The sequence below is a fragment of the Onychomys torridus genome, chromosome 4 (assembly GCF_903995425.1).
Source record: "Onychomys torridus chromosome 4, mOncTor1.1, whole genome shotgun sequence".
Taxonomy (NCBI): Eukaryota; Metazoa; Chordata; class Mammalia; order Rodentia; family Cricetidae; genus Onychomys; species Onychomys torridus.
Window position 1 is genome coordinate 35,315,356 of NC_050446.1, and position 288,358 is coordinate 35,603,713.

The 288,358-nt window shown below is 42.3% G+C and overlaps 1 protein-coding gene, 1 long non-coding RNA gene and 1 pseudogene across 3 annotated transcripts; 2 read left to right on the top strand and 1 right to left on the bottom strand.

The window, feature by feature from the left end:
* Positions 1-82,190: 82,190 nt before the first annotated feature.
* Positions 82,191-82,359, top strand: LOC118581642 (annotated as a pseudogene).
* Positions 82,360-90,678: 8,319 nt separating this feature from the next.
* On the bottom strand, positions 90,679-213,252 carry Acvr1 (activin A receptor type 1). 2 transcript variants are annotated; one of them, XM_036183792.1, is made up of 10 exons: positions 213,210-213,252; positions 143,134-143,207; positions 122,344-122,607; positions 120,291-120,502; positions 116,852-116,951; positions 112,267-112,413; positions 106,084-106,359; positions 102,502-102,699; positions 92,588-92,718; positions 90,679-91,899 (listed from the first exon to the last, which is right to left on the bottom strand). In XM_036183792.1, exons 2-10 carry the CDS (start codon positions 143,198-143,200, stop codon positions 91,765-91,767), a joined length of 1,530 nt encoding a protein of 509 aa, XP_036039685.1. In that variant the 5' UTR covers positions 143,201-143,207; positions 213,210-213,252; the 3' UTR covers positions 90,679-91,764. The 2 variants fall into 2 exon arrangements, with proteins under 2 accessions (XP_036039685.1, XP_036039684.1); XM_036183791.1 differs by lacking the exon at positions 213,210-213,252 and adding an exon at positions 160,406-160,663.
* Positions 213,253-229,456: 16,204 nt separating this feature from the next.
* Positions 229,457-233,549, top strand: LOC118581550. The gene is made up of 3 exons (XR_004944712.1): positions 229,457-231,589; positions 231,902-232,397; positions 232,869-233,549. It is a non-coding gene; the product is annotated as an uncharacterized LOC118581550 (long non-coding RNA).
* The last annotated feature ends 54,809 nt before the right edge of the window (positions 233,550-288,358 follow it).

Here is a 288,358-nt window from a genome sequence, read left to right on the forward strand (position 1 = left end):
AGCGACTCAACAAAGTGGGAGCATACATCCAGGCAATCCAGTTCATAAAATGTAATTTACTGGTGCTTTATCTTGTGTTCTTCTAGAAGCACTTACATGTTCCCCAGCTCCAAGTCCATTTTTCTGTGAACCTTGTGGCAGAGACCACTTTAGCCAGAGGGACAAGCTGATTCCCAAGAGCAGCAGGCCCTCACTCTTGTCTTCCCAAAATCCACCTTCTGAATAGTCACTGGTTTCCACCAATCATCCTCTTATAGGAGTGACTGACTCTGGGAACAGCTAACTCTCTGGTGAGACCCCTCACTCTGAGACCAGCCACATGAGTATGGCTCTAACAGTTCTCCAAAGAGCCCTGCCATCAGGCAGCAAGAAGAAAACAGCACCAAAGAAGTTTACACCCCCACTGTATACATAGCCATCTCCAATCCCACACATGACTTTGATCTCATGGTGGATGACAGTCAAGTCTGCAGTCAAAATCACCAAAAACGAGTTTCCCCCAATGGGATAGTTATCCCTAATTGTGCTTCAGCTGTCTCTTAAGCCCAGAAAATAAAGTCAAGGCCATGAAAATATACAATCAGTTGTCATCTGCTTCTCCAAGGTCTGAGAATGTAACCTAGCCAGAAATTTCTGGCCAGATCCTATAAACCCTTAAGAAAAAAGATAATGGGGTCGGGGAGAGTTCTTCAAAATCTTTCAGACCCCTCAGACACCCATGACATAGAAGAAGACAGTAAACTTATCACTATTTACTAACTCAGTTTGATTAAGGCTAGTCCAAAAATCCTCAAAGGCTTCCATGTAAGTCTATGTCACTTTTATTTTATATTTGACATTGTCCCTAGGGCCTTGCACTGAGTTGGTACACATTGTTTCACTGAGCTATCCCAAACCAAGGTCTCCTTAGTCAACAGAACTTTAATAATGATAAATTCCTCCCACAGTGACAGGGAAATCATACCTCCTTACTCTTCATGGACCCCATTCTCTCTTGCAAGAGACAATAGTTGTTTGGATAAACTATCACCTTGCTGCCACACTACCTCCACCATGTGACAATTGTTCACTGTGGTCAAGCTGCTCCTTGATTCTCTTTCCTGCCCACTAATTCTCACAGGCTAATTGTGGTAAGCATGTTATAATTAGTTTTAGTTTTAAATGAAGGATTTAAGGACTTTACACTTGTCCGTTGTCTTCTTTCCTACTTTGTACTAATAGTTGTACCTACAATTATTTTTTTCAACATTAAATAGGAGTTGTTAGTGAAAATTTTTTTAATAATTTCCCCAGGTAAAATTCAGTAGCTACTTAGGATAAGACTTTCTAACCAATTCAGATGGTTTAACCACACTGACTATTTGTTAATTATTTCTAATTAATTACTATTTATAATTATTAATTCAATGTGTAATATGTGCAAAGCACTTGTGGTAGACACTGATTATAGAGTGTGAAAAAATCCAAAAGATGCCATGGGACAGTGGTGGTGCACGCCTTTAATCCCAGCACTTGGGCAGCAGAGGTAGGTGGTTCTCTGTGAGTTTGGGGCCAGCCTAGCCTACAGAGTAAGATCCAGGACAGCAAGGGCTATGCAGAGAAATCCTGTCTCAAAAAAAAAAAAAAAGAAAGAAAGAAAGAAAGAAAGAGAAATCATTCATTGTTGTGAACTTTATGTCAGAGAAAAAAATTTCTTACCCAAGTGGTTACACAAAAATTTAAATTAAATTAAATTATTTTATTTAATTAAATCATAATAATACTAGAAAGTATCAACACAAAATAAAAATATACATAAACCATAATGGAGTTAATGTTTCAGCCTTGACAAGGCAAAAAATTTTTTAACACAGTGAGTGTTGAAGAGAGCTCCAAACTGAAATTAATTGTCTCTATGTGTGTGATTTGTGTATGTGAAGGACTCAGTGACAGAGACACTTGAGTTTAGAGGAACCAGAATGACTTTAGTGTGGCAGAATATGGAAAACACTAAAGATGAATCCAAAGAAATATTCCATCAGGCAGGTTAGGTTGGGGATATAGTTTAAGGATAGACCACTGCTTTAAAAGTAGGAAGCCATGAATCTAATATCTAGCACAGCAATAAATAAATATAAAACAAACAAACAAATAAATAAATGGAGAGATAGTTCGGTCAATAAGGTACTTTCTTGCAAACACAAGGACCCTAGTTCAAACTCAAAACTTGCTTAAAAACAAAAGGAACCCAGGTGAGGTAGTGCATGCTTATAATCCCATTGCTGAGGAGGTAGAGATGGGTGAATTCCCAAAGCTAGTTGGCCAGCTATTCTAGCCTACTTGGCAAGTTCTACGCCAGTGAGAGACCCTGTCTAAGAAAGGAAGGAAGGAAGGAAGGAAGGAAGGAAGGAAGGAAGGAAGGAAGGAAGGAAGGAAGGAAGAGAAAGAAAAATAGAAAGAAGGAAGGAAGGATGGACGGAGGAAAGATAGAAAGGAAGAGAAGGTAGACCGCTGCAGGGAAACACAACAGTGGTTTCCTGGCCTCCACACACTGTGCTCACACATTCTGCACACTCATGTATATATATACATATATATATGTATGTATATGTATATATATATACACACACATATATATGTATGTATATGTATATATACATATATACATATAATTAATAAGTAAATGTCTTTTGCCCGCATTAGTCAAGGATTTGGGTTTGATGGGTTCTACTTGTTAATGTAATAAGACTCCATTGAATTTCAAGCAAGAAGATGATAGAATTATATAGAAATGTTAAATGACTCTAGCCTGAAGAACAGAGACTGTCTAGGTGGGAGTGAAAACTGTGCTGGTAGCTGGGAGAAGTCTGCAGTCTTTGGGGTAAAAGGATGTTAGCAGACACCAATTTGGGTGAGGGGTGTGGGCTGGAAGTAGTTGTGGAGAGACTGGTTGTGTTGATAGACGTGAAGGAAGGCAAGGGATGGACTAGTTCAAGGCATTCCCCAGTTTCTGATGTCTGCACTGGGTGAAGAAAGATGCAGTTCACATGGGGCAGCACTGAAAAGGGGCAGGTTAGGTGTGTGTGTGTGAGCTCCCCTTCAGCCTTTGACTTTGAGACTGTGAGAAGCCAGTATAGTTAGGTGTAAGCCTAGGCTTCCATGGTTAGTATTGGATTATGATAGATATTTGAAAGTCTCAGGCAGGGTTGGAGAAGCAAAATGAAGCTAAAACCAAGGGCACTTCCTAGAAAAAAAGCTGTGTCTGCAATGGCTGATTTATTAGAATTCCAATGATAGGGAGCAGTTGGAATGTTGCAAGTCCAGAGCCTAGTTTCTCTTGGGCTATCTATTTCTAGTCCCATTCCTTGTCCATCTTTGTGTTGGACCTAACATCCTGTAACCAGCAGGTGAAGCTGAACTGAACATCCTGATGAATACTTTGGAAAGTACTGACTATTCTCTACCACTCAAAGGCTGTGAATACCATCAGATGAATGAGATTTCCCCACTGTGTAGTTAGAGTATTCCTGCCTGGCCCAGTCAGGACAAATCTCTCTTACCCGCCAGTCCCACAGTCCCTCAGACCCAACCAAGAAAGCACATAGAAACTTATATTGCTTATAAACTGTATGGCCATGGCAGGCTGCTTGTTATCTACTTCTTTTATCTTAAATTAACCCATTTCTGTTAATCTATACTTTGCCACATGGCGTGTGGCTTACCAGTGTCTTTACATGTTGCTTTTCATGGTGGCGGCTGGCGGTGTCTCTCCCAGCCTTCTACTTCCCAGAATTCTCTCCTCTCTTGTCCTGCCTATACTTCCTGCCTGGCCACTGGCCAATCAGAACTTTATTTACACAGAGCGATATCCACAGAACTTCCCCTTTTCTTTTTTTTTTTTTTTTTTAAAGGAAGGTTTTAACTTTTACATAGTACAATTACATATAACAAAACAATTATCTAGCAAGAATTACAGTTACAATATTAAAGAAGATATCCTATCTATCTTATATTTGTGAGTCTAAGGTTTTATATCTAACTTATCTTGTATCATAACTGAGGAAATTATAACTATACAAAACAATTATCTAGCAAGAATTACAGTTACAATATTAAAGAAGATATCCTATCTATCTTATATTTGTGAGTCTAAGGTTTTATATCTAACTTACCTTGTATCATAACTGAGGAAATTATAACTATATAGTCTTCAACCACATCAAAAACCTCAGAAGGATATAATATTACTTGAGAACCAGGAGAAGGATGTAAGCATTTTTCAGGAGTCTTGCAAGAGTAGACAGAGACAGCTGGCAGCCTGGACAGTCACCTAATGTTCCTTTGTAAAGTTGGGGCATTTGTCTTCAGCCCACAGGGCTAGAGTCTCTCGGTCACTTCTTTCAGTGTCCTGTAGAATGTCTGGCATTTTTCTCTGTGAAGCAGGAACCTGAAGGACCATTTTGTCAAGCAAAGTTTAGTGGTCACCTTTCTATGGGTCCTGCATGTCCAGTCGATCAAGCAGTCCAGGCAAGAACAGTTTCTTGTCCAAATGGCTATTGTTGCCAAGGTGAAGATAAGATATGAAGTGTCTTCAATGCCCATCGTTGTCTCTGAAGTAAATCGGTGATGCCAGGAGCAGACATGTCTCACTGTCCAGAAAGTCTAAATTTTAAAAATATTTTAAATGCCATATTCTGAAGGTTTTTGAAGTATTTGAAGATTATCTATCTATCTGAAATATCTCTGTGTATACCTAGAAGACTTAACTAACATGGCTACAAGTATGATTATCCTAGATGATTAATTATTAATCTATTTTTAATTATCCATTACAATTTTAAACGAGCTATACAAACATAATACCTTAAACAAGAGTAGAAATATATACATAGTATAACAAAATTAACTAAGTTTGTATCAATAGACTAAAATCTAAACCAATGTAAAACATTTTAAACAACTTGTTGCTCTTTAGAAGTAAGTTCCCTAATCTACCCATTCATCCTAATATATCTATATCATATCCCCTTTTCTTCTTTAGAAAGAGATCGCATTTATAATCAACCTGTTTTAAAGAAAAATATTGGTTTTTCTCTGTCCCACACCAGAGGGCTCTTCTGATTTGGGACACAAGAATCTCTTAACCTTTTCTTTTAGCAATATGTCTGGGTTTAGAGAAGGAGTGAGCCAATTCCATCTCCAAAGCCAGCTTGATAATTTTGGGAATGTGGGCGTAGTTTCTCTTACTACTTCCTGCTGGAGGGGGGCGCTGTATCTTATGGGGACACAAAGAAAATTTTAGGATTATGGAGTAGTCCATTAGGATGAATCTCTGAGCCAGTTGCCTTGAAACCATTCTGGATGTTGGATCATCTGGGCCATGGTGTCATCGGAGACCTTTCAGGTGGTCTTGGATGATGAAACCTGATGTATCTTAATGTGGAACAAATCCATAGCCTCTGACTTTCTGTGGAAACAAAAGCAGAGACTCTTTTCCAAAGCAACATATCCTTATATCCAAATTTTGAAGTCAAGGTACCTTTAAAATTTACATATTTGTTTAACTTAACAGCTTTTACGGTCAAATCTTTTTTTGCAGTTAAAAATCCCAAAGACAAGACAAACCAGATTCTCTGTGTAATATCCATCTTTGTAAGACTGAAACGCTGCTGTGGCTGCTGGCTCTGCCCACCTCAGCTTTCCAACATGGCAGTGGTACAGTTTACCGCCAGCTCTGGGTCTTGAGCCATGTGTACCATCAACTATCAGAAGCAGTTTTATCAAAGCAGTGCATCACCCAGAAACTTTTTTTCTTTTTTTAAACTAGCAAAGGCTAAATCTACCATGCAGCAGAGTAAAGTGTCGCTTATAGATTCCTCATTCCTGCCACATTGCAGGTCAGATGCACCCGCCAGGAACCGGCCATAGTAGCTCAAACCGGCAGGCTGCCGCTAAATTAGGAAGCTGTTTTTAGCTCCGTCTTAGAATCTTTTTTCTCAGGTTTTAGGTGGAAACTCTTGCCAACACGTTGGGCGCCACCACTGCGCTGTATCTCCTGCTTACTGTATTTGAAAAGTGCCTTTATTTTTGGTTTTTCTTTGTCCTGTTACTGTAAAAACTTTGTGAAACTTCTTCCACATTGGAACATGGAATTTGGGGTAACCTAGGCCATATGCAGTCAAATCTAGCTCCCAGCATAAATTATCTTTTATGCCCTTTGAGGTAAGAGCTGTGTTTTTGCCCAAACAGATTTCTGATATATGTTCAAATGAGGCATTCAGTGAAGCAGCTTTGGGGAGCCCCATGATTTTTTTTTTAATAATCTCTCAGCAATGTTCTTGATCAGTTTGATCATACTTAAAATAGTTTCAAGGCTCATGCTATACAGCACCAAGATCTAGACTCCCAACTCAACAGTGTAATTGCGTAAGAAAAGCCAAGACTCAGCCCACTACCTATGGTGGAACACCTTACACAGCCTTGTGGGGAGGGGCTTGGACCTGCCTCAGCTGAATGGACCAGGCTCTGCTGACCCCCATGGGAGGCTTTATGTAGTCGGAGGAGGGGATGGGGGGGTTGGGAGGAAAGCGAGAGGAGTGGGGGTAAGAAAGAGGGGGTGTCTGTGTTTGGAATGTAAAATGAATAAAAAATGTCTTCATTAAAAAAAGAAAGAAAGAAAAAGGAAAGCCAAGACTCTTCCCAGGGAACAATGGTGACAGTACTCTGAGGCTGAGTCACTTTACTGATCTTTTGACTAGGGTAGATGTCAAATTCACATATTTAACTGTATATAGCTTAAAAATAATGTTTGTTCAGTAAAAAAAAATTGTGATTTAAACATTGGTGGAGGAAGAGGGGGGTGGATCTCTGAGTTTGAAGCTAGCCTGGTCTACATAGCAAGTTCCAGGCCAGCCAAGACTGGAGATCTTGTCTCAAAAAAAAAAAAAAAAGCAAAACACCAACAAAAACAAAACAACAACTAAACAAAAAACTGGAGTTTAAACATGATTCTCATTCTATTCAAAACCATTGCAATATAGCTGTTTCATAGATAAGCCCATGGGAATGAAAGAAATTCACTCTGCCTGAGACACATCTTTATGGGGTTGGAAAGATCATGGTATCCTTCCCTACTAAGATAAATAATTAGGAAAAAAGAAGTGCTAGCCATTGATGGTTGTTTATTATTTCTCCCTAACTGATGTTCATTTCATTGTATCCTGAAGGTTAAGATACTGAAGAACTGATTTCTGCCAGTTTTCAAAGCTACCGGTTGAGAAAACAAAATGAAAGAACAAGTTAAATTTTAATTTATATTGCTTTTTGTTTCACAAAGAATTTGAAATATTTTACAAGAATACATTTGGTGCAATATGTGGCTACATATTCAGATCAAAGAAAAATTCAAACTGTAATGGATATCTCTGACTGAGGGGGAGGTACAAATGTAAGTATGAAGGTTAAGATTCCTCCACAGGGACAAAAGTTGGATTCCAGGTTGGAGTCTGAAATTCTGACTTTTGGGTTTTTGTTTGTTTGTTCGTTTTGGTTTGGTTTGGTTTGGTTTTTTGTTTGTTTTTTTTTTGGGGGGGGGGGTTTCAAGACAAGATTTCTCTGCATAGCCCTGGTTGTCCTGGAACTTACTCTGTAGACCAGGCTGGCCCCAAACTCACAGAGATCCACCTGCCTTTGTCTCCCAAGTGCTTGGATTAAAGGTGTGTGCCACCACTGCCCAGCTGAAATTCTGACTTTTAAGTAAAAGGAAACATCACTATATTTTTTATAAATACTATAAAAAAGTTTACTTTTATATAAAAGCAATTAGTTACTTGAAATCTTGTTTAGGAAACATTGAAAATATACTAAAACTATCCCTAAAGTAAATACTATCATACATTTTGTTGTATTTCTAGTATTGTTCCTTAACTCAAGATTTAAACTTAATTCTGAAAACAACATAATAACAGCAAGCCTCTGATGTAGTACAAGTAGAAAGAAATGGTCAGTGTGACCCAGGATGTGGCTCTGTGACAGCAGACCTTAATCCAGAGCTAAGACATGCAGTAGATAGATGACTGATTAGTCTGGCTCAGATGGGAGCTACTAAGATAGGAAATGGAAAAGGCCAGACCAAAAAAGAAAAAAATTATGCACACACACACACACACACACACACACACACACACACACACACACACACACACACACTACAAACAAATACAATGCTGATGGCTCACAAATCCTTTTTAGCCCAGGTTGGAATAGAAGACCTTGCATGTCTACAAAGAATTAAACATAATGTAATGGGGTGCCTCAGAGTATATGCTCCATCAGCAAAGAGACCTCAGTTTGATTTCTTCTCATTTGCTAGCTACAGAACTGTGAATACCTACTTAGTTTCACTAAGCCCCAATCTTCACATCTATGAAAAAGAGACCAGTAACATTGTTTACCTCATAGGCTTCAAATCATAACTGTATATAATGATTCAAATGAAGGGCATGTCTGTAACCTAGTATAGTAAGGACTTAATCAGTAGTAGTAGCCAACAGTTATTAGCTTAATTAATTCATAATTAATTGAAAGCACCCCTGTTACCAGGGAAATTGGGATTCCCTTTTGGATTCTCATTCTTGTTAACAAAAGAATTTGAAAACAGACTCAGAAAAAAGCACAAAGACAATTTAATTAGAGTTTAAGAGAAAAACAACAGGATGGGCAAGCTGTAAATGTTGGCAGCTCCAAGAAAAAGGTTGATGGAGAGAGGAAGAGAGAAAGGCATTCCTTCTTTAGTCAGGGTCCAAGAAAGCTGGCATGCTCATTAGTGGAAGTTGGCAAATAGCTGCAAAGCAGAAGGCTAAAGTGAGAGTCCGGAGTTATCAGGGAAAGCATGTTTAGGCTTTTAGCCAGTCTCTGAAAAAGAGACAGAAAAAGGAAAGTAAAAGTTATACTTTTTGTGTTAGAACACAGAAGGATGGACAAGCTCAACAGCCCATGTAGCTGACTATCTGTAAGCAGCTACCTTAGGAGAGGGGCGTCCAGAAATACAGTGCATTACTTCATTGAAGGGATGATGATTCCTCCCATCTTCTTAGTATATACTTAGGTGAATCAGCTTTTCTATGGAGTGGTCTTCTTGACAGATGGTTGACAGGCCCAGCTGGATTAACTCTTAAGGGAAGAGACACTAATAATAGGTAGTGTTATCATTCCTTTACCCAGTCCTAGAGATAGAGAGAAATCATGATTTTGACCAGGAGAAAGTAGTTTTCCTTTAACCAGCTCAAAAAAAAAACAAAAATATCTCTATTTTTTCATATGTATTTTAAATCCCAAAGAAGGGCAATTGTGATGTTTCTCTTCTAGTATAACCAGGGAACAGAAGGTGAATCCAAAGTGAATAATGAGGGAGGGATCCATCCTCAGAGGCATCAGAAACTACTAGTTCCTGCCACATTCCTCCCTTAAGAGCTGAGACCATAAGATAATTTAGGAATCAATTTTAACTTATGGTTTCTCCTTTAATTTTTGCTTTATTTTTCTAAAGCTGTTTTATAATCCAAAGCAGTGTGGTTTTTTACAATAGGCATTAGTTTCTTTAATTGCCCAAAGAAGGAGTTTCTTCTACAATAACAGGAAAAGACTGAACAGACTTTGACAAGGAGGCCTGTGAGAAACCCCTCAGGGTGTTTCTCGACAGCAGAGGCAGGGGATTACTGTGTCTGTCCCTTGTTGATCTGCATTAGTTAGTCTAGTGTCTGCCTTTACCACACCTTCTGCATAATCCAGAAGGGAGGGGCCTTCTGTTGGGATTATTCTTTGGAAAGACTTTGTTTCTAGGAGAGCCCTGTTTATAGTCCCGTCTTAGGTGACCAAGTTTACTGCAATTGAAACATTTAACATTTGACTTCAAACTTCTAGAAATTACCTCTCCTATCATAACCATCATCATGGTCATAAGATTCAATACTGATTGTATCTTGGATCGATTCCTCCAAGGGTGCTGATTTTGCCTTTAATGGCCTAATTACCCTTTTGCATTGTGCATTAGCATTTTCAAAGTTCAGAGATTCAATATTAACTGTCTAGCTTCTGAATTTAGTATCATTCTATTTACTGCTGAAGTCAATCTTCACAAGAAATCAGTGAAGGTTTCTTTTGGACCCTGTATAACTTTTGTAAATGGCTCAGTTTTTCTTTCCTACTTCTTCAATTCTGTCCCAAGTATTCAAGTCTGCCATGCAACATAAAGCCAGGGTGTGGTCATCATATATTGTCTTTGTATATCAGCATAATTGCCTTCTCCAAGAAGCTGTTCTTGGCAGATTTCAAGACCTCGAGCCCTACATCATTGTTCAATGGTCTTAGCCTCATCCTTCCACCAGGTCCTCCATTGTAATTGGGGACCAGCCTCTAAGACTGCTGTAACCAACTCTCTTCAGTCTTGAGGGATAATTCTACCACAAGTTGACCATGTGTTTAACATCTGCTTCAAAAGCAGTGAGTATATGCCATATGGGACTATAGCTTTTTTTGAATCTCCTCAAATCTAACATTTGCACAGGAGTCCAATCAGCTCGTATACAGTCTTGGGGATAGCCATCATTTTACAGTTCCTGTAAGGTTACTGGACAGATTAAGGCTGGCTGTTTGAAAGCCTTAGGCTGTTTCTCTGTAACGTTATAATGCAATGCTGAGATTGGTTCTCTTTTAAATTCTTCTGTCTGGATCTGAATAATTCTGTGATCTGTTTTAACAGGTTTTTCTAAAACTTTTGTCTTGGCATTCATTTTAGCCAACTTTTTTAATGATAAAACAGAAATGATCAAACAAATAATATTTATAATTGATATTATATAAATCCCATCTACATTAATTTTTCTCTCATTTAGTTGTTCTATTGTTAAGCTCTCAATTGTATTATCACATAGACTAAATTCCCTCCATTGTTAAAATGTTTCCCACTTTTTATGTGGGAGAAAACTTTCTTTTAACTAATTCCTCCCTTTATGAAATCCCAATTGATTCATCAAATCTGCTGAAAATGATGATTCAGATGATGGTGAGGCAGCAGCCCAAGCAGAGGGCTCAGAGAAAGCCAAAACCCATCAGGAGAGGAAAGAAGTGAAAGATCCAGCTGTTTGCACAGGGGGAGTGTGTGAAAGTGGCTAACTCCTGCACTTTGGGGAGCCCAAAGACTTCTGGAGTTTGCTGCAGAGAGGCTACAACAAAAACTTAGCCAGCAGGGTCGGGACTCCAGCCACATGTAGCTCCAGCCTGAGAGCAGCTTTTTGTGTGTGTGTGTGTGAATTTGTACCCCACAAGATGAATGTCAGATTGTTGTGGATGACTGATTGGTAAATAAAACACTGATTGGCCAGTAGCCAGACAGGAAGTATAGGTGGGGCTAACAGAGAGGAGAATTGAGAGAACAGAAAGACAGAAGGGGACACTGAGAGTGGCTGCCAGGACAAGAAAGATGTAAGGTACCAGTAATCCGTGAGCCACATGGCAAAGAATAAATTAATAAAAATGAGCTAAATATAAGAGTAAGAGCTAGACAATGATAGGCCTGAGCTAGTGGCCAAGCAGTTCAAATAATATAAGCGCCTGTATGTTTATTTAATAAGTGAGTTGCTGGACTAACATGGCTTGGCAGGGGCTGGAGAGAAGATCTCCAACTAAATGGCGCCCAACGTGGGGCCCGAGTTTCCACCTTAAACCTGAGAATATTTAAAAATCAATTCAAAATGGAGCTAAAAACAGCTTCCTAGTTGTCACTCTCAAGTTGGCAGGTTCCTGGCATGCACATTTGACCAACAGTATGGCAGAAATGAGGAGTCTGCAAGTGGCACATTTCACTGTGTGGTAGATTTAGCCTTTGCTACTATAAAAAAAAAAGTTTTCTGGGCTACACGCTGCTTTGATAGAACTGCTTCTGATAATTGATGGTACACATGACTCCAGACCCAGAGCTGGCAGTAAACTGTACCACCACCACTTTGGAAAGCTGAGGTGGGCGGAGCCAGCAGGCACAACAGTGTTTCAGTCTTATAAATAATACAGTTTAAACCAATAAGTTCACACTAAGACAGATTTAGATGGAACAAGACTTTAAATGCTTTACAATGTGTGTAAAAATGTACATAGGCTTGTAAGAGAGATAAAAAGGGATATATAGTTATATAAAAATATATAGTTTTTAAAAATAAAGTCTTTAAAGAGACAGTAAAGGTAATATAAAAAATAAGCCATGTAAAGATGGATATTAAACAGAGAATCTGGATTGTGTTGTCTTTGGGATTTTTAACTACAAAAAAAGATTTGATCATAAAAACTGTTGAATTAAACAAATATATAAATTTTAAAGATACCTTGACTTCAAAATTTGGATATAAAGATATGTTGCTTTGGAGAAAAGTCTCTACTTCTGTTTCCACAGAAAGCCAGAGGCTATGGATTTGTTCCAGATTAAGATACATCAGGTTTGACTAGCCAAGACTCCCTAAATGGTCTCCAATGACACCATGGCCCAAATGATTCAACATCCAAAACAGTTTCAAGGCAACTGGCTCAAATAATACACCCTCACGGACTACTCTATAATCCTAAAATTTTCTTTGTGTCCCCATAAAATATAGCTCCCCCCCTCCAGCAGGAAGTAGTAAGAGAAACTATGCCCAAATTCCTAAATATATCAAGCTGGCTTTGGCGATGGAATTGGCTCATTCCTTCTCTAAACCCAGGCATATTGCTTAAAAAAAAAAAAAAAAAAAAAAAAGTTAAGAGACTCTTGTGTCCCAAATCAGAAGAGCCCTCTGGTATGGGACAGAAAAAAAAAACAATATTTTTATTTAAAACAGGTTGATTATAAATACAATCTGTTTCTAAAGAAGAAAAGGGTATATGATATAGATATGACAGGATAAAAGGGTAAATCACTGAACCTACTTTTAAAGAGCAACAACTTGTTTAAAATGTTTTACATTGGTATAGATTTTAGTTAAATTGCTAAAAACTTAAAGTTAATTTTGTTATACTGTGTGTATATTTCTACTCTTCTATAAGGTATTATGTTTGTACAGCTCATTTAAAATTGTAATGGAAAATTAAAAAATAGACTTATAATTAGTCATCTATGATAATCATACTTGTAGCCATGTTAGTTAAGTCTTCTAGGTATACATAGATATATTTCAAATAGATAGGTAATCTTCAAATGCTTCAAAGACCTACAGAATATGGCATTTAAAATATTTTTTAAATGTAGACTTTCTGGACAGTGAGACATGTCTGCTCCTGGCAGCACTGATTTACTTCAAAGAGGAGGATGGGCATCAAAGACACTCTATATAGAGTTTATCTTCTTGACAAAAACAGCCATCTGGGCATGAAACTGTTCTTGCCTGTACTGTTTGGACCCATAGGAAGGTGACCACTGAACTTTGCTTGGCAAAATGGTCCTTCAGGTTTCTGCTTTGCAGAGGAAACTGCCAGACATTCTACAGGACACAGAGAAAAATGACTGAGAAACTCTAGACCTATGGGCTAAAGACAGATGCCCCAACTTTACAAAGGAACATTGGATGACTGTCCAGGCTGCCAGGTGTCTCTGTCTATTGTTGCAAGACTCCCAAAAGTTGCTTGTGTCCTTCTCCCATTTCTCAGGTAATATTATATCCTTCTGAGGTCTTTGATATAGTTGAAGCCAGATAGTTACAATTTTCCTTAGTTATAATAAAAGATAAGTTAGATATAAAACCTTAGACTCACAAATATAGGATAGATAGGATATCTTCTTTAATTTTGCCAAATAAACTAGTTATTATAAATAGACTAGATATTATAACTGTAATTCTTGCTTGATAATTGTTTTGTTATATGTAGTTTTACTATGTTAAAGTTAAAACCTTCCTTTTTGAAAAAAAGAAAAGGGGAAGTGCTGTGGATGATTGATTGGTAAATAAAACACTGAATGGCCAGTAGCCAGACAGGAAGTATAGAAGGGACTAACAGAGAGGAGAACTGAGAGAACAGGAAGACAGAAGGGGACACTGAGAGCGGCTGCCAGGACAAGGAAGATGTAAGGTACCAGTAAGCCACAAGCCATGTGGCAAAGTATAAATTAATAAAAATGGGCTAAATATAAGAGTAAGAGCTAGAGCTAATGGCCAAGCAGTTTAAATAATATAAGCGTCTGTATGTTTATTTAATAAGTGGGTTGCTGGACTAACAGGGCTTGGTGGGGGGTGGAGAGAAGGTCTCCAGCTACACCAGATGTAACACAAAATCTAATAGTTCTTTTAATAATAATAAAAAAAAAAAACCCAGAGCAGGATATTGCTGAAAGACCAGAAAGACAAAGGAACAAGCCACTGTGGCACTATTTATTACCTCTAGGACTCCTCAGCCTGACAAAGCTTCAGTTCCTGTCTCCTCATGCCTTATATACCTTCTCCACCCAGCCATCACTTCCTTTCCAGTGCCCGGATTAATGGCATGTGTGCTTCCCAAAACTGGTGTGAGATCTCAAGTACTAGGATTAAAGGTGTGTGCCACCACTGCCTGGCGCTGTTTCTTTCCTAGAATGAGTCAATCTCATGTAGTCCAGAGTGGCTTTGAACTCATAGAAATCCAGATGGATCCCTGCCTCCCAAGTACTAGGATTAAATATGTATGCCACCACTGCCTAGCTTGTATGTTTAATCTAGTGGCTTGTTCTGTCCTCTGATCTTCAGACAAATTTTATTAGGATACACAATCATGGCAGGAGATGGGCTGTAATGGGAGCAAAATACAGTTTAGACTCTCCATTCTTACTGATACTCAGGCTTTGGAAAAACAATCAAGGGCACCCAGAGAGATGAAGCTAGATCATAGGAGGACCATTTTGGGTGTAGATCAACTATAAACAAGGAGATAGTTTAAGACAGAAGTGAATACACAAGATCCAATGATTAGCATCACTACCAAGATTATGCTAAGTATAACCCATGAAAACTTGGAGCTCATGATCCAAAGCTCTTTCCCAAAGAGGATGAGTGTCTTCTCTGGAGTCCAGGTCACACCTTCAAATATAGTTTCCAGGCTGTGTGAAATAAAAAAAAGAAAGAAAGAAAGAAAGAAAAGAAACCATACCAGAAACCAGGGTCCCCAAACACCTCTCATATTTCTGAGTTGTCTAGGATAGTATTAAAGACATTTCAGACTACTGGCCAAGGACAAAAATGGATTTGCTGTTTTCACGATCCCTGTCCTAAACTGCCTGAGCAGTTTTTGATCTCCTGAACATTTGAACAAATGTTCTCATTATATGTGCTACACTGTTTCCCAGTACTGCCATTTGAAAGTGCATCCACAAACCACTGTGCTTATATGTAAATGATGATCATTACCATGATCTTTTTAAAAGGTATGGATCACTGGCCAGGGACAGATGAAAGTCAGAGCTGCACAGACAAACTTACAGGCAATGATCACCATTCTTTGATTTTGACAGAACTTTCATGGGCTCAGCACTCAACATTTATTTTGTGTGTTGCCCCTGTAAGAAACAGTTGTGGCCTCAGAGATGGTTAAATGTCACTGAACTTTCATTGGCCTGATACTTTATCTGGACCTGCATTCCAGACACTAATGCTCCTGACTCATACTGGAGGTCATTGGGTCACTGGGTCATTGGCTGAATCAGAGACATGTTAACTTTAGAAATGACATAAAATCTCACCAAAGGGCTGCTTCTCCTGGTCTATCCATACCTCTTCTCTAATTCCTGAGTAGTTTAACCCAGTCATTTGCCATCTTTCTTTTGTCTAACTTGTGATGGGTATTGTGTTCCCTGAAATATTGTGTGTTCCCTGAAATAAACATATCTGGGGTCAGAGAACAGACAGCCACTAGAACAAAGCCAAAAATGGTGGCTAGAAAATGGGAAGAGTAAGCCATAACAGAAATTGGGTACACACCTTTAATCCCAGCACTTGAGAGGCAGAGCTAGCCGGATCTCTGAGTTCAAGGCCACTTTAGAAACAGCTAAGCCTGGTGACCCACGCCTTTAATCCCAGAAACCCAACCTTTAATCCCAGGGAGTGGGGCCAGAAAGAGAAAGGTATATAAGTCGTGAGGACCAGGAACTAAAGGAGTAAAGCATGTAGTCAGTTAAGTATTTGGCTGGAGAAGCATTCAGGCTTTGGAGCAACACAGTTCAGCTGAGAGCCTTTGAGATGAGGACACAGAGGCATGCAGCCTGAGGAAACAGGATCACCTGAGGAACTAGCAAGGTGAGATAGCTGTGGCTTGTTCTGCTTCTCTGATCTTCCAGCATTCACCCCAATAATTGGCCTCAGGTTTGATTTCATTAATAAGACCTTTTAAGATTCCTGCTACACTCACAGCTACATCCCACATTTGTCCTTCAAATGCTGGAATTAAAGCAAGCTTTGGAGATCTGAACTCACTTCCTCATCTCACCCCTCACTAACAGGATGAGCTAGTGACAGGTTTGGGGGTCCTCAAGCTAGACTGTAGGAGAATGAGCCCACCTCATAGAGCTGTGGAGAGGTGAATGAGGACATGTCCTAACAGCTTGCAGGGTACGGGAGAGGGTATAGGCAAACAGCAGGCACCAATACTGTAAGTGGAAATTTTCTTAAAAGCTCCAGTGTATGATAGGATATCTTTTTGTGGCCCAAACAGAGTACATCCTCAAACTCTTACTCTTCCCCAGATTGACTATTACATTGTCTTCAAAGAATGGAGTGATGATGTTGCTGTTTTAGTGTCACTAGAAAAACAACATGTTGCTATTGCTGTTATTTCCCATTCTTTTGCCTCTTCAGAACAATTGGGTCTCTTGAAAGAATCCTTTTCCACAGTACCAAGAACCTACAGTATTGGCAGGAAAATGTTAAAGCTTTAGGAGTTGGCAACCTGCTGTGGATATCGCTCTGTATAAATAAAATGCTGTTTGGCCAGTGGCCAGGCAGGAAGTATAGGCAGGACAAGAGAGAGGAGAATTCTGGAAGGTGGAAGGCTGGGGGAGGAGAGATGCTGCCAGCCACTGCCATGACAGGGAAGATGTAAGGTACCGGTAAGCCACAAGCCACGTGGTAAAGTATAGATTAATAAAAATGGGTTAATTTAAGATAGAAGAAGTAGATAACAAGAAGCCTGCCATGACCATACAGTTTGTAAGCAATATAAGTTTCTGTGTGTTTACTTGGTTGGGTCTGAGAGACTGTGGGACTGGCGGATGAGAGAGATTTGTCCTGACTCTGGGCCAGGTAGAAAAACTCTATCTACAGCAACGTCCAAAAGCCTTACAAAATTCAGGGCCATGGTGAGGATGAGACAGGGCACTAAAGAGCTTCATTTTGCTAATGTGTTTGCATCCTGTGTGGCTCAAACAAACGTGTCTGCACCTCATGCCATTGCTGTTTACTCTTCGTTTTCGCATCAGAATTTCTGTTTTTAACAAGCAATGTAAATATTATGGCCACGAACTTCTTAGTCCAAGTAATCATTTCCTATTTGAACAGGATTCTCACTGCAAATAAAGCAGCCTCTTTTGCATGCCTACAATGAAGTTAAATATTTATAGTGCAGGCTGTATGCATGTTCTCATGCAGTTGTGTACAATTTCAATTGTTTTTACTCTGCTCTTGTGGGGACAGTTACTCTCCTCAGGTTACTGTGACATAAACTAAGACTCAGAGGGTTGAAGCAGTTTGCTGATGCCCAGTGAGTATGCAATTTTGATTTTTAGCTCAAGTTTGTCTTCCTCTAAACCTTTTGCTTCACTCACCAATCAGGAAGGATCTAATTAATTTCATCAGAAACAATGAAGGACCTTCATAAAACTATGTGGTTTTGAGCCCCTGATGCTCACAGCAAGTACATCTCAGAGGTGCCTAGAAGACTAGAAAGGACTCAGTTAATGATGTCTATCGTTAGTTATTAGTTATGCTGCTTTAGTTCTTCTAATAGGGCCAAGAACATTAGAGTAGAGGTTATTAATATTCAAAACATTGTGTGGCTATGCAAATGTGCTTCTCTGGGAAGCATTCCATAACTTTGTTCAGATTCTCAATGAGGCCCTTAAACCCAGAAGGTTAAAAATCACTGGATAGAAGCAAACAAAAGTTAGTTAGCTCCATTTTTTTTAACTCAACATCTCTTCTTCCATTTGACTACATCTCACTCATCATTTAAGAGCACCGTTGTGCTTCGAGCAGGCATGTTGGTTTTACAAATCTAAGCTCTATAGGTTGTAAAATGTCTCCAAACATTTTTACAAACACCATGGGTCGTTCCACTCTTCACATTAATGCTATTCATCTATTCCAAAGCCTCTTAGAATTTCTAAAGGCCCATCATTTGGATTCACAGCCAGTTTGAGAAAAGTCAGAACTTACTGGATATGCTGGCATAATGCTCAACCTGTTTTATTAACTAAAATGTCTTTATTAGCAATTGCTCACTACTGGTTTGAAATAATAAAAGTTTTCCAAAATATGTTTCATTTGTGCACAGATATTAGTGTTTATAGCAAATATATCTTACCTCTATAACCAAATTAAAGGCATGATTTTGGCATACTTTCTAACCTCCAAGTAGTTAGGATACATAAATCACAGATCCTTCGAAACCTTCTCCATGATAGGAGATGATTCTCATTATCCTGGCACTAGAATGAGCTCTCTGGACTGTTGTCTAGATAAAATTTATGACACTGTTCTTTACCCCCTGCCACTCCTTACACACTTCTGTCTGATCTCCTGCTTACAATGTGGCCGGCCCACAGAGTGAGTCACCGTTAGTTTGGCTCATCTGCATTTACCAATGATGGGTCTAGTGAGGGGTTTAAGACACCATTTTGTCTGGGGCTATAAAAGGGAGAGGATAACTGGGTCTTCAGAGAGAACATGAGAGCAATGATCATGGAGAAAGGTTCCCTTTGCCCTCTTGTGGAAGGAATGTTTGAAGACAGTAGGTAGTCTCACACTACAAAGACAAACAATGCTTATTCAGGGAATCAGGTGAAACAAAAGGAAGAGAAAACCTTGATTCCTGAAGACTGCTTACTTGAAGTTTACAGATATTGGAAATACATGGTCATATAGTTTTAATTGCTTGCTTTCAACCTAAACCATCTAAGCTGATTAAAGTAATAATAAGCTATTTTTCAAGTATACACACAGATATCTCACTTCTCTTCAAAATTATAACCAACAAGAGAGCCAAAAGGCAGTATTCAGATAACTGGTGGGTAGGTCAGAAGAAACAGGACATCTTCTGAATAGACCTGCTCCCCAGGGGAACTGTGCTGTGCTTATTGGACTTAATTAGACTAATGTCCAGTAAATGAAGGTTGAAGTTCATCCATTTCCAAACTCTTTCTGGAAATCCAAGTTCAGGAACCTAGAAGTAATAGCTCTGAGTCTTGACTCAAAATCAGTAGGTTAGTGTCTCTCTGTCTCTCTGTCTCTCTCTCTGTCTCTCTCTGTCTCTCTCTCTCTCTCTGTCTCTCTCTCTCTCTCTCCCTCTCCCCCTCCCTCCCTCCCTCCCTCCTCTTTTCCTCTCCCGCTTCATGCACTCCCCACCCCATCTCTCCTCCTCTTTTCCAACACACAAACATAGGGAAGAAGAAAGGGCTATATCATGAAGAAATTTAAAATATTTTAAAAGCAAAATTCCTATACTATGAGTCCTGGTCAGGTACCATCTCTCACTCGCCACTGGCCTGCACCCAAGGTATACATCATTAAAAGATCACCAGTCTTTCCCCACAGACCTGGTCACAGTCTGTCAGTTCTCTTCAAGTCAGTGTTCCAGACAACCGCCATTAATGGATTAGAATTTGCATTTAAGATAGATCCCATCTGCCATTCCAATTATAGCTGATTGGCAGCTAGCCAGGAGCTCTTGTTGAACTAACTATATGCAGTCAATGGGGGATCGTGTAAAAAAATATAGCTTCCAATGCATGTGAGTAGGACCTGATAGCCTCATTATTGAGAACTTCTGCAGAGAGTTCTTACACACTGCTAGGTTTGGGAATCTGTGACACAGAGTGTTTGACACCCAGCCTCCCTGAAAAAAGTCACGAATGTAATGTTGCAAAGTGGTGCATATCTAAATGCCAAACTTGGTTGTGTTAAGTTTTGTAGGGTTGACTAAGTGATGATAGGATTTTGTATTACTTTTATTTTATATATGTATTTCCAACTATTTGGAAGCTAACAGTAAAGGCAAATAAAAATCAGAACCTCTTGCTTATCTTTACAAATGAGAAAATTTACAATTCAAGGCCTCCACCCAACATGGAAGAAAACCAACTGCATCTGCTTCCATTGGGTGGTGTGTGATTATTCCAGCGTGTGTCCCCAGCCTTCCTCACTCCCCGTGGCCTCTGCAGCAGCTCATTGATGCCCACCTCTGCATTCTTGGTGTTGCTATGCTTATACAGATCTCTGTCAAAAGCAGAAAACAAATTGCACACCCAAAAGGCCAGTCTTGGAGGCAGAAAATTCAATAATATTAGGGCATCAATCTATTTCTCATGAAATTTCAAGAGGGAAGATTAATGATGGCCTTGTGCGACAGCCTTGCCAAACAACTGTAAGTCGGTTTCACAATTAATGATAGCAGGAGGCTTCATTCTGCCATGGTTTTTCTTATATGGTAAAGAGCAAAGGTTCAGGAGGGTTGCAGCAGAGAAAGACAGTCTATCCCAGAATGTGACAGTACTTGCTGCGGTACAGAATGGAGTGTGATGGAGCAAGGTGCAGTTTGTCAGCAAAATCACCTCATTATCCCCCAGCTCCCACTCTAATGAGGATTTAGGCAGCATCTTAAAACATGTGTTGCTGCAGGGCCGGTCCTGCGTGTTGTGGTTGTGAAGAAGTCGACACTCTGAGTGACTGTGATCTCATAATTGGCTCTCCAATTGTAGTCTGTAAAAGGAAATTATCCTGGGCAAGATTTTAGAAGTGATCATTCCATTACACTTTGCAGCAAGTAGGATTGTGTAATAATAACCATGTCATTGTGGGGGTTTTTAAGTTTTGGGCACAGAGGTACACATGAATACATTCTAGTTATAAACATTTGAACAACAAAGAGGTAAAGGGAATGAAAAAGAAGCAAACCCCCATAGGTTCTTTACCACTCGCTGCCATTCCCCTTCCCTGTGGATCCCACACTCCCTATCAGAAACACTGAGACCTCATTTAGGTGTGCATCTTCCTAGACCTCTTTCTACATGGTTGTATATGTGTGGTTTTGTCTGGAGGCTTTCACTTCACTTATGGAATCTGCTTCCTCATATAATAATATCCCTAGGAAATCTCCATGTCAGAATTAGCCGTGTGATTTGTAATCATTATATACCACTCCATATCAAGCATCCGCGTGCTTGTGGAGACTCAGATTGTTTCCACTTCTTTATAATGTCATAGCCAATTTCCTTATCATATAGCTTGGTGCACACACTGATATGTAACAGAAATATCTACATGTGGTATTTCTTTACCCAAAGTGTATGTAGAGTCTAAATTTTTCAGTATTCTCACACAGAATTCTACCTACAAAGTGTGAATAATAACTTCCCCAGATCCTGGCTATTATAAATATTTTTAATGTTTTAATTTGCATTTGAATATTCCTCATATTTTTTCTAGCTGTGGATTATCTTTTTCTACTTAATTTTTATAAACTCTTTGGTGCAGTTATTAAATTAAATTTTTGTATATGAGCAGGTGACTAGTGTTTTTTTTTTCAATTTGCTTTGTGATGCATGTGGCACAGAAATTCTAAATTATGAAATATGTCTTGATGTCTTCCTTTATAACCTTTAAATGTTATGAATTACCAAGAAGGTTTTCCTCCTTATTCTTTGTTTCCAGTCATCCACCAGGCCTGCTGGTCCAGGTTTAAACCCCAAAATTAGATGAATGGGTATTTTCATGTTTCTCAAAAATCTGTGTGGTTGCAGCATAAACAGGGTAAAGGGACATCACTGGGGGAAATAAGCCCTATCCCTATTTTATTTTATGCAGCACTAAAGTGCTGTGGGATGTCTTTCTGTATGATGTGAATATGTGTTGCTCTAGTTGGTTAATAAATAAAGCCATCTGGCCTATGGCAGGGTAGGATGGAGCCAGGTAGAAAAATCCAAGAGAGAAAGTGAAAGGAGAAAGGAGAGGCAGGGAGATGCCAGCCCGCTGTCCTGGGAGCAGCATGTAATAGCACACAGGTAAAGCCACAGAACACATAGTGACATATAGATTAACAGAAATTTTCTAAGTTTAAGTGTAAGAGCTAGTCAGTAATAAGCCTGAGCTAATGACCGAGCAGTTATAATTAATATAAGCCTCTGTGTGTTTACATGGGGGACATGAGTGCAAGAGATTTGTCTTCACCACTAGCTGGGTGGGACACAGGAAAACTTCCAGCTGCACTAAAGTGCCTGGCTTTGGGAGCATAGACAGCCTAAAGGCAGCACCTGAAACACTGACACTCCATAAACTTCACTGGGACCCTCTCCAGAGCAGAAGAAAGAGCCATCTCAATAAAACTCTACCAGATTAAATGGCAATAAATACCCTTGAAAATGGTGGCAATAATGACAATATCCAACATGGCCCAGTACTTATCATGTCAGGCCCTATATGTGTGTGTTTTCATTGAATCCTTATATCCAGCCTCTACAGAGGTACTACCACAGCTATGGCCATTAGAACCCACTAATACTTTCTTAGAGTGTCTCAGTTGGTAAATAGCTGAGTCAGGACCTAAATACCATGTCTGTCTGACCCCACAAGCAACAGTTATAATCAGGAAATGACACTCAAATGGATCATGAAATAATGCTAGAAACATGCAAAAGGAGGACTCATAGAATGGTCAATATCTTCAAATATCTCAAGTGAGTGCTAAAATACAAAAGAAGACTAGAACCTTGATACAAAAATGAAATAATTTTCAGATATATGCGATCCAAATGTGAAAAATAAGGTACAGAAATATTAGTAAGGTTTTTAAAAACAACTTAGAGAAGAAAAATGAACGTCATACAACAATCACCCAAAATTCATGATAAACTCTACTACTGCATAATAAATTGAGCTCACTGCAAAATGACCCAAAATCCAAGTGATAAATGACAAGCATTGTCAGGGAGTAGATTTGTAATCAATACTACTAATGAACTATCAATAGCTTTAAATGTGAATAGTTCACTCAACTCAGTAAGAAAAATCTAAGAATCAAATTAAGAAGTAGAAGATGCATTATTAATAGGAAAGATAATATAAACAGTTATTAAACACATGAATTATTGTTCAGCCTCACTGATAATCTTAAAATACAGAAACAAAATCATAATGAAGTGCTATATTCATCTACCTGTTCAATCCTAATGAGAAAGAACGAGGGAGAGACACTGAGAGTCTACCACACAAATGGAAGGGAAGTACCCTTTCACAAATTGCTAATAGAATATAGTTTTCACAAGCACCATATACAAAGGCTCTGAAATTTGAAATATTCCAAAATCAAATCACACACATTTTCTTCTATCTAGAAATCCCACAGGTAAGAATGATGCTTCACAATAGCTAAGAAATGTAGTCAGCCTAATTGTCCAACAACTTGGGAATGGATAACAAAAATGAGGTGCATAGCCATGATGGAATTCAATTCTGCTATAATCAAAAATAAAAATTGCAAGAAAGCAGACGGAGCTGGAAAGTACTATATCCTCATACATGGAGCCTTGCTTTGCTTTTTCAGATACGGATGTTTAATTTGAATTGTCTGTAGAGGTCAAGAAACTGCAAAGGACACATGAGAAGCTGAGGAGAGCCTTAGGAGTGAATTGGGAGTAGAACACATGGGATATGAAAGTAAGAGAGGAGAATATTAGAGCTTAAAGGTCTAAGTGCATATGGGAACAGAGGAGGATGAGAAAGAGGAGAGAGTGGGAGGGAGTTAAACCAAAATTAAGGATGTATAAAAGACCCCATAGAAACGCACTACTTTGTAAATTAGTTAAAAAGTATAATTTAAAGAATAGAAAAACTGGAGAAGAGTAGAGAGAGGGCAAACTGTAATCAGGATATATTGTGTAAAAAAGAATCTATTTTCAATAAAAGGGGAGAAATAAAAGCATAAAAACTTTACTACATTTTTAAAAATAGGGATGTGGGAGAAAGTGGACTAGGAATTTAGGTCAGTTTCAGCTTCAATGTCAACCTCAACCACATGAGATCCTGTCTCAAAAAACAACCAAAAATATATATTGACTTATTTTTTATGTTTTTAAAATATATTATTTGATTGCCTATCAATATAATTCTTGCATATGCCACAAGTACTACTAAAAAATCGAATTTTTAAAAAAGAGAGTTTGAACACCAATATCTTGCATGGTAGGCAATGCTTTCCCCAAGAAGACAATGGCAATTAAATGAAAATCTCAGTATCAGGCATGGAATACTTCCTTACAAGTTTATTGGTCACAGAGGCTCCAGGGCCCCACCCTCAGACAAACTAGGTTATTGGCATTACCCTCTGTTGCCCATCATAACAAGTAGAGAAGACCCTGTTGCTAAAGACTCAACATGTCTCAATGTCAATTACAAGAGTGAGAGAAGTCAAGATGGAGCTGTCTTGAAAACTTCCCTAACTCTCATAGTGCTAAAGAGCCAGACCACTAGGGGAGGAAAGTCATCAATGATGTTACCCAGTAGTGAACACTAAATGTTACAATACTGGCCTGCCAGGCAAGACATGCCCCCTGATACAATAGTGGTATGAAGGTTATGTGGGTAACCAACTGCTTTCTGGTTGGACCTGAGACCAGTTCCATGGGAGGGAATTCATGTCTGGCATGATAAACCTAGTCCAAAGGCAATCTACCACTTGAGAAGTTATAGGCCCTACAGGGAAACCCACTACAGCTATGTCACTAAATAGGCATGTTGTCAAACTGTGTTTATGCCCATACATTAGTACCATTCTCAACCTTAGCCAGAGAAGCTTTTCTCTCCCATTGTCAGCAGCTAATGCAGAGACTCATAACTGGTCAAAGCTCTGAGAATAAATGATGGTTGAGTTCCTAGCCTTAAATGTGACTCCTATATCACCCCCACCTCAAGTCCCAAGGAACATGGCAGAAATATGGACAGAAAGAATGTAAGCTCTAGAGGATGGGAAGGAGTGCTGTAATGCTGTCTTCTGCATATCTAAAGGCCCCTGCATTTTGATCTCGCAGCAGCTTTGAGGTGGCCACACAGGACTGTGGGAGGCTGGCTCCCACTTTTCCCCAGGGTACTCTTAAGGAGAGAGGGATAAGAAATATTTAGATAGAAAGAGAGTGTGGAGAAGACAGACAGAAACACAGGATAGCTTCGGGAGGACCTGGATCAATATCCGCTGGCCCTTTCTGTTTCTTCAAAAGGGCTTTTTATAGAATGCCAAGGAGCAGGGCAAAAGACCTCCCCTAGAACAGTCAAGTACAGACCCTTGCAAACACCTGGTAACCACACACATGATCAAGCCTTTCCCTAATGCAGCCCTGCTGGGTAAAGCAAACTCCGATCTCACTAGGAAACCTCTGTAGGCCCCCAAACAGAATCAAGCATTTCAGCAGTCAGCATTAACTGGAACAAACAAGGAGGCATGAGAGTAGGAAAGAGCTGCATGTTGAGGTTGTCCAGGGGGAGTGTTAGGGGTGGATATGACCAATGTATATATGTATAAAATATTCAAAGAATAAATAAAATATAAAAAATGATCCCATATAAACTGGATTGCTTTAAAAAATGATATTTGAATAAATACTCAAGAGCTTTGTAAGACTTAAAATAACTAAATTTCACTGTGGTCTAAAGAATATAGCTCAGTGGTAGAGCACTCATCCAACATGCCCTGGGTTTGATTCCCAGCACCAAACACACCCCACAGAAAATTATAACTATTCCCATGTAAGAGAATACCTCATAGTCAAGAAAAAGAAATACAAGGCTTAAATGGACTAACACATTGTTATACTAAGGAGCTATATGCATATTTATATATGGAAAACACACACTATACATAGCAAATCTCTGAATTTTTTTCATAGAAAATTCCTTGGCTCTGGAGTTACAGGTGGCTGTAGGTGCCTGGTGGCTGTCCCCTGAGGACTCAACTCACAGCAAATACCATTAACTACTGAACCAGGAAGCACATTTTCTTTTCCTTTTTTTAATTAATATTTTTTCTTTATTTTACTTATCAACCACAGTTTCCCCTCCTTCCTCTCCTCCCATCCTCTCCCCCACCACCAGCCTCCCATCTACCTGCTTCCCCATCCACTCCTCCTCTATCTCCATTCAGAAAAGGGCAGGCCTCCCATGGGCTTGAGCATAGCATGGCACATCAAGTTGAGGTAGGGCTGGACTCTTCCCTGTGTATAAAGGCTGGACAAGGTAATCCAGCATGGAGAACAGGTTCCCAAAAGTTGGCTAAGCTCCAGGGACAGGTCCTGATCTCACTGCTAGGAGCCTTACAAACAGATCAAGCTGTAAAACTGTTACACACAATCAGAGGGCCTAGATTGGTCCCATGCAGGCTCCCTAACTGTTGGTCCAGAGTCCATGTGCTCTCACGAGCTCAGGTCAGCTGTCTCAGTGATCTTGACCCTCCCTGGCTCATCTAATCCCTTCTCCCTCTCTTCAACAGGACTCCCAGAGCTCGGTCCAGTGCTTGGCTGTGAATCTCTGCATCTGCTTCCATCAGTTACTGTGATGACAATTAGAGTAGTCACCGATCTGATTATAGTATACGGTCAGTTCAGGCACCCCCTCCACTATTACTAGGAGTCTTAGCTGGGGTCATGCTTGTGGATTCCTGGGAGTTTCCCTGGCACCAGGTTTCTCTCTAGCCCTCTGTCCCCAAACTGCCTCCTGCACCCAGTCTGCCCATCCTGCTCCTGTAGCTGGAAGTTTTCCAGTGTCCCGTGTTGCTAGAGTTTTCTCTCCAGGCCCCAGTTATAAAATAAACACACAGATGCTTATATTATTTAAACCGTTTGGCCTAATGGCTCAGGCTTCTTGCTAACTTTCTTATATCTTAAATTAACCCATTTCTATTAATCTATAAGTTGCTACATGGCTTGTGGCTTACCGGTATCTTTACATGTTGTTTGTCATGGTGGTGGCTGGCAGCATCTCTCTGCCTCAGCCTTCCACTTCCCCGAATTCTCTTCTCTGCTTGTCCCACCTATACTTCCTGCCTGGCTACTGGCCAATCAGTGTTTTATTTATTAACCAATCAGAGCGACATATTTGACATATAGAACATCCCACAGCAGTCCCGCCCAGCCCCTCACAGTCCAGATAAATCTCTCTCACCTGTGATCCTGCAGCCACTTATAAAATAATCATTCAGAGGCTTAATATTATTGATAACTGCTTGGCCATTTGCTCAGGCTTATTACTGACTAGCTCTTACACTTAAATTAACCCATAATTCTTATCTATATTTTGCCATGTGGCTTAGTACCTTTTTTTCAGTTTCTGACTTTACATCTTGCTTCCTCTGTGTCTGGCTGGCGACTCCTGACTCTGCTCTTCATCTTCCCAGCATTTCTTTAGTCTGTTCACCCTGTCTATACTTTCTGCCTGGCTGCTGGCCAGTCAGTGTTTTATTAAACCAGTGTACAACAGTATTATCCCACAGCATACTCCCTCAAGTTCCCAACTCCCCCACTAACTCCACCCCTAGTTTACCCATGAGATCTCTTCTACTACCCCTTCCCAAGGAAATCTATGCGTCCCTCTTTGGGATCTTTGTTATCTAGTCTCTATGGGGCTGTGGGTTACAGATTGGTTATCCTGTGCTTTACTCCAATATTCAGTTATGAGTGTGTACATACCTTGTTTGTCTTTCTGGGTCTGAGTTCCCTCCCTAAGGAGATTTTTTTCTAGTTCCATCCACTTGCCTGCAAATTTCAGGAGGTTGTTTTTTACAGCTGAGTAATACTCCATCATGTAAATGTACATATTTTTCCATCCATTCTTCAATTGAGGGGCATCAAGATTGTTTCCAGGTTCTGGCTATTGAATAATGCTGCTATGAACATAGTTGAGCTAGTATCCTTGTGGTATGATTGAGCATCCTTTGGGTATATGCCCAAGAGTGGTATTGCTGGATCTTGAGGTAAATTGATTCCCATTTTTCTGAGAAACTGCTATAATGATTTCCAGAGTGGATATATACAACTTTGCAGTCCCACCAACAGTGCAGGAGTGTTCCCCTTGCTCCACATCCTCTTCAACAAAAGCTGTCATCATGTCTTGCTTTGGTTTTTTGTTTGTTTGGTTGGTTTTTGTTTGTTTGTTTGTTTGTTTAGTTCTTTGTTTATTTTGGAGATCAGCCCTCTGTCAGATATGGGGTTGGTGAAGAACTTTTCCCATTCTGTAGGCTGTTGTTTTGTCTTATTTACAGTATCCTTAGCCTTACAGAAGCTTTTCAGTTTCAGAAGGTCCCATTTATTAATTGTCAATCTCAGTGTCTATGCTACCAATGTTATATTCAGGAATAATTAATGCTTGCTAAGTATTTTTTAGTCTTTCTATATGGATATGCACAGGCAAGATTAATAAAACTAGCTACTATATACTACACATAATTTGATCTTAGCCATTCTGACAGGTATAAGATGGTCTCTCAGAGTCATTTTGACTTGCATTTCCCTGATGACTAAGGATATTGAACAAATCTTGAAGTATATTTCAGCCATTTGAGATGTGTATACATATATATATTCTTCTGTTGAGAATTTTCTGTTTAGATTTGTACCCCACTTTAAAATTAGATGTAATAGTCTTATGAAATAAGAAACACACACACACACACACACACACACACACACACACACACACACAAGAAACACAGAGCTAAATGCAGAGTTAAAAGTCCAAGAGGTCAGAGCAGTAGTTAAGAGCTGATACTAAAAACCCTTTCTTACCCTTTGCTGCCGCTGCTGTCCTTCCCCTCAGAAAGAGACCTACTTCCTGTGTATCTGTTTTTCATTGTTTCTGTTCTGCCTTCTCATTGGTTGTAACCCCAACCTCATGACCTCCTTGTCACTGTCTGTCTATACAGACCTCTGGGTCTCTATGGTTGGTATTGAGATTAAAGGCTGTGTCTTCATGCTGGTGGTGTCCTTGAACACACAGAGATCTGCTTGTCATGTGATCAGGATTAAGGGAATGTGCTACCACTGCCAGACTTCTGCTATGGCTTGCTATTAGCTCTGACCCCCAGGTAGCTTTATTTATTAACATACAAATAAAATCACATTTCAGTACAAATAAATGATCTCAATGCCTCCAAAACTAAAGGTATATGTATGAGTATATATGTCCATAAGTAGGTAGATTTGTGAAAGAGGTACTAGAATATATTATGGATGAGACATAAAGGGTGAAGTGTGGGATCACTCTTTTTAAATCCACTTCTGTGTCAATTAAATTTTATAAGATCATATGCTACACTCATGATTAAAGATACACAGTGTTCATATTTTAAGTCATTGAGGCCATCGCCGAGAAGTTAGGAACTTTGGGTTACATAACATTGTTTTACTATTTTTGTCTCAGCTTCCCAGAGATGCATGCTATCTATTTAAAATAATATAGCCAAATATTTCAAGACACATACAAAATAACAGAAATATTTACTTGTCTACCATATGTTCAAATTAATGTGCTGAAATTAATGTACAATCAGTGTTTAGACCTCCATTGAAAAGAAATAGTTGGTCAGAACCTTAAAATAAAAGACACTTGATTGACTCTAAAAATGGATTTAGAGTTCAACTTAAGAAAACCAAATTCTAACTTGGGATTTTTTTTCTATGCATTTATTCTTTTGAAGCTGTGTGTCAGGCCAGTTTACAGCTGGTCTAGTGAACCACGGGAAGATAAGCATTTGTAGCTCATGAATCATAAACAGTTACTCTAAATAGTTATTAACAAAACTTCTCAGGACATCTGCCTTAACCCAAGGGAATGTTTTACGCATAAGTTTGAATCTTGCTCAAAAGCAAAATAGGTAGATTGATGCCCTGCTTACAAGCAAAACTGCCTCATAATGAATTCCTTTGGGTACTTCATAATCTAAATTCCTCACCACAGAGAAAGATTAAAATTAATTCATTCTAACTAAATTCTGTTTAGTAATTAAGAGAGCTTATAGGAAGGACCATGTTCTACAGTTTCACAACTGAATATCATTAGGAAGTCTAAAATGTTAGAATATTTCACTTCCTTCTTTACTGGAATGATAGCTATTTTGAGTCCATTAAAGACACATATCCATGTGTTCTCAAATGTACACAAATGAAAGTTGTATTTAGCAGATGCTCTCTAACAAAGCATTTTAAATATTCAAAAAGAGCCACTTACTTATCAGATATATGTCTAAGAAACTAGTCAAGAATGACAATGGAATCCCCCCAAAATGGATGAAAACAAATCAAGTCTTATGAAAAGTTAATGAAGTACTGCCCAACACTGATGTTAAATAGTATGAGTCCAAACTGTTTGCAATGGAGCTCAGGAAGTCTCTTTTCAAAATGATGTTAGGATAATAGGTATAAGAATAACCTAAGGGGGCTGGAAAGATGGCTCAAAGTTTAAGAGTGTTGACTGCTCTTCCAGATGTCCTGAGTTCAATTCCCAGCAACCATATGGTGGCTCACAACCATCTGTAATGAGTTCTGATGTTCTCTTCTGGCATGCAGACATACATACAGAACACTGTATACAAAATAAGTAAAATAAATGTTTAAAAAAAAGAATAACTTAAGGACTTACAAGATGGTGGGCAACTGTCATATGCCGCTTATATAATACTCCAACTTAGAGTATCTCATGAGTTGCAATAAATATAAAATAATTTTTACATTTGACTTAAAATCAAGAAATATGCCTATCTTTTTCATATTCCAGATTTTTTAAATTTAATTTAATTTTACATATCAGCCATGGGTTCCCCTGTCCTCCCCCTCCCGCCCTGCTCCCGCCTTCCCCTCAGCCCCTCTCCTCCATTCCCATCTCCTCCAGGGCAAGGGCTCCCCTGGGGATTCAGCTCAACCTGATAGATTCAGTACAGGCAGGTCCAGTCCCCTCCTTCCAGGCTGAACAAAGTGTCCCTGTGTAAGCCCCAGGTTCCAAACAGCCAGCTCATGCACTAAGGACAGGTCTGGGTCCCACTGCTTGGGTGCCTCCCAAACAATTCAAGCTATTCAATTGTCTCACTTACCCAGAAGGCCTGATCTAGTTGGGGGCTTCTCAGCTTTTGGTTCATAGTTCATGCATTTCCATTAGTTTGGCTATTTGTCTCTGTGATTTTTCCAATCTTGGTCTCAACAATTCACACTCTTACAATCCCTCCTTTTTCTCAACAATTGGACTCCTGGAGCTCCACCTGGGGCCTGGCCGTGGATCTCTGCATCCACTTCCATCAGTTATTGGATGAGTGTTCTAGCACACCAGTTAGGGTGTTTGGCCATCTGATTTCCAGACTAGGTCAGTTCGGGATTTCTCTCAACCATTGCCAGTAGTCTATAATGGAGGTATCATTGTGGATTTCTGGGGACCTCTCTAGCGCTCTGCCTATTCCTATTCTCATGTGGTCTTCATTTATCATGGTCTGTCATTCCTTGATCTCCCTCTCTGTTCTTGATCCAGCTGGGATCTCCTGCTCCCCAAGCTCTCTTTCCCTCAAACCTTGCCCTTCATTACCCCCACTCACGTCCAGGTTGTTCATGTAGATCTCATCCATTTCTCTGTCATTGGGCGATCCCTGTGTCTTCCTGTTTTCTATGTAGCCTCCCTGGAAGAAATATGTCTATCTTTAATCAATATTTTATTTCTAGAAGTGAAAACCTTCCATTTCTACTACTTTTTTTTCCTTTGGAGGTAAACATTCTGGAGATGAACATCTTGCTAAGAAAGGAAGAGATAATCTATTAGAAAGATGACTGGTCTGGAAGTCACAAAACGTGAACTCCTATCAAAGCCCTTTCAGGAACTGCTTTTTTGTTGTTTTATTGTTTTTTGTTTGTTTGTTTTGTTTTTTCAAAATTAAAACTGCCCTGAGACCTCACCAAACTTAAGACAACATTCTCCAAGAGAATTTAAGAGACTATCCTCAGTGACATCCTAACCTACAGATGGGTGATTCTCAGTCATTGGTTCATAAAGTGCTAATTTTTGAATAGGGGCCTATTCATTCAAATGAGTTACAAAAATACAAGACAGAACATGGGAAAGCAAGTCGAGAGATCTGCATTAGACTGGGGGTGTAGCAGAGTGGTTAGGGTGCTTGCTAGCATGTAGCTGGGTCTAGATTCAATTCCTTGAAACCCAGAGGAAGAGAGATTTACCTTGTATGTCCAGCTTCCTAAACTCTGTATGATTCTGCTGCCCTTGGATATTTTCTGGATTTCTCTGTGTCTGGATTCTCTTTCTTTCTCCCTCTTCCTCCTCCTCTTCTTGGTGCTGGTAATGAAATCCAGGGCCTTACACAGCTAGGCAAGTATTCTATCACTGTGCCCTAGCCTCAGTCCTTCAACAAGAAACTTGGAAAAGTGACTAGAACACTACACACCCCTTTCCTAAGTGGTTCAAAGAAAAGCAAAGATACATAATTGATATCTCACCTCTAGATCTGAAAATACACTTCTTAAAATAATGAACATATCATAATTATTTTCATTGTCCACATGTCAAAATGAAGTCCTTCGAGTAGTTGCTGTACCCCAACCCCCAACCACTGCTTGCTAAAGAACAGAGCTATCATCAGATAGTATTTCACAAATCCTCTCTGAGGAACACTTAGGCGCATCTTCCTGTAATAAAAGGCCATTCTTTGGTCTGTGAACTGCCTGGCATCAGTCACCTGGAAGTAGTTCTCCATCAGCCCCAGTGGCCTGTATCCCTGGTTCAGTGTGTTTTCCTGCCAGTTCAGAAAGCCTGCTTTCCACTGAGTGTAGCTGTTTTCAAACATCCACAGTCTAATGACTAAGGACACTAGCACCTTAGGCAGACCTCCAGGAAGAGTGAGCTTGCTGAAAAATGGAGACTTGCCACCTCTAGTCCACATCTTCATGAAACTGAAGGAACACAAGATTAAAAGCCGTTCTCTTGATTATAGGAAATCTGTAGTTGGTAGTTGATGGGACCCACGCATTATCAGTGCACTATAGATTGTCCGAGTTCAGAATAATGGGATTAAAAGAGAAGGGAACAAAGGCTGAAGGACATGGTGGTATTCAGTAAAAACAAATAGTGATTTTTGAGAAAAGATGATTAAGCTCAATCATGCTCTTCAAGAACAAACCAAATCAAGTACTTTAAAAAATATATTCCTTGTGCTTCTAACTGTTCCCTATCCGACTTCCCAGTTCAGATACTTTTCTACTAATATGGTTCTATGGGAAACTGAATCTCTTCCTTTGGGCAGTGCTCAAGGAACAGACAGGTTCTTTTTAAAATGTGTTGTAAGTTTCCAGCAGATATCCAAGAGCACTAGAATCCTGTGTAAGCCAGGAGTACATTGGCTCAGAAACAGGGCTGCAATGGTTTCCTGCAGGAAAACACAAGACCTCAGTCCTTCTATTCAGTCACTGTCTGGAGTTTTCAGAGGCTCATTTTTACTTATTGGGTTGATGTTATTTTCCAGATTTTGAAATTCTTGAATGAGTGGGTTGTTGGAGTTAATGAACACATTTGTCATCACCCATCTGGTTATTTAGTCATCTCCGTAGGTCTATTATGTCTGTCCAGAAGTGTAAACATGCGAAGAGCAAAGGCTCTGCCTGAGCTAACTTCGTGTAGGGCCTACTTGGCACAGGCCGTATAACAAGTACACTCTTAAGGCCAAGTGGAAGCAGTGGGGGAAAAAAATTCAAATTCATAACAAAAGCAAAATCTGTTTCTTCCTCTTTGGCAGAGTCCCACGAGAACAGAAACAGTGACTCATTTACCTCTGTATCCTCAACACTGAATGCAATGTGGTTCATTACGTATTCATTATCTTAATGGTTGCTTGATGGCAATGGGTAGATAAATGAGAACTTCATAGCTCCCTCATAAAAACAATGCAGCAGGGTGCAGTGATGAGATAGAACATGAGCCTGTCACTTGTCAAGTCTCCTCATCTGTATGTGCAGTACGATTATGCTGACCCTGTAGGTGATAAGCATACAGAAACAGAATCAAGTGACAATGTGGCACATGGCCCTCAGAAGGTGTGCTGGAACTCTCACTGGCGAAGAATCCCTCATTCTTTAGACTGAGCAAGTTGGCAAGCAAAGAGGATGCCTTTCTCAATTCACAGAACTTATTTAGATCAGTACAGCCCACCACAGAAGGGGAAGGGGAATTCATTCTCCATCTGGAGAGCAGTTACTCATAGTCTTCATTTTTCCACACATGTCGAATGTATCACTAATACAAAGAATTGAGTAAGAACATCCTCTAGCACCTAGAAGCCTAAGTCTGCTTGCCTGTTCCTTCCATCCTCTACTCCTGAGTTGTGAGATACACAACCATTTGGAGGTTACTGGGGAGGGAGAGAAATGTAGGTCTACACACTACACTGGGCCTGCATCTCGAATCCTGCCCAACTGAGAGACTACTCTCTCCCTCTCTCCCTCCCTCCCTCCCTCCCTCCCTTCCTCCCTCTCTCTTCTTTTAATGTTTATAGTAACTGGTTCATCTGAGCGTGTATCAGGGAATGGAAAAAGGAGATAAATTATATCAATCAAAGTTATTGTTTGTTCGCTATAGACATAGTCCTGAGACCAAGGTCAGTGAGCAAAGCAACAGCAACACAGAGACAAGCAAACCAGCTTCCTGAGCCATCTCTGTCGTAACTGGTTACAAGGAAGAGGGCAGCAGCAAGGTTTATTCAATTGTCCGGGTTGACACACTGTGTTTGCACGTTTGCCACAGCAAGAAAGCAGTCTACAGCCTTGACTCCAGGCTTTATTGTGGATTGTTTTGGAAGGATAAATACATCTGCTGTTCTGAAGAGACACATCCTGTGCTATTGGTGACTTTCTCCACTTTTTGTCCTGAATGATTTACAGGGAATTCCACAGACCATTGTTGTATTTATGTGCAAGATATGACACCAATAAACTTATTTCCTATGTTCAAACTCTCATAATATCTACCTCTTAGTATGATTCTTACAGGATTCCAGGAACCATCCCCAGTATGATGTTTCAAAAGAAAAAATGGCCTTGTTTTGGGTGACCGTTTTATTTTAGAGCACCCCAAACAAAACAAGAGATGGCAAGTGACTGTTTCTGAAAAATTGGTCTCATCTCCCCTCAACTGTAGCTTTTGGAGATAAGAACTCAGAAACAAAGAAAGAGTAACAGTTTTGCCCCTGCAACAAAGTGGACCACTGTGACATGTCAGAAAGCAGCAGTTGCTTCTCTGTTGCCTTGCTGAGTCTCCTGGATCCATTCTCAAGCTCACAAAAAGAAAAAAGAGCTCAAGGTCAGCTGCATTGATAAGGGGAATGACTCCCAAACATTGTGATTTGAGCAGTACTTAGAGTCTGTGCCCCCGAATATTCACCTCATCAACTCCCATAACTCGATGAATCTTCATTAGGCTGGGTTCTGGGGTAAAAGTACGCCATTATTCCAGTTTTCTTCACTGGAATGTAGACACGTGGCTTGTTAGCACAGCCAACACTCCTGAAACTCATGCATCTAAAGTTCTTGTGTACTCAGAGTGAGTCTGGTTGGGGCTCTTCCTCAACCTCTATAACAGTGGTTCTCAACCTCCCGAAGGCTGTGGCCCTTTAATACAGTCCTTCATGTTGTGGTGACCCTAACCATAAAATTATTTCATTGCTACTTCATAACTGTAATTTTGCTACTGTTATGAATCACAATGTAAATGTCTAATATGCAGAATATCTAATATGTGAGTGACCTCCAAGAGGTTTGTGATTCAGGTTGAGAACCACGGGTTTAGAGCTATCTAGATCAGGGTTTCTTCAACTTTAATACACATGAGTCACCTAGGGATCTTATCAGAAGACGTGTTCTAAATCAGAGGCTCTGGGCTAGCCTCAAGATTTCTGTATCCATACTAGATGCCTTAATGCTGCTGCTGCTGGTTCACTGACCACATTTGGAACTGCAAGCTTCCAAATTCCTCCCAATATCTTGTGTATTGGTACTGGGGACTAAATGGTAAGCAAATTTTACTGTGAAGGGCCAGATTATAAATAGTTTAGTTTTTGTGAACCACCGAGTCTTTATTACAACTACTCAAAAAAAAAAAAAAAAAAAAAAAAAGGCAGGAAGGTATCCATAGACACCATGTCAATGAATGGACACAGCTGTATTCCAATACACTTTTATTTACAAAGTCAATAATAGGTCACATTTTATCTGCAAGTCTTAGTGTGCAAACCTCTTTACTATCCAAGTGCGCTGGCTAATTTTATGTCAGTCTCACACAAGCTACACATTTGGGAAGAGGGAACCTCATTTGACAACATATCCCCCTCCGGATTAGCCTGTAGGCATATTTTTTTAATGATTTATGTGGGAGGGGCCAGTTCACTGTGGGCTGTGCCATTCTTGGGCTGGTGGTCCCGGGTACTTCAGGAAGGCAGGCTATGGAGGTCATGAGAAACAAGTCAGTAAGCAGCATTCCTCCACAGCCTCTGCGTCAGTTCTTGCCTGCAGGCTCCTGCCTTGAGTTCTTGTCTAATTTCCCTCAGTGAGGGACTGTGATGTGGAAATAGAAGCTGAAATAAGGACTTTCCCCTCCAAGTTGCTTTTGTTTCTGGCACTATATCACAGTAACAGAGACTCTAATATATCCAGGAAACAAACGTGTGGCTTGACTGTCTGAAATTTTTGTAATCACTTACAGAAGTTCAGCTCATGCTCTAGACTGAGAGAACATAAGAGACAGAGGTGCAAGGGCATCAACCACAGAGGTGTGGTGGCACCAGGTACAGAGGTAGGTATAGGGACACCAGCCACAGGAGTGCAAGGGCACCAGTCACGTACTCCACTTCACAATGCACATAGATCTTCTGTTATGCTCATCTTAAGTTTTCTCTAGAATTATAAGGAAAACAGAAATTAGTCTTTTGGTCCTATGCTTGTTTGATGGAAAAGCAGGAATTCCTAGGGAAAATGTAAACAAGAAATAGTTTCCAGGGGGTGAAAAGATGACTCAGAGGTGAAGAGCACTTGCTACTATTGTAGAGGACCTGGGTTCTATTCCTAGCATCTATGTAGTAACTCACCACCATCTGCAATTCCAGTTTCAGGGGATCTAGTGCCTTCTTCTAGCCCCCACAGGCTCCCAGTACACACATACATACACAGACATACATTCAGGTAAACACCCATACATACATAAAAATTAATAAATTTTTAAAAATATTAAAAGCATAGCTCCCTCAGAGTTTATGGTATTGTGGTGACATTTAAGTATTGATATTTACCAATGTCCCAAATAATGGTAAAACAGAGAAACAATAGTACAAAGCTATGACTTGAAAAGAGACCAGCCATTGTCCAGGGTTGAAAGATGATAAACGGTGACCTAGGGGGAGAAAAGAGTGTGAACAACAGTGTTGTGGGATATTTGTACACTGTGTGAAATGCATCACTGTGATTGGTGAAATAAAAAGCTGAGTAGCCAATAACTAGGTGCGAGGTATAGGAAAGACTTTCAGGCAGAGAAAGAATTCTGGAAAGAAGAAGGCAGAGTCACCAGCCAGATGCCAAGGAAGCAGGATGGGTAGTACAGAGAGATGAGGTAACAAGTCAGAATGTAGATTAAAATAAATGGGTTAATTTAATATATAAGAGCTAGTGAGACAAGCCTAAGCTAAGACTGAGCTTTTATAATGAATAATAAATCTCATTATTTGGGAGCTGGCTAGCGGGTCAGAGAAATACTTGTTACATATAGCATCCAACATGGAGACTTGAATATCCAAACATAAGGATTGATGAAAAATAACTAAGAAAATTTCTGGACAAGGAGCCAGATATGGATTCCTGGTCCTGCCGTCTCTCAGGCAGGCTGGTGCTCAGCATACAGAGTCAGCCAGTGCCATGTGCCAGCACTATATGCTAAGCTGAGCCACACCATACCTGACATGACAGTTTAAGATTTGTGGCAGGATCAAAGAATGCTGTAGGCTCTTAGTGAAGCCAGGTCCAGACACAGTAAATCTCTAAAAAGGTGCAGTGCATTTAAAAATGTGCTTAGATGCCGAAAGAAAAGAAAATGGGTATAGGCAGTCACAGAAAAAAAGTAATTTAAAAATAATAAGGGAAAATCTTTAAAGAAAGTAAAGTAGTATAAAAATTAGCCAGATAAAGATAGGAAATATGCAGCATGTCTGGATACTCTGTGGTGCTTTGTTGACTTTGAATTTTCTAAATGCCAATATACAAAAAACAACAGCTGCTGAGAGCCATTGGATTATGGAAACTGCTAAACTAAACCAACCTATATATTTTAAGAATGTCTTAAGTTCAAAATGGACAGCAGAAAATATGTTGTGTTGAGGGAGGGGTTATGCATTTTCCCCCACAGGAAACAAACGTTATGGTTCTCTTCAAAATTGATAAGGATCAGATTTGATTGGGGGAGGCCTCCTGAAAATCTTGGCTACATACATTAAAAAAAAAAAAAAAGAAACCAAGAAAGGCTACAGGACAGGTGATATATGTGCTAATTCTTCTATATGGGAACAGCTCTGAGACTGGATGACACATGATAAATCTTGTTGGATATAGAGTCCTCATGACTTATTATTACATGCCATCCTTTCATATAACATGGATGAGGACTTATATTACAGTTTGGTTATCCAGTCCAAACAAACTTATAAAGTTGACATATGTTTTTTACCTGCTCAAACATAAAACAAAAAGCAAAAATTATCTTTAGCTGACTTACACACACCACATATTCCATGCTTATGTTAATGCAGATACATATGTTATCTTTAAAAGTTTGTGTGTTTTCAGAAAAAAAAAGGACCAGACATCAATGATAAAGAAGTAGCCCAGGTGATCTAACCTCTCAAAATGCCTCTGTTGCAGTTTTCTCAATATTCTACATTCAGAACAATTTCAAAGCTGCTAGCTGAGATGGTTCAGCCTCACAGCCAGGACTTCACATAAGCCCTGCACTTTCCCGTTACACAGAGACTGGACGATAAATAATGCAGATCTCCCAGGACTTTACCATTATCTCAATTTTCTCAGGGTCCCCTAGAGATGCTGTTGCTCCCAGCAGTGTAGAGAACATGACGCCCACATTCTCAAGAGGTGGGGTGGGTGGTTTTTGGTCATTCACTGGGTTATGGATATTTGTCATCATTTAGTGTGGGTTGGTTACAAGTTGTTATTGGTCATGGTCAGAAAAAAAGATGGACAAAGAATATTAGATTCAAGGATCTCTTTATGAAGGGAAAAAGAGGGTATATAGTATAGAAATGATGTGATAAAAGGGTGGGTTGTTGATTCTACTTTTGAACAACCACTAGTCTCAAATATTTTACATTGGTATGAATTTTTATATATTGATACAAATCTAAGGTTATTTTTGTTATATTGTATATATGTTTCTACTCTTGTTTGAGATATTGTACCTATGAAGCTCATTTAAACTGTGATCTAAAGTTCTAGTCCTTGAAATCTATTTTATAAATTGTTTAGGATAATTAAGAAACACAAGTTAGTAGTTAGTCATCTATAACAATCAAACTTATAGTCATGTTAGGTATGTTGTATTTTAAGTAGTTAGATGGTCTTCAAACACTTCAAAAATCCTATAGAACATGGCATTTAAAATGTTTTAATAACCTAAGCCTTTTCATGACATGTCTGCTCCTGGAAGCACCAATTTACTTCAAAAAAGGGTGATAGGTATCAAAGAACCTCCATATGGAGTTTTCTTTCAATATGGCAAAGCTAGCCACTGGGCAAGAAACTGCCCTTGCCTCAACCGCTGACAGTATACTGTCCAAAGTGGAGGAACAGGACACCAAAGAAGGTGACTGCTGAACTTTACCAAGACAACGTAAGGCAGTCCTTCAAAATTCCTGCTTCATAGAAAAAGTCTGCTAGATATTCTAGGCCTCTAGGGCAAAGATGGATGCCTCAATGTTGCAGAGCAACCTTGGGTCCTGGAACCAGTCCCTCATAGATATAAGGGAATGACTCCACCTCCATATACCCAAACAGCAAGCTCATCCTAAAGAGTCTTTGAAAGCTAGTAGCTGTCTCTCCTGCTGTACTAAGAAGATGAGTTTTCCCACAGAAATAACTTCACTGATGAAAATATTAAATAGTCTCCATTCCACAAATATATCTCTCGAACTTGTTAGGGTCTGAAAACTGTCACCATTTGTTCAGTTCTGTAGTGACAGTGACATGTTGTCCATTACAAATAAGTCAGAATAGGTGCTAAGAAAACATACTGATTGAATTATAATAAATAGATACTGAGGATCTGAATGTATGAATGAGAAAAATGTTTTGTGGCCAGAATGAAAATATGATGGCAGAGTACTAACCACCCTGAGATCCATTGACTCTTCTTCCTGTACACTTGGCCAAGAAGGTGGCCAAGATAATGCCTGATTGACTTAACCACAGCCAGATGGGAGCAAGTGACTGACTGAGTTTGGATAGACCTCTATGGCATGACCTTCCCAGATTTTATTTTTCTATTATCCAAGCTGGAAATCTGATGTGACCATGACTCTGCTGCAGCCATGCTAATGAGGACCATGTCCTAACATCTGGCAGAGAAACAACAAAAAGACACATGGATCCCTGAACAACTCCACAGAAAAGATAAATCAGGTTATCAGATTAAAGAAAGAGGAATAAAATAGCAATTTTATTTAATCTACTGCATTCTAGGGATCTCTTTGACCACCCCCCAACTCCAACTTGAGAATTTATAACTGATACAATAAAGAGAAATATAAACTGTTGCTATAGTTTTCCTGGTCCTGCCTGGCCCACAGTCAAGACAAATCTTTCTCACCAGCCAGTCCTACAGCCACTCAGACCCAACCAAGTAAACACACAGAGACTTACATTGCTTACAAACTGTATGGCCATGGCAGGCTTCTTGTTATCTAGTTCCTATATCTTAAATTAACCAATTTCTATAAATCTATACCTTGCCACATGGCTCATGGCTTACTAGTATCTTACATGTTGGTACTCATGGCAGCGGCTGGCAGCAGCTCATGACTCAGCCTTCCTGTTCCCAGATTTCTCTTCTCTGCTTGTCCTGCCTATATTTCCTGCCTGGCTACTAGCATATCAGCATTTTATACATACAAGAGCTATATCCATAGCACTTCCCCTTTTCTTTTTTCTTTTTTCAAAAGGAAGGTTTTAACTGTAACATAGTAAAATTACATATAACAAAACAGTTATCTAGCAAGAATTACAATTACAATATCTAGTCTATTTGTATTTGGCAAAATTAAAGAAGATATCCTATCTATCCTATATTTGTGAGTCTAAGGTTTCATATCTAACTTATCTTTTATCATAACTAAGGAAATTGTAACTATGTAGTCTTCAACTACATCAAAGACCTCAGAAGGATATAATATTACCTGAGAAATGGGAGAAGGATGCAAGCAACTTTTAAGAGTCTTGCAACAATAGACAGAGACACCTGGCAACCTGGACAGTCAACCAAAGTTCCTTTGAAAAGTTGGGGTATCTGTCTTTAGCCCACAGGCCTAGAATCTCTGTCACTTCTCTCTGTGTCCTGTAGAATGTCTGGCAGTTTCCTCTGCAAAGCAAAAACCTGAAGGACCATTTTGCCAAGCAAAGTTCAGTGGTCACCTTCCTATGGGTCCTGCATGTCCAGTCGATCAAATAGTCCAGGCAAGAACAGTTTCTTGCCCAAATGGCTGTTTTTGTCAAGAAGAAGATAAACTCCATATGGAGTGTCTTCGATGTCCATCCTCTTCTCTGAAGTAAATCAGTGCTGCCAGGAGCAGACATGTCTCATTGCCCAGAAAGTCTAAATTTTTTAAAACATTTTAAATGCCATATTCTGTAGGTCTTTAAGTGTTTGAAGGTGACTTATCTATCTGAAATATATCTATGTATACCTAGAAAACTTAATATGACTATAAGTTTGATTATCACAGAATACTAAGTGTTCCAATACAATTTCAATGAGTTGTATAAACATAATACCTTAAACAAGAGTAAAAATACACATGCAGTATAACAAAAGTAACTTTAAATTTGTATCAATAAACTAAAATCCATAGCAATGTAAAACATTTTTAAACAAGTTGCTCTTTAAAAGTAGATTTAATAATCTACTCTTTCATCCTATCATATCTATATCATATCCCCTTTTCTTCTTTAGAAAGAGATCACATTTATAATCAACCTGCTTTAAATAAAAATATTATTTTTGTTCTGTCCCATACCAGAGGGCTCTTCTGATATGGGACAGAAAAATCTCTTAACCTTTTTTTAGTAATATGCTTGGGTTTAGAAAAGGAGTGAGCCAATTCCATCTCCAAAGCCAGCTTGGTTTATTTGGGAATTTGGGCATAGCTTCTTTTACTACTTCCTGCTGGATGGGGCACTGTGTCTTATGGGGACACAAAGAAAATTTTAGGATTATGGGGTAGTCTGTGAGACTGTATTGTCTGAGCTTGTTGCCTTGAAACTGTTCTGGATGTTGGATCATCTGGGTCATGGTGTCATCGGAGACCTTTCAGGGGGTCTTAACTGGTCAAACCTGATGTATCTTAATCTGGAACAAATCCATAGCCTCTGACTTTCTGTGGAAACAAAAGCAGAGCCTTCTTTCCAAAGCAACATATCCTTAGATCCAAATTTTGAAGTCAAGGTATCTTTAAAATATACATATTGGCTTAACTCAACAGCTTTTACAATCAAATGTTTTCTGCAGTTAAGAATCTCAAAGACGGGTTGGGGATTTAGCTCAGTGGTAGAGCAAGCACAAGGCCCTGGGTTCGATCCTCAGCTCAAAATAATAATCATAATAATCATAATAATCATAATCATAAAAATAAAAAATTAAAAAGAATCCCAAAGACAACACAATGCAGATTCTCTGTGTGATAGCCATCCTTATATGCCTTTTTTTTTATATTACCTTTACTGTCTCTTTTAAGACTTTATCTTTTAAAACTATCTATTTGTTTATATAACTGCATATAACTATATATATTTTTCTCTCTCTTTCAAGCTACATACATTTTTAAACATATTGTAAACTATTCCATCTGAAGCTGTCTTATTGTGAACCTATTGCTTTAAACTGCAGCATTCTAAGACTGAAATAGTGCTGTGGCTGATGGCTCCACCCTGTCAGCTTCCCAACATGCCAATGGTATAGTTTACCACCAGCTCTGGGTCTGGAGCTATGTGTACCATCAACTATCAGAAGCAGTTGCATCAAAGCAGTGTGTAGCCCAGAAACCTCTCTCTTTCTCTCTCTCTCTCTCTCTCTCTCTCTCTCTCTCTCTCTCTCTCTCTCTCTTTCTCTCTTACTAGCAAAGGCTAAATCCACCACACAGCAGCAGCTTAATGTGCAGCTTGGAGATGCCTCCTTCCCGCCACACTGCAGGTCAAGCTCGAATACCAGGAACCCTCCATAGTAGCTCAAACCTGCAGGCTGCCGCTAACTTGAGAGAGACAACAACTAAGAAGCTGTTTTTAGCTCCATTTTAGAATCTTCTGGGGTTGGGGATTTAGCTCAATGGTAGAGCACTCACCTAGCAAGGCCCTGGGTTCAATTCTCATCTCTGCCACAAAAAAAAAAAAAAAAAATTTTCTTCCTCATGGTTTTAGGTGGAAACTGTATCTGATTCTCCCCCCCCACCCCCGAAAGATTTTCAAAGATGGTAGAGCATATATTAAACACTGAAGAAAACTGGAACTCATGGAAAAATGAGGGCTGCCCAAGTTTTGTGAAAGAAAGAGCATCAGACACCAAGCCCACAAGAGCAGCCCCAGAAGACTTCTTAGGCAAAGGGCCCAACAAGAAAATGCTGACTGGAAATGAGGAGCTAACAAGGCTTTGGAATCTCTGATAATATGGAAGCCTGTAAATCAGAGACAAGAGAATATATGCCAACTTCGAAGTTCTTTGAAGAAGTCATTGAAAAGCAGATCCTGAAAACATGGTTGAAAGTGAATATAAAGCTGTGAACAATTCAAATTATGGGTGGAGAGCTCTCAGACTCTTAGTTCAGAGAAGCCCTCACTTCTTCCAGCCAGCCGGTTGTCGTGGTGCACACCAGTAGGATTTGTTGAAGGAGGCTGGAGGCTCAGAGGTTAAGAGCACTGACTGCTCTTCTAGAGGTCCTGAGTTCAGTTCCTAGAAACCACATGGTGCCTCACAACCATCTGCAAGGAGAATAAACAAACATATGGAAGCAATGAAGAGCATTGATATCTGTCTTGCCTTCGCAAGTAAGCCCCTTTCTAGGGTTCAAGAGAGATCCACAAATGTTTTTAAAGTGTTTGGCTGGGAATAGAATATTTGATGATCTGAAACATCCGGAGGAGTTTGATGAATCAATAGTATTTTTGTGAGAGCTTTTATTCGGGAAATTGTTCAAGTCAGCTACCATTCTGTCACTATGACAAAATGCCTGAGGTAACCACTTTATAAAAAGAAAAGGTTTATTTTTGTTTATTTTTGTTCACAGTTTTAAAGCTTCCAGCACATGATTAGTTAGACCCTTTGCTCTGGACTTTTGACACAGTGGCAGATCATGGCAAGCCTGCAAAGCAGAAGAAAACAGCACACTGTCCTAAACAGAAAGTGAAGAAGAGAGAGAAAAGGCGGTGTTCCCACAGTCCCATGGATAGAGAGACTTCCCCCAGCCTCACTTCCCAACAAATCCAATCTGGAAACCAAAACTAACACCTGGACCCTTAGGGAACAGTCAAGTTCTGAACCACAGGAGAAAAGAAACAGAAGTTTCTAGATGTTGAACTTAGACAATTAGGAAAGGATTTATTCTAAGCTGGAAAAGTTAAGAGACGAACAGACAGTTTGGGAACAAAATAAGGAGTGCAACTTACAACTTTCCAAATGTTAAACTGGAGATGAAAGTTTTTGTCTGTTTGTTTAAGGAAAACAACATTCTGAGGTTGAGCTCCTCTAAGTAAGTAACATGTAGTTGATAGGTTTCTTTTCCACAGGACTTCTTGGTACTTTTTGTATACTAATGCACAAGAGAAACTCAGCACGGAATCCATAGCATTATGTAAATTTAGTTGATCTGGGCCATCTCCTCTGAGAGCTCAGTCTTGTTGTTCTCTTACTATATACTACAGTTCAAATTTAAGATGTATGCCCATGCCTGGGTATGGAGTGAGTTGGATTGATTTAATAGTCACACATCCGGAAAACATGCTAAGACTGAATCATCTATCATACCTGAGAGAGTTATTACTTTGTAAAATTCATGCCTTGAAAAAAGCAGGTATTAATGGGGAACACTCAGCTAAAAGCCAAGAGAAAACAATACTAAATTTATTGGGACCCAGAGTGAGTGATGTACAATGTTAAGGATGGCCTTGAAATTTTCTAGTGTACAACAAAAGTTCTGATCTGAGTGTTTCGTCCTTGTAAATTTAAAAAAAAAATTCAATCTGTATACATGAGAGCAATGTATCTTTCTTAGTTAATTATCTCAATATTATTTTTAAAATGAAGAAAAGCATACTGGTCAGAACAGCTCTTGGTGAGTATTTTAGTTTCTACCTATATTTCCAGTCAAAACAAACAAACAAAAAAGCCTCAAAGGCTTTTGAACCACATCATCAGGGATAGTAAGCAATGAACCATTTCTCAGTACGAAGTTTGTCACTCAGTTTCCCATTGCTGCAGTGGGATTAAGATGGCTCAGTGATTAAGAGCACTTGTTGCTTTTACAGAGGACCCTGGTTCAGTTCCCAGTATCCACATGGTATCTCAAAACCTTTGCTTTAGATCCAGGAGATCTGATGCCCTCTTCTGGCCCCCACAGACACCAGGCACTGGTGTGATATACAGTCATACTTGCAGGCAAACCATTCATACAAGGGACATGGGAAGGGTAGGAGAAAGGAGAGGGAGGTTGAATAGAACAGGTTGCCCACATCCCCGTCAATGGCATGCCCCTGATGATCTAACTTCCTTTCACTGGAAACCTGTTACATCTGAAGAACCTAAATAAAGGTAGTGATGGGATGTATTTCTTAATCTTCCAAAAAAAAAAATAATAAATAATAGTGGGCTGGGAGTGTAGTGGGAGAGGAGCCACTTAGCATGTGTGAGGCTCTGTGTTCCAACCCCAACAAAGGAAGATGAACAAAGGGAGGAGGAAGAGGAAGAGGAGGTGCACTTGCTGTATGCTAGGAAAGGTGGAATACACCTCAGACAAACACAGTCCATCCTACAGTTACCTGGGAAGTGGATACTCTTGCCATAACAAAGACAAAAAAAATTAAGACATTGTTCAAATTTATATGAAATCTAGGTAGGCTATCTCCAAAACTCCATTTCTACCATTGTATAATACCACAACTCAACAAAAAGAGGTTTATTTTGGAATCCAAGTTAACAGAACAGACATGAGTGTGCTGTCAGATCAACATTGTCTCCAGGCTGCTAAAGAGGGTCCTGACAGGTTCTTTATATCCAACCTTATCCTCTGTTCCACGCTCTACACTTGATGTATGTATCTCCCAGTCAGGCTGCTTTCATCTTCGTGAAAACAAGAAAGATCCTATCTTCTGTTTCTCTTTACACTAAGACTGTCGCCTTGGCACTTTATGAACACTGTAAATATATGCCAAATAAACACCACAAGTGAATCAGAAGGAATTCTGGGATCAAAAGAGTTTAGTTAACCCTGTAAGTCCATCCCAAACAGCCCCTCCTCTGTGGATAATCCACCAGATCCTGAGGGAAGGTGATCGTCTCCCGCCTCTGGGTGCTTAATTGCACTGGCTTTTTGTAAGAGTGATTGTTCCACCTGATTCTACATGCAGAAGAAACATGTGAAGACCAGCCTGGTATCCTGCAGCCTGACACACCCGGTGCATAGCAAATTCTCGATAAAGATTTGATTACTGCGAGGAGAAAACACCATTGGAGGTGCTTGGAAACTTCATGTTATCTCATATTTGAAGGAGCATCCTTCAACTGATTGAGTGGCAGCTGAAACTCACAGAATGAACGAGAGATCAGGAAAGTTGATTGCTAATTAGCAGGCTGCTCTTGTGATCCCTGCATTTATTTGGTTGCTAAATGCAAATTCTTCCCAAAACAAAAACTCCCAGGTGACTTCTGAGGTCACTAACATAATCCTGTGAGTGTATTTTCTATCCATCTCCCTAATCTCTACTCTCGCCCCCAAACAATTATCTTAAGCAATTTATAATGCGTGTCTTATTTCAATTCCCATGATACTTGGCAGAGTAAAACATTTCATAATTCTTATCTCCTGCCTCACACAGCATCTAAACATTTATGTTCAGGTATGAGATCTGAATGCTTCCTCAGACTGTTCCCCGAAATGCTCTTGGGAGGATGCGTACTGAGTTTATCTAGCACTGTCTAGTACTATCCTGAAAGGAACCTAAAGCTGTCTTTTTTCTCTTTCAACTCTCTCTGTCTCTGTCTCTCTGTATCTCTCTGTCTCTCTGTCTCTCTCTCTGTCTCTCTCTCTCTCTCTCTCTCTGTCTCTCTCTCTCACACACACACACACACACACACACACACACACCTGTGTGTGGTGTGTTTTGCATGTTTGTTGTGCACATGTGTATAGGTGTGCATGTACATGTATGCATGTATATTTGTAGATCAGAGGTTGACACTGGGCATCTTCCTCCACTACTTCTCACTTTATTTCCTAGGGTCTGTTGCAGAAGGAGCTCACTGGGTCATCCACTCTGTCTAGACAGCTTGGTCTGGTAAATCCTCTGCGAGTGCTGGGATTCCCAGAGGGCTGCCGTGCGTGGATAGAGTTTTTATGTCAGAGCTAATAATGAGAACTCCAGTCTTATACACTAGAGGGGCAAGCAGTTTATCCACTGAACCGCCCCTTAACCACCCCTGCAGCTTCTGAATCCTTCTCACCGCATTGCACAAGACAGTCACAACTAAGTAACCGGGTACCTTGGCAGTATTTTTTTTTTTTCCATGACAGGGTTTCTCTGTGTAGCTTTGCGCCTTTCCTGGAACTCACTCTGTAGCCCAGGCTGGCCTCGAACTCACAAAGATCTGCCTGCCTTTGCCTCCCCAGTGCTGGGGTTAAAGGCGTGCGCCACCACTGCCTGGCACCTTGGCAGTATTTTGATGTGTGCAGTTTCTCTGGCAGTACCAACTTACCCAACTAATTCAGGTTTTCCTAATCACATCCGTTCTTCGCCACCCCACCTTCTGTCTCATAGTCTAAACCTTAAAAACTAAGTCTAGAAAGTTGTTTCAGTTACCAGGGTCACTCTTTGTCCCCAGACCTTGAAGTTTTCCTCACCCTTGGTCCTCTGCACATCTTTCATTTCATCATTCCTCTTTCACAACTTTGGGGGACAGCTTTTCTCCAGCCACGCATGGTAGCTCCCTTCAAGGTCTTCTTTCATTGTCATGAATTGTATTTTCTAATTTGGTAATAACAGTTTTCCATGCAGTTTTTTGTAATACCCATTCATCTGGTCAACCCTCTTCTACCCCCTCAACTTCCCTCCCCCCCCCCCCCGCTTCTCCCTCCTTCAACGCCAGTATTCTCCCTCCCTACTTTCATATTACCTGTGTTCTGCCCCCTACATCCCCAATGCATCCTTCTGGCTTCTGCAGATACTCCAAGCTAAACATCCACAATTAGAGATCTAATTTTGGTTTCCTCTCTAAGGGAGGGATTTGATGGAGACATAGCGTTTAAGACTGAGTGTCCCAAGGTCTCTGGTTCTCTGCACATTGTCCAGTTGTGGTCTTTGCGTGCCAGAGCAGATGGAGGACACCAAACAGGACCAATGCACATACGGACTCACAGAGACTCTGGCAGCATGCACAGGGCCTACCTGGGTCTAAGGTAAATGGGACCTCATCACTGAGAGGGAGACTGGACACAAGCCCCCATCTCTAACACAAAGCTATCTCCAATTTCTAACCCCTCACAAAGGAAAAACAAGTTTCCTCCAACTGAATCTCAATGGCTATTCAAACCACTCTTAACAAAACAAAACTCAATGGCATTTTTGGAGGTTCTTTCCTCCCTCCCCCTTATAAGTCTTTTGCATAGATAGTATGGTTTCCAATTTTGTGTCTTTATGGAATTTCTGTATGTGCAAGTGTGTGTGTGTGTGTGTGTGTGTGTGTGTGTGTGTGTACATCTATGTGCTTCTTGTCCTTTTTCTTTGACTCTTTTTCTTCTGTTTGTTTTTTCTGATTCTAATTAATTATTTTTATTTTATTTTAATTTTTATTCTTAGATGCTTGTTTCCTACAGAGAAAGAAAGATTATTGATTGGGTGCAATGGGAATGACCTGGGAAGAGTTGGGAGAGGGAAACTGTAATTAGAATATATTGAAGGGAAAAAATCTATTTTCAATAAAAAAAAATTAGAGATCTGAGACTTAGGATCTATCCATAAAGGAGAAAATGTGACATCTGGTTTTCTCTGCCCAGGTTACTTCATTCCAATTCCATTCATTTCATATTTCATAATTTCATTTTTCTTCATAGCTAACTAAAATTCTATTGTGTAGCACAATTTCATGATCCACGTGTCATTTGATGAACATCTAGGTTAATTCGATTTTCTAGATATTATGAATAAAGTAGCAATGAGTGTTGATGAGCAAATATCTCTACAGTAGGATACAAAGTCCTTTTGTGTATATGTGTGTATATACACATGCATACAAGAGTGGAATCACTGGGTATATGGTAGTTCTATCTCTATCTTTTTGAGGAAACTCCATATTGGTTTCTCTAGTGGCTACTAGTTTGCATTTATAACAGTGAGTAAGAATAAGGGTTCTTCTTTCCCCCTATGCTCATCATTACTTGTTGCCATGTGATTGCTTGAGAATGTCCATTCTAACTAGGGTAAAATGGAATCTCAAAGTAGTTTTAATATACATTTCCCTGATGGCTAATGATGTGGAACACCTTTTCAAAAAGCGTTTATTAGGCAGACTTCTAAGGGAAGAAAATGTATCAACAGTCCTACCTAGCTGTGAATCCTACTATCTTTAAGACCAGTCTGCCAGGTAAGGTATGCCCACTTGTGCAATAGTGATATTACTGATGTTGGAATAACCAGTTGCTCTCTGATTGGATTTGACTTCCACTCCACGGAAAGGAGTCCATGTCTAGTACTGTAAACCTGATTAAAAACCCATGATAAGGGGAAAAATAATAGGCCCTGGGAGTGATCTGAAAAACTTATATTTAGCAAATTGACATACTGTCAAGCTGCCTTCTAAATATTAGCAAATAAATCAATAGCTAAACACTACCTCAGCCCTAGAGAAATCTTTATTTCCAGTGAATAGCGGTGAAAGCAGAGACTTAGGGCTGCACTATGTGCTGGGAATAGGTGATTATGATATGCGCACCCCTAAACAAGACAGTTATACTATGCCTCTAGGGAGATATAGGAGTCAGAAGACAGGAAGAAATGCCACCATCTCTTGGGCAATGAACAGCCATTGCAATCATAAATTCACAGACACAGTGGATGCCTACACTGAATCTGCACAAGAATGGGCCTATCTTTAGTCAGATATGGATGGGAGAAGAGATCTGGGCTCCTACCTCTCACTGCTCAACAGTTCACTATTGATAGATTCGAGGAAAGGGAGAATATTCAAATATTCTTATTCAACCACCACCCACACAGACACACACACACACACACACACACACACACACACACACACACACACACAATTTAAATCTCCTCAAATTAATCTGTAAATTTTATACATTCCAACATAACTGATTCTTTTTATTTTTTTTTTTCAGAAAAAAATGAATAGTAGAAGAACCAATGAAGACTTCTGAAATCCCATTTATTGAACCTATGTGGTCTTCACTCTCTTAATTAGAAATGAGTCTCCAAATGGTAATGTGTTGTAGGATAGAAGATTTGTGTAACTAAGTCAAGATGTGTTACATTTGTTTAATTATGTAAAGGTGTATTGTTTTTGTTTATGCTGCATTTGTTTAACTATGTAAAGATAAGTTGATGTTTCACCTTGCCTGCTTAAGGCACCTGATTGTTCTAATAAAAAGCTGAACAGTCAAAAGCTAGGCAGATACAGGGTAGGTGAAGCCGGTGGGCAGAGAGAAAAGGGGAGCCAGCCAGGAGCCAGTCAACCAGGGGCCAGTCAGCCAGGGGCCAGGCAGGCAGGGACCAGTCAGCCAGGAGCCAGTCAGCCAGGGGCCAGTCAGCCAGGGGCCAGGCAGGCAGGGGCCAGTCAGCCAGGGCCAGTCAGCCAGGGGCCACTCAGCCAGGGCCAGTCAGCCAGGGCCAGTCAGCCAGGGGCCAGGCAGGCAGGGGCCAGGCAGGCAGGGGCCAGGCAGGCAGGGGCCAGGCAGGCAGGGGCCAGTCAGCCAGGGGCCAGTCAGCCAGGGGCCAGGCAAGCAGGGGCCACGCAGGCAGGGGCCACGCAGGCAGGGGCCAGTCAGCTAGGGGCCAGTCAGCCAGGGGCCAGTCAGCCAGGGGCCAGGCAGGCAGGGGCCAGGCAGGCAGGGGCCAGGCAGCCAGGGGCCAGTCAGCCAGGGGCCAGGCAGGCAGGGGCCAGTCAGCCAGGGCCAGTCAGCCAGGGCCAGGCAGCCAGGGGCCAGTCAGCCAGGGGCCAGTCAGCCAGGGGCTAGCCAGCCGGGGCCAGGCAGCCAGGGGCCAGTTAGCCAGGGGCTAGCCAGCTGGGACCAGGCAGCCAGGGGCCAGTTAGCCAGGGGCTAGCCAGCCAGGAGCCAGTCAGCCAGGGGCCAGGCAGGCAGGGGCCAGTCAGCCAGGGGCCAGTCAGCCAGGGGCCAGTCAGCCAGGGCCAGTTAGCCAGGGGCCAGTCAGCCAGGGGCTAGCCAGCTGGGGCCAGGCAGCCAGGGGCCAGTCAGCCAGGGGCCAGTCAGCCAGGGGCTAGCCAGCCGGGGCCAGGCAGCCAGGGGCCAGTTAGCCAGGGGCTAGCCAGCTGGGACCAGGCAGCCAGGGGCCAGTTAGCCAGGGGCTAGCCAGCCAGGAGCCAGTCAGCCAGGGGCCAGGCAGGCAGGGGCCAGTCAGCCAGGGGCCAGTCAGCCAGGGGCCAGTCAGCCAGGGCCAGTCAGCCAGGGGCCAGTCAGCCAGGGGCCAGTCAGCCAGGGGCTAGCCAGCTGGGGCCAGGCAGCCAGGGGCCAGTTAGCCAGGGCCAGTCAGCCAGGGGCCAGGCAGGCAGGGGCCAGTCAGCCAGGGGCCAGCCAGCCAGGGCCAGGCAGCCAGGGGCTAGCCAGCCAGGGCCAGGCAGCCAGGGGCTAGCCAGACACACTCAGAGGAAGCAATAAAACACAATGGACAATATGTAGATGAGGTAAACGAGCCTCAGGGCAGCAATAGAAATGGGTTAATTTAAGTTTTTTAAAAAACTAGCTAGAAATAAGCCTACCTTAAGACCAAACATTTATAACTAATAATAAGTCTCCATGTCTTTGTTTGGGAGCTGATTAGCAGCCCAAAGAAACTTCCAACTACAGTAATGTATCTCATGAGTACCGTGGTTGGTGATGGGAAATGCTGATGGGGTAATTCTTGTATCACAAGCACCGCCTCCAAATTCATTCCTCTTTTCACCCATGCCAATGCCCTAACCATACACCTGATATTCAGAGAACAGACATATTTGTTTTGAGCTAAAATAAATTCTTTGGGAACTGTAAGCACACTTCTCGTCTCTCCCATACCAATGCACTTTGCTATGAACAATTATTCTTCCATTATCCAGTGTAATTAAAATCAGTAATCTTGTGTCCATCATTTCTTGCCCACAAAGTAGGTAATCAGAGTCACTCAGCTACTTCTCATGGGCACAAGGACAGAGGTTCTTTAACTTGAGATGGAAAGCTGTATGGACCACACAAAACATAAACTGATGCTAATTTTCACCACATGAAGAAAGCATTACCAAAGCAAAAACAGAGCCAAAGGATAGAAAAAAATCCTGCTGATTGTCTCAGCTTCTAGATCCAGCCATATATGACTCACCAATGATTATTGTCAGTCACAGCATAAAGTATTTTAAGAAGGATTTCTGTTACCAAAAGATACCTGGATAATGTGGACTTACCTATAAAGTGCTATTATAAATAAAATATGTTATTGGATAATATATGCCTAAACTGCCTACAGCTACTTGTGACCCTATAACTGCCCCTGTTTTCCAACTCAGCTCCCTCTGAATTACTCTCCTAAGTTACTATGACCCAAGATGAACCTAGAAACAAGAGCAAGAACCGCTTTTCTTGGTTCCTCCTCCTCTTTGGTGACTCCATTTTCCCCTTAAATAAACTCCTCGCACCTCCTCTGTGTTACTTTTAAAGCCATTAATATCCTTACCAGTGACACAGCATATATCCTCCTCCTCCAAACTAAGAAGTGGCAGTCAATGCCTTTTCTCTCTGGCTAAGTTCTATAGAAAAGGGATTCTGGATCTCACTTGTTTGGGCCTCCCAATGCTCAGAACACAACACCTTCCTGTCTCACAAACCTTTTCCTCTGGAATGTCTGAGTTGTTGTGCAAAGTATTGATTTTTTCCCATAGATTACCTTGGTGATTCATTGTGATTCTGGAGTTTCATTAGAAGCAGCAACTGCAGAGTGATTACTAAAACAGATTCTGGGTACAAAATGAACAGTCCATTGCTGTTTGAACATTGGGCTCCAGCCTAAAATTCTGTAGGCTCAGCACTTCTGACTCAGCACACATCCTCCTGAACCACTCTAGGCAATTGCTCATACATTTACTTCTTTGCCATAAGGCTGGCATAACCTTGGGGGGTGCAGAGTATTCTGGTGAATGATGTATGCCTAATCTGATAGTCCATCTCATATCATTCTAAATGTTAAAACCTTCTAGAAATGTCTCTGGTTCAACCTGAGTAAAGATAAAACTGAATGGTGTGTGTGTGTGTGTGTGTGTGTGTGTGTGTGTGTGTGTGTGTATGACACAATCTATTTCAGTGTCTGTCTTGGTTGTCTTTCTATTCCTATGATAAGACACCATTACTAAGGCAACTTATAGATTAAAGACTTTATTTGGGGCTTAGAATTTCAGAGGATTAAAGTCCTCGGCCATCATGGCAGGAAGCATGGCAGCTGGGAGGCCAAATGGCACTTGAGTAGTAGCTGAGAGCTTCATCTTGATCCACAAGCAGGAGGCAGAGAGAACTAACTTGAAATGTGGCTTTTAGAAAGTCAAAGCCCACATCTAGTGACATACCTCCTCCAACAAGCCCACATCTCCTAATCCTTCCCAAATAATTCTATCAACTGGTGAACAAGCATTCAAGCCTATGAGTCCATGGGGGCCATTTCATTCAAACCACCATAGTATCTTAAGATACCCACTTGGAGTATAAATTCTCCTTGCCACTTATATTTGGGGCGCTCATAAGGGCAATACCACTGTTTTTTCAGCTCCAAAGAATAAATAAATTTCTGATAACATCTTGAGCTTGTTTTTTTTGCTTACATGTTGAGCTCAGTGGGAATGAAAAGTTGAATCAGCTCCAGAGTTTGCAGTTCTATTATACTGTACTGGGAAAAAGTAAAAATTATGAATGAGATTGTCTCTTATACACTGTACTAACTGTGGAGTGTTTCATAACCCCACAGTAAGCCAAAGTTGACACATTAAGAGACACAAACGTTATTATGCTATGCACACATTGAGGGGATCTGAATTTTTCAGAGCACAGGGGATAGTGGGATGCCAGGAGCCTTAATTTGGTCAATATCTATATTTGGTAGGCTGGAAGGAAAAGCATATCTTCAAGTATCTGTTTAAATTCCATGCAAAAGAGATTTGGAGAAAGATACCACAGAAAGAACAGAAGCAGTCCCAGGCACAAGTTTTTGGAAGCTGGAAAACAGATGGGTAACTTAGCAAACCAATGAAGCTAGAGTCTAAACTGGCAGTGGCAGGAGCTAAGCAATGACTCATTTTACGTGGCAGAAACCCCTGAACCTCAGGAATCACTGGCAAGAAGCACCACTCACGGAGGCATGGAGATAGGGTGAAATCAGGAAGCATGGTTTTAAGTCTGCTTAAGAAATACTTCACCTCCATGATTCCTTCCGTCTCTTCTGAGATTAGAATTCATTCTCTGGAGATGATAAAATATGTGATCTCTGGCTGGGAAACCCCAGACATAATTGACACAGGATGTCTCATTCCCTCCCCTGAGGAAGACTGTAAAATTTGTATATTAAATGTGTACCTTGCCTTTGCTCTACATGGAGTCATTAGCATTGGCAACCTAGTTTGTACCTTTAGATGAAAGACTGTAAGAGTTTTTCTAAGGAATTGGACAAGCCAAGAAGAAATTCTTCAACCTAATGACTTTGGAAGCTCTTTAATTGCATGGCTCACCCAAACCCAGAGAGCTTTCCTTTCTCCTTTCAATTCCATTCTAACAAATAATCAGAAATATCTGGAGGACAATTCTAAGATGAAGACAGAGCTCAAAGATAAAAAGACACGGATAAAGTGGAGAGGATACTAAAAATGTATTTTCATAGAAAATATCCAACAAAACAGCACAGGAGCTGTTATTAATATCAAGATAATTTAAAGGCAATGACTAGACAAAAACAGGGTGTGTGCAAGTACAAACATATGTATATACATACATACATACATACATACACAAATCCTTTGGAAAAGTGTAAAGTAGTCAAAGTTAAAAAGTCAAAAGATGAAGTTGAGAAAAATATCTTTCCCAAAGTAAAGCAAAATAACATCATATGTAAACAGGGAAGAAAAACTTAAGAATACTTCAGCGTCTAAGTGAGTGAAAATCTGATTAATAGGTGTTCCCGAAAGAGAAGACAGAAACAAAGGGAGAGAAGTCTTACGAAATGGAACAGCATCATTTCCTGGAATAAAAGGACTTACCAGAAGCTTAGCTGGATAGAGGCAAGTATCAGATGCCTCTGACATCACATCAGATCTTCTGCCTCCCAGTTCCCCCACCAGACCTTCTGTTATTTCAGCCACAGCAACGATAACTAGCTTTGGCTTTCCTGTACTTCATATGCATCCAACCTCACACCAACAATGCATACCCTGAGGATGTTGAGGAACAGGATGGTGCCAATCCTGTTTAATGCCCACACATATGCCCTCCTGGAGTTTAGGTCAAACTTTAAAGAGGTGTAATACCACCCCCACCTCACCCCTGACATCTCCCCTCAGATGCATAATAAACTAGAAATCAAAGAAAGAAACAGGAGCATGGAGCTCAACCAAAACTAAATAAAAGAAAAAGACAAAATGGCTTCTCATATTCTTTCTCAGGAAGTTACAGAGAATTTCAAACTGTAAAAATGAAGCGGTAAGCCAAGAACAAAATACAGTATGCAGGAAGTCTAACCCAAGAGATGATGAGCAAAGTAACAATCTCTCTGAAAGAGAGAGATGGCCACAGGGAGCACGGCCACGTTAGAAGAGCTGAAAAGTTCAGACTCTAGAAACTTCTTCAGTAAGATCATAGAGATAGAATACTTTCAGCATATGAATATTACCAAGAAGAAATAAGTATCCAGAGGAAGCTTCAGAGACTACCTATTCTAGGGCTAGAAAATTAACAAATTACCTGCCTATAATTCTAGCACTGTGAAGCTACAATAGGAGAATCCAGGCTAGTCTGAGCAACATAGTGAGAACATGTCTATAAAAACAGACAAAAACACAAGAAACATATGAAGTCCATAAAAGCTTGAAAATACATGCAATAAATAAAAATAACAGTATATGTTAAGAATAAGATATGAACAGCATTCATATGATACAATAACACAGGCATATTATTTACATTAAAAGTCATTTGTTTTTGCCCTTGTATCTTGGGAATAATTAACAGTTATCTAATTGGACTTAAGACTGCCTCATTGGGAGGGAATTCATGCCTGGTACCATAAAAGAAGCTAGCTACTGGTAACTGGTGAGGTGGTGAACTTCAGAGAACCTACTACCTACACTTTCCTAAACAGTGTAATTCCTAACTGCATTCTACATGTTTATCCTTATATCGACAGGTAAGTGTGGCTCATCCATCATCAAAGAACCTTCTTGCAGAGGATAGAGACCATTACAGAATCCACTGCTGGTCCAAATAAAGAGTTTAACAGACTCTGGGGTGCCCAACCCCAACTGATAAATCTACAATCAGCACATACCCCCAAGGCTCAGAGACTATCACAGAGGAGAGGGGAGAAGGACTGTAAGAGGCATCTTCGGCAAGACCGTGATTTCTGTATGTGACAGAGAGGCAGGCTGCAGCCATGAAATCACAGCGACATGATCACCTAAACAAGACCTGCACAATTACACCACCAGGTGATATGCCGGTGTAAATGGGGACATCTCACAAGGCGCCATGCCTAAGTGAAGAGCTACAGGCAATTAATGGCTGCTAAGAAAAAGGGGCTGATCTCCTCCATGGATGAGTCCTCTGATGAGGAGTTTTCCAATCCCAAGTGGTCAGACCTAAAAATACATGCAATACAAGCAATGTTAAATGGGCTCAGCAAGTTATATATAAGTGTGTGTGTGTGTGTGTGTGTGTGTGTGTGTGTGTGTGTGTGTGTGTTGATTTGAGGTTATGAATTTGAGAGGAGTCAGGGAGCCCAGAAGGAGTAGAATGGGACAGAGAGAGGAGTAGAAACTGTAAATACAGTTCTCATGTATGAAATTCAAAAAATTAAAAATATGGTTGTCTTTGGATATGAGCAATATGGTTAATAAGGTCATTGGGTTGTATAGTCTGTTTTTGGTCTTGTGACAATTCCATGGTACTATTTGGCTTCCTAAATTAGGTACATGTATTTGAGAGCCAAAGTTACATTTTAAATTTTAATTACTATGCCTAAGAGATCCATGAAACAAAAATGCCTCTGATCTGCAAGCCTCTTGCCCAAGGACAGATAGTTCCTGAAATACTGGAGGCCCTGGTTTATGGGAGATAACAAGCCACATGTTTTTACTCCCCTAAACAAGTTTGTCTGACCCATCTGCACAGGGTGTGCTTGATCACACGTGGGCAGGAGGTACATGGGCAGGAAATATGTCAGGATGTATGCTTGCTCCTGATTGGATATAGGTGGGAGGTATGCAGGCAAGAAGTACATCAGGATGTATGCTTGCTCCTGATTGGACCTTGTGGGAAATGCAGTGAATTATGAGTTTTGCCTTTTTAAATCTCTGCAAAACGTGACTCAAGGCCATTTTCTGAGAAACCAGAGATGGACCTGGCCAGAGAACCGATCAATCTGGCCAGTATTTAATTAACTGTGATAGTGGTCTGATTCTCTCTCAACCAGTGGGATTAACAGCATACTTATGGAAATTAAGATACTACTTCTGTTTCTGGCCACTGGGAAGGAAGTTTGAACTCACTAGCAGACCACACTCAACTCCAATAGTGAACAAAAAACACGAAACAACCGTTTCCAGACCCAACAGGTAGCAGAGAGCTGCCAGGCTTGAGATATGAAAAGCAGGCTCAGTAAGCACTGGGTGAGTGAGGGAATTCTGCCCAGGGGTTCTTTCCAAAACTCCATGCAGAAAGTAGAGATATCAGCTATCTCCCTGAGTGGAAATGACATAGTACAGGTTCAGAGTTCAATGGCCTGAAAGAGTAGAATGTACAAAGAACAGTGGCCAAGGACCTGAAAGAGTTAGAATGTGCAGAGAACAGTGGCCAAGGACTTGAAAGAGTTAGAATGTACGAAGAACAATGGCCAAAAGACAAAGATTTTCTGCAGTATAGGACTTCTCTGCAGCCTTTAGTAAAATATCTTTCTGCACATATATTGGGTAAATTTTTGCACACACCTAAGCAACACCCAGCTTCTGAAACTTAAACAGCCTTTGCTGTTTAAGAAGGAGTTCTCACTCTGACATGAGCTACAGCTCTTCCCAACCATGTGCATGCTGCATGGGTCATTTAGTAGAGAAGGCACAAGGGTCAGCAACAGTGTTGGTACCCATCTAGCCATAAATTGAAGCCTGTACTGGATATCACTTTAGAACACGGCTGGAGTGACGATTCACCGGTTAAGAGAGCATATAGATCTTACAGAAGATCTCAGTTCCGTTCCCAGCACCCACACCTGGCACAACTGCCTGTAACTGTAGTTTCAGGGAAATCCTATACCTCTGGCTTCTGTGGACACCTTCACTCACATGCCTTTACCCATAGGCAGACACATAATTTGAAATGATAACAAATTTTTCAAGTTGATGTATTTAATTATCAATACAACAAATCCATAAACATGAACTGCTCTTCCATGTACTGGGTATTTAATTTCATCTTTATTTTTAATCAGCATTTAAATTTTTTAAAGATACAGAATACAGAATGTATGCCCGTTTTGTCTGTATTACAGCTGTACATGCCAAATTTCTTTTTCTTTTTTCCCCTCTTCCTTTTCTTCCCTTTGATCCCTCCTGTGAATCATGCCCCTTTGCTCCCTTTTGAAATCATGGCTTCTCTTTCTTTAAACCTTACTGTTCATATAGAGGCATAAATATGTAAGTACAACCAGCAGAGTCCCTTTAGTGTAACTTGTATGTACATGATTTCAACTTCAGAGTTCAAAGAGCTGTATATGTATGATACTCAAACTTCCAAATTAGGGAAGCAGCCAATAGTCTTACCCAGATATAACACCTGTTAATGGTGGTATTTGTATGTTTATGCATCTACATGAACAATAGCATTTAAAGAAAGAGAGGCCATAGTTTCAAGAGGGAGCAGGGGGTAGAATGCACAGGAGGGATCAAAGAGAAGGAAGGGAAGAGGGGAAAAAGAAACAGAAACTTGGCATGCAGAGATGGAATACAGACAAAACCGACATACATTTCCCTCCTTTGGAAGCTTGAATGGCATCTGAGCACTAAAGTGGCTAGTCCTTATGGAGGAGGTTTTCAAGTTAGATCCAGTTCAGGTCCGCCAGCGTTTTCTGAGCCAGGGTTACCTCACTTAGTGTAATATTTCCCACCCTTTTACCTGGCTAGGTCCTGGTAAAACTGAAATAACATCTTTTTTTTTAATAGCCTTAAAAGATAAATCAAATTATTCTACTAATAACCTAAATGACTGCCAGACCAAAACCCAACAGATATTCTTCAAAGAAATATACAAAAATCTAGCACTAATATTACAATGTTCAGAGTCAATAATAAATTACAAATACAGAAAAAATCAAATATGTAAAACAGGAGGGAGGTTAGTGTGGAATAATAAAACTAGAAATTACAGAGATGGCGCTGGGCACATAACTCAGTGGTAGAAAACTTGCCAAACATACGGGCTTGATCTCAGCATAAATAAAAAAAAATAAGTAATCCTTACCAAAATATTATAAAACATGAAACCAACAATATTTAGATGGAATAATGCACCATGGACACAAGGCATTACTGCAGAACTGCGAAGTTGTTTAAGTATTTAAAATATGAATCAAGGAGGGCTGGAAAGGAGCCCTCAGTGGTTGAGAGTATTGGCCACTCTCTCAGAGGACCTGTATCTGATTTTCTGAACCCTTGTGGCACTCACAACCTTGTGAAACTCCAGTCCTAGGGGCTCCAGATGCCCTCTTCTGGCCTCCATGGGCTCTGCATGCATGTGATGCACCGATACACGTAAAGGGATAGCACTCACACGCATAAAATTAGATTCTAAAATATTTTTTAAATCAATTGATATAACTAATATTAATAAAATAAAGAGAAAATTGTATGATCATAGAAATACGTGGAAAAATATTTGAAAATCGTAATATTAATTCTTGATACTTTAGCAAATTAGAAACAAAATAAGGATTCCCTGAGTCTAATAAAAGGCACTTAGAAACAACAACAGTTACTTTAAACGTGAAAGAATGAATGCTCTCACATTAGGATCAGGAATAGGGGAAGATACTCACTTCTATCAGTTTTCTTCAATTATACTAAAGGTCTTAAACAAGTCAATAGAAAAAAGGACAAAAGAAATTAAAACATACATATTAGAAAAGATGCAAACATGTTTTGTTTGCACATAACTGTCATATACGTGCTAAAATTTTACATTAAAAATATCTTGTAAGTAAGTGAATTTAGGCAAGATCTTGGGAAAGATACAAAAACCAATTGCATTTGTATGTATGTAAAATAAATCATTGGGTCATAAATTTTAGAAAAAAATATTTTAAAATAAAAATAAAACATTTAAGAATAACTTTATCAAAAAATGCATACAGTGTTTATGCTAGAGATTAAATTATACTTAAAAACTAAGGTTTAAATAAGAGATAGATAGTATCTGTCATTGTCTTCATTGCTGTGACAGAATTCTGAAATGAGATGATGTAAGGCTAGAAAGGGTCTTTTGCCCATGTGGTTTCAGCTCTTCATGTGGGCAGTTCATGCTGGAATAGAGAGGCTCACATCCTGACAGCCAGGAAGCAGAGAGAGAATGCCTGCACTCATTAGTTTTACCTTTTCTTCCTTTCAGTTTTGTCTGGGCCCAGAGGTGTGTTTCATTAGTCTTTTAGGCCCTTGTCAAACCAATCAAGCTAATGATCAAGATTAGCCATCTATATAATAGTCATGGATAGTAAGACAAAAGTTTTTAAAGTATCAATTCCCTCCAAATAGATTCAGTGTGGTCTAAATCAAAATCACAACAGGCATTTTTACAGAAATTTCAATTATCAAGCAGAATTGAAAATTCGCATGGGATTGTAATGGATTCAGAGTAGGGGAAGCACAATTCTGAAAAAGAAAAACAAAATGTGAGACTTATTACAAAGTTACATCAATAAAATACTTCTGTGGACATAAACTACAGACATTTTATATAAAAGAGGTACAAATAAGATTTGACTTTGACTAAGGTACCAAAGTAATTCTAGGGAGGGAAAGACATTACTAGAATAATACTGGACATTAGGATGATTATGGGAAAAATGAGACTCATGTCACAGCCTTTGGAAGATTCATTTAAGAGGATTCTGTACCTAAACACAGAACTTCAAACTAAAAACCATTCCTAGAAAAAGAATCTACAAGAGCCTCTGTGCAGTTTCAGACAATGATTTCTGAAATAAGATACCAAGGGTGGGGAAGACGGCAAATGTAATGAACTTATCCTTACCAACATTTGACTTCTTTCTAAAAAAATAAGGCGAGATGCAAATCAGGAGAAAATAGTCACAATATGTACACTTGAGAATAGTCCCTAAAATATGTATCAAGCTTGTATCACACAATAAGAAGGAAGTCACACAATTTAAAATGGGCAAGTTATTTTAAAACTTCCACAAAAGATGTACTGAAGTCCACTAAGGACCGAAACAATGGACCAGATGAGCGCCTGTACTCCCAGAACTTGGCAGATTGAGGCAGCAGTGTGGAGTCAGCCTGGACTACACTGGGAAACCCTGTCTGAGAAAAAGAAAGAATAAAAATTGTGTGACATTACGTTTCTTGAGGTAAATGTCAATTAAAATCACAATGAAACACTTCCACTTTAGTACCCACTAGGCTGGTTAAGATTTAAAAAAGACTGGCAATGTGGAATGCTGGGAAAGTTCTGGACAAACTGAAACATGGGTACTTTGGAGTGCAATGTAACACATACTGGCATTCTCTTACAAAGTTAAACATACCTTTAACATATGACTCAGTAATTACACACCTACACATTTAGCCCCCCTACCAAAAACAATTTATGTAGCCACACAAGGACTTACATACAAATGTTCATACTGGATTTATTCATGATAGCCCCAAATTGGAAGCAACCAAATGTTTAACACCTGGTAAATGAAGAAACAAATCGTAATACATTCATACAATAGTATATTGCAAAGCGATGGAAGCAGGTAACAACCTGGATAAACACCGCAACATTCTGGTGAGACAAAGAAGCCAGGCAGAAAGCAAGCACAACCTTCAGAATTACATTCATAGGAATCCTACTAAGACAAATCCAAACCATTGTGATAGAAATCAGTGCTTACCTCTGCTGGGGTAGTGGGGCAGGGGCGGGGGCAGGGGCGGGGTTTGGCTGGGCAGAGGTACTACAGCCCCCCCCCCCCCTTTTTTTTTCTTTTTCTTTTCTTTTTTTTTTTTTTTTTTTTTTTTTTTTTTGCTGAAGTTACTGGTCTGTATCTTGATAGTGATAGATCCACATGTGTACATATTTTTCAAAGCTCATTGCCCACTCAAGCACAGTGTTTGCAATTTTTAAAAAAAAGCGCTAAAGAGAAAGATGAGAAAGGCCAGGGGTGGCCTTTAAAAGGAACACATAGCCCCTCTGTGAGTTAAAGGCCGGCCTGGTCTACATAGTGAGCTCCAAGCCAACCAAGACTACAGAGCGAGACCCTGAAAAAAGACAGGAAGTAACAGAAAGGGAAGAAGGAAAGGAACCTGTAACATAAGAGAACTTGTGAACAAGTTACCTGAGGGCCTCTCACTTGTTCATGAACAAGTTAAACAAAGGAAAAGTTTCAAAAAACTTGAAGACAAGAAGTTAAAATGGAGAAAGCCTTGCACCATTACATGCTCGCTAGCAACAATTGCATATCACAGTTTCCCTTAACATCCACAGCCCTGTTGCAGGTTCAAGTTAACCATCTTCACTTATTGATATGGAAACTGAATCCTTGAGATATGAAAGAACTTTCCATCCCCTTCCTCCTGCCCATCGGCTCCCAAATGTTTTCTGCATGTTAGAACTGTCTTTTGCAAGTCAGTCTGGAGAAGGTAGGTCTGCAAGAGTTCAACCTTGAAGGAAGGAAGGACAGAGAGAAAAATGAAATGGCAGTGCAGGCCAAGCATGTCATTGCCAATGGTGAAGGGCTTGCTGTAAAGGATGGGACCGTTGGAGTCCTGTGTTGAGCACAGTGGTCAGGTCTTCCTGCCAATGCTTTGATCCCCAAATATAGGATACCCAGGAAGCATAGTCTTGGGTGGATGGCTGCAAGCTCAGATTGATATCTGGAGGCCAGTTTCTTATAGTGGAAAACAAATCCTTCTTTGAAGAAGGATCTAGATGCCCCACCACTGTGCCTATCATGATATTAAACCTACAGGAAACTATTTGAATGGAAAAATAATCATTTTACCCAATGTAAAAAAGGAATGGATTGTAGAGACACAGAATTCCCCTCCTCCATACACTGTGGTAACTGCTGTCCATCAGTCTTGGTAAGAGGGGTCCTTTCCATGAGATCACCCACCCTTCACTGAAATGATTTGTGCTAAGAGAAGGAACAGTCATCCCATCAGAAGCAAAATGACAAAGTTGTTGCCAATTTACATATAGGTATGGTCAAAGGTTCAATACATGCTATAACTCACTCAAAACTCACAATGACTGTTGAGGTGGATGCCATCTTTAAATCTTCATTTGACATCACATCAGGGAAGGCTGGGAGTGAGTTAGCTTCTAGCCTTAGAACACAGAGCTAGTAGTTTCAGAAGACCCAGTTTCTTAACCCCCACACACTGTGTCTCTCTTCACATCAAAAAGACACTAAGGAGGTTTCAGTGACACACTATAAATACCCTTGCTCAGGTGCCACAGAGCATACCACAGCTCCTTCTCAAACTAAAGCCACCCACCAAAGGCCTCAGGTTACTCCTCTATTCGAAACAAGAACCCTCTGACTAAACACATATTTTTCCTCAGGCAATCTGTTCTGACCCACTTGGACTCGAACCAATCACCTTGCACATGGGAGTACTGTTCTTTGGCTTTAAACTCTAAGGGGATAAAAATCTTAAAGAATTACCAGGAAGGACAACAGTGTGAGTTTAGCTTCTGTGTGAGATGACAGGGTTCGGGGTGCTGATCCCCTGCCTCCACTACCCTAGATTGGTCTATAACACAATCTGACTCTTGAATGCTTAAAAATAGAGATAATTGAACACCCCACGCTGTAATGTGGGGCCTTGAAACTCAGTACTGAATTCAGTGGTGGGAGGGCTAATTTGCATTAACTTAGTCATGCCCACCTCGTCAACTTAGATAACTGATGTTAGGTCCCTGAGTCTCCTAGGATCCTACGTGTGCCTGTGAGCACAGTAGATGAGGAGTCAGACAAGGATTTTATTCTCGGTTCTCTGTTGTAGCTCTGTGATCTTACATCAGTCAGTTACTCGGGCATTCAGTTCCTTTCTCCACAGGCTTTGAGACTTGGAATGGGTAAATTCCCTTTCAGCTAATTCTGCACTGCTTAGAAATAAAACAAAAACAAAGACTTCCACACAGTCACTAGGAGACTTAGTTGGAACAGTCCTCTCTGAAATGTTTTCCTGGAGTCTGTGTCACTAACATGGGAGCACAGGTCTTTCTTTGGTCCCATGAGCCTCTTGAAGCAGTGTTCTCAATATTCCTCTGTTGAAATGGATGAGGAAAGAAGCCAGAGAGGGATCAGGCCATGGTCAGGAGGCAGTACAGTCCCACGGGAAGAGACGGGGCTAGGCAAGAACTGTGGCATGGCACTGCTGGAACTCATCCTGCCTTCCTCCTTGATGAAGGCAGAGTCACAGCAGCTGCCATCCCCGGGAGAAGCAATCAGAGAGCAAGCAGAGTGGAGACAAAGGACCCAGAGAGTAAACATTGCGGACAAAATTACCCAAGCTCAAGAAGAAAGCAAAGAGTTTAGTTTGCCGAGTGTGTAGGATGCAACTCTGAGTTCCCTAGATTTCATTCACTTACACCAGAAAGCAAGTACTGAGAATGGCTACGCTTTCCTCCAACAAAAAAAACGAGAGAAGAACTAAAAGGGAAACCTGAAATAGGCACTGCATGCCCTATCTCACTGCTTGCAAAACGTACAGAGAAAAATACCAGAGTTGGGAAGTGAATTGGCTGAAGGTCTATTCTTAAAACATGGGCCTATACACACTTATTTGTCAAAAAAAAATTCTGCAAAGGATCTTAGAGAAGCAGCATGGAGGCACTTGGGAGCTTGAAGATATTCACTCTGGAGAGACAGGGAAGTCATCTGACAGCTAGACTATAATGGATAAAACAACCTGACTTAGGCTTCAAGATGCTCCTCCTCACTGTTCTGTGAGTACAGACTGTGGAAAGGTAGAGGAAGGGGAACTTGGGTAGGAAGTTATAATTAGCCAGGTAAAGTGATGGTGGCTTGGATAGGGTGACTGCAGTAGTGAGAAGTAGTCCGGTGTTCGGTGTATTTCAAAGGTAGAAATAAGTAAATCTGGGGAAGGAAGAAAGTGAGCCCAGGATAGCTCCAAGCTCTTGCCTGAACCCTGATTGGTTGTATTTGCCATTCACTGAACAAGGAAAGTTCACTAACATGGTTTAATTTGGGGAAGGTGATGTGATCATATTTGTATGTCTAAAGGATAACTGTGGTTACAATATAAGGAAAGGGCTAAAGATTAATGGTGAATAAGATGCTTTAGTTAAAGGCCATGTAAATTGTACAGGAATATGTCCAATAACAGGCCATTTGTAAACTTCATTTTTTCACCCCTTCATTTAGTGATAGATAGACAAATAGACAGACAGAGAGACACATAGATTATAGATCGATAGATAGATAGATAGGTAGATAGATAATTATAAAAATAAAACCCATTAAACCCATGACTTTGAGAAATTGCTTAAGATGTAGAATAACATGGTTCTGTAAATTTCATGTGAAAATATATGTGATAGTCAGTAGTTTAAAGTGGGGGACAAATTATGATGTTAGTAAGCAGATATCAAACTGTGGGGAACATATACTATCTGTTGGATGAATCTCATTTTTTTATGTAAGATCATTTAAATAGCACACTATTTAAGTTATAGTCCCAGCTCACAAACTGTATTATCCCACACTGTCCTGAGAAAGCTCCTTGACTTGAACTACAGTCACGTTTGTTCAGCAGGACTCAGACATTGCTTGTAGTAAATTGCACCAGACAGGGATCCATCTGATGCTGTCTTCTGGAATGTAAATGTGTAACTAAAGCGGCAAGGTAGCATTGACAAGTGAGTAAAGAGATAATCTCTCAGTGCAGATGCTCAGGTGCTCACTTCCCTCTCTGTGCTCACTTCCCGAGGGAGGAGAGTGGCTGGAGGAGGAGAGAGAAAGCACAGAGAGATGCTGCCACAAGAGACAAAGGACTGGTAGGTAGTCGGGCTCCTGGGCACTTTCTGAAGCCCAGCGGTCTTCCTATATTGGGTGCTGACAAAGCTGCAGAGATGGCTCAGTGGAAGGGCACTGGCTGCTCTTCCACAGGACCCAAGTTCAGTTCCCAACACCCACATGGCAGCTCACAACTGTCTGTAACTCCAGTTCCAAGGGACCCAAAACCTGTGGCAAAACAGTAATGCACATAAAATAAAATTGAAAAAAAAAAAGAATTTGTATATAGCAATAATTCACTGTGGATATTTAATTAATTTTATTTGCTTAACTTTTCTTACCTTGTACTAAAGGATCATACCTAGTAGAGATTCTATACCTTCTGTACCTAAGAAGCATGGTAGATGATATTTTTTCCCTGCATGTACACAACTCTTGGAGTTTCATATCTAAATTCATTTTTCCAGCCGAAAGAGGTTCTAAGTTACTGTGTTTGGGCACAAAGGATTCGGGTTAGTTTGTACTATAGGGAGGAGGGAGAGGAGGAAGGGAGCTAGTGAACAAGTATGCCATCACCAGTTGAAAGAAAAAGTAAAAATCAAGTCAATAATTCCATTTGGGAGAGGATATATCATGGGGAAGAGTGGGCTTTGAGGTTTTGAAAGTCCATGCCACATGCCACCCCCTCCCCTGCTCTACTCCCTCTCTCCTCTCTCTCTCTCTCTCTCTCTCTCTCTCTCTCTCTCTCTCTCTCTCTCTCTCTCCCCCCCCCTCTCCTCTCTCTCTCTCTGGATCAAGATGTGCACTCTCCACTTCTTCTGCCACCATGCCTTTGCTCTGGCATCTGCAACCATATTAAAGTCTTTCTTGTACAAGTTGCTTTGGTCACGGTGTTTTATCATAGCAACAGAAAAGTACCTCAGACAACCAGTGATGAGGTTTCAAACTTGAAGACCTGTGTTGTATGTGAGCGTGGGAGGTTTATCTTGGAGAAAAGTCTATTCCAGAAAAGAAGTGATTTAAGGTGATCTAAAAAGCTTTGGCTTATCTTTTGTTAAGGTGGCTGGCGAAATGACTCAGTCGCTAAAGGATCTGTCACATAACCATGAGGACGTGAGTTCAATCCCCAGCCCTGCTCCCCTCAAAGCCAGGTGTGGTCACGAACATCTGTAACCCCAGTGCTGGGGTCAGAGACAAGCTGATCCTCAGAGCTTATCAGCCAACCAGACCAGCCATTTGCTGAGCTCTGGGTTCAGTGAGAGACCTCGCACAAAAAGGTAAAGTAGAGAGAGCAGCAGCAGAAAAAGACACCTGATATCGACCTCCGGACTCCACATGAACTGACACTAGCACATACATGCACAAACATCCACATGTACATATGCACACTACACACCACTGCATACAGCAAAACTGGATTTCCACACAGCGTCCTCGACTGCACCCAATTCCCTCAACTACAAGAATGTCTTCTGTTTCCCCCAACAAATATTAGAAGAGAGGGAAGCTGTGGCTGACAGAATCATGACAGACCTCACCAGAGACTACAAAACTACCACGGGTTTTGTTGTATTTCTCTACTACTTGTAAAAATCACTTATTTTGTTTTGTTTGTTTACTGAGATTAAAAGGAAAGAGAATAATGAACCAGGGTATTTGATTGACATAGTAGAACTCAACATGTTATGCAGAAGTTTAATTTTTTTCCATTTAAGAAAAATAACCCATTTGAGAAATACCAGCCTTTTATTTTAAAAATGTGTTTATTTACATAAATTGAGCTTATAGAGAAATCTATCGTCTGGGGCTGGAACATTGTTATGAGTGGAACTCGGGAGCTGGAATAGAACAGGCAAGATCAAACTCCGTGACAGGGGCTAGGATGGTGTAAGACTTAGGGACAGTGGGTACTGAGCTCTGCAATGCACTATTTGGTAACTTTCTTAAATCCGGATGTTAAGACTGGAGAGAGATGGCTCAGCAGTTAAGAGCACATGGCTGATGTTCCAGAGGGTCCAGATCTGGCTCCAGAACCCACATGACAGCTCACAACCATCTGTAACTCCAGTTCTAGGGAATCCAAGCCCCTCTTCTGACTTCTGGGGGCACCAGTTATGCATATGGTGCACATATATACATGCAAACAAAAACTCATATATACACTAAAATAAAATAAATTTAAGAAATAAGTCTCTTAGCTAATGTTCCTTTTCCAATTTACAAAATAGGCAGAAATGAACATCAAAGTGGTTCCATTTCCAAGACACCTGTATCCAACTGTGCCTTTCTCATGTATCCCTAAATGGAGTCACCAGTGGATGAATGCACAGTGTAGCCTTATACAGGCTACAAGATAGAACTAGATCTTACACATGCTTTACTTTACCCATGGAGAAATTATCAAAAAGTTAATATCCTACATTTATTTTTATTTTCTTCACCATCACATGTTTTAAATGTAAAAATTCAAATATACATTTTGGATTTGAAACTTCTCGTGGAAAACAGTACATACTAGCTCTAGACCTATAGACTCAAAGAGCATTTATTGGCTGCATGAGAATATGGCCAGATAGGAGTTGAGTAGAAACTCTCCCTGCAATCTACCAGTCACCAGGCTCATTTTTATCCACTGAAATCATCCCTGTTCCTGCCTGGCTTCCCCAGGAACTGGAGAATATAAATATACCTTAAAGCAGGAGAGTTGCTGCTTTCTCAGACATACATAACCATGTGATATTTCAATGATTCAGATTTTCCAAAGGTTGATATTTGAGTTTTTATGGAAAATATTTCCAGTTTTTAAAGTTAGCTACAAATTCATCTCATGCTATGACTACCACATGACATGCTCATGAAGCACTAGCCTATGTTCTTTCCTGGACAGCCGAAAAGAAGACACACTGAAAAGTCTGTAGCGCCTGAGGAAACTTCCATAGTCCTTTTGCAGAGATCCTGATGTCCTAAAGGCAAGTTTAGCTTGATGAATTCAACAGGAACACTCACCAAACTTTCACTGTCCATGAGGCTCTGAGATAACACTGAGGAGGAGGTACAGATTCCTATGGGACAACATCACTCCCCTTTCTGTTAAGAGCAATAAGCCCACTACACCTTTGGCCTCGTGGAGAAAGGGGAGAAGCATGTGTTCTATTCTGATCCTGGCTTTGCACAAGGGCACACAACACTGCAATGCCCTGGTGAGTTTGGGGTCACACAGAGACTGTCATCAGACTGACTAGAGTGTCACAGTAGTATCTGTTGTTGTCAGTGCCTTTTGGTGCTGTGGGTGGTTTGGTTTGGTTAAATTTGGGGACTATGTATTCTACTTGAGACTCCTGACTTGACCAATCAAGTCAGCTTTTATACAACAAAAATAGTCAGAGACAATAGTTTATAATTTGCTGTGCTTGAGTCCCAAGAAAACTTCATCTACAAAATGAGACCATGAGCCACCTAAGACCTGCAATCTGTAGCTTGTCTACTTCTGGTCTAGCCTGGGTATCCGCATAGCTCTGTGATTCTGAAAGAAGACATTTGAAGACTCTGAACCTCGCTCTCTTCCTCAGTAACTAAGAGCTTACAACCACCCTGCCAACTAACGTACAAGGAAAGGACGCTAAATCCATACCTAGGATGAAATTATGCAACTTATTGAACAGTGCTGTGTAAATTGCTAAGTGGTGTGTAATTGTTGAATGATTAACACCAAAACTGATGTTTCAGCAATAAATACTGGCCTCCTGCCAAACCATCATCATTTTTTTTCTTCCTTCAATTTCCCCACTCAAATATCTGCCTACTCACCCCTGCTCTGGAACCCTCCTGGATGTATGTACGCACGCCGTTTATAAGCACACAGCACAGCACAGCAGCACAGCAGCACAGCACGGATAAATTCCACACCCCCTGGAACTCTGTTCTTTTTGCTGTACCCTAGGTCCTCTTTTTTTTTCATCCATTCCCCTAGTAGGCTTGCTTTTTGCAAGCTACCTTTCCTCTGTCCTTCTTCAGATGAGCCCACTAATGGTAGAATAAATATCATAGATAGAAAAATAGCTGAGCCAATTTTCTATCTAAAAGGAGTCATTTGCAGACAAATGGCTTATCCAAACATGTCCTTGGGGCATCTCACTAGAGAAGCCTAAAGGTTCAAGTGGAGTGTGTCACTCTTTCTAGATTACTTCCAAGAAACTCACTTCTAGTCCTAAACAGCAACTAGGCTCTTACAAACCAGGAGAAATCTGAGCCAAGAGAGTACTATGTGAAGTTACTACCAAATGTGTGCAGATGTCTATCTACAAAGCAAGAACCACAGACAGTGTAGAAAAGCAAGCTTGGTTAAAGAAAGACTTAGCTCACACCAGCTAGCCGCTCCTTCATCAGAGGAGCCAGTCCTTTGCTTGATCAATTGTGTCCCTCTCTTTCATAGTACTATTCTCGATCATAAATACGAAAGGTTTCCCTTACTGTATTTGGAGCTGTAGCTGGGTGAAAGCAGAGAGGCTTTGTCCACTGTGTATTCCAGCCATTATTTCAGGGCCAGAGCTAGGGTAATTACAGAACAAAAAGCATATTTTAATTCGAAAGTACTCGTAACAAGTATCAAAGAAAATGTTTTAGTGAGTTTAGAATTTCTAATTCATAATTCTTTATGAATTAGAAATACAAATTGAGGAATAGCTGGACTTTTGTGGTATCCAAGACTTGTTCTGGAGTTGTTTTGCTCCTGTTTGGGTCTTCTGCATTGCACTACTGTTCATCTCTGAAACCAGACATATCTTCTGGTGAGAGCTGCTGACTGACCCATTCCATCATAAGGCCTTTGGGCCAGCATGTCCATCCTCAGCTGGTACCTAGATTCAGAGCTGTGCTGGAATCGTCTGTAAACATTCACTCCCCAGTTTCCTGTCTGTTCTTTCACTGGCATTTTGGAATCTGCTTCGGTAGGAGTATCCATGTCATAAAAATGAGCAAATGTTACAATCTGGATTCTTCAGAGGCAACATCAATTCACACAGCACTCACTAAGCTGGAGGCTGATCAAATGGTTCAGAGCCTGACAGGTGATGCCTTCAGACACTGCCAGGAAGGACTAGCATGGTTGCACCAATCCTAACTTAACTGTATGACACCAGACCAGAAAAAGCCACCACTCCATTCTTCCAAAGAGCTCTACTTCCCTCCCCACCTGTCAAACCCCATAAAGTATGAGCAGCTTCTGATTCTTCTCACTGTTAAGGATTTTTTGCTTTGCTTCTATGCATGATACCTTCTAGACTTACGGCTGTCAGAGAAAGAGGAAAAGAGATAATGGATGCCAAAGACTTAGTGCTTTCTATTTACTTCTCTTATATTTGTGCATTAAGTATTATATACTCTAACAAATATGACTATGAGCCCAAAGGGCTTAAATCATATAGTAACAATAATATTTAAGTATCTTCATCTGCATTTTAAGGGACTTTCTCATCTTCATCAAGCAAAAAGGAAATATTTATTTTAACCTATCCCACTTAGAAGGAAGATAGATGATGACCACCAGCTGAGTCATGGCTTCTTAATGCCAGTGTCATTTATATGTTGTTTTTACCTTGTCCATCCAGCCAAAATCTTATTCTTCTAGACATCATATTTTGGACTCAGCTTTACATCTTAGCATGACTACATATAGGAAAATAAATCCAGTTTTTAAAGAATTAAATTATAAAGGAAAAATGTACTACACTGAAAATTGGTACATAAAAAAAGAACATGTTGCAAGAGAAAATGTAAGATAAAATTAAAATTTGATAAATGGTAGATCCTAGTGGATTAATTTCCACCTGGATTAATTTCACCCTTTGATAAACTAGGTCCCCAGATGTTTCTAAATATTTGAAGAACTGCTGCAAACAGTAGTATTCTTTGATCTGGTCTTGAAGTTGATGCTACAAAGGAGTTGATGAGTAGCCCCTCACATCCCTTAACTAATTAAAGAGGAAAGCTTCCTCAAAATTGAACAGCAGAGAGAAAAGTGAGTTTACTTGTTTATGCATTATTGATTTTAAAATAATATTTAAAGACTTGTGTGTGTGTATGTGTGTGCTTGTGCATGCATGTGTATATGTGTTTGAATGTATGTCACATGTGTGCAAGTGCCAGGAAGAGTGTTGGATTCCCTGGAGCTAGAGTTGTAGGCAATGGTGAACTACCTGACTTAGATGTTAAAAACATATTCAGGTCCTCTGGAAGAATAGTAAATATTCTTAATTGCTGAACCATCTCTCTAGCCCCAGCATTTCAAAGTGAATTTTAACGAATGCTGTAGCTCGATGTGTACATTGACCATACCAGGATCCCTCTAATTAGGTGTTGTGTTGTGTTGTGTTACTGCCTGTGAGTGTGTGTGTGAGTGTGAGTGTGTGTGTGTGTTACCACAATGAATTCATGGATGTCAGAGGACAACTTACAAGAGTCAGTCTGTCCATCTACAATATAGTTTCCAGAGATCAAATTCAGTTTGTCAGCCTTGGCAGCAGGTATTTTTATTCCCTTACCCATCTCACCAGCCAACTAGGATTTGGAAGATTTATCTTTTTCTGTACTTTTGCCTATCTTACTCAAAATGAGTTTGTTACAGGCAATGTAGTTCAATTATGCTTTTTAATTGAAATGTTTAGACCATTTGTATTTAATGTACTGTACCATCTTGCTACTTGTTTTACTTGTTCTTGATTCCCTTTTTCTAGCTTTCATTTGGATTACCATATGAAATTATTTTAGCCTCTATTACAGCCCAATATATTATCTATCTTTGTAAATGAAGTTTTTTGGTTGCTAAATTGTAGTTCTGGAGTTGAACCTAGGACCTTGACATGTTAGGCAAGTACTGCACCACTGAGCTACTGCCCCAAGCCCTGTGTCAAGTGTTTTCATTTTGGTTTTTTGTTTGCTTTCTTTCTATATATTTGCTTAAATCATGCTTACCTCTACTTGTCCTTGAAATTACAGAGAGGAGGACAGAACTCAATTGTTAATGTGCTTAACATGCCTGAGGTACCAGCTTCTAACTCATCACTGAAAGGTGGGGGGAAAATATATTGAAATTCCCAACTACAACTGTAGGTGACTTTATATCTCCTTTCAATCACTTCAGCCTCTGTATTAGGTCCATGCATAAGGGTTTTAGAGATTTTATCTTCCCAATGAACTGACTCTATAAATAGTGTATCTTTAGCTCTGGATAAATTCCTCATCCTGAAACTTACCTTTTCTAATAGTTGTAAAACCATAATGTGAAATGAGAAAGAAGTCATTTATATCTATGAACATCCTTACTTTCTCAGTTTCCATACCTGTGTATGTCCAAGTTCAAATCAAATATGATTTCCTTTGGCCTTAAATTCCTTTAACTTTTTTCTCCAGTGAGAATTGTTTAGGGTGAGTTCTTTCAGCTTTAGTTTATTTGAAAAAGCCTTATTTTAACCTCATTTTTATAGGATATTTTCACAGTGCATAAAATTTTAGGTTGACAGTTTTAGTTTCAGTTCTTAAAGATGTCGTTCCAATGGCTCTGACTCTCATCATTTCTAATGAGAAGTATATTTCCCTATCGTCTTTGTTCCTCAGTGCATATGTCTCTCTCTCCGGACTGCTTTGGATATAGTTTCCCCATTTTCAAATCTCGCTAACTTGTTGGTGATAATCTGGGTGTCGTTTTCTTAATGTTTATGGGTTTTATTTGTGGTTAGTTTCTTTGACTTTGTGGGGCAGGATCCTTAAATACATGTGAAAATGACATGTCTTGTTTTGGAATGCTTTTACACATTAGTCCTTCAAGTACATTTCTATCACTCTTCTCTCACTGAAACTCCAGTTTTTCCTGTGTAATATCTGTGAATACCATCCCCAAATTATAGCCATTTTCTCACTGATTCTAGTTTTTCCCCTCCCAGAATTCATTTTGAGTAATTTTTATTGCCAGGTCTTCAAGATCATTGACCTTTTTGAAAAGCAGTCTTTAATCTGCTGACATTTTAGGCAGTGAGAATTCTCATTACAACTTGCAACTTCCAGCTCTAAGATTTTTATTTAGTTCTTATCATATCTCACCTCCATGTTTACATTAAATTTATAATTTCCTGGAAATCAATGAACATACTAATTATATTGAAAACGGTTGTATAGGTATCTTTGACTCACTGTTTCCTCCTTCCATCCCCTTTCAAGGCTGTATTTCTCTTTATCCTCTCTTTCTTCAGGTGTGTAGAAATTACTATTTTTATTACATACTGGATATTGTAGATGTTACATTGCTGAGCATGTATTTCGTTACATTAGTTTAAATCATTTTGGATCTTGATCTACATCTTAACTTTTTTTGTGAATCACTTTGTTGTTTAGGGAATTTGTTTTTAATTGTTTAGAGTAGATCTATAAGAGTCATTGTTCTAAGGCCGTTACAGCCTTGTTACTATGGTATAGCCTGTCTCAGTTGCTCTGAAATGTCCCATGTATTCACTGAGTTTCCATCACTCTTGTAGCAATTTTCATCCCTGTGCAAGCTTAGAGAATTACTTGACCTGACCCATTTTATTGTATTATAACAAGTATCTGAGGCTAGATAACTTTACAGTGGGCAGGTGTATATGTTGTTCACACTTTTGGAGGCAAAAAGGCATGACACCAGCATCAGTCCAGGTCAGGAAGGGCCTCAAAGAGGATGGCATCACAGTCATATCACAGGACAGGAAAACAATAACAACTAAGGGTCCACCTGAGGTCACACCTCTAGTGATCTTAACACTTTCCATTAAGCCTTGTCTCAGGGTTCCATCACCAACCAAGCCTCCAACCAAGACCTCAACCATTGCATCCTTTAAGATTGCTTATTCCTGAGATGTTCATACCGTCCAGACTCAGATTGAACACAGAATTTTATTCTATTCATTTGCAAATCCTTATTCAGCAAAAGACTGGAGCACATCTTTGTATACATACATATCTTCAGTGCCCTTTATCTGGTTTCCCTCTGTTACCTGGCTCCATAAATCCTCTTTGTCGGTTTCTCCAGTCGCCTCAACTAAGCAACGAATGAAGAATATCTGTGATGCACAGATGGAGAACTGGGGGCAGCTGGGGTCTCCATCTGTACATCACATAGGTCTAGCGTATGTAGCTTGCCTGGTTTGGAAGCTTACTCACTTGACTAGCTCTCTCCCAGAAAGCTGCTGTGCCTAGAGGGTGGACTGCTTTCCTTCTCCTAAGTGTTCCTCCCTGTGCTGCCCAGTGTGGGATGGTAGAAAACTGGCTTTAAATATTGCACCTTGTTTTCAGATGTCTACTGCCTGAGGGTAATTACAGGCAAGGCAACTCTCATAGTCCAAAGCAGAAGCCTTAAAACTCTCAAAAGGATTTGGTTAGCAAATGGAAAGAGGATTAATTTGACAAAATAGGCTGATTTCAAGGTGAACGCATTTCCTATTTATTGTCATAACAAATTACAACAACGTTGAAGGCTTAAACAACATAAATGAGCTAAGAGTTCTAAAGATCAGGGCCAGTGAGATGGCTCAGTGTCGAAAGGTACCTGCCACCAAGCAGGACATCTTGGACGTAATCTCTGGCATCCACATGACAGGAGAAAACTGACTCTTCTCCATATGTGAGCTGTGGCTCAGTCTCCCCTCCCCTACCCCACAAAATAAATAAATAGATAGATAGATAGATAGATGGATGGATGGATGGATGGATGGATGGATGCATGCATGCATGCATGAATGAATAATTAAATAAATAAATGAGGAGACTGGAGAGTTGGTCAAAGGTTAAGAACGTGTGCTGCTTTGTCAGAGAACTCAAGCTCAGCTTCCAGTACCTTCGTCAGAAGCTGACAACTGTCTCTAAATCTAGGTTTGGGGGAGTCTGACACTCTTCTGGTCTCCAAAGGCACCTGATCTCTCTCTCTCTCTCTCTCTCTCTCTCTCTCTCTCTCTCTCTCTCTCACACACACACACACACATACACACACACACACACATACACTTACACTCACACACTCCTATACACACTCACAAATACAAGCATGCACACATTCATATACACATACACCCACCACGTGCACATGCGTGTGCTTACAATACCCCCTAAACGAGTTCAGAAGCCCTAATGAAGTGTTAGCCATCTTGGGATCCTCCCTGGAGGCTCTACCAGAAGGGAAGTTATTTCTATGTCTGTAACAACTTCCAGCAGTCCCTGCTTCCCACCTCCAAAGCTAGTCACAATGGACCCCTTCCGTCATCTTTTCCCATCAGCACATCTACGCCTGCTCTTCTCCATCTCTCTTCAGTTTTGTGAAGCACTCAGTGATTACACAAGGCATGATAAGCTCCCAGCTTTAAATTCAGCTGATTAGCTACTGTAATTCCACCTGCACAAGGTCTGTTGACCATGCAACCCAACACTGTCTACAGTTCTGTGGATTAGGACATTGAGGGGCGGTTTGCCAGCCACATGGGGCAAATAAACAATTCACCACCACATCCTTATATTTTCATACTGGACTTGGCTTTAAAACTAAATCCAAAATAACTTCTTAGGCAACTTTAAATCCCTGCTGTATAAAGCCTCAAGGATAACATTGGCAAGAGGCTGTCAAAACATAAAAATTAGCTTCCACTTATATTTTTGTGAGCTAGAATATAGATGGGAAGAAAAATTAAAAATTCACATATGTTTTTATGTTCCCTATGTAGTCATAGCTATGGATACAGAAAGAATTGCTATAGTTCATCTCACACATGGTAACTGAAGGCTTCATTTTGAAGCTATTGCCTGTATGAATGCGCACTCCTTTTTCCAAAGTGTGGAGTCATTCTGGTTTTTATTTGTTTATAATTTTCATTTTTCATGTTTGTCCACATCAAATGTCCTGCCCCTAAAGATTATGATCACAATTGGGGTCGCAGCCTGAGACTAATGCTACATGGTCACCTCAAAGCTTTATAGCTAGAAGAAGTGAGCAAAGCTTCTATCCTGTTAAATATTAAAACACGAGGGGAGAAATCTTCCTTTGCATTTTGCAATATGAGAAACTTCAAGTGAACAGTAAGTCTGTGGGGAGACATTGGCAAAGACTCTCAGTCAAATGTCAGCATGCTTGCTCACATCTCCAGCATCTCTCCTCATTTTGCAACGTCTTCAGTGTGCTCCCTTGTAGCTGGCTGTTCTCTCCTCAAGTCAGTCAAATAGTTCTGAAAAGGTAGACCTCACAATTTCTACTCCCTTACATCTGCTATTTCTCAGCAAAAAAAAAAAAAAAAAATGCTTGTGAATCCTTTACTTGTAAACTGAAGAAATGGTCAACAAGTCAATAATTACTATGCATGTTCCTGAAATAGTGCCCTCCTCCAAAACATTTATATATGTGTGTGATATTTCTGAAGTCTTCCTTCTAAGAAAAAAAAAAAAAGTCCTTTCTGACTGTGTGTGATCTTATGGCTCATGGCAAACATTAATAGAGATTATGGGTGTGACTGCCATCAGAAGAGTCTCTAGAAAACACGTCCATGACTCAGCAGATTATCCAAAAAGCTCTCAAGGCATTTATCACACTCCAAACTGATGATGTTACCACCCTGTCACTTTGATGCCACAGTGACAAAGACACCCAAGCCCTTCGATCTATCTTAGGGACTGCCATTTTCAGGGGAGAACAAATTTAACAAGAGGCATCCTTGGGTAGTGCCAAGAATTTTGGTTAGCACCTTCCAGGTCAGCCTCGAGGTGTTTGTTTTCGCTGTCTCCACCTTTTCTCACCTGTTACCTCCTTTTGAAATCTTGGCTTAAACTTCGCTTGTTTGGGCCCCTTTCTGGATGCCATCCCGACCGCTGTCTTTTGAGTTTTTGTCTGTAATCTGTGTGTCTCTGGATGTTAAACAAACCATGCATAGCTAAACATTTACTCAGTTCCCTCTAAAGCAAACCATGCAAAATTCACAGAGAAATCCTCAACTTTCAGATTTTCTGGGGTCTGCACAGCGCTTTAAAATTTGATCGGTTTTACGCAGCAACCCACAGTCCTCACATGGTTTGAAAAACAGGAGCATGTTTCCAAGCCAAGGTCAGCATTCTTTAATAAGCTAGAACATATTTGCACGTGCACTGTTGAGTGTGTTCCCAGCCCAAGGCTTTAGGATACTCTCTAGTTGGAAAGGCCCTAGTGGTTTGGATGAGAGTGGCAAGATGCTTGTCAGCTTTGCACAAGACTCTGGGTTCAATTCCCAGCAATGAAAATCACACCAACAACGACAACGGAAACGTGGAGGAATGGAAGAGCCCCTAGGGAGGAGCTGTGAGGTAAGGCCCAGCCGCATTTATGACATTACCATTCTGCATGCACTATGAAGGGAGGGGAGACAACCACCATTTATTAACTATTAAGTATGTGTGAAATGATACCTGCTATGAAGAAGCTCACATTCTAGAGCAAGAAAGCAGCAGAGGAAACAAGCAGCCCAAGGGCCAAAAGGCCCACACCAGGTAGGGGCAGCTTCTCTGCTGGACAGGTAGCAAAAGCGCTTCCAGCATGGGAACTATAAAGCCATGTCATGAGAATACACACACAGGACAAAGCCCCAAAGCTAGAGGAGACTGCCATGGAGGTAAGGATACAGAGGATCCTGGTTTCAACATCCCAATCCTCTTATCTGCAGGTGGGAACAGAAATGACTCTCTCAAAGAACTAAATGAGTTAGTGTTAAGCTCTTAAAAGTGCTAGCATAGAGCAAATGACTTTTGAAGTTGACTAGAATGACTTTTTAACAGGACTCACCCCAAAGGAAGTCAATACTGGTGCTGGTTAAGTGAGGGACTATGGAGACATAAGTCCGAAGCAGGTTTGGTGACAGGAACCATCACCAAGTGCACTGACCATGCTGAAATGCCAGAGACTGTATGCACCTGGACGGGGGTGAGGGTCCTGTCCCCAAACTCCTGAATTTCGGAGGGCACACTACATCTTGGCATGGCTGTCTTTGAAAAAGTTGTCTGATGTGTCTTAGCATTTCCTACAGGCTTGACTCTTGAGTAAATCAGCAGCAAATGGTACTAAAAGAAGAGGTTTATGGACCAATTTCAGCTTGGCCACTGACGAGATACATAGACAAAGAAGATGTGGCACCTATTTAAACTACCCTGAGTACTCATAACCTTGTAGAAATTGAGTTACCGGGACAGCATTCAGCTGTACTAATAATATTCCAGGTATTAATTCTGTCTACTGTCTTGCCAGTACAAAATCATCTTTTTCAAAAAAATTCAATTACACATGTTTTGATAGCACCTGCTTGACTCAGATCATCAACAAACTGCATTACAATTTTGTACTACTGAATGGATTTCTCAGGCTACGGATCTATGTGTTTTTCAAATTGGAGTGTATTCAGGAAGAGACCAATTACTTAAATTTGAGTAAGTTTGGACTGTGGTAAGAAAATCTACTTAGAGAAACATGGCAAGCAACGACTTTTGTCTCTTTTTCTATGTCCTAGAGCTGAGGAGCAGACAGAGAGGTGGGGCATAGGGTCGTCAAGGGAAACAGAGTAGATAGCCAGATTGACTTCTTTGGACAAATCTGTCCTTTGGGGAGCCTGACCCACTGCTGTTGAAAGGGTATTTTTTTTTTCAAAATAAATGCATTTGCCCAATGCTGTTGCAACTCTCCTCCGATGCATGCAGCCCTACATGCAACTCCTTTCTCCTTTTTTGATATTGCCAAGTTTCCGCCGCCTTGCTAGAGCCAAAAGCTTGTTTACCAGACATGGTATCAGGGACCAAGAAGTCCCAAACGCTGGGGACATGGTCTCATACATATTAAGATTAGTTACTGCCAACTCCTAGCTTAGTCTCAACTCCAAACTCTCACCACTACAAGGAAAGAGAGGAGTTGTAGTGAATTTCCCCAACCATGAAGGGTTCCAGAGGAGAGGCAGAAACAATTTCCTCTGTGGCCCTCACCTTGAGTAACTCATCTTCATGGGATTATGTTAGCCTAGACCTGTGAGATTGGCACCTGCCTGCTTAGGGGGATTCAAAGATACTTGTGTTTTCTTTGCTTCCCCCGACTAGATTCTCAATCTGAGGGTTCTAAGACACAGGGTTTTCAAAAATTAGTGCTTATTGGATTTACCTGGGGGCTTGTTAAAATACAGTTACTGGCTCTTTCTTGTATTCTCCCACCCAGAGTGTCTAATTCTATAGGACTTAGGTCTACACTGGTAAACTTGATGTGTAACAAGTTCCCAGTTCTGGTTGGTGTTACTGATGGAAATAGCACAATCTGAGAACCGTTGCCTTAAGGCATCCACTCAAGATCTGAAAGGTAGTCACTTCGCAATAAAAGGGGGAAATTCTTCAATATGCCATAGAAGCAGGAGAAGGATTTCAAACAAGAACATTGGAAAGAAAAAGCCTGTGACTGTATGATAATAGTCAGTGTGAAGAAGCCACCAGCAAATGGAGAAAGGATAATGTAAAATTCATTAAAAAAAAAAAAATGGAGGGCCAATGTTTTGGTCTTTACACTGGTCCAAGAACAGTGCTTGTTTTTCCCAAACTAGTTGGAAAAATGCCTAAATCCTGGTTGTTTGGTAAAGTACATGGGAGAACCTTCACTTGGTAGTGAGGATTAACCAGGCATAGGCTATGACTGCTCCAGCTCCACCTAAAACCATGAAAATAAAGAACCACAAAGAATAAACTATTTCCAATGTTGGGCCACAAAGGTGGCAAAAAGAAGCCCCTGAAACAGCCCAGGAAGCAGGCCAAGGAGATGGACGATACAGAAAGAGGAGAAGACACTCAAGGAGCTAAAAGCCAAGGCCTCGGGCAAGGGACCCCTGGCCACAGGAGGAATTAAGAAATCTGACAAAAAGTAAGCTGCTCCTTATAGGAGATGATGGTGACCCTCTTCCTATTTAAACATCTGGATTCCCTGCCATAACATCTTTGCCCACTACAGCTAGAATGAAGTGTTGCCCTGGAGCCTGTTAAACATCTGGATTCCCTGCCATAACATCTTTGCCACCTATAGTTAGAATGAAGTGTTATCTTGGAGCCTGTTGTACATTGTAGTAAACTTTTGTAAAGTAAATAGACAGACAGATAGATAGATAGATAGATAGATAGATAGATAGATAGATAATACAATGGCTCATTGTCTCTAGTGTTCAGCAACTCCTACTTCAGCTGTGAATTTAAAGTAAAAGCAGTCTGAAATCCTACCAGAGCTGTTTCATCTTTGTTGTCCTCCGAATTCTGTGTCACTTTGAATTAATTAAACCAACTCAATAAAAGGTGAAAAAAAAGAATAAACTGTTTCCAAGTGACTGTATCCTAGAACAACATTTAAGGATATTTACAGGAACACAAAAATATCTGACAGCCAGTAAAGTAAATTTCACAATGTCTGGAATCTAATAAAAAATAAAAACTACCAGGTTTATGGAGAATCAAGGAACTCTGACCTACACTGAGAAGAAAAATTAACTGAAACGAACAGAATATACAACTGACACAGATGTGGAGATCAGCAGGTCATGGCATTAAAGCAATTATCCCAACTGTATTCGGTATTGCCAATCACTGTAATTAAAGTCAGAGATATTTTTTCAAAATGCTTACATTGAGCGATGCAGATTAAAAAACTTCAACATGTGAGATGAAAAATGGATTTGAGGGATTAGTGACCCGCCAAGCATTGTAGAAAAGATTAATGAATCTGAAGAGCCCAGAATAGAAACCATCCAAAGTAAAACACAGAAGTAAAGAAACATGGTATCCACCAATGATGTGTGGGACTTCAGCAGCCTAAAATGATGTATGTACAACCAGAGCATCCCGAGGAATGAAGGCACAGTACACACAGTGCAAGGACAAAATGACAGTGGATCTTTCCCAGGGAGCAAGACAAACAGGCAAATAGTAGAATGAGATCTTAAAAGTGCTTAAAACTGCCAACTGAGAACGCTAAGCTCAGAAAAGCAAAGACTTCTCCAGACACACAAAAGCTCTTCAAATTCATCATCCAAAGATCCCCATGACAACAAGTGTGAAAGGTAAAAGGGAAGGATGCCAACCAACACAATGGAAGAGCACCTCTGTTCACGTCGAAAATGACTACCAGAAGTTTGAAGCTCATCCCCAGTTTCCTCTGGCTAACAGGGAATTATCCAGATCCAGAGGCCCCTTTCCTTGGTGGATCACATCAAACCAGACAAAAAGAGGAGCCCGGGAAAGACTCATGAGCAGCACAAATTTAACATGCTTAGAATTATTCTGACTAATCCAACCAGGGCTGTGCTTGATGAGGCATACTCTATATTTTTATACTGAAGTTGACTTTTAAGGAGCTGCCCACTTTCTGAATGTACAACATATTGCTGAGAAATGGGAAATGCAATACAAATGTTGGAAAGTATAACCGAGGAAACAGTAAGTACTGGTTTATTTCATCATCATAACAAAACATACCCTCTTAACAGGAGCAACTTGAACAGGAGGAAGTGACTGGTCCTAAATTAAACAGCTGTGAAGTCGCAGGCCTGGGCTCATCACCAGGGCGTCTGTTCTTGGGATCAACATTCTTAATGTCATATTACAGGCCTAGGTCTAGAAAAGAGCAGAAAAGGAGTGTTTTTAAGTCAGAAGATCAGCTAAGAAGTCCTAATATGTAAATTATAAAAACCCATGAAAGAAACAACCATAGAAACAAGGAAGAAGTCTTTAAAAAATTCTGAGAAAAACTATGTAAAGGATTTATACTCAGATGACACAAAACTCCTCAGCATCAACAGACAAGGTAGGATGACATAGTATATTATATATACTTATAGACTGTATGTAGTATATTCCTACCCCCAAACACTGAAGCAATCTGGAGTGTTATAGTCCCAAACTCTTAATGGGGTGTGCATGAAGACAAAGAGATTTCCAGATCTAAAAGGTCTGAAATACTGCACTCCCCACAGATTCTTTCTCAGGAAATCACAGGAAGATACATTTTAACTAAATTAACAATTGATAAAGAAGAGAGTGGCAATCTATACAAGAAAGGGCCAGTTAGTTAAGAAGGGAGAGCCCGAAGGAGAGCAGTAACGGGTGTACACAGCCGCCAGTGCAGCCTGGAGAGCGACAGCATGGTGCAAGAGAATTTGAACCTTCCAGAGAAGCAGAATGTTGACTTGAATGGATGGATAGAGGGAGGGAGTGAATGACAGTATATCAAAACTTCCTAAGTGAGAAGAGAGAAGAAATCCATCGAGATCAGAGGATGTGATTTAGCCATAGAGTACTCGACTAACATATGGGGTCCCAGGTTCAAACCCCAGAGTTTGAGTGTGTGCACCCCCCAACACACACACACACACACACACACACACACACACACACACACACACACACCATTTACTTTAGGGAAAGCAAACTCTGTACAAGAAGAGAAATGAAGTAAAAAAGCAATGGGCACTGATTTCACCCAAAATTATACTCTAAAATAGTGTGAATCAAAAGAGGTTTCTGTTTGTTAGTTCACTGGTTTTACACACACACACACACACACACACACACACACACACACGCATGGCAATCAGCTAGGCACATACTAGGTGTTTGATAAATATGTATTAAATCAATGAATGCATACAGAGAGGAAAGAGGTATAAACACATGCAAGATAAGGCTGAGAAAAAGCTGGTAAAAGCTACATTCCCTTCTTGAGTAGAAGCGAATAAATAATGTCTGGAACTAAAAACAAAAACAAGAAATAGAAAGATAATTATGCTGTTTCAAAGCAAAGGCAAAGACTTGAAAAAGTAAAAGGGTTGCCACGAGGAGGAGGAAGCAAGACAGAGAAATATCGGGGGACTGCTGCTTCCTATTGTAACTGCAGAGCTAGCTCCCTTTTCAGACAATAACTTAGAAAGTATTAAAATTGTAAATTGACAAAAGTAATTATCAGCCACCCAACAAGTCAGTTGGTAATTAGCAGAATGGCCTGGCCTCCCAAACCAGAACAAAGTTGCTTTGTCTTTAACATTCCAAAGAAGTTTCTCGTTACATAAAGGTACCTAGGGAGATGGCTCAATGGGAAAAGTGCTCTCCATGCAAGCATGAGGACTTGAGTTTGATCCCCAGCACCCATATGAAAGCTGGTGTGTGCCTGTAACCCCAGTGCTGGAGCAGCGTGATTTACAGGCAAATGCCTGGAGCTTACTGGCCAGTACCCCGAATTAATGAGCTCCAGACTGTGAGATACTCTGCCTTAAAAACTCTGTGGAAAATGATTGAGAAAGACACCTGATATTAACTTTGGTTGTCACACATACAGACCTACATGTACGGACACCCACATGCACACATACATGCACATATATGCACATGTATATTAAAATAGAAAATATGAAAAAAATAACTCCAAACACCACTACTCAAAGATAATCATGTGAAATATTTTAGTATAGCTGGGAAGAGATTTTTTTTCTGGGCATTTTTTTAAATAACTGGCATGTAGATTTTAATTTATTTCTTATAATGTTGAAACTGAACAAGGGTCAACAGAGTCACAACCTCCATTAGCCCAAGGATCTCCAAAACAGCAGGTAAACATATAGTGCACCTCCCTGCTAGTGTGTCTATGAGGCACACCTGCTCACCTGAGAGCAAAGGACCACACACACAGTGACTATTCAGGAGCCCTTAACTATTTGCTGGAGGGTAACAGGGACTTACGAGATTCACATGGTGGACACTTCAAGATGAACTCTACATAGAGAAGGATGGAATTGCATGGCTAGTCACGTCCTGAAATGTGCATTATGTAGGTTTTGAAATACTGCATCCTGGATAATTGACAGTGGCAGACTATGAGGTGGGAACCTTTCTGGAGGTGGTAGGGTGGTGGTGGAGGCTTTGAAGCCAAAGTATTCAACATGATCCAGATGTGGAATGACTAGGAGTCCTTCGGGGGTCTCCAGGTTATGTAGAAAAAAGTATTACTGATTTAGACAAAGAGGTGAGACGAAAGAGGAAAACCAGACCCAGAGTAGAGATGCTAACATTCTAGGAATACAAAGGACAGTCCAACAGGTTCATTTGATCTTCCTGTGGAATATAAACACATGAAAAGATAAGACTAGAGGAGTGATTCTTTCTGAGTCCTTCCACTAAGGGAAGGAGGGATGTAAACTGGGAGGTGAGGATGGAGCAGAAATGGAGTCACAGGTAACTGACACTGTTCTGGCTTAAAAGCTTTCGTGAACTGTGGACCAATAGCTGTGGAGCATCCACGGGACTGGACTAGGCCCTCTGCATAGGCGAGACAGTTATGTAGCTTGATCTGCTTAAGAGCGCCCCCACTGGCAGTGGGATCAGGATTCATTCCTAGGACATGAATGAGCTTTTTGGAGCCCAGTGCCTATGGTGCACGGAGGAGGGGCTTGGACTGAATGTACCAGGCTCTACTGTCTCCCCACAGGAGGTCTTGCCTTGACGGAGGTGAGAATTGGGGTTGGGATGGGGGAGAAGACTGGAGAGGTGGGAGGGTGGAGGGGTGGACATCTGTGGTTGGTATGTAAAATGAACAGAAATTTTCTTAATAAAAAATACTTGAATTAAAAAAAAGAGTAATCTTAATTCTAAATACTAATTAGTTGAATAATCAGATTACTGCCTCACTTTTCTAACCTGCTAATTGGGACCATAAAACCTATGCTGCTGCCTTATAATGTGGCTAGAAAGAGGTCACAGGACAATGATGGTATCAATCCAATGGTGAGTCAGGGACTACAGGGTTCTTGATTCTGTCTCAGAGCATTTGGAGAATGCTTAGCTGGGTCTGGCAGCTGGTAATTGGGGAAAGGACAAAAATGTATTAAAGTTCACATGTAGGAAGCACCCAGAGGAGGCAGAGGAACAAAGGTAGGAGGGTGGGGGTTGCTCTAGAGTGCCCAAGTTGAAAAGAGAACACCGAAGAAGGAACTGACATCTGAGAACCCTGCCAGGGGTCAGGCCTTCTGAGGAGCAGCCCTGGCTTCGTGGTAGTATAGAGAGTGAGGGACACAGAAGGCTGCTTCTGCAATAGTAAGACAACTGCAGACTGGACGAAGAAACAGTGCCATTTTGGAAAGGACTGTCACCATGAAGTAGGGCTGGGGCTGCTGACTGAGCAGGATGCAGACTGGTAGACAACCGTGCTTTCTCCTGTCCCGCAGGCTTCCTCTAATCATCTCTCACATCATAGCTAAGTAGGTGGATTTAGCTCTAGCCCAAACCTCACAAACCAGCATATAACAGGGGTTGGTAACAGCATCTTCCTATCAGGTACCATGCCCATGGAAGAGAATTTGGGGGCAATCCACCTGAGTTTTCTTATAGATCTTCAGAAATAAAACATCTCCCCAGGGCTGGTGAGATGGCACTCAGAGAGGCCTGGCCACCAAGGCTGACAACGTGAGTTTGAGTTGATACCTAAGACTTACATGGGAAGAGAGAACTGACTCCTGTAGATTGTCCTCAGACCTTCACATGCACATGGCGGCTCAGGGCCATCCACATACACATCCACGCACCCACAACATTTTTTAAACACGTTTCCTTGATCTAACTATCAAGGGGCCTGTTCTGAAAACCATCTGAGAAAAATAAATGTGTTCTTACCCTAGAGCTCTGTAGCTAGGGAATGTGGCCCAATGTCATCGAGGGGAGAAAAGTCACCTTGGAGGATTGGCATGTGGCCAGAGGGTCATCTCTGACCTTAAAATTAAATATTCAGTCCTATTTCAGAAACAGACCCCTTTAGGACCTCAGCTTCCTGCTTGGACACGGAGGTGAATCCACACTGACCTGCTTTCCCAGAGGGCTGTTAGGTTTCTTTTCACCTCATGCATCAGTGATTCACTAAACAAATACAAATCTCAGGCTGGAGAGATGGCTAAGAGCCCTGGCTGCTTCTGCCAGACAACCTGGGTTTAAATCTTAGTACCTGCATGGTGACTCAACCCTTTGAAACTCCACTCACAGGGAACATGATATAATCTTCAGATCTCCACAGTCACTGCAAACATGTGGTTATAGACATAGATGCAGACAAAACACTTATATACATAAAGTAAAAAAAAAAAAATGTTAAATACTTTTTTTAAATCTTGAGGTTAAAATTCAAATTCAGGGGCCAGGTAGTTGACTCAGAAAGTAAAGGTGCCTGCCACCAAGATGAGAACTGGGGCTTCACCTCTGAGGCCCATCCAAAGGGAGAGAAGTGATTCCCGCAGATTGTCCTCTGACCTCCATGCATGCATACCTCTAAAACAAATCCAAGGTGACAGACAGACACATGAGAGATACATATCTAGATACAGATACATAGATAAACACATAAATGTACTTTTTAAAATGGGTTTTTTAAAAGAAAAATTCAAAATCGTTAAGGGGGAAATCAGATGGAATCAAAATTGCTTCCAAATAAGCCACTCTAAGACCCAAATAGAACATACTAGTCTACAAACGTAGATTGGAAGCAGCCAGGCTCAGTGGGTGGGTACCAAACGACACTACTGTTTATCATCTAAGTCCAGGTTGCAATGTAAGTGACCTACATTCATAGCTCACACTTAGCAGGTGTGAACTGAGACCTTTTCTGCTCCAGGAGAATGGCAAGAACTATTTAAACCATCCTTTACTTATTCTTCCCCTGACATTTGTTCCTTTGTTTTCTTGAAATACGTGTACAACACCTACCAGAATGACTGAAAGTGGAAGAGAAAATCCCAAGGTACTGGTGACAATGTAGAACAAACAGAACACTGGTGAGAATACACACCAAACAGCCCTGTTAATAGATCAGTAGCATCTACTCACCAGACTCCTCCATTTGGTGACCCCACTCCTTCCCACATGGGTGAAGTATGTATCTACTTGTACTATGTTTATAACAACTGAATATGGCATATGCTGTTGATGGTCAGGAGAGCAACATTGTGACTGAGGAACAAGATGTGAGCAGGAGCTGATAATATCCTGCTGCTCAATGGGGTTCTGTTCCCATGGATGCCAACAATTCATAAACATTTATTTACATTCATTAAACTGAATATTTTTTTGTAAATAGTCAAGATCTTAATAAAAATAAAGTGATTCTATTTAACTTCTGAGTATACAGGCGAAAGAATTGAAAGCAAGATCTCAAAGAGATACATGTCTACTGGTACTCATGGCAGCTGCCTTTCAGCCATTCAATAGCCAAAAATTGGGAGGTTTTGGCAATAGATGCACAGATAAGCAAGATGTTGTATATAACACACACGGAATATTATTCTGCCTGAAAAAAAAAGAAGTTCAGACATATGCTATACGGATAATACTTGAATTTGCTGTGATAAGTAAAGTCAATTTTCACTAATGAACAAATACTGCATGATCCCACTTATGTGAAGAACATGAAGTGGTCAGATTCATAAAGAGGGAAAGCCACATGATGACACACAATGAAGTCAGGGATGATGAGGAGAGGAGAATGAGGAAGTTAGCATTTAATAGATCCAGAGTTCCCTTCATGAGATGGATGAGTTCTATGGACAGACTGTGGAAATGATGACCTAACTGTAGATGCGCTGAATGTCTCTGATCTGCATACATTAAGTTTATTAAGACAGGGAATTTTATGCAGTGTGTAACTTGAATTAAAATGTCCATTTTCCCCTAAAACAAGTTGAACGTGATTCTACCATATGCCTCATAAATGTATGCGAACAAAGTTACTAACCACCTACAGAGGACCTTCAGGAGTCCCCACCCCCTTTTGTGGCTTACTCTAAATCCTACCTTCCATGCCGTTGTAGACAGAAATAAAAGTGAAGGGCAGACTGCCAAGCACTGTGGTGTATGAGGCTCTGTACCCACTGGGACCCTGCACTGTACAACGGCTGTCCTCCTTTTCAGAGTCACAGCCCTGGGTGGGAAGGGCAAGTAGAGAGGTCTGTACATACTTTAAATTTCGGGAGGATTAGGAAAAGAACCCCAGTATAAAAGAATTGGGGGGTCTCAAATTCAAACTGTGAGCTAGCCCCTTAGATACCCAGATTCCCTACTCCCCTCGAAAAGCAAATTCATTTTTCAAATTAGATTTGTGTCTCTACTACTCCCCAAAGAAAGCACATTAGATTGCACAGATCTTTTTCATGCATTAAAAAAAAAAATCACCATTTGACTTGAAAACAGTTTATTTAATTTATACAAATAACTACTAAATACAAAAAGTAGATTAAAACAAAATAGTTATTTTTTTTTCTGGCAGAGTTTAAATGCACAGAATGGATAACTCCGAAGAAGATGCATTTTCCCCCCACAGCGTTTGGGACTAAAATTCTACTGAAATCTTTGCTTCTAAATCAGTAATATATTGGGTGGTGTCGCATGGGTAATGGCTAAATACGTTCTGCATATGAACTGAAAAGAAAGTTACAGTCTACACACATAAAAAAATGTGAAGCACTTAAAATGTGAATTTAACTGATAATAAAAGAAAATGTCCATTTCAGAGTCTAGTGTTAAAAACATTTCAGTAATAAAATCATAAGACCACATAAAAATAAGCTTTAACATATGCATGAAGCAGTTTTGTAAAAACTGCTAAGTGCACAAGTAATAAATAATTTGCAAAGTTGTGTATAAACAATTCCTAATGTTTGCATCGTTGTAAACATCAGCACGTGTGTAAAATGCAGCAGAGCCTAACATTACATTTTTTGTTTTGCCAAATTGAATTCCTATTATCCAAAGACAGACCAGTGGAATACGCAGCCGATGTTTTGGCAAGTTGGGTCTTTAAAATTAAGGGTAACAGTGCAAGTAAGGAATGCACAGAATTCCTAGTGCAACACAGAGTAGTGCAGCCAATATTGCTGATTAAGAATTCACCACCTCCTTGAGTTTCCCGTAGGGAGTGTCTAGGAGACCCGTGAAAGATATGCAAAGCCACTGTCTTAATGCCCAGATCTCCTGCAGGATCTCTCTGTGTTCCTCCAGTCCCCTCCCTTTGCGACCATCTGCCCACCATTAGTCTCTGTGGTGGGAACCGTTCGCCACGTGCCCAGGTCACAGTTTTTGAGCGAGGTTAGGGTGGTTTCGGGGTCTCCCCGGAACATGGCTGGGAAAGACATCTGCTTTTGGCAAAGCAGCCACTTCGGGAGGGAGACCGATGGTTCTGTTCTGACAACTGGTCAGGCCAGCATTAGGTCCCAGCTGGACAATGACAGTGTTGACTCTTCCTTCTTGACACCGTGAAAATGTCAACAGTCAGTTTTTAATTTGTCTAGGGAATTATCAATTTTGGTCAAAGTCTTTTTGATACGCAGAGCTGTGAGTCTTGCAGATGGATTCTGATACCAGCATTCTTTCATCAGCTTCGCCAGAGATGTTAATGTCTGAGGAGAGAAAAGAAACATCACACAAACTGGCTTTTTAGTGGTCCTGGAGACTGGGCAGATGCTGTGTCAAATTATTTTGAAGAACCTTGCAGGTCTTGAGAAGCTGGCCATGCTATAGTCATCTTCTTTAAGCAAGCACTCAAGGCCTTAGCCACCAATAAAGAAGCCATTCGGCATCCCATAAGCTTCTTTTGGACTCCTATTACTACCAGCTTACTTTATCAGGCAAATGCCATGGGCCCAGTCAGAGGCCTTGGATTTTATGGCTGCTAAAAGTAATGTTATTAACCCAGAGATAAGAGTGGAATCTTAGGAGTAGTCTTGGATGTCTACTACTTATGAGCAACATTTCAGGCTCCTCAGCATGGAGCAGCCTGCTTCTAGAATCTTAGGAAAACAGAGATGGTCAAGAGTTAATCACCATCACTCAGTCTCTTGGTTTACACATACCACTGCAGCTTTAAGGCAATTATAATGAGTGATCTCGTTCTTGACACTGGTCGCACACAGACACTCACGTGACTATTGTCACTCATTAGCAGCATCTACCAGATTATGCAATTAAGCTATAGGAACCTACATAAAACTGTGCAGGAAGAGAGTAGATGCACCATGTACATGCTAAGAGCCAAGAAGCTAACACTTGCTGGGATGAACTCTAAAACTAATAACAGGGTGTGCTTACTGGGTCTGAGAACCATCTGTTGGGTATGTTTGGCCTCTGTTGATCCACACAGACAACTTTTCTCATATCTTCAAAACTTGGGTCATTGGGAACAACATCATAGAATGGCGGCTTGTAATCTTCCACTATACCTGCATACAAGAAGATGAAAATTATGTGGGTTAGCAGGAGAGTATACATTCCCCTTGGGTTTCACTGCTCTGTGTCACTGTCATGAGTTATAAGGTGACAGGATAAAGTACCAGTCACCTTTTGCCTATGTCAAGGTGACTTTGGAAGCCACAGGCAGGTGCTAAAATAAGTTGAGAACAAGGCAATAAATATATAACCTGCAGGAAATCAGAAGCATAAGACGAAGGCTTAAAGTCCTCTCGTGAGATTGCAAGTACTAACAAACTCCTCCAACAGTGTCTACAAAGAGCTCACAACCATCTGTAATTTCCATTTCCAGGGATCCACACCCTCTTCTGATCTCCATGGGCATCACACACACACACACACACACACACACACACACACACACACACACACAAGCAAAATACTCATAGACATAAAATTAATTTAAAAATCTTTTTTTTCAAGTATCTGCAAACAACTAGAGGTTAAAAAAAAAATCAAGACTATAACCCAAATCACTTTTTATTATAAAATTATTTTGTCAAAAAACTCATTGCTTTCAAGTAATCCCTCCCATTAGGGGCATGCAAATAATGTGACCTGAGGTCCTCTTTTCTCCAGTCACTCACGCTACACACAGGCATGTCCTCACACTACCCGACAGACAAGCATCTGTTTGGTGGCTCCTGCAGTTCCTATCACTACCTGTCTGTCTTCTGACAAAGATGATGAATTCCACAAAGCATTTGAAAACTTCACCATACGGACTTAGCGGAGTGAGCGTCCTCTTCCAGCCAGGAAGCCAGGGAAATTACTACTTGGTTTTGCTCATCAACAATGCGGTCAGTGACTAACTCGGCTGCTGGCCCCTTTCCTTTGTGTATGTAACTTAGTTCTATTCCTAGACACATAGGGGGCTGTTGCAGAGGAGACAAGGGGGCTGGGAGTAAAAGGTATAATTAAGCTTTTCCAGTTTTTGCAAGCCCCCTGAAAAAGCTTCAATCTCCTTTTCATTTGTCACTGAGGTTAGTGAGAAGCCACTCACACCAATTTCACATCAATACAAACCACTTATGCAGAAGATCAGAGATGAGCATCTGCTCTAGCAATACTACAGGGTTTCTAAACCTCACAAACTCCAGAGTTTATTTTTAAAATGGAAAGTAGTCTAAACTGTATCTTAAAAATTCTAGTTGACACTTGGTTAATTCTAAATAACATCCACGTTGTACAAGTGCATCTGCAATGTGGATCCAAATTAAAACCTTTCTGGGCAAACAGCAATTGCTCATAGTAGGCATAAACCATGCTCACAGGAGGCAGCGACAACCATCTCCAAATCTTACCTACTTCTCTTGTAAGGATCTCTGAATACATTCAAACTAAAATGTCTTGACTCTTTAGTACTTGGAGAAACCACCCCAAACACAACTGAACATCAAGCTAAAAAGAACTTCCATCGTTTGTGGGGCCACATTCATTCACAGGAAACAGAAAGCAAGATGCTATTCACCAGCTCTCCATTTATTCATGGAGATACATTTGGTAGCCTGGCTTAATTCTTTAAAAATGTAACATAATCACTGGCTATTTGGGGTAAATTGTTTAGTTCAAAGCAAAAAGATTATGTGAATATGAGCAGTGATATAAAGGTGAATCTTTCAGGAAACTCGTGCACACACACACACACACACACACACACACACACACTTAATTCATTGTAAATTGTAAATGGAACACTAAGTCACGTCTCTCTTTCTTCAGCCATTGGCGTAGACTCACGATTTCCATATTACTCTGGCTACGCTCCTCAAAAAAAAATAAATAAATAAATTAAAAAAAATACTCTGATATTAAACTGCAGCATTCTTTTGGAGGAAACTCACTTTGGTCAAGAAAAGTATTTTTTTTTCCTATTGGCCAAAAGTGCTTTGTATCTGTTATGAATGGAATGCTGTGTTAAATGCCAAGGAAAATCATCCATCTAGTACAACATAGCACAACTATCTCTGTTTCCCTTAGATAATATAAATCTTGTACAAAAGTTGCTCAAAACTGTTGTTTGTTGGTATGTCTGTGTGCATATGTATATGTTCGTATGGTGGGTGGGGGGGGTGTTTATATTGAGCTAGAAGTCAACCCCAGTCAACATTATTTGAGTGCCATCTATCTTTTTGGTTTGTTTTGTTTTGTTTGAGACAGGGTTTTTCACTGGCTGGAAGCTTGGTCGGTGGACTAGGCCGGCTGGATAACCGGCTCCAGAAACATCCTTGTCTCTGCCTCCCCAGCACTGGGATTACAAACATGCCATCATGCCCAACTTCTCTATGTAGCTTCCTGGAATTGTACTCACACCCTCATGTAAGCACTGCACTGTCTCCCCAGCTCCCTCAACCTTTCACACCACTATTTATGTTTACTTGGAAGGGAGAAATTCTCTCATGTTGATGTGTTAGCTCCTAAATTGATTCAATAGTCATTTGATCCCCTTCACTGTGTAGTAGAGACTGAGCCCGGAGGTAGGGATACAGAAATGAAAAAGATGTAGTACTAGTGATGAATGACAAAATAAAGGGGGGGAAACTGATAAGAAGAGAATCATCTACTAATATTAGAGACAGGAGCAATGGGATAGCTCGAGCTCAGAGTAAGAAACACTATGTGGTTTCCTAAGTAGTTTCTAGAAACTTGGTGTCATGGATGCAAAGAAGTTCCAGAATTCAGGGCACTACAGTGGGGCAAAGATGAGTCATTTGGGAGGCAGAGCAGGGGCCAGGAAAAGAAAAACTACCAAGGAGAAGGTATTTTCCACATGGAAGGGTTTTATGGAGGCAGGAGAAGAATTAAAAAGAGCCGCCCACACCGGAGAGATGCGAGGAGTCCCCTGTAAGTGGAACTAGTGTGCGTGGTCGAAAGAAAGGAAAAGGCTGAGGTGGGGGGGGGGGGGGGGGGGGGGGGGGGGTTTGTGCATTCAGAGTGTGCAGTGCCTTAAGTTGCCAGATGCAGATGGACCAATCTACATCTGTTCCTCACCTTCTGTCTGAATTTGATAATCCGTCTAGCCAAGCAAAAAAGTGAACTGTAAGTCCCACAGAGGCAGCACTGGATGAGCTTTGCCATACCCTGAACCAGCAGAGAGGACACCAAGAATTGAGGAAAACAATTAAAAGTACAGGCCTCTAATCCCAGCACTCTGGGGCAGAGGCAGCTGATCTCTGTGCTCGAGGCTAGCTGCTGTAGCTAACCCGGGCTACACAGTGAGACCCCGTTTCAAAACAAACAATAAGAACAGATACACAAAATACTTCAAGTGCCACCTGAGTGGTACAAACAGCAAACGATAAGAGGGATTCAGAGAAGAGGTGACATCAGACGGCTGTCAAAGAAAGAACAGTCAGCCGTGGCCTTCCCATTAAAGCTGCTGCTGACTCAAAGGGACACAGGAAAAAAGTCAGAGAGATTATTCATAACTTCTTCCCCCACAGCTTTGGGCATGTGCAATTCATTTGTATAAGTGGTGTTGGTGTGTTGTGGCCCTGCCCCCTCGGGGTGCATATGTCTAATGGAAACTTTAGCTCTCATGCCTTAGTTTTACCAATCTTTAAAATACACATCACAAAGATCAGGTGCAAATCAACAGCACCCACAACACATCAGTACAGCTGTGTCCCAAAACAAGCGCTCCCTGGAGACTCTTAGACCACACCCACACAAAGGGCAGTCAGCATCGTTTATCTGGTTCACATAGCCAGTTCCAGGTCATTCTGGGCTACCAAAGTGAGAAGGGAGGGAGAGAGGGAATAGAGGAGGGAGAGAGGGGGTGAGGGGAGGGGAGAGAAAGAGGAGGGAAGGAGGGGAGGGGAGCCAAAGAGGAGAGGAAAGGAGAGGAGAGAAGAGGACAGGAGAGGAGGGGAGGGGAGGAGAGAGAACAGGAGAGGAGGGGAGGGGAGAGAACAGGAGGGGAGGGAAGGGGAGAGAACAGGAGAGGAAGGGAGGGGAGAGAACAGGAGGGGAGGGGGGAGGAGAGGACAGGAGAGGAGAAAAGAGGAGGGGAGGGGAGGGGAGGGGAGGAGAGAGAACAGGAGAGGAGGGGAGGGGAGAGGACAGGAGGGGAGGGGAGAGAACAGGAGGGGAGGGGAGAGGAGAGCAGAGAAGAGATAGTCACTATGAAGCAAAAAAAATTACATGACACTGGCAGAAGTTGCATTTGAATATGCAAAAACACCATGAAAGAGTGTGTATATGGACGAATCCTGGTGTGATGAGGCTCACAAAAGGACCTTCAGTATTTGTGTTACTTTATCTACCATGCCTCACAGCACAATGTCAAAATAATTTAATACCATGGCACATGTAAAAGATGACTAACGCATACACGGATAAGGCTAGTCGTACAGAAGGATGCTAGCCCTGGCCCTCTCAGCCCTGCCTCAGGCCAAATAAGCAAGGAAGAAGTTTTGGATCCAGAGCTTGGAGGATCTCTCTGTTGTAGTTAATGGATTGTGGACCTGAGTCTTGGAAACAGGGGACCAAGAACCCACAGCCGACAGTTCTGAAGGCAGACAGGGGAAGCCCAGCTAGGTAAAGGACACCTGTGACAGTTGTGCCATTACCCATTGCCTCCACTGCAATTCATGGCATGTGGAACCATGAGCATCGGAGACAAAACCCCCGTCTCGTGAAGGTCAGCAGCCAAAGTCAAAAGCCTATAATAGAGTACTACGTAGTCAGGCATGGCTAAAATATTAAGCAATATTATCTTAAGATGTCAGAGGGAGTCTAAGATAGCTTCACGGCCACTCCCCAGCAGGCGCTGCATATCCCACTCTCAAACCTAGAGAGACGAAGCACCAGAGCTGGAGCACCTTGGAATTGTGGAGGCCTCTTGAGCAGAGGGGCCCTGGACTAAAGGCTAGCACTGCTACAGAAGATGCAAATATCTGTCTTAGAGGAAGTAAGGAGGACACCAAACAGCTTCTCACAGAGTTCTAATGCCTCCGAGTTATCTCAGCATGAGGCCAACTGACGGTCCTCCTCTGCTTAGTAACTCCAAATTGGGGATATGAAATTCCAGGAAACTGAAAGAACAAAAATAATCCTTCCTCCAACCTCGCCTCCACTATCCCCAGTCACTTCCCTAAAGGTCAAAACGAACGACTAAATAAAAACTTTCAAATTAGTTTAACAAATATGAACATTCTCCCTAGGCCAATTCATCTGTTCAAACCTTAGTCCACACTGAGGTGGTAAATTCACATCATGAAGCATGCTGGACATCCAGCGTTGTCATGGCTCCCATCCACAAGCCATTGTGCTTAGGAACAGAAGCCCATGTGCTCTGGCAAACTCAAGGACTCATTAGAAGAAGCTTCCTAAACTACACATGCCAAACATACGTTCACTCTAACAAGTGTTTCCCAGTCCCCACCCCATGAGAGATGCAGCTTGGCCAGCAAAGACATTTTTTTCCCTGTGATACAATAGCTTCTGGCACATCCGAACACAGATTCATCACAAAATAATTAAAGTCAGGAAAATAAGAGTGTTCCTTCAGAGCCTTCCCATAGGCAGGGAAATGGGAAACACATGTAACACAGGGGAGGGGAAACTTCTGATTTTCAATAGAAAGGAGCCAGAAAATGGCAGCCAATGTACTCCCTACGAAGCAGGCAAATAATAACTGCCTCATTGACATGGTCTCATTTATCCGCCATGACCTTTGCAAGTTTTTACTACCATCAATATTTTTCCAATGGTGAAACTAATCTAAATAATAGTGTCATAGTATAATATGAGAGGCTGGGATATTATTGATTCTCCCATCCCAGCGGGCCCAGAACCAGAGACAGGGCTCTAGGGGCTCTACTCACATAGGCCTCTGTGTATCATGCCTGAGAGCCCTGGTTCCAGGCATCAGAAGACAGAGACAAACACACAACAGGAAGATATGAAGCCACCACCCAAGGCCACAGAGGCACATCACTTTGTCCTCTAGGTTACAGATGCTTGCGGGCATTGTTCCCTCTGCCTTCTCAGGACGTCTCTAGTCAGACATGCAAAATCTGGACATCACATTCTCCAACTTCGAACCCCTAATTTGGAATTCTGGGGCTGAAGCCCAGGGGTGTCCCAGCAAGAGCTGGCATTGATTCTGACGCCTACTCCAGCCTTCATGAGGTCCCCAAGCAAGCCCTGCTTTTAATTCATACAGAAACCCACACAGGAAAGGTGGAAGAACCCTGCTCTTTCCTAACAATTCCAAATTCAGTGTCAAAGTTACACCACCAATAAATTCCAAAGGATCCTACTGAGAAATTCTTGACCGTGAAAATGGACTGAAGACTCATTTCCTATACAGAAACAGCATGAGGTTTATTACTAGTAGGAAATAAATGTTAAATTCCAATAAAAGTACAAAATATGACATATTTTTATGCTCATGGTTCACTTGAGGATCACTGCTCCAACAGAACTATATGGTCATCAATTTTTATAATAGACTCTGAAATTCAAAGGATATATAATTATAATAACCTGACTTAATATGAGATGTTCATATATTTAAATGAGGTAGATTTTATACACAATAATTTCAAAAAATATATATTATTTTAATGACAGTTCCTAAAGGTGGTAAGAAAGTGAAATAGGAACATTGTACCCTGGAGTGAAGGAAATATTGTAAATTAGGACAACCCTCATGGAAAGTAATTTGGCAATGTGTGCCAAGCCATAAAAACATCCATATTCTGACCTATTAAGTCCACTTCTTTTAAGATGAGGAATTAAATTCCCCAAATGAAAAGTTACATGCACAAAAATGTCTACTATAGGCCTCAAATGGGAGACACAGGATGTCTAACAACCTGGGAGTGGTTACATTAATAAACTATCATGTGACCATTTAAGATAATAGCAGAGATTAAGAGTTGCATACAAGAAAGATGATAACACGCACCTTTAAACAGAGTAGCCCTGGAGAAGGGACTGGGGAACACTAATGTGGGAGCAAGGGCAGGAGAACAGCGTGGCTCCTGCTTTTCTTTCTTCTCACTTTTCCTGTCTGAGGCTAGTAGTAGTTAAAATAAAACAGGTTTTCAAGAATCATTGATTAGTTTCAAGATTGAGTTAGACAAACTAGTGTGTGTGTGTGTGTGTGTGTGTGTGTGTGTGGTGTGTGTTGTATGTGTGTGTGTGTGTGTGTGTGTGTGTGTGTGTGTGTATGTGTGTTGTATGTGCATGTGAATTTTCATGGGAGAAGAGGGACCAGAGAAAAAGGAAAAGATCAAATGAGTCATTGCCAGAAAGGAACATTTGCTTTAACATGACAGACAAGATACCCTTACTGCCCCTTTAAAAAAGAAAAAAATCACATCACAGAACAGAAGCTCAACCCACAGCAGCTTGGGAAATAGCTAGACGCCTAAACCATGATGCAAAGAAGAGACTAATAAATCACAAAAACAACCAAAACATTCTCCCTTCCCCTCCCAGCCACAGTTTTTTTTTTTTCTTCCCAAAAATAACCTTAATCACAGGATCTAGCAAGCAAACTAACATTTGTTTGGCTGAATTTTAAGCAGATGACTCTAACTTCAAACTGACTACTATTAATCACAGCTGATCTTTCAAGCCATTTGGGTTGATGCCTGTGACACACACAGGGCACATTGGTGACACATTCTTACAAAGCCCACACCATCACACATTCTTGCCTAGCAGCCTGATTGGCTCTGGGCTGCACACCCTAAGCTGGGATCTAGCTACTGTGCTGGCCTACTGACACCAGCTTCCTCTTCCCTGGGAGAAGTTCCCCATCACACTGCTTATTCTAGTACCAATAACTGATCTTATTAAGACAGACTAAGCTAGTTGGCAGTAGTGGCTCATGCCTTTAATTCCAGGACTTGGGAGGCAGAGGCAGGTGGATCACTATGAGTTCAAGGCCAGTCTTATCTACAGAGTGAGTTCTAGGACAGCCAGGACTATACAGAGAAACCCTGTCTCCAGACAAACAAATAATCAAAAACCCTGAGCAGAATTTGACATTTCTCCCTCCCCCCATTACCCCCCCCCCCCAGTTCTAAGGCACTCACGAACGACTGGGGAGAGGTGAGGAAATAAAGTCCCTGTGCAATCTCGGGCAAAGTCCAGAACTTTATAAACCAGCTAGGCAATCTCCCTGTGGCAAAGCACTCTCGAGAGCTTCCATGGCACTGACTGAAAGGCGGTGGATTGGGAAATAATCAGCAGAAAATGTCCGTGGCTCCACAAAAAAGAACTGTCAAGTTAACAGTCCATGGATGTTTAATCTGAAACACTTGCCATCATGTCCGTAGAGGGTATGTTCAAAACGGGCACACTGACGTCACAGAAAACCCTGTCATGAAGGCATACTAACTCTAGCTATCACCCACTGAAACTGTATCAAATTACTCAACTCCATTTTCTCCACAGAGCGTCTGAATCTCTGACTCTGTTACTCACAAAAATTATAACTACTCCACAAATCTTAGTCCTTAGGGAAAAAACTACCAGTGAGTGGATGGCAGGTGTAACAGATTTAGATTTCATGTCTTATTTCTAGAAGACTTCAGAACTGAGATCCCAGTGGTTCACAGGAAGGTAAAATGACTTTTGGAAACTGAATAAAACTCAAAACATGGGCCAGGTGGCGGTGGCACACATCTTTAATTCCAGCACTCAGGAGGCAGAGCCAGGAGGATCTCTCTGAGTTCAAGGCCAGCCTGCTCTACAAATCAAGATCCAGGATAGGCATCAAAACTACATGGAGAAACCTTGTCTAAAAAAAAAAAAAACTTGAAACATCATTTTCATCTCTTTTTATGGGATAATTTCAGAGATATATTTTCTAGATATATGAAGTTCATCAAGTTGATTCAAGGGATTCTGCTATAAAAATCACTCTGTGTTGTTAGGACATGCCTAAGTAGACGGAATAAAAAATAGTGCTTCCTAAAGCAATACAAAGTTTCATTATGTGAGGTTCACTTAAGTACATAGTAGACATGAGAGGGAGCCAGCTGTGAGAGGCACAGGCCAAAACATTGACAAATAGGTCAAGCCTGGGAGTGCACACCTTTAATCCTGGAACCTGGGAGGAGAGGCAGGCAGATCTCTGTGAGTTCCAGGCTAGTATGGCCTACATAATGAGTTCCTATCAGAAAGAATAAATGAAGGAAGGAGGGAAGGAAGGAGAGAGGGAGGGAGGGAGAGAGGGGGGGAAGGGCAGGCAAACACTTTCCTATTGGCTAAGACATCACCATTTTATAAAACCAAACAGATCAATAAAAGCCACCCATCTATGGTCCTTGAACTTAAATTGCATTCATTCAAAAAATGCTGAGTGCTTCTTACAAAAGAATGCCTTCCAAATGTGGAAGCTGGCTTTTCTCAAGAATCTAATGATAAGAATTCTGCAGCAGCAAGATGCCTACACAGGAGCTGAACCTTGCTCTTAAGTTAGATCTAACTTCTGGAGGAACAAAGAGGAAAGGAAGGTCAGTGAGAAGAAAGTCAAACAGGAAGTCAGAGCCGGAAAGGAAGAAAGGAGCAAGAGACCCAAACAAAAACCCAGGAAAAAATATTACTTTGTTCCCAAAACAGTCCTTCAGTTGCTGTCTCCTCTTCTTGAATTCCAAACACAATGCCATTACATACTTAACCATCAGGCAAGTAGGATTTGATTTGAGGAACCATTAGGCTTCCATATTCCCCTGGGCCTTTTGACCATTGGCATCAAGAGACCATGGACAAAGACAATGCCACACACTTACCATTGCTCACCATCCGTCTGGCCACTTCCCACAGAACAAGGCCAAAGGCCCAAATATCGACCCTTTTGTAAGAATCAAAGCAATCCACTTGGATGGTTTCATCTAGAACTTCAGGAGCCATGTAGCGCTTGGTCCCCACACGGGGGTTGTTTCCCACATCAAGCTGATTGGTGCTCTGGGAATGCATGACTGCCAGACCTAAAGGGGAAAAAATAGCACTGGGATTAGCTACCACCTTTCTCCTACAGGGCAGCTGAAGGAATTTAAAACAAACCCAATCAAAAGCGCCCTCTAGTGGTATTGTGTCACCTAGAATATCTGGACTACCCCATTTTTCTTGTAACTTTGGGTGTTGAGAGCAGGAAAAAGGACTAACTTCAGGAAGATTATTAAACTATCAAGTTAATATATGAAGCTCTAGGAGATATGATTTTTTGTAAATGCAGACCCAAACACTAAAGCAATATGAGGCCATGTTTGAAGCCCATGAAAAACAAGCTCACGCACATTCTATATGAACCTCAAGGTAGCTTAAAAACCAGCAAATTAAACTCTCAAATACCACCACTTCTCTCACTTGTCTCAAACACAAATTGTGGACACTGTGAGACCAAAACCCTGAGGTAATGTATTGTACCATAAAGGGCAAGCAAGCTAAGACTGGTTCGGCTGTATCCCCATAGGGACAGCCACTTATCAGAGCAATCAGGTTGGCTGAACCCATGGGCCTTCCCCTGGAATCATGGGAATAGATGGCAATAAGCTGAACCTGGACTCAAAGTGCATCTCTCTCTCTCTCTAAATGGTTCCAAAGCACTTAAACCACGGCTCATTTCTGAATTCCTCAGTCAATTAGAGAGACCTGCTGCTCCCTACTAGTCACTGAGGAAAGACAGATTTGTGCATGGCCTATCTGAGGACAGACTTATTTATTGATGCATAAATAGACCATCTTAAAAATGATTGCTATAAAACTCCATATAATGGGAAGTGCCAAATAGGATCAAAATGCCCTGGGAAACTTTGCAATCCTAAGGTGCCTTGGAAATCCCTGCCGCTATCTGTAGTGAATGAGTTCTTCAGTCCATGGCTTTGAAGGCATGACTATTGATCTATTTAGTAATGAAGTATTATAATATCCATCACATACACCAAAATTAGTAAAAAAAAAAGAATATACAATCACAGAAGGAAAATGTCACAAAATGTTCAATTTTGACTCTAAGAATCATTATACTATTCCTTCAAACTGGGCAGCAGTGGTGCACACACTCACTTAATCCCAGCACTCGGAAGGCAGAGGGAGGCAGATCTCTGAGTCTGAAGTAGCCTGGTCTATGAGTTCCAAAACATCTAGGGCTATACAGAGAAACCCTGTCTTGAAAAACAAAGCAAAACAACAACAACAACAACAAAGTCCTTCAAACCTTTTATGTGATATTATCACTTTTTTTGCAAGTATTTTTAATAATAAAGGTTTTTGTTTTGTTTTGTTTTGGTTTTTTCCAGAGCTGAGGACCGAACTCAGGGTCTTGAGCTTGCTAGGCAAACGCTCTACCACTGAGCTAAATCCCCAACCCCAAGTTTATTTTTAAAAAGAAAAAATTAATTAAAAACTTATACGCCTAAATGTTTTCAATAACAACAAGTTAGAAAAATCAATCGGCTGTAGTCCTTTTCACAGCATGCATAACAAAACACTGTCTCTGATGAGTGATCCTTAATTTCAGGGTAAACCATGAAAAATTATATGTAACTTCCATCCTAAAGGGGGCTGTTTTGTACACAACGTTACTGGTTTCCTGCAGTGACTCAGTAGCATGGGTTTTTACAGCAATTAATATACCTAATTGGGGGGCTCACACCAAAAGAAATATGGCTGAACCATTAATATAAGCTGGACAAAATACTCCATCTCCCTCCTGACCAAGTCCCATAAACCAAAGCCAAAAGTTGCCCTATTATAACAGCAGCCCTCACCTGAATCCCTTCTTCTTTTTCACAAAGCCTGAACCCTACCATAATCCTGTGAGGGGGCATGTCTGGGGTTGAGTTACATGAATAAAACATAAACACTTCTTGTGAAGGCGCCAATGATGTAGAAGTCCAGAGCATGGTGGCATTAAGCACTAGATCCCCCCTTGGCTAAGACCCTTTGGCCCTTGGGCAGAGTGTAAGTAGTGTCAGCACTGGAGCCAGGTGAACACATTAGTAAACATGCGAAACTGCAGAGTAAGTGACAGAGTTTGCACACAAATCACCCTGACTCCAAGAGCCATGACAGAAGCTGTGCAAGACTTTTCACCACGGTTCAAATGGCTGCACACAGCTTCAAGACCACACCCCTCCCCTTGCAAAACACTGTAAAATAACACCTCAACATGAACTGAACTGAAGTGAACTGAAGGAAATTGATTTTCCTAACATCTCAGACTCTCTGATTTTAAAATCAAACCCAAGTAAATTAATCTTATTACACAATTAAAGCTAATTCTGTCTAAACCTTTATCAGAATGAAGAATCTCAATAGTCTTTTAGAAGGAATAAACAACACCACTCAGTTCTTATTAGCACAACAACACAGCCGGAACTCTAGGGGTTTAGGACAGATATCATTTTTGCAGGATTGCTACCAGCCGTGAAGGCAGTCTCATCTGTAGGACAACTGGAGCTCCACCAGCAGACCCAAAACCCTGGAGGGTGGTGGGGCTCCAACTCCACAAAGGTTGAGTTACCTCACGGAACACTTTCTCCACTTGATAATTTTGCTTTGGCTACAGAAGGATGACTTTGGAAACCATTCTCAAGTCAAACCATTCCTTGAACTGTTTAGTTCTACTCCCACTTTCATGCAAAAGTTTATGAAATCAGAATGCAACAGTAGTCGTTGCTGGCGAGGGTGGTGGGGTAGGGACTGAACCTACTCTAAAAAATAATAGGAAGTGTCAGCAGAGACTTGGGGTTTACAGCTCTTGTCAAAACTCTGAAAATATAAGGTTTGGGTGTTTCATAAAGTGTAAATAGTACCTGAAAGGGGGAAAAAAATGAATGGACAAACAAGGCACTTTACTTAATGGTATATTAGTTTAAATGGTGACATTGTCAGAAAAAAAAGAATTCTTTTGTCTGCAACTTGCTTTGAAATGTTCAAATAAGAGCTGATGGACAGACAAATGAATGTAAGGATTGGAAGAACTACAAAAGGTTGACAGGAGACGCAAGTGGTGCATACACACAGCTGCTGGTTATAATGACATTCGCTTTTCCTTAAGGTTTGAAATTTTCAGTTCAACATGTTAGGAGGAGAACCAGGTACAATCTGGCCAACCACCATAGTAATCTGGAGTACACCCTTAGTAAATGAAGTCATTAAGAATGCTTTTGCAGCGCTGGAAAGATGGCTCAGAGGTTAAGAGCACTGATTGCTCTTCTGGAGGTCCTGAGTTCAATTCCCAACAACCACATGGTGGCTCACAACCATCTGTAATGAGATCTGGTGCCCTCTTTTGGCCTGCAGTCATACATAATAAATAAATTAATTAATTTTAAAAAAAGAATAAAAAAATGTTTTTTCAGTTTTACCCAAATCTGCTATGCAGCACTGTCCATTCTTCTTCACCAGGATGTTTTTGCTCTTTAGGTCTCGGTGGGCAATAGCTGACTTCCCTTGGGTCCCAAATATCTCTATGTGCAAATGTGCAAGCCCACTAGCTATGGACAGCACGATCCGAAGGCAGCTAACTGTATCCAGAGTGGTGAGCTGAAGGTAGTCATACAACGACCCCATTTCATGGTAATGCGTGATGAGCCACAGCTGTGTACTGGAGTGTCTGGACGTCATGTCTGAAGCGATGAAACCTGCAAAGACGGACAGAATTTTCACAGTGGGAACTCCACCTGGAAACACTGGGGTCCCAGTCATAGAGCATATCTACTCTAGAACAAAAATTAATTAGCAATCACAAAAGCAACAAAGAATAGCATCTACTCCTGAAAGGGGCAGTGCTAAAGAACAGCAAAATGCCCCCCCCCCCGTCAGTTTCTGCCATAAGAAATCCTTTTAAAAACTAATACACGGTGTGAAGAGTCACGTGACCCTTATGTTGGTGCTCACCCATAATAAAAATTTTCGAACTCTTTGCCATTTGGATATTCCAAATAGTACCCTAAAACCCTACAAACCTGGAACCTGGATGCCTGCCTTCTAGTCCTGACCCAGGACCATGGGCCCAGCACCCAGAACCCTAATAACTCAGAGCAGACAGCATTCTGTTACTGCCATGCATGCTGCACCCTCTGAGTATTTAAATAATTTTTTTCTAAAATAAATAATTAATAAAATTCAGAGTAGATACTGGAATAGGCTTTCATCCAAAGGTGACAAACGTCTTGAAGAGAAATGATACACTGGCAGATGCAGAGAGACATGAAGCTCCTTTTGTACACATTCTAAGCACACTTGAGGAACTCTTAATGTGTACTAACCTTCCCCAAAATAAAGATCCAAAACTAGAAGATACAATTCCAAAGAAACCAAGCTGCTAACATATACCTGTGCAGTAGCCCATACTGATTTCTTCCCCTGAGAAAACAATAATCATATGTAATAACCGAGGTCTTATGTTCTTTTTACCGTCCCTCCAACCCTTAGATCTTAAAAGAAGGATTTTGTTTGTCCCATTCCTTATGTTCTGAACCAGGAAAAATAACTTTAAAATTAACAGGATTTTTCTTCAACTGTTTGCCTCTCAAGTTTATTTAAGTACATTTGATTCTCAGTGCTTGAGCACTGTTATGGGATGTTTGTGTTCAGAGTCCAGAGCGGCCCATTAGTAATAAAAGCCAAGCAGGTGCCTGGAGGTGGGGACTCCGATACATCCCCTGGACATGTTCATAACACAGGGAGAGGATGGTTGGACCAAATACTTCTGTCAGAGACATCCTCCCAGGCTCTTCAAGTACTGGACATGATCAAAAAGTGATCTAAGATCTGTGAAGTTTTCAGTGGCAATGCTAAGGAACCAGCAGAGATGTGAGGTGTTGAGATGGTTGAGCGCTAAATCTATATCACTGCCTAACATCCTGGCTCTACCATCCTTGAGCTGGGCGATCATGATCAAGTCTCAGACTCTCCACCATGCTCTTCTTGGTTATAAGAGCAGGGAAACAACACATCCTAAAGGACATGGTAACAAAAGGCAGTGAATTCAAAATGCGTAATGTGATGCCGAGCATATTGTGTGTACTAAGAACATTTGCATTTTATATATTCAGGAAGAGTTTGCTTCCCTCCCCAGCAGTCTCAAGAAATAGTGACATCAAGTAGTCAACAGTACTCTTAGTGTGGGTGTTTGTGCATACACATGCATGTGTACATGGATGTGTTCATGGTGTGAAGGCATGTGTGCAGGTCACAGAACAATCTCAGCTGTCGGTACTTGCTTTTCAGCTTCTTTGAGACTTGGTATCTCTAGCTGTTCACTGCTGTGTATACAACGCTAGCTGGCCCCTGGGTTTCTAGCAATTCTCCTGTCTCCATCTCCAGTCTCCAAGTAGGGGCATGCTGGGATTACAAAATGCTTGCACTACAGCATAACTTTATGCGTTCTGGGAATCCAAACTCAGGCTGTCAGCCTTGCAAAATAACAACTTTACCTACTGAGACATCTCCCCAGCCCCTTAGTAGTACTTGACATTTTAAATTACATTTATTTTTATTATATTTATTCTCATTTACTTTGCCAGTGTATGCACATGTACACATGCACCTGGCATGTGGAAAGAGTCAAGGAACAACATGTAGAAGTCTGTTCTCTCCTACCATGGGATCCCAGGGATTGAACTCGGGGCAAACTCAGGTTTGACATCAAGCACTGAGCCATCTCAACAGCCCATCAGATAAGAGCATGAGGCAGTTATGGAGCAGGATGACGGCGATCACTGCACAGCCATCCAACTTTAATGCTACTCAATTTTATGCTTAAAACTATATAAAGCGGGATTGGGGATGTGGATGCTTCAGGGCTTGCCTAGTACACAAGAAACCCTGGGTTGGCTCCCCCAGCTCTACATAGACCAGGCATGGTGGGACTTCTAGCTGTCATTCTAAGCCTGCAGAGTTGGAAGCAGGGAGACCAGAAATTCAAGATCCCCCTTGGCTACATAGTGAGTTTGAGGGTAGCCTCAGATACATTAGCCCCTGTCTAAAAAAACAAGGCAGAAAGTGATCAATACCACATATCTTTTTAAAGGAGTGTGATGTAAGACTTGGAATAGATCTCCATACTAATCAGCCTCCTTAGTTATAGGGATAAGGCAGTGAATGCTCAGAAAGATACAACTTTGATTGGCAGCTGCAGTGGGCCTCTAACGGTCCTTAGATTAGGGAAGAGTGTGACTCCCCAGAGTAAAAGCCAGCTTCCACCATCACATGGCGAGCTGCATTAGCCACATCTGTTCTCTTCCTCCCCAGATGCGGCAGGACAAAGGTGTGAAATTCAAGCCAGCCTACAGGTTTAACGAAGGGGACAAACAAGGGCCCACACTTTCACATGAGAGTGTGCATGCGTACAAGGAATAAGCTGAATTCAACTACATACTTTGGGGACCTAGGGTTAGCAATACTCCTGGGGAGGAGAATCATAACCAGATACTGAAAACATAATATGCAAGTCAGGCACAGTGTGGGACAAGCCTCTCCACACACTGATTCAGGGGGCTGAGGACTGAGGACTTCATGAACCCAGGAGTTCAAGACCATCTGGGCAATGTAGCCAGACTCTGTAAACACAGTAACTAAAGTAAAACATGAGGAGGAAGGGTGCCTATCTGAAATACAGCATACTCTTTTGACAGAAAACAAAGTGATCACAGAAAACAAAGTATGCCCAGAAAACTGGTAGGACAAGGGGGGAATGGTATGTTTGTGTGTGCCTGTGTGCGTGTGCGTGTGCATGTGCGTGTGTGTGATGTCCAGGGTTGTGTGTGCATATTTGTATGTGCACACATATGGGAGCCAGAAATCTACGCCCATATTGTTTTCTGATCACTGTCCAGAAAAGGTCTCTCCCTGAACCTGGGGCTCACCAATTCACCTAAGTTAGGATGGGCCAAAGAGTTCCAGGGATCTGCTTGTCCCCACTCTCAGTCCACCAGCGCAGGAGTTACAGGCCTGTGGCACTGCCATGTCTGACGTTATGTGGGTGCTGGGGATCCGAACTCAGGGCCTCATGTTTAGGCAGGACACACTTTGTCAACAGAGCCATCTCCACAGCCCTGGCTACAAGTTTAATTTAAGAAAATGTTTATTTCTGTGAGCCTTCTCAACTAAAAAGACCATATGTCCATATCACTGTGATTAGGGTGAGGGAGAGCAATCTCAGGAATTTAGAACATGCCAGAATTTCCACATATAACCGAGTAAGAAAAACAGACAATGTAGTCACTGTAAGGGACTCTAACACTTCACATATGTGAACCATACTGCAAACACACCTTTCAAATTCCTCTTGCGATTAAACCCAACTTAGTCACTATTTCCTGGGTGTTACCATGTGAACACTGCGCTCAGTACTAGGAATGAATGTGAACACTATGAGAAGGATTCCCACCCTCAGCATATAACACAGTGGCTAAGACACTAGAAAGCACAGTATCCCAGAGATTTTACACAATGAGTATGTGAGCACCAGAAGCCTAAGGGGGGATGCATGGCTATGCCCTTCCTTCAAAAGGTTTCAGACCACAGATGCTCATTAGGAGAAGACACACGTCTTCCCATTAATAGTGACTCTACTATTTAAGATAAGTCTCTGTTGTACACCAAAGCTTCTAACACAACCAACTCTGACTGGTGTTCCAGAGACAGAAGGAAGATTGGGAACCTCAAGGCAAATCTGAGTGTAGATGAACGTCCCCCTCCTACCCTGACTTTGTAATCTAAGGCATGACTGCAGGGCAATGTGATGTGACTATCCTGCAGACGGCAGGGCATGGCAGGGAACTAGGGTGAAGGGTTTAGCTCCTCAGCATGATTCGCAGATCTAATATTTCGCCTCTCCTCAGTACTTTTTGCTAGTTAAAATTGGGGAAATAAGATGACCTACTCTCTAAGGCTGCAGGCAGGATTACCCAAGAGTGCGCACATGAGCAATTCCAGCAGAACTCATGACACAGTAACTCCCCACTATTATCCCTGGCTGTGTTGTTAGAGCTGTCATCTATTACACACAGACCCCGCAATGTGTCCCAGGCAGTGAGTGGTGGGTCATCAGCAGAGGGTGTGCACAAATGCACAGGGGAGTCTATGCAGAGAAACTGGCTGAGACCGAGACATTTTGATGGAGAAAAAGGAGGTTAGAGGGTGGAAAGGAGACAGCGGATAGTGAAGAACAGTGCAACAAGATCAAAGCCACCTGTTTGTCACAGTCCCACAGAAAGGAAAATACTAGTTGTAGCCGGATATAGACATATTTGTAACTGAAGCTCAAAAGACTCCTTGGAACTGACAACTAGGGAATTATGAAAGTCATGACTAGAAGTCACCAACACTATAGGCCAATTTGGGAGCAATCAAAGACACAATTTAATTATTTAGTGTGTGTGTGTGTGTGTGTGTGTGTGTGTGTGTGTGTGTGTGTATGGCTGTTTTGCTTATATGTCTATGTGTGTACCATGTGTATGCAACGGCCACAGAGGCCAGAAGAGGTCATCAGATCCCCGGGAACAAGAGTTACAAACTGTTGCCATATGGGTGTGGGGAATAGAACCCAGGACCTCTGCAAGAAAAACAGTGGCATTAAATGCTAACCTATTTCTCTAGCTCTTCAAAGACACTTTTAAATGTTCCTGAGACTGAACATCACCATCACACTGTCAAAGCAAAGCTTTGGACAGCCATCCTATCTTCAGTCACCAATAACCTGGGTCACATTTAAATACTAGATTGATAGAATGGGACAGAGTAACAATGTACAACATACGATGCCCAGACATACTCCAATAGCCACACAGTGGCCAACACTATAGCATACAGTTCAATTCTACCCAGATTTCTCTTCTATTTCTGAAGACTCACTCCAGGCAGCTTTCACCATCCATGTGTATTAATGGAAACACACTTCAAGCCTTTTGAAATAGAGAAACCAATGGGCCCTCTCCATTGCTATAGCAGGATTGTAGTGGGCACTTCACATATTTCTTAAGTGTTGCTAAGCTTTCGTGATAAGATGATGAAAATTCATCTATACTTTGTGAGTCCCAGAAGTATACGAGGAGTTTTCAAATTAAAATGTATGTGAATCCCTCTGTAAATCTGGTCTTTTAAAAATGATGCCTAGTTTGAGGGAATGTGCATCTAATTACGGCATCCCTGGGAGCTGAGAATCTCTAGGAAGGAATCCAAAGGCCTTTCTTAGTTTGATTCCAGTAATAAATATTCAGGAAGGGTGGGGCAAGCAGAGCCACCCAACAAGCCTTGAAATGAACAATGCCGAACAAGTTTTTGTTGTTTAAATACATCTGCAGATATAGGAGCAAGAAGGCCCTGCCACAGATTTCCTTTCATCGGGCAGGGAATTTATAACTTATGTGCAGACTTAAATTTAAAAATGTATCTGTTAAAAGATTAAATAGTCTATAAATGCTGAGGGTCGCTATGTCGTTTTCTGGAAGAGACTCTAAACTGCATATTTGACAAATGGGAGAGAGCAAGGGCAGGCACTTTTCTCTATCAAGACCAGTTAATGTAAGCTTATCCATACTTACCTAAAATGTTTTCATGCCTCAACATCACAGTGTTGTACAATTCTGTTTCCCTGAACCACGACTTCTCATCGCGGGAGGAGAAGATCTTTACGGCAACATTTTCGCCTTGCCAGCTGCCCCTCCATACTTCTCCATAGCGGCCCTTCCCTGCGGACAGTAAAACAGACGAAGCATGTGAGAAACACTTTTGTTTTTGTTTTTCCCATCAAACGTAGTCAACCTGACAGTGTCCTTATACTCTGAACCTCTCCCCTTCCTCTCTGCAGACTAACCAGTCAAGTTAGTATGTGCAGTTGAGCCCCCACCAATAGGATGAAATGAAGTCACCACCTACGTCATGGAGGCCATTTTGGCACATATATTCACCGGTTGGGTTTGGGTTCTGGTAGACCCCTTTTGCCAAAAGACTGCCTTGCCGATAACTTTTGCTTTGGTCACGTGTTTCTTTGTGTGATACTGAGATTTTTTTCTAATATATAGAAGGATACACAGTCAGACCAGGCAACTCCTGGTAGTAAACACTGAGCCTAATGCCGGAAACTCTTAACCCCTCTCATTATTTGCTGGGCAAACTCAGTTTGGGAGTGTAAATACTTTATCTACAAAAATGTACAAAAATAAGGTAGGCCCTTCCTTTCCCTGTCCACCCCAATGTGACAGGAAACTGCCTTCCAAGAGGTGTCACACAATTAGCTGACACTAAGTGGCTGCACATTTATAATGAACTTGCTGTCCTGAAGGGTGTCTAAGTTGTGTGCCAGGCTAGTCATGCAGGCAGCCTAGCATATTTGCAGATGACAGTGTAAGGTCACAATGTCGAAAGGCTAGAAACCTTTGGCATATTGTTTTTGAAAACACAGGAAAGATAGCACATTTCAAATCTAATTCTGAGATTTTCAAATTCATAAACACACGATGCCAGAACAGCTCTGATTTCTGACACTGGTCATGGATGTCTGTTTAGATGGGCCCCAGTGATGTCACATGGGGACAACACTAGAAAGAGCATTCTGGAGCCAGAGAGATGGCTCAGCAGGTAAAATGGCTTGCTGAGTTCGAGCCTGAGTTTAACCCCTAGAATCTATATAAAAGTGGAACCAGCGAACTGACTCCACAAAGTAGTCGCTGGCATACACAGTCACATATGTGCACCATAAACAGACACATACGATACTAATAAATGAAGTCTTTTTTAAAACATCACCTGGGGGCTGGAGAAATGGCTCTGTGGTCAAGAGCACTGGATGCTCTTCCAGAGGACCCAGATTGGATTCCCAGAACCCATGAGGTAGCATACAACCATCTATGACTTCAGTTCCAGGGAATGCATTGCTCTCTTCTGACCCCCTCAGACATAGGCATACTTGTGATACACAGGCATACATGCAGGCAAAACACCCATACACATGAAACAATAGAGTCTTTTTTAAAGGCACTTGAAGAACATATTTTAGAAAATGGGGTGATTTAGCTAGGATCTGACCCGTCTGATGCATGCCCCCTCCCTCCATGCAGTAGCCACATGCTTATCAAGGACATATCTCCCTTCCAATCATCTCTTTAATTATAGGTAAGGATGACCAAAGAGGTTGGAAAGAAGAGGTCATTATCTCCAAACTATGGAGGTCAACATGGAGTGTAATAGCAGGGATGGCAGGCAGTGCAGCAGGAGATGAAACTACAAGGCGGTGAACCTTTCAGTGCAGGCAGGCACACGACGACTGCACAATCTCAGGGCCGTGGTAGGCAGCAGCCGTGCCCACCTGCATGCACAGTCCCTCTGCTGGAAAACTAAGCCAATGAGAACCTAAACATAGAAAGAAAGCAGGTGTGTCCAAGTCATACCTGAAACATCCACCAAAATACTGAGGGCTGGGGATGTGACTTGGCAACAGAGTGCCTGCTTCCCAGGTGTGACACAGAGGGTACCATCCAGCTCTGGTGGTGATATGGCAACATGGATGGCCACCAAATTGAGGTACCTTGACAAGAACCGATAACCCTATCCAAAAGCAATGACTATTCTAAAGGGGTGGATAAAACCAAAACAGAAATTGATTTTAATGGTTGTCAAATGCTTCTTGATAATGTTATCTTATTCAGAAGCCACTAAAATAGTGACACAGTTTCCCAAAAGTTCCTGGCCAGAAAGCCCCATGAAGAGGATGCCCAAGGCCTTTAAATTTGGACAGCACAACATGGAAAGGGCTAACATGGTCAACTCCCCATGTTCTTGAACTAAAGTGATCATCTATCTATCCACCTTTCTCCTCAAAGCTATACCATGCAAACACAAACTCCAAACTCCTAAAGAGGCACTGTAGCCATCATTCATTAATGTCAACCCAACAAAGTGCAATAATTGAATCTACACTAGCTCAAAAATGCTGAACATCGAGAGAGTCAAAAACCGTACCCAGTCCAGAGGAGCAACTGGACTCTGGAGCCAATCTCTGAGGACTAAGCGTGTCATATGGGACTATCTGCGAGGGATGAGTGTTGGGTCAAGTGGACAAAGGCAGGAGAGGCAGGTGCATGGTCCCTTCCCTGCCTCATAAAGCTATGTAGGCATCCTTGCTCATAAACAAACAGGATGCTAATTAGTACAAGAAGACAATTCTGGTTGGTGGTAATGAGTACACCTGGGTTTTTTACCCCAACTTTTTCTAGGCTCAGTCAGATGTGGTAGAGCTGTACACAGTGGAAATAGTAAGCGCAGGCAGACCCTGGGGAAAGGCAACACAGCTCCATACTGTCACCTGTGCATCTCAGGCAAGCAGTGCTGCCTACCTCAGATCTTACTACAGAATGTGGGCATTCCTCCTTCGTATAGCAACTAGTGGTGGGGGTAACTCAGAATAGTCAGACACTTCCCCCAAACAAACTGTCAGAGGGCAGAAGCTGTGGCCTCCACCTCAAAAGGCTGAGCACCAGAAGGAGTGTAGAGACAACGCCAAGCCATTCCTGCACACCATCTCAACGAGGAGCTGAAAACCTATCATGCTAATCACAAATATCCACCCTCCACATGAAACAAGTAAAAAATGATGAATTTATTTAAAGTAAAGTGTGTCCCCCATGTGTGTGGCAGAGGTAGAGGATGGAACAGCTACATATGTGTACAAGAGGTTAACACTGTATGTTTTCTTCAATCCCCCCGCCCTTTTTTGAGATGAGGTCTCTCAACAAACCTCAAGCTTACAGGTCCAGCTAGACTGGCTGGCCAGCAAACTCCACACATCTTCCTGTTTCTGCATATCCGGTGCTGGGACTATAGATACATACCACTGCGGCACCTTTTTTAAACAGGCCCTGGGGATCAAAATCAAGTCCTCACGTTTGTTCAACAGCACTTATTGACTGAGCCATTCTCTCAGCCCTGAAAATCGGGACTTTAAAAATGCACTGGTCATTGGATGCATGCCTATAATAATCACAGGACTCAAGAGACAGAGGAGAAGATCAAGAGTGGAAGGCCATCCTTGACTGTATACTGAGTTCTAGGTCTGCCTGGGCCAAGAGACCTTGTCTGTAAAGCAAACAAAGCATTCTGTACCATCGTCACAAAATTCACGAGGCTATTATTATTATTACTAAATCATGCTTGACTCAGAAATCCACAATTCCTGGGAAGTCATTCTGCCAATTTTGAAGGCAGAAGAATATGTGCTAGGTCCCTTACAAGCATTTTCAATAATCCATCAGCCCAACTGACTACTGCACAGCTTTTTAAAGGACTTCGGACAAGTCCCAATACTATAAGAGGTGTGTGCCCTCATGAAAAGAAGGGAGGAAGGCCAGTGAGAGGATTCAGTCGGTAAAGCCTTGCCATGCAAGTCTGATGATCTGGAGTTCAATCCCCAGAACCCATATGAAAGTATAATGTGACAACCAATTCCACAACACTGTCCTCTAACTTCCACATGTGTTGTGGATGAACAACCCACACACATATACAATATACACACATGCAATAGTAACAGGTCAGTTTTTTTTTTAATGAATAAAGGAGCGCAAATTTTTCAGAAACAATCCACCAAAAAGTATGTCGTAGGGGGAAAATGAAAGGCTATAAAAATATATGTAGCTCTTGGTAATAAGGACTTAATCAGAAAACACTTAGTAAAAGTCACTCTAGTTTTTAAAAGTATATTGTACTAAGTTTTTGGTATCTAATTGGCACACAGTAACTAGATGTACTACTCATCATTATTTTTAGAGGAAGGGGACAGTAGAAAGGGCAGGGAAACTACAGGGAAAACCTTCCTAACAGAAGCCTATTACCTCAGATCATTCAGTCGTTGGACAACACAGCCTCTTAGAGTCACTCAGACTAGGCATCATCTGTACTACTTAGTGATGAGCCCCTTACCAGAACTTCAGCAAGTTCTCACAGATGAGTCACAGAGAACAGAGACCCCCATGGCTATCTCTCCCCTGCTCAACAACCACAGGGTTGCTTGGCACCTCCTGGGTTATTGAGGAAGCAGCAGCAGCAACAAGAAGCCAACTTTTCCAAGCCCCATCCTGCTTCTAGAATCATGACTGACGCTATTTCCCAAGAGGAAGGGAAATGAAGAATTACCAACACACTCCAACAGGGTAATCTGGCGAGCCACAGTTCTCTGAACCAGAAAAGGAAGACCAGAGCCACTTCCCGATGTACATGAGTGATCCAGTAATTCCTGTAATGGGAAACAAGGAGAAAAAGAAATTACTGTGCTACAGTCCCTGCTGTGGAGTTCTAGGATGCATACCACGATAACCAACGTGGTTTCCAGCAACTCTGGTCATGTGACCCATTATACCACCTCAAAAATCTCCCCCTGAAAAGACTGACTGTGTGCCTCAGGAAAATTAAAAAGTAAACCAAAGAAGGCAGGTTTTCCTGATGGATAAGTCATTCTTTCTTAAGCCCTGGAGTTTTTTCATCAAATACATGAGAAAGGAAGCTGAGCAAAGTTACTGAGCACATTAGGAAGTTCAAAGGACTGAGCAATAGAAAGCAGCGAAAAGAATGGGGTTGGGGGGTGATGCTTCAACATTAAGAACTGTGTATTGTCTATGATATTCTGCTATGCTCACTAAATATCTATTGAATGATCTACTTTATTTGCCAAACAAATCAAAGATGTCTAATTAGAAGCAAACAAATTAGGAATATGTACACCCAAGGGTAATGGAAAAATTCTAATAGTATGTAGATCTTTAAATTGGTACTTATAGGTACATGCGTAGGTATTTCTCTAGATGGAGGTTCTTTTTTCAGGTAATAGATGAACAAAAGGGTCACTAAATTAACACCCACTTATCATTTCCTAACGTGAATTGCAAATTAGAAAGGAAAAGAAGTAAAACAATATTTCATTTAAAATATAAAGCCAGAATTGCAAATTGATTTTTCCCAATGAGCATGCTGGCAAAAGATTACCAGGTAGTTCATTCACAAAGTTTGCCTTCATAGTTTTAGCAAAGGCCTGGATCATGTCTAATACACAGACTGACATTAGACATAGTGTTGGTGGGGCGGCTGCAGTATCGTCCAGTTAACCCTGCCCAAAGCTCCTCCTTTCCCAACATATAAGCAGCCTAGTCAAACAACATAGACTTCTGTGAGTTTCATTTTCTCTCTCTTCCTTGGAGCACTACTGTAAAATACTGTTGATCAGTAAAATTACCAAAAGCTAAAGAATCAACAGAAGAAATCCAGAACCCTTAAAAGTCACAAAAGGATAATCAAGAAGAAAATGAATGTAGATGAAATAGGATTCATGTCTCCCCATCAACTCCCTCTTGTCATGTTTGTTTGTCTCCATGTATTCAATTATTTTTGAGAAAAACAATACTGAATATTAAGCTACTGCTTTTTTGTGATGTATAGCTTGGGTTCTAACTAAGTTCATAGATTTAAGGGTGTGGGGAAGTCAAACAAAGACTTAGGAAGACCTACCTCAACTCCTGAAGCCCCAGCTATGGGCGAGCTTCAGGGAGCTTACACTTCGTCAAATCACAGAAATGAACACACCGTTTACAAAAGCAAATAAGGACAACTGGTTATTCCATGCTATATCATTATAGCATGACATTCTGTCAGCTGACGTGGCTGGGTTGTGTTGAGAAGTCTGTTTTGGCACAGGCTTTCATTCCTATTTCAAAATCCTAAAAGCTATTTAAACAGTAATTTACACTAGACATTCCAATTACTGCCCTTGGTAATTAGACATGTTAGCAGCTCCGAGGAACAAAGTTCTGACTGATCTACGTCAGAATCTTGCTTTGCTGAAGCTTGGTCTGGAATCATCTTCACGTCTTCCTGTTACAAACCCCATAAACCCATCTGCTTTCCCCTAAACCTCAGAACACACTTTGGAGCAAGTATTAAATGAGGAAAAAAAAGTACCCTCTTCCAGTTCCACTACACCATAACTCAAATAGGTGAGTGAAAGGAGGTACCCAAGGATAACTTGCTCCTTTTTTATACAGAACATTGATGGTGCAGGCAGCAGAGCATGGTGGTTCCCAGGCTACGTCCAGCATCAACAATGTTCTGGCACCTGATTACAGGTAGGTCTTATGGCTGTGCAGGTGTAGCATATGAGCTAAAGATGGCCACCACCTAGGGTATATCTTTTCCAGCAAACCAAAAACGATGGTGGTAGAGCAATCCTAATTACAGAACTCCTGAGCATTTATAGACTTGTCATGTCGTGGAGCCAGCCTTCATGCATGACGATCTGGTATGAGACAGGAGTGTAGCTTTCAACAGCTCTGAATCACATTACAAAGATAACTTGATTGACTTGCAACTCACTGGATTATGACAAGGAGCGAGCTGGTGTGGCTGTGTCATTTGCACCTAACACCCACGAAACCATGTCTTTTTCAGAGAATCCATGTAGTATCCATGGAGAGTGTTGCTACTTTATTCTTTTGCACTCTGTAGTAGGCCGTTTATGGTAAGTGACCTACTTCCCTGACTTAACTCAAAGTTTAGAAGAGTAACTAAAGGAAGACATTCGCTTTTAATGTATCACGATAGCTTTAAAATATATTGGGTAACTTTAAATGTTTACTGCATTTATTTATTTACTTATTTATTAGGGAGATGGGGGGCAGCCTTGCCACAGCACGTCTGGAAGTCAGAGGACAGCTTGTGTGAGTCAGTTTTCTCCTATGCGAGTCCTGGGGATTGAATTTAGGTCATTGGGCTCGGCAGTGAACATCTTTACCCTCTGGGCCACCTCCCTGGCCAGGGAGAAGTTTTCAAATGTATACATACAGTGCCTTCTAGGCTGAAGAAGTAAACTAGAAAGGGCCTGGAATGATGCACCCTGTAAATGACTGTGAAAACTTAGGTAAAATAGTAACATTTTTATTGTACAGTGAAATGATAAAAAATGATATGTGTTTTGCTTTTTTCCCCCTCCTTACTTGTAAAGGAGGCTACTAAAGCATTTTAAACTCTGTAGGTGCTACACACTTCTACCGGAGGACATTGGTTCAGTCAGCGGACTACACTCCACAAGGGGGCAGTACTAGAGCATCAAAATCTTAATGGCTACTTCTGGAGATGTCAAGTTTCTAAATTATGGGGTATTCAAATCATGTAAAGGGAAAAAAAGATTTTTTTAATATTAATGAGAAGATGCTTCCTTTAAAAAAAAATTACACTTTTGTTCTTACAAATAGAGTAACTGAGTAAGGCCATTCCAAGCTCTCCAAAACTCCAGTCCATCAACCATTCTTTGTCCCTTTTCCTCACATTCCCCAAAGAAAAGTCACCTCCAAGAATCTACTAAAGTAGAATCTCCAAGCCCACTTTTGAAGTGTCTGTCTGAAATGGATGTTCTTATGTATAGGAGCCAACCAGGTGCTCACATATGCATGGACAGAAGTCCAGTGACTAGTCCATCACAGAGCATGTCTGAACTGTCAGTTCACCGTTGGCTTGCCACACTCAAAATAGGAAAGTGTCCATCTCCATCTCAGCAGTCCTTAGACATCCCTTGGGGTCACAAACTCACCGCTAGAGTGCTGTCTCCGACATTGGTGGTGATGAGCCCTTCGATGGTACCATATTCCACATCTCTGGGGTTGAGGCGTTCTTGGTTGCGTCTTTTAAACTTCCTGAGAGCAACTCCCAGGAGGCAAGCTAAAAGACATACTGCAAACACCACAGAGAGGATAATAAGGCCAACTTCGAGGTGGAAATTCTGTGATCCAGGGAAGGATTTTCCTGGAGAATGAGAAAAAAAGGGGTAAGTGAGGGTTGGGATCACCATTTCCTTATTAGTTACCAATATCGTAAGAAGTGCTTCCTGATCCTGACCACACAATATTCATAAATCAAAACAATTTTTACAACCAAAATACTTCCTAACATTCGGCCAATGGCCCAGCCATTTATTTAAGTGATCATTCAATTAAACAGAACTAGAGTTTAGAAAGGATTCCACAGAGAATCAACTGTATTAATGCAAGGCTGTTTAAGAGCTTCTGCAACACAAGAGCCATAGAAGTCTTAATGTTACTCTTATTAACTTGGATTTCCTATGTAAAGATGCATTAGAATCAAGCCCTGAAGGACAGCTATTCCGCTGTAATAACCCAGTGAGAAGGTACTGAAACCTTCCCTTAGCTCAGTGTTCCCTTCAGCAACCCACTCTCCACTCAAAGACCCTTTAAGTTTCTTTAACTCCCCAAGTCCTGAGAATAAAGTTGGTACCCATAATACTCTATAGTACATGTCATCTGCATAATAACATCTAAAACCACTGTAATGAAATGACAGATATTGCGGTCCCTCAAATAAGCAATTCCTTACAGGAAATGCCTTCTGGTAAAAACACTGTGTGCTGGGATATGGAGTGGCTCTGAGGGCAAGGGTACCTGCTACAAAGCCTGACAGCCTGAGTTTGATCCCTGGAACCCACACAGTAAGAGAAGCACTTCCTACAAGTTGTCCTCAGATCTACCCACCACACGCATGCAAATGCAGGTGTATGTGTGCATATAAATGAATGCATAAAACTTAATGTGTAATAGTATGTACGTATCAGGATCTTCACCCTGTTGACATAGTTTTTGTGTGGATGCAGAGATTTCTTTTTGTCCATTGATTAGTAAGAAATTAACACACTGAGCAAAAAGAAATAACCTCTGAGTTTAACTACTTCAATATTTGATCCTTTTCTCAAATCCTTGTTATTCAACCCTACTTTCCTATCAGAATGAAGTCTTTTCTACCTGCTCTAAGCAGGTCATAGTGACTTAAAAACTGCCCATGACCTATCAGCTTTTTGGTTTTCTGCCTCCTGCCTCCTTCCGGGCAGTGGAAGCTCAGAGTAGCCTCTCTTACCCCATTTGTATTTTCATACTTCCACAAGTACAAAATCATATAATTAAACCTATTAAGAGGTACTCTAGATTAAAGGAATAAATTTGGCTTGGATTGGCCTATATTAATCTTGACAGCAACTTGATATAGCTGCTTAGAGTTCACTATATGAGAAAACAGTTTAGTTTCTGAGGGAGACAATTTTCCAAAGGACATGAAATTCATAGGAAATGCATGAGGGGAAATTCCATAACTACGAGGCTCATGCACAATCGCATATGACTTCCATTCAGATGGCCAGGAATCATATTTGGAAGACATTAGCAAGCTTTCCTTTGTCATCTTCTTAACAAGGAAAGGCATTCCATGTAGGTGTCAGGTAACACACATCACCTAGAGATGAATGTTTACTAGGCAGAATTACTTAAGGTATTGTGAAAGTCACTATCCCCCCTTAACAGAAAGCCATACACCTGCTCATGGTGACCTCTCATCAGCAAAATCATCCTCTAAATCTGTCTCAATGAATGTCACATCACTCACTTTCCCCAAAATGCTCATTCTCCTTTTAGATTCCAAAGGCTTTTCTCTTCCTCACCCAGACTGACTTTCCATGGACCATCAGCTCTGGTTCAGGGTGTAGGAGGAAAGCTCCTAGCCACACAGGTCCTTAACCCACACAGACTTGGGGCAACATTAACAAAACCCCTTGATCTAGAAATAGAAGAAGCCATGGGAACCTTTAGTGGGCAGCTGAGCTGTGATGTTCCTGTTACACCAATCCCCTTGGCAACATTCCACAGCTTGGCCGGGTGATGGAGGGGTCTTACACGTCATCTTCCCCTGCTCATAAACCTGAAAGCAGCCCTTCTGGTAGACGTGGAAGCCATCGTTGATGCTCAGAGATGAAAAACATTGCTGGCCCTCACAGTGGTCCTCGTTCCCACAGGAGAGGCCCTCACAAACACACATGTAAAGTTTCGAGTTGACTTTGGGCTTCTCATCTGCAAAGGAGAGGGAGGAAGGAAAAACAATTCACTTGTGTAAGCCATAGCCCTCTCGGAGAAAAAAAAAATCAGGTTTCCCTACGATCACCCCAAATCTAATCACAGAGTCATCACCACTGATGGATGTCTACGCTCCAGGATTGTCACTCAACCAAATACTAATCACATCTCAGTCTATGAGTACATCTGTCTGTGCTGTACAGCCTCCTAAGAACATGCTAGGACAGAGACTGGCAACAGGCTGTCCAGACTCCTGATGTGGAACCCCTCTCTCATATCCCCAGTTTCTGCATCTAAACAAAATATTTGATAGGAACATACTATTCATCACCTTTATTTTATATCCCCTAAAAAGGGTTCCTAAATAAATATATGGCAACTGTTAGCACCAGTTCCTGCCAGTTCTGCCCCCCCTAAGCAAGCATTGCTTCGGGACTTGAGTACTTCAGAACACACTTACTTGTAGAAGAGTCTACAGCTACAAATCCAAGTTCGCAACATTTTCAGCTAAATGCTAGACTACACTGGATATGAGAACTGGATATGCTATGATAACACTGGAGTCTCTACATTGGTTAAAATTGTAATTAGTAACTCTTAAGAACTGTCTAATGGTAGGGAATGGGGGGGGGGGGGACCCTGGCATCAAATACTCAGGCTGAGGGCACAAAGGGAGGGTAACGATATTTCAACAATTAGGTAACAGATATGACCAGGGACCAGGCAGTTCCTGGTGATACCACGGAAATGGAAAACAAAGCGAGACAGAACCGTGTCACAGGGGAGGCCCACTTCCTCAGACCTCCCAGTTGTCTTTCTGAAAACACTTATTTGCAGCTCCATTTTCACATCTCTCTCCTCCTCCCTCATCAGGATGATCAGTTCAGACTTGCTGCTTCCAACACTTTCAGCCATCCGGGGGGCCAAGTGAAGACAGAACTTGTACAGTCCAGTCCTAATGGCTTTTCCTTAGTTATCCAAGGCCACTGTCACCAAAGCCCTATTCAAGGAAATCCGGCCTCTGGAGCAAGTCTCTCCCAAGGTCTGTGGCCCAAAGAGCTCCCCTCTGATCCTTGAACTCTCAACAGCAGGTCTGTGAGATAACTGCCATTTTCTTTATTAGGAAAACAAAAAGGAAAAAAAAAGAAAACAAAAAAGAGGAAAGAAAAGGAAAAGAAAAAGAGGTCGGGTGGCTGTGCTCTTAAGAGAAGACCTTAAAGTCAGGTCTTTGAAAATGTCAAGTTCATTTACCCAGATTTGTGTGGGTGTGTATAGAGATGTGGGTTATCTCAAAAAGAAAAGTGTGTTTTTAATCTTTCTTCCCTCTTCAAAGACGTGGAAATATAGATCACTGCCCGCTGTCACGTGGGTGCTGCATCCCACAGCATAAGTCCATGCAGACACACAGACACGGCCCTCTGTTTATAATTGACTTGCTAGTTCTTTTGAAAACCACAAGGGACTCGTCCAAAAGCAAAGACATGCCTGAAAATCCAAAATAGCCTCTGCTAGTGCTCTGTATGTCACCAGTCTAACCCCTGAGAATCAAGAGCCTTCAGACACTTTTAATGAGTAAAAACTTTAATGAGCAAAGAGAGAGTCTTTATTTTTTCCCTGCCTAGAGAGATCCAAGCAATATCCTTGCACCTATCTATTTCTATGAGAATAAAAATCATATATATGTGTGTCTATATACATAAAGAGACACAATCCAGCAAAAAGTTTACACTGGCCAAAAGACAGTTGAAAGATAATATTTCCAGGGAGTCTAGACATGCTTGCCACTCTTGAATGGCATGAAGCTGGGCTGAGAACTGCCAACTACACTGCCCAACAGGTGATGGATGGTTCTTGAGAAGAAACTGAATGGGGGAGGGGAGTTATGTGGGAAGTTAATGGTGTCATAGTGTGTGACCTGAAACAGGAATTACATGACTGTATTTTAAAGACTGAAATAAGTCAACGGATACAAATTTAAAACACACACATTTTAACTGTAGATAATTTTTAATCATATTTAGCCAAGAAAATACCTAATACATTGAAAAGTGTATCTCCCGATACTGGGTTGGGGATGAAGAGTCAGCGTTGTGATGAAGAGGTCAAATGAAAACAAAATAAAGGCGTGGCTATTCACAGACTGTCGACGGACAATCAAATGGCCGTTAGTCAACGTACTGCACCATGAACAACAACAAACTGTAAAGATGGCACCCATCACTGAGCCTGTGGAGCAGGTGGTCAGTGAATGGGGCTACAGCTCACAGAGAAGCGCATGGTGCACGGATAAGGAGCCCAGGTTTATCTACAGCAGGGGTTCTCAACCTTCCTAATGCTACGACCCTTTAACACAGTTCCTCATGCTGTGGTGACCCCCAACCATAAAATTATTTCCATTGCTACTTCATAACTGTCCTTTTGCTACTGTTATGAATCATAATGTAAACATCTGTGTTTTCTGATGGTCTTAGGCGACCCCTGTGAGTGGGTCATTCGACCCCCAATGGGGCTGCAGCCCACACTGGCTGGAGAACTGCTGATCTACAGCATCACAATAAACAAAGGAATAAAACCAACAACAAATAAATGTTCGGTCCAAGACATGGAAGAGTCACACTTTGTGGTTCTAATAGTATGTTTCTTGTGTGAGCTGTTTTCAAAGTGGTGCCTGAAATTAAACTCTATTGCCAGACTTAGGAAGAAAACAGCTCTCTCCCAACATCTCTAGTTTTTGACAGGATATATAGTCTGACAGATGTTTGGACTATAACCTAAAGAGTTTTACCAGAAGCAAAAAACCTCAAGTGATTTCACCATTTAGTGAAATTCAACTCACTGAGCCCACTTCTGCCTTGTACACAGGCATGAAGCAGCACTAACCTTGATCAGCTCTTACTCCTGCGGTCTCAATGACATCTCCTTCAACCTTCTACATACTTCGTGCAGTTGAATAGACAGAAATAAGAGCTACTGACCGCTTTTCTGTTGGTGGGTCTTTTCAGTCAAACATCAACAACACATGGTTTACATATCCTTGCTCATCCATACTCAGGACCAAGGGGTAAAGGCCAATGGAGAATGGCTATTAACAGTATATAATAACTAACCCCATCTTTGATACAGAACCAGGAGCCAAGCAAGAGTACAAAACCTTCATCAGATCTGGTTCTCTAATGCTTTCCTCCCAACATTTCATTTATTTAATTAGTACATTCCCATAAAACTAATTAGTAAATCCTTTATGCACTTATTTTACACACACACACACACACACACACACACACACACTCTCTCTCTCTCTCTCTCTCTCTCTCTCTCTCTCTCTCTCTCTCTCTCTCTATTAATGAGGACCTTGAATTCATAATATAAGATGGCAGTCTGGGTTAGTTTGAAGAGAAGTCAAAGTGATTTTCTGAATTAGGATTACTAATTCAACAAAGGCTAAAAGGAAGGCAGAACACATTTAGATGTTAATATCCACAATTCTTAGGAATACAGCAAGCCTCAAAATGCCCATGACTCACTTTTTCAGTCTGGTCAAATTTAACATTCACCATAACATGTGTGGGCCTGTGATATTTTATTTGGGCTGGGTGTTGGGCTAGTGGATACCTTTCAGGGTTCGATATAAGAATGAGTGGGTTCCTAACCTCTCAGACTGTGATATCAATACAAGATAATAGTGTCATACACTGCTCCTTCATGGTGTGACAGGAAGTGTGATATCTAAAGTGAATAAAGTCTTTACACCTGCCTGTGCGAACAACCAGGAAGTGCCCCGGCAGAAGGCAGCAAGCCTACTCCACCTAATTGACATTCATTTAAATAATTCAGTAATTTAAATGTCAAGCCAGAGGTATTCCCTCTCTGCACAGCTCACCCACATTGTTTGTTCTAGAAGGCACCTCCTGGCATTACTCAGTGTTATGGCTGGCTCTGTTTACTCTTTGCTCTATCACCAGACCCAGGGCCGTGTGAAAAACGCTCACAGCTGGAGCTGGCTGGGAACAGACTGGAAAATTCTGACCACAAAGGATGGCTGCTTCCTATCAAGGGAGAAGCCACCAGAGTGGCACCAGATCGTGTTGTTCTGCAAGCCAGAGGCACACGCAGGGAGTCCCCAAGAGTTCACAGCAGCCAAATCTTTAGAAAGGTTTTTCTCGTTCTGGGCAAGGCTCGGCTCACTGTCTGGACACACCTACTAGATGACTCCAGACCCACAATGGAAGAGGCAAAGCAAAGAGCAGCAGGGACTTTTTCAAACTGTTGCAAGCTTGGGAAAATCTTGTGCTTCCTAGTAAAATTATTCACATTTATGTTGAACTGGGACTTCACAACAGGCTCGACTGTCTCCCCCTGTCTAGTGGTGTACTGTGTAAAGCTTACAGCATTCAAATAGATTTTCCTTCTACGTGGGGCATAAAAGCCCACTAAGATCTTTGATACAAGACAGATGAGAAAATGCTGCAAGTAAACTATCCTGTAGCTAAGGGTCAGCAAAAAGGGGACGGCTGAGTTTTTAACGGGCTTACCTCAAAGCAGTGTAAATAATAATGTAGCAATTAGGTGATTATAAACACCCAAAAGCGCAGAACCTGTATAAGCTAAAAAGAGAACTCCAAACATCCTTGGCCTCCTTCCAGCAGTCCAAACGATTCATTCATTTGAAATGGCAGTTTATATTAGGTTTATAGATTATGGGAGTCCTACCACCCGTCTCCTAATCTGGGAGCACTGTTGGGCACCTATCCAGAATTTGCAAGCATTTGAGATCTCTGGCATTAAACAAAGGCTTAAGGAAGGATTTTGCAATGCCAGGTTTCATTGCCAGCAAGCCTGCTCCTCAGACAGAAACACAAAAGGTCTATCCGGAATGTCTACTGAAGGGCACTTGATCCTCTGGCAAGAAGGCAGGCTGTATATGTTTAGGGCTAAAATACACCAGGGGCCCAAATGCTCTCACAGTCTACACAGTCCTCTGGGGAATCAACAGCTTACTCCTTTTTTTTTTTTTTTTAAATCAGAGATACTGATACTTAATAAAGTTGCAAAGCCAAGAAACAAACAGATTTCAAGAGCTATGAGAGAAAAGAGGGAGTTGAAAAAGACTCTACAATAGAATGGCAACAGGAAAGGCCAACCAAGCCTTTTGAACTCGGGATGTAGCTACTCCAAATGCATCCCTCCTGGGTGTTCTCTAATTCCCTGAGTGGCTTGCCTATTTATGCAACCACACAGGCTGATGGTCTCTGGTTTCTATCCTTTGCAAGACAGACTATAGTCTCTTCAGAACTTGGGGAGTCCTCGGGAATCCTCTTCCTGCTACAGGGTCTCAGAGCCTTTCTTTATGGAAGCCCTCCATATTGGGTGTTTATTCCCACCCTGACAGCACTGAATCTACTTAGTGGATCTCACCTTGTCTGCTAGAGCCTAGCAGTTGAATCTTCCAGAACTGATGGCTCCCCAACCCTGTGCTCTGAGGGTCAACAACAGGAGGATGGAACCTATACCTACCAGCAGCAACCTCTGTACTTGGCAGTAGCAACCTGATGGGTATTTGCTTCGGCATGAATTTTTCCATTCACAGAAAACATTCAGGGGTGGGAAGAGACCTGATGCTGTTTTTCAGAGCAGACTGAGCCCATAAAATCTTCAAATGTCAGCACTGATCTTCGGGCAAGGCTTAGTTAGTCACCTGCCGGCATGTCCATGCAAATCACTTCCTCCTAGAGGCCCCGTTGTACCAGCACATCTGCTCACTGCTCAGGCTCCCAATGTGTGGAAAGATCAGTACTTTCTATGAGAATGTAAGCTGTGTGTGTGTGAGCTTGCTTGGTTATCAGAGGCTAGAAGCGAAATGCAAGCATGCCTTAAATAAGGAACTCCTTGACGCACACACTCATAAAACAGCTGGACTTTGTGGGTGGTCTTCCTTTGGCTGGCTGTTCAATGGACTCTGGGCTGCTAGGATGCTCCCTTGATCAAGGTCATTAACATAGGAAGCATGTTCAAGGCCAATCAGGTTGGAATGATCCATACAGCCCCTGTCTGCCCAGCAGAACAAATTTGCCCCTGGTCTTTGCGGCCATTTTTTTCCCCGATGACACGTTCAGTAGGGAACGGTGAAGGAAGAAGAGTGAGGTCTCACTTTCCCCTTCGTGCTCTGCTGCAGGTAATGAGGAGCCCTAAGTCATCCTGCATTTGATCTGCTGAAGCTGGGGGAGGGGGGAGCGCATTCGGCAGGGAGGTTGCCATCTGTTTAATATCGTGGCTGGGATGACTCTGTGTCTCTGAAATAATCCTCACAAATTAAGCCTATTGCAGCAGCTACACCTTCTGCTTCAAAGCCAAAAGCTCGGCCAGTGTTCAAGTGACTAAGAGATCAAGGAATACTGTGGGTAGTAACCGTAGACAGCATTGGCTGGCCTTTTCCGTGTGTCTTACGACCCTCTGAAAGCAGCAGACTTGGCTTTAACATAGGCACCCAGTCTAGGAGGTACCTCCTCCACCCGGAAGAAAACAACAGAATAGCGACCTCTTCACTGTGTCTGCAAGCCTCTAGAAGCAATGTTTCACAGAACAAAGGGCTACAGGCCTGAAGGGAATTATGTCTGAAGGAATATTTTCACAGGCCAAATATGTTACTGTTGCTCCACACAAGCCAATGTCTGAACAAAGCTCCAGTTTAGAGGGCATGACAGAGCCTGGAGGAAGAAGGCAGCGGCGGTCCCCGTGAATTATGAATGGTTCAGAGAAGTTGTTCTCTTTGGATTTAGAAGGAAGGAGGAGCAGGGGGCTGGGGATGTGTGCAGAGAGATGCTGTGGTAGTGCAGAGAGAGGTGCTGGCCACTCCTGTTGCTGCTCCTACTTCCGGGGACTTGCTTCTGAGGTCCCTCTCCCCCATCCCAGGTACTAAACTGAAACTTTCAGCTTGAAAGAAAACCTTCAACAAGGAATGCCACACGGACTAGCCAATGAAGGAGTGACCAACTAGCCCAGCGGCGACGTTTGTGCTCTCCCTCTCTGTGTCCCGTGCTAGCCTTCTCTAGAGACTGAGGAGTCAGATCTCCTCCAGGCTTGCCCATTTAGAAATCACAGGAAACTGCTAGCCCATCCTTTCACCCTTCAGGGGTGTTTTAACCAGGGATTAAACCCTTCCAACATTGTGTGAGACTGTAGTTTGCTTAACAACGGTCTCAGAAGAAGCCTGCTGATGCACCAAAGGTAAAAGTAAAATGTCTTGAACTACTCCATTATCCTCCCTTGCTCCCTACCCCACCCATTCCAAAGAAGCAAAGGAAACAATGAATTCAAGACTTCCTTCTGATTGACAGTTAAGAAAAGGAGAAAGGGCTGGGGCACAGTCCAAACTTCCGATACTGGTACTGCCGCATCCCATCCAGTTTTCCAATTCACTGCTAAGGGCTGATATAGTTCAGTGTTCCATTGCCAGCTGATGGAGACATGACCCCCCACACTGCTGGTTGCACAAGTGCCTCGCGCATCAGTGTGAGGACCTTTGCAACCTCAGGAACTTCTTCCCTGCCAGTCTAATTCAAATGAACAAGCAGAATTCACCACATCAGAGAAAACTGAGTTATTAGCCACAGATTGAAGACACTATAGTCACCATAGGAAGGTGGAGTTGGGCCATTTTGAGCATCTTTTTAGTGCTAGCCCACAGAAAGAAAGGTTCCAGGTACCTACACTCAATGTAGAAAAAGAAAGCCTTTCTCATGGCTGTGCAGGGGACTGCTCCTTCAATCCTCTCTCGATCCCTGAAGCATGCTGAGCCATCCCTAGCTTCTACCATCATCGTGGACCTTGGCAGAAGAACACGGGCTAAATCTGAGATGTGTCACGAGGCCTCTGGCTGAGGGGCAAGAATATCTAAACACAACAGGCAAGAGTTTCCGAAGAGTCCCTTTGGCTCTTGCAGCCCCGGATCACTGACGGCCTAAAGATAACCCAGGTATCTATGAAGGGTCACTTTAAATAGTAGCTCCAACACCACCAGTCATTTCAGAAGTATTTCCTTGCAGAGCCTGCTGCTATCTTCGCCAGCGTGCCAAGGCCTCTGAAGAAATGAAAGCCCAGAAGGGACTGGAAGGAATTTTGAGAGGTAAACAGCACTCAGCATACTGTGGTTCCATTCTGTAAATACAAGAGCCCACAATCCTACTACTGAGAAATAACAGGTGAACAAGGGAAACACCTCATAGGAGCCATCCACTGGCAATCACTGGGAATTGAAAAGTGGGTATGAGATGAAATAAAACAGGTTAACTCAACGTTTCGCTTTCTAAAGCAGAAATTACGCCTGTTTTCCCTTCTAAGAGATGCTCACACCATAGTCTATCAGGCCACTATTTAGCTGATCAAAGAGACTGACATGGAGGCTTCAGACACATACTTGGCAGAGATGCCCACTGAGACTCCAACAACCACAAGTAAAGAATGAACCTGCTCAAAATGTATTGCTTGCTTGCCCGCTTTGTTTTGTTTTGTTTTGTTCTTTCCATTCTTTAAGTAGAGCCAAAGTCCCCAGATCTTCCTACCAACCATTACAATCTGCTCAGCACCTCACCTGTCTACCAAGTGAGTCCACATTGTCCTAAATGGCAGCCGGCCAGGCGCTGGTGTACAAGGGACAGGTGCGCAGTGAACTATTTTCAGATGCTATCAGCTGCCGAGTCCTGCACATGCTCAGGAGGGAGGCAAGGCTTGGTTGCGGTTCAAACTCGAGGCAGCCAACAGACATGCACCTTGCCCAGCTGCCAAGCCAACCAGCTGCCCAGTGCTCCTCCCAAGATGAGAGCAAGGAAAACAGTGTAACCTGGCCAGCCGGCATGCCATTGAGCAAGCTGTACCTCTCAGTTCACTGTCTGGGTTATTCTGAGCTGCGCTTATTGACACTCCATGGCAACCTGGGAACAAAGGGCCAGCTCAGAAGGATTTAAATGTCCTGCAAAAGTTGCTAGAAAAAGTCAGTAGCCCAGACTTGTTCTCATTTAAAAAAGGAAAAAAATGGACTGTGGAATGATTAGATTATTGTTGTACCATTGTTGTTTTATTATTGCCAAGCTACCTGTAATGAAGCTTTACTTTTGGAATTTAAGTCTTTTTCAGTTGCCCATACTTGGTTGTGTTCTTTAGGGAGGCCTTTAAAAGTACAGCATGTGGATCGGCATGCTTCAAAACTGCACGGGTGTGCAGGAGACATGGAGATTAAGAGCTGGAGCCTAAGGAGCTGAGTTCAATCCCTGGGACCTACATAAAGGTGGAAGGAAGAACTTACTGCACAAAGTTGTCCTCTGATCTCCATATGCACATCAGGGCGTGCAAGGGCATGTGCACACACATACAAGCACATGTGCAAAATGATAAAGAAATGAGTGATTTTATTAACTGTGAGAGGACTCGTTTCTGCTTATTCCTTCTCCTTGCTGTGGTCTGTGATCAGTAACGCACCACTGCCTTCAGAGCATATGGCAAACAACTTAGGCACAGGGCTCTCTCTGCATTCTCTCTGACTCTGGATCCTGAGTAATCCCTCTCCTGACTTTCAGTGCCCCTCCCATTTCTCCCCCCTCCCCCATGCTTGATCTTCTCTGGGCTCCACCCATCTCCTGCCTAAAATGCCCTCTTTAATGCCTTCCTTGCTCGTTCAATGCCTGTTTATTCTTCCAGCACTTCCTCCCTGCACTGCCAACCCCAATGTCTGTGAGGTGGAAAACCCCCGTAAGCAGAGTATTAGGGCTGTGTTGTAGCCTCAGGTTTGAATCACAACTGGGTTGTGATTCCTAGCCACTAAAACCCACCTCTTACCTCTAACTGCATCACAGATGTGAATGTGTTCACAGCTGATACTTACAGTAACTACAGACTGAAGGATTTTAACCTTTTCTTGTTCTAAACTCAAAATAAAGGTCTTGAAAGGGTGTGTGTGTCTGTCTATCATCTCCACAGCTCAGACCAGTCCCTTTGGCTCTTATCATGCTACCATTTTTTATATTTCAGAAGCAATTATTACAGCCAACATTATTTATTCATTTGTCAAATATTTACTGAGCACTAATGATAGATGTTTTAGTCAGTGCTCTATTGCTGTGAAGAGACACCATGACCAAGGCAACTCTTATAAAAGAAGTATTTAATTGGGGGCTTGCTTACATAGTCCATTATCATTGTGTCCAGGGCAGGGTGGGAGCACAGTGGCACTCCTTGCTCTGGAGCAGTAGCTGAAAGTTACATTCTGATCCAGAGATATAAAGAGATAATGAGCTGGGCATGGGCTTTTGGAATCTCAAAGCCCACCCCCAAAGACACACTTCCTCCAACAAGGTCACACCTCCCAGTCCTTGTCAAGCATTCAAATATATGAGCCGATGGTGGCCATTGTTACTCAAACCTCAATAGCGAGGCAATGTCTCAGGCCTCACTAGTGATAACACAGTGAGCAGGAGCAACCCTCAGCTTCTTGGTCTAAGGCTTACTCTGTGAACAACCTATCGCATGCATTTCCCAGGGCTCCTGACAACAAGGTGCCAGCAGAGACTGCTTTCATTGTACAGTGTGATAAAGAACGCAGAAAGACTCATACAGGTGTACAATAAAAAGGAAGCTGGCTTAATGATGATGATGGGCTATGTCTCTTTCCTGATCCCTCTACTAGGTTCCTATATCCAGTCAAGAACCTTCCCTTCGGATCTATTTTAACTGATACCATCAGACTATCAAACATTATCCTAACCTGCAAAAGTGAAAATGTGCATTTAACTAGGACATGAAGTCAAGAGGAAGGGAAGGCACACCTAGAATGCTCCAGGGCATTCTGCAGTGTCTTATATCTCACAAGAGTCAAATTCAAAACTGTAGATTGCTGTCATTTTCTATTCTTCGTAACTTCTCTGAATACATCTGTGGCTCTCAGTGGTTGTCAATTTGTCCCAGAGTAGGTACTAGAATTCAGAAGGCAAAACAAGAGAGGGCAGAGAGAAGGGGCCATCTCCACTCTCCCTTCCACAAAAACCATTGTTCGAACAAAAGCTACCGGAGAGCTGTTGCTGTATAAGGTGAATTTCATCACCACGTTCCCAAGAGAGACATCTCCCTACCTTAGTCTCATTCCTTCTTTTCCTCCTACACCCTGAAAATACACATATCCTGCACTAGCCCACAAGAGCATTAGCTGCAACATCAGCCAGCTCTGGGGAGACACTGCTCCCGGGCTCAGGTTCAGCCGATTAGAATCAGGCCACCACTGTCCCAGTGCTGTGACCCAGGCTGAAAAGGTGTAAATGTAAACTTCCCTCTTCCTGTCAAGTCAGTGGCTTGCAGACAGAGGAGGAAGCTGTACAAATAAATAGATGATAAATCAATAGACGATTCTAGAACAGCTCCAGTGGCTAAAGCTGGGAGTCAAGGCTTCTACCTGGGGTCCAGCAGAACTGCATGGGGAACTTTGGGAAAGCTCACTGGGCTTTTCCCCTTTAAAGCTGGGGCTTGGATCCATTACTGGGTATCAAGGCAAAGGAGGCTCTTTGGGTTTTTTGATTTTTTTTTTTCCTGTGAAAAATAATGGACTGAATAGGGAGAAGAAGTAGAAGAAAAGTAACCACTGTTTCCTGATGCTATCTTCTCAGATGTGTGGGTCTTGATGCCTGCCCTGGGTCCTACTGCAAATGTTTCTTGCCATGAGTCATAATGAGGATTTGGAAAACATGGCCTTGTGTCTAGCAGGATCTTGGATTGACTTGAGTTCTGGGTAATTAAGACTATTAGGAATAATCATTATCTATGGAAGCTCGCCTGGGGTCAGCCCAGGCTGCAGGGGGAAGTTCCAGAAGGCAGTAAGCAGTGCTTCAGAGTTGCAAATTAATTTCTCAATGGGTTTTCTTCTCCTCAAAAGTAAAAGTTGTGCACCTGACACCTGACAGGGCCTCCTGTGTCACTAGTTTTTCCACAGAGAAAAGGGTATTTCTCCTCTCGATCCGGAGGTCATCTTCGCAACAGAGAAGGCTTGGACACTGCTGCCCTATGTACCACAGTTGACCACAAGCCAAATCACCTCATTTGCCTGCGTAAGGAACTTGGTTGCCCCTTTGTTCACTCCTAATTTTGTTTGATCTTTAGTTTTGGTGAGCACTACCCCCCCACTCCTAAATAAACAGACGTGGCTGTAGTTTATGGCAAGAGCAAACATTTCCCAGGAAGGAGCGGCTGAAAGAGACCTTTGTCAAGCCACTCACCTTGCAACAAGTTCATAGACAATCACTTTGTTACCAAAGAAAACTCGATAAAAACAGAAGCAATCCTGGGAGAATGAGCGGCTTCATCAGAGAGTGGCATTTTAGGCCCTGTTCATGGCAAAGGGCCCAGTGCATCTCACATCTTTCCTTTAAGAAACTAATGTCATGATACGGTGAAGCAAAAGACTTTATTGGGAACGAAGGGGGTAAGTGACAGTAACAAGAAATGAGAGCAACAGATTCAATACTGAGACGTTGCTTTTACATTCAGTCACCCCTTCAAGAACTTCCTGAGGCCTCAATAACAAGAAATTCAAAGAAAGGTTCATTCTATTCTTCCCCCACTGGCAAAGAGGGGCACCTTTGTGGACCCTAACAAAAGTCTATTGAGCTTACCCACTTCCCTCCTTCATTGGGTAATTGGGCTGGAAAGTCTGAGTGGTGATGGCTCTGGAAAGTCTGCAATCCCGTCAACAGAGAAAATAATTTAAGGCCAAGCTCTGCAACAAATGGTGCCCGGAGTCCAGACTTCCTTGCTGCCTTCAGATCTAACTGTGGTGTGTCAATTCAGTAAACTGGGGGTTGTCTCAGCTTTGAAATACTTCCAAAAGAGCAGTGCCGCGTTTTTAATCTCCATGTCATGGTTTCCACCTGCAAACGCACACCGAGACAAAAGAAGAGCCCAACTCGGAGACTCCACCTTCTCCCTGGTGGCATAATAGCAGTGTTTGAGCATGATTAGTCTTATTAGTGGGAAGGGAAGGCAAGAATATACAGGTAATTAGGACTCAAGTGCTCTTCTCTGTGAGAGCAAACAAAACTCTTCCTGCAGCTAGAGTTGTACAGATAATGAAAATGAGAGATGATTACCCACAGGCCAGACAAGAGACCTAGAAAACACAAACCCAGGTGAAGGGGCCTCATCATTTGCCCAGGCTCCCTTCTCACCCTCTCCAACAAACTGCTGCATCGAGCTGGATCCCAGCATGCACCACAGAGGAGATGAATGCAGATGGATGCCACTAACTTACAGCAAAAATATACAATTTCGAAGAGGATTAAAGGTTGAAGCTCAGTACATTGTTTCTCTTAGTTGGCCTTGGTTGGCTGTGTACCATCAGGAGCTTTAACCAGTCTAAAGGTACAGCCAAAAAAAAATTACTCCTGTCTTATTAGGGGAGAGTTATGAAAAATAAATAATAATTAATGTGAGAAATAACATAAAGCAGTAAACACAATAACTGGAACATATTAAATATCCAATGTTACCTATAATTGTCAAAAAGTAGTGTGAGAGCCAAAGTCACATTTTAAGTTTTAATTACTATGCCTAAGAGATCCATGAAACAAAAATGCCTCTGATCTGCAAGCCTCTTGCTCAAGGATGGATACTTTCTGAAACACTGGAGGCTCTGGTTTATGGGAGATAACAAGCCACATGCTTTTTCACTCCTCTACACAAGTCTGACCTATCTGCAAGGATGTGCCTGATCACATGTGGGTGGGAGTTTCACAGGCTGGAAATACATCAGGATACACACTTGCTCCTGATTGGATGTAGGCTGCAGGTACAGCAGGACGTATGCTTGCCTCTGATTGGACCTGATTGAAAATGCAATAAATTATTATGGGTTTTCCTTCTCAAGCCCTTGCAAAACTTGATTTGGGGCCATTTCCCAGGAACCTGGGTATGGACCTGGACTAAGACAATCCATAAAGCCAGTATTTAATTAAAGCTTGCTTCAAATTTGGCTTTAAATTGGGGTAGTGGTCTTATTTTTGTCATTGGGATTAACATTTTCTATAATAAACAGCATTTTCTAAGTTTCCATATTTGGATGGAAAAAGGAACCCTCATTTTGTTTTCCCTGATTAGTTCCACAGAACCTGGGGAGTATTCTGAAATACATCCAAATGCTATCTCAATCACTGCTTTCAACTCATTACTGAACTGTTAGCACAGTTTCTAATCAACATTGAAGAAAGACAAACATTTGGTCTCCAGCACCATGGAAGAGAGGGGATGGAGAGAAGTGAGATAGGAAAAATAAAAACATTTAAGAAACAATGAGATAAGAGGAGAGCTGGCACATGAAAATTGTACCTATCTACTAGTACTGTGTGCTGTTTTGGTATATTTGAACACTCACTAGATAATGTTCAAATCAGAGTAAATATATCTAATGCCTCAAATATTTATTATTTCTTTGTGATTAAAAAAATCTGGGTTGGGGATTTAGCACAGTGGTAAAGCACTTGCCTAGCAAGCACAAGGCCCTGGGTTTGGTCCTCAGCTAAAAAAAAAAAAAAAAAAAAAAAAAAATCCAACATTCAAAATTCTTTCTCCTAGGTTTGAAATGTAGACTATATTATCATTATCAACTTTTCAATACCCCACCTACTTTTCAAAAGCACATCAGAATTTACTTCTCCAGTCTAACTATAACACAGGATCCACCAACCAATCTTCCTCTATCTTTGCTTGTTTGTAGCTTGCTTGTAGTAGTATCTCCCTGTGCTGCCCTGGCTGGTCTTGAACTCTTGGGCTCAAGCTATTCTCTCCCTTCAGTGTCCTGAATAAGAGCACAGGTGCATGCCACCAAGTGGCCTTTGTTTGTTTCACGGACTAAGTCTATACATCAAAATCTATTACAACAAAATGCCTGTGACTTTTACATGTGCCCCAAGAACACTGAGAGGCCTCAGCAGGACATAGTTTCTAGATGGCTTCTACCACTCGGTATATATTAAATGGGAGTCTATTTTCTTTTCAACTTGTAATCTACAAAGCTCAGCACCAGACTTTTATTATCTTTCCTATTATTTATGTCTTTCAATTAAGCATTTTGTACCTAAATTTTACTTTACAATTGTTAACTGTATTATAAGCAGGTTTATTTTTTTTTAATTCTCAGTAAATAAAATACAAAGCAAAAGTGCCTTTTACAGAATATACTACTGACGGTAACAAAGTTAAGTCATAAAGAGGAAAGATGGTGACCAGTACCCACGCCAGCCACAAATGAGACAAGAACACTCCAACTTAGGGTACTCATAGAATATTATGGGGGAAGGACAGCATCCCACATTCAGGTCCATATCTGATTTATAGTAGTGGTGGTCTATTAAATAGTAAAATCTTAGTGGCAACCCATTTCCCTATCAACTCATAACAATGGGTTTTATTATCTGTTTCTAGTATTCAGTCATTTGCCTGTCTGAGGGAATGAATGGGATGGGAAGAAAGAGGAGACAGGGAAGTAAATATGGCCAAACCACATGATACACTTGCACGGAGATGTCTTTGCGAAACCAATCACTATGTATATGTATAAGCACCGGTAAAGAAGGAAGGACATGTGGTGAAATGAGCCGTTTAGGGAAATGTAGATAAATGTGTACAGAATTCAGAAACTATCAGAGGGAAAATACAATGGACAGGAAATCCTAAATAGTATGATACAACTTGTATACATCTCACTAAATATTAAAAATAAAGAGCTCATTTGCTGGGACCCTGCACAGAAACAAGGAGAAAAATAAAATCCAGAATAAGGTTCTTTTTGTTTTGGTTTTTTGTTTGTTTGTTTGTTTGTTTTTCAAGACAGGGTTTCTTTGTGTAAGCTTTGCAGCTTTTCCTGGAACTCACTTGGTAGCCCAGGCTGGCCTTGAACTCACAGAGATCCACCTGCCTCTGCCTCCCGAGTGCTGGGATTAAAGGCGTGCGCCACCGCCGGCGGCTGAGAACAAGGTTCTTAGCACTGCTGACAAGTGCCCCTTTCCTCCCTCTCTCTTTGCTCCGTTTTCTTCCCTCTCAGCTCTTCCCAACTCTGCTTCTGTTCTGTTCTCCTTTTCTCTCCTACCTCGCTTCCATCACAGGTCCACTGTGGTATTAACTGAAACCAGAAAGCACTACTTAATAACATATGGAGAGGAAGAATTTGGAGAGAACTCTGTTTCCAAGATTCTTAAGACTTTTTTTAGTTGTGGGCATTAAAGCACTGAGTAAGTAACTTTGAAGGGGGACCAAGATACGGGTCCTCAGAAATGTCCAGCTGAAGAGCAATGCTAACTCATCCCATACTTCCAGCTTTAACAAGAGTCCACGTCCTCCAATAAAGGCCTCCAGCACTAGCAGGACAGGATTCTCTGGGGCATCACCTGCCACACCTCCCAGAGCATTGCAATGTCTTTAACAACTTCCATTGCTGAGAGCTGTCTAGACAGACTCTAAATATCCAGACTAGGCTACAGCAGCACTGTAGTACAGAAACAAAGTAAGAGCCGCCTTAGTAATTCTAATCTAAATGTTCTCACCGTCAAAGGAAGGAAAGCTTACGTTTTTTATTGCCCTCAAAACCCAGCTTGTGTCTTATACTCAGAGACCTCCTTGACTATTACCTACATTCCAATGCTACATGTAGTGGATTTGTGATGTCCAAAGAGGACAATGGAGGGAGAAAGGGAAGGAGTAAGGGATAGGAACACACAGAGAGACAGACAGACAGGCAGACAGAGAGAGAAGAGTTGGATGGAGAAAGAGAGAGAGATGATAGATAGATAGATAGATAGATAGATAGATAGATAGAGAGAGAGAGAGAGAGAGTAGGGACATACCCAACAAGGTAAGTCTAAAGTTCAACAAAATAACTCCTAGGATAGAGTACTGACTTTTATGCAGAGTTGGCTCCACTAACCAGTTTAATTATTTGCCTCCTTGGAAGTTTATCAATTATATAAAGTAGACCCGTACATCCCAAAGAACTCATTAACAGGGGCGTGAGCCTTGTATCTCATCTGATCACAACAAAACTAAGAACTACTCTAAGCACTGCTCTTCCTGGAGGAACTTGGACAAAACAGACATCTTCCGAGGCACACTGAGCTAGAGTTTATGATCTGTAATTGGAACACATTTACATATGTTGCTCGAATTTCTAAAGGTCTGATAACAAAAAACTCCAGAACCAGATATTGGGGTAAATGCTGAAAGATCAGAGAAACAAAGAAACAAGCCACTTCCATGTCTCACCTCACCAATTCCATGAATCCTCTAACTGATATCCTCTGAGTCCTCACCAGAAAGGCTCCAGCCGAAAAAGCCTCTAGCTGAAAGGGAGGCTTCTGCCGAAAGCCTTTAGTTCCTGTCTCCTCACAACTTATATGCTTTTCTATCACCAGCCATCATTTTCTGGGATTAAAGGCATGTGTCCTTCCCAGTAATGGGATTAAAGGTGTGTGCTCTGTTTTCTCTCCTGGACTGAGTCAATCTCATGTAGTCCAGGGTGGCCTTGAATTCACAGAGATCCAGACACTAGCCTCATGAGTGCTAGGATTAAAGGTGTGTGCCACCACTGTCTGTCCTCTATGTTTAATCTAGTGGCTTTCTTATTCTCTGACCTTCAGGCAAAGTTTATTAGGGTACACAATATATCACCACATACATAGCAACATGGAAAGGTGGGACTTAACAACTGCACAGAATTAGTACTAACTTTTCCTTTTCCTTTCTTAGTCAGCTGTCTGTAGCTCTCAAAAAGAGAAGTTCCACTCCTAAGAAGCTTTCCTGGAACAAGGTAGGGAAAGAAGAAAACAATAAGAAGTAAGAAAGGGCCAGAGAGGCGCAGGGCTTTGGAATGCTTGATTATGTCATGGGCCAAAATTTTTTCCTGCTGTGTATGCATGTTTGTATCCCTCAAAATCCATGGTAATGGTAGTAAAAGAAGGTAGGTCAAGTAAGAGAACATGAGCAAAGAGCCTCATTGTGTTCCTATGATGGTTAACGTGTGACCCAGGAAGAGTCTGAGTGAAGGAGTGTCTACAGTGGGTTAGCCTCTGAGCACGTCTTAGGGAAGGGGGGGGGGGCTATTTTAAGCCTACTGTGGGCAGCACCATTCCCTGGACAGGGAAACCTGAATTTTTGAAAGGAGAAAACCAGAGCTGAGCAGAGCAAGCAAGGGAGCATTCATGCACGACTGTGCATGGTCACAGAACAGGTGTTTCCAGTTCCTGCTGTCTTCCCCATTGAGGTGGACTCTAACCTGGAATTGCACATGAATATAAACCCTGCCTTACTTCACGCTGCTTTTGTCAAGGTATCTTATCACCGCAACAGAAACAAAACTGGGACAGTGCCCTCCTAGAAGAAACAGCTAGCCTTTCCACCATAGGACACAGTGAGAAAGAGCCACCTATGAGTACTGAGTCCTCATCAGACAGCACCTCTCCCACCCAGCACCTTGAACTTGGCCTTTCCAGACTGAGAACTCTAAGCAATAAATGTCTGCTGCTTATAAGGTATCCAGTATGCAGTATTTTGTTACAGAAGCCCAAAGAGACAAGGACAAAGATATAGCCTAAGTCAAAGGAGGCTTCTTGTTGTTTTGAGGCAGAGCTTTCTGTAGCCTAGGCTGGTCTCCAGTTCACTATGTGGCCAACGGTAACCTTCAACTTCTAATCCTCCTACCTTCACCTACTAATTGCTGGAATTATATGCATGTGGCTCCATACTTGTTTTATCCTGACAAGGTCTGAGTATGCCTCAACACATTCACTAACCTAAATAATCTGTACAATTAACCAAACCTAATATCCACCTGTTATTCATAAAAACATAAAGTATGCCTTACATTGTCTTGATGGATATTAAATTTCCCGCCAAGTAAAACTACTGTATAAACTGTAGGAGTTCTAGTCAGCTTTCCATAACTGCAGCAAATCCCTGAGCTAATCAAATTAATAACAGAAAACGGCTCCTGGGGTTGGTGGTGGTGGAGGTGACAGTCCATGAATGATTGCCACTGGAGTTTTGCAAACCATGAACACAACATATAGCGGTGTCTTGGGAAAAGAGAGCAGAGAAAGACTATTTACCTCACAATCAGATGTAAAAGAAAGAGAAAGGACCAGGCCCCACAAACCTCTTGGAGGGCAAGCCCCCAATAATCGGAAGGCCACTTGCTAGACCGCCCCCTCCTGCCCCAGCACCCAGCTTTAACACACTGTGGCTCGCTGCAGATAAACAAAACTATCAAAGGGGTCATGGGTCTCTGTTTTGTTGACATTCTACCAAAAGTTTTCATTATTCAGAAAATTCAGCCACTGAAGGAAGAGCATATGTAATTCCAACACCAAGACAACACAATAGAACAGTAGTCATCTATTTCTTGAGGTAGACAGCTGAAAACACACAGGTGTGTGTAATATTAGAGTACCCTCCTCTTCCTTACACCATCCCTAAAAGTGTGGACAGCACCAAATTCTCAACATACCACTTCTCCTCTACCCCCACTCCCTCTACACTCTGTAACATTTCATTTGTAAGTCGGCCACAGTGAGGCCTGGAAGAATGACTCTGTGGGTAAAGACAAAGCCAAATAACCTGAGCCTGATCCCCAGAACCACTGGGAGGGAAAAGAGAACCGACTCCCGAAAGCTGTCCTCTGACCTCTGGCCACACACGCCACTGCAGACTCACTTACACACATACATGCGTGCACACACAGGGTAAATACATTTAAAAATTAGCCACAGTCAATGATAAAACAGAATAATATTATACCAGACTAAATATATTGATGATTATTTAAAACTTAGGAATTGTTTATTCTACAACTTCTAGTTAACATTTTGATCACATTTACCATGGTCATGCAAGACAGTGGAAAGTAAATGCACAGATAATAGAGAGTACAATACTTTATTTTATTTTATTATTATTATTATTATTATTTTTTTTTTTTTTGGTTTTGGTTTTGGTGTTCCAAGACAAGGTTTCTCTGTGTAGCTTTGTGCCTTTCCTGGATCTTGCTCTGTAGACCAGGCTAGCCTCAAACTCACAGAGATCCACCTGGCTCTGCCTCCGGAGTGCTAGGATTAAAGATGTGCGCCACCACCGCCCAGCAAGAGTACCATACTTCTAACATCTAATGTGCTCAGGCATGACTGACAGCACAGAGCACATGTGTTTACATGTACTTCTTTATTGTTAACTGCTCAACTGTCTTCACTTCACCTTCATAGTTATTTCTGGTCGGGTACTACATGGAATCTTTAAAAAACTGTACACACACACACACACACACACACACACACACACACATCAAGAAACAATATGTATCAGAACTGCACATTAAAGCAGTCAAGGGACATTGCTAGATATTTATTATACAAAGGGTGTGTTATGTCTGGCAGGATTCAGGACCAAATGTTTTACAGTAAGCCAAAGAATACACAGCACACCATCCTAACCAAACAGCTGTGTGTCACGTACCTTCCAAACTCGGGGAAGGAAAAGCCATCACCATCAGCACAGGAAGGATCATTACTCCATCTACCATTGTATAACTGTGGAAGGAAAAAGAAAAAATTTAAGTGAGACAGAAAATTAGCCACAGGATGACAGTAAACGATACACATCATCTCCAAATGTCATTGAGGGCCCTTCAAATAAACCCAACACAGAATGCCTTGGTGTTTAGCATATTTGAATATTCTCTTTTCACAGATCTGAGCAAATCTTCAAAGGACTTAAGATTTCCCTTTGGCCAGTGACCTCTTTAAGGCTGTGTCTCTGAGCCTATCCCACTAATGAAGAACTCAGGAAGAAAATAAAGGGAACACAGTGGAAGATAACATATTCTGAAAGACTCTAGGCTGGAATTTTACCCTACCTCATTGAACATGACATTGGCATTACAGTAAGAGACTGGGAGGCCCAAGATCACGACTCTCATATGATGTTAAAGGTAGGAGATTGGACAATTCCAGGCAGGTCACTGTGTCTGAGCCTCACTTCCTTAAAGGTTTGGAGGTTGAAAGTAGAACATCAGAAAATTCAAGAGGAAAACAAATAATGTTTCTTACACCACATATACTGCAAAACACTGCATTTCTACATCAACCTTGGATTTTAAAAGGCAAGAACTTTAAGAGGCTAGACATAATTAAGACAGGAATACTTTCAAAATAAGAAATTATGTAAATTTACAGGATAGAAAATGTCCATGGAGGGAAAAAAAAAAAAAGACAACTGATAGAAACTTCAAGTTGGTGATGACCTAGAACTTCATTGGCAGAAGTCCAATTCTCTGAGTTAAGAACCTTATTTGAATTAATTCCTGCAAGTATCAGGGATCTAACGAGAGTCTGATTTGGCGCAATTTCCTGGAAAGTGACATTAAGAACATTGTACAGCTCTTCCATGAAGAGGCCAGTGTGGTGTCATGCTTACACCATCACAGCAAGTGACAAAAGCTGGTAGATTGTCTCCTGAATGTCCGTGGAGAGTGTGCACATGTGTGTATGAGGGTGCAGTGGGTTCGTATGTGTACTCACGTGTGTGTGCATGTGTGTGCAGGTCGTTACAATGACTGTCATTGTTCAGGAGCTATCCACCTTGTTTTATGAGACAGAGTCTCTGAGACATGGAGCTCACTAATGAAGTTAGCCTCTCTGACCAATGCGTCCAAGGACACAACCATCTCTGCCTCCCCAGCACTGTGATTATAAGCATAAACCACCATGCCCAGTTTCTTATGTGGGTGTCAGAGATCAAACTCAGGTCCTCATGCTGGTCCAGTAAGCATTCTCCTGACTGAGCCCACCAGCTCATCTTAAATCATTATTTTTCTTGGTGATCGGTTTATTCACCACACTCCCTGTTAACTGTGTTCAGAGAAAAGCTTAGGTGGAGGGGTAGGGGGAAAACACAGTTAAGATTAAATGAAGGGCCAGGCATGGTGGTACATGCTTTTAGTATCAGCACTTGGGAGACAGAGCCAGGGAAATCTCTGAGTTCAAGGCCAGCCTGTTCTACAAAGTGAGTCCCAGGACAGTTAGGGCTATACACCACATACGCACGCACGCGCACACACACACACACACACACACACACACACACACACACACACACAAGAAGGGTGGTGGTGATAAAGTCTGAAGGATGGCATCATTAGCTTTCTTGGAAGAAGAAGAGAAACCTAAGTGAACACTCTTACTCTGCCTCACTGCAACATTCTTTGCTGCATTATGCTGCAGTATGAAGACATTTAGTTGCTGAGCACATGCTTTAACATGCCATTGGGCTCTCCACACTAGTGGAAGGGGTACACTTCTGCCTCCTGAAACTGAGCTTAGAGGCAAGCACCAGTATGGCCAACCTAAAAGCAAATTTCTTAGGTATGTAATAAACAAGAGGAATTATTTGGGAGCCATAGGCAGGAGAATTGCAAGTTCAAAGTTAGTCTGGGTCATATAACAAATCAAACTAAAACCTATACATACCTACATACAATCAATCATTCAATACAATTTTTCTTGCAGATTATGTGACCTAAGATATTGTCCTGTAATAACAGGAAAGAGATCAATGCTTACAAAAGTCCTCTCCACCTGAAGTGACTTCAATCCCTCATCATTGCTTATTAGAGCAATACCTAGAATTGTGTTTCTGGCAGTCCCTAGCCATAGCACACTCAACTCCAATGTGGTTACATGCATCTAAGAGACACACAAAGGAACCCCTTAAGCTGGAGAATGAAAACACTCAAAGCTTGCTTTCATACCATAATTCTCATATACTAAAGTGGTAAATAACTGGCAGCTTTACTTGGCATGCTTCTCTGTTCTTTATGACAGTCCAGGGAGCAAAAGGGGTACCTTCCAGAGAGACTGCTGACGAAAGGCTCATCATGAGTGGCTTACAAAGCTCAGGAGCTCCTCAAACGGACTCACGGGCTACACTGGTTTGCGATAATGAAATAAACCCTCCCCAAATGGCGAGTACACTAGGACCAGTAAAGAAACTAGAGATTAATTACATTAGTGATACAAGCACCAGAGAAGAGGATGAAAACACAGGCCATGGCATCACCTATTTCTCTGTCACCACTGCGCTGGAAAACAGCAATAAAATTCAGGTCAGCCGGACATGAAGTAGTCTCCTCAAATACACATTTTTAAAAAGGTATTTGGAAAACGGATTTTGTGTCCCATCTTATGTAATAAACATGAGGTTTAGTATCTTGAGATTGTCATTAATAATAGGATCCCGCCATTAGCAAATGTATAATGTCTTTAAGTTTCTGTTTTGTGTATTATTATAGTGCAGGCTTGGTCCTCAGGCTGGCACTACTGGCAGACAGTGGTCCCTTTAAGAGGTAGGGTGTAGGAGGGTCCTCAGATTATTGTGGGCATGCCCTCAAAGGAGGATATATGGCCCCAACCCTTCCCTTTCCTCCAACCCTTCCTTTTCCTCCTTTGCTTTTTGGCCTCCACCACCTTCCTGCCACTGCCATCCAGCACCCCCATTAGAGGTATAAAAGCAATATATATGACCCCACACCAAACCTCTTCATCTGACAAGCGACACCCTTGTCTCTTTTCTCAGGTAGTTTGTTCCCATGTCAGAAAGTTGATTGATGTATATATTCTATATCACATAGTTTACAGTTTATATTAATACACATGGGGGGGAGACAGGTATGGTATATCTTGAGGACTTAAGCTAGAAATCTGAAGAAAGTTTGAGAACCCCCGGGAAGGCCGAAGAGCAAGGTAAGAATGAGAACCATGCTAAGACACTCTAAGGCTTCCGAGTGCCTCTTCACCTCCACTGTCACCAAGCCTTCTGTACTCTGCCATCATCCTTTCCTCGGCCCCCTCAGCACTCACACCCCATTCTTCCAAGTTCTACTGCCCATCTCTTGAGCATGGTACATTATCATACTCCCCGGGGCAGGGCTCTTCTTTCAAGGCCACAACCTGGCGAAATTGCTGCTCATCCTTCAAGTCTCCACAGAAATGTCACTTCTGGCCTAAATCCTCCAACACTTTTTTCTTATACTGTTGATTTTCATCCCTATGAAACACAATTAATAATGGTATATCCCTACCTATTGTACTTTTCAACCGTGTCTCCCTTACCAAACTCCAGTACAGAATGTCCAGTCGAATCGTGGTCATTAGAGCTGAGCCAAGTAGGTGCTCATTTAAAACACAGAATTCTCTGCAGCTTAACACAGTCGATTTAACTTTGAATTGCAAAGAATTAGTACCACTCCTATCACGCACTCCTATAAAGGGCAGGGAAGATTTAAAAAATGCATCATCTCTGCAAGAGTTTAGTCAACAGTTAACACACTTCAACATAAACAATGCTGTCATAATTTTAAAAACTCAGAACAAATCATCTCTGCCATATTTTCCGTGTCAAAAACCAACAAAAGCCTATGTGCCCCAATGTTTGCAGACTACCATCATTATTATAAGCTGATTTAAGCTCATAAGAGACAAAAAGTATACAAATTTAGTCCTTAAGCTAATCTATAAAGAGCAACTCAAATCACATCAAAAAGAAAGAAAGAAATCCACTGGAGAAGAAAAGAGTCAGCAACACTTGCTGGCTGCCGTTTGCTTCACCTGCCTACTAATGGCCTACTACAAATTACACCCCAAAGAAGGGAGGAAGCATGAAGAAAGAGAAATGAGTATGGATTTCCTGACCACATTTTAATTATAAGAAACATCAAGCCTGGAATGGTACACATATAGAATCCTGCCACTACCGGCATGTGGTAGGCTGAGACAGGTAAGCAGCCCTGGCTACCCAGCAAATTCCAGGCCAGCCTGGGCTTATCTCAAAACAAACCAAAAGATCAATTTGTTAAAGAACTGACCTAAAGCACAAAGTGTCTATTTCTACTTTTAAAACATGCAGAAAAGAAAGTATGGTGCTTTTGTTTTGTTTTCTTTTTTAAGTAAACTATCAACTCCTCTGCCCTTGGTCACAGAGAAGGGAAGTGGTAAGAATTCAGTAACCCTGAGCTCAGGGATTCCTCAAGTGCTTTGCCAGTTGACTGATCTCAGGCCTCTTTATGTTCCTTGAAAACTGCTGAGTATTAAGTATGTGGGCTTTATCTACTGATATTTACTATGTTAGAAAGTAAAACACGCTGGGCAGTGGTGGCACATTCCTTTAATCACAGCACTTAGGAGGCAGAGGCAGGCAGATCTGTGTGAGTTCAAGGCCAGCCTAGTCTATAGATTGAGTTCTAGGATAGCCAGGGCTACACAGAGAAACCCCATCCCCCCAAAAAAAAATAAGTAAAGCATAATTTATAAAATATTGTATTCATATTTTTAAAAAATATATTACCAGATTAAAAAAAACAAATTTGAAAAAAGTATTATTTTATTTTTACAGAACATGTATACAGAGGAAAGTGGCATTGTTTTACATTGAGCAAGTCTCTGTGTTTGGCTTGGAAGATGCCTTGATCCTACTCATGATTCTACAGCCCATCTGTTAGCGCATGTTGCTGGTTAACATACACACAGTAAACCCAGCCTGAACCCAACACCAGCTCTGGAGAACCAGAACCTTGCAGACGCCAGAACAATGTGTCAGGATCCCCAGGGACTCTGCACCATACTTCAAAAGTCACTACCTCGCTCTGTAAAAGCCACCATCCTTTGCCACGACATCAGCAATGGCAGCAACGGCTCGGACAGAGCACCGCCCAACACTGGACAGAGACGCTGTGGAGTGTAAAAATCCCGGGAGCCATTCCAACATCAGAGAACTCCAACAGCCTAGGAGGAATGCATTAGACGTCCTTCAATATATGAATAATGTTTTATATAGACAACCAAAGGTTTATGAGAAAGGGGTAAGTGTTAGAATGCTAAGAAGATACTCACACTGCTCATCTCCTTTTGGTCCAACTGCCAAAATCCCTAAGCAAAAAATGATAGGGTACTGGGGATTATAAACACTACCCACAAGGTTCAGAGTATAAATTTTTGCCTCTGGTATATGTATTTCCCCCTGCTCCTCTTGGTTCTGTTCCTCAATAGGCAGCAACTATTCTTGGGCTTTTGTTTTGTTTTATTTTTTTGTGTTTGTTTGTTTGTTTGTTTGTTTGTTTTTGAGACAGGATTTCTCTGTGTAGTTTTGATGCCTGTCCTGGAACTTGCTCTGTAGACCAGGCTGGCCTCGAACTCACAGAGATCCGCCTGGCTCTGCCTCCCGAGTGCTGGGATTAAAGGCATACGCCACCACCACCCAGCACAACTACTCTTAATGCTGTAGACAATGCCATCTCTTGTAATGTGTCAGGCCTATTCTCAGGGAGGGAGAATATTACCATGTTCTCTACCTTAAAAACAGACAATCACGGAGCAGAACAGAACCACTTTCCAAACACCATGATACTTTTCATACTCCATTTCTAGATCTGGGCAACACCAGCTAAAGAGTTAGTGTTTCCCTGGATTTCTAACATGTGTGGGTTCAGATCAAGTTCAGTAGTTCTTTTGTTCATCAAAATGTTATATCTTGGGTTGGGGGAAAGAAACCACAAATCCTTTGAAATCTACTACCAAAAATACCATTTGGTACTGACCACAGAATAACCAATGCATAATGGACCACTGTATTCAACTTTCAGAACTCATGTTAGGCAAAATAATTTTAAACTATGGTAGGCAATAAAGGATGTTCCTACAATCTGGACTTCTGCATAGAATGCAATTTGCTTTCCATAAGAGGAAAATAATCATAAAATCCAATGAAAGTTTCTTTTGTCTGCCCTGCCTGCCCAAATTCATTTGGTTGGCCCATTTATGACTCACTGAGCCTTATTGAAAAGGGAAGTCTTGACACTGTTTTATTGTTAACAATCTTTGGGTTAAAAATAGTCTTGAAACACAGTCAATAATCACTCCTCCCTGCTTCAAATGACTTTTATACCATCCATGTGCAGGCATCCTGACTGTCCACCACTCAAAAGGGCTCCTTCACGACTACTCAGTGATGACTTTTTCCATCATTACATGTGTTTTCAGGATTTTTTATTGTTCCTTCTACAATATAAGAATTAATTAATTAAAATAAAATCTACAAAACACAAAAGGCTGGGGAGGAGCAAAGAAAGATACTGATAAGTCAACATCTTATCAATGTTCTACAGTAGTAGTGCACCCAGGTAATATGCCTGGCACTGTGTTTAGAAATAAATATGCATGAATTTCTTCGTAAAACATAATAGTCACAGTAATCTTATTGTACAAATAAGAAAATAGATGGATACAAGTGACTATCCCAAACATGTGAGCTGAAACCTAAAACCATTTGACTAGTCACTAGCCTGACTTAATCGCCATCCTGAAATGGCCACCCTACCAGAGGCTAATCCTCAGACCAGTTTTACCATCAACATTTGATCCAAATTAATCAATCTGAGCTTCATCTATCTTCAACTTTCCCTTGGAGAACAATCTTTCCATCATGGTGATTTGAGTCACCTTTCAATTATGCCCTCCTTTCTTTCCTCTACAGTCAAAATTAGTTTCACATACTCTGTAACCTCCAACAATCTCCCCTCAGCCGCCTGCCTCCCAGAAGAAAATCAATGTCAAAGAAGCTATTTGGGAAAAACAAGACTTTCTTGCAAGTGTGTTCATGTTCCTGTCCACCCTTAATTCATTCATCAATTCTCTCATAATTCACACCTCAAAATAAATATGGAAATTAGTATAAGGTTTATTTGAGGACAAAGTAAATCCAGTAATACATATTTTTAAATGAAACTTTGAAGGAAGGCATTCTTATAACAACCTCCATCTAGGACAAAACCCAACCATTCTGGCCAATTGGATAATGTAAAATTAGGCAGTGATGGCGAACACCTTTAATCCCAGCAACTGGGAGCCAGAGGCAGACAGATCCCTGTGAGTTCGAGGCCAGCCTGGGCTACAGAGTGAGTTCCAGGAAAGGTGCAAACCTACACAGAGAAACCCTGTCTCGAACAAAACAAAACAAAAAATAGGCACCAGAGCCCAATAGAGAATGAGCTAGCCAAGGGCAGCTTCCTCCAAAACTCTTGGGCCTTTGGGAGGGGTGAAAGAGACATGAGCTGTCAGTAATGCCTGCAAAGAGAGGCAAGACTGAAGATAACATACCATATAAGTTAAGTCAGGGTCTTTTCCTCAGTCCACAAATGGCCTGTTAAATATTTCTAACACCACACTCTGAACTGGCAATGTGCACGCTGCCAGAGCATGTTTTATATAGACTGCCCTGCTGCTGGAGGGGTTCTGGTAGGGGGTTACCTTCAGAATATTAGCACGTAACTTGACCCTTTGGGATAGACTTATACAAAAGGCTCCTTGGACAAGTCTATAGAACTGAAAACCAGACCCCGGATCTGCTCATCCTGGGGTAAGAGGAAATAATCACAGATCATTTCAGGAAAGAACATGTTTTGAAGGCATTACCCTATAAACATTCCAGCTGTGGCAGATGCACTCCAGATACACGCCTGGGAAAGGAAAAAGGGGGACAAAATATAATCTGCGAATTGGGGAAGGGGCGGTAACTGAAGGGCAGTAAATGAAGGGTCTAGCATAGGCTGAGGTGCAACAAAGAATTAGCATTTATGTTACCACTTCACCTTTCACTTTACTTGTTCACAGAACAAAACTGACTTTGCTCTCCCTGACACAAATGAAACTCAGCTGTCCCAGCGAGTCAGCATTTAGGTTTCCTGCTGCACGCCTTCCTGATCTCTCAAGCCCAAGTATTATTTTTTTCCTTTCCGATTTTATTTGTATGTAAGACACATGTGCATGGTCCTGTGGCTGTGTGAAGGCACACATGTAGGTGAACATGAGGATGTGTGTGCACACGCATGGGGACGCCAGATGCTGACATTGGTTATCTTCCTTGATAGCCCGCCACTTTATTATCCGAGACAAGTTCTTTGAGCCTGCAGCTCGAATTTGGCTGGCTGGCTGCCAAGCCCCAGGGATCTGCCTGCCTCAGCCCCGCCTCAGGGCTGGGCTTAGAGATAGCACTACTGATCCTGGCCTTCTCTGGGATTGCATGCCGAGGTGTTAGGCTTCCAAAGCAGGCACTGAGCTATGTATGCCTCCAGTCCCCCAAAACCAGGTTTTCTTTGGCCATGGAGAATGTTTTCTATCCTCTTTCCCACTCCTTCTGGATTACAGCCACAGCTCTCCAGCTTTGTTTCAGCGAGCAGGATGCCATCACCTCCTACCTGTTCTATGTCATTCTGGCTGCTTTCTGGGGCCCCACTGCGTCTCCCTTTAGTCTGAAAAGTGTATTGGAACTTTTCTCCTGTTACCATAAGGGTAAGAAGGGCTTCCTTATTTCCTTTTACATCTGGGTCTCTGGGTCCATTTAAAATCCCATTTCTACCTCTCGCTCGCAGTTAGATGCAGTCTTTTTCTTAGTTCTCACTGTGCAAACCTTTCCATCCCACCAACAATTGGACAAATGGTATTCTACACACCTACTGCCGCACATGACTGTCCTAATTCTATGGCTCATTTTCTTATTTGGTTTTGTGAGACAAGATCTAACAGTCCCAGCTGGCCTGTATGGTGATATTTTATTGTGCTGAAATGTGATATTTTATTTGTATGTTAATAAATAAAGTTGCCTGGAGATCAGAGGTCATAGCCATTAAGCAGAAGTCCAGCAGTGGTAGTACATGCCCTTAATCCGATCACATGGCAGGCAGAGTCTCTGTGTGGTCAAGGACACAGCCAAGCATGGTGACAAGAGCCTTTAATCCCAGTACCAACCATAGAGACCTGGAGGTCTGTATAAACAGGCAGTGACGAGGAAGTCATGTGGTTAGGTTTAGAGCCAATGAGAAGGCATAACAGAAAGGCAATAAAAAGATAGTCACACAGGAAGAAGGTCTCTCTCTCTCAGGGGAAGGGACGGCAGCGAGTGGTAAGCTAAAGGGAGTCATGGCCCATGCTCTAATCTTAGGCTTTACCTCTGTATTTGGCTCTGTGTTTCTTACTTACTAAGACCATTTGGAATTTCATCTATAGGCCTGGTACTGACTTCATAGCTGAAGCGGTCCTTAAACTTGTGGTCCTCGTGACTCAGCTTCCTAAGTGCTTGTAGTAGACACAAGCCAAGAACCTAGAGATTTTTTAAAGTTAGCAGGACTGACTGACAGTACTGGTGCTAAAGTGGGTATTAGGTGTGAGAGGGGACGCAATTCAAAATCATTCTCTCTCTCTCTCTCTCTCTCTCTCTCTCTCTCTCTCTCTGTCCCTCCTCGCTCCCTCCCTCCCCCCTCCTTTCTCCCATCTCCTCCATTCCTCCATGTCTACCCTTTGCCATCCCTTTCTCCCTCCCTCCCTCTCCCCGCCCCTCCTCTCTCACTACAGTATATTTCTGTGGAGGTGAGAAAAAAAACACCTTTTATATTCTTTCTGTTCCACCTTCCTCTCCCACTTGGATCCCTCACACTCCAAATCCACTCCTATGTTGGAGCTTCCTTCCCAGCCCTCTGTGTTACATGCTATACCTGTCCCAACGCATTTAATTTGGGGCAACGTTTGCCATGTATTTATTATTTTATTTTCACTGTGCCCACCTCCCCAACACATACAAACTCCAGTAAGTTGCTTGACTTTGAGCCTGCATGGGGACATTCCCCTGCAGTAACCATGTTCTCAAGATCAACTGAAACATTAGTTGTGGTCATTAGTCTACGTGGCATTTGGTTTGGGAGGGGAAAGAAAGGTGAAGTGTCAGTCTGATACTGCTTGGCAAGGAAGTGACGTGGGAACTTGAGGGGCTCTGTGACCTCAATTTAATCGAGAAGCGACTGAGTATTTGAGATAAATTGAAAGAGATCACTTCTAACTTGGATTCCAGTTTTCCAGAGTACCGTCCAAGAGAAGCAGCCAGACAGAAAGGCGCTGGCAGACGCTGGGAGCACCACACAGCTCCTGGTGGACAATAGCCCGTTTGGAAAGGCCTGCTTGGATCTCTCATTGCAGACACCAGCTGATATGCTCGAGAGCCATCTCTAGTGACTCTGGGACAACTCTGGTAGCTTGAAAACACAGCTCCTACAAGTCACAAATTGACATATTATCTCCCCCAAGTCTTCTAACAGTTATTGACACTATTCAGAAAGCTATGCTTCCATGCCTATTAATAACCTCAGAAAGAGCGGCAGGGTGGTGTCAAGATGAAAACGGAGCTGGCTGGTGGAAGCCAGAGACTGGATCAGAGGTTACAGTTGCAATTAGTACATTTGAGAAGAGAGAAAAGAAAGACGTGACATCTTCTGCATTTGATGTAATCTGTTCAGGAAGCTTAAAACAAAACACTTGGCCAATGAATTCAAGCACTGAGGGGAACCCTGATCACCACACAAAAGGAACCCCTCTAGGACGCATCTATTTGAAGAGACCAGCAGTGGTAAGCAGCTGCCTGCACAATGGTTATTTTAGAGAAGTTTGCCTACAAGGCTGATATCGCGAAGCCTTTTATAGTTATTTACACCTTTGTACAGTTTCTGTAAGTGACACATTAAGTTGCAACTAGCTCAACGTACTCTAAGTAACAGAATCACTAATTAATCTTTAAAAGGACTTTTCACAGTGGTCTTTCTCCATTCCCCACCCCCAAAAGGCGGTGATTAATGGAATCCTCTCACAATTTAGCTTGAAATATGCTTTTGCCAGTCAAGCAGCTACAGCAGAATCAGATAATTGTGGTATGACTCAACAAATGCACAGCTGTTCATTTAAATATATCCGTCAAAAGTATAAATATGGTCATGAGAAAGCAAAGGAGCCCTGTACCAGGGTCAGAGCACAAGCTGAACTGGTTATCATCCAAGTAACCACAACAGAAAACAAGGAGGCGCTGGGAAATGGGGGTGGGAGGAGAGTGGGGACTTCTGGATGCATGGGAAAGAGACCTGAAAACAGATCTAACCAAAAGACTAGCCACCCAATCAAAACCACTCATGGACCTAAACAGAGCAATGTTCAAAATAAAATAAGTGTACTGTATTCAGTAAAGAGAATTTTTAAAAATAGATGACAACCCATGTACATAGAGATAGAAAGCCTAGAGGGCAGAAAACAATTAATTCTACTTGTTATGAAAAACAATGGCTACCTCTTGACCACACCCACACCCACTGCCCCCCACTCCTACACACACACACATACAAATAAATAATAAAATTTAAAAACAAGCAGCAGCCTACACTCCAGTTCCAAAGATACAGAATCTGACTTCCTCTGTTCTTTCACTTTCTTCTTGGGGTGTTAGAAAGAGAACCCCAGGCATTATATCATCTCTCTCACTAGCTCCCTAAGAGTTATGGCTGCTTCTAAACATATCTACAAGCCCAGCATCTCATCTAACAAAGTTAAAATTATTCCAATACATCTAAAATCAAATCAATGTTTAATTCTGGTAAATTGTCAATGATAAACAATCTCTCCCCAAGGAAAGGAGGAAGAGCAGGAATAGCAGACATAAAGGGGGGACTTCTGGTTTTGAGAATGGGAAGTAGGGGTGAACTGAGATATACTGGCAATGCCGGATGCCTGGTATTGATCCAATGAGTAACTACGCTGATACAGTCACTCCTCAGTGTTCCTACAAACCAGGGGCCTATGTGGAACAAAGAAGATACAGGTGTAACAGAGACAGGAAAAACCTCTGAAATTGAATTTCAATTGGAAATAATTACAATAAACATTGCATCATGATCCCAGGTCCTGCCCACAAAAATAGCTTCAAAACGAGGCTATCCAGTAGCAATGGGCATCACTGGTGCCCAGATTGTGGTATGAAGATATCATTTCCAACTGAAAGAACAAAGCAAGAAGATACAGTCACCAAATTCTACCCAAAAAGAAATAAGCAGTGCAGTGGCTGGGTTCTTCAACAGATATAGCACAGGAAGAAATGGCTTGTGGGGGAATCCTGAAGTTTGAGAACCTTACCAGACAGGAGCAGGAGGGGCCAAACTAAACCATACTGCTAGGTACAGATCCTGCCACCGTGATAAAACCATAGAGAAAGCCAAGGAAACAATTATTGCACCGTTAACTACCTAATGTGCTTGGCCTGTGCAGAGGTCACAAAAAATCTCACTTGATCAGAATTAACTAAACTAGATATGCTTGTTGTGTAACAGTTTCCTCTGAGATTGAAACATTCCACCTTGCATGGATGTTCCTTAAGCAGGAAAGTAAAGAACTCAAAACAGGTTCAGGAAGTCCCTGGAACTGATCAGATTCACTCGGCCTCTCCCTAACAGAGTAAGCCATAAAAGCGGAGAGTGCTTCTTCAATGGAAAGAGGCAGTGCTGCAAAGACATCTCTCAGATGAGCAGAACTGCACTGAAACCAGATTAGCTGCCTGGAAAAGCAGCAACCTGCCAGGCTGCCTGGAAGAGGTGTAGACCAGAGTCCCATGGAAAGGACACTCTCCAACCTGCTAAGCCACCAGCAGGCTGTGCAGTATGCTCCAGCTTCCAGATTTGTGAGCAGTTACCCAAGCTGGGGTGGACCTTGGTGATGCAGCTGTCTTGGAGTCATTTCTGCTCCTGTAAGTAACCCCTCACCCATACTCCTGTAAGTAACCCCAATAAAACTTACTGGTACACCAAGCTGGACTTTGGTAATATCCGTAACCTTGGTCTGCTGTGGGATCCATGTCTGGGATGGGTAGACTTGTGTGTGTTCCTCTTAAGGGGGCAAGTTTTATCAGACAACAATGCTTCAAGAGTAAAATAGTTTTACAGTTAAAAAACAAAAAACAAAGCCACTCTCAAAGTTGGATATGTGCTGTTTTACACACACACACCCTATATTCATATGCACACAATAACAAGAAAGGTGCATCATATTCAGTATGCAAAGTTCTGCCCAGGCTTGTGTGGTCCAATCAAGTCTATGTTTCTGAAACATATTTTCTTTACCTTCAACCAAAAGATATTTGGTTATTGGGGTTTTTTTGGTTGTTGTTGTTTGTTTGGTTTTTGGTTTTTGTTTTGGTGGGGGTGGGGGCAAGATCTAAGTTTATTTTCAATAGAAAAGTAAGTACCGGTTTCCTTGTTATAAGCAGAAACCACTTATTAAAATAAAATTAACACCATGTCAGTGCCATGTAAGTCAGTCCTGACTCCTCCTACCTGCTTCAGTGAAGTCAGTTCCTGGTGTCAAAGGACCTAGAAGGACCAGCCTCCAGAGCAGTTTTTCCCAACATAGCTATGCAACATGATCATCAAAATTAACACCTTAAACTTAGGAGCCCTCGCTAACAAAGCTGACACCAAACACCAATGATAGCAGCAGCTTTCTTTCTTGTGTGGGGGAAATGGTGACTAGATGTGACTCTCCTGTGGAGTTTATGTTTTGAAACACATAAGCCAAACAAAAGAATAAATATGAAAAGCCTGTAAAATGAAATAAGACAGGGAGACTCTATATCCAAGAAAGTACATTATGGTTCTGAGTTATCATATTTGTATAGACAGACAAATTAATGAAACGACATGGAATCTCAGAAAGAGAGAATTCCAGAATATATATGGAAAGTCATATGGCAAAGGAAAGCAGACAATACAGGCCTATATTCCTAGCAGTAAGGAGGCTGACGCTGAAAGGTCTCAAGTTCAAGGGCACCTTGGAACCACTACTGTTAGGGCATAGCAAAGAAGGAGGGTGGGAGGGGTGTAAAATTTCAGAAAAAACAAACAATGAAAAAGAAGACTGGAACTATTTAATAAATTGACTACAGTGCCACTCTGTCAGAAAGCCAAGGAGTGAGAGTTAGTAAGAGAAGGGCACCGGAATGATGGAGCTAATGAAGCAGTTGCTGATTTTCCTCTAAAATCTCCTTCTCTTCTCCTTGGGAAGCAGATGACAGGCAGAGATAATGCTGCCCAGGCTCCCTGCAGCTGGATGTGCCCACAGGACGAAGTTCTTCTCACTGACCACATAAGCTGCAGCGATGCTTGTAAGCTCTAACACTTGCCCTGAACTTTGTTCTTGCCACTGACAGGACCCGATAAGACCATACAGATAATAACCGCAGTGATGCTGCCAGCCAATGGGACAGAAAGAACCCTGCTTACACAATGTCAGGTGGAAATGGGCTCTTCCGCCCAGCTGTTTAGCTCTCACTGGGACTGTTGAGTGAGGGGGGAAAGTCAATGTCTATGTTCTTTGAACCACAGCCTATTTCAGTCCCTTGGTTACAGCAGGTCAGCCTTACACTAATTGATGGAGCACCTAGAGGAAAATTAAGGCGGATTACCCCTAGCCTTCCAATTGGAACACAGATTCAACTCTTAAAAACAGAACCATATCACACCAGCCGGAACCAGAACAGGGGTCTTGTCGGCTGCCACTCAGAGACCTGTCTTCACTGATACAAACATCTGGAGCCACAAAACGACCGACTGTATATTTGTTTCCACCAATCTCTTCGTGTTTTATCAACTACCTCCTCCAACTAGAATCCAAGCTTCATTGAGCAAAACTGGAGTCTGTTTTCTCTTCTACTGTACAGCTGGGTACTTAGAATAAGCTCTTAATATGTGAAAGACATTCAATAAATATTTGTTGAATGAATACATTTAACTACAAGGAATGTTTAATAATCAGAAAAACAAAACAATTTAACTTTATGCAAATGACCAAAGAAAAATACAGACGGTACAAACTGCAAGAAAGGGAAAGAAAGGGGAGCTATGAACTGATGGTGAAAATCTGTTATTTTTGTAAGAAACCAGCATTTTGATTACTAAAAAAAAAAAAAAATCAAGAGCCTCACAGGATAATGGACAAAAGACGCAAACTGAAAGGGAACAGCGCCAGGAACATGAACGGCTTTTAAGCCTCAGGAACGATGCTCGGAGGTAACTGAAATAAGAAGACTGGAAATGACGGAGATGCTAAGCTGACACGTGCACCTATCAGTTTGTCAGTTACACTGTGGCTGGCAGACTTGGAGGGAAGCGGTGTTCGCACCTCAAACTCCCCAACAGGAGCAGAACAACCAGCAACAAATGGCGACCAAGATGAAGACGTGCATGCTCTTTGATGCAGCAGTGTTGCTGGCCACGGATCCTAGAGCTGAGACCACGTCTGAGACCACGCACGAGGCCATTCCCTGCGGCCTTGTTCATGAGCGTAAAAGCTGGACAGAACCTGTGTGTGCATCCACATAGGACTGGCTAAGTCCACGACAGTCCTCCTCCAAGGGACTACCACATACCCACTGTAAAGAAACAAGGCACTAACATACATATGGAGCCATCACTTCAATGCAAACCTCTCATCACCATTGTGACAAAAAGCCTACAGTTTACATATGCATGCGTTATATACTCACTGAAAGAAAACTTCAGAACGTAACAGTGGGGAGCTAGAAGATTAAGTGGGTTCTCTGCAAACCAGAAGAAGAGACTTATTTCTCAACCCACACTTCCTTTGTGCTTTCTAAAACTTGTATGCATTGAGGAGCTGGAGAGATGGCTGAGCAATTAAGAGCACTGGCTGCTCTTCCAGAGGACCTGGGTTCAATTCCCACCACCCACATGGTAGCTTACAACTGTCTGTAACTCCAGTTCCAGGGGATGAGACCCTCACACAGACATGCACCCAAAACACCATTGCATATAAAGTAAAAATAAATTAATCATTAAAAAATTAAAAGAAAAACCTGTATGCATCAATTATACTAACTTTCTAAAACATAAATACTTTATACAATAATAAAAAAAATACAAATATTCATTCCCAAAGAAAGGCATCTGAAAGTTCCTCTAATGCGTTTCACACTCTTGGCCACACTGAGAAACAACTGAGCCCAATCATTTTCACACCGTTTCATAATTGAGACTGACAGTTAGTGATTAACTCTAGCCGCCGTCTCCTCCACCCTGCAAATAAATAAATAAACAAAACAAAAGTCTCCACACCACCCCTGTTATTCATTACTTTCTTTTAAAACTAACTCAGCCTCACACCACCTTGCCCCGGCAGAAGAGTATCTCAAGATCCTCAAAGGCTGGAAGCCAGAATTTACAAACTATTAGCTGTCAGAAAATCAAAAAACCGATACAACATCATACCTTCATAACAGCCCAAATTGCTTCACCTGGCCTGAAAATGCAAAGTCATAACCTTAAGAGCCCAGTATCAACAGCCAGTTCCCTAAGGTGAAAGGTCTGCCATCCCCCACCCCCTTTAAATTATAGGCTAACTCCTCACTGGAGGAGGGTTGGTTATTACCATGTTACTTCATATAAAGGACACTAAGGAAGGATTACTTACACTGAAATTAAATCCCACAATATATCAAGTGTGGAGAGAAGCAAGTTGCAAGCCACAATGTCTAATTATGTTTTATCGGTTTTGAAACAGCTGATATGTGTGTTTTGCACATAAAACATGTCTCTGAATAAATAGGTTCATGTGTGGAAAAGGGAAGAAAGGAAGAAGCAAATCCTGTGGCCCTAGTGGGAAAAGGGAGTGGAAGCATTTTCTATGTAGGGACATGCTGGTGGCATTTGAACAGCTTGCCCAAAGTGGAGGACTGTGAAGATGTGGCCCAGTAAAGTCCTTGCTATTCAGGCCATGCAAGAACTAAGAACTAGCCAGCTGCCCCAAACTTTCATGTACTAGATTCGTGGAAAACAACTAAATCAACATTGTGGCGGAGAACTTACCCAGTCGATTTGATCTGTGCCAAACAGCATTAAAAGAGGCAATTTGTGGAAAGGCTGGACGGCTGGTAACACGGCGCCGTGAGGTCCAGGGAAAGCCTTGCAAGGCTACAGTTAAAGCCAGTTCCTGGGTACACCCAGCTCAGGTCCGCCTCCACAGAGGCACTCACTGCTCAAAGGGAGAGGACAGTGGGAGAGGAGCTCCTGAAGTCTTCTGAAACTGTATGTGCCCCCAGCAGGCTCCCTATGGCCAGATAAACTAGCACGCCGCACACTCGGGGCTGCAGAGGGAAAGAAGAGAGAAGGCCACTAAGCAGAGATGGCTGCATTTCTGACGATGTTGGCTAACGGAAGTATACTTGACAAGCTTCTCCACTGGAACCATACAGTGACAGCCCATTAGCAAGGGCAGCAAGAATGGAAAATCTGAAATGCTGATACGCATGTGTTGAGGTCAGAGAGCAGCACTGCTCTTTAAATATTTTTATAAGTGACACAAACCCAGTAAGACGTTAGTAATTCAAAGTCAAATTGCTTTAAAGTCCATATGCCACATACTCTAAACCATCACGAGAAAACCTCAAACAACAAAAAATGGCTATGAATATTATTTTACGCACTAGGAAAAAAAAAAAAAACAGTCTGCACAGTATAAAGGATGAATAAAGTCTGCCTCCCCAGTCCCCAGAACGATGGTCCCTCCGAAAGACAACACCAGACTAACTAATTCTTGAAGAACTACTGGGAAACTGCTGGGTTTGGGCCATATTCAAGCAGCATTCTTAGTAGTAGATAATACAGTTCAAAGACTCCCAGAACAATGGTGGAGACTGCGTACAAAACGGAAGGGAAGGGGCTCCAGATAACCAACAAAAAACAAAAACCACCCAAACTCCCTTTTCCTTTAGGAAAGTGGAAAACATCAACATTTGCTCAAGGAAGAGGAAATTTTTATTAGAATCAAACTTTCCCATTCAAATCATTAGTCAAAGTACCAGACCCTCCCCCACTCCTCTCAGAAAAAAAAAAAAAGCTCCCCGTTTTTTAACCTGAAGGAACACTTTGCCAAGAGAGCGCTTGTGTAAATAAACCTCAGTAGAAAACAAACCTACATTCCTAAATAACCATGTGGAAAAGAAAACCCTCCATCTACCCTGAAATTCAACAGGCCTCACTTCAGCTTAAATTGAGGGTCCCAATCAACTTGAAAAGAAAATCTAGACACACAAACAGCACACCTAAAATAAGACACAGTTAAAAAAAAAAACAAAAACAAAAAAACTCCATAGATCAGCCATTCCCTGCAACTATGTGGCAAAGTCAGGGTGATGGTCTATCCTCAAGTGGGCACCTGAAAAATGCTCCACAGACCCTTGAGTTTCCACGAACTGTCGAAATGCTTGAAATGCTGGTGTTTCTCTGGGCTTCTGGTGCCAGGGAAGTATGATGGGTTCTCGGGAAGGTTGCTGTGGGTCCTTGTGTTTTAGGAATGGGGTAGCCAAAACTGTCAGACTACAAAGAGCATGGGTGCTGCTGTATATCAGTGGAAGGTTTAGATCAACAAGGAAGTAAACCTAATCTGATGATGATATTTATTTATTTATTTATCCTCAAAATTCTCTGTTTAAAAACCTGTGCTACTGAGTGATCACCCTGAGCACCCTGCCCTGGCCTCCTTTTAAAGTACAACCTCTATGACCTGTCTTTTCTACATGGAATTCCTTACCATTATTTAACAATGTTCACATTCCCTGCCTGTTTTCGGCCTTCTCGGCCTATTATTAGATGTTCCAGGTCTTTCTCATTCTAATTTCTTGGTATTTATATTCTATATGTCTCAATCTGGTGCCCAATTCTGTACTGTAAAGTGGATTTGTCCCAAATTCAATTTAAAACCAGGTGCAGATTACACATTATTCTTCTGTTCCATTCTTCCTTCACTCTATTAGTAGTATACTGTTAGGGCTCAAAAGTTACAGGATGAAAAACCAAATTAAAATTTAAGTATAATTTAACATTTATTGTGCCAAATGTACTGGACTATCTAAAGCCCCATAGACTGTAGTCAAAACTGTGAGGTACTATATGAAAAATATTTGGTAAGGGGGTTGGAGAGATGGCTCAGTAGTTAGGAGCACTTGTGGCTCTTGTAGAAGACCAGGGTTCAGTTCCCAGCACCGGGATGGTTGTTTATAACTACCTCTAACTCCTGTTTCAGGGGCTCCAATGCCTTCTTCTGACATCCACACACACCAGGCACACAGGTGGTGCACACACACACATACATGCAGGCAAAATATTCATACACATGAAATAAAACAAATACATCTAAAAACACTAAATTGATAAAAGTTAAAAGGAGTTGAAAGGGCGATAAATAAAAGGTTCAAATGTTGAGCAAATTCCAAATACCCAACCCTTCAAATATACTATGTAGAGCCTATTTGCCTACAAATAATCTTCCTGTCAGTAAGCAACCTGGGCAGAAACGACAGGAAAGGAAAACAGCTACATTCAAAACCCCCAGTCATTTAAAATATCATGCAAACTGAAGACTTACATTCTAATTAAAATTGGTGCTATAAGATAATTAGATAACAAACTGCAACAACTTGAACTAGACTTTTATTGAGACCTAAGTATAGTTCTTAAAAGTTTGGCCAACATATTTGTTTGGCTATGGAGTTTTAACGACTGGCAGCTAACCAAGCCATGTGAAAACCTAACCCATAAATTCTAAGACATGTTCCTGTGAAGGAGGAGCGGATAACCACAAGGGGGGGGGGGCAATCCAATCCAACATTCTAATTCCAGCGTTAGGTACTTATAATAGGCACATGTTTGCCATCCTGAAGTTTAAAAGTGCATGACTGGTTCTTAGCAATAGCACCTGAGAACAGGCTAATACAAAAAGTACTTACAATTCTTGGGACTCGCTATAGGAACAAAGAAACAGAAAAACAAAATCAGGACAAGTCTCAACTTTTTAGTTAAAACTATATCCTTGGCTTCTAGAAACTGTGGCTTGCAGACATTGAGAATTTCTATCTTTCCTAAAACAATCTCATACCTGTGCATTCTACCCACCTAGCTAAATAACCCAAATAAATGACAGCATTCATTAAACAAATTACCTGAAGAAGCAGGGTATCATATAAGAACATAGACTTGGAAGCAGGCAGGCTGAGTTTCCCAACTTACTACATGTGACCTTCATTCATCATTTAACCTCTGTCAGGTTTTTTTTTTTTTCCTCCATGAAACAGGAAATATAAATAGCTTTCACCTTGGAGAGTGCTAGGAATCACTCATCTCTGACATTAGTTAACCAAATTATTTATGTTATCCAACTTAATCCTATCAGCTACAACAGATGTTAACCACAGTACGATTCCTCTTCTGTATATATATATATATATATATATATATATATAAAAAATATGTTCAGACAACTGTAAGTCAGTTGGTCTTATTTTAATAAGTGGTAAAACCAGAAGACAATATTTTCTGACTCCAAAAGTTTATGCCCTTAATTGCCACTGTTAAACTGTCTCTTGATTCTATGTATAGAAATGAGTGTTCAGAGGTGATTTTTTTTAGGCCCCATTTCCTAACTCGGTGAAGTATTCTGGCAGGAAAACTAGAAAACATACCAACTCCAAACAATATTTGCATCGTGCTACAAGGGTAAAGAGCTTACTGGTATAGCCTTCAAGAATCCTTCAAAAACAACCCATTCCAGCTATCTGGATACGAGAGATAGACAGGTCTTGGTCTACCATTACTAGCAGAATTCATTCTGCATAGAGGGCAGGAGGGCAGGAGGAACTTAGCCAGTTCCTAAAATTCCCAACCGCTCAATGGAAAAAGAAAAGGTAAGACACGTGTTCTGAATGGCAACAGCCCTGGAGGACTGAGAAGGGCAGGGAGCGTGACAAAACATTGGGAATGCCACTGCAGACAAATCAAGAAGTGAAATACAGAGCAGAACAATGGCTCCCTGACTCTGGGAGCTTTCAAAATCCTAACAAAGTTAATCTTTGGATTTGGGGGGGAAATATGGCTATTTCCAAAAATTTCTCTAGAGGTTAAAAAAATCATTCTTAAAAATTTCTAAACAAAGCTGGGCAGCAGTGGCGGCGCACGCCTTTAATCCCAGCACTCAGGAGGCACAGGCAGGCGGATCTCTGTGAGTTCGAGACCAGAGATCTACAAAGCGAGTTCCAGGAAGGGTGCAAAGCCACACAGAGAAACCCTGTCTCGAAAAAAAATAATAATAATTTACATTTTGGGCTGGAGAAATGGCTTAGAGGTTAAGAGCACTGGCTGCTCTTCCAGAGGTCCTGAGTTCAATCCCCAGCAACCACATGGTGGCTCACAACCATCTGTAATGAGATCTGGCGCCCTCTTCTGTATACAAAATAAATAAATAAATCTTTAAAAAAAAATTCTAAACAAACCAGATATGGTTGCATACTCCTGTGTCATCTCAGCTACTTCAGAGGCTAAGAAAGGAGGGAAGCCTGAGCCCAGGGATTGAAGACCAGCTTCAAAAACACAATATAGACCAATCTCAGTAATAATAATAACAGTGATATTAATGATGAGATGAAGGAGAAAAAGGAGGAAGAAGAGAAGAGGGAGACGGAGGAGGAGGAGAAAGAGGAGGAGGAAAAGGAGGAGGAGGAGGAGAAAGAGGAGGAGGAGAAGGAGGAGGAGAAGAAGGAGGAAGAGGAGAGGAGGAGGAGGAGGAGGAGAAGGAGAAGGAGGAGGAGGAGGAGGAGAAGGAGAAGGAGAAGGAGGAGAAGAAGGAGAAGAAGAAGAAGAAGAAGAAGAAGAAGAAGAAGAAGAAGAAGAAGAAGAAGAAGAAGAAGAAGGAGAAGAACCACCACCACCACCACCACCAAACTTTACTTTCTCATGGATAGGCAGAGACACTGTTAAATAAGACAATGTACGTGGTGATATTTGCAAAGAATTACAGCCTATAGCAGATATTAAAGTCTGGAGGACACCTGCAAACATTACTGAATAGTATTCCAATAGCAAGCAAAATGCAGCCCACAGTCTGCTTTTATAAATAAGAGTTTTACTGGAACAGACACATGTGTTCATTTTACATATAGTGTGTTGGCTGCCTTCACACTAAAATGGCAGAGTTGATAGTTGTGACAGAGTCCGTATGTTTGCAAGGCCTAAAATATTTACTATTTAGCCCTCCAGAGAAAAAGTTTGTTGACCCATACAATAACCTACATTCAAATCCACGAGCTACGTTAACAGTAGTACGCATAACTGAATGTTGAAACTGCCAAGTTAAAGATGTATTTTGCTTCTGAAACTTATTTCTTGGAATGCTACACTTAGGATTTGTATACAGTATGCTATGCATATAAACTGATTTTATTTGCAAGGATGACTCACCAAGACAAGCAGGCTGGGCCACAAACACACATTTATAACACAGCAACAGCTACAAGCAATCGTGACCAATTCTCTCCCACATGCCTCTCCTGCTTTGACTCCACAAAATGTCAATCTAGCCTGTCCTTCAACCCACTGGGCATCTTGAGTCTAGCTTTCACATTGACATCAGCAGATTCTTTTTATCTGCTAGTGCCTCTGTGTTGACTCTTTTAACTCTTGTAGAAGAATTATAATGTATTTTCCACTCCCTTGCTAAGTGATTTTTCTTAGGTTTTAGAAAAACAGATATAGTATACTATCCAAGAAGTCTCAGGAAAGAATTCAATCACAGAAGCACTACCTTCCCTCCCGGCATACATCTACATACGAGTAGGAAGCAAACATTAGATTTCTAAGAGATGAAGAAGAAAAGTGTCACGGAGAGCCAATATAAAAAATAAAATGGAATCTCCAGGGTGTTTTAAGGTAAAACACGTAAGTCTGTCCCCAGCCTAAGGACCAGTCAAAGAGAAGATACAAGGGAGACTGTACACTCCCAGGAACCTGATTTAAGGCCCAACACCAGGGAGACTCCCCTCTAGAATTTAATGTATGATTTGGCTGAGGAGAGGGACTCATGGTGGATTACTTAATTACTGAGTGTAATTAAGTACCAGACTCCACTTCTGAAGATAACCTGCTTAGATTTTGTAACCTCCAAACTCTCCACTGAAGTGGTTTGGCGGTCCATCAAAATCCTTTTTATTTGTCCAACCAAAGACCCATTTATTTGTGCCAGGAACATAAAGAGGTTCAAGGTTGAAACTTGAGAGAACAAAGGCAACAGGCCGTAGTAGAGTTCCAGGCTTGTACCAGCGCCCTGGATTGAGGCTCAGCCCTGCCAACCACGTGTCATGTGATCCGATCCAACACTTCAAGCAGCAGTCTCCTACAGGCAAAACCAACATCGTGACGTCCCAGCAGAGGGGCCACATTGGAAGGCTATGGCATTCAGTGGCTCATTACTATCAGCTTATATAAACTCAGTATTTAAGGAGTGAAAACGGGCAACAATGAGGATGACTGCAATTGATCATGAGAAGGCGAAGTTCTGACCACTTTGATCCATGATCGCTGTTTTTTTAAAAAGCAGGATTCCACATAAAAACCAGAAAAGAGGGACATGAAAGATTAAGAGCCCAATGTCTACTGGCAGAAGCTCAAAAAAAAAAAAAAAAAAAAAAAAAAAAATTCTAAACGCCTTAAGCTACAAAGCAGGGCTGGAGAGATGGCTCAGTGGTTAAGAGCACTGTCTGATCTCCCAAAGGACCCTGGTTCAGTTCCCAGCACCCACATGGCAGCTCACAACCATCCATTAACTCCTGTTCCAGGGGATCCAACACCCACTTCTGGCCTCCATGGACACCAGACATGCACATGGTACACAAACATGTATGCAGGCAAAACATTCATACACATACATAATCATAATTAAGCAAATCTTCACAACAAAGATTAGAAACTAAAATGGTACCCTGCCCCCACTCCACTATTACCTCCTCACTAGAGAAGAGGCATGAGTCCACCAAAACAGAAAGACACCCCTCAACTGCCTCTTTTCTTTTCTGCCCTATCCCTGACCTCTCCTTTCATCGGTGCCCAGTGGTGTCTATTTTTTGAGTGTGTGTGTCTGCACACACACGTGCATTCTCCCAACCCGCCACCTCTGAATGGAACCAGATTTGAATGAACAGTGAGCAGGTTCCTCTTCAGACTGTCGGGTGCAGCTTCCACATATGCATCCTACCCCAGCATCACACTCCCCCACCACAAGATGCCCATGTTTTAACTGTTGACTCACCGGAACATGGTAATCCTTGATGATTACCTTCACACATAACACCATCCAGGCTTTCATCAGCTCCTGATCTCAAAACACCTTCACAAAGAGTTCGAAGTGATGCCACCCACTGGGCCGGGACCAGATTTTCTGGTTTTATAATGAGGTGTCTGGCATTTTGTATCTCCTCAGCTTTATTCTGGGATACTGAGGTCTATGTACCTCACTACACAGACCTCTTGGCAAAGCTTCCCAGGGAGATACTCCAGAAAGCAGAAACTCCGCATCCAACATCTTGTTTGTATCTCCAATGCCTAGTCTAACATCGCACTAGATTAAAATCTATATGGAATGGACAAAGTTTAAATTACAGAAAAAACAAATGCACTAACAATGACAAACTTATACTTAGAGCCACTGTGTGGCAGGCAAGTTTCCACCCTGAGCAAAGCGGGAATAAAGAGCCAAGGATTCCTAAACCCCTTTCTTTATCACATGCATGTCAGTTACTAACCTAAATAAAATGTTCATCAGGTCACTTCCCTAACTAAGCTTCATCAAGAATAAACTGAAGGACAGTTCAACACTCTATCCTACTTGTTTTGTTGGAACTATTATCTGCCCACAAGCCATATAGACATCCCCAAGGCTACTAAGGCAACTGACCCTATGCCAAGAACATGAGACGAGGTGGGGCAGGAGGAAGTCCAATCAAGTTAAAAATAAGATATGAACAATGATTTATGCAACCTTGCTTTCCGGTGTGTGTTCGCTACTTTGTAACTGTGTCAGACAAGCTATATACTTTGTAAGTAGTTGCCGGTCCTGTAAGGGATGTCTAAACAACCCCCCTGCATAGTCTCAAAGCCAGGTGTGGCTCATTACACACTCATGATCCCCAAACTGCTAAAGCAGAAAGATTACCTCCGGACTTGGCTAGCTTGGTCTATGAAATGAACCACTCTTTCAAAAATAAATAAAATGAGGAGAAATGCAAGTTCTTCCACATCATTTTGTTTGGCTTGTTGTTTTGAGAAGGCATCCTACTACATCGTCCAGGCTGGCCTCAATCCCTGGCTCCTCCAGCTTCCCAAGTGCTAGGATTACTGGCGTGGTGGCTCACTTACTGATCATAGGTTTTTATAATTGGGTCATATCCTTTCCAACCCAAATCACCCACAAGCACTTGTCTGGCCTCTGTACGGTGAGTTTACACAAAATAAAACTTAAGAATCGACTCCACATCTACCACTGATGGTGTTGGTAAGCACCAGAGTGCTCCATAGGAAGGTCTTCCATCTGTACCAGATTACACAGATCTAAACAAGGTCTGTTGGAGAAAGCACAGTACCAATGAACCGATGTTCTTCCGAGCCTGTGCTGTGTGATATAGGGAAGTCACTTACCCTCTCTGATATCCACTGCCCATTTCTATAAACTGCAGTACCTTCCCCACTAGCTCAAAGCCTGTCTATTTAAGATATTTCTTTCACTACTTCCAGCAGGATTCTTTAAGAATTACACTTAAAGGGATACTCTTTAATTAAAGATGGTTTTCTTATCGTCTCCACTAGGATGGCACCCAACACACTCATTCAGAAAAAAAAAAAAAAAAGGTAAAAACATTTTTCATGTAACTCAGCAGTTCTTAACTCAAAGGTTTGCGTGGAATTTAATCTGTTTACCAATTGAGGGGTAAGTGAACAACAAAATCCAAAGAAAAACTGGATGCCTACCAGATATGGTCCCCCACAGGGCATAATACACGTAGCACTCGAAAGCTAGATGTCACCACTCTCTCCACCACCTTGGTGGATGTCTGCCTGAAATGACTCCATGCTGGGAATCTGGCAAACTCCTCTGGTTCATGATCAGCTTCAGCATCATGTCCTGAAGCCCAAATCCACAAGCTATCTGAGTTCCATGCTTCTCACCCAGCACTCTCAAACTCAACTACTGTGTGGCACCCATGAAGTCTTTCAACCTTTCAATGTTTTCATCTATTTCCACCAGTAGGTTTGTAGACTCATCAACTATAGGTTGTATTTTCACCAGTGAAACATCGGGGGCCAGCTTGTAGATGACAGCTCCTTGAGAAAAGTTGGATGAATGAACTGGTACTCGATACTGGACTCAAAGCATGAGGAAACCGCCCAGAATATAAACAATAAAAAAATAATAATACTAATGGCAAGAAGGAGGTAGGTCTAATCCACTTTTAGTGTTGCCTCGCCTTTTAAGTCAAAGCAATACGTGCATACATACATATCTAGACAGATATGTAAGTAGGTATGTAAACAGATACATAGATACCCAGTCCCAGTGCTAAATTACTAAGAGTAAGCCACAAAGAGTTCTTACTTTACACAAAAAGGAAAACACAAACCATATACACTCATCCATAGCTTTGTACTCACACTGGAGAACAAAGAACTATTGTGCATTCTAGTAGAACATAATCTGTTTTCTAAATCACCAAAGAAGGCAGGACTGGCGAGCAACACACAGACATCATGCTAACAAATGCACTATTACTGGAAACTAAGATACTGTCAGTAAAATTATGAAAGGAGATGCTTCATCTTACAAGAAAAATGCTAATTTTTTTCCCAGAAAATTATTCTTGAGACGGTCACTTGGAGCCATGCCCCATACAGTTCCTGCATGCGGGCTGTCTCTCATTGGCCTCTTTCCAGACACTTGCAGTCAAAGTGAAGGGGCTGCAATGAGTAGGTTGTGTTCTTCCTCTGATTATATTATGGGTTGTAAATATGCTCCTCAACACCCCATGGATTAAAAACCTGGTTGCCAGTCTGTGGCCCTACTTGGGGTTGGTGGAATCTTCAGCAGAGAAGGCCAAGCAGAAGGAAATTAGGTGATTGGGGCATGTCTTTGGAGGGGATACTGAGACTTTTATTTCTCCCACACCCAACACCAGAGGCAAACAGGCATCCTCAAATCTCTGTGTTCCCATGATAATGCCAGGACAAGTCTAAACAAGGACAGAATGAAACTCTGCGGCAAATAAACCTTTCCTCTTGTAACACTGACTATCTTGGGTATTTTGTCACAGCAAAGGAAAGTTAACTACACATAACATTGCAAGGGCGTGCTCCTTACAGTTGTCCCCTGCCCTGAGTGCATGCCCTGCTGTGTATAACTGTGGATCTGAGGGGGGCTGTGGGCTGGAGTAATCAACATGGAAGGGCATCGAAGAAAGGACTCCTGAGTTATTGGGAGACCACTAAAAGAAAGGGTGGAATGGGAAGAGTCAGGTCTGCAAATCAACTACCAGAATTGGGAGAAACCCCTTTTCCAACGATACTTTAGAGAGGAGGTGACGTGGGTGAGAGGCTAGAGACAGGAGTATTTCCGGAATACATGCTATTATCAAGACTACATTTATCTTTGCTACCTGAATACCCAGCTTCCACAGCTCAAGCAATTTTATATCAGTAACCACAAAGCACAGATTTTTTTTTCCTTCCACACTTCAGTCTCATATCATTAAGCATTCGGTCCACTAACAGAATTGCAGGGTTCTTGATTTGGAGTTATTATTAATTAGGACAGTTTGGCACCCAGATTCATTTTGATAGATTCATTTTATAAAATGAAACATGCCTGCCATTGATCACATTCACACTCTTCATCATGAGCCTCCAGCTTCCACACCTGTGGTTAATTTACATCAGCACCAGCTGAAATACTGGCCTTCCGGTCATTTGCGATATCACATCTCTGAAGACGCATCTTACCTGACAATTAATAGGAACGATCTATATTTACCATCGATAACCTAATTCCCAAAGGTGACAGAATCACTAATGTAAATGAGAAATTTGCCCAGGGCCTTATGCATACCAGGCAAGTGCTGCTCACCCAGTTCAGAAACTAATTCAGATTGCTTGGTTTGACTGATTGCTTGGTTGTTTGAGACAGTGTTTCACTCTGTTTCTTGGGTTGTCCTTGAACTTGCTGTGTGGCCATGGCTGGTCTCAGGCATGCAATCCTCCTGTTACAGCCTCTCAAGTACTGAGATCACCCGCCACAAAGGTTTTAATATCATCCTTAATTAAAATGTGCTCTGTTTGTCCAATGATTACAAAAACAAAGAACAAACACTATATATGTTTGTATATACTGGCTAGTTTTTATGTCAACTTGCCACAAACTAGTGTCATCTGAGAGGAAGGAACCTCAATTGAGAAAATGCATCCCTCAGATTGGACTGAAGACAAGCCAATAGAGCATTTTCTTAATTAATGATTGATAAAGGAAGGTCCATCCAATTGTGGGTGGGGCCACCCTTGGGCTGGTTGTGCTGGGTTCCATAGGAAATCAGGCTGAGTAAACCATGAGGAACAAGCGTATAAACAATACCCCTCTATGGCCTCCGCATCAGCTTGTGCCTCTAGGTTCCTGACCAGTTTGAATTCCTGCTTTGGTCCCCTCAACTGACTGTGAGTCAAGATATATAAGACAAAAAATTCTTTACTCCCTAAGTTGCTTTTGGTCATGCGGTTCCATCACAGCAATAGTAACCTTAAGACACAAACATATGTACGCTTGTGTGTGTGTGTGTTGTGTGTGTAAACTTTATGCTACACATGAGTTTGAAAAGAAATGCAAAGGGTGGGATGCAGCTCAATGACAGCATCTGCCCAGCACATGCAAAGGCCTGGTAGGTTCAATCTCCAAAACCATAAGACAAAATACAATGTTTTAATTCAAGAAAAGCTAGAAGTGACCTATCACCCCAATGTTTCCCTGGGTGCTAATGCTTTCAGTGAAGTCCCAACAGAGAGCATATACCAACAAAGTAGCATCATGCCTTGGCTTCCCAGATCCTCCAATCCCAGATGCCCAGAGAATATCTAATTATGATAGGATGTGAGGGGCTAGAGAGATGCTCAGTGATTCAGAGCTTGTGCTGCTCTGGACCCGAGTTTGGCTCCCAGCACCCATGTTGAGCAGCTCACAACTTCCTGTAATTAATCTCAGTTCCAAAGGCACACACACATACTCATACACATACCTAGCCATACACACATACACATAGTCAAACCTTTAAAGTAGACAGGACATAAAAGTATAGTGGATACAGAAAGGAAATAACGTTAGCAGTCACCATGTTTATCTGACAGGTCAACAATTCTTAGAAAAATTCGCTGTTTCAGATGACTAAGGCCTAGTCCATTCCATGAGCATTTGTCTCTCTGACTTTGCTTTTCTACAAGTCCCCAAAGGAAGTGTTAATCTTCTGGAAGTTTAGAATGGCTCACTTTCTAACACTGGCAGGAAAGAAAAGGCTAGCTTCTGAGTTTTACCTTTGCATTAAGTGTGAGGGCTGGGGCTCATAAGAGTCACTAGAGTGTGTTTGAGGCGTGAGGCTTTCCTTGCTTGTGCCATCCCTGACCTGCAGTCAGACTTATTGAAGACAACCCAGACCGCACATTCCACTGAATCTCTCAGAACTTATCACCAGCCCTAAGCTGGTTTAACATACCATTGCTCTTTGGACACATGAAAAGTGGGCCACAGACATGTCTGGAAACTGATTTTAAATATTATTTTGGATGGACTTTCTAATCACACATACCAAAAAATATACCCTATGTTCTACTTCTGAGTTAAAGTCAACTCCTAACACCTTGGGCAAAGACAAATCCAACCTTGAATGTGTGTCTGTGTTTGTTCATTTGTCTAAAGAAAGAGGTAAATAAGTGTGAGTATACCACAGAAGCAGGGTCCAGTCCACACTGAAAATACATGAGTAAGTTCTCTAGAAGCATGGGAATGGTTCCTAGCAGTGATGTCCATTATTCATCAAATACCAAGAATGGTAAAGGAAGCTAGGCTCTCTCATACACCCAATCACAAAAAAAAAAAAAAAGAATTCATGGATACAGAATTATATATAACTACACACACACACACACACACACACACACACACACACACTGAACTATTCTTCTTTTGTTTTTCAGTCAATGGCAAGGTCTGAATGTTTGTAGCCTGCAGAAAATTTACAAGCTAAGATCTAATCACCAACATGGTGATATTATGAGGCAGGCAGGCCTGGGAAAAGCAAAGCAAGTAAGCCCAGAGTGCAGGATCTCACGTGATCAATGCCGGGGGGGGGGGGGGGGGGGGGGGGGGGATAATGAGGCTCCCTGGGGCTGCCTTTCAGTTCCCACCATGTGAGCACACAGTAAGATCCTCATGTTTTGTTTTGTTTTTCAAGGAAGTGGCCAGCAGGCTGCACACTCCTCAGTAACAATCTGCCTCCTCTGCGACACTGGTTAAAGACCCAGCCTGAACCAGACAGCCTGACTGAGAATTCCAGCCTTGCCATTGGCTACCTCCAAGGCCATAGACACTAACTACCTACTCCTCATTTTCTTCATCTGTAAAATTAAATTAAAACATGTGCCTGCCTGGCAGAATTATCAGAAGAATTACATGAGCTGATACATATAAAGTACTCAGATCAGAGCCTGGTAGAAGGAAGTGCCATTGTAAGGCAAGTGATCACTATTAATGACACTCTTGTGACCATAACCCTGACTTTTATAACCCTCACTTCCTTCCTTTCCTTAATAGATGTTACTCTCACCAACTTAAAAAAAAAAAAAAAGCAGTTCCAACCTGTATCTTCTGACTTCTCCCACTCTGAAAGACATAGCAAGCAGAAGGCATGGGGAGGCTGGTGCTGAATCAGCCGCGATCATCTTTACTTCCACAATGAATAATAAATTACCTGGCTATCCTCACAGTGGACTGCAGCCTAGCTCTGCCGCACAGGCAGGCTGAAAACAATGGTAAAAGCAATGATCCCTCAACCTGGGGTGTTTACTGGAAGAATAAAGGCAAACCTTCATATTAAGAGCCACTGCACGTGTGGCCCTACTCACATCCCCCAGCATCAGCTAGCAAACAGAAAACTGAAGCCATATCCCCACCACCCAGCCCATCAGGTCTTCAATACACATTACCACTCTTCATCAGTATGGACACACCCATCCACCAACAACACTCTGGACCCATTTAAACTTCCATGAAGTATAAAGAGGACAGGCAAAGTGTCCCAACTAGAATTCACCCAAGCCCTTTAAACAATAGGAAACAGTGGGTTGGGGATTTAGCTCAGTGGTAGAGTGTTTGCCTAGCAAGCACAAGGCCCTGGGTTTGATCCTCAGCTCAAAAAAATAAAAATTTAAAAAAAAAAAAGTAGAAAGAAACAATAGGAAACAGTGATGTCCTGACATTTAGAAAAAGACTATCTGCATTGAAAAGCTATGGAGACAGATCAAAATCCATTCACTACCTAATATTAATCACCAAGGGATCACATTTCCCTTACATTTGCCATCTAAATAAACGCTACAGCAGGACAAAGTTGCACACTTTTCCAAAGATGCCTAACTTAAAGGTCCTGTCTAAAAGAGCAGTTTGTTCACAGATCTTATTTTGCCATCTGGAGTCGAGAGATAAATAAAACCATGCTTGGCTATGCTAGGCCCTTTGGTATAGCCTGGGAGTGGCCTTTGAGCACAAGGTTTACAGCAAGGCGCCTTGGGAATAGCAAATCAGAAAGCAGTTTCCAAGAAAGAAAGGCAGGCTACCCTTGAAGGTATTCCTTAATTGTCCCGCCCTCGTATCCTCGTCTCCTTCTGCCTGATATTCCATGGGGATAAATGAATAAGCCTCATTACCAGGTGAGCACATCACCAGGTATTTTTCTCAAGATCCACCCCTCCCAGTACTAGCCAGAGGGCTCATCTGGTAAAGGGAACTTGTCACCAACCTTGACAACCCAAGTTTGGTCCCTGGGACCCACATGGCGGAAGGACAGAACCAGTGCCTACAAACTGTCCTCTGCCCTCCCCAACAAGTGCACTGTGACTAAGATGTACACACACACACACACACACACACACACACACACACACAACAACAACAACAACAATTAAATGAAAACATTTACAGGAACAAATTCATCTTCGTGAGAGTACATAGGTACACACTCTGTTCTCCTCACTCCTGGCTCTGTCCATCAGGAAATGACTACCATCCATCAACAACAGAGAGGCTTAAACTCTTGGGTCCCGGGTCTCCAGCCCCAGGCAGAATGCAGGGGACATCTACCTCTTCTGGATATGCACTTCAACTGTGTGTCATAAAATATCCAACTATGGGCAACAACACGGGTTTCCTTCCAGATGTTGCCATGAACAGGAAGAGGAGACTCTGTGACAGAGAGTTTGTTCCTCCAACTTTATGTTTCTTTCGCCTACAAAATGAGGCCAAGGGTGCCAACTTCCCCAGTGCCTTCAAAAACCAAAACAAAAGGGGCAAATTAACCTAGATTTGAAACCTACAGGGAACTGACAGTCAGTCACCTCTTTTGAAGAGATATAACTGTCTGCTCTACTCAGTACAATTTTTCTTTCCTCCTTTGGAAACCTAAGGGCTTTTGAGAAAGTCCAGTGTGGCAAGGCACCTAAGAAGGGCTTCCTGCGTGAAGAGGCTAAGGAAGAACACAGAATGGGTGCTGACGAGACCAACCTTTGACATCATTCTGCTACCTTCTAGAACAAATCAATAGGTGTTGTTGTTTTTTGTTTTTAATTATTACATTTGTGTGTGTATGTGCATGCACACATCACATGTACACGGGCCTATGTGATACCACAACACACATACAGAGGTCAGAGGACAACTTTTGAGGTCTGATTCTCTCCTTCCATCATGTGGGAGCCAACTCAAGTAAACGGGCTTGGGGATCAGCACCTTTACCTATTAACCATCTCATCATCGAGACAATGGGTTTTGCAGTTTGCTTTGAATCTGGGGATTCGAACATACTGGGAAGGGGACACAAGGTGGACAGTTGTTGTGGTGACTCTTCTAGCAAACTTTAGGGAGTGTAACTTTTCAATGGCATTTATATCCATTTCTACAGTCCCAAATTTGAACTAATCCAGACAAATAGTTTGGAAACTGCCAGCCAACTTTATTCTATGGGTAACCATTAGTTTTAATCAGGTGTTGTTCAATTTCTGGACCAGTGCACATTAAGAGGGGAAATTGTGCAAAAGAAGGTGGGGGAAGAATGGAGGGGGAGGACTAGGGAGGATGGAGAGGGAGGGAAGGAGCAGGAAAGGGAAGAGAAGGAGGAGCGGAACAAAAGAACCGCCCCCCGGCCAATCAGTGACCGGGGCTGCTGGCTGGGAATCCTTCCGCCCTCTCTGCAGCTGTCGTCTCCTGCAGTTGGCACGTCGCACTGCCAATCTGGGACTGGCTTCCAGTGAGGACAGCGTTGTTTTATTGGCTACTTAGGCAGTGCACACACCATTAATGGAGTTTTTATCTCTCCTTTTTCCTGTTAGTACAGAACCAGCCAGTCTGACTCTGTTTATCGTTAAGAAAGCTTCTCCACCTCCCCCACACGCTCTTTAATCCAACAACATCTGGGAAACTCCAGCTTCTACCATGTAAAAAGGAAACAGCTACAGAGCGAAAGGTGGAAAAAGTACCGCTCTAGCCGCACTGAAAGACCAACAAATTCCAACAGGCAAACTTCTCTTGAGCCACCCTGAACCTCTGAAATGCTGTCGGTCTCAAAAAAGGGAAGGGACCAGCCACAGTGTCACTTTAAACTGTAGCAAGAGTATTGCCATTTTGACATGTAGCTTTTCTAAAAAACAAACAAAAACAGAAGAAAGAAATAGATAGAAAAATTATGCACTGGGAAATTTCCTTGCTAGGGTGTCCAATTTTAAATATGAATAATATTTAGAGTATTATTTTTTAATTTTTTTCTGAGAAAGGGTAAATGCAAAGATAAAAATTTATAAGCCATCACAGTGCGTCCATCACTAACGTAGGAATGAACGGGAAAACCTGGCACCATGAAAACCAGATAACAGTCCTTGTGTCATGGACCACTGTCTGTTCTGCAGCTGAAGTGCGCTTTTTGGTCGGATCACCCTCTGAGACATCAAGTCCATACAGGGAAGCCCACAAAGCCACCCACGCTCCAGTTTACACTGGCAGAGGAGCTTCCAGACACTCAGCGACTGGCCCCTTTCCTTGACCTTGCTTTCCAGAAAGCATGCACACCCTGCTCTCTACTGAAGGCTTTAACAAGGCTCATGGGGACCCAGGTCCCTTCAACCCTGAACCTAAAAATGTAAGAGGTCCAACATACAGGTGTGGAGCAATCCCTCCCCCCCGTCCCCCCCTTCACTGTTTCTCTAATGCACTACTAACAGCCACGTAAGGTCAGAAATGTTTACTTCCTCAGGAATGCTCATTACCCCAAAACTGAACATCTGAGTGTCAGCAAAAGTTAACCATTCACTTTTAATTTGCTCTTATTGTGCCAATCGGGGGTGGGGGGTGGGGAGGGGGGAGTCAACTAAGCGGCTGAGCTACGAGCTAGTGCTCCTAGAAGCTGTGCCTAATGACAGTCTCCATAAGGTAACTTGATCCTCTCACAGTGGGAGACTGGAGTAAGCACTGGCCTCTCTCTGGTCCGCCTTTCTATTGTCCCACCCTGCAGGGCCAGCTGTTTCTGACAGCCAAATTGCTGCATGCTAAGCAATGAACGCTGTCAGGGAAGGAATTTTCATCTCTATAATGCATAGGCCTCCGTGGACAAATTATACAGCTTATGGTGCTGGCTGCAGGATGCTGCTCCAGGCTTGAAGTGCTGCCAAAACACAGCCTGTCCTCCATGATCCCGAGTCCCAAGCTGACAAGACAGTCACCAGAAACGAATCTGAATGGCCAGACAGAAATGGACCATGTGTTTCCAGAGACAAAACCTGTGGGGAACGGCCATCTCGCAGTCATCTTTGATGGACAGAGAAGGTGTGAGCACTCACCATGCTACGCCATAGCATAGAGCCACCTAGCACAGCACCCTTTCATACCCTGAAGTGATCACCCCAGCAGAGCAGCACCGGCCCCTAGCTCTCTGATTCTGGGGAAAGTTAGACTTACTCAGAAGACATAACAAGGGTCACTACTTCTTAAAAACCCACAAAATGGAAGCGACCCAAAAATACTGCTCATTCATAATAAAGAAGGGCCTCGACATGTGCTCTATGGAATCATTCCTCCCCAACTCTCCAACCTGCACCCCAGCTTTTCCAGTCACAATCCCCGAATCTGGCCTGGGATACCAAGCGCTCCTTTTTCTAAATCTATGCTGAGAATAGGTAGACTACACACTGAACTGGATTTGAGCTTGAGATGTGACCTAGACTGACCCAGCCACAGTGACTCTGAGATCTTCACTAGAACAACTAGAAAAGATAGTTTGGTTTTCTCAGTATGCATGGATATGGGAGACTATGCCACTGCCGTCTTGCTATCATAAACTGAAATCTTGCCTAAAAATGGAGCTCACACAGGATGAATCTGGGTGCCTGGGTGACAAGAGACAAGGACAAGCTCCCAGGAATACTGCTGGAGCACTAGTCGGCCCAGATCAACGCAGCAGCCATTCTATGTCACTCTACCTGGGCTCACGAATGCAAGCTAAGCATGCACACCTCTAACAGCATCCAAGTGCACACCTTACCATGAAAATCAGGAAAAAAAATCAAATGGTCCTGGTAGCCCTGATGCTTCTATAAGCTGGAAATGGGAAGTGTGGCCTAATTCAGGCCATTTTGTAAAGCAGGTCTAGGCGACTGACCTGAATTCCTGGAGAGATGAGCAAGGTAAACTCATGATCTGCATTTCCCTTTGGTGGTATACATCTCAGCACAGCAGAAGAGGCAGAAAAACAATGGACTGGAACCTAGTGTAGGGGCTTAGGTCTGCAATCCCAGCATTTACATGTCTAAGGCAGAAGAGATGTCATGAGTTTCAAGTCAGCCTAGGCTACAAAATAAAATCCTGTCTTAAAAAAAAAAAAAAAAAAAAACCAAAAACAAAAACACAAAACAATTCCACGTCATAAGTACAGCTACAGGGAAGGATAGGAATGCACAGAAGCCAGGAGCAGAGCAGTAAAGGAGGGCGCCTCTTCTTTGCTGGATGCAAAGTTGGTCACAGCACAAGGACCTTCATGCCATGAGCTGCCAAGGCTGTCACCCGCTGCATGCTGCAGCCACCTGCTTTATCATCAACTGCTGTCTGGCCAACAAGGGCAGGGTCCAGGTCAAGAACACCCAGAACTTCCAGACAGAAGGCATATGCAGAACCAGGGTGGACTCCCAGCCATTTGACATCGAACTATAAATATCCTCCTGGCTGCAGACCTGGCACAACCACCATTCTCTTTCTCTCTCTCTCTCTCTCTCTCTCTCTCTCTCTTTCTCCTGTTGGTGACAGAAATGCAGACAGGACTTTCCCCCAAGAAAAACCAGGCAGGGCAAAACTAGGAAATGTACACACAGCTTACTCAGAACCATAGTAGGACTTATGTCTCACCCCCATCTTGTCCATCCTTGGCTTCTGATCACCAAAGATCAAAAAGAAATAATGCTAGAGCTGGAAGTGACTTTTTTTTAAAATCTCAATTTGGGGCTGAGAGTAAACTATACAATATAAAGACGCACGGTGCCACCAGGAGGGGAAGAAGAGCCACCTTGCCTTCCTCCTTGAAGACAATCACAGAGCCCCAGAGCGGATTCGACTTGAGGAGGAACCACTCTAGAGAAACATTCCTTAAACATTATTTTAAAAAAAAAAAGAAAACAGAACCCACACAATCAAGAACCAAAGGCAACACTCCTTACGAGGGCCCGCAAAAGTTCTGAATATGGCTGGTGCTACAAAATGTGGACAGATCTCTTCAACCAACCTCCTGACCCTAGCAAGGGTCATACTAGAAATAAACGTCACAGGGTAAAGAGCATATTCCAGGCCCACTGAGTTCACTGTCTTTCCTACCCACGTTCAGGCATTTTTCCACCAGGATGCTGGGAGTGTCTGTGGTGGGCAGTGTCAGACATTAGAGTCATAAAAGCAAATGTACAGGGCATGAAACTCAACAAAGAAGGTAATTCATCTATCTAACCACATTATTCCTGTGAAAGACCCCAAGTCTGAGAATACCCTTCCATACAAGAGCATACAAGACTAATTAAAAACTCCTCAACTTCCAAGCCAGGCAAAGTCACCAACAGCCAATAATATCAAGGGTCAAGGTCAGACAATAATAAGTATTATCTTAAGTTTTTTAACTCTTTTCTCTTTTGTCTTTGGCTCTATTGTGGGGCCCAACACCTAGCTCCGAAATAAATCACACACAGAGTCTTATTCTTACTTATAAATGCCCGGTCTTAGCTTAGCTTATTTCTAGCCAGCTTTTGTTAACTTAAATTATCCCATCTATCTTTTGCCTCTGGGCTTTTACCTTTCTCTATTTCTGTATGTCTTCCTTTCTTTCTTTCTTACTGGCTGGCCCATGATGTCCTCCCTTCCTCTTCCTCTTGCTCCTAGATCCTTTCTTCCCAGCTTTTCTCCTCCTATTTATTCTCTCTGCCTGCCAGCCCTGCCTCTCCTTTCTCCTGCCTCACTATTGGCCATTCAGCTCTTTATTAGACCAATCAGGGGTTTTAGGCAGGCAAAGTAACACCGCTTCCTAGAGTTAAACAAAGGCAACATAAAAGAATGCAACACACTTTTGCATCATTCAACAAATGCTCCACAGCATAAACAAATGTAACACATTTTAAAATAATATTCTACATCAGATAAGCTTCACCCATACTCTCCTCTCACTCCCAGTAAAAAAGCAGAAATGATATGATACACAGAAACATGTTAATTAAAATGTTCTCCTTGGACAGGATCTGTTACACCTTTTATCTGTTACTTGAGACCCATGGTGTGAACTCCAGATTTCCTAGTTCAAAGGACACTGTGTTTAATCACATCGCTGTTATAGAAGCCCCACAATACAGAATAAACCTCAGGCTTCAACAGCTATTCCTTAAAAATATTAATTTTGGGCTAAGAATACAGTTCAGTGGCAATGTACTGGCCTAGTAGGCACAACGTCCTGAGTTTGAGCTCCAACACTACATAAAAAGAGAGGCGGAGAGGAGAGGGATGGGAGGAATCTGATGCTCATCAAACCACTTCGAAACTGGATAGTCCATTGAGTTTGGCGATGCCCTGTACTAAGGGCAAATGGAGTTTCAAAGAGCTCTGGTGTAACAAACGGGTCAGATCAGTGAGGGAGCTGGTTATGCCACTCTCTTTCTGCAAAGTAACAAAATATATATACCTACAACCACTGTTGTCATGACTGGCATATCCAATAAAGTGCCACCTAACTCAGAGTCTTACTGTGGGCAGTTTGTAAATCATTACTCCTGCCTCAGGTCCTCCTGTATAGTAAATACTAGTAAACACAATATTCTAAATACTTTCAGGTACCAAACATCGTTGTGCTAGTGATTTATCTGCAAGTTATTAGACTTAATTCTCCCAATATGCACCATGATACATGAGTTATCTCCTTTTTACAGATGAGATATACTTCAGGTTCACAGACATTATATAACTTCTCTAACATCACAACTCTTAAGGTGTGGTAGACCAGCACACCCAGCTCCATGCTGCCCAAAACTACAGGCCATGTTATGCACTATATTACAGCCTTTGCATCCCTTCTCCACTGTGACACCATGGCACAGGATTGGCATGCACCTTAAGGGCATGTCCATGGTGACCAACCACTGTCACTCCAAGTTATGGTTCCATTACAAGGACTTTCAGCAATCACTGGATTTGTGGATTACAGGGAGACCTAAAATGAAGTTGATCACTCGATACCAGCTTAGAAGTACAAACAAGACTAAAATTAATCACCTTCAAATGCTTTGTTCAAAAAAGTCACAGCATCACTTTAAGAGGGTCAGAATGACAGCATCCAATCCAAGTCTGGGACAAAAGGAAAAGGAAAAAAAAAAAAGGCTATCTGGTAACCTTACAATTAAACCAAAGAAAGCAGAGCGGAATTAGGACAACAGCCAAAGACCCATGCTCACAAGCAAGCTACCCACAGCAGCTGGGCATGCAGAGAGGCAAAATAGATGGCACTAAGCATCTATGGGTGCCGGGCTGCCCTCCCTGATTCCAGCCTCCACTGCACTGCAGGAAATCGGGTTCAGGTACCAGCAAGCATTTTCTGGGGATGGTGGGCAGGATGGCAAATCCTACAATCCCAGCCAGCACTGAGGGAGATGAAGCTAAACTCCACCAGAAAGGATGATTCCAGTGAAAATAAAGACTTCCAAAAGATGGGTATGACAAATTCTCAAGTAATACTGGCACGACCCAAAGCACCAAGGGGCCTCAAAGCCTCATCCAACGGGCCCCCAAAGCCACCACCCCAGCCAGTCTACCAGACTTTCCTCTGCTCACCCTACGGTGTCACCTCTGTTCCCTTTTCAGACACTCAGTGAAGGGTCCAGAGATATAAAGGACAGCTCCTTTGTTCCTACCAAAAAGGAACAAGACAGGACGCTAACAGAACAAAACAACAAAAAAAGTTGGGCAGGTATGCCAATCAAAGAAACAATCTATGACTGTGGGCAAAGGTGGTGTGGGTGGGTTCCTTAGAGTCACCAAGCCATCGTGTCCATTTCCTATTCCCAGAGCATGCACTATGTCTTCATTAACATTTGTGAAAGGATCTCCCTGAAGATTGGTGTGTTCAAGACTGGGTCCCCAGATGGTGGTTCAAAGTTTTGAGGTGTGACTGCACCACAAGTACTCTGGCTGGATTAACCCGCTGAGGGAGTCACAGCTTGATGCCATTATCCTGGAAGAGTAGAACTAAGCCTAGACCTAACTGGTCATCAGCTTCTGCAAACAGGAGCCAGAGGAAACCATGCTTCCCTGAACCAGTGGCTGCTCTCAGCTCTTTGCCACAGCCACAACAGGGCTTGACTTACACAGAGCTCATTTGGAATAGGGTCTTTACAAATTAATTACACTAATTAGGCTAAGGATCTCAGGATGAGATCATCCTGGATTATCTGTGTGTGCCTTAAGTCCGATGACAGTGTCCTTACAGACGATGCAGGGAGAGAACAAAAGATCCTGGGAAGATGGGGGACATGACTGGAGTTAGCCAATCCCAGACCAAACAGAACTGTATGGAGCTGGAAAGAACAAGGAAGGAATGTCCCCTCCAGGCACCGAGAGCACTGAGCCCTGTTGGAACCTTGACTTCACACTTCAGACCTCTACAATGGTGAAAGGATTCATTCCCATCACCAGGAGTCATCAGGTTTGCCCTAGGAAACCAGTAAGAGATAACCAGGAAAATGGCCGCTGGGAAAGAAGAGGATGGGGGCCCTGTAAGCCAGAAGAAGAAACAGTCAAGGAAGAGCCAAGCTGGCCAGGGAAGAATGGATGAGGAGAGCCAGCTGCTTGCGGCAGCAGACATGAAAGGAAGACACAAAAGCTCAAAATGTTCTGGGGCTGAACAGCAGCCTGAATGTCAGTCCTGACCCTACTAGTTTTATTAGCTAATGGGGACTCGCTAGACATGCTCCTACAAGAAAATAGATCCACCATGTGCTGTGGTAGGAATATCAATCTAATATTTAAAAAAAAAAAAAAAAAAGAAAGAAAGAAAAAAGGAGAGCTGGCTAGCTTGGAATACCTGATAGCCCTTACCTTTGTCAAAAAAAATTTTTGAAAAACAAAACCTGAGGTGTCCACATCTTTATCTCTAGAACCTGTGAGTGTCTGCCATACATGACAGGGGACTCTGCAGATGCAATTAAATAAGGATTTGGAGGTGAGCTGATTATCCTAGATTATCCTGGTGGGCCCTAAATATAACCACAAACTTCCCTTAAGAGGGAGACAGGATTTTACCTCCAAGGAGAAAGTGATGAGACTCAGGGCAGGGACTGGAAACAATGCCCTTCACAGACAGAAGGGGCCACACACCCCAAGAAGCAAATTCTCCCAAAACTGTAAAAGGAGTAAACTTGTGTTTCTGAGATTTAAAGCGCCATAACTTGGCAGAGCAGCAATAGCAAATTAATTTTTATGTTTCTTTTCTGAAATTCAAGGAAGTTCTTCTTCTCTAAATTCTTCCTGAAATGATTCTGCTTTTCCTCGACCCCTTAGCTCTTCTGGTACCAGTTAACTCTGCACCAGTTACCTGTCATCACCCGACCTCCGTGACTAACACTTCCCAACTCAGTTGCTGGAGACCTCTTTGCCTTGGAAAAACTAAGCACTATCCAGCGGCGCAGCTCCTGAGAGAGGCTCAGTGGGTAAATCAAGCGTCAGGACCTCACTTTGGATCCCAGAAACCATGTAAACCAGACATTGTGGTCCATGATCCCAGTACTCCTACTACAGGAGGGAAGGCAGAGGGAGGAGGAAGCCCTCCAGCCAGCTAGCCTGGCATACACAGCAGCCAACAACAGACACTGTTTTCCAGCAAGGTGGAAGGGAAGAACCAACACTCAACGTCCTCTGACTGCCAGGAGCTACACACACACACACACACACACACACACACACACACACACACACACCACGCGCGCACCTAAATATAATTATAATGGTCCTCGCTCCTCCTCCAAGAGATTCCAGATCCCCAGCGGGATAACCGAAATCATGAACAGTGCACCAACACCCACATACACCTGTTTTACCTCCTCCTTTACATAGCTACGAAAAGCCTAACTGGTAAATTTCAAACATGGTAATGAGTTACCAATGATAACTAATAATAGAAAGGTCTGATAGTAATCTGTCAGCATGATTACTCTTCTTCTTAGGGCTGTTATTAAATAGTAGGAGTTTCTGAGACACCACCCACAGAGGATCAATCTGCTGGCTGTGACGGTTATGACTGACCAACAGGCAAGAGGCACATACTGCCCTAACACTGCACAAAGGAGCAATGCCAATCCCAAAAAGGATGGGCAGGATAACATGCTCTTATCATACTGTTAGGAATAATGAACAATTTAAGATTCAAGAATTGTTTCTTTCCAGGACTTTTCATTGTACTATTTGGGGGCTTTAGATAACATGCAATAACTGAAATTACAGAAAAACCGCAGCTGGGGGTGGAAATACCACTAAACGCGGTAAAGAAAACAAGCAGAGACACTCTCCTCATTCAGTCACACATCTATCCTGCTCTGGAAAGGACCGAAGAATGATCTGTTTTGCTCTACGATGCAAACGCAGACAAATGCAGGCACAGAAACTCACTGAGTTATATGCGGAGACCTTGCGCACTTCACCCTGCAGGGTACTCTGCTTCAGTAAGAAATCGCAGAGGGGGCTGAGAGAGTCCTCAGTCAGTGACGTGCTTGCCGGGAGGGCATGAGAACTGGAATGGGATCCCAGAACCCATACTTTCTATTTGCTTTGTTCTGTTTGTTTGTTTGTTTTTAAAGACCAGCTGTGGTCACACAGGTTTGTAATCCCAGCTCTAGGGAAGTGAGGACAGTTTCCCCGGGGCTCACTGGCAATAGCCTAGTGAGGCACATGAGGGGCTGTCTCAGAAGAGGGGTATCTTAACCTGAGGAACAACCCCCAGGATTGTCCTCTGAACTCCACACAAACAGGTACATGCATGCATACTCACCCTGCAAACATACAAACACACTCACAAAAACTTACAGAAAAAGAGAATAACCTAAATCCTCCTTTTTTTCTTGAGAACAGGAGGCTTTTTAAAGTCTCCAAAAGGGAAGAAAAACAGCAGCATATGCCAAACTAAACAATTAGGTCGTTTTTGGTCTTGTGTAATCCACACTAGCCTCGAACTCCTGACCCTTCTGTCTCTACAAAGGCTGAGATTATAGGCATGTGCTTGCCACACCTACAAAGAAATTGGGTGGAGGAAGGATGGCTAAAACAGAAAGAAAAAAAAGATTGAGGGAAAAAATGCATGTTGGATCATCAGAAGAGGATGGTAGGTAAATCCCCTAGGAAAGAATTAAAGAAAAAGAAATAAACCATAAAATCAGAGTTTACAAGGCATTTATATATATAAGGCCTCTGATAAACTTTATCTCTAATTAAAATAGAAAATACATTTTACATTTCAACTCATTACTAGCAATGTATGTATAAAACTAAAACTGAAATTTTCATGAAATAATTCTTATCCTTGCAAGACATGAATTTTTATCCAAAGCTTCTGTTCCCTTTTATTTATAATCTTGGGTGTTACTCACTAAATTGACCCAGTAATGGATTAAAACCAATAATAAAAAAGAAACAGCAAGGCCTGAATGTCAAGGTCAAAGACTGACCCAGGCAAAAAGATGGTTAATAGTAAAAAAACCAACCTACTCTACTCTCCTTTAATTTTCTGACAATGTGAGGGAAGGGGAGGCTTAGAACTTTCACTTTATAACTGCTTTGTAGTGGGTAGCCATTCCAGCCTTGGCCTAGAAGTTCCAACCCCCATTGAGGCTTCGGTAACGGTCACGCCTACAAGGCGGGGCTGAGGGAGGACACTGAAGACCCAGGATCCAAATGAGAAGGATCTCTTGGTTCCAGGACCCTGGACGCTGGAGGTAGACGGAGCAGAGTTCTCCAGAGAACACTGCCGGACTGCGCCATACCTTTGCCAGACCCTACAACCTATCCCTTCATTTGTAAGTTATGCCACAAAATAAACCTCCCTTTTAACTACATGGAGTGGCCTTAATAATTTCACCAATACTGCTTTATGATGGACAATTTCTAAAGCTTTTATATTCAACATCAGAAACAATCTGCATTCCATTGGGAAGCCTTTGATTTGTTCCTTACAATTTCCCTCTTAACCAACTCCCAACCCATCTGGCTCTCACCCCTAGACCTACTTTGACATTGACGGCTCCCTTCAAGGAACTTACCTGCTGTGAGGTATGCCAAGATTCTTCTGTTCAAAGACCGGCACCTACTAAAAACAGCTACAAGCAATGCTGTAGGACACTTAAGCAGGATAAACTGATTTTAGCCAGGAGCTTCATGGAGAAAGAGATGGCGTTGGGATGAGGAAGGAGACAAGAGGCAGAGGGACAGAACAACTGACATAGGTATAGAAGAGGCCAGAAAACTTGGCTGCAACCATTTAAAGCACGTGCCCAAAGTCTCTACTCTCCTCCCACCATGGTGGGGGGCTATACCCTCTCCCCTGGAATCCAGGCTCTATGACAGCCCAACAAATACAATGTGGTGGTATTGGTGAAATTATTAAGGCCACTCCATGTAGTTAAAAGGGAGGTTTATTTAGTGGCATAACTTACAAATGAAGGGATAAGTAGGTTGTAGGGCCTGGGAAAGGTATGGCGCAGTCCGGCGGTGTTCTCTGGAGAACTCTGCTCCGTCTACCTCCAGCGTCCAGGGTCCTGGATCCAAGAAATCCTTCTCATTTGGATCCTGGGTCTTCAGTGTTCTCCCTCAGCCCCGCCTTGTAGGTGTGACCATTACCGAAGCCTCAATGGGGGTTGGAACTTCCAGGCCAAGGCTGGAATGGCTACCCACTACATAGTGGAGGTGGCAGTAACCATTTCTAGGACCAGGTCTTAAGAAATGTGTGGCTTCCATTTTCTGTCTCTTGAGACACCTGCTCTCGGATGCTGGGTTCTGGAGATGCTCACACAGCCTGGGGTCGGTGTCTCAGTCCACCATCCCAACTGAGCTCTCACTTGACAACATCAGCCGCTAGACATGAGAGATGGGAAAATGATCGGTCAGAGGGATCCAGTCCCCAAATGCTCCCAGCTGCTGCTCCAGACGTGAGCTGGAGAATAGATGCCCTTGCTGTGTGCAACAGAAGATCTGACTCACTGACAGCGATCATCAGCAAATGGATGTTAGCTAGATGTTATACAAAAATGAGTTGGCTGGGACTGTGACAGTCTAAGAGAGACATTATCTGCAGTGAACCAGGATGTGGAGAATTTGATAGGAAATATTCCCTACCTTAAAAGTCAACCTGAGCACTTTAAAAGTTTTTTCTATATACAATAAAAATGGTTAGCTTACCCAGGCGGTGGTAGTGCATGCCTTTTAATCCCAGCCCTCAGAGGTAGAGGCAGGAGGATCTTGGAGTTTGAGGCGAGCCTGGTCTACAGAATGAGATCCAGGACAGGCTCCAAAGCTACACAGAGAAACCTTGTCTCAAGGAAAAAGAAATGGTTAGCTCGGAGGCTCCTCAAGGAGTCATGTGAGCTGATTAGAAAGATTATATGAACAGCAGTGAGAAGAAGCATTTCTAGCAAGCTGAAGAAAGACCTGGCAAAGATAAGCAATATCGGCTATGGTTTTCCTAACCTTAACTACTTCACAAACAAATTACGGGAAGATAATCTAGAATAATCTATTCCTGTAGCGGTTCCTCATTGCTCTACCCTCTGACTTTATCCAGACTCCAATCAGAGCCTCTTCTAAAAACTCAAGCCTAGTCCTTCCTAGACCGGAGCAATCAATCACTCTCACCTAAACTAGAGCTCGTCCAGCTAAACTTCCCACCCACATAAACCAAGGCTTTCTTCAAAACACCTTGTCCTGTGACAGACTCCACTAACGTGTTCAGTTATGGTGAAGCCAAACTACAGCAACATTCCCTAAAACGCTTACATCTCCACTGCTGTCCCTATGGTTTTACAGGTGAGAAACAAACGGTGCTTTCAAATAGGAAGCTCTAAGAACACTGTTTCTAGATTCCACACAGACAGTCATCTTCTAGAACAAACACACAAAACGTTGGAACTCGTGGAAATCATCAATTACTTTGAAACTATCTCTAATACTAGCCTTTACTCACGGCTGTGGTTATCTTTTTAACATGGTGGTATCCACACAAGTAGTGTTTGTTGAGAACACTAGGACACTAGGAGGAGTGGACACACACCGTACAGCACTGGATAGCCTACAAAGGTTAGCAGCACAAGAATCACAGGTCAAAGCCGCCAACTTAAGGGGCTTTTTTTTTCTTTCAAAACTCAGTCATTCTTGGCATACTACTCACAATTACACAAAGTATCCTACACATGAATGTATTCACATTTACTTCATTTTCACTGTTAGCAGAAGACACAGGCCACAAATACACATGTACAAACGAGCAAGCCTAATTGCTTGAATTGTGGCCTTTTTTGCTCCTGCACGCTCTACTCTTAATTCCAGGAATAGTCGGCCTTCACCTCCTGCTCCATGGGTCAGCATTTCCTGCAACGGCTTTCAGTTTGAAGTTAGGAGATTCATTAGAGACAGCAGCATCTCTTCTATGCAGACTGGGGTTGGCAGCTACATTATTGAACAATGAACATTCAGAAGGAAAAAAAAAATCTTTGAAAATGGAAATTCCAAAAGAAGAGAAGAGCAATTTCAGAAAATTACAAAATTTGGAGAAATAGATGTCAACAATGAAACATCCAAACTGATCTAACACTAGACACTTCAGAACAACTAAAATGACAATTCCTAGATTTTCTAGACAGCAAAGCCAAGTCCCAGCAAGATTTGGGAGCGGATCTCAAACACTTAGAAAGTGGCCCCATAGGAGCTTTACTAGTAACAGAAGGCCAAACAAGAGTGACAGTTTCCTTCTCCAGAAAGATCCCCACATTGGCAAGTCAAGGGTATGTAGACATCTCACTCTAGAAAAGCATACAACAAAGTCTCTTCTTTAATATTTGGGATTTAACATGCACAGAAAGTTGAAGAAACATACTACTAGCTCTCCACATCAAGAGATGTCTTAGGGTTTCTACTGCTGGGAAAGAGACACCATGACCATGGCAACTCTTACAAAGGAAAACATTTAACTGAGGTGGTGGCTTACAGTTTCAGAGGTTCAGTCCATTATCATCATGGCAGGGAGCATGGCAGTATGCAGGCAGACACGGAACAGGCAACAGGAAAATGGTCTATCTGACTGGGAGCAGCTTGAGTACAGAAGACCACAGTCCACTCCCACAGTGAGACACTTCATCCAACAAGGCCACACCTGCTCCAACAAAGTCATGCCTCCTAATAGTGCCACTCCCTTTGGGCTCATGGGGGCCAGTGATAATAAAATTACCACAAGGGTAAGGATTAGAACTCAAATCTTTCCTAAAATGATGGCTATGAGTCACAGGAAAAAATAAAAGGAAACAAATAGAAGTCTATTGATATGGACAGGCCCAAACTAAGAAATAAACAAAAATTGGTCCTACACCTGGTGGGGAATAAAAGACGAGCAGCAATCAGAGGGCAAGTAAACCCGGACCACACAGCAGCCCTCATGACACATTTCAGATTTCTGTTGGTGGCCAGGGTAGGACAATGTGACCTCTCAAACAGAGCAGTCTGGGCTACATAAAACAATTGTGGGGGTAAAAATGACAATACAGAAACAATTCACAGGCTTTCGACTCCAGGCAGCTCAGAGCAGCCCGATGGCATCTCAGGCTGCCCAATGGCATCTCAGACTGCCCTGTTATCTGTTATCTGAACAGCTCTGCCACTCTTGTCCTGCAGCTCTGTTCAGGGAGCCTTTCCATGTTCCTTACTAATGGCCTCAAACCTCGGGAATAGAGACTGCCGATTTGGGTGGCTAAGAGAAGTCATGAAGAGTTTCCTTTAAGTGAAAAGAGGCAGGGTCTCTCTCTCTCTGGAGGCCAGACTCACCTACAGATATCAATCCTCCTGCTTCAACTTCCCATGCACTGGGATTACAGATGTGTCCCACTGTGCCTGCTATAGATACAATTCTAAAAGGCCAACCTCAAAACTGTTGCTAGTGATCATTCCAAAATTCAAATCTCATCAAATCTCTTTCCTGCCTACAGTTCCCCAATAGGAACACAGCTTGAGAATGTCTGAACTGTTCAGCAAACAGTGAGCAGCCTTGGTGATGGACTCCCCTCCTTGCCTCTTCAGCTCTACATCCCAGCAACACCATTAGGGTGCAACACCAAGCTATTGTTTAAACTACCTGAAGTTCCCAGTGTGCACCACGCTTGGCTCCTATGCCCTCCACTTCTGTGTAGAATGTTCTCCATGCTAAAGTACACTTCCTTATATCACCAGGCAAACTTGCCACTCAAAGTCTTACTACCTTAATAACTCCCCTTGTCAAGACCTTGCCTACATGCTTTCCCAAAAGAAAGGAGGTGTCCCCACCCCCACCCCTGATCTCTGCTGAACACTGCACACCTTCTATACTTGCCAAACTGAACCCAGCCACCTATTCATGTGGCTCCCTCTAAGCTGTGAATTCTCTTGAAGCCCGGAACAGCACCTCGGGCCTTGTGTCATTAGCACAAGAACCTGAAACATAGTTAGTATTCAAAGACCAAAGAAAAGGTTAAAAAGCATGAACCTGAATCAAACAAACCCCAAAATAAAGACAGAGGCTTTTTTTTTTTAATTCTTAACATTTTATTCTCCTCTTTCAGACACATATTTCTAATTACCTCTCCCGGATTTACACAAATATTTGGTCATTGTTTCTATCTCCATCAAAATGGAACATTACTGCCAGGCGTGGCAACACACAACTTAGGTCCCGACACCCGGGATGCAGAGGCAGGCAGATCTCTGTCATTCCAAAGCCAGCCTCCTGATGTACATAGTACATTCCAGGCCAGATTAAGCTACTAAAAATTAAAAATAAAAATACCAGAATTCACCAAGGGACCACCATCAGGCACAGAGAAGATCAAGGATTCTGCCACAGAACTAACAAACAAGAAGTGCACTGAAAAGCGTCTTTGTCCAAAACACACTTCAACTCTCCCGGTGTTCTAGTCCAGCGCCTTCTAATGGCCCATCACAAGGGAGAAAACGACCCAGTCAGAACCATAAATGGCACTTTGAAGTTTCAAACCAACTGTAGTATGTTCCCTATAGCATGAACAACAATAGCATGTTCCCTATAACATGTACAACTATAGCATGTTCCCTATAGCATGTACAACTATAGCAAGTTCCCTATAGCATGAACAACTATAGCATATTCCCCATAGGATGAACAACTATAGCATGTTCCCTATAGCATGAACAACTATAGCATATTCCCCATAGGATGAACAACTATAGCATGTTCCCTATAGCATGAACAACTATAGCATGTTCCCTAGGTGAACAACTCACATGTACCCTCATCGTCAGACATGCCAACTTTAAGGCATGGAGACTGGTGCCTGGAATGCCAGCAGCAGGGAGGCCGAGGCAGGAGCATAGTTTAGGTTCAAAGCTAGTGTTGGGGCATTTTATGAGTTTTAGGCCAGTTCAAGCTACAGTGTGAAAATAAATAAATAAATAAAATGCCAACTTCTTAAGAATTATAGCTGTGGTGGCCTGCCATGGGTACTCTTGGGGAAGGGCTCCCCATACAGTAAAGTCCTGCTGAGCTGTTCCTGCTGGGCCTGTAGTCTTTTAGCAGGGGGGTAGCCAAATCGAGTGGAGAGAAATGACTTAATAGTCTGTCTGACTCATGTTTTGCCCTTTGGTCCTCCCAAAAGAAATAAGCTCTTAATGCTACATCTTCTGATGACCAAACATTAACTCAGCCTCCTCAATCTCTTTGATGACTAAAACGTTCCTTCCTTCATAATGAAACAGCTTAAAATTTTAATATAAACACAAGAAAAAGAGTCTAATTTTTATGACTTTTCTTCAGCCCAGGATACCCTAAGAAATAAAAAAAAAAAAAAAAAACAAAGTAAACCTGCAAGGCAAACTGAATTACACAAAAGAGACTACACTCAACCAGTCCTTAGCAGAGACGGAAAAAAATACCATATGCGTTTCTCATCCTGTGGCTGTAATTAAGGTTGGAGAAAGGCCTCCAGTGTTCCCCTCTAAGACACTGGGTGGACTCCCTCCCACCTCATCCTCAGGCCCCACTGCTGTGCTCCTCTGCATCTTCCCATCCTCCCAAGTGACTCTTTCCTACTTTCAACTGCTTGCTGCTCAGTCAAAAGCCCCTACTAACCAAACGACTGCCTCTTATTCTAAATCACTGATTCCATTTCTTTATTCTCTAATCATTCCCTTTCTCCAAATCCTAATATTGTAGATTTAATGACTCGTCAGAAAACAGATAGAGAGATAGAGAGAGAGTTAGAGATAGAGAGAGAGATAGAGACAGAGAGAGAGAGAGGGGGGGGGGGGGAGCTTGACAGAGGTTCGCTGTGATAAAAAAAAGGAGAAAGTGTAGCACAGTAACAACCCCTCGGTTCTCAACGTGTACCCAGGGTGTGCATGACATGCCCTGTAAGTGGTTATTGAACAAGATAGGTTTCCCTAGACTGTTAGCTCCTTGAGGGGTTTTGATTCATCTCTGTGCTTGTCCCTGCTCCACAGCTCCTGAGAGGCTCTCATAAGGAGACAACCTCTACGCAAAGGATTAGAGCACAGTCTGGTTTACAAGGGCTCGACTTAGTGATTTCTTTTTAACCTTACAATAGGCTGAAACACATGCACATTTCATAGATCCTATAACCCATACTTAGAAAAGGGAATCTAGGAGCCACTGGGTAAAGGCATTTGCCTGATAGGCCTGGTAATCTGTGTTCCATCTCTGGAATCTACATTACAGGTGGAAAGTTGACTCCACAGTCAACTGCCATGGCATGTACACATCTACCCATACATCACATGCACAGAATAATAAATGCTTCTTTCAATGTGAGGCCAGGCATGGTGATGCACTTTAACCCAGCACTTGGGAGGCAGAGGCAGCCTGATTTCTGTCTGTTCAAGGCCAGCCTGGTCTACAAAGAGCTACATAGTAACACCTTGTTTGAAAAAAGCAACATTTAAAAAATTAAAATTAAAAAAAGGTGAGAGAGAGAGAGAGAGAGAGAGAAGAGAAGAGAAGAGAAGAGAAGAGAAGAGAAGAGAAGAGAAGAGAAGAGAAGCAAAGCGAAGCAAAGCCAGGCATAGTGGCACTGGCCTTTAATTCCAGTTCTCAGGAGGCAGAGGTAGGTGGGTCTCTGTGAGTATGAGGCTAGCCTGGGCTACATAACAAACTCCAAGAAAGCCAGGACTACAGAGAGAGAGAGAGAGAGAGAGAGAGAGAGAGAGAGAGAGAGAGAGAGAGAGAGACATACACATAGAGAGAGAGATAGCGAGAGAGAGATCCTGCAAGAAAGAAAGAAAGAAAAAGGAAGGAAGGGAGAGAGGGAGGGAAGGAGGGAGGGAGGGGAGAAAGAGAGAGAGAAAGAAGGAAAGGAAGAAAGAAAAATTAAGGATGCAAGGAAGGAAAAGAGGAAGAGGAGAAAAGTAAAGAATGGCACAGAAAGGAAAAAGACATGAAATTGGGGGATTAGTAAAATGGCCCAGTGGGTAAGGGCACTAGCAGCAAAGTCTAGGGACCTGAGTTCAATCCCTGAAACCCACAGTTTCCCAAATCCCAAAAGGTGTCTCTACAAATGTGCATTGGAAGCAAGTAAAAACACACACACACACACACACACACACACACACACACACACACACACACCAAATGGTTTTATTGTTTTTGTTTTTAATGTGAATTTTGAACTTTCCCAAGACTAATAATAGGTAAGATACTCCTTTCCCTTCTCAGCCTCAGGCTTCAGGGCAAACACCTGATGTTCTATAGAATAAATAACATGTGGATAAGCTAAGCTGTCACCAGGTTAAAATGCATTCTGACTTTGGAATTTTGGACTTATACTGGGTTTATTAGGGCACAACTTCCTCATGAATCAAAGGCATCTGAAGAGGGGATGCCAAAACAGGGTGAGAAAGGCCAGGTATAGTTTAAATGTTTACAAAACATGCAAGACAACAGAACTCAAGATAATTGCATGGTCCATTTATGACACAAGTTCAAGCTACATGAGGGATGCATGATACCTCTGACAATTCTGGTGGCGTACTCCTGAAACTCTATCACTCAAAGGTAATGGGAAATACCTTTGAAATGGGAAGTTCCCCCTCCAGCCACCATGCCTTCCACCACCCAAGGTCCCAGAGCAGCAGTGCATGAATAATTAAAAAAAAAAAAAAAAAAAAAAAGAACCCTCAACTATGAACACTAGAAACAAAAAACAAATATTTAAAACATACTCCCTATCAATAGAATGGAAAATCTACCATACCAGAAGTCGTGTTTCCATCCTGGCCGCATCCCCAAAATGATTAATTATCAAGTCCTTACTATGTATAAACACCAAGGCGTTCCTTCCCTGAAAAGTGGAATAACCCTACTGTCAGCCCAGCTTCCTGCACGAGGTGCCTGAGAGGGTCACCGATGTCATGCTCTATGTAAGCTCAGACGTGAGCAACGGACCAAAGGTGGACTCTTATCACATAGTATCTTATCGCTACCATAAAAAGAATCCTTAGAAGACATTTATAAACACATAAATTCTGCCCTTTCAATTGTGTCCAGGAAATGACAAGAGAAGCTTCAGGAAAAAGGGGGGAGACAAAAGCCGTGAGCTGGCTATATCACCAAACAACTTCATGGAGCCCTGGGAGGCTCTTGTCACCTCCTGTGAGTATCTGACCATCCCTTGTATGAACAGCCTCTATGAATACGCAGGTGTCTAATCATCAGGCCAGGACTTATCTCCTAAAGTCCAGTATCACCTCAGGCCCTTTCTTTAGTAAAAACTTCTAGAAAAGTCCTTAGCTCCAGCTAGCCACCTCCTCCTTCTCAACCCACTACAACGCGACGTCAGCTTGAGTGTACAGAAGGAACGCTAAAGACCTCGTAAATGACCAACACAAACTAGCTCCCAGAACTCTCGAGCATGGGCTTCGATGGTCATCTGCAAGTGCCCTCCCTAGTGTCCCAGCCACCTCCCATTTGTCCCCACACAGCTCTTCTCCAGATGCTCAGGCCAGCCCCCAGGGCAGAAGCTCCTCCGGGACCTTTCCCCCTGCAGCATGGGGTTCTCCCGGCAAACTTCCCTGCTGCCTGCACCAGGTGTAAGTGCTTATCTGTCCCTGGCCAGCTGCTGCCCTCTGAGCTGTTGGGTCTAGACAGTTCTAGCAAGTGCCCCCGAAGCCAAGTTACCTTCCGGTATTCACCTCCAGCTAATTACCCCAGTCTGTGTCCCCTCCCAGATCCCACCTTCCCTGTCTGATGTCACAGCTCATCGGTTCAGCGTTCCAAACAGCCTGAAAACCCTCTAAAGCACACTCATTGTTAAGTCCAGCCCTGTGTTCCTCACTGCCCTTCCAGTCTGCCATTCCTCCTGGAGTGTTCCCACAATGTAGAGCACAGAGGACTGCTGGGCCCCTGGCATGCTGCTAAGTGGCATTTTGGCTCTTTTCTTTTTAATAGATAATGTTCTTTTCTATTGCATATTAAAATAAATCCATAAGCGGCACATCAAGACCACATTTCCACACATTTAATTGCTTCGAACAACTTTCATACATGATAGGATAACTTGGGGACCTTTGAAACATTCCATAGTATCCCAGACCAATTTAGTCACAAGCAAGCTCAGCAACTGGGATGGGGCATGGGGATGCAAACAAGACTGGGAACCATTCCATCAGAATGTGGCTGGGGCTGGGATTTAAGGGGAAAAAAGAAAAAGAAAAAGAAAAAGAAAATTCCTATGTATGGTAAACAAACAAGAGCAGCAGCTTTGGCTCAGGACCTCAATACTAAAAGTCCTATATCCCAGGACATCCCCGGATTCCCAGGCAAGCCCAGACAGCTGGCCTCCCAACACAGATAAGGCAGTGTTGAGAGCCTGAGATGTAATGCTGCCTTTCCCAGAAAGTGCTCAGCAGAAGGCAGTCCGCTAAGCCTGGGGTGTTAACAGCTGCACTGGGTTCCTCTGCGGAATAAATTTGGAAGACCCCAGGGATGTCCCGGTAGAAGTGATTAAGTTAATGATTTTCCTCATCACAGACGCTTCAGAACTCTCAGTGTACCTTCTTCTACATGGTCTGAAACAATGTGTTTCTCACACTTATTTGGGGACCTTTTAGTGGAACTCCCTCGGTGTGATTTAAGGTCCTGGTTTTTCTTTAGTTTTTTGTTTTGTTTTGTTTTGTTTTTTAATTTATTACAACTGTGTGTGCACACAGGGGATATATCACAGTATACACGTGGGGATCAGGGGACAACTATGCTGATTTAGTTCCCTCTCTCCACATGTGGTCCAGGGACTGAACTCAAGTCTCCAGGCTGGCCTTCACCTGCTGAGCCAGCTTGCCCCCTGATCTAGGTTTCAAGAAACATTTGTGGGGGTTGGGGAGAGGGCTCCGTCAGGAAAGTGTGAGACACAAGCACAGGGACCTGAGTTCGGATCCCAAGAACCCATGTAAGAACCAGGCATGGAGATTCAAAAGATGCTGAAGCTCATTGGCCAGCCAGACTCAAGGAGCTTTAGGTTCAATGAGACCCTGTCTCAAAAAATAAAGGTAGAAAGTGATAGATAAAAGATACTCTACACTGACTGACCTCTGGCTTACACACACACACACACACACACACACACACACACACAATAACAATAACATTTTAAAAAGGTGAGTCTGCTATTATTTCTGCATTATCAACCCACAATTAAAAAAAAAAATCAATCCCAGCAGAGAAACCCTGCCTCGAAAACCCTCCAAAAAGAAAAAAAAAAAAAAAGTCAAAATCAAAATCAATACTCGGCTGCAGGTGGTTGATCCTTTCTCAGCTCTCTGGCCTTTTACCACTTGCTGTCTGCTCATTCGATCTCAGATTTCTAAAAGCAGAGAGAAGAAGCTGGGTCCAGTTCAGCAGGGTTCACAGTAGGTCTAGGCCTGTGTCTCTAATACCACCACTGCTCTGCAGTCTCTGGTCCCACTAGTACTCACTGAGACAGGGGGTTCTCCTTATGTTTATTTTCTGAGGATGCTGATGCTGTCCCCTCTGAAAGCCTCTGCTGGGATGACTCTTGGCTACCTGAGAACTTGCTGTTGACAGCTCACAAGCATCAATGCCCTGGAAGATGATGACCCTGAAGCCCTCGTAAGCAATAGTGGGCACCCCAGCATTACTTCCTATTTAAAGCCTAGTGCCAGACTTCTCTGTTGTAGCCTTGCTACGTGCCTGTCTGTCTGTCTGCCTCTACCAGGCTGAGCTTTCCAACAATCTTTGTGTCAGCATGCTCAGTGATAATACCCAAAAAAGAGCATCCCCCAAGGAAGTTTAAAAAAAAAAAACAGTGCTGAGACTGGGGGTGTTGCTCAGTGGCCGAGCAACACTTCCGGTGAACACGGCCCTGGGTTCTGCCTCCAGCACAAAGGAGAGAAGCAGGGGACGGAAAGGTCCATCCCAAGGACAGAAAGCTGGGGAAAGAGAATAGAAAGGGACAGAGTGGGTGAAGAAAAGGAGAAAGACAGGAGAAAGGAGGGCAATCGGCCATGGCATATGGGAGCATGCCCATAAAATCCCAACACTCTGAAGCGGGAGGATGACCAATTGCCTGGGCCCAGGAATAATCGGGAGGATTGGTCACTCAAGGTCCTAAACTACAAAGAACTGGAGGCTGGCCTAGGCTACGGGAGATAAGGTCTCAGACCACAACAACAACTACTAAATGGAAAACAAGAAGAGAGAAAAGACCATCCTATGAGAAAAGTCTCCTGATCAGAGATAATGATTAGGACCCTGAGGAGGAGCAGAGTCTCTGTCACTTGGAGGAGTCAAATCAAAACAGGAGGACATCACTCTTGCTTTTTTCTCCTCACAATATCCAAAAAAATAAGATGAAACTCCCAAGCTTCTTGAGAAGTAAACTTAGATACCCGTCAGATGAACATTTAACGTCCTGAAAATCGATGGTCACTGTGGGACATGGAGCATATCTACCTCCAAGTACCCTGCTTCCACTTCACCAAGAATCCTTCCTACAATGTGAAGTTTAAACAAACCTACGCAGAGCACCATGGCAGGCTCAAGGCAGTCAGAGCTGTCAAAATCACAAGTGACGTGTCACGCTTGAAATAGCATTAGCAATGTGTCAATAATTACAATTAGACACTTGTACCAATCTGATGCCCTTGCACAATGTGAAATTAGAGCCAGCTTCTCCAAAGTGTAACTTCCCAGATCATAGTTTACTCCTAGGGTAGCCATAAAGCCCTATAGAGAGAGATAGGTTATAAAGCCATCTCTAGAGGAGCAAAAGCCACAGTATTGTGAACGGTCATTACAAGGAAGGTGGCCACCCTCAATGCTACAATAGAGAGGTAACACAACATTCTAGTGTTTATTCCACTCACTAGTGTTTAAAGACGGTCTCTTCACAATCACCAGGACCCACAGCACCAAGGTGGCTGCCGCCACTGTGACAGTATACTCCCTACTAGCTCCTTCCCCCCTTTACGTCACAGCTTCAGAACCATAAATCTAAAAGGTACTAAAGAAAACCCAAACTATATCCAGAGCTGGCCATGATGGCAAACACCTATAATCCCAGCACTAGAGACAGAGGCAGGAAGATCCCTGCAAGTTCCAGGCCTGCTAAGACTACATAAAGAGATCCTATCTCTCAAAAAAATGTATGACATATCCATGAATATTCATCTAAAGTCTTAGTTTTAGTGATTACTTATGATTCAATTTTACAAATATAAATAAAACTTATTGTATATGGAAAGAAGTTTGGTAAATGCAAAAAAAAAAAAGCAATCAAGGCCTCAAAAATGTTCTATATAAAAGTTTATACTAGCAATCCAAAAATTCCAAGTGGATCAAATGAAAAAGTCAAATGTGACGCTTGGCTATGGGAATCAATCCTAAAGGGGAAATGCAGTACAGAGAACAAACATGAATTTTTTATCATGTTGTATGTGTTTAAAATTTTAGATGTATCTAGTTTGGTAAGTGCAAAGGAGTCAGTGACATTATTAAACACCGCGACTGTCCTAGTGATTAAACCCTACAACTACACTTCAGCCATGGAGCTCTTCCTGGTTTACACAGGCCCCAGGGTTCTAGTCCCAGCACCACCAAGGAAAAGAAAGCAGACCAAATACTTCAACAATAAATCTTATTTCACCTTTTTCATCTTACAAAATGATCAAAAGCAATCTCCTCTAGTCTGCTCCATAATCATGAATAAAATTCTGCTGTTTCTTATAGACCATTCATCACCAGCCCATTGCTTTTTTTAAAAGCTATTAAAAATGAAACTTTTTCCCTAAGTATAAAAATCCATTGTCTCTACTCATGATCAATAATAAAAAGCTGACTATATGAGTTTCTTGGTCACTAAATGCTTACTTATCACTCACAATATTTTTTTAAAAATTCAGCCATCAGCCATATAAGCTCTGCTTTTAACATAAAGCATAGGCAGACATGCTTTAAAACAATCAAAGTAAAGCTGTGGTTTGCAAGGCTTCCAAAGCCCACAGTTATTCACAGACTAGAACTTACACAGGAAAAAAAAAAAAAAATCACCAGACTCCATTTACTGGAAAGACCAAAAAAGAGAGACTAAAGAATTATTTAACATTAGGAAGAACCAAGCCTCTGCCTTCCTTGACAGACAGGAAAACACTGAGAATAAAATGACTTTCTCTGACCACATAACTGGCTTTCAGCAAAAGCAGACAGGGCGGGTCCTTGGACCCTCCATTCTGGCCACGCATTGTGCTTCACAAACACAAATGAAAAGCCTGACTCGTGCTACAACTATATGAAATTTACAGAGCAAACAGCAATCTTTGGTACTTATTCCCATTTGTCTAGGAAAGGAATTAGTAAATCAAGCTATCCAGACACAGATGTTCAGTGTACAGTGATGCTCCCACCCTCATGGGAGTACGTTCCAAGACACCCAGTGGGCGCTTTCCATGGAGAGTACTGAAACCTAGTAAACTCCAGTTCTCTCTAGTATGCACATGCCTATGATAAAGTGCAATTTACAAACTACACAGAAGAAAAGATTAGCAGTAATAATAAAACAAAATAATTAAAATAATACGATATAATAAAAGTCATTTTAAATTTACAAATTTCAATTTTCTGGAACTTTCCATGAAATATTTTCAGACCATAGTCGAGCACTGACAACTGAAATCAGGAAGCAAAACCATGGATAATGGGGTACTATTGCACACATAAACACAGTCAATGCAATACTGCATACATAAAGAGTCACTGCAGTTCTGCATACATAAACTCAGTCACTGCAATACTACAAAGCACAATATTGTCCAAAGCAAAATCACATAAATCATAGTGCATAAACCAAGGCGGTCCAAAGCAGGAGGTTGGGCGAGAGATGTAGCGTAGAAATGTGCTCACCTAGCACACACAGGGTGAGCAAGGGCTCAATCTTCAGTACTGCAAGCCGAAAAGGGCAAATAAAATAAGCGGCTACTTTGTTCATACTAATGGAGGAAGTTTTCCAAGACTTAAGTAAACAAACAAAGGAAACAAAAACAAGTACAGAATTGAAATGCGTACAAGGAACAACACACAGAGAAACAAAAAAACATTCCAAGTCAGATTGGTGGTGGACACCTGGAGTTCCTGCTACCTGGGAGGCTCACGCAAAATGACTCCAAGCCATCCTGGGAACCACGGCAAGATTCTGTCTCCAATAAACAAGCCACCATGAGTATCTGACTGTAAATGTAATTGAATGCTATCAGTGAGAGAATAGATAACTTGGGCTTTTTTTTTTCTTCTTTTGGGTCCTGGGGATTAAAGCTGGGGTCTTCCCTACGCTAGACAAGCTCTCTTGAATTAAACTGTACTCCCCACCCCAACAATTCCTCTGAATACCTTTCCTTTAATAAGGGAAAAACAGGAGGCAGAAGTACAAAAATTACTTTTTACTGGATTCTCCTTTCCTTCATGCTCTGTAGCATGTACATGCATTCCATTCACAACACAAACTACCAAAAACGTAAGTATGACCCAAACCCAAGGAAACACGTGTATGTACAGGAACACCTGTAATGTGCACATGTGTGGTAAAGATACATGTAAGTTTAAAAATAAAAAAGGTTAACTTAATGTTTTTAAATCAGAGCTGTATGTCCCCAAAAGGAGTTGAGTGTCTATGAGAAGAGAAGAAAGAGGTAAATTCCTGAAAGACTTCCATGAGCAGCACCCACATCTGAGCCAGAGTCACCCCACCTGTTCATAAAATGTCCAGACCTCTGGGAATCAAAAGGCAGCTAGGTGGAGAAGACCATGTAACGGAGGTGGACCCGGCTAATTAAGAAACAGTAAACTGGATGGAATCTGAAGCAAACAGAGTGGAGGTGGAGCTACGGATTCACCTGGATTTGTCAAAGGACATTCCATTCCTAGCTAGAAGCCAGAATAAAACCTCAGCAGACATCATTACCCTCCAGCACTTTTCCCCATCTTGGGACTCAATAGGCTCTTCTTCTATGACCTATGATACAAAGATAATAAGTATTTTTAAATTAACACTTCAAAGTCACAGGATCGGTTTCACCTAGGGAAAGCACACGTGTAACGTACAGGTGTCATCCATCAAAGGCAGCGGCCACTTGCCTCTGAGTCTATGAAAAGATGCTTGTCAGTTTCCCATGTTGCAAAGTGGAACTGTTTGAGTTTATTCCTTCATTAGAATAAACATTTAATTCATCTGGGAGGCATGACATTTGACCCCAAAAAGTCAATAAGAAACTCTGAACTGTTTGCCCCCCCAGGGGGGGGTTCATTTTGTGGTGGACACCTGGGGCCACTTCTCCCCATTCCCAAAAGGAACCGCCCCCATATTCATCCTCCCACCAAGCAGGGATACAGATCCAATCAAAATAAAAGCCAAAGCCCCAAGCCCTCACCTCCAGGATTCTAGTGCTAGATCCCTATCTTCTCACAGGGCTGAAGTAAAACCTCCACCATGCCCTTGCTCCACCAGCTCCTCGACCCATTCCAAACAAGCTACTCTTGTTTACACTTTCTTTTAAGATCAACACCATTACCCCAGCCATGCAATTTCCGTAAGTCAGATACTTTTCCTCAGACCCCACCCTCCTTCCCATCACAAGTGAGTTAGTTATTCAACAAACTCTGTCTCCAGCCCCAAACCAAAAACCTCTTCCATCTAAGTATTATTGTTTCCTCCTGGCTTCTGGGAAATAAACCCTCACTACTAAACAAATCACCTAGAGGCTGACAGAGTGGGGGTCTCAAGTTCACACAGCTACAGGCACAGTGCAAGTAGTGTGTAGGAGGAACAAGGCAGGTTAGGGAGGTCTTAAAAACCCAGCACAAGAATGTGATAGAAGAAGTTTTAGCCGATGTCAGTGTCTAGGAGAAAACAGGGTGAGCTGAGGCAGGGGCAACCTCAGACCCCGTATCCCACAAATGGCCTTCACAGCTTCCTCCAGGAACAGGGTCAAGGTGTCAGCAGTATTGTCGGTCACAAGAACAAAGGGAAGTTCGGCGACTTGAATGAGAAATGTCCTCATTTTCAAAAATGGTAGCCTTTTAAGAATCTTAAATGTTTAAAACACAGTGCCAACCACGACGTGTCTCCGAGGCCCACAAACGAGGACTATCAGTCTCTCCTTCTAGTTTACCTGCAACAAAAATCATGGTGACCTGGAGAGCCTGGGTTCAAGCTCAGATGCGTGACCTCAGGCCTGCCACGTGTCCCGTGGCTTTCAGTCCCTCCTTCTGCAGAGTGAGGCTAGCAGGAGAAAGGCTTTCAAGTGGCTTTTGAGTATTAACTGAGCTGACACAGTATGGCTTGCCGATGGCCAGATTCCTTTTAGCTTCTGAAGACAGGGGGGTTTCCTGTACCCTAGGCTGGCATCGAACTCCCTATGTGGTTGAGGATGACTCTGAACTTCTGATCCTCCTCCACCTCTCAGGTGCTGGAATAGGTGTCAACTAACACATCTGGCTTAGGCAATGCCAGAGGTCAAAGCCAGGGTTTTGTACACGTTAGACAACACTACCATAGCCACAGCCCAAGGCCTGATTTCCATATATTATCTTAGCCGTCAATCCAGCATCCCAGGAAACCACAAGGTACCACGTGACCCTTTCTTACTTCTTTCTCTGGCTCTCACCTTGAGTACTCCACACCGTCAAGGTACATTACAGGGGCTGCACCTTGCTGTTTTCCCAGGTCCTGGACGTTCTCCTGAGATACAGCATCTCAAGATGTAAAGCCCGACCCAGTGATTGAAAATGTGTCCAGTCAACACCGTATTCAGCCTGGCTCCTACAGAAAACCTACCACCCCTCCTCTTGACTAGCACCATTCCCTATTTTCGGAATATGCTGCCCATCTCACAACTACACACATACCTGCCATGATGATAACATCAAAATGACACCTCTGTCCAGGCTAGCCAAACAGCCACCTCCTCGGTGGTGTTGGGATGATCTTATCTCCCTACACCTTCTGACCAGGATAGTTAGCACTCTGCTTCTTACAGTAGATGTGTAATTGTTCTCAAGAATTCCTTCACATCTAATTGGTTTTACTGAGTTTCAGGCTCAGCCCAAGCACAGGGAGACTCGAGGAATACTCAGTAAATGGAGAGCAAAGAGGCAAAAGAAGGAGCCAGAATGCAGGAAGATGTTCCTAATAAAGATAACAACCATGGGTGGATGGTTTATGCCAGCAGTTAACCTCTCATTTTTCACTTCTGAATAATACATGGAGTCATTGTCCAAACTTCATTCCCATGTTTCCAGTGTGAGCAGGTAGGTGCTCCTGCTTGCCTTTTAATGGAAAGCAACCATCTAATTCAAATATGATCTCCATAAACAGAGGGCCGAGGACTCCTGCACAGTTCAAATTGATCAGTCCCATCTTCAGTGCTGGTGGGGCTCAGCAAGGCCCACATTAGTCCTTTTCATCTGATCTGTAAAAAGGGCAAAAATTCTTGCACTAAGAAAAGAAATTGGTGGGAGAAGGAGAGAGGTGGAGGCTTTCTGTAGAATGACTAAAATTCATGCCAAAAAAAAAAAAAAAACCCAAAACTGACAAAAATACTCATTCCGATTAGCAACTATTCAATAAACAAATTAAGGCTAATTTCCACAATACCTGGAACAGAACACTTTTTTTTTTCCTAACTGCTGATTAGGAACCATTAGCAAGTTTTGAAATCAATTTAGTAGATAGAGATCAGAATTTTTAAATAAAAATTGAATAGAAATTAGAAAGCATTACAATATAGTCTAGTGAAACCTGTAATTCAACTTCATTTCTAATATGCATGTGTGTAAGTATGTGTGTACCAGACCATAATGGAAAATGTCTCTCTGTGAGTCAAGAGCCTTTGGAAAACACTGACACTGAACATTTATGTTTACCTAATGTTCCATCTCTAGAACAAGCTGCTCCCCTTCTCTTGGACCACACTCGGAAGATACTTCTTCCAGACCCTGTTGTCCACAACAGCTCAGCTTCTTCCCGTTGAAAAAATCACATGAAAAATATCATGGAGTCCACTTGTCCCTCACCATTTTTCTCCTTTGAAAAATGAATAACCAACCACCTTTTCTCCCTAATCACTATTCCTAGGCCTAACTGTCTTGTCTAAGTCCCTGGAACCAAGGAAAGAGACACAATTCAAGTGCCCTGGCAACTTGGTAACATCCACCGATAAGCAGCATTATCTCCGGACAGTAGCTGACCACACGATACTTTCACTGAAAGATCGGCAAGTGAATAAGATTCGGAACCTGGGTATTCCAAAATACTTCTCAAGTTCTTTACATCACACGTTACCCATAGGCTGCACACTCCAAACAGTATCCCCTCTCCCATCCCAGCCTGAGCAGCATCAACCCCCTACACTTTCCTTTATCCCATCAGTCTATTTCTTACAAAACTCAAGGTTTTATAAGGTTTATAAGTTCTTATCTTCTCTGTGCTGTCCCTTTTTCTTAAATGACAGAGTCTCTTTATATCCATAACATGCAGTCATCCAGTCATCCATTGATTCAGAGTTAAAAACAACAACAACAACAACAACAAAAAAAAAAAAAAAAACACTGTTGTTAGAGAGAGAGACTCAGCAGTTAAGAGCATATAGTGCTCGTATACAGGACCCTTTCCTAGCATCCACATTAGACAGCCCACAACCACCTGTAATCCAGCTCCAGAGGATCTGACGCCCTCTTCTGGACTTCGAAGGCATTTGCACTCATGTGCACATACACACAATCGATAATTCTTCTATCAGCTAAATCAGCTAAACCTAGAGCAATCTTGTTTTTCAATGGCAGCCATGCTGCACTGTAACCATGAATGGCCAATACTGGCTTTCATGGGTCACCAAACTGCCTAGTCAACAAGTGTTCAGGCTGAACAATTCCTTGTGGTTATGTTCATCAAATTCAGCCCTAAAAATATGGTAAAGAGGCGTTTTCTTTGGACACTACACATTTTCCAAAAAGGTTGTCCACATTCTTTTCATTGCCCATTTTTTTAAGACAGGTTTTCTCTGTATAGCCCTGGCTGTCCTGGAACTCACTCTGTAGACCAGACTGGCCTTGAACTGAGATCCACCTGCCTCTGCCTCCCAAGTGCCACCACCACATGGCTTGTCCACATTCTTTCACCTCTGACCTAAGCATTGATTAGTATTCTGTTTTTACTGTCCATTCTTTAGGAAGGCACACTTGCCACTAGAGAAAATCAGAACAAAGGGCTCAAATTAACCAAGTGCTTGAGCCCCACATTAATGCAAGAATTTTTGCTATGATGGATACAAAAACATGAGTCAAAATATTCTTCCTCAAAATAAAAGTGTCTTCTTGCCAGGCAGTGGTGATACACAACTTTAATCCCAACACTCAGGAGGCAGAGCCAGGCAGATCTCTGTGAATTGAGGCCAGCCTGGTCTACAGAGTGAGAGATCCAGGGTGAAAGAAAAGAAAAGAAAAGAAAAGAGAGAGAGAGAGAGAGAGAGAAAGAAAGAAAGAAAGAAAGAGGGAATAAACATTTGCTGAATTAACTAAGTACAAGCTGCAGCCAAGTGTGAAAAGTGGGGAATTGGCCATAGTGCACATTATCAGGAGTGAGGCACTGGGTTCAATTATCAGCACAGAGATAAAAACAGGACAGGGGTACCAAACACAGTCTCTTCCTCAAGTACGTCTTCCACCTGTTTCCCATCCATGCTTAGGGACTTAGTATCAAGTTCGTTATCTTCTCTGTACTATCCCCTCTTCTTAAATGACAGAGTCCCTTTACATCCTTAACATGCAGTCAACCATTCATCCTCTCAGAATTAAAAAAAAAAAAAAAATCACTGTTGCTAGAGAGAGGACTCAGCAGTTAAGAGCATATAGTGCTCTTATACAGGACCCAAGGCTGGTTCCCAGCATCCACATTAGACAGTCCACAACCATCTATAATCCAGCTCCAGAGGATCTGATGCCCTCTTCTGGACTTCAAAGGCACCTGCACTCATGTGCACATACACACAAACTCACAAATACATAAGAAAAACTAAAATAATTCTTCAAAATTTATCAAAAAAAAAAAAGTATTCGTTTTATGGTCTAGTGTTGGGTTAGATATACAAGGTACACAAAAGAGAAGTAAGACACAATCCTCACCTCCAGAGCAGCCAGTGACATGACTGAAAAGCTTTGAAGTCAGTGAAAGGGAATAAATCACATGGAAGGAATAAAAGGAAAGATGAATTACTGTCAGTTCTATATCTTGAAGAGATGAACTGAGGCTCAAGAGGAGGAGTGGAGCTTATACAATGCTAGAAGACGGTGGGGCTGAGAAAAGCAGACGTATTCTCCCTTGCAATGAGATCTCTCTGCCCCCCTGAGGGGTCTGGCTTTCCCCCAAAGAAAGGGAAAGGTGACAGAGAGCCAGATCAGCCAAGGTCGGGCCTTAGAGTGGGTGGAGAGCTGGCCTCTGAGACCCATCAGGACATCTGTGCTGTGGCTGCTGACTTCATTCACCCTATGCCCCCAAATAACCTTCAGCTACTACATGCATCGCCTCAGAACTTAGAAAGAGAGAAATCCAAAATGACTTTCCCAGTCACTAAAATAAAGGCCAAACACCCAGAGTAAACAGTGAGGCAACCCTAATGGGCAAAGTGGAATGTTGGTCTGAGACCGAAAACCCCAAAGTCAAACAACGAAGCCGTGGAAACTTTGGCAAACAACGCTCTCAGGATTGGGGCGATACTCACAAAACAAGCTCCGATTCCCAGCCCTGCCTGGGAGAGTGGTTGTGAGTTTTAGGGGAAGGTGGATGTGCTCATTTTTATCAGGGAAGCTGTTTTCTTCTCCCTGCCTCTACCCCAAGTTCAAGCAGGGGCTTGAACCACTAGGCTACCTCCGCTGCCTCCCTTATTCTGTTTTTCCTGGTGGATGGGTCTCTTTTAGTTAGTTTGTGGGTGGGGCACAAAAACCACCTTCCATCTCAACTAAAAGCCAGGGTGCACCAGCCGAACCAATTCCAAGAAGTTCTTTCCAACAGAGTCTTCAATTATACTGTCCTTGGCAACAGATAAATCCTAGTTTGGGGCTTCTGACTTTTTTTTTAATTATTATTACTTTATTTATTATTGTGTATTGGTGTTTTGACCTGGGTGTTGGGTCCCCTGGAACTAGAGTTACAGACAGTTGTGAGCTGCCATGTGGATGCTGGGAATTGAACCCAGGTCCTTTGGAAGAGCAGTCAGTGCTCTAAATTGCTGAGCCATCTCTGCAGTCCTCAGGGTTTCTGATTCATAAACTAGCAGGACAAGCACATGCAGTCTATCACGAATGGCTTTTTTAAAAAAGAGGTCAATCTTCACTTTGGATCCTCTGAGCTAGAACTGGCCACAGGGAGGGAGGAGGAGGAGGAAAAAAAAAAAAAAAAACCACCAAATCTTCATTCCAAAAGATCAAAGAAAGCATTCTGTACCAGGAAACCTAATTCCAAATCCTCATTTCCAGGAATAAAGCCACAGTGCCCAAAACTTGCTTGGGAAAATAACACAGGAGACTGTGGATTCCAATTAAAATCTCGGATGGCTTCATTCCCCAGCCTTCCCAGCTTAACGTTGTTAACACTTTACCCAGGCACTGCTCTAACTTAAAAGCACCTCCAGTCCTGAGTGGTCACTTCACCACTGCATTAAAAACACAAAAGCACGTAAATGCTTCTTGACTGCATCCTGTGCCCCATCCCCTGGACTAGATATACAAAACAAGGTGACACTGAGGGGTGCCAGCTGCAGCAGAGCCATGCCTCTCAGGAGAAACCCCGGCAAAGCCCAAGCTGTCCCTGCACTAATGAGGAATGAGGACATGAGGAACAGAAAACAGAGAAGGGGCAATATCTCAGCCATACTCAGTGCATCAGCTTTAAAGTGATTATCCATGGTTTTGTCAACCAGCCAATAGTAAAGGTGTCTCCTTCATGCAAGGCAGCAAGTTATGGGCTACCGTCAGCAAAGTGCAGTGAAATATCCCCCCAAGTAATCATTAGGCTAATTACCATGTTTAATTTTCTTCATCATTTCATAGAAAAAAAAAAAAAATTGTATCATGTACGTAGCCTATAAAGTGTAAAACTAAAATCAGCACCCATGAACTCAATACCTAATCAAAAAATCTGACTGTCACCAACAGTGTGTCCTTTTTCGTCCTTACCCCAGGTCCCTGCAGCACACACATACCAGACAGTCACTATCCTGCACTTGAGGGTTAGGTATAAATAAGGGTCTATCTTCATGATAGCCTTGTTTCCTAACCAATAAGCTGCTGATTCTTAAAAGATGGTGTTTTTAAATCACTGGATTTTTTTTTTTTTTTAAGAAAAATATTAAAAGAGGCTGGAGAGACAGCTTAGAGGTTAAAAGCACTGGCTGCTCTTCCAGAGGACCCAGGTTCAATTCCCAGCATCTACACGGCAGCTAGCAAGAGTCTATAACACCAGTTCCAGGGGATTCAGCACCCTCTTCTGGCCTGCACAGACACTGCATGAGGTATACAGACATACATGCAAGCCAAACACCCATAAACATAAAATAAAAATAAATAACAGAAGAAGCACAGCATGCAATAATGAAAGGTAAGTGAGAATGTGCTGCTGCAAACAAGTTTGGCGATCCCTGGCAACAACAGCCTGAGACATGTGTTCTGAAGCCCCACTGACACCTAAGTCAAATACTGACTGCCGAGCCTCAGTTTCCTACCGGAGAAGAGCACGTGTTAAAGCGTGCAACGTGTTCACGAGGAGGCAGGCATGCTGCATGGCTCATACTCAGCATGTCCAATCATCCTATCCCTACATGAACATACCGAAGGGTTTGGCCCCCATGGATGCTTTGCTTCTCCACAATTCCTAATGAGCTGGACATGATACAAGGAGCCAAGGGAGCCACAGAGGAGCGATCAGGTCCCAGCATTGATTCCTTCTTTACTTTGTGACCTTGGAGAGTAAGATCATTTTTCAAATCCATTTCGGTCCTGTCACTGCCTAGGCTCTGCTGAGTACTCCATCCAACCTTAAGGAATACCTAGGAGCCTATCCTGACCAAGTCCACAGTCCAACCTTGGGAAGACAAGAAGTCTGAGTAAGAGATCCTCTGCTTACCAATTCAGTCACTGTCACCTGTCCCCGTTGCATGAGTACAGGAAGAAAACTTGGTAAAGTACCAGTTTGGAGGGGAGGGCACTCATTACAATGCTATTAATCAAATTAAGTTCCTCACTCCTGAAGCGCATTACATTCCTGAATATGGCATTTTAACTCCGCATCCTTAATATTCTCCGTAATTACTTAGCAATTACAAGAAATTTATTCAGATTCAAGTGATCACTCTAGTCCAACGTGCAAAAGTTGTTAAGACTATTATCTCACTCAAGTTTGATCTAAAACCATCCTCTGTTTCAAGTAAAACTCAGCAGCACAGTTGCCGAGAGAACACAAAGGCAGTGCATGCCCATGCCGGTCCTTGATCTTTGCCGTCTCGCCATCTAGTCATCATCACTCACCACCTTTGAGGGTTCACGTACACCACGGCAGCAGAGATGCTATGACCCATTACAAAATAACAGCATCCCAAGGCTCAGGGCTCAGCCTCAGAACACCTCCATTCATCAACCCCAGGACAGAAAACAAAAGTAACCAAATCACAAAACAAGAGATTTGGTCGGAGGACGGTAATCCAGATCCTATCCAGACTTAAAATAACCTTGTGACCGCACTGTCTCCATGAGTGACATGGGTGAGGCCTGGGTTTCATACTTAAGCAGTGTGCCAACTGTAGAGCTGCATGGAAAGGCAGTGTCTGAGGTCAGCACAAGTCTGGTGTCTGCCGCCTGCCCAAGCCTGGGCCCCTGGCCAGCAACCCACCTCCAGAGACAAGTGCCAGGACATACTATAGTGTTTCCATTTAAGGCCCGCCACTTGGATCAGCCCATCTCTGAAGTTTCTTAACACCACCTTTCCAGGAAGAATTTTTTGGGGAAAAGGGAGGTGGTGTCTATTTTTTACCACCGCCTTCCTTGGGCTGTCAGAGCAGTCTGCCTCTCAGGCACAGGTTTCTTTAAAATCACTGGGTTATGTCTCCATTTGGGGATTTTTTTTTCCCAAAAAATTATACACCTATGCAAACATAAATACATATATATGCAATTTCATTAAACATGTATGGGACCAGAGACGTTTCCCATCATCTCACACCATTCACAAAAACCGCAAGGAAGAAAAGCCAATAAAGAGAACAAATCCACTGCATTACAGTCTGCCTCTCCCCAAACACCAAATTAATGACAACTTTTTACCAACACTTGTCTTCTGCTACAAAATAGATGGGTCCCCCCACACACACCCCCAAGTAGCTTCCTCCACGGCTCTTCTGCCATACAAAGGTTGTTCAGAACTTCAGGGGTAAAGGGAGGTAGGCCAGGCTCGGAGACGGATCTGGCACAAACTGGACAGAGCCAAGCCCGTCTCTGAACCAGACGGAAGTCCATGCATGCTGTGGCCCCAGAGGCCCACAATTCTCCCCCAGCGCGCCCAAGGTTCTAGCCTGGCTGTTTCAGTTAGTGTTGAAGGAAGGGTTTTAAACTTGGCAAAGTACCGTGCAACATCTGTAACCACATCTGCCTTCTGGGGATCGGAAGATGAATCCCACATTCCTGGCTTTGAAGCTTTTTGAAACTGCAGCTAGGAAGGACAGAGGGAGGGAGGGAGTTGAACAGAGTTTATTGGCTGTCTCTCCAGCAGAAAATGCCTCTTGGAAGGGATGGATATTTTGAGGGTGGGGGTGACTCGCCAATCTCTTGAGTCTGCCAAGCTCAGCTTGGAAGGTGATCCCGGGGCCGGGAGGCCAGATCGATTTATAAGTCCGAGGAGCACACCCTCCCTGCAGGAGTTCACCCTACGCATACCGATCCCCCAGCTCCAAGTCTCTGCCCTCCCCGGATCCCACCCGCAGCCGAGGCCCTAAGCAAGACAGTTTCGTTCCGCCGCGGCTTCCCCCTGTCGAGAGGGCACGCAGCTTGCCGGAGAAAGAATGAAAGCGAGGGGGAGGCACCGAGACGCCCACCCTCCACCCCCGATCCTGGCTTCGCCTCCGGCTAGGTTCCCTCCTCCTTCGGTCCTCCCGGTTCCGGCGGCGCGGCCGGCGACCTGTCCTCACCTCTGGTCCAGCGGCGGCCGGGTGCTGAACCCGGGGAGGCGGAGAACGCGAGGCGGCGGGGCGCTGCAGGGCGGCGCGGGAGGCGCGGGGCGGGGCGGGGCGCTGCAGCCGGCGAGGAGCCCGGAACTCCGCGGGCCGCGGGCAAGCGGGTGGCCCCGGCGGCGGCGGAGCGCAGCGCTGCGCGGCACGGGGCGGGAGGCAGGCGGCCACGGAGCCGGGGCGCAGGCTGGCGGCAGGCACCGAGCTGGAGCCGGGAAGACGACTGGCGCGGGGCGGGAGGCGGAGGGCGGGGAGGAGGGCGGAGGAAACTTGCGGCGACGCGGGGCTCGGCCGGGGGCGGCGGGGAGCCGGCGGCGGCAAAGTTCCCCCAGCGCTTGGGGGCGGCGGCGGCGGCGGCGACCGGGAGCTGGAGCGGGAGGAGCGGGAGGAGGAGGAGGAAGTGGCTGCGGAGCGCTCGGCCAATGAGTGTCTGGAGCTGTGATTAACCAGGCAGCAACACATCATTTCCTCCCGGCGCGGATCCAGGGAGCCGGGAGGGAGAGGGCCGGCGGCGGGGCGGGGCGCTCCTCGCGCCCCCTGCAGGCGCCCGGCCCCGGGGAGCCCGCCAGCCTAGCCGCGCCCGCTCGCCGCCCTGACCCCCGACCCCTCGGGCCGCCCCGGCTGCGGGCTGCTACGAGCAGGGCTGGCGGGACGCGGGGGGAGGAGCGCGGCGCGGCACCGGGAGCGGCCAGGTAGGCGCGGGCGGGGCCGTCTGGACAGCTCCCGGGGCGCAGGGCGGGCGAGCGGCAGGCAGCCTGGCTGGGGACTGCGGGGGCTCCTGCACTCATCTCCAATCCTGCGCGTCTGGCAGAGGGGTGGATGTTCAATGCTCCGCCTTGACCAGGCCATCGCTACCCGCCTGCTGATCCCCTTCCCTTTCCACTCTGCTCATTTCCTCGCAGGGTCTGGGGTTATGCAAGCGTTTGCCATTTTCGCAGTCTGCTTCCTTGGTAATAAAAATAAGCAAGTCGGGGGGAAGGGGGCTTCTGCAATAATCCCGCCCGCCCTGTCCTAGGCGCCATGGGAGCTTACAGTAGGAAGGAAGGAACATTCCCCGCCGCAGAGAGGCTGACAACCTCGGTCCTTAGATACACAAAAACACCCCAGTGTGCTAATATTATCCAGAACATCAAAAAAAGGCATGCAAGGATCAAATTTTGCATGGTGCCCGCTTAGTGTGTGGAAGCACCAAGCCATTTTCTCTGCCCTTTAGAAGCTTATAATGTACAATCCTATCACAAAGCAAAGTAAAATCGTGACACCAATAAATGGGAAAACCATAAAGTTTTTTTTTTTTTTTATCCCTACAGGTCCCTTCATGCAGAGGGCATTTACTGGGTCGCTGGCTGCAGCATTGCAGAAGGTTGCAAAGGAGATGGAAGATCTGGCCTCTGCAGGAGTTTGCAGTGGAACTAGCAACACAGGCATATATATGTACAAGGAACAGCTAGAAAATAGCCTCCAGGTGTTGTATACGCAAAAAGAAAAGAAGCTTGCTGGTTCTTTTGTGTTTGGATGTTCATTAGAAGGGCCTTGTAGTTATATTTGGTGGAGATCAGGAAAGGAAACTCCAGGTCAGATAAAGACGAGAGTACCAATTCCGTACCCCTGCTCAATGAAACAATACAGCAGAGCCCTTAGGTGACACTTAGCTGAAGTATCAGTCTTTGCCACTCGCTGTTTTTGACCTTGGAGACACTTTTAACGTAAGAGGGGGAAATGGCAGGCAGTCTTTCGAGGCTCTGGTGCAGCTTCCTCTTCAAGCTATTGTATGCTTTCAGCCCTTCAAACATGTACAGTCCCCTCCATGAGGTCAGGCACCAGGTTTGATTGTGTTTGCTATATATCGTCATGCCTGGTGAGGTTGTATGTGTGAATGTTTAATAAAGGCTTGCTGAAAGGGAGATAGGTGAATTGAGGAGGCTTGACCTACTTTGGACAGCTACTGTCATATGTGTTCCTACTGTGGCTAGCTCAGTGCAGAACCTTCAAACAACTCTCCTGTGACTACCTGGTGTTCCAAGAGGCTATATGAAGGACTCCATGTAGTACTTGTGGCCTTGTACTGTGCTTTGTGTGTGCATGCATATGTGTAAAATAAGAGGACAGACTGGGATACAGCTTTTTGCACAAGCCCTGTGCACATAGGGTGCAGCCCTCTGGCTTAGGAACCTTATTCCAGGATTTCTCAACCTTGGCACTATTGGTACTTCGAGCTGGATAATTGGTTTGCCATTCTACATGTTGAAATATATTTAGCAGTATCCTTGATTGCTACTCACTAGATCCCATAGGACAACTCTCCCATCACAATAGTGACAACCAGATGTCTCTGGAGTACAAAATTGTCTTGTTGAGAATCACTACCTCCAACCCCAAAAGCCAACCCACTGATTTAACCCTGGTGGAAAAAAAAAATCACACCCTTAAAGTAACTTGGAGGAAATACATCTTCTGTCAGTCTAAGCTTCTCCAATCTCTGTCATATGTTTCAGGGAGCCTGACTCCTCTTAATTAACTGCCTGCTGCATTGTGAATTGGCATCTCCTCTGTTTTCTGCATATCCTCTTCCTTTACGCCCAGATCAACATGTTCATTTCTAAAAGTCAACAGATTTCAAAAACTATTAGGAAATAGGGTCTTAAGCAACCTAAGAGTCCTGCATGCTATTTTTCTATAAAATGTGGGGGATTTATTCCATAAGATTTTGCAGACAGCTTCACTTTTATAGTTAAGCTTTTAATCCTACAAATAATAACCACATCCTTTCTACACCCAGAGTTGTTAGGAATACATGCCAGAAATTGTAATGTTTTTATTTTTTTTTTCATTTAAAATATTTAGATATCTGAATTGAGTCATTTGTATATTGAAGCCATTTTCTGTTGGTTCCAGAGATTACATTTTATGATGGGATAAAAGAACATGTTTTATTTAAATGCATCAAGCAGACATCAGTTTTGTTAGGCTTACCAACTTCCCAAAACAAATTCTCTCAAATAGTATTGGCAAGATGCTCCAACACTGGGAGTGTTGGTAAAGATCCTGATAGTGTGCTGCAGCTCAACTTCTAAAAGATTCTAGAAGAAAAATAAAGGCTAATGGTTGAAGCAATGAACAGATTCTGATAGTTTGTTCAATCAGTGGTGGGTATATAAAGTCCTGGTAGACAACTAAAAAGAAAAGCAAACAAAAACCACTTCCTCCTTTCAGGCAATGGTAGGATGTTTGTGATAGAGATAGACATTTTTGCTCAACAAAATGCTACCATTAAAGAAACTGATTTTAAGTGTTGGGATTATAATTTGCCCAGGTTTCTTTGGTTCCATAGGCACATGATGGTCACAAACATATGCAGATTAGCTGGTATCTCGGCTAGTGGCTATTCCCATTTAAGTTGAGCACTGGGATCTGGGTGAGCATTCACATGGCCTAGAGAAAGAGGATTGAGGTTCCATGTGGATTACAGTGAAATAAGTCTCTAGCTTCTGTTGTCAGACATGAATGAGGGCATTTGCTCTTCTGCCCCAACCCCAAGTTCTAATCCAGGAGATCTGTGTCTTTGCTGTAAGTACAATGTTTGAAAAGAAAGTCATATTGGAAAAATTAATTATATTCTGCATCACAGCCATTTTGTAATGTACCTCTAATGGCCGTGGCACCTTAATAAAGGTAGTATAATTGGCAGTCCATAGGCATTTTCTTGCCTTTTAAAGGTATCTGTACATTATTCAAGTGTGAGGAAAAACTGACCCAGTTCATCATAACTGTTTTTGGAGAATGATGAATGAAAAGGCCTTGAGATATGAAATTTAGTCTTAATGTAGTGACCAAAAAAAAAAAAATCACAAAACTAATACTATGATCTAAGGATGGAAATGACTTGATCATAATAGTGGAAGACAGAAGAGAAACTCAAGCTAAAATGACCACTAAAAATGGCAGACTTAGCACCTTTCTTCCCAAATGGAATCAGTGAAAATCATCAAGAACATTGGTTTTTTTGTTTGTTTGTTTGTTTGTTTAAATTTTCCAGGTATACCTGTGACTGTTGTGTATTTTATATGAGAATTTATTGGCCAGATACTGTACTCAATGAAGTGTGGATACCACACAGGACATCCAGAGACCCATTGTTCAAGCTGGGCATTGATATAGTCAGTCCCTCCTGATACAACCAGTGTATAACTTAGGGCCAGCTGTGGTTAAAAAGTGTTGCAAAGTCTTGGAGGAAAGATTGTTTATGAAACCATGTTGAGGCACTTTGGAAAAATTCTGTTAGTGTCTGCTCACATCAGTTCTGAACTATTTATACAAGGAATATATAGACAATGTGTGTGTGTGTGTGTGTGTGTGTGTGTGTGTGTGTGTGTGTGTGTGTGTTTTGGAGGGAGGTTGGTCTAGAACTTCCAAGCTCAAGGGACCCACCACCTCAGCCTTTTTCCCAGTCACTTGGACTATAGATGCATTAGCACCACCAAGATAAGTGTTAAATTGTTTTAAATCATTAATTAATTGAAAGAGGAATAAATAAATTCTTATTTTTAGATAGAAAATTACTTTCTAAATAGAAAACATAGAATAAATGATAATTTATTTGAATTGACCATGTAAAACTTTTCCCAAAAATGTTCAAAAAATAATCAAATAAGGTGGAAACAGAATAAAATTATTCACAACACATATTTAAAAGGTTTAAAAATTTTAATTACAAAAAACCTTAAAATCAACAAAATAGACCCTTTAATTAAAAGTCAAATTTGATGAAAATCAAAATAATTATATGTGAGAATCAGAAATGTTTATCTTTAAGAATTGGGAAAACTGGCTGGGTGATGGTGGCACACGCCTTTAATCCCAGCACTCAGGAGATAGAGGCAGGCAGATCTCTGTGAGATCTGAGTGAGATCCAGGAAAGGCACCAAAACTACACAGAGAAACACTGTCTTAAAAAAAAAAAAAAAAAAAAAAAAAAAAAAAAAGGAAAGAAAGAAAGAAAAACAAAAAAGGATTGGGAAAACTGAAGAAAAGATGAGCCAGGCATAGTGATGCAAACCTTTAATCTATCACTTGAGAGACAGAGATAGGATCTCTGTGAGTTCAAGGCCAGCCTGGTCTACATAAGGAGTTCGAGACTACGTCAGCAGATGCTGTCTCAAAGCAAACAAACAAATAACTAAATGTGAATGAATGAGTGAATAAATGAATACTGAAGAAATGTGAATGAATGAGTAAATAAATGAATACTGAAGAAACGTGAATGAATGAGTTAATAAATGAATACTGAAGGAAAGGAATACAAATAAAATAGTCCATGTAATCATTTCACAACCTTTGTCAGTAATTAAGCATGTTTCTGTTGGCAAAACTGATTTAATAAAGGACACTGTTGCTGAGGAAATTACAAACTGGAAAACAATTTATAAAAGATAATTAGGTGATATGTATCAACATCTTAAGAATATTTATACCCTTTGACACTATAGTTCTACTTCAAGAATTTATGCTAAGAAAATAATAAGCATCAAACCCAGAAGGATTGGAATAAGAGGATAACCATCATCTTATAACTTTGGAGATGCCAACAATAAGTTCTAAATTGAAAATATACAGCAGAGCTAGAATTTTGACTCCCTAACTCCTCCATAAGTGCCTCTCCCTCTCACAGAGACCCAAGGACAACAGAGCAAGAGAGAGAAGGCTCGACAGGTAGTTTCCTGAGCAAGCATAAGGACCTAAGTTTGGATCCCAGCATCATATCAAGAGCCTGGCCCTGGAACCCCAGCGCTGGTCCAGCAGAGACAGGAAGATCACTGGAGCTCATTGGCCAGCCAGTCTGGCCAATATGGGAGTTTGGGATTCAGGGAGATCCCAGTTCAAAAATTATGTGTGTTGTGGGTGATGGCACACACCTTTAATTCCAACACTAGGGAGGCAGAGGCAGACGGTTCTTATGAATCTGATGCCAGCCTGGTCTCCATAGTAAGCTTCTAGACACCCAGTATTACATAGAGAGACCCTGTCTTCTCAATAATAATAATAATAACAACAACAACAACAATTACAGTGGAAGGCAACAGGGGAAGTCCCTGTCAACACACACACACACACACACACACACACACACAATTCTAGGAAAAAATATTCCAGAAAATTGAGTGCCTCTCTTCCTCCCTCTCCCCCCCCAACCCCCACACTTTCTCTCTGTGACTCTTTCTCTCTGAGGCAGAATTGCGGCAAGTTTGAGGTCAGTTTGGTCTACCTAGTGAGTGGCAGGCAAGCCTGAGCTACAGAGTCCCTGTCTCACAATGTGGAGACAGCACCTCCTGCACATCAGAAATGTGCTCTCTGATCTCTCTTTCCAGCTCTCTATGTTCCAATCATTCTATAGCATTACTTTAATAAGCAGAAATAATAAACATTATAAAAATAGAAATGCACATATTTTTCAAAGGATCTGACAGCCATGGAATCTTACTGGTGAGGAATGCATATGGATATGTATTTGTGAAGTAGGAGGTGCGGCACTGAAGGATTCAGCTTTGGGGTGTGTGTGTGTGTGTGTGTGTGTGTGTGTGTGTGTGTGTGTGTGTTCTGCTTGTAAGTCTCTTTCTTTGAGAAGGAAATGGTTTCCCAAGGATCTGCCTCCCTTGCTGGCATTTGAGACTCCTCCTGACTGACTTCCTTGCATCCTCAAAGGCTAGGTTCACTCAGTCTCCACTGAGGTCCTAGGTCTGAAGTTCCTGGAGTTTTTAACTTACTTAACCATGGTTAATGTCGCTTCATTATCTAGATGTGGGCCTCAAAAGCCCATCCCTTGAGTCCCTCGAATAAATGTGGTTAGGAAGATCAAATCAATTTCCTCATCAAATTAAACAAATACATTTCAAATGTCACTGTGGTAGAACTCTGAATCAAGATGGCTTTTCATTTTTAGAGACTATTCCTTTTCCTGATTTTTCTCTGAGCATTTGCACTGTGAAGACATTGTCATAGATAAGAAATCAAATTAATTTTCTAAGGCCTAATGTGGCCCCAATTCTAACCATATCTAAAATGTAGGCACTTCCTTTTTATTAACCTACTTTTTTTTTTTTTTGAGCGAAACCCCAGAGAGCAGCTACGAAGGTTAATTACATATAGTGTAGAACTAGCCATGTGACTTTATGCAAGAAACTTCAGATTTCAGAGCCTCTGTTCTTCTCCTCTGGTGTGGAGCCAGGGCTGGGCTGTATCTTGGAGACCTCTCAATTCTGAAATCCCAGACTTTAGTTGAATTCCTGTATTTGACCTTTCTGAGAGTAAAGAGCTCAAGATTTCCAGGAACTCACAGAAAGCCTCCTGGACCCAGTGGGCTGGTGGAAATGGCCCCAGGAGTCTACGGTAGCCCGACCAAGTCCAAATCATGTGGGTCTCACCAGTCACAGGAAGTGAAGTGATCCAATGGGTTCACACCGGAAAGTGAGTTCTGTAGCTCTACACAAGACATTCATATGCTTTGTCATCAGTATTTTCGTCTTAATGTGGTTTTGTTGGTGGTGGTTGAAAAAACCATTCATGGGGCTGGGATTGCCTTGCACTTGTTCAAAGCCTTGAGTTCAATCCCAACACCAAACACACGGACAAATGAATGCCATGAGGTACACAAGGACAAAAGGACAGACTGCAGAGAAGAAGCACAAAGAACCAATTTCCTCTCATTGCCAGCTGCCATGTATCTTCAGAAATGTTCTAGAAATAGAAACAATTACATGTGTTTTCTTTTGCTTTGCCACAACTGGTAACAGTATACACTCTTCTATGCTTTTTGTTTTTAATTAATGTATCTGGATGCTCACTAGTCACCCTTTGATAAACAGTCTTTTCTGTTACAATAAAATTGTTACTCCCAAGATTATTTTTACTGTCATCCTGTTAGGGGGCTTGGAAGCTTTCAGAGATCTCACTGTGGTCCCATCCCAGCCTATTATCTTTGGAAAAGTTAGTGCCCAAACCCCACAGCTTTTCAAGGTTTCCCAACTACTTAAGGCGAGGCTGGGACTAAAATTTGGTTCTCCTAACCACTCTCTGGTCCAATTTTACTTTCTGATTATGAAATTATACATGTTGTAATTCAAAATCTTTTAAGTGGTATGCATTCTATGACCCAATTTTAAAAAAAAAAAAAAAAACTACCATATTTGCTGTGCAGAAATGAGTTTGAAGGTCTATGACAAAAATACTTACAGTGATAATCTTGAGTTAGTGTCAGTGCAGGTAATCTTTGTGCACAAGGTACACATATATTTGGGCATATGCATACAAGTACAAGCACTACAGGTTGAACCCAGGGCCTTGGGCATGCTGGGTAAGCACTCAACTACAGAGCCACATACACTCCAAACCCTACCTTTTGTTGTTTGTTTATTATGACAAGGACTCACTATGTAGCCTTGACTGGCTTCAAATTCACAGCCTCCCAAATGCTGGGATAAAAAGCATGTGCCTCTACACCCAGCCCCAAACTCTGCTTCTTAATGGAAATGTAATTAAGCTGTAATTCCCTTTTAGGATTTATTTTATTTTAAACCATATATGTGTGTTTGTGTGGAGGCATATGTACATATGTGAGGAAGCCCTCGGATGCCCAGGGAAGCCAGAGGCATCGGATTCCCTGGGTCTGGACTTACAGAGGTTGTGAGCTGCCTGACGTGGGTGCTAGAAATCTAACTTCAGTCCTCTGGAAGAGTCATGCATATTCTTAACCACTGAGCCATCTTTCCAGACTCCTTGAACTATAATTTTCATACTATACACATCACCCGTTTCAAGTGTGTAATTTAAAGGTTTCTTTCACAGACTTGAGCAATCATCACTGCAGACCAATTTTAAACAATCTTCATTGCCTCAAAGTGCTAGCCTGTATATACCAGCGGTCTCCTACTGTAGACCTTTTATTCTTGGTTTGCATCTTTATTTTTTCACAATAGTTATTCATAAGAATAAACAAATTTGTTGGAAATTAAAAGTAAAAATGTTATGCACTTTAAAAATAAACATAGAGAAAAGCATTTTTTTTTACTATTTTACTTTGTATGTATTATTTTGTCTGCATGTATGTATGTATACCTAATGCGTACAATACCTACAGAGGCCAAAAAAGGGTGTTGGATTCTCCTGGAACTGGCATTATAGTTGGGGATCAACCCTGGGGTCTCTGGAAAAGCAGCCAGGGTTCTAAAGCTCCAAGCCATCTCTCCAGCTGCAAAAAAGGTAAGATTATTTGGCTACATACAGTTTAAGTAAATATTTGGGATAATTTTGCCTGGGTCTTTTGTATTAATATTCACATATCATGTATAAGAATACATAATTTCTTTTACTTCCTTGGTTGTAGTCTGAGTATTTTTCCAAGTCATTGGGTATTCTCTGAGAATATGTCTAAGTTCTGTGGCTATACACAACTTGTGGCCACATCTTATTATTTCTTTAGGATAGAATCCCAAGTAGAAATCCTGATTGTATTTCTAATTACTAATTATCTGAGCCCTTCCATTAACGTGTTTGAGTTTGGGGGGGGTGGGGTGTTGTTTGTTTGTTTGTTTGTTTGTTTTTCTTTTCTTTTCAGACAGGGTCCCACTCTATAGCCCTGACTGGTTCATTACTCACTCTGTGGAACAAGCTGGACTCAAACTTTCAGTGATCTTCCTGCCTCTGACTTCCAAATGCTGGAATTACAGGTTATTTTATATATATTTTATATATATTACACCACGCTTTGTTACACTGTCTCCAACCCTATTCTGTCCTTGCCAATTGGGAATTTGCCATTTTTTGTTGTTGTTTTGTTTTGTTGTTTTGGTTTGGTTTGGTTTGGTTTGGTTTGGTTTGGTTTGCTTTTGCTTTTGCTTTTGCTTTTGCTTTTTGTTGTTGTTTCTTTTCTCCTCTTCTTCTTTTTTGTTTGTTTGTCTTGGTTTTTTATTTCTCAAGACAGAGTTTTTCTAAGTAGCTCTGGAGCCTGTCCCGGAACTCTGTAGATCAGGCTGACATTGAACTCACAGAGATCCACCCTCTTCTGCCTCCTGAGTACTGGGATTAAAGACATGGGCCACCCCCTCCCAGCCCAATAGGAAATTTTTAAAGTTAAGGTTTTGATCTGGTTTTGTAGTGGAGTGGTGGAGCACCTACTTGGCTCTGTGAAGAATGGGACTCAATCCCCAGCACCACAAACATCCCCCCAAAATTTGTTTTCATTTGAGCCCATTTGATTATTTAATGACTCCGGACTTTGTCCATACATCACTTTGTAGTTTTCTAGTTTTCTTTCAATTAATTCCCTCTGCTTATTCTGTGGCAGTATTGACATTAGTTTTATTAAGACTGGGGGAGGGGGTTGCTTGCTAAGTAAGAACAAGGTAGATAATCTAATCTATCAATAATATTTGAATGAGGGTAGCACTATCCTCAGAGCGGGACTGTTCATCTTTGGAGGAGTATTTTCTATTGTTGAAGAAACTTCAAGGGATAAGCAATAAGATCAGTTGCAAAGTTCCTTGCATTTGAAAAAAGCAACCAAATGCTTACTTTATTGCAATTTCTAAAATTCTATCTACTCCCAACAATAAAAAAAAAACAAAACATTAAATGATCTTTGGTTTTCTTAAGTAGCTAGATAAACTGTATTCAATTAAATTCAGTCATGTCTATATAACAGTCTTGAACCAAATGGTGGCCAAATAGGAAATGCACCAATCTCAATTCCATTTTCTCTTTGACAAATCTGAGTTTTTAAACTGATGAGAATGTTGTCTCAATTCCTTCTAGTGCACCACATAGGGGACACAGTCTGGAATGGAGGAAGCAAGTACCTCACTCTAACAGCTGAAGATGTTATTGACCTGTTAGGAGCTGGTATTTCAAGACCTGAACTCTAAAAGCATCTGAACTCTAAAAGCATCTAATTCTCTTTATAATGGAAAAGAGGCTGGGGATGGGAAAAGATGCCCTCATAGAAAAGGGGAAGCAGTGATCAGTCCTGCAGATTTGGTGAAAAGGGAAAGGAAAAAGTAATTTACTAAAGACAATGACCATCCAAAAATTGTTCCGTGGCACCTCTCACATGCTCTAATGTGCATTCCATTGGAGAAGCTACCTCTCTGTTAAGAAGAGCTTGTGATTCCTGTTGACAAATTAAGTGTAGATTTGGTGACAAGTCAAGGGTTCAGAACCTAGAGTAGTGACACATGCCAGAGATCCCAGCACCTGGGAGTGGGCTGCAAAAGGATGAGGAACTCAAGGCCCCTTTCTAAGCTGCATAGCTAATTGGAGGTTCATGGGCTGTGTGAGACCCTGTCTCAAAAACCATTAAAAATAAGAGGATTTTCCACAGAGTCCTCTGCTTGCATGTGGCTCTCATCCACTTAGGTGCTGGGCATTGTAATAATACTCAGAGCAGTCTTAATTAGATACTTGATTTTTCAGAATAAAGCAAAAGTTGTATCATTATCATCACTATGAGACCCTTGGAACAAGATAATGACAAACATTTAGAACTAATTTAATATAACCTCTACCTTTTTCCCCCCAAGAAATTGATGCTTAGAAAAGAAGAGGCAGGGCATGGTGGTACAAGTGTAATCCCAGCAGAGTTGGGTAGATCTCTGTGAGTTCTAGGCCAGCTTGATCTATATAATAAATTCTAGCCAGGGCCACGTAGTGAGACTGTCTCAGAAAAAGGAAGAAAAGAAAAAAGAAAAGAAATTGATAATATTAATGTTTCTGTTCAATAAAAGTTTCAGATACACACATACATTCTAAATATGTAAATGTAAAAGTATTGGTTCTAAATCATGCTTTCCTAAATTGAAATGAAAAGCTTTATATGAAAGTAATAAAAGTAGTGTGTTCACTCATATTCTGGAAAAAAACTAATAAAAGTTATGCACATATAAATTACTACAGATTACTAGCAGATACAAATACACTAAATATTAAGGTCAAGCAACCTCAGAACTTGTAAAGCAATTGGTAGGCTGTGTTGACTCATGGTGCTCTGTCTTAGTCTAGTAGGAATATAATCTGTTGGTGATATAAGCCATAGCTGAAAAACAGGTGGTATGTGAAATGTGGTTTTTTTTTTTTATATGCCCAGGAAGCAGGATGTTAGGGATGTTTTAGGTGCACTCACAGTGGGGAGAGGCATCTGATGAGATGTTCAGGTGCTTGTGTCCCGAGGAAAAGACTAGCAGGAACACATGATTAGGTACTACAAAAAGTTGATTACTAATGAAGATGCTCCAGAGAATGAAAGTGGGCTAGTGAGCTGGGACAAGACATAGCTCTGCAAGTGCTGGGCCAACCAGCTGGGGAGTGGGGGGGGGGGGGGGTGGCACATGCCTTTTATCCTGGCACTTGGGGGGGGGGGAGTCAGACAGATCTCTAGGAGTTCAAGACCAACCTGCTCTACAAAGTGAGTTCCAGGACAGCCAAGGCTACACAGAAACCCTATCCCCTAAAAAAGCGCTGGATCAGGAGTCCATAGATCATTTACACAGCATCCACCTTACCCATCTGTTTATCTCTGCCCTTCTTTATACATGCTCTGTTTGTATAGGTAGCAGAGGTAGAGAAGAACTTCTGCTCTTTTTTTTTGTTGACTGGGTTCTTTCATATATTAATTCCGATGTCTCTTTTCACATCTGTACCCTGCTGCCGCAGAAAGCTGGGCAGTAGGGGCAGACAGCACAACCTTCCTTGCTATCCTGCGAAGTCTCCAGAGGATGGGAGAAGCAATAACTTCAACCCACTTCGGTGCCTTTGTTTTTCTTCAGTAGTATCATCCAACAAATGATTTTTTAATTAGATAATAACTTTTCATTTCTTTCCTTCCTTCTTGTTTCTTTCCATCCTTCTTCCCTCCCTTCCTCCCTCCCTCCTTTCCATATGAATCCACCTAAGGATTGCTGTTTTCAAACACAACTTTCTGACATGAGGGTGAACAATTCTTAGGCACAGCCCCACACCAGACCCTCCCCCTCCTGCCTCTGGTCCATTCAGGGCTGTTAAGCCAATGGTCATCTACCACTTCTTGTTGTTTTTAAATCATTAGATATATCTGATGAAAGTTTAAAATATTTGTTGCTGTGGAGTAGTTAAACAGATTCTGTATGATTGCTAATGAATTTTTTTTTTTTTAGGAAAGTTAAAAAACCCACATTGTTTTTGAAAAACATGTTTTAAAAATAATTTTATAGACTGCAGATTTTGTAAATGATCATGTTAATTGTTGAGAGGGGGTTCCCAACCTTGTTAATGTCCCCTTAGCATTAGGCTTTTGTTCCCCAGCCTTGAATATGTCATTTTCTCCCACAGACTGCATTTCTAGGGGTATAATTGCTGTCTCCATGTAAAAGACAACTCATGTGCATAAATTTCCACGCACTGCAATGAGACACTGCCTCCCCTCATTTTAATGCAGATGTGATCCAGAGGGTAGAGTTACACTCACTTCCCTGAGCAGATGAAACAGATTACACATTAAATATTGTCTTCGGAACCAGGTGCACAGAAACAACCAATTACCTAGACAGCTCATCACGTCCCCATCTGTTTACCGCATTGGTTTTTGTTTGCTCTTTAAATATTTGGTGAATTATTCTGAGGCATTCCTTTTCTCTGCAATGAACAGAATATGCTTATTAATAAAGGCCCCCTTTGTATGATTCAGTAGCAGTTGACTCACAGAAGCCTGCAGAACCACATTTGAAAGTTTCAGAACTAAACTGAAGTTGTCTGGAAAGCAAAGCTTCATCATTACAAACAGGAGATTGTTCCTGGTTCTTCCTGACTGAACAATTGGCATGGAAACCACCAAGAGAAGGGTGTGAAGGAGTGAGCAACATCTCTGTCCTTTAGATTTTTTATGGAATTGATCATAAAGGACAGTATTCAGACAGATTCATTGAATTTTGGTCACTGCTAATAACATCATCTTGTCTGTGGACCCCTCCCCTTCTCCACTGGCCTGGAACTCAGACATCCTCCTGCCACAGCCTCCCGAGTGCTAAGATTATAGGCTTGTGCCACCACCATGCTGGGCCATGTTGATTTTCTAAGGAAGAGTGTTGTTCCTTGTAAATCTGAAATGCATATGAACACAAGGGTTCTCCAAGACTTGTTTCTGTTGATCCAAGAGACGTCTACTACTAGTGGAGGAGGGGCTATTTTAGACTTCCCCAGCTGTTAGCCTCCCAAAGAATCTGAAGGGCCAGGCTGGTGACTCATAGGCTGGTGAAATCACTTTGACTTCAAGACCAGTCTGGTCTACATGAAGGAAAGAAGGAAGGAAGGAAGGGAGGGAGGGAAGGAGGGAGGGAGGGAGGGAGGGAGGGAGGGAGGGAGGAAAAAAGGATGGGAAGAATCTATAAAGGGTTGGGCTATGTGTGGATACTATTAGGAAGGATGGAGGCAAGGAACTGCATGGTGGGTCTGTCCAGTGGGAGCTGCTGACATGGGGAATAAGGAAGTGTTATTAAAAGCCCCATAGAAAGGCTTAGTGTACGAGGCTTGGAGGTCAACCACCTGCTTGCTGGTTGGCCCATGAGCAGGGCAGATTGGTTCAGTGATCCAAGCTCATGAGCCTCAGCTTCCTTTGGAAGGTAGGGGGAGCTCTATGCAAAGGAGGGGAAAAACATACAACAGAGGCAAATAAAACTATACACGCAGGGAGAGAGGAAGGGAGGGAAAGAACAAATTGTGTCAACATGTGTGTGTGTGTGTGTGTGTGTGTATACACATCGGTGTATGTGTGTGTGTGTGCACATCTGTGTGAGGATGTGTGTGTGTGTGTGTGTGTGTGTACATCTCTGTGTGAGTGTGTGTGTGTGAGTGTGTGTATATGTGTGTATACACATTGGTGTATGTGTGTGTGCACGTCTGTGTGAGGATGTGTGTGTGTTTGTGTGTGTACATCTCTGTGTGAGTGTGTGAGTGTGTGTGTGTGTACATCTATGTGTATGTGTGTCAGTTGGGACTGAACTGAGAGCCTTGGGTTTTGCTAGTCAAGTGCTCTACTCATGAGCTACATCCCCAGTTTCTGTGTTTCTCTTTCATACATCATTGCTGAGACACTTTTGAGAAGATAACTCTTTTAGATGTGAGTAGGACAGCCTGAAGTAAAAAAGAACATTGCATTGCTCTCTCGTATTGCGGTCAGCATGGAAGGGGGTCCAAAGACTGTGGAGGGAAACCTGAAATGTTCTTGCAAAATTATGAATGCACACACAATCAAGCTCATAGCTCTATTCTGTAGACACTTCCTATCCATTAAATATAGTTAAATGTCCACAGATACTTAATTGTAAAATGGTATGTGCAAAGTGCTTGCTGTAGCACTAAACAGAAAAGCGAAAAAATGGAAATGACCTAAATGTTCAGCAGGATGACATACTTTGTCAGTAAATTATGATAAATCCCTGCACCGGACACCAGAGCATTTAAAAACTGCAACAAGGAAGTTCATAATTATTATACAAGGTGAGCTTCTCAAGATATTGACAAATAAAACACAAAGATCCCTGTAAGGACAAGAAAACACTCTGCCACATAATTTCAGCAAAAAGAAAAAAAACAGTAAAAGGAAGTTGGCACATCTATATTGGCTGTTATCACTGCACAGAAATCCCCAGCCATGGGGGACAGGGGGTTATGGAAACAGTGGGAAAGAAAGAAGAAGGCAACATGTGTTAATGCTTCAAAAATATTTATTTAATATATTTTGCCGGGTGGTGATGGCGCACGCCTTTAATCCCAGCACTCGGGAGGCAGAGCCAGGAGGATCTCTGTGAGGTCGAGGCCAGCCTGAGCTACCAAGTGAGTTCCAGAAAAGGCACAAAGCTACGCAGAGAAACCCTGTCTCAAATAACGAATATATATATATATATATATATATATATATATATATATATATATGAAATTTGAGTGAGCGTTTTGCCTGCCTACATACATGTAAGTGAATTACATGTAATGCCTGGTGCCAGCAGAGGTCAGAAGAGGGCAACATCTTCCCTAGAACTGGAGTGTATGCCTGTATGAATTTATATGCACCACATAGATTCATTCAGGTGCCTGCAGAGGCCAGAAGAGTTGGAGTCCCTGGAATTGGAATTACAGGTATTTGAGCTGCCGTTGGTGCTGGGAACTGAGGCTAGGTCCTCCAAAAGAGCATCAAGTGCTCTTAACTTCTAAACTATCTCTCTGGGCCTCCTTCTAATGTTTTGAGCAGAGAGATACAGACTGTGTGATAAATTAGCTATTCAAAACTGAAGAGGCCACACTTGGCCTCTTAGAATCCCAGCATTAGGGAGGTTGAGGCTAAGTTTGAGGCCACATGTACTACACAGCAAATCCCTGTGCCAGAATCAACAACCAAAATTAAGTGAAGTAAACCAAATTTCTTTACAGATTTAAAAAAAAAAAAAAAAGGATAGTTAGTGAAGCTGCAGCTGGTTCCAGACTTTCCATTTATGCAACAATTTCCTTATCTGCACAGTGAAGTAGATAATTCTACCTGCCTCCAGAGGAAGGTGGGATTATGAAATGAGATCATACATCTAACTTCCAGCAATATGGTCCAGTGTCTGGGATGTTGTCAGTCAATATGTTGTTTATCATTGTTCTTCTGTGCTGGGTGTGGTGCTGTATGTCTGGTGCTTCGGAATATAGGAGCATCTGGAGTTTGAGGTCGTTCTCAGCTACATAGTGAGACTGAGCTCCTGTCTCAATGGCCAACACCAACAGCAACAAAATTCCTTTATTTAGTCATTGTGTGGCCTTAGGTTAAAGAGAAATAATTATTCAGACTATCATCACTCTTCTCTCATAAATAAGAGTACATGGGAAAACGTAGTTGAGAATTATGGGGAATATGGAGAGAGGATGCAAAAGAGATTAGAAAAATAATATTTATCTCCCAAGAAATTGCTGAGGTGATCTGTATCATTGAACCATCTGTGTGGCTGGCTCTTCTGTACAGAACTAACAAAGGAGAAGTCTATCCTGGCTCACACCTTGAACTTCTTTTCTGAGGTTCTGGTACACAAAACAGGGATGCTGATGGGTCTGTCTGTGGCAGGTGCCAGTCTCTGAATGAACCAACAACAGGCACAAGAGGAATGGGCAGTGTGAGTGGTTTCTACATTGATGGAGTAGGGAGCTGAACATCCCAAGCAATGAGTTGACCTGGAAAACTCTAACCACGGGATAGGGGAGGCTGGGAAGTAAACATGATGTGTGCAGTCTCATCAGCAGAGACGGCAAGCTGGGTTGATTTTTCCCTGCATCTGCAAACACAGAAGATGGTGTTCCTTACAGAAACATGGACAATGTGGCTTAAAGACTCAACTACTGACCTACAAACCAAAGAGAATAGAGAAGCAGGCAGACACAACCATGGATGCATGCTCTCTGGTCACCCAGGTGTCTATGGATGGGTGCTAAATTATCTTGGGGACCCAGAAATTCTATGCAAGTTTGTGGGAGCATGAGAATCTATATTTTCCCAAGGAAATGCATGACCTTTCATCAGATTGTCAAAGAGCGCTGCACTCCTCCACAAAGGACTATAAACCCCTGCTGAACCAGTGACCTAAGGTCTATAACTAATGCCACCCTGGGAACTTAAAGCTGATTCAGTAATAAAACTTTCCCAAAGACCATAAGAAAAGGATAAAAGGAACACCACTCTACTCAGGTAGCCCAGGTTAGCCTCCAACCTGCTATGTCACTCAGGATGACCTTTTACTTCTGATCACCCTGTTTCTACCTTTCAAGCTGGGATTACAGGCATTACTAGCATGTGTGGTTATTTTATTTTATTTTATTTTTTATGTAGGGTATGAACTTCATGCATGAGAGACAAGCACTCTCCCCACTGGGCTCCATCCCCAGCCCCTAATTGCTTCCTAAGCAGACTGTCTTATTCTCTTTTTGTTTTGTCAAATTCATGTTTCTTGTTTACTGAATAGTCTTCCTTAAATGTGTTCACTCTTCAAACTTAAATGCCTATGTTAGCTACAGCCTAAGCAAGATATCTGTGAAACTGGGAGTATATTGTACTCCTGGCATTCCCCTGCCCCTGCCCCGTTTATAGAAGAAAAATGCATTGTGGTGAAATGTGAAAATGTGGTGTTTGTATTGTTTCCCAGATCATGCAGAACACAGAGGTGGTCTTGTGGTGCTGAAAATGGTTGAAGATATTCTAAGCTCCCCATCTGGCATCCATTGTTCAGAGGAGGAACCTGGGGCATGAGCCAATTAATGCACTTATTAAAGAAGCTGAACAAATATGAGGAAAGTTAAGCCAGGTATGGGCAAGGCTGAATGTGTCCCGGCTCAGCCATGCTTGCCTGTCTTATTGCTATGCAGACAATTGAAAGCAATTTGAGAACTCTCTCTCTCTCTCTCTCTCTCTCTCTCTCTCTCTCTCTCTCTCTCTCCCTCTCTCCCTCACTACCATGCAAAAGGAATCAACTAGACAAAAACTTTATCGATTTAATACTCTGGTAATGATCCTAGCAATTGAGGAAAGGGGGGTGGGGTGGAAAGCCAATGAGTTTCTTTCTACTCAAATTCCATCTCATTTTTATTTTCTCTTTTTTTTTTTTTTGAATCCCAAGTTCCAAAACCTGTCCCCTATTATGCAGTGCAAACGAGAACAGATGGGGAAAAGTTATGTTGGAAAGGGCTTTGGAGGGCCACAGAGAAGAGAAATATGACTACTCAATGTGTCACACACCAACTTGCAGCTGCCACCAGCCCTTCCCCACACGAGCTGCGTATGGAAGCAGCCCGTGGAGCTCAGAAGGAGCAGGCGCACTGCAGGAAGGGGGTGCAATTAGAGAACATTGGCTGCGCTTGTGCTGCCTTGAAAATAGGAATCAAGAGTGGTGCAGCAGCTCAGCCAACAAAAGAGAGTCAACCCCAAGGCTAGCCTGCAAAATGCTGAGCTGCACCCCGAGCAATCCCAAACGTGAACTGGGAATTGGCACAATGCAGCCTATCTCTACCAAAGAAATGCCCCTGCATGTCTCAACGCCACCATTCAGGACTCTCTGCATCTAGGACTTTTTCGAGAAAGGTCATATTGGCTCACATGCCTGATGTGGCCTTCCAGTAAGTATTTTTCAGTATTCACGGAGTGCTTACGAGTTCCCCAAACAGTGCAAGCTCTGCCAGTCACAAGCTGAATGGCCTCAGGCAGGCCACCCAACTTCTCTGAGCTGCGGATCCCTCATATATAAAGCAGAAGTTGCTTGCCTTCTTATGGGCTTTAGATATTTGGGGTATTGTATGCAAATAACTGACATGTATGTTGCTCAGTTTATGGCAAATGTTATTACTGTGATGATCAGAAAGCACTGAAATGTTCTCTTTTCTTAATCCAATGTAAGATGCTAAGAATATATTCTTAGCCATATGTGTATATATACATATATGTATATGCATATATGTATATATTCATGGCTAAGGATCTCTAAAGATTTATGCTAGGAGTAATTACAAGGTTAACATAGTTTAAGATACTAGAGTGTCTCTATGGAGAAGCATATACTTAACGTGTGTCATCTCTGGCTCAATCCACAGCAACCCCTCCAAAACCAAGAGAAAAGGTTCATGTGGCTTCGATGATTTGATTCAACTAGTGAATGACTAAGGCCACAGAAATAGCATCTCTGAAGAAATCCTAATGCTGCAAACACTTGGACAATTGACTCCAGCGGGAACCTCCTCTGAAACTGTACCTCTCAGTGTAGAGCGAGTGTGCAAATATTTGGTGTCATTTTGATAAAGAGATGATTTTTTTTTAACAGGGGCATTTAAAATGCAGTTAGTTACCCAAGCCTGCCTCAGAGTATTTTTTCAGCATATCTAGAGTAAAGCTGGGATCCACAGTTAAAATAAAAATGATTTGGCCAACAGGATGGCAGAGGCAGTAAAAGTGCCTGCCGCCAAGCCCTAAAACCTACCTGGGTTCAATCCTTGGACCCACTGAGTGGAAAGAGAGACCTGGCTTCTGTGAGTTGCTCTCTGACCTCTACACATGTGCACACATGCCCCCAGTAGATAAATAAATGTCATGTGAAAAGATTTAAATGACTGTTGAGGGGTGACTCACCGGCTCAGCAGGTAAAGGCACTTGCTTCACAGGCATGGTGACCGGAGTGTCACCCCCAGAGCCACGTAAGGTGGAGGGGAGAACAAGCTCCAAGTTCATACATTGCCCTTTCACCTCCACACTCAAGCCATGACACACTCCCACCTCATTAATAATACATACAATTTAAAATTACTTCTTGAATTTAAATGACCAGTGATTCTTTTTTCCAACTTTTTTGCAAGGGGGGGGGGGGGGCTGGTGATGGTCATGGTTTTGCTATGTAGCCCAGGCTGGCCTCTAACTAGCTACTCTCCTACCCCAGTTTTAGGACTGTTGGGATACCAGGCATACACAGTGACACCCAGCTTGATGGGCGACAATTAAGCCACTGATGAGTACCACTTCCTTAAGCAATGGGCAGATGAACACTCTAATGCGTCCTGGGTTTTCTACTTTCTTTCTTTCACCACACACATCCGGGGCTGTCTATGTAGCAGTAGCCAGTGAGACAAAGGCTGGAGTCTGGCAGGTGACAGACACATCTGTCCCCTATAACCTCTGCTCTCTTGTTTTGTACAGGATGAGATTATAAGCAGCCTCCTGGTCCACAGGAGACATTAGCTTCATTATAGTTTGTCCGAAGAAGATGGCCATGCATCCTGGTATGCTCAGCATGGTTATTAATAATGTTCCTTTCTCCCCCCCAAGTGCCCCAGCATGGATTTTAAATTACATCATTATTCTAGGTCCAGAGGACACTTGATTAGCACACCCAGGACATGAATGAGGCTTGGCAGATATGTTGTGTTAGTGCGGGGAAGATAAGTCCAAACACCACTGGCAACAACCAGAAGTTGCTTTGGGCTAAAGTAACATAAGAATGATCAGAGAAAATTATACTCTTTCAATGTATTCCATACATTGAAATCAAGAATCCAGGGCATGAAAACCCAGGGAAATAAAGACTGATTAATGTCCGATCTCTCACTCAGCACTCACAACAGTAAGAGCAGCAGAAGGCGTGGTGATCCTGGCACCCACATGATCATTTTCCTTTGTCTGCCACTGCCTGTCCTCTTGGGCAGGCTATTTCAAATCTTGGAATTTCGTCTTACTGGTGGGTGAGTGAAACTACTTGGTAGTTCACAACTGTAATCTCTGTGACCCAGAGACCAAGGCAGAGAGATCATAGGTTCAAGGCCAGCCTGACGTATATACCATCCCATAGCAAAACTTTGTCTCAAAACCAAGTTAGTGCTGCTTCTTTTAGTCATTGGGAGTTGACAAATGAATATAAAGAACGTAACACTGTGTCTGGGTGCTCAGTGATGGTCCCCTTGACTGTTCCGCCCCTGGCAGCCGCTGTGCAGCAGATACACTAGATAGGCCAGGGTCATACGAGTATAATATAGGCAAGCTCATGACGCTGTGGAAGTGGGGAAGATTCTCTGTCTGTCTGTCTGTCTCTCTCCCTGTGTATCTCTTGTTCTCTCCCTCTTTCTCTCTAGATTCTGGGTCTAAAGTGCCCCGCTCACAACACCCCCCCCCCCCAGTCTATCTCTTATAGCTCAGAAAACTCAAAATCATAAACTCTTTTGTGAATGGAAAGAAAAGACAATTAAGACCTAAAGAAACAAGGAATGACTGAGACTGATCAAGAAAGGCAAAATTGGAGTATCCGGTGAGAAAAATGAGAGAGGGAAGGAGAAGGGAGGAAGGGAGGGAGGCAGGCAGGGAGGGAGGGAGGGAGGGAGGGAGGGAGGGAGGGAGAGTTAAACGAATTGCCCAGCTGGGCTCTCTAGTTGAGGAAACCTGTCTAGTTGGAGGCCTCACAGCTTCCCTAAAGGTCTTGCTAGTGTTCTGAGGTGGGGGAGGGGGCACTAAGGGAAGAACAGTGTTGTTCATGTAACTGCTGCCTCTCAGCATCCAGACTGCTGTTTGGGTGGGCGGGATGGAGAAATACTATTCTGTTCAAGTGAGGAGCTTTGAAGTGGAGACAAACACAATCTGGTAGTATTACAGAGGCAGTATTCACCCTGATGACTCACTCTCTGGCTCCCACACAGCAGAGACAAGAAGTAACATCAGTGACCTTGAAGATGCTGGCCAAGTAGACAGAAGCCTCAAAGCTCAGTTTTTCAAATGAACGTGTGTGTGTGTGTGTGTGTGTGTGTGTGTGTGTGTGTGTGTGTGTACAGAAAAGTGGAGGAAGACATGTTAGAATAGGAATGCACAGTGAACAATTCTTAATAGCTAGCACAAAATCCTATTAATATGGAAACAGCTAACTCAACTGAGTGACAGGTACAAGGAACTTACCATTATGAGCAGGTCTCTGCTCAAAGAACTGAGAAGGCAGTTGGGTGTGGGAACATTTAAAATAATCCTTAGCTAAGAGGTAAATATGGAAGCAGTCCCTTTACCTGAGTGCACATCTCTTCCAACTTTCCATTCATCAGTACTCCTTGAGTACGCTTTGCTGAACTGAACTATTTCCTTGTTCCAAGCCACGTAAGGATCCATGTTCAGAGTCCTACAGACGGATTTCAAACAGATGCAGTCATCAGACCTATGACAGCATGCAACAGAAAGCAGACAGTGATAAAGGCATGCCAGGACCTGCAGATGTGCAGGCAGTTGTACAATGGCCATCAGACATGGCCTTAAACCAGCTGATCCCCGTGCGTTACTAAAACCTTTTAGACGTGGAGTCCAGCCAGCTTTAGGTTGATAGGGAAAACTAATTCTTAGAGTTAAACGTGCAAACCTCAAAGAGAAACAGAAAGCGAACTGGAAGTTCATTCAAAGCTGGTTTGAAAGAGAAGCCGGAAGAAGATGGGATTAGAATGGCTGCCAAGAGCAGAGTAAAGGTAGACTGGAAACCCCCAAACTCCTACAGTGTGTTCCCCACGTAAGTGTCCAAAGCTTTCATAGTTGTGTATTGGGTTGGATTTGTCCCTCCGTGTTTTTTTTTGTTTGTTTGTTTTGGTTTTTTTTTTTTTGGATATATGTTATACTTATAGCAAGTAAGGCATGGTTTGCCTAGAATACACAACTATAATTAAAACCAACACAAAAACAAAAGGTCTCTAAGAATCTCCCTCCTTGTTCAGAATGATATCAGGAAGAAGGAGGCTTCATTACAAGACAATCTGTGTTCTCCAGCAGCCGAGAACTGCAAAGCAGGAGCTTGTCACACTGGGGCCCCTGGGCTTGTCCTTGGTCTGTTTCTGCAATCATTCGGCTTCATTCTCCCCTGTTCACTCACAAGGGCACCCGACAGAGCTACCACGTATCTGGGAGGTCACACTTAACCAGTCTTAAACCCAATCCCCCACTGAGGCTTCAGTAACAGTCACGCCTACAAGGTGGGGCCAAGAAAGGACCCTGAAGACCTGAGATCTGGATGCACTGGCTCTCTTGGTTCCTGGACCCTAGACTCTGGAGGTAAACTGAACAGAGTTCTACAGAGAACACTGCTGGACTGCGCTACACCTCTCCCAGACCCTGTTACCTATCCCTTCACTTGCAAGTTAACCCACAAAATAAGTCTTCCTTTTAACTATGTGGAGTGGCCTTAATAATTTCACCAATATCTGGCACCCAACATGTGGCAAATACAACACACACACACACACACACACACACACACACACACACACACACACACGCACACAGAGAGAGGCCTTCCTGAAATTCAGGCAATTTAAACCCATACTGACCACACTGGTGTGTGCCATACCAAGTGCCCTGTAACAGGCTAGGGATGATTGTGTGAATAGAGCGGATGATACTCACTGCCTTCAGGAGGTTTATATTGTGTCCTGGTGAATTCAGTGACTCAGCAACATAAAAATAACCCCATGGAGCTGGAGAGGTGGCTTGACACTGTTAAGAGCACTCAATCTCTTCCACTGGTCCTGAGTTCACTTCCCAGCACCCGTACTGGGTGGCTCACAACAGCCTATAACTCCATCTCTGAGGCATCTTCCACATTATTTAACTATAACTTTGAAACTGATAAAAACTGTTCTAGAGATTCATCTAAGGTTGTACAAGCACTAAACAAAGGAAACTTTTAAAAAACTTTTAAAAAATTCTTTTAAATTATGTGTATGAGTGTGTGCCTGAATAAGTTGGTGTGTACCATGTGGATTCAGGGGCCTGCAGAAAATGTTGGATTCCCTGGAACTAGAGATCCGGACAGTTGTGAACCACCTGATGTGTGTGTGTTGGGTCCTTGTAAGAACAATATGTGCTCTTGGCTCTTCCCTGAGCTGTCACTCCAGCCCTTGGTAATATTTTTAAGACTGGGTCTTTTGTAGCACAGGCTGACCTCAAACTTCCTAAAATACCTAACTAGCTGAGGACAACCTGGAGCTGCTGCTCTTCCTGCCTCCACCTCTTCAGCATTGAGATTACAGCCGTGTACTACCACACTGGTTCCAATAAAGCAGTCCTGCATCTAAACTCATTGTGTAGCTCAGACTGGCCTCGAACTCACAAAACTCTTGCTTCAAGTTCTCAAGTGCTGAGATTACTGGTATGAGCCACTGCACCTTGGCTTTTGAACCTAGGCTTTTAAATACTATGAAGTACTGCTTGTAGCCTGAGGCTAGGAAAAAGACTGATTTCCTAAAGCACCTGGGCCTGGAAAAAAAAAAAAAGAAAGAAAGAAAAGAAAATACAATAAAAAAGAAAGGCCTGTGATCAGGAAGAGGTGAGGATAATTTGCTTTTCAGTCAGACGTAACTCCAAGTACTGGAATTGATGAAGTTGTTAACAAAACAAAATGTAACAAACAAGCAAAGAAAAACCAGCAACAAACAAAACCCCCCAACCCCTTTTCTTTCCTGTATATTCAAAACAAAAGTGTGTGGTGTGCATGCACATGAATATGTGTGTTCGCATGTGTATAGGTGCATATGTACATCTGGGTACAAATGCATGTGTATACGCATATGTGCCCCTGGGTTGAGGATTAGGGGTCTTCTTTGATCACACTCACTTTATTCTTTGAGGCAGAGTCTCTCAGTTGAACCACAGCTTGCAAATGCAGATTAGTCTAATTAGCCAGCTTGTTCCAAGGATGGCCTGTCTCCCCTTCTGAGCACTGGAATACTGGAATTACAGGTGGGCCTTCATGCCCACCAAGCATTCACACAGATTCAGGGTGCTTGTAAAACAAGCACCGTGCTATCTCCCCAGCCAGCAAACCACTCTATTTACTGGCTAGTTAGAAGTAGTCCCTGAGGCCATTACTAGGAGACCAGAGCCGACTGATGGTGACTCACAGGGAGTTGAGGTGATAGTAAGTCTTATTTATGTCTTGCCTTCTATTGTCAAAGGGACCTGGAGGTCATGGAAGGGTGATCAGCAGTGGGTGGCTTCCTAAGCTGCCGAAACAGTTTGATGTGGCTGAAAGCATAACTAGATAGCTGAGACTCTTGGTGGTAACAATCCCTATAATGCAATAGACAGAAGTCCCTAAGGCATTTGGGGATATCATTTGGACAGGGGTTGAGGAAAATTGTCTTAATTTGCCTTCCGACAGGAAATGTGCTGTTCAGTCTTGGGCTGCAGCTGTGGCACAGGTGATTAGTTCAGAGTGGAACCTGGGGTCTCCTGACAAGAAATGGCAGAAATCAAACAGGATGGAGATAAACTTTAATAATATAGGAGGAAGAGGAGGAATCGTAAGTTCCATGAAATAAAATTAGAATAATATCCTACATTGAGAAAACAGTAATAAATCTTTACATGAAAAGACATGGAATTATCAACAAAGTTGACACACAAAAGGACTTCAATTGTGTTTGGAATGTTTTGTTTCGTATTCCGTGTGGTGAATACACAAGTGTGGTGTTATTTTCTACGGCTCATTATTATTTTGTTTTGTTGAGGCAGAATCTCAAACGTGTGATCCTCCTGCATCAGCCTGCCGAGTGCTGGGATTACATATATCCACCAGGTTTTCTATCCCACTCCCCACCTGAAACAGTTCATTAAAAAGAATCAGACCAAGCTCTTTATGATTTTGCCTTTCAGGAATCTGTCCTTTGTAACTTGATTCATTGTTATGAGTGAATGGGGATGTAGAGAGAGGATCAGAGTCCTGGTATCTTCTTCCTGCTAGAAGAAATCACAAGGTCTCAGGTCCCTGGGCTCCTGTCATCTTCGTAGCCATGGGGATATCTCCCCCTCTCCTGCTCCACGGCTTGTTTGCCAGCTTTTCCTTTCCATTTGGGAACTCAGTTGCATCCTACAATTTGCCATCGCCTGGGTGGCACTGTGGCGTGGGTGTAGGAGACATTCAATATCCACTAGTGTATGTCATTGTTCCCGAGTCAACTTGGCTTTTCAAAAACACAATATGTTATTAAACAAAATCTCTCCTCTCTTCTGAATAACAGACTAGAGGTTGTTTTTTTTTTTTTTTTTAAATATATATTTAAGAAAATAGTGTACATACTCAGGCCACTCAGAGGCTAATCACCTGCTAGGTTGCTGGGATTCGATAGGGTGGGTCCCCACCCCATACCATTTCTGCAGGCACATAATGGTGACATTTTGCACTAAAAAAACCCGCTAACTTCTCTTCTGTTGTACTTTTGCTGTTATTCAAAAACAGCCAAATGGATGTTATTGAAATCCGGTCCCAAAAAAAGGTTGAAATTGCTCCCCAGCTGGGCCTGAGACCCTTGTGTGCCAAATTTCAGCCTAAAGAGAATTCTTATATTTGAGTCACTGTGAGCAGCTGAAAATGCGAGGTTCGGGGTGGAAATGCTAACAGACTCGTAACTATCACTTTGCAAACCGTGTGATTATAACACAATGCAAACCTCCGCTGGAGCAACGCTCTGGCAGAAGCAACAGAAACAAGACGTCTGGGCCCTGAAGTTCTGCCTTTACAAGCTGCTGCTGGGCTAGCTGCAGGCAGAGGAGGTCAGGCCGTGACACCACCACTGTAGTCGTCGCTGTGATTGTTCAAGGGGAGCGCCACTGGTGAATCCCCATGATAAGCAGCAGCTCATTCCTTTACAGGGCTCCTTGGGACCGGGGCTTATGGTCACCCTTGCTTGTTCTGGAAGTGTTATTGCCAACACAGTGCTTGATTCCAACCAGACATGAATTGTTTGCCACCTCTAGTCCTATTGGCTTAGTCACACTTGCTCCCATTCCAACTTGGCAGAGATGCCCGCACTGCTTGGCCACTTGCTTCTGTCATCTGGCATTTAAATGTAGACTGAATCTCTCCTTAGTAACATTTGGGGCCACAAAGATGCTTCAGTTCCAGGCTTCAAACATGCGTTCCAGGCATGTAGGTAGAGATTCCACAGGCAGGCCCATTCATGGAACTCTTATCCATGGTTGGGAGAGACACCAGTGCTTCACGCAGTGCCCCTGCCCTCCACTGTTTCTGGAAGAGTATCTATCTCATCACTCCATCCTTAGCGCTTAGCCACAAAACCCCAAAGGTTAGGGCTAGGCTGTACTACTTTGCAGCCAGCCTTGTTTAAGACAACGGACCACACCTCACCTCCATCTCCTTATCTATGGAATAGAAATAGTGCCTTTCTCTTTTCCACATATGAAAACCACACAGTGTGACAGCATGTTGTAAATTGCAATGTACTGTGAACATGTTATGAACAGGTTAAACCATGTTTTTTTTTTTATGTTCAAGATACCACCAGAATGTAAAAATTGTCATCTGAGAGAAGAACACAGTCATGGCGATGCATCTTTTGATCTCGGTACTGGGGAGGCATGGACAGACAAAGCTCTTTGAGTTCCAGGCCAACATGGTCTAACATAATGAGTTCCAGGCCAGCCAGGGATACATAGTGCGACCATGTGGTGGTCTGAATGAGCCATACCCCTTAGAGGCTCAGGCATGTGAACACTTTGGCCCCCACTTGGTGGTGCTATACAAAAAGGTGCAGCCTTGCTTTAGGAAGTGCCTTACCAGGGGAGGGCTTTGGGACTTCATAGCTGGACTCCCTTCCAGTTTGCTTACCCTGTTTCACTCTTGCAGTTGAAAATGTGTACTCTCAGCTTCCCGATCTAGCTGCCATGGGTGTCACTTACTGTCATGCTTCCCTGCTATGATGGACTCTTATCCCTCTGGAGCTCTGAGCTCAGACAAACTCTTCTTTCTATAACTTTCTATGGTCATGGTATTTCATCACAGCAATAGATATGGTAACCAAGATAGACTGTCACTAAAATAATAATAATAATAATAATAATAAAAACCAAACAAACAAGCAATAAACAATTAGACAAACAAGAACTTTACAATCAAGTCAATAGAAATGTATTTAAAAGATCTACTGCATTGAAAACAGCAGGGCATGGGGCCCAAGAGTTAGGAAGCCTTTATTGGATTCCTGATGCTTGCTCACAGTCTGGTAACTGTGACAGACACATGGCAAACGAAGACAGGATCGCCAACTTTAAGGAGAATAGCACGAAACACAAGGTCCTTGGAAATGGAGGGAGAGGTTCTAGAGACAGTTCAGTTGTGAGAGGTGCCCTGAAGACTAGAGAAAGGGCAACTTCATGCACACATAGTGTACGTGAGACACTCCGTTGTTTCTCTCTTTATGGTCTTCCTTTTGGGGTGTTTTAGTTTGTTGGAGTGCCTTAGCAAAATACTTCAAATGGGGCAATTTATAAGCAGCATATAGATATGTCTTATAGTTTTAACAGCTGGGACTCCTAGGGTCAAGACCCCAGCAAATTAGCTGGGGCAGAGCTTGCTGTCTGCTTCATAAAATGCTGTCCTCCAGTTGTGTCCTCACATGGTAGAAGTGACAGGTGAGCACTCTCTGCCTTTGTTAGTAACAAGAACTAATTCCATTTATGGGGTTAAAGCCCTCATAACCAAGTCATCTTTCAAAGTACCCACATCTTCACACTATCCTGTTAGGATTAGGAGTCAATATATGAATTATGGGGAAATGCTTGCCTCCAGACCATAGTGAAGGGAATTTAACTTCTATGCTCCATGTATTTTAATGAGTTAGCTAGTCCTAAGACTCAGCCTTCCTTTGCTGCCTGCAGGTTCTCTAAGCTTGGCTATGCCAGTACCCAGTACTTTCTGCTACAATGATTAACCAAAGGAAGAAACTTATTCAAATCAGTCCAACTGATGTTCTTCCATTCTTCGACACTGAAAGTGAGGGGCAGGAGAAATAAGCACACCAGGGGATCTTCTTAAGGACAGAGTTGTCCTTATGGTGGGACCTTTAGAGGAAGAGGAAAGATGTCTGCAGGAAGGCACAAAGATACAACCCCAGAGACGTGTCACTAGCCATGAGAAGGGGACCTAATGGCATTGCTTGGCTCTGTGACGCAGCCAAGGCAAGTGCTTTTGTTGTGTCTACAGAGGTTTGGTTTGAGTGTCCTTTGATTCGAACTAGGAGTCTTAAGTCATACAGCTTAGAACTGGAGCTATATTTTCTCCATGGGTAGGATTTTGTCATCCCCAAGGAAGAAGTCAGATTATTCTGAGCAAGTAGAGCTCCTCGAGTGGGGGTCCTGAGGAGCCTGGTGAGTTTGGGGGAAAACTGCAAAAGTAGCCTGAAGAGAGCAACCGGGAAGAAATAAGGTGGAGCTAAGCTCAATCAGGAGGGTAACTGAGCAAGAAGCCCGTATGGCAGGTTCTCCGGTGTAGGTAAGAGGCTGGCCTAGAAGGAAGCAATGTGTCGAAAAATCAAAGAAAGCCCCATTTATTTAATCTCAACATTATAATGTCTGTTATAATTTTGTCTGGTTACCATGTCAAGTTCTCACAGATGAGGTGATTTTAATAAAAGGTATCGACTTTGCCATAACGCTGAAGGTAACATGCTAGAAAATTTCGCTTTAAAGCAGGTTCTGGGGAGGGACTATTGCTAGTAGATGGCAGTCTTGGTGTACTTGGCCGCAGTCTTGCGTGTATGCACAAGCAGGGAGCATGCTTCCTCTTCTTGTGAGGATACCAGTCAAGTACCATCATCATACCTCCCTAAATACAGCCACATTGACTATTGTCACAGTACCAGTCACGGTTAAGGACACAGAGCAGGGTCTAGGTGGAGCGTACCTTTAATCCAGCACTCTGGAGGCAGAGGCAGGCAGATCTCTGAGTTTGAGATCAGCCTGGTCTACAGAGCGAGATCCAGGACAGCCAGGGCTACACGGAGAAACCTTGTCTCAAAAACAAAACAAAACAAGAACAAAGTAGCACATAGAGAAATCAACCTCAACTGACCAGGACACTGTCTCCCTGCTGGCTAGCTTACAAAGTGACAGAAGGTGCTATGCAGACTATTGGGGGAGAAAATAAATCCGTGTTTCACCCAAACCTGAACCTTGCCTAGCAGGATGTGTTTGTTCATGGGTACAGTAGTGACATGACAGTTATAAGAGTAACCAATTGCTTTCTAATTGAAGATGAAGGTTGCTCCACAAGAGGAGCCTGGTACTGGAATTCTGTCAAAAGCCCATGACAGGGGAGATGATAGGCTCTAATGGAGAGCCAATTGTTGTTATTTTGCTAAATGGTCATGCTGTCAAACTACTTTCTAATTTGTATGATTATACCTATAAATTTATGCTACTCAGCTTTGGTCAGAGAAGCTTCATTTTGCAGCGAGTAGTAGTTAATTCAGAGACTCGTAATTGGTGAAAATGCTGAATTTAAGTAGCTCTGGGTGGTCATTTGTGAATGGGAATTCTATATGAACTGATTCCCACCCTAAGCTCAGGGAGCATCATGGTTGTAAAAGAAAGGATGTAAAAGCTGGCAAATGGAGAGGAGAGCTGTGAAATGCTGATTTCTGGACATGATATGGCTGTTACACACATCGTCCAGAGCAGTTGCAGTTATCTACACAAGACCATGAAGGGTTAATCTAAATATTCTTTATCAATAAAATTTCAGGAGTCAGATATCAGGTTAAGAACCTGAAGGATTAGAGAAGCGTAGAAGCCACCAGTCCTCTCCTACCTTTTCCGTCCCATCCTCCAAAAGGGCGGAGACCTCTCTGCCCCGCCTTACTACTTCCTGTCCTATCTGTCCACAGTCCTCCAAAACCTCTGTGGTTAATTGTGGTCGGCTAGTGGCTAGCTCCGCTCTCTGATTCCAAGCAAGCTTTATTTGTCAGAACACGATCAAAATATTACACAACAAGATCAAACCAGTCAGACTTCCAGCATGGGTTGGAAAGGGGACCCCATGCACCACCTTTTGCAAGGAGCTTTTGGCAGGTGATGGCTGCTGAGGGAGGAGGGGGGTCATTTCCCTTTAGGGACATGGTGACTGGTGGCTTTCCCCTGCCCCAGTGGATGGGTTCCACACCCAAACACATGTAGGAAGCACTAGTTGGGCTCAAGAAGTTATTAATAATGAAAAGAAGAACATGAAGTTGGGAGGATGGTGGAGGAGAGAACACTTGAGGTAGTGTATATGTATATGGTAGTGGTAAATGTATATGATCAAAATACATTGTATAAATGTATGGACTCTTCAAAGAATAAATAAAAACACTGTTTCAAAAACTAAGAGTAGTGAAAAGTTCTGGTACTGGTAACACACACACATAAGTAGCACACACAAATAGCACAACTACTTCAAAGAATAAAGCAAAATGTAGTCTTGCTGAAACTTTCATATTAAATATCAAGAAATTCCATCTAAATTGAAATGTCTTTTCTACTCAAGCACTAAGAAACACCAAAAATGATGGTTACTCTCTCTCTCTCTCTCTCTCTCTCTCTCTCTCTCTCTCTTTAATTGAGACAGAGACATGTCTGACCCAAGTTGTCCTCAAATTCACTATGTCACCAAGGATGACCTTGGTCTTTAGGGAATGAACCCTAGGCTTCCTGAATAATGGGCATGAACTCTACCAACTGAGCTACATCCACAGTCCACATTAAAAAACAAAACAAAACCATTTCTTCACATTTTATTTTATGGGTATTTCAACTGCTTATATCTGAGTGCAGTGCTCTAGAAGGATGGAAGAGGATGTCAGATCCCCTAGGACTGGAGTTACAGATGGTTGTGAGCCAACATATGAGTGCTGCAAATTGAACCCAGATCCTCTGGAAGAGCAACCATCTCTCTGCTCCCTAACATGATTTTAAAGAGTAAACCAGTTGGTGACATCAAAATATCCGTTAAAAAGAAAGGAAAAAATAAAATTTAGTTCCTTCATATATAATCATTGCAAGGCAGCCATGAAAGTAAAAAAACTAACAAACAAACAAACACCTAGAAATGTATCAACATGAGGGAATCCCAAAGACCATAATGTTGAGGGGCAAAAAAATCAAAGGAATGGGAGGCACATAGAGCATGACAACGACCGTGCTCCTCAGTGTGTTCAAACCTACTGGTCTCGTTTTCTAACTCCTGTTCAGTGAATTACATGGTAACTGGAAGTGATCCCGTTGGGAGTACTTACACCATGGAAATTGGCAGGTGATTTAAATGAAGTCCTTTTCCTTCCCTGGAGAAATTAACTGTTACCTGTTTACTAGGGCATCACTTGATAACATTTTAATTAATATGAAAATATTTTAAAGTTGTAATATACCATAGAATTCATCTAATTATGGGGTTGTTGTTGTTTGTGGTACTAGGAATTGAACCTTGAACCTTGTGTGTGCTAAGTAAGTGCTCTACAGCTATTTACATGCCCAGCTCTCTTTTTAACTTTTTATTTTTATATGAGGGCTCACTAAATCCCCCAGGATGGCCTTGAATCACTCTATAGGCAAATTGTCAAACTTGTGATCCTCCTGACTCAACCTCCAGAGTAGCGAGTATGATCAGCCTGTGCCATAGAACCTGGCTTGTATATAAGCCACACTGGGACTTCCAGATGAATGTCCAGCATGACTGTAAGTAGGTTCCACATCTGCTTCTGTGGTTCTCCAATGAATAAGTAGACTCAAGAGTGTCTCCAAGGAAACTTTACCATGGCTAGCTCCGTTACTTGGGGGCAATTCTCCAACTCAGTGACAGCTCTTTGGGCTGCCCTGCAGGCAGGCACTGTTTTTGGTTAAAGGCAGTAACATGGCAGATGTGGTACAAGTGTCTAGTCAATGTGGGTTCGTTAAAGAACCCATATTATAACCCAGGCATGGTGGCACACACCTTTAATCCCAGAACTCAGGAGGCAGAGGCAGGTGGTTCCTGAATTTGAGGCCAACCTAGTCTACAGAGTGAGTTCCAGAACAGCGAAGGCTACACAGAGAAACTCTCTCTGTCTTGGACAACAAAACAAAACAGAACCCATGTTCTAGAAAGTAGGAAGTGCTGGGAACAGGCCCATGGCAAACCAGGTCAGCAGATGCTCAGAACAGATGCCTTTGTTCTAGCGGAAAGGCCAACCTGTCCTTCTGCTGGAGTTTCTGTTGTGTTTTCATTTCCGGGTTAGGTGACAGCAAATACGTGGTTGCATTCACATAACCTTTCCTCTTCAAGCAACATCACCGGCACCTGTGTGCTGGTCTCATTTTGTGACTCTGCCTGTCCCCCACCCCTGACGGCACCCCAGCACACTGGTCTCTACTTGAGTACGCCATCCAAGAGACCTCTTCTTGCCTGCTCTGTTGTAAGCTGCAGCTACACTGCCCCACTATGAAATCTTCCATCCCTCCACAGGAGCACAGTGTAGCTGTCTTCTGAGATGAGCCTTCAGTTCCTGCCCATCCAGCATGCTCAGTTCTCCGGCTCCAGCATTATGCTCCTTCAAAACAAGGATCTGTGTTATTGAATATTATGTCAGAGACCTGAAAAGAGACCAGCATAGATTTTAAGAGGGTGTTTTTTTAGAGGAAAGAGAGGTGAGGCAGTACGGGTGGTGAGGTGGAAGTGAACCACCCTTTTCTTACAAGATACCTTCTCTTTTACTCATCTTTCCTCTTTCAAACTATCTGATAACACCCATGCAGGTTTCAGCTGTCTCTAAAGGAGCAAAGCAAGAAGTAGGTGGAAGATACCAAAGACAGACATTAGCAAAAAGCACAGATGAATACTACTGAGTTTTACCCAGTGTTGCTTGTTGGAAATAACACATCCAATAGACAAAAATGCATAGAGAACAGGGGTAGGGGTGACCCAAGCTCCTGGTACAAATCCTTCCCCATTGGCTATGACTCTCTTTTTCCTCCAGGGTGTGTGTGTGTCTGTCTGTCCTGGTCCTGTCTTGGTCTGGAGTTTTCTGAATTGTTGTCAGTTGCTAGCTAGTTCCTGGGTGTGAAGCCCTGAATCCTGCTTTGAATACAACTATAGTAGGTCCCACTAATTAATTAAATTGTACTTCATAGACTTGGAGTCAGGTCTCTTGAATACAAGATGCAAATTTATGCAACATATGCAAATCACTCATGTTCTCAAATTCCATGAACAAAATCTGGTAGCCTTGAGATAAAAAAGCCCCTGCCAAGCATCATCTCTCCTAATTATTGCTTAATTTCCCCCCTTTAACATGGAACTAACACTTTCAGGCTTGGCAGAAACTGGAAGACACGCAGCAAAAGCTGGTTACTACACAGGAAGTTCCTTAAGGGCAAAGACCCTGCAATCTATTTATTTCATGTTCCCCAGAAGCTCCTAATGTGCTATGAGAACACATAGTTTTGCACAGGGTACTCCACCAGGCTTGGCTACAAAACTATTGAGTATTCAGATAAACAAAAGTTGAAAGCCCCACCAGCTTTTCAAAGCACAGTGTGGAGACCAGAATGCAGGAAATATAACACTGTGCAATATACATGCCTAGTTCATCCTTACTTTAAAATTATTTCACATTGAATAAAAAACATTCAAATCACTGTTCTATTAGGCAAGCCATGTTTCAAATGTCTAATAGCTAGCTACATGTGGCTACCAATGTCTTTATTTGGTGGTGAGATGTAAAAATGCTTCCATGATCATGGGATACCTATTGGACAGCATTGATTGAATCTCTTGCTCCTCACAGTCGGATCCTTAGACAAGATGTATGGTCAGAGAGCACTCAGAAGACACAGAATCCCAACACTATTCCCTCACACTATCTTGCTGAGGCTGGGTTCGAGCTCCTAGAATCAGGCAATGACTTGCTTCAGCCTTCCTAGTAGCAAGACTGCAGGCTTGGGCCATCATGCTCAGCCAGAATTCCATTTGAAAGCATATTGAAAGAGTCAATCTATTCTAGTCGTGAAGACTTCCAAAGGCAGGCAATCTTGTTGAGGTTTTTTTTAATGTTGATAGCCTTTTCCATCACCAGCTCCAGATTAATTAGACACAGGATTTCAGTAAACATAGGCTGAAGAGCACAATGTAGACCTTGACTTCCTATTGTGCCTTCCTATTGTCCCCAACCTAACAGAATATATGTGGTGGAGTCACAGCTGGAGAAACAAGACAAATGACTCTTGACCACTGTACAAGGTGTCAGGGTATGAATTTTATCTGTCACTGAGAAAAGGAAGCCTCTCCCAGTAAGAGAGGTGAAAGGGAAATGCCCCCAGTGTCTCTTCCCTCACAGCCACCTACAAAGGAGCCCCTTCCTTCTCTCAAAGTTGTCTACTAAGCATCCATCCTCACTGTTTTCTTACAGAGCCCAAATGTTACATACAGAAGTCATCTACTCTTCCACACTGCCCAAATGCCTCAGGAAGCCGACCAAATCCTCAACTCAAGGCAATCGTGGTAATGCCAATCCCCTTGCAAGTGACTGGTTGCACCAATTGGCCTTCAGCCAATCTGTGCCTGCATTACTTTACAGCTAAGAACCTACCTCATCAGTGTAATGTCAACCCTGTTGTTCAAAGGTCGAAGGGAAGATGGTCTTGCTGTGAAGTATGGGCTGTCCCACAAGCCCCAGTCCTCTTTCCTCAGCCTTCCAAGTGTTGAGATTACAATTTTGTGCCATGGAGGAAAGATTTCCTAATAAGAAAGGTTGATGTCTCCAGTGTTTGTAGAAGTCAACTCATAAGCACAAAGGAGCCAGACTGAAGGAAGAGTTTACCTATAGGTTCTAGAGGGAAGAAGAACACAAAGAGGAAAAGAGAGATGGCCTCCTGGCCCCAATTGTCTTAGCCTCGCCATCTTTTCTCCTTAATGCCATATAAGATCCTAATTTTCCTGTTATTTGTTAGTTATGCATGCATCTTTCAAATCCAAATAAAATAATCTTTACCAATAAAACACTCAAATACTGTTCCTACTGGTTAAGATAACCTGACTTATGACCCCAAGAAAACTGGACTTGGTCCCCAGTTGCCAATTCTCTAGTTTAATAAGATTGTTCTTACTTTAATTTTGAGTATATTTTTTGAGACATAGAATATAGCTTTTGCTGGCCTTGGCCTCACATCAGTCTTTCTGCCTCAGCCCACGGAATACTGCCATTACAGGTATGCTTCACATGTCAAGCCAATGTTCCTCCTAAAGTATGTCCCTTTAATTGGGCAGATTATACCAGCCACCATTGTCCACCATTAACTACAGGACCTACCAGGAAGTGCATACTACACAATGGTTGAACACATGCAGCCAGACACTGCATTAATATTTTTAGCAGATGATACATAATGGTGGACTTTCCACCAAGTTCTGGTAATTAAAACCCCTAGAATACTTTTACATACGTTGTGCCATGGCCAATTTTCTCCACTCTGCAATTGTGAGGTATATAGAGTTGTTCTGTTTAACCTAAATAAGGTGATATTAAGGTCGTTCAAGTGGATCTAGGAGACACCAGCCTTAGGTTGCCCTGAGTTTAAATGATTTGTTCGTGTATTTTCCTCTTTGTGGCGCTAGTGGTTGAACTCATGGCCTTGCACAAGCCAGGTAAGCCTCTGCCACTAAGCTATATCCCCGCCGCCGTGACTTTGAATTTTTAGGACAGGGTGTCGTGTAGGCCCTGTGGGTCTCTAGTTTTCTATGTAGCTGAGGATGACTGTGAGCTCCTCATCCTCCTGCCTCTACAACCCAAGTGTTGCGAGCCCAGGGACTTGTCCTTTTGCTTAGTTTAGTTGGAATCTGCTAAGATTCTGTCCCATCATTTATTGTGCCAGTTGTCATTCTCTTTTTTGTATCAACCACAAAGGAATGCACACACACACACACACACACACACACACACACGCACGCACACACACACACACACACGCACGCACGCACGCACGCACGCACGCGTATTCCTTCCATATTTTCTATGCACCAAATGACAAAATTTGACCAAAGAGCACCAAGAATAGGAGACTCCAGGTTACATCACTGCTAGAAGCAATTTGGGAATCCACCTCTGTGTGTTTCAAATTTGACCCATAATAACTTCCACCTTTCCAAAAATGTCAGGGTCGTAACTTCTGCCACTTCTGATACACTCCTTCTGCCAGGAAACTGCTTGGTGACTAGTGAATTTTGGAGAAAGAACTAAAAATGCCCCCAGCAAGTTGTCACAGCATTCTTCTCTGCAATTTTCTCTGTGTGAGACTCAGACTTTCTCCTCTACCAGGCACCAGGCTGCCCCTGAGATGGAGGTCATTGGTGACCCACTGTGCCTGTAACGGGAGACAGAGCCTAATGCTGTGAGGGTTAGAATATTAGCAAATACTAGGAGCCAGACTGTGGACACAGAACACGCTAAAGTGTCCTATCAGTTTGCCAAAGCAAAGAGGAGGGGTTTTTCTCTCCCCAGCTAACACTGCGTTTATTGATCCATGACATCAGAAGTTAGACGTGAAGAGCAGTTTGTCATTAGCTGACACTTCCCAAGGCACCGTCTTAATCAACGTGCGAAGTCTGATTGTTCAACAGCTTCCGCTCTATCAAAATATGTTATTATTGAGACCTCCAGTATATTCCATAAAAAGCAGGTCTATGACAGTTCTCTCATGTGCCAGTTGAATAGTCTAATGAAAGACAGGGAAGGAGCTTCACTCGTTTGGCTCAAAAGTATGGCTTATTTTGAACAAATTCTTCATACTATGAAATGGTTATTGTGGGTTTTTTTTTTTTTTTTTTAGAAAGTTATGTTCTCTGTTGATTAGAAAAATGTAGACAAGTACTGAAAAGAATTGACATCTGAGTTACACGTTTGTAGTTTCCATTATTCCCACTTATTTCCTGTCATTTTTGTAACTCTGATTCTGTTCCATTTAAAAAAAAATAAAGGGACGCTGTGTGTGTGTGTGTGTGTACCTGAATAACAGCAGGTGTGTGGAGGTCCAGAGACAATGCTTCGGGAGTTGGTTCTCTTCCACTTTGCTTGTGAAGCAAGATCTCTCCAGTTGTTTCTGCAGCTGCACTGTGTGTGCATCATTCCAGCCCATTTTCCCATCTCTGGTTTCCCTTTCTGTACAGGAGTGCTGGGTCTGTGATTACAGACCCAAGCCACCACTTCTGGCTTTTACGTAGGTTGGGGGAACAACTCAGGTCATCAGGCCCCTTCCCCACTCCTTTGAGGACACTCCTCTGAGCTCCAATTTTTCTTTCTGTTGCTGTGATAAACACCATCGAGACAGAGAGGAAAGGATTTATGTGGCTCACGGGTTACAGTCTATCACGAAGGGAAGCCAGAGCTGGAACTCCAGTAGAGACCATGGAGGAATGCTATTTACTGGATTACTATCCATGGCTTGCTGAGTTTGTTTTTTCATACTGCCCAGGACTGCCTGCCCAGGGGTGGCACCACCCACAGTGGACTTTGCCCTCTTATATCAATAATTAATTAGTTATTAATAAAATGCCCCCACAGACATGCATACGGGACAATTGATAGAGGCAATCCCTCAAATGAGGCCCCCTCTTCACAGATGACTCTAGTTTGTGTCAAATTGACAAAAACAACCAATACAACTGACCCCTTGTTAATCTGACACACAAAGGTATCACTATTAGGCCAGGTGGTGGTGGTGCATGCTTTTAATCCTAGCACTCAGGAGGCAGAGACAGACAGAGCTCTGAGTTCTCATTCAGCCAGGTCTACAGAGAAACTTCTAGGACAGCCAAGACTACACAGAGAAACCCTGACTCAAAAACAAAAAAAAATCAATCAATCAAATAAACAAACAAACAAAATCACTATTAAACCATTATCTTTCTTTTCTTGTTTATCCCCAAGACGTCATGCTAGTATCACAATATTAAATATATATACACATATATGTGTATATATGTGTATATATATGTATATATATACATATATATATATTATAACTTTAGAAGTACCACAGTCTAAAATTTTCAACACTTAAAAGTTCCATCTCTCTTTAAATGTCTCAAGTCTTTTAACTGTGGGCCTCTGGGAAATAAAAAAAAAAGTTACATACTTCCTTATTCCAAGAGGGAAGAACCAGAGCACAGTGACAAAAAAAGAAAGAAAGAAAAAGAAAAAACAAAACAAAGCAAAACCAGTGTCTACGGATGTGAAACAAATCCTGTAGCTCAACGTCTATCATCTGGGGATCATTACCTTCTGGGCTCCACATCTCTTAGGCAGCTCTGCTCCTCCCACTCTGCCAGCCCCAGAACACACTGCTTGTCCAGCAGTCTTGGGGCAGCTCCACCCTACAGCTGGTGCTGTTCTTGGTGATCAGCCCATGGTCCTGGCATCTCCAATATGCTGGAGTTTCTACAACTGAGGATGCACCTTCACCAGAGGCTCTATAACAAAACTTGGGATAAAGCCTTGGCCCTCTCTGTCCCATATCTTCTGTGTGCTGACCCTAAGGAAACACTTCTCCAAAGAGGTCACCTAACCAGATGGTGGTCTAAAATGGAACTTGATTTTCCTTCAAACTCATATCATGTGACTTTCAAGGTCCTAAGACTTGAACTCATAAAAAAACACCAGATGAATGCTTACTAATAGTTGTCCAATAGCGGGCAACTAAAACAAACCACGGCATTAGTAGCTTATTTTCAACTCTCTGGAAGAAATTGGGGGACAAATGGTAGGAATTATTTGACCATTCTCCTGAGGTATTTGACTCTGAACCACTATTCATTCAAAGAGTATGACTGAGCGCAGCCCAGCAGCCTAACAGCCCCATCTCACCCATGTGCTTTATGTACTCTGCATTGATCTCATCAGAGTGAGGATGGTTTATATCATGATAAAAACAATGCTAAAAGGTTAGTTCCTAATACAATGAAAATGAAAAACATTTTGAAAAAGCTGAGCATGGTGGCACATACCTGTAATCACAGGAAGTGGAAGCAAAGCAGGAGGGTTTGGAGTTTAAAGACATTTTAAAAAATGTAAAATAATGTCATGTCATTACCTCAAATCTTTTAATTTGTGGTAATCTTGAATACAATGCTCATGATTACCAGGGAATCCATGGACTTGAAGATCTGCACTGTAAACTTTGAGTGTGTGTGTATGTATATGTGTTAGTAAACATTTTTTATTATATTAATTGTGTGCTATCTAGTTTTATGTCAATTTGACACAGGATAGAATCATTTGAGAGGAGGGAACCTTAATTGAAAAAATGCCTCATAAGATTGGGCTGTAGCAAGCCTGTATGGCATTTTCTTAACTAATGATCAATGTGGGAAGGCCCAGCCTGTTGTGGATGGGTCCACTCCTGGGCTAGTGGTCCTGGGTTCTGTAAGAAAGTAGGCTGAACAAGCTATGAGGAGCAAGCCGGTAAGCAGCACTCCTTCATGGCCTCTGCATCAACTCCTGCCTCCAGGTTCCTGCCCTGTTTGAGTTCCTGTCCTGACTTCCTTTGATGATGGACTGTGATGTGGAAGTGTAAGCCAAACTAACCCTTTCTTCCCCAAGGTGTTTTGGTCATGGTGTTTCATCATAGCAATGGTAACCCTGACTAAGACAGATTGTTTCTTCCTTCTTTGTTTGGCTGAGCCTGAAGCAGTTTGAACTAACCTGGCTTATCTTCTGTGAAAAGATGAGTTTGTTAGCAAACAGTCTGTGAGCCCAAGAGAAAGAAGAAAAGGGGGCTTAATTTTCCCCTGAGAGAAGAATTGGAGTTTGATATGCCATCCATGCCTTTCAACAGAATGAGCAAGACCTCAGCAGTGATGGCTATATGGATACAGACGATGCTAGCTGGGCTTCTGTTGGCTACGTGTGGTCTGAACAGTTCCCATACCCTGATATTGGGTTTCTCTGCTGTTGCAATAAATCATATCAGGCCGAATTAAAATCCACGTTTTAATCTGAGTTGAGCATTCCCAGGTGGTCCCAGGGAAGAGGAGAAACCACGTGGCAAGGCTATGGACAGGCCATTAAATACCCTGCAGGCGTAGTCTGAGCAGCTCTAGGGGAGGAGCCGCTGTTTGGTGGGCTTTTTGAAGGTGGGGTCTGGAATGGGAAGAGGGAGGCCAGAGTGGAGCCTCCCAACATGGTCAACAAAGAGAAGAGAAAAAATGTGGCCCTAAGAGCAGTCAGTACTTTGACAAACCTTGCTAACTTTTATCATTAGCTATTTTTTCCTCCTGTTACATCTACTTCCTGCCAATACCTTTGCATCCACATGGAGTAATAAAACTGACCCTGAGTCACTAACTATGGTTGAAGTCATACCTACCATTTTGAGGTCTGACCCTTAAAGAGAGCCTCAAGTGTGCATCTCCAACCCCTTTTCAGACCCAGTGCCAGAAAAAAAAGGGTTCCACAGCCCAGAGGAGGCAGAACCCTATGAGGAAAGCGGCTCAGAATCTTCTGCAGGCCTCTGTTGCAGGAACAAGCAGCCTTGGCCACTCGGCTCCTGTCCAGCTGCTTCTTTGTAACCTCTGTCCTACAGCCATGGTCCCGGGGTTCAAGCAGCTCCTCTCTTCACCTCCCTTCTCAGGGGAGGGAGCCAGTGATCGAGGTCATCTACAGGTGCTGTGGGAGGATTACTTGCCTCTTACAGGGAGCAGAAGGTTTGGTACCATCATGGAGATGTCAGCTCTAATGTCTTCAAAGGACAGAGGACCAGGCCTTTGAGTGACAGAGAAGACAGCAAACATTTGATAGAAGATCTATGTGATTCAAAAGGACTAAGCTGCACTTTGATTTTTTTGTGGAAATAGGGTTTGCTATGAGCCCAAACTGGCCTCAAACTCGCCACCCTCCTGCCTCAGCTGCTGGCTAAGACATTTTTCAGTATCTCCCTCCCTTTAGCTTCTCTGCCTGGGAACAGGGGCAGGGACTGAAAACAGCTTTAGAGAGCAAAAAGCCAAGCAGACATGCTGATAGGAGAGAGGGATTGACACACTGGTCAGCAGACTTCAGAGTGCCGAAAGAAATAGAGAAATGTACATGATTTTAAAATACGCATTGTACCACCAATGACTTGCAGGAGCCCACAGAAACATAACTCAGTAAATAACTCAGCTTTAAAGGAAAAAATTATAGCCTGGGAAAATATAGGTAAAATAAGACAATCAGATCTAGGTGAGAAGATAGAATACACACATGTAAGGAAAGTGTTCTAATGCTATAAAAATGGAGTAACCCATTAGACCGAGCTTCCAGGAGGCCAAAACAAAAAGGAAATATAATAGGAAAAAAATTACATCTTGCTTTAGGGACCACCTCCCATTACTAATTCTTCAACTTTTTTTTTTTTAATTTTAAAGCTCATAAGCATGGGTATTTATCTTCAAGAAGAGACTATTTAGGGAGTTTCATTATGGTTTTCTTCAAGTATTTGATGGGATGCCAAGTGCAAAAAGGAAAAGATTGCTTTGGGTAATTCCAGATCGCAGAACTAGAATCAATGAGTGTAAGTTAAGAGGAACAGATTTGGGTTAAAAATAAAGAACTTTCTAACAATTAGAGTTGTCCATAAATGGAATGAGCTGTCTGGCAAAGAAGTGAGCCCCCTGTTACTGGAAGTGATCAAACAGAGGCTGGCCGGCCATCTGTCAGGGATAAGAAGGATATGTACAGAGCGAGGGAATTATGCAACAGCGTGATACAAGACTCTTCATGACAGTTTTATTTAGAATAGTCATAGAAAAGATAGAATCAACCTAAATGTCCAACAATAGGGGACTTGTTATTTATGGCATTTATTGATGGGTTTTTTTCCTTTCAGGTTTTATGGATATTAAAAACTTATTAAACAATGATACAGGAGAAGCTAACGTTCTACTGCTATTAAATGAGAAAAGCAGGCTGCAGAAAAGACACATATGAAGCCGTGTGACATAGGAAGACTAAGAGGACAATAATGTTAAGAAACAGTGACCAGCCCTGGCCTTTAGTGACAGACAGGTGATGTTACTCCCCGACACTTCACAGGGTTGTCTATGTTTTCTCTTTGGGCACTTCAGACCTACTTCATTAAGATAAATTAAGTTGAAAAAGGAGAAACACCATGCAAGGTGGCACAGGCCCACAATCTCATTTCTTGGTAGGCAGGGGCAGGCAGATCCCTGTCACTTTGAGTTTAGCCTACTCTACATAGTGAGTTCTTCCAAGCCTATCTCAAAAATACCAAAACCAAACAAAAAAACCCTCCCCAAACAAACAAAAAGAATTCCACAAAACCAGAAACAAATTTGAAAAAGTCCTTCATTATCAGTCAGTCCCAGAAGGCTTTAAAACCCAATATTTTATGATTTTTCTTCCTTTTTGGTTTTGGAGAAGGAGTTCTCTGTGTAGCCATGGCTAGCCTGGAACTCACTCAGTAGACCAGGCTAGCCTCGACTTCACAGAGATGTGCCTGCCTCTACTTCCCAAGTTCTGGTATTAAAGGTGTGTGCCGCCACAGCCTGCCCATGATTTTTATTTGAAACACAGGTTAACTTTCTGTCTTGAAAATATAAATATCCCTCAACGAAGAAACATTGCTTTCAATTATGTTTGCTTGCAATAGGAAGAGTTTCCATTTCTCTGAAAATATGTGGACTATAACATTAACGATCTGTGAAGTAGGTGCTGGGCACATGGCTCAGTGATTGATCACATGCTGGGGGCCCTAGTCCAGTCGTCGGGACTTGTGCTTATTCAGATTGTGTGTGTTCATGGGTGTCCTGCATGAACAAGTGTGCACACCGAGACTGCATAATAAACAGGAGAGAATTTAGCAGTCCAAGCCGGATATCACTGGGTCTCTAGGTTCTATCACATACCAGCCCCACCTTCCTCCACCTTACTTTTGTGTGTTTGGGGACTGGAGAAACGGCTCAGCAGTTAAGAGCACTTGGCTGCTCTGTCAGAGGACCCACCTAGAGCCCCACAGTTGTCTGTGACTCTAGTCCCACAGGTTTCAACACCCTCTTCTGACTCTGTGGGTGCTGCATGCACATGGGACACAGACCTACATGCAGTTGAAACACCCAAACCCATACAAATAATAAATAAGGAAATGTTTAAAAACACTTTGTGTATGCCCTTGGAGGTCTGAAGAGAGCATTGGATCCTCTGGAACTGGAGGTGGGTGCTAGGAACAGAACTTAACTCTTCACCATCTCTCTAGCCCCAACTTCCTTTACTTTAATGTGTACTACTAACAGCCCGGTCTAACGAGGCTTCAGTGTGTATCAGGCCCAGGGTAAGGACTTTCCATGCAGTGGAGTCTTCCAGACAGTCCTCTGAAATGAATTTTGTTCTAAAACTAAGGCACAGACACTTAGTCCCTTGCCAAGTTCATAGTTTGAAAGTGAAGGAATGGCGGTTCCACATAAGTGGGTCCAACCTCAGGACCGGTGGCCAGCCTCTGTCTCTACCATGCTGCCTTTGAGAGGTGTGGGAGGGTCCACAACTTAACATATGCCAAATGCCTGGCAGGAAAACGGGCAATGGGAAAGTGAGATTTCTCTGAAACTTTTCCATTGCCATTTGGCCCCACAAAGACTTCTGATTGTATTCCTCACACCACACTAGCAACACAGTGGGGAAAGGTGTCTTTGGGGGTGGGTGAGTTTGCAAGTTCATTATCAATGACACCCATGTCAATGTGGGGCTTGCTAGAAACTGTCCTCTGGATGCCATTCTGGGGGCAGATTCTTTGATATTTCATCAATGATTTACATGGGTAGAACGGAAAATAAGCTGCTAGGGCTGACAGATGATAGCATGCTGCTAGCAGATGACACCCATCGTCAGCTCGGAAGGCGAGCATCCAGGACAGGATTAGAATTCCAAATGGTCTGGCAAGATGGAGAAGAGGTGGAGGCAGAAAGAATGAACTTCATTAGCAACTAGCATGGAGTAATAGCTTCTAGAGAGGGCCAATAAGATGATCTCCCTGGTATGGTAAGAGTTATGGCCTCCAGTGAATAATTCTGGCTGGAGAGCCCATGGTGGGAGTAGTTTGTAACTGGAAAGGAGACAGAGAGTCAAGTGGAATTCTGGAAATGTTCTAACAGATAGGAATACATTGGACCACTCAATGTCCCTTATTATATACTATATTATTAAGACAATGTGTGTGTGTGTGTGTGTGTGTGTGTGTGTGTGTGTGTGTGTGTCCTTCAGTGGTCTCAACATCTTAGAAAAAGGCATAGAGAAAGCAGGAGGCTTTGTGGCTGCAAGGTGTAATGTGATGCCTTTCCTTAATCTGAGAAAGTGAGACCAAGATGGGAATGGCAGCTCTCACCCTCATAATCCCACCACTTGGGAAGCTAAGGCAACAGGACTGCCATGAGTTTGAGGCCAGCCTGGACTGACCACATAATGACACAGGGAGTTCAGGCCAGCATGAGCTACAGCGTGAGACTCTGTTAAGAAAAACAGAAAATAGATTGCCAACAATTCGTTTAGGACTGTTCTTGTGCCTGCCTTTGCACTTGGTGCCTGGAAACAAAGGGAACCAGGGCCAGGTTTGTGCCCTGAGCTCAGAGACAATTCCTTGCCCTTTTATAAAGGCTAATCCCTGACGTTACATCATTTGTGGCTAATCCCACACACCTCTCTTGAATTTTCTTTCCTTTCCTTCCCACTTTCTCTGGTTCTGTTTTACTTCATCTAGAGAGTCTTCGGGTCCATGCTTAGATCTGACTAGTGAGGCAAGGTGGGTGTGTCCTGTTAAGTCCCTCCCATTCGGAGCTGTGTCCGAATACCCAGGACCTCTCCTCTTTCGTTTCAAGAAATTTCTGTAAAATTATCTTCTGCTCTCCAGATATTCTTATTTCTTTATTTTAAAATAGTGGTGTTGAGAATTCCATATAATACTTAAGCATTAAATTTACATAGTTTCTTCCCCATCCTCTCCCAACTCTGCCCATGTCCTCCTGACTCCTCCTATTGAATTCACGACTTTTTCTTTTCCAGTATATTGTTATATATGTATTCATATGTATATACAGACGCAACCTGCCAAGTCCATTTAGTGTTGCTTATATGTCTGCTGGCTTAAGGTTGACCACTTGGGATCAGACAACTTATCAGGGGACTTGGCTCTGGATTCTCCCTCTCTCAAGAGCCATTAGTTGCCTCTAGCACTACATCTAGGCATGGGTCCTTGTGAGGTTTCTCCCACCCATGTTTTGATACCAACTGTTATTGTGCAGCTCTTATTTAGGTGACCATATTGTTAAAATTTCATGGGCACATATCTCACACTATCTCACAGCCAACACACTGGACCTCTGGCTTTTATTATCTTTCTGCTATTTGCTGTGATATTCCCTTAGCCTTAGGTATAGGGGTTGTGTTGGAGATGTGTCAAATTGAGCTGACCCCATGGTCAAACACATTTTGACCAGTTGCAGATTTCTGTTTCTACCTGCTGCAAAAAGAAGCTTCTTTGCTGGAGGGTAAGAGCTACACTTATCTGTGGATACAAGGCCAGGTATTTAGAAAGCCGCTGGGAATCACACTGGTTAAGAGAAATGGTAGTGGTTGGTTCGTCTTTAGGCTTCATGGCCTTACCAGTCATGGGTAATTGGCTAGGTTTACAGAACCAGGCATGATTTCCCTCCTGTTGAGCAGGCAGGCCTTAAGTCTAATTAGGTGACTTTTGGATATCACCAAAATGTAAGTGTGACCATTGCACCCTTGAGTATACCTTGCCAGGCTGGTTATGGTTGTGGTTCACAGGATTTAGTGTTGGGCAGGAATAGGGATTGCTTTTTTTCCCTTGGCAGCTTGCATATAGCATCTTCAGATGCAGTGAGAGCTAATCCTCAGGGAGGAGATTCCCCAATCAGTGCCAGCTTGTGTCTCCAAGTCCTGTGTCTGAGTATATGGAATCTCCAGTAATAGGATCTTGCCTTCAAGTTCCAAAGGCAACCATGGTCAAGGTAATGGCCTGTATCATTTGGGGAGTCTCTTGAATTTCCCTGGTCAGCAGCTGGAAAGGAGGTTTGCCATGCCTGGTACTGGAGGTTTTGCTAGTCTGTGGCTCTTCGAGGAAGTAGTATCATATCATCCTAATTGGCATAATTTCAAATGACTTCTATTATTAGATATATATGCTTGTACATAGTATATATACTTTTAAGTTAACATAAAATAATGTTTCCCTATGGCTTTTCAAATATCCTTAGTGGTTTTCAACCCTTTTTCCTTCCTCTTCCTCCATATTGCCTTCTGTTCCCCCTCCCCAGACAAACTTGCCCTCATTTTCCCATTCTCCCCTTCATAGTGCCTGTATCCTACTATCCAGATGCTTTTTTAAGAGTACAGGAAATGGACAAGGTTTGGAGGACAACGGGCTCCCAGTGCTGAGTAGAAAAGGATTTGAACTCTCTTGTTGATGGCAGCGGGTCAACGTTGGTTTATGAGAAAAGGAGTGAGCAGTGAATTTTGGGGTTGGAGAAGGGTAACTTGATAGACAGAATGGGTTGCTACAGGACAGACTGGAGACACATATCCTTTGGGAATCAGTTATTACCAATCTGTAGAAACCAGCAGGGGAGAGAGAAGCGGTCGCCAGGGAGACAGAATATGTGTAGAAGTCCCAGATGTAAAGACAGCCCAGTACCTAAGAGATGACAAGTCATCACAGAGCAGGAAGAATTGGAAACAATCAGCGTGTCTCAGACCAAGGCTTGGGAAATAAAAATATTAGCAGATGGAATGGGACAGTCATACGGTGAAGGTAGATTGTGGCAGGGGTCACATGGCAGGCAAATTGTCTCTATGCTGCTTTAGGACTGATAAAGAAAAGCCACATTATCCAACCAGGACTTGGGGCTATGTTCCTGGGGGAACCTCCTCACGGAAATGATGGTGTGTTTTGGATGCACACATGCTGATGACACATCACCCCTGTTGCCTCAGGTGTAAGTATACTGTCATTCACAAATACATGCTGATTCCCACTTCCCTTTATGGTTCTCCATGCTTCCTAATACCAGGGCTACAGAACTCAGTCACCTCTAGTGGCTCATTTCCCTCTCTTCTCCTCCCACAGACAACTGGTTCCTGAAGCAGTGCGTTCCAAGAGCATGGCTTCTGTTGTCAAAACTAACATTCCCTTCATTCATTCTCTTGGTCCTCATGATGGGCTTGTGACCATTTCTTTCTATTTAAGTGTACTACTCCAGCTTAGAGAATGGAATTCAAAGTCATCCTGGGATGAATAGACCTATGAAAACTAACCTGTGTGTGTGGGGGGGGATTTATTTATGGTGAACAAGCAGAGGTCAGAGGGTAATTTGTGGCAGTTGGTCACAGTGGCTTTCTTGGGGGAATGTCAGCCCCTGAGCCAGTGGCTTTTGAATTCTGTTTGCTCAGATTTGAAGGGTGAAACTTATGGACCACAGAGGCTGAGTTTGAAGAAGTCTGTCATAGATTCATAGTTGTTACAAGGAAGAGCTCCAATGTATCAGGAAGGGCCCCAAGAAATTGGGTACCATTGAGTTGCTAGTCAGGGCTTTTACAGAAGACTTCCTCCAGAGGCATGGGGAAGGAGGGAGCTGGTTAGTCCTGGTGCCTTTGGCTACTTTCTCTCACATGGCCACATACAGCCTTTATACAGAGTCTCATTTCTGAGATAATCAAGACTTGGGAGGCAGGACTCTCTTCAACAATTCCTAGCCTCCAGCAAGGACTTTCAGGACTGCTGCTTTGGAATACCTGTCCTTGCCGACCAGGTCCTACCTCCTGTATGGGTTTCTAGAATGGAAGTCAGGCCATCAGGCTTGGTGGCAAGTACCCTTACCCTTGGTCAAATCTTGCCAGTCCAGTGGGAGTTCCCATATATAACACACAAGCCCCACCTGATCCTCACACATATATGTATAATTTATTTATTTTTATTTTATGTGTATTGGTGTTTTATCTGCATGTATGTCTGTGTGAGGGTCTCCTGGAACAGGAGTTATAGACAATGGTGAGCTGCCATGTAGGTGCTAAGAATTGAACCTGGGTCCTCTGGGAGAGCAGCCAGTGCTCTTAACCACTGAGTCATCTCTCCAGCCCTAATTCTCACCTTTAATGGTATTAGGCACATCTGCATCCAGGGATGTTGCCCCTTTGCTTTTCCACTAAAAACAGTGTCTTTTTAGACATGTAGGTGTCTCATGTGAGTGTCTCTTTGACTTCCTCTTAGCGTGTCTCTCTTTTCTGGAAGCAAGAGCCTGAACCGGGGAGGGATGAGCAGACTGGGAAAGAAGGAAGGAATGTGGCCGAAGAGATGGTTCAGCAGTTAAGAGCACATGCTGCTCTTGCAGAGGACCCTGCTTTAGCAATGACTCAGGATTTTCCCCCCAGAACTCTTGGGAAGCTTGTAACTGCACCATCTTCTGGCCTCCACCATCACCAAGCACATTTTCAGGACACATACTTTCATGCAGGTACTCACACATACAAATAAAATAAATATATCTTAGAAGAAAAAATGGCGTGGCTGGAGATGCAGCTCAGTTTGGTAGAGTACTTATGAGAAGGCATGAAGCCCTGGGTTCAGTCTCCACCACTGCACAAATCTGGAGGTAGAGGTGGGAAGATCAGAAGCTCAGGGTTATCCTTGGCTACATAGTAAGTTTGCATCCTAGCTATGATTCATGAGACCCTGTCTAAAATAAAAGAAAATAAGGGAAGGGGGCAACAGAAATGTAAGACCATGACTGTAGGACTGAGAGAAGGGAGAGATTTAAGAAATGACAGGTTGCCTGGCTGTGGTTGACTGGGAAGAGTATTGTTTTGTTTTGTTTCTCAAGACAGGGTTACTCTGTATAGTTTTGGTGCCTGTCCTGGAGGCTGGTCTCGAACTCACAGAGATCCGCCTGGTTCTGCCTCTCAAGTGCTGGGATTAAAGACATGTGCCACCACGGCCCGGTGAAGAATGATATTTTGCTGGAACAAAATGAAAGGAAGATTCATTAGGCTTTGAGTGTTGGGACTGGAAATACTAACAACGAACCATCAGGACTAAACAAATTGGTCACTGAAAAACTTTCCATTCAGGAACAGGGCTGAGTTGAGGGAAAGCATTTAGGAACAGAGTGAGAGAAGTGGGGAAGCAGAGCGCTCCAAAGAGGAGTCTGCTAGAGAAGACTTACTCTTAGGAGGGACCGTGTGTGTCATCTGTCTCAGAGATGAGAGGATGAGCAGGCTACCAAGGGAGCAGGGCAGAGACCCAGGTAAAATGACAGATGGTTGCTTTTCTAAGGGTAACTCTTTTTGTCCCTCATTAAGTGTCCCTTCATGAGGGACAGCTAATTTCTGAGGTGTTAAAGCTTCGGATTTGAGGAACCTATTGGTTCTCTAGTCACATTGGGTCCCCTTTGATTATACATCTTGATAATTCATGGTGTGAAACTGGTTATTTTTCCATCAAATCAGGTATTTCTTCCTTATATGAGGGTAAAGATCTCTCAAAAACAAACCAGCAAAACCTGAAAATTAGTTCATATTTTGATTTTTGTTTAAATTGGAAATAAGAAGTTAGTGCTGGGGATAGCATAATAGCATACTCTGAGTACTGCCTCCAGTCCAGGCAACAGAAGTTGTTGTTGTTGTTGTTTTATTTCTGAGACAGAGTTTTACTCTGCAGTCCAAACTGACTTCATGCTCCCAGAAATCTTCCTGCCTCAGCTCCCACAAGTACCGGATTTCAGCATGAGCCACCACCATTCCTGGCTCAACCCATTCAGTTCCTGTAAGTACCAGATTTCAGCATGGCTCAACCCATAGGTTTTTAAAAGGAATGAGTCTGCTGGATTTCCAAATGCTCTTGCAGTATATTAGAGATGAACTCTGGGGTGTCTGAGAATGGGATGTGTTTAAAATGCGGTCAACTTGACAAAGCTGCAACTTTTGAACAGAAAAACTCAAAAAAACTCACTAGCACAGATATTTCTTTCTTCTTTTTACAGAAACTTATCAAAATAAAATTATTTAATATATGTTTATTATAAAAATAATGCAAAGGGCCAGAAAGATGCCTCCATGGATAAAGGCATTCAGTGCCAAGCCTGACAACTTAAGTTCAATCTTTGGGATCCACACGATGGAGAGAACCAACTATTAGAAGTTGTCCTCTGATGCACATGCACTCCATGGCATGGTTGTTCACCTCTCTCACACACAAATAAATAAATACATTTAGTTAAAAATAATTTTTAAAATTCACAAATGTAGGAGTAAATACAAAATCCCTGTTATGACACCATTTATAAACAAATACCAATCACCTTTTAGACTTTCAGAATACACACACACACATATATACATGTAACTTTTTTGTGATTTGCCCAACTTATACTATCCTATTTTCTATTCCCCACCAAAAGAACAAGGGTCTGGAGAGATAGCTCACTGCTTAAGAGAACATACTACATTTGCAGAGGAGTTCAGTTCCCAGCACCCTAGTTGTGTGACTCACAATTACCTGTAACTTCAGCTGCAGGGGACTCTGATGCCTGTGGCCTCCACAAGCACCTGGACTCGTGTGCCTATACTCTACCTCCCCCATAAACACATAATTAAAAATAAAGTAAATCATAAAAAACCCAAGCAACAACAGTTAGCAACATTACTAAAGACAAGATTCATGTCAGTACCACTTCACAGAGGGGGTCATTTGTCTAACGTCTTATAGCTGCCCTGCTGAAACTGCATCCACACTGAGGTCCTCCACACCAAATGAAGGACCCACTTTCACTATATTTCCCCAAAGCAGGTCCTCCTAGCCTCTCTGTAAGGTGTTCTACAAAGTACGTCCACTGAAAACTTGGATTAAGTACAATATGCAGTTGCCAAGTGGTTTTTCTCCAGTTGGAAACAAGGTGGCCTTCTTAGCTTGCTGTGTTAAATATCTAGACAGTATCTTAAGCGATGGCCATGGAAATTACAACAAAAAACTTCATAGGTCATATCTCTATATAATGTAGCTGTTACTGCAGTGCTAGTGGGCTGGGGGTCGGGAAGTTCAATGGTAGAGCGCTTGCCTAACAGGTGCGCAGCTGTGTTCAGTCCTTATCACCATAAACAAGCAAAGCTAACATGGGCACATTCACTACTGGATAACACAGTAATAAAACCTGGGCTATATGCAAGCTCTGGTACATTGAAAAGAGTACTATTACAGTGATGGTCTGAGACACTTTTTCCTCATCATCTAGACATAGGCACTTATCTTTCCAAATCCTTGGTAGAAGCATGGAGACTCAATAAAACCAGCTTCATCTGCTCTCATTTCTCCAACTTCAGGAGGTCATTTAAAGCCTCATGAACATGAGTTGCCACATGTAAAACTCACTATGGACTTCACAGAGGGGAGCTCTTAGTATAACGAACTCTTACCGAAGGCTCAATGTGCTCCCTGACTGTTCTTAGCACTCTGCAAGGTACTTCTCATTTAATGCTCACAGTGAAACTCAGGAAAGTCCTATAAATATCCCAGTTTATAGATGAGGCAAGTGGAGATTTAGACAGTCAAGGGAATATAGCTGTGGGCTAAACATTGCTGCTGATGAAACTGGAAGTAGAGCTGTAGTAGAGTATTATTTTAAGGTGTGTTACTTTTGTTTATGTTGCATTTGTTTAACTCTGTGAAGCTGTGTTACTGTGCCTGTCTAAAATACCTGACTGGTCTAATAAAGAGCTGAATGGCCAATAGCGAGGCAGAAGGAAGGATATGTGGGGTTGGTAGGCAGAGAATAAATAGAAGAAGAAATCTGGGAGAACAGAGGAGATGGAGGAGGAGGGGAGGAAGTAGCCAGAGAATGAGGAGGACTCCAGGGACCAGCCACCTGGCTACACAGCAAGCCACAGAGTAAGAGTAAGATTTATAGAAGTAAGAGAATAGGAAAGCCCAGAGGCAAAAGGTAGATGGAATAATTTAAGTTAAGGAAAGCTGGCAAGAAAAAAAGCCAAGCTAAGGCCAGGTATTCATAATTAAGAATAAGCCTTTGTGTGTAACTTCTTTCGGAGCTGGGTAGCAGCCACCCCAAAAAAGAGCAAAAACAAACAACACAGAGCTCCACATTCCAAGGTAAGATGTCTCCCAACAAAGCTCAGCACCCCTGAGCTTAGAGCTGTATATTCTGACACCCCATTTTTCCTTCCTTTCCCATTCATCCTTGGGATTTTGGTGGTATTTTACTGGTGGGATTTTGACTTACTGTAAGCTCAGGACACACTCCATGTCTCACAAACTGATCCTTGTACTGCCTTTTGCACAGTGGTAGAAAATTAGACATCAAATCAAACTAAATGAATCAAATGAGGAGAATAGAAAAACAGTCATGGACTAGTTTAAAAAGAAAATCAATGTAGAGAATGGTATACCCATCATCTAAGCGGTCCACTGTTTACTTAAATATCAGGCAGTGTGTGATCATACTTTTCAAGTTACGTGTCTGCAAAATGGTGGTGAGTTTTTGTTGCTGGCTTTGTTTTTCATATTTTCACAAATTCCCTTGAGATATGTGCTTATAATTCTGTTTGGCTTGGATGTCAGTAATGATTCAGGGATACATTTGAACTCATGATCCTCATGTGTCCACCTCCTGAGTACAAGTCCAAAGGTACTCCCATCATGTATGCTTTTTTCAATAAAATTTAACAATGTTAATGTTAAAATCCTTAATGGAAGAAAATATAAGAAACATTAAATACCTCATGTGTGTATTCAAAAAAGAAAGAAAGAAAGAAAGAAAGAAAGAAAGAAAGAAAGAAAGAAAGAAAGAAAGAAAATCAACTGGATGTCTACCCGTAGAAGAATGCAAATAGATCATTACCTATCAGTCTCCATAAAACTCAACTCCAAATGGATCAAAGACCTCAACATATGACCAGGTACATTGAACCTTATAGAAGTGAAAGCAGGGAATAGCCTTGAACTCATTGGCACAGGAGACTACTTCCTAAACAGAACACCAATAGCACAAGGCACTAAGATCAGTAATTTACAAATGGGACCCCATGAAACTCAAGGCTAAGGACACCATTATTAGGACAAAGTGGCAACCTATATAATAGGAAAATATTTTCACCAACTCCACATCCAATAGAGGGCTAATATCTGAAATATATAAAGAATTCAGAAACTGGATATCAAAAAAAAAAAAACAATTTAAAAAATGGGGTATGGATCTAAAGAGAGAATTATCAATAGAGGAAACTCAAATAGCTGAGAAAGACTTAAAGAAATGTTCAACATCCTTAGCCATCAGGGAAATGCAAATCAAAACTAATTTGAGATTCCATCTTACACCTGTCAGAATGGCTAACATCAATAATACAAGTAACATTCATGCTGGCAAGGATGTGGAGCAAGGGAAACTCTCCTTCATTGTTGGTGGGAATGCAAACTTGTAAAGCCACCATGGAAATCAGTATGGCAGTTTCTCAGAAAAAAAAGGGAATCCACCTGCTTCAAGATCTAGCTATGCCATACTTGGGCATTGACACAAAGGAGGCTTCATCCTACCACAGGGACACTTGCTCAACCATGTTCACTGCTTATTTATTCATAATAGCCAAAAATTGGAAACAACCTAGTTTATCCCTCAACAGAAAAGTGGAGAAAGAAAATGTGGTACTTTTACACCATGGAGTATAACTCTGCTCTTTGAGGGAAAAAAAATGACATCATGAAATTTGAAGGCAAATGGATGAAACTAGAAAATAAAAAAACACCCTGAGTGTGGTAACCCAGACCTAGAAAGATAAATATAGTATGTGTTCACTTCTATCTGGATATTGGCCGTTAAATAAGTGGTAACCAAGCTACAATCCAAAGACCCAGAGAGATTAGGCATAAAAGAATGGACTATTGGGGGACATATGGGTCTCCCTGGAGGGGAAATAGAATAGACTTTATGAGTGGACTGAAGTGGGGTGAGGGAACAAAAACAGGAGGGTCACGTGGGAAGGGGTGGGGCATGGGATTGAGAGAGGGAATGAGGGGAGAGACAGCTAGAAATAAAAAGCATTCAAGAGTCGGTATGGACACTTAGTGCAGTGGAAACTTCCTACAATATACAAAGACCATCCTAATGAAGTCTCCAAATAGCAAGGGAGATAGAATCTTTACCAGTCATCTCTCGTCAACAAATGAAGCTTCCAGTGCTGGGACAGGGCTTCATCCAGCTGAGTTGTTAGCCAAAGGGGTCCTATGAAAATTGATAAACTAGCCTGCCTCCATTTTGGTCTTGAAAGCTGTCTTATTGTAAAAAACAAACTAGATTCATTCCTGCTTATGATTAAATCTGTTTCAAGGATTGGGCTATGTCCCATCTGTAACCTTAACTACTAATGAGTCTGTATTACCAGTTCCAGGAAATGAAAACCACACCTTTGATTCAAAAAGTTTTTATGACTACCTTGTTATGACCACCTTGCAGCCATGTCTTTGTTTCAGGAGGTTGTTATAAACTGACTTGTTTTGCTTATTTTCTGCTTCTGTAATCCTGCCTCTTTGTCTGCCAAATCCCCCATTTGGGAAACTCCTACTCCTGAGCTATAAAACCCTTATCTTTCCCATGTTCAATGCTGATCTCTTGAACCCTGCCTTAGGGAGAGACAGCCCATATACATGAATAAAAGAGCTTGCTTTAATTAATTTAGCCATGATTTGGGTTGGTGGTCTTTCTCCTTGCATCTGTGAAATTAACAAATCCCCAAATAACCCAGGCTGTTTCCAAGACAGTAAATTGCCCTTCACAAACTGACAGCAAGGCCTCATAGCTAAAGATAACACCTACACAACTCATTGAACTCATTGAGAGGTCAAGCTGGTGTCTACATAGAACCTTTACCCCCATGTTCTAGTGTCTATGACATGGAAAGATACTCTGCTGGCCACCAAAGGAGAAAAGTAAACATCAACCTAATCACAAAACCTTTGATCTACAATCTGTTCTGCCTGAAAAATATGTCAGGTCAATGGCAGCACACCTTGTGGGTTGACTTAAGGCCCACTCCATGAGAAGGAACCCATTCCTGACACTGCTTAGGTGACCAAGAACCAGAGTCTAGACAACCCAGAGACCTAGAATAAAACCAAGTACTAATGGGCTTGAAAAAACAAAACAAACAAAAAAACAAGACAAAACAACAACAACAAAAAAAAACCAGCTGGAGAGATGGCTCAGCAGTTGAGAACACTGCTCTTACAGAAGACTTTGAACAATTACCAGCGCCCACATGCAGCTCACAGCTATCTGTAACTCCAGTTCCTGGGGACCCAACACCCATGGTAGAACATCAACACACATAAAATATAAATAAATAAATAAATAAATAAATAAATAAATAAATAAATAAATAACAATAAAATGACTCCTAATGATATTCCGCTATACTCATAGATCAGTGCCTTATCTAGTCATCATCAAAGAGGCTTCCTCCTACAGCAGATAACCCACAGCAAGACTTTATGCAGAGAGAGAGAGAGACCTTGGAACACACAGCTCTAAATGAGATAATCTCCTTTAAACCCCACCCTTCTGAGCTTTGGGAACCCTGAAGAAGAGGAGGCAGAAGGAGTGAGAGAGACAGAGAGGAAAGAGGACACCAGGAGAACAGGGCCTCTAAAACAACTGAGCAAAGCTCGTATGAACTCACAGAGACTGAAAGAAACAGCAAGAACACAACACCAAGTCTTCTGCAGACATACTACAGCTCTCAGTTTAGTACTTTCATGGGACTCCTGAATGTGTAAACAAGTGGGTCTCTGATTCCTGTGCCTCCTCCTGGCGCTTTTATTTTTTCTGTTGGCTGGCCTTGTCCAACTTCGATGTGATGGGTTTTGTTTTATTATATTTTATTTTAGCATATTTTGTTGTTATTTCCCAGAAATCTGTTCTTTTCTAATGGGACAAAAAGTGAGTAGACGCAAATGGGAGAGGAGGTAAGGAGGAATAGTAGAGGGAAAGGAAACTGTATTCAAGTTATATTTTATGAGAAAGAATCTATGTTTAATAAAAGAGGGGACATGGAGGCTGGGGCGAGTAAATCAAGGGGGAAAAATCCAAGAAAACAAATAAAATAAAAAACTTAAATGTAGTAAGCTTGTCTTAAAATATTGATGTCAGCTATCACTTACAGTTCCTTCCTTCCTTCCATCTTTCCTTCCTTCCTTCTTTTTCTTTTTTAATAGACTTTGCTTTATTGCCCAGGCTGACCTTGAACTCGTGGATGTAATAGATCTCTAATGTGGCCTCCAGATGGAGTAGGTGGAACTATACTTGCATGTTCCAGTACCCATGAGGAACACTTTTTTAAGTTTCTAAGTAATAATAAATGTTCTAGAAGGATTGCAGACACGCCTATAAGAAGCCCAGAACAGCAAAGTTAGCTGTTGTTGGCAGTTTTTGACTCTTTGGCTCTTTGCTCTTTGGGGGGCCTGTCACCCAGCTCCCATATAATCACATACAGAGACTTAATTCTTACTTATAAATGCCCAGCCTTAGCTTGGCTTGTTTCTTGCCAGCTTTTCTTAAATTATCCCATCTACCTTTTGCCTCTGGGCTTTTACCTTTCTGTATATCTTTTCTTTTCTTCTTATTCCATGTCTGGCTGGGTGGCTAAGTGGCTGGCCCCTGTTGTCCCCCTCTTTCTCCGGCTCCTAGATCTTCCCTCCTATTTATTCTCTCTGCCTGCCAGCCCTGCCTATCCATCTCCTGCCTAGCTATTAGCCATTCAGCTCTTTATTAGACTAATCAAATGTTTTAGACAGGCAAAGTAACACAGCTTCACAGAGTTAAAGAAATGCAATGCAAAAGAATGCAACACATCTTTGCATCATTAAACAAATGTTCGATAGCATAAATAAATGTAACACATCTTAAAATAATATTCTACAACAGTTAGCCACTAAGTAGAAACAAGCCCAGAGCTGTCTGTCAACTTCCAGGACAGATGTTCCCAGCATTTCTACTGAACTCCTCCCATACAAGAGTACTTCTGTCTTTCCATTGATATTCATGGGTTTGCCTTTAAACTGTCTGTGTAGGGGAGGGATTAAGATCCCATTTTATAAATTGTCCACATAAGGCTTCAGGTGATAAGTTACATGTCCAAGGATTTTGAATCCTCTGCTTTTCTTGTGCCTTCAGTTAAGAGTGAATAGATACATACATATCACACAGCCAAGGTACACCTTCAATTTCACTAGAGCTTCCCCAAAGTCTAATATGTGACTTTATTCATAGTTTTGTTTCCTTTAACTTGGAGAGCCATCCAAAAAAAAAAAAAAAAAAAAAATCACTCCTTCACCAACCAAGATCCACACTTGTAGAGAGTTGGAGTCTTTGATTTGATAGCATACCTTCTCCAGAAACTCAACCTCTGGGATTCATCTGGCTTCCCAGTCTGTCCAGTGCCAGAAGTTCTAGGGTCTCTAGGCTAGCTTTAGGTCTATAAAATTTGCTATAATCCAGTGTCTCCTTGAGGCCCCTGAACACCCCCCCCCCCCTTTAGCTACCTTGGCTCACCTCAGGGAGATGCTTACAGGGCAATGTTTACTTGTTGACGACATTTACACAGCTCTGGCTTTCTATTCATTGCAAAAGTTACCCTTAGCCTGTAGGAGATGGGATGCAAAAAGAAAAGGGAATGGATCACTTCCAGGCTGCCACAACACTTAGATTATACTAACCCAGGAGCAAAGCCCTTTTTAGCATTTGAAAGGGAGGGCAATTGTATCACTGAGCCTCACTCTGCTGCCTCCAGACTTTTCCTGCCCAGAAAACAAAGAGCACAGAGCAAAAGCACTCATACCCTTATTCAGTGGGGGTTAGCAGAGACCTCCCACTAAACAAGAGTCCTGCCAGAGGTCAATTTGGAAGTGTATTGAGGAGCAGGGCACTGGCCTAAGGACAGAACATTTATCATCACCCAGGGAGCTCAGACTGCTTCTGTTCTCCTTCCGGCATGGACAAGGGTTGCCGCTGTCAGAACTGAACATTTCCATCCCCATTCACTCACTGGTGGTCATATTATACTTCCTTGCAGCTCTGCAGTATTTTCAGATTCTTGGCTCCGGTTGAACTTGGAAAGCAGGGCCACTCTGAGCCAGGACAACATTGATATTCATTAAATCAAAAGACACAGATTGATGGACTACTGTGTATTCAGCACTGTGGTAGGTGCTGGAAGTGGGTAACTGCACAGCCCAGATGTAAAATCTGGACCCCTTGGATCGATTGGAAAGACTGATATTGAATAAGGAGACACACATTATTATTTAAAGACAACTGTGAGAAATGTTAGAAGTTACACGGTGCTCCGTGTTTGACAAAGGCTTAACAAGAGAGTGGTTGATCTCATTCCATAATTCTACTTGTGAAGAAGAAAGAAACAAGAGAAAAGGCCCTTGGGGAAAGCCTGGCCTGGCCTAGGAATTAGAGAGGACAGTGTGGGCCTGAGCCAGACAGCTGGGGAACTTCCGAATTACTTTCTGTAAGTCTTTGCTTCTGGGGCCTTCAATGAGGGAAGTCACTTCAGAGGTTTGTAACCTCAAGCATTTCAGGGCCAGAAAGATCGCTCTAGTGGTAAAAGTTCTGGTCTAAGCCTGGGGACCGGAGTTCAATCCCCAAGACTGTCATGGTAGGAGAGAATCAAAGTCCATACATTGATCTCTCTCTCTCTCTCTCTCTCTCTCTCTCTCTCTCTCTCTCCCTCATTTAGAAGAAAGAGGCTTATGGGCTGGGCCTTCACTCACACAGGTCCAATGATGTTAACTTGATCTCTGAGCCTGATAAATCCCAGGAAGTTGTCCTTTGACCTCCACATGTACACAGCCACACACATGCACACCTGCACTTATACACACGAAAGAAGGAAAGTAAGTTGTAGACAGAGTGCAAGGTTGGATACAGGAAAAACAGTTAATGGCTCTGTCAAAATCCTAACGAGAACTTCTCAAATCCTATGAATTGCCGGGGGGACGTCATTAAAATGTGGATTCTGTGCTAGCAGGGTGGTAGGCAGAGCCTGAGTGGGAGTCTGCATTTTGAACACAGTCCCAGGTGCCCATAAGGAAAGGCCACAGGCAGACACTTGCCTAACAGTTTTTGATCAGGGTTGTACCGGAGATGTAGGGAAGCAGGCACACTGGAGAGCTAGCTAGTCTATAGGAAGGGCACGAAAGCATCACGATCCTTAGCATCACGATCCTTTGCAGGTCTCTGCCTTGGGTGACTGGGTAAAAAGCGAAGGTGTTCAACTGTTGCAACTCAGTCACAGACACAGAGCAGCTGGCCTGCTCTGGGAAGCCTCCTCTTCCTCCTCCCCCCCTCCCTCCCCCCCCCCCCCCCATGGGCTAGTGAGATGGGGAAGCCTAACCTGCCCAAGCTGTTGGCAAGGTTTCTCCTGCTGCTAAGGATTCGCAACTGCTAATGAGCTGTAGATTGTGGCTCTGAAGTTACTTATGCAGGAGTTCAGTTAACAGTGCTATTTAACTTCAAGCATTTATGTATTTCCTGAGTCAGTTTATTTGCAAAACGGAGATAATGGTGTCTATTTTAAGAACTCTTGTAGACTGTGGATGGAAGCTAGTAAATTAGGAAAGCTACCTTGAAGAGCAATTTGGCAGAATTTATTAAAATTGAAAATACACATTGTCTAAGACTCAAGAATCCTAGGTAAATCTCAGAAAGACTCTTGAGCCATGCACCGAGAGACTGTATCCAATCATTCACTGTAGCACTTTTTCAATAAGAGAAAATTAGAAGCAGTGTGGACATCCATTAGAAAAAAATATACGCGTGAGTATAGTAGTTGATATGCAATGTGCAGGAGAGCAGCTTAACTGAAGAGCTGGTTCTCTCTATAGCACCATGGATGGACCACAGAAAATATGTCTAATGAAAGGAAAAGAAAAGCAAATTGCCCAGTGAGAAGAGAAGTATGATCCATTTACACACGCTGTCAAAGCAGTCTGTACTATGTACTTTTATGGATCTGTAAGTCTATGGAAAATAGATCGGAAGGACACAGCAGCTACACTGGGAATAATGGATAAAGATTTGAAAAAAAATAGGGGTCATGTCTAGACAGATGATTATATCATGCCAGTAACAGAAAAGAATGACTGATTGAATCAATTCAGTTCTGTGCCTGCAGCTCAACCTTAGAAACAGCATAAAGCAAAACCAAACATAATACTATTGCTTTTCTAGGATTAAATGACATAATAGCCCAATGTCTGGCACATAGTAAGGGCTTAATAAACGGTAATCATTACCATTATTATACCCGCCTTCTGCACTCTCGATTTTCAAGTACTATAGACTCTAGTACAATGGTCTTGCAAAGGAGGGGTTTGGTTGGCTACTTTTCTCTACCCTAAATTTCCAATTCTCATTTATTGGCATGAAGGCTGCAAAAACAAAAGGCTTGGTTTGCAGCCAGGTATTGGCTCCCTGAGGCTACTCCAATGGGTTAAAAAAAAAAAAAAGTGCTCCAAGGCAAGGACCCAGCAAGAACCTCAGCCCAACGGTCCAATTTAAAAAAAACTCCTAGGAAAAGAAATGTCTTACCTGTGCACTGCCTTGTATTTGCATAAGTAATTTATATTAATCAGAACTAGGTTGAGCAAAAAGGGAAAATATAGTTAAAAAAAAAAAGAAAAAAGCAAACAAATAAAAACAGACATTCTAGAAAAGCAGCTGGTTCCAGCTGGCTTCATGCTTCTCAGCTGAAATACACACTTCTTGCTGCCCTGCACCTGCCTAATTCTGCTCTGTCCTCAGCTTGGAGTGCCCACTTCTAGGTACCAATTTCTGAACGAGTTTTGCAAGCAGCTCAAGGAAGCCCTGACTCAGCTGGGCAGCAAGGGGGAATCTATTGGAAGGAAACTAGAGAGCTCATAGAATTAAACAAAACACTAAAGCCAGGTAGTGTCATTCTCTCTAAAGAGACTGGTATCATTTCTCTGCTTAGTTCCAGTGATATGGGGTGGGAGAATGTGATTGGCAGTCCTATTGAAGCTACCTAAAATCTAGAGGGAAAGTCTTCTAGAAAAAATCTACTCCTAAAACAAGGGGGAGAATTTGCTGGCTGATCTCCTGGCTTGAGCGGCCACGACAATATTCCATGGGCAGAGTTGCTTCAACGGTGATTTTCCTCATGGTTGTACATCTTCAAAATTCAAAAGACACCAGTTCAGCTGAGTTCTGCTGAAGGCAAGCTTCAACAGTCACCAAGGAGCTGTGTCCTCAAGGCTAAGAGAGCTCTGGGGTCTCTTCTAATTTTCATAAGGACACTAGTCCCATCAAGAAGTTATAGCATCCTCTAAATCTAATTATCTTCCAAAGGCCCCATTTCTAAAAGCCCTCAAGTGTTAGGGTTTCAAGCCATAGCAGTGGATTGGCAAATAAAATAGATGTCCAAAACACAACTAACTGTGGATTGCACATTATTCTATAATTCCAAAGGTCACACTCAAAAGAGACATTATAGCTAAAATGATTAGCTTGCTTATCTAATCGTGGGAACTTGACTCCACATGGTGGATTTCCCCTCTTTCATACTTTCAAGAGTGGGCTCATGACAAGCATTCCCTGTCTGAGTCAGGGTTCTTCAGAGAAACAGAAACAATAAAGCATGTGTAATTATGGGAGGATTTATTAGGTTGCCTCTCACAAACAGAGGCTGAAGAGTCCTTCATTGGTCATCTGCAGGCAGTAGATCTGGGAAAACCGGTAGCCACTTAGTCCGAGAAGCTGGAAGACCCAGAACCAGGGGGCTAATTGCACAAGCCAGTTTATGGCTGAACGCCTGGGAGCTCCTGGAGAGGAACGACTGTGAGTCTACAGTGAAAGGCTGAAGAATCTAGACTTGGATGTTTTTGGAGGATGGTAGCAAAAACCACAGCTGAGACAGCACCAAGCTTATTTGCAGACTTACCCCCTTTCCTGTTTTGTTTTTGATTTTTGTTTTGTTTTGTTTTTTTGTCCCACCAGACAGTTGGTCTGAGGTTGCTCAGGACAGGCCTTCTCCCTAAGATTTAACACTCACCCATTTGCTAATTGTTTCTGGAAACATCCCACAGACACGCCCAGAAGGATGCTTCACCCTATCTGTGGGTGTCTCTCAATCTAGTCAGACAACCAAGATTAACTAGGCATGTTGTCTTATGTCACCGGATACAAAGTCCCATAAACTCTTAATAACAGCCAGAAGGGCCTCAGATCTTCCAAGGAAGTGCTTCTCAACTTTACCTCAGCCACAAATTAAAACCTAGTACACAACTTTTAAGGAGAATACACACAGGAAACCAAATCAGTTGCTCTGAGAGGGAGTTTAGGCATAGGTTTATTGTTTTGTTTTGGCACCAGTACATAAGAGCACCTCAGGTGACTTGAAGTTTGGACGCCCTGGTTGAGGGGTGGTTTTCTTTCTCCTCCTACAGAAAACCTGTGTCTGAGAGAGATGGCTGTCAGCTTGTTTTAATGACTACAGAAAGGAAGACTTCTTTCTGCTGTAGCTTCCATAACCTAATAGCATGGTCTGGGGCACGCCAATGACAGAAACGTTTTCTCTTGTAGTTTTGAAGCCTGCAACGTTTAAGAGCAGGGTTCCCACGGGTAAGTGGCTGGTGAGGCGGCTCTCCGGCTCTCCGGCTGACGGCAGCTGGATGCCTTTCCCATGTCCTCCCACTGAGAGAGCAAGCCCACTGCTGTCTCTATCTTTAAGAAAACTCTTCCTCAGAGGTTTCCCTGTGGGCTCTGTTTAACCTTAATCACATCCATAAGTTCTAATCTCCATCATAGGAATCTGGGGGCAACACAAGTGTTCCGTCATGGCAGGGTGAATTCACGGGGACCGTGGAGGGTCTTCAGCTATTAGAAAACTCCTCCCAGAAGCCCAAAGATGTCTCTTCCTAGATTCTGGATCTTCATCCTAATTCCCCAGACAGGGCTGAAGGAAAAGGGAGGCATCAAACATGACTAATAATGACTTGCTACAGATTTCACTTCTACGGTCCCTCTTAAGCTCCAGAAACGTACTGTGGTGTGGTATCTTAGGACCAATTTACAGACCACAAGACGGGTTCATTTCCGCCCCTTCAAAATCTATTTGCATTAGTGTTCCGAAATGCTTTCATTCTATAGACTGTAGTGTTGACCAAATTCTTAATGTGTGTAAGAATCAGGCTTTTAATTCAACAAGTTTCAGATTTTTAGAGCAAATAAGCTTCAGGGGAATGGTGTTACAGGCTGCGAGGGAGAATAGGAGATGGTTGCCTCAGACTTGTTTTTGTAGACTGACTTATAGAAAGTGTTTTCCTGTACATTTTTACTTTCTCCCCCAGACAGAGGCTCAGCTCACACTTCTGGCTGGCAGAGAAAGGCAAGGCTTGGATGAGGCTTGATTCTTTGGGTCATGCAATGTGCTATGTGTCATCTAAGAAATTTCCTACCTGCCAGGCTTCCCCATCTTTGTCTGGAACAGATCTCTTATTTGGGGGAGATATTCTTAGCCTGCTCTCTAGCGTGTCTGTCAATCATGTAGCCCCATGGAACACAAGAAGCAGGAGATACAGGCAGAATGGGAGAGCACTTTCCCCAGACACAGCGACTGACCAGGGTTGTTACTCAGAACGTGAAGAACCAGCCAGATTCCTTTGAAAGACTCACCACGTTTGATGGGAAAAGAGGTGCCATCTTTGAGTTAGTGCGGTCCAGCCTGGTGCCGCTGTGCTGTGCGCGGAAGTTGTGTGCCGCAGACCGAAGTCTTGATGCTGTTGGGTCTAGGTTTGGGGAACCTATCTCTCAGTTGGGTCCTTTGACTCAATAAAGATAGGTGTGAACTTGTTTCAAGTTTGCTTCTTGGGGCATCACGGAGGCCACAAAGGTTACCGTTCTTGTGGAACTCGGCATGCCCAGTGTTTAGCACTCAGCTCTGCTCAGAATGAACAGCTTCCACAGTACAAAAAAATATGCCCAGCCTTGCAACTCTTCACATATCTCAGCTCTTCCTGGTAACTTCATGCTAGAACTGCTTTGTAACCTCTTTTGTGGTTGAAGCAGATGGAGCGGTGAGAGCATGGGTTAAGAATAAAATAAACAAATAAATAGATTTATTTTTTTAAAAAAAATATAGGCTCTGGAGAGAGCTGTCCCAGCCTTTCACCAGCTGCAGCACTCGGGAGAGTGGCCCCTGCACCATACCTGGGCAACATAGTAGGGCTGGCCCTGGAGGTGTAGGTGTAGAAGAACTGGCCCCATCCCTTGCTGCTTACTACATAGGGTGAACTGGCCTGGGCAGTGCTGGAGAGCTCACCCTGGTATTGAGGATGAGAGAGAGAGAGCCAGTGGGCTGACCAACCCAGCAATCATCCAGGCCCAGAACCAGGCTGTGAGTTGACCCACCCCAATACTCCCCCCCCCTCCATCTATAATCTGCTAGAGGTATGAAGGGGCTGCTCCTGCACTCTCAAAGTTACAGGATCTCCAAGACACGGGTGAGGGCTCAGTGTCCATAGTGTAGCAGAAATCAAAGGCCTCAAACCAGACCAATGATTCATTGCAACGAACACTTACAGGTAAAGATGTATGAACCAAAGATTATACTGTGTAATTCACTGTGTCACACTGCACTTCCATGATGAGCTAGTCCTTTTCTTTTTCTTTAAAATTTTCTTTTGTTTTATTTTGGGTGTGGGGGAGGTTGCAAGGGCAGAGGGCAGATTCAAAGGGACGGAGAGATGAGTAGGATCGAGATGCATCATGTGAAATCCACAAAGAATCAATAAAAAATTAAAAAGAACAGAGTACAGGCTCTGGGGTAGGCAAGACTGGGCTCAAATAAAAGAGTTAATACTTTCTAAGTTGTAAATGTCTTCGAAATCCAAGCCTCCTATCTGTAAAATGAGGATAGTATCATTTATGAAGTAATCATCATCACATTATTTGTCTTCCTCGTTTTTTTTTTTTTTTTTAAGTAATTTGCATCTGTCCCCCTGCACCCTGTACCCGGGTAGGTGTACATCTGAAGCAAGTCCAGTGACTAAAATAATACAAGAGGCTGCACAACTGTGTAAGGCTGGTTTCCATGGTTACCCACAGATGGTGCCATAGATCCAGAAAGGCACCCAGAGCTGCGGCCACTCTCCTCCAAGCTGACTTCTGGCCCTCACTAGCCCTATTTGCACAGCGCTTCTGATTGGTGAGTCAGCCCAGATGCCTTCCAACAAATCTCTTCTGTTCGTTTGTGTAGGGTGCAACCAAGGAGCCTGAATGAGTAAATCCACCTCAAAAGCTTGCCCTGAGAATTGGGCAAGACAGTACATGTGAAGTAAGGAGCACATTCCAGTAAAACTAATAAATCATTAGTCAGTGTTACCTGTTCTCGTTACTGCAATTGGACTATTTACCTGGGTCCCACAGAGCTAAGCAAATTCCTGTTTATTGCTGAGGAGTCAACTGCATGGAGCAGCCTGCTGCTTACTCCTAGGTTCAGAAAGGATAAGAATCAGATAGTGATGACATCTGTCTGCCTGTCTGAAGACAATATCTTCCTATCTAACCGAGGCTGTACTTGAACTTGGAATCCTACTGTCTTAGACTCATGACTGCTGGGATTACAGATGTTCAACACCATGCCTAATTGAGAAGTATCTTTATTGAAAGCAGACAAGGAGGGCTGCCAACTGTAGGGTGGCCTGGGGTTCATAGTGAGATAGATCCTATATAAAATGTAAAAATTAAAAGGAAAAAACAAGGCAAAGGAAGATTTCATTCCCACATGGAGAAGACAAAAGTACAGTTGGTGTGATCTGGCCATGGTCCAAGAAGACTGACAGCCACTAGACAATGACAGAGTCAAGGAACACTCCACTAAAATACTCACAGAGGCTATGACCTACTCACAAGTAGATTCTTGGATGTCTGATCATGAGAACTCTGAGTGAATAACTTTCCACTGTTTGGAGCTGTGAAGGTCACAATGACTTGTTATAGCAGCCACAGGAAATGAATACACATATTATCCTGAATAACTCTGTCAAGTGTATTGAAAACCCACACAACCAACTGCTAGAGCAGAAAGAAACTTAATTTGATTTGTATAGATTATTCAACTCTTCCCTGCTTTACTGATGTTTTCAAGAGCTGAGAAGAGCTGTTACTGTATATTATCACTAGCTCTTGGTGTCACTCCCATACTCTCTCGGCACGTATGACCCTTCCAGGACAAGTTCCCAGATTCCTGGGTCTTCAAGAGTTGTAGTTGCCAAAGCTGCAAAGAAGCTACTGTGGTTGACACCAATAGTAAAGTCTCCTTCCCTCCCTCCACCTTCTCATGGGTGACTGAGGGGCTGGAAGCATAAGCACTCAGTGGCCTTCATTGTTTTCTTTTCTCTCCTTGGGATGGGTCAGGTGAGGTCAGACTCACAAAAGACAATCAAGGCCACTGATGAAACATTTTCCTCCTTCCAATTCCTTCCAGATAACCCAACAACACTTCTCCTTTTTCTACTACTTTTAAATGCCAGAAAAGTATTTGCAAATACAGTTTAGTCAGGTTCCTCACTCCATGTTGAGAGCAGTTACTATTGGGGCACTCCCTGATCTCTCTTTCTTTCCTATACTTTATCAGTGAGAAAAGTCTGACATTTTCTTCTAGAAACTTTTTCAGTTGAAGTATATGTGAAGTATATTTTTCTCATTTTTAAGAATTAGTCATTTGATAATTTCATACAATATGTTTTCATAATATTCAACCTCTTCCAACTCCTCCGCCACTAGACTTATAGCTAGGTATCATTTCCAATGTAACACAGCTGGGGATATGTTGGACCTTTGATAAGAATGGATGACATTCTAAACCCAAAGAAGTTGTCAAGCTTAACTCAAATGTGTTAGCAGGAGCTATGAAGCAGTGTTTAAGACTGGAGTTTGTGAGTGTCCCATTAAGCAGGATAGAAAAATATTGGATAGGATTGGTGTACTCTCTGGATTGGTATATATACACTGGATTGACATACTCTCTCAAACTACAGATTCAGCATCCTTTCAAGGATTCAAAGAGGTGGTATGAATGCACAGCTTAGAAATAAATGATGTCCCAAACTAAATAAAGCTGAGATGACATAATTTTGGTAGTACAGAGTGGAAGAAAGGCTTAGGAGTCTCTGGGAAGTGTGACTGGGACACCTATGTAATGCTGGAAGAGTCACCAGATGCTTACATGCCAGGACACCCACGGGAAGGACCCATAGATGTGTTGTTACAAAGCTTACAAGTAACGTTTGGGTGAAAGGTATACTTGAAAGTTTAGGGGTAGATTTCCTGTTTAAGACAAGGCTAGTGGTAGGCAAGACCATTACAGACATAGTCTCAATAGAGAGGTTGGGACTCAACATCAGCCAGGTGATGGCGTAGAATGGCCAGAACAGTTATTCAGAATATATATATTCTTCTTCCTTCAGAATCATAGGAGCTTGTACTGTTATTCACATACTGTGTCTTCTCCTTTGAGCCACTATTGCAGTGTATCTCTCTCTGTCATTAATATCTCTAGTAGTCTAGGACTTCAGGGTCTTATGACCCAAGCAGCCAAGCTGTGAGCACTGTAGCCAGAGTTTTCTGCAGAGCTCTCCTGTATTGGGGACTTTGTTAATGACAGAAACATGTCTTGGCACCTGGCACATGGGCTAGAGACTATTCCTAACACAGACTGTGCTGTCCCTGGAAGTGATACCAGGCCTAGGGCTGCCTGAGCTAAGGGGGAAGCTAGAGGCGATGGTTTGTCTTTGACTTTCGAGGTACATCCTGGCACATCGTGACTTCAGAACTCTTAAAACAGCAAGGGAGTGTTGGACCTCTAACATCTTTAGTCCTTTAGAGTTTTGCTTCATCTCATCTGGTATGTATGTGTCTGTCTTAGGAAGCTCTCTAGTGCACTAGTCACTTTTTATTCATTAGCCCAATTACAGAATATCATTGATATAATTGATCATTGTGAAGTCCTGTGGGATATACAGATGGTTCAGAACTCTTTGGATTATATCATCACAGGGTGGGGGTGGGTAGGAGAGTTAGCATAGCTTTGGGACAAAAAAGTATATCATCTCATGCATGTGCAAACTCTTCCTTATCAAGTTTTCTGGTCAGGTTATGAGTGCTTTAGCCAAATTAATAGCATGGACCATGCACTTAAGATCATATTAATTTACTTGAATGCAGGTATTAATCATATCTAGCACTGTGGCTTCAGGTCAGGCCCTTTGACTACCTCTGTTCCTCCAAGACCCATTCAGCCACCCAAGCCCTCCTACCTCATCAGACTCCCCTTGGAAAGGCCTTTCATACAACTCCAACATACTGCATTGGCTTAGGAACAGTCCATACCAATCTGAAGAACAGGTGAGTGACCTGCCTCCCTGCTGACCTGCCCCACTCTCCAGACCCTGATCCCTAGGGCACATCCTGTGGCCTTCTCCCTTGCCCTTAGCCCTGTCAACTTTACCAAAGGCCAGGCTGGTTCCAGAGATCCCAGGTAAGACATTGCCCACTCCCCACTAATACTTCTTAAAGCCCACTTAACAACCCCAGACTGTACCCTTTCCCCTGGGCTCCATATTCCTTCCTACAACTTCAGAATATGACTTAGGTTTCACTGGAGGCCAGGTTGGGTCTAGAGACCCAAGGTAAAACATCACCCACAGCCTGCTAATACCCCCTAAAGCCTGCCCAACATGCCCCAAAGGTACCCTCTCCCCTAGACTCCATACCCTAGCCCACAGCCCTAGCAGCTTTACCAGAGGCCAGGCTCGTCCTATGGACCCCAGGTAAGACACTGCCCAATGCCTACTAATACTCCTTACAGTCTGTCCAATAACTTCAGACAGCACCCTGCCCCTGGGCTCCATATTCTACAACTTTGGAAGAAGATGTTGGCTGTACCAGAGGCCAAGCCAGATCTAGGGACTCTAGATCCCTCCAAAAAACCCAGTGGAGACACCCTACTGGACCTGAAGACTTGCCAGTCACCAGAACCAAGGGGTCACTTAGGCCAGAAGACCAGAGAAGAAACAGAAACCAAAGAACAAAATACCCATCCAACAAAGAGAAATGCAGCAATCAACACCTAGACCTGTAATCACCTCAAATATAGAAGCCTAAATGCCAGTGTAAGAACACAACAACAGAAAGTACAATATGGCACCACCAGAACCAAGCTAACATATGACAGCAAGACCTGAACATTCCAATGCTGCTGAAGCACAAGAAAACAGCCTTAAAAATAACTTTATGAAGCTCATAGAGGTCCTTAAAGAAGGAATGAAAAACTCCTTTAAAGAAATTGAGGAAAGACAAATATAAAATTAGAGGAAACTAATAAATCCCATAAAGAATACCAAGAAAGCCAAGAAAAAAACAAACAGGTGAAGGAAATGGTTCAAGATCTGAAACTAGAAATAGAAGCAATAAAGAAAACACAAAGTGAGGGAATTGTGGAAATGTAAAATCTGAGTAAGTGAACTGGATCTACAGATGCAAGCATCAACCACAGAATACAAGTGATGGAGGAGAGAGTGACAGGCGTTGAAGACTCAATAGAGGAAATAGATTCATATGTCAAAGAAAATGTTAAATCTAAAAAATTCCTAACACAAAACATCCAGGAAATCTGGGACACCATGAAAAGACCAACCTAAGAATAATAGGAATGGTAGAAGGAGAAGAATCCCAGCTCAAAAAGCCAGAAAATGTATTCAACAAAATCATAGAAAAAAATTTTCCCAACTGAAAAAAGAAGAAAATGTCTATATAGGTACAGAATCTAAAGAAGAGAAATACACACACACACACACACACACACACACACACACACACATACTACCACCACCACCACCACCACCACCACCAAAATAACTGTAATTAACAATCACTGGTCTCTAATATCTCTCAATATCAATGGATACAATTTGCCAATAAAAAGACACAGGGTAATAAAATGGATATGAAAACAGGATCCATCCTTCTGCTGCATACAAAAAAACACACCTCAACATCAAAGATAGATATTACCTCAGAGTAGAGGGTTGGAAAAAGATTTTCCAATCCTAAGAAGCAAGCTTGTATAGCTATCCTAGTATCTAGAAAAATAGATTTCAAACCAAAATTAATCAAAAGAGATGGAGAAGGACATTTTATACTCATCAAAGGAAAACCCCACTAAGATTATGTCTCAGTTCTGAACACCTATGCCTCAAATACAAGGGCATCCACATTCATAATATAAACATTACTAAAATTTGAATCACACATTGAGCCCCACATATTAATAGTGGGAGACTACTCAACTCTCACCAATGGACAGGTTGTCCAGACAGAAACTAAACAGAGAAATAGTGGAATTAGCAGACATTATGACTCAAATGAACCTAACAGATATCTACTGAAGATTTCATCCAAACACAAAAGAATATACCTAATTCTCAACACTTCATGGAATCTTCTCTAAAATTGACCATATACTTGGCCACAAAGCAAATCTCTATAGATTAAAAAAAAAATTGGAATAACCCTGTGGTAGTTTGAATGTAATTGGCTCTCATAATCTCATAGGGAGTAGCACTATTAAGAGGTGTGGCTTTGTGGGAGTGGGTATGGCCTTGTTGGCAAAAGTGTGTAATTGTGGGGGTGGGCTTTGAGGTTTCCTATGCTGAGGATACTGCCCAGTGTCTCAGTTTGACTTCCTATGGCCTGCATATCAAGATTTAGCCAGCACCACATCTGTCTGAACACTGCCATGGTCCCCACCATGATGATAATGGACTAGACCTCTGAAACTGTGAGTCACCCCAATTAAATGTTTTCTTTATAAGAGTTGCTGTGGTTATGGTGTCTCTTCACAGCAATGAAAACCCTAAGACAACACCCCCTGGTATTTTATCAGATTATCATGGATTAAAACTGGAGTTCAATAACAACAGAAATAATAGAAAGCTTACAAACTCATGGAAACTTAACAACTCTCTACTGAATAACCACTAGGTCAAGGAAGAAACAAAGTATCAATGAAAATGAAGGCACAACATACCCGAACTTGTAGGACACAATGAAAGCAGTACTAAGAGGAAAGTTCATAGCTTTAAGAGACTAAAGAATTGGAGAAATTTCACACTAGCAACTTAACAGCACACCTGAAAGCTCTAGGACAAGAAGAAGCAAAGTCACCCAAAAGGAGTAGATGGCAGAAAATAATTAAATTGAGGGCTGAAATCAGTAAAATAGAAACAAAGAGAACAGTACAAAGAAGCAGTGAAACAAAGAGTTAGTTCTTTGAGAAAATCAACAAAATAGACAAATCCTTATCCAAACTAACTAAAAGGCAGAGGGAAAATACCCAAATCAACAAAATTAGAAATGAAAAGGGAGAAATAACAACAGACATTGAGGAAATCCAGAGAATCTTTAGGTCCTACTTTAAAAACCTGTACTCCACAGAATTGGAAAATCTAAAAGAAATGGACAAATTTCTGGATAGGTACCACATACCAAAATTAAATCAAGACCAGATAAACAATCTAATGCCCTCCAAGGAAATAGTAGTCATTAAAAGGCTTCCAACCAAAAACAAACAAACAAAACCAACTAACCAAACAACAACAACAACAACAAAACCAGGACCAGATAGTTTCAGCACAGAATGCTACCAGACTTCCAAAGAAGAGCCAATACCAATATTCTTTAAATTATTCTACAAAATAGAAACAGAAGGAACATTGCCAAATTCTTTTTATGAGGCCACAGTCACTCTGATATCCAAACCACAGAAAGACTCAACAAAGAATTACAGGCTAATTCCCCTCATGGACACTGATGCAAAAACACTGAATAAAATGCTTGCAAACTGAATCCAAGGACATATAAAAAAGATCATACACCATGATAGATTAGGCTTCATCCCAGAGATGCAAGAATGCTTCGAAAATTGAAAATCTGTCAATGCAATCCACTCTATAAACAAACTGGAAGAAAAAAAAAAAACACATGAGCATCTTCTTCTCAGCTGCTGAAAAAGCCTTTGACAAAATGCAACACCTCTTCATGATTAAAGTCTTGGAAAGATCAGGGATACAAGGAACATACCTAAACATAATAAAAGCAATATACAGGACTGGAGAGATGGCTCAGAGGTTAAGAGCACTGACTGCTCTTCCAGAGGTCCTCAGTTCAATTCCCAGCAACCATATGGTGGCTCACAACCATCTATAATGAGATCTGGTTCCTCTTCTGTCATGTAGGCATGTATGCGGACAGGACACTAATATATATATATATATAAATCTAATAAAAATAAAAGCAATATGCAGCAAGCCAACACCAAGAGAAACTCAAAGCAATTCCACTAAAATGAGGAACAAGGTAAGGTTCCACTCTATTTCTATTCAATATAGTTCTTGAAGTTCTAGCTAGAGCAATAAGGAGACTAGAAGTGATCAAGGGGATTCAAATCAGAAAGGAAGATGTCAAAATATCATTATTCACAGATGAAATGATAGTGTACATAAGTGACCCAAAAAATTCTACCAGGGAGCTCCTAAACACCTTTAGTGAAGTGGCTGGATACAAGATTAACTAAAAATAAAATCAATAGCCTTTCTACTTCCAAATAATAAATGGACTGAGAAGGAAATTGGAAAAACAACACCCTTCACAATAGTCATAAATAGCATAAACTATCTTGTGTAACTCTAACCAAGCAAGTGAAAGACCTGTATGACCATAACTTCAAATCTCTGAAGAAAAAAAATTGGAGAAGACATCAGAAAATGGAAATATCTCCCATGCTCATGGATCAGTAGGATTAACATAGTAAAAATGGCAATCTTATCAAAAGCAATCTGCAGATTCAGTACAAGCCCCATTAATATCCCAACATAATTATTTACAGACCTTGAAAGAACAATACTCAACTTCATATGGAAAAGCAAAAAAATACAGGATAGCTAAAACAATTCTGTACAATAAAAGAACTCCTGGAGATATCACCATCCCTGATTTCAAGTACTACTTCAGAGCAATAGTAATTAAAAATGCATTATATTAGCATAAAAACAGACAGGTGAGTCAATGGAATCAAACTGAAGACTCAGACATAAATCCACACACCTATAGACACTTGATTTTTTTTTTTTTTTCAAAGAAGCCAAATTTATAGATGGAAAAGAGCATCTTTAAAAATGGTGCTGGTCTAACTGTATGTCTGCATGTAGAAGAATGCAAAGACACAGATTGTATCACTCTGCACAAAACTCAGGTCAAAGAGGATAAAAGAACTCAACATAAATCCAGATACACTGAACCTGATAGAAGAGAAAATGAAAAATAGTCTTGAATGCATTGGCATAGGTGACAACTTCCTGAATAGAATACTAATAGTGCAGACGCTAAGATTTACAGTTAATAAATGGAACCTCATGAACCTGAAAAGCTTCTGTAAGTCAAATTATGCTACAATCAACAGACTTAGAGAAGCTATGTAACAAGGAGGGGACACATAGCTCTCTCTGGGAATGGAAAATAGAATAGATTTTGCAAGTGGACTGTGGCTGATGGGAATAGGAGGGATCAGGTTAGAGGGAATGAAGGGGAAGATTACTGAAAGAGATGACTGAAGGGGAGTTGGATTTATGGCTCAGGTAAAAA

Coding starts and splice junctions, on each gene's coding strand:
- Acvr1 (XM_036183792.1), bottom strand. CDS start 143,200: ATGGTAGATGGAGTAATGATCCTTCCTGTGCTGATGGTGATGGCTTTT. Junction 112,414..116,851: donor TACCCTGTTGGAGTGTGTTG/GTAATTCTTCAT, acceptor TACTGTCCGCAG/GGAAGGGCCGCTATGGAGAA. Junction 91,900..92,587: donor ACAGATGGTTCTCAGACCCA/GTAAGCACACCC, acceptor TTCTCTCCTCAG/ACATTAACATCTCTGGCGAA.